Below are 288,358 nucleotides of genomic sequence, written 5' to 3' on the forward strand. Positions count from 1 at the left end.
GTAGTCATATCATCGAATCTGATGGGCGAATGAGAATTATAACAGAATTATATTCAGAAGAAACAGCGCTATTCCAGTGCTTTCCTCCATAACATCCTTTCAGCAAATGGGAGTAAGTTCCTTGCTGAAGCAGATCGCCCTTTAATGAAATGCTGAAATCACCGGGCAGCTTTCGGTCAATGATAAACCAGCCTCTGTTGAGATGAAAAAATGGGAGGTACTGCGGTTGCTATCAATGCTTCCTGGTAACTCAGCTTTTGAGAAGAATCTGTTTTATGGGGTGAAAAAATAATCGCCTTTGACAAATACACTTAATCAGTAGTATGTGCGACCCACAATTTGTGAGTTTGAGTGTGTGTGTGTGCATGCGTGTGTGTGTGTGTGTGTGTGTGTGCGTGTACGTGCGTGTGTACGTGTGCATGTGTGTCGTTTTGTCAGTTTTACTATAAAAACAGTTAAACACCCGTTACTTGTGAAGCAGGGATATTCTGATCATTCTGATCCCTGATCACTGATAAACATTCAGAAGAAACAGCGCTATTCCAGTGTTTTCCTCCATAACATCCTTTCAGCAAATGGGAGTAAGTTCCTTGCTGAAGCAGATCGACCTTTAATGAAATGCTTGCAATACGGTATAACAGATATCACCAGACGACTTTTGGTCAATGATAAACCAGCGTCTCATGAGGTGAAAAAATGGGACGTACTGTGGTTGCGATCAATGCTTTCCGGTAACTCGGCTTTTGAGAAGAATCTGTAATGGGAGGGACAAGAGGGAGCGAGTGAGGCAGGTGCATTGAGCCGGGGCGGGATGGAGCAGTGCAAGGAGGCGGGTATCTGTGCGAGTGTTTTAAATAATGAAAGGAAAAAACGTGCTTTGAACCCCCAACCAAGATGGCTTACAAAACAAAACACAACAGACAGGCATATGCTACTTGTATAAAATACATGCAATAATGACAACAATATTGAAGCAATGATGAAGCGAAAGGGAGATGCTAAACTTGGGTGGCCACATTGTGCCTGTCTGTAAATCCCAACCGATGGATATACAGTTAGGTCCATAAATATTTGGACAGAGAAAGGCCCACAAACAAACAGCAACTGAAAGCCGCTGCAGTAAAGGCCTGGCAGAGCATTAAAAAGGAGAAAACTCAGCATCTGGTGATGTCCATGTGTTCAAGACTTCAGGCTGTCATTGCCAGCAAAGGGTTTTCAACCAAGTATTAGAAATGAATATTTTATTTCCAGTTATTTAATTTGTCCAATTACTTTTGAGCCCCTGAAATGAAGGGATTGTGTTAAAAAAATGCTATAGTTGCCTCACATTTTTATGCAATTGTTTTGTTCACCCCACTGAATTAAAGCTGAAAGTCTGCACTTCAACTGCATCTGAGTTGTTTCATTTAAAATTCATTGTGGTAATGTACAGAACCAAAATTAGAAAAAAGTTGTCTCTGTCCAAATATTTATGGACCTAACTGTATCTGAACAGATCTATCTGAACCAATATATACATCTGAACGGATGTATCTGAACTGATGTATATATCTAAACCAATCTATTTAAACCAATATATATCTAAACCAATGTATATCAACCAATTTATATATCTCAACCAATGTATATATTTGAACGGATGTATTCAAACCGATGTGTATATCTGAACGGATGTATCTCAACCAATGTATATATATATCAGAATGGATCTATGCAAACCAATTTATATACTGTATATCTCAACCAATGTATCTAAACCAATGTATATATCTGAACGGATGTATTCAAACCGATGTATACAGTGGGTACGGAAAGTATTCAGACCCCCTTCAATTTTTCACTCTTTGTCATATTGCAGCCATTTGCTAAAATCATTTAAATTAATTTTTTCCCTCATTAATGTACACACAGCACCCCATATTGGCAGACAAAAAAAAGAATTTTTGAAATTGTTGCAGATTTATTAAAAAAGAAAAACTGAAATATCACATGGTCCTAAGTATTCAGACCCTTTGCTCAGTATTTAGTAGAAGCACCCTTTTGAGCTAATACAGCCATGAGTCTTCTTGGGAAAGATGCAACAAGTTTTTCACACCTGGATTTGGGGATCCTCTGCCATTCCTCCTTGCAGATCCTCTCCAGTTCTGTCAGGTTGGATGGTAAACGTTGGTGGACAGCCATTTTTAGGTCTCTCCAGAGATGCTCAATTGGGTTTAAGTCAGGGCTCTGGCTGGGCCATTCAAGAAAAGTCACAGAGTTGTTGTGAAGCCACTCCTTCATTATTTTAGCTGTATGCTTAGGGTCATTGTCTTGTTGGAAGGTAAACCTTCGGCCCAGTCTGAGGTCCTTAGCACTGTGGAGAAGGTTTTTGTCCAGGATATCCCTGTACTTGGCTGCATTCATCTTTCCCTCGATTGCAACCAGTCGTCCTGTCCCTGCAGCTGAAAAACACCCCCAACAGCATGATGCTGCCACCGCCATGCTTCACTGTGGGGACTGTATTGGACAAGTGATGAGCAGTGCCTGGTTGTCTCCACACATACCTCAGTGCAAGACACATGGCAGCCCGCATGGAGTTTTCTAAAAGACACCTGAAGGACTCTGAGATGGTGAGAAATAAGATTCTCTGGTCTCATGAGACCAAGATAGAACTTTTTGGCCTTAATTCTAAGCGGTATGTGTGGAGACAACCAGGCACTGCTCATCACTTGTCCAATACAGTCCCCACAGTGAAGCATGGCGGTATTAGCTCAAAAGGGTGCTTCTACTAAATACTGAGCAAAGGGTTTGAATACTTAGGACCATGTGATATTTCAGTTTTTCTTTTTTAATAAATCTTCAACAATTTCAAAAATTCTTTTTTTTGTCTGTCAATATGGGGTGCTGTGTGTACATTAATGAGGAAAAAAATTAATTAAAATAATTTTAGCAAATGGCTGCAATATGACAAAGAGTGAAAAATTGAAGGGGGTCTGAATACTTTCCGTACCCACTGTATATCTCAACCAATGTATCCCAACCAATGCTTTCACTATTGCTTTTTGTGTTGTAATGTAAGAGAAATGCACTAGTCAATGGTTTTAAAAATGTAGGAGAATGAATGGTCTAGTTTTTCATTTTGTGCTACAATCTCTCACTTTCTGAACACTGACCAAGAGCAAGAGGCTTTTTGCTGTGTGTTGCCAACACTTTGCATTTGTTTACTTCATTTTCAGCAGCCACAATCTCAGACTCTGTGGACCACTGAAGAAATTAGAACAGCGGTTTTAGTCGAGGGTAAGCAATATGTAGCCTAATATTAGATGAATGTGCCTTCACTGCTCACAGACATTCAATGCTGGGGAGCTAATCAGCTTAACTAAGGGCTGTTTTAGCCTTTTACCCTTTAGAATTAAGTGTCTTCTTTTGTGAACTCATCTGTATTGATTATATTTTCATTCTTTATGGTTAAAAAAAATGCCCATTTATGTTAACATATCGTTTTCTGTCCAATGTAGAATTTTTGAGAATGTCCAGGGCCACCTCTGGAGAAAGTGGTTCAGATTTAATAATATGTAAAATATTACTCATGTTAAGCAAATGAAATATCAATTTTAACAAAATATTCTTTCATTTCTTCTTACATGGAGAAAAAGCAGACATGTCTCAGAAAAAGCATCACTGCTTTTTCCCAATGGAAAACCAAGCCTCCTCTGTTTAGAGTTTGTCAGATGTGATGCTTTCAACTGAGGATGCTTGGTTTTTTATTTCCCACAGTAAGAGTTTTTTCTAGTTTAATTACTCATTTTATCGCTCCACTCACTTTTCATTGAGATTAGAAATTTTTGCATATTTTGTATGACATCTTATTCTATTTCTCCAGAATACAAAATTGCTGACCATTTTTTTTTATTGTCTATAATATGAAACCCACAAAATTATTGATGCATGTCTAATTAAAGTTTTGTTCCAATGTCCACTTTGTTGGTTTGGTTGTGTCCCTCTCGTACCCACTTAAACCAGCTCGGAGTCTCTGTTGAGGTAGAGACCATCCCAGCACAAGGCACCAAACAGACCTGGACAGGGCACCAGCCCATTGCTCTGTTTTTCATTCATTCTATCACTGGTATTCTTTAATGTCCTCAATGTCATACTTCTGCATTAATACCAACAGAATTCATAAACAGCAGAGGCACTACCATCTCCTCACGATTAACAGCACCGAGGTGGAGAAGGTGGACAGTATCAAATACTTTGGTGTCCACAAGACACATTGACACCTTGGTGAAGAAGGTTCAGAAATGTCTGTACCACCTCAGATGCCTCAGGAATTTCACACTGCTGTCCCATATACTAAAGAACTTCTATATAGTACATCCACCATTCACATTCTGACAGAAAGTATCACCACCTGCTTTACGAACAGAAAGCAGAAGGACCACTAGGCTCTGCAGAAAGTGGTGTGGTGAGCTTAACATATCACAGGGTGTGCACTCACTAACCTCCAAGACAACTTCCATCAGCAAAGTTGAATAAGGGGAAGGAAAATTATCAGTAACACCAGCCATCCCAACAACATTCTCTTTTCTGTGCCGCAGTCAGGTAAACACTATAGCTGCCTGAAGTCCAGTCCAGGGAGACTGAGGAGCAGCTTTTTCCCACAGTCTATCTGCACGTTAATTCAGGAAAATGTCTATAATTTTGTAATGTATTATTGTAAACTTTCATATTAAGTTACTTAAGTTAAGTCAACTGTTTAGTTATTATTCTTATTATTACTACTAATAATATTTATCACATATTTATAATTCTATTAATGATTTGGGAATTTATAATTAATGTATTGTTATTGTTCTTTTATGTTAGTCTTAAGGCAACTAAGCAACTAAGCCTTTCACTGCATATTGTACTATATGTATAATTTGTTCGTGACGAATAAAGTTTGATTGATTTGCTTTGATCCTACTTGTTACCAGGACAAATCGTATTTCCAACATCACTTCCTTTTAAGAGGAAATGCTTCAAAAACAAGTTACATTAAGGCTACATTCACACTGCAGCTTTATTCTGATTTCTTTACTCGTATGTGACACAGATCTTATCTTTTTAGAGAAGTATGTGCAGTAAACAAACACATGGAATCAGAACTTTACTGACCAGATTTAGACCACTTTCATTTGTGGTACAAAATCTGATGTGGATATAATGTACGTGACTTGAATATGTCTAGTATATAACTGTCATTGTCTGGAAATGAAAACTCACCAACTAATTTACATCAATATTTATGCAACCTTCATCGTAACCCTGTTTTGAAAATCAAAATGGTTTGTATGACAGATTACATGCCAAGGGAAAGAAAGCAAGGTAGGGCATTTAAGCATTTGGGTCATCTATCATCTGTCAATACTGCCCAGTTACTAAGTGCTTTGTGACAGAAGTGACATTCCTTAATGTTGTATTTTTGCAAAGAGGTTATTGTGGACAGACGTTGGCAAACGCAACTGAAGCCCTCTCAAACTTCTATCCTGCATAAACAGCCTCCAGATCTTACAACCAATCCTGGCTGTTGTGATATTTGGACCCATAAAACTTAAAAAAGAGTTTAATTTTCAAAACTAGATGTAAAATCTCTGGATAACATTGAAGCACAAAACTTAAAGGAGGCCTGGAAATGCAGCATCAAAAGACCCACCCTATAAATTTCCAAAAAAGAGAGAAGAGCCATAAAAGTTCTGTCCCAAAAAAGGAAAACAATGATCTTTTAATGATGTTTATTAACAAAACAATGACGAAATGCAAAAATACAAAACATTGCCTTCAAGAGGTAATTCAGCCAAAACTCATTGAACCCGGCATGGTGGTGTGCATGCTTCCTCCACTCTCCTACTAGCCTTACTAGGCCCCATGCCTGTTCTGTGCCTCCACATCCTGCTTGAAGGTCCTCAGTCCATTCGACCACCAAACAAAGTATGTGTAAATGTAATAGTGCTTGTATATGTTTACAGCGTGTGTGTGTGTGTGTTAAAAGACCAAATAAATAGCACATGTGTGACTGTAAACCATTTAAACAGAATTAACTGTAATATACTGATTACTAATGAACTGATGTAGCAACATCCTGATTATTTTAAGTATGGTTTGTTAAGTTCTTGAGACTGGTGGTAATTATTTCAACATGCAGATGCGTAAATCCAGGCGAATAATTTTAGTGGAGACTTCAACTTCAATTGAGAATTACACCCTACTGGTATAGAACACAACTTTTCACATGAACCTCTTTCAATATTTTAACATCAAAGTGAAGTTTGAGAAGAGAATGAGGTACTTGCCTCCAAAAGAAATGCAAAGATATTTCATTAACTTGTTAATTTTCACTAATGTGTCTTAAAGATACTGAAAAAATAACGGAGTTTAACAATTTTGAAGGTAATTTAAATAAATCACTATAGCTATTGTGGTCTATAGAGGGAGCCACTGAACCCCAAACTCCAGACAGAATTGCACAGACAATTCAAACCATTCCTTTGTTTTTCTTCTACTCTTTACTCCTCCGCTCCTTCCAGACAAGTGTTGCCCTTCTCCGCTCCTAACTCTGACTCACTGGGAGAAATGGTGGTCTCTCTCTTTTAATTCCCAACATGGGAGTACGTCCGGTGCTCAATCTAGTGCCTCTGGGAAGTACTTCCAGGTTAGACAGTACCACCTTGGTCACACAGCAGTTAATTCCTGGCAGCTTCCCCTGGCAGCCACCACAGAACCCAGCAGGGCAGCCATTGGGGACCAGAACTGCAATGCTTCCCTGCAGACATTAATATTGGAACCCACCAGAAGAACAATCCTCCCAGCCATAAAAGGGATTGTCAACCATCCCAGTCGGTTTACTTCTCTGCTAGGACTCCAGCTCCGATGCACCTGCTGCCACAGTGTCCCTCCATTTCTACCTCCTGGAACAGAGAGGGAAGATTGCAGATCCCTTCCTAACCATCCCTTATTTTAACTTCCAGGCCCATCACAATATATAATGTGTTCACAGCTTAAGTTATAAAGGAAAAAAAGAGCTGAGATTTTTCAAAATTGCAATTCAAACAAATAGCAAAGCATAATTATAGGAATCTACCTTATGTGCAAGTTACAGGCATGGCAACAGGACAGACAGAAGACCCAAATGTATGCATACACTCACTGGCATAAAAACAACTGGACAGTAAAACAAAAGCTGTATTAGAAATGCCTTGACGGCATATGAAAGAAACCATTTTATAAATTAAAATAAATGTGTGCCAACGCGGTGACAAGATATATCAGAACAGGAAATTTAACAATAAGTGTGGAACCCTAAGCCTAACCCATCCCAAAACCCTGAAATCCCAGTTTATCAACAGCTGTTGTTAGAAATGAAGAAACCGAGGAAGAACTTTGATCCACTAGTAGGTTCAGAAAACAGCATGGCCCGGTCCCCCTCATTATACAACTGAAATAAATGAGGCTTGAATTAATTTATTTTGTTAACTGAACCCTTTAATGTTCTTTTTACATTAACAGTACAACATAATATTTATATTTTGCATTATAAATATCCATAATATATAATATTATTTTATTCATTTTTAATTATGTGTGTATACTGTAAGGTTTATATATATTGTATATATTTTTTATCCTTTACAAATTATTTGTTTGAAATGTAAAAATAAATCATCATAATTATTTAGCAAATACATCTTTGTGCAACTTTCTTTGAATCCATCAATGTGCCTCTGCTTTTAATTAGTATAAACTTACACATTGCCTCATGTCACAATTTATATGCCAGGCTGTTCTTGTGTACACACAAAAATACAATTAAAATAAACAAGCTCATTATTTAAGAGTAATTTTGGATGCAAAACTGAATTAAATTAAATAGATAATGACTCACAGGGTTTAGTACAGCTGCATTCAAATATAAGGAGTCAAGTCAAGTTTGCGTGCTATTTTTATTGCAGCTGTGTACTGTAAGATAAACATTGCAGATGCCCTAATGGATGGACAGGCATCTCAAATGGGATGAAGAAGAAGATTTTACCTGGATGGAAGGACAGGAAGGATGGAGGTACGTCCCAGCTGGGATGACTACTAATTCTAAACCCAGTTGGGAACAAAGACTAATTGATGGACTAAGGGAGTTTGCCTGCCAAAGACAATTCATCCCCCAGTATGACAGGTGGCACTGTTTCTCTGGCAAGGTTCCAGTTGGACACCAGCAGGGTTGTGTTGGAGCTGCCCAAGGGTCCCTGTGTGCTGTTAGGAGAAGAACTCCCTGGTTTGCAGAGCTTCCCCATGACCTAGAAGTGTTTCCACCATGCAGTGTTATGACACCGGAAGTACTATGTGAATTTCCCATTGGGATTAATAAAGTATCTATCTATCTATCTATCTATCTATCTATCTATCTATCTATCTATCTATCTATCTATCTATCTATCTATCTACTATCTATCTATCTATCTATCTATCTACTAGCAGGTCCAACATAAAAAAAGCAGACCCACCTTGATCAGGCAGTCAGAGTCAGGAGGCAGCAGACAAAGCTCACCTGGAAGAGTGGAAGAGGAAAAGGAGGATTGGTTAGTGGGACATGGTTGTGGTTAAGGTACTGTGAGAAATGAGGAAACCTTTATTTGAACTGTGTTGGATCCGATTTTGTCTACTGGTTACAACATATCGTGACAGGTTGCCCAAATGGCAAGGATCTGCCAGCAAAGATTGGGTTTAGGACTGGCATATGCTAGAGGACAGACACAGCAATTGCTGCGTTTTAAACAGGAAGCCACACTGGCAACTGAAGAGCTTCCTCAGCATCCAGGGTTGGTAAATACCTGCCATAGACATAGGTGGGATTTGACAATTATGTTTAGGGGACCCCAGTTAAATCATAAAAATAATTGCAATTTTTTAGGGTACTAGCTATGTTGCTACATATTTACATCACATCCCATGTCAAATATGGTAAATATTTCATAACATAAATTTACAATATGAACAAAGACTTAGTTACATTAACAAATTTAAAATTTTGAAATGGCGAAATAAACAATATTTAAATGAAAGAAAAATTGCTTCTTTAAGTTTGTTTGAATACCTATATTAATTGTCTCAAAATAAGCACTTTATTATTTTTGCAACCAAATGATTTAAAAGGTTGTCAAAGAGACAGATATCACATTTTTAGTTTTTAACTATATTGTCACAGTGGTACATGTGGCGTGTGATAGATGTTTGTTCAGGCTGCCACCTCGTTGATTCTACAGGCGGACATAAGTAGCAGGCACAGGTGCACTAGCATTTCAATCGCTCGTGCTGACTAGTGAAGATCTAGCGGCTATCAAACATGTAAAAGTGGAAAGTACTCTAAGCAAAATCTACAATAACATCTCTCAAGCTAAATCTGAAACAATAAGCTAATATGTAATTGAAATTGTTCAAAGTATCTATCTATGTTAAGGATAGTTGACATGCAAGAGTGAGCTGCTTTGGGCAGGACAGATGATAGTATACCAGTAACGGCACACCGCACAGTAACGTGCAGTGAATACACTTGACTTGAGCGTTCATAGTTTTCATACTCTCTCTGTGTATGTTTAGCATTCATTTGCTCAGAGCAGCTCTTCTTTTCTCCACCATACCGGCCCGCTTCTTCTCTTCTTTCGTCAGCATCTTTTCACATTAAAACTGATTAAGTCAGTGTTTGTGTTGCAATTAGTACATTTTCTTTAATTTTTCACTTAAGCTGGCACTTAAGTCTTCAATCTGCCTCAAGAATGATTTAAGATATGAAAAGGTAGGGGAAGTGACGGTGAAGGTGGCAGGAAATGAGAATGGCACCCGAGAACTGCTGGCCACTGCCGAGAATTGATTCTACAATAAAATAAAATAAAAATAAAAAAAGGAATAACCTTGGTCAATCATCACCCCGAAAGCAGATAGTAGCAGATAGTAGTGGTTTTATATGTGTACCAAATTTCAGGTCAATAGATCAAACTGGTTTGCGAGCTAAAGGTGATTTTAAATCCTGGACAGACAAATGGACAGCCTCAGTAGCATATTATATATAAAGATGTTGATCTATCCTTCCTCTAAACCTGCATATCCAGGGAAGCTATAGCCTGTCCCAGCAAGCAGCGGGCACAGACAGGAACTCTGGAAAAGGGACCGGTCTGTTGCAGCATGCATATTTTCACATCAGTAACAAACCCACGCAAACACCACAAAGGGAACATCAGTGAGTGGTAACGCTGCATCACTATTGTGAACTAGGAGTTCCAAAGCATATCATTTCAAAACAGTTCCAAAATACACTTTCAAAAATCACCACTAGGGGGGCTATAGCAACAAACTTCAGCTAGATAACAGGGCAAACATAGGCTCTTTACAAAAATAAAAGATTTATTTATAACAAAATTGCCCTATAGAACAAAAATTTCCATGGAGCACAAAAAAGAATTGCCTGGGATGCAAGGTAAACACAGTCACAGTAAAGAATCCAAAAACAAAGTCAAAAACAGAGCATGGGTTCAGAAATCCAGAAATTCACAAATAAAGGCACACGGCACAGCAAGACACAATAATTCACCCACTCCAGAGCACATTCACAATAAACTACCAGGAATTAAGGAAAACCCTCCTGATTTATAGGGTGGCGGGCACCTCCTGGCAGTGATTGGCAGGTGGCCCCACCTCTTTGGGGGATCACCCACAAAACACATGAAACATAATTCAGACAACTTAAACAGTATATACAAACATAATAAAAAATAAAGAATAATGCAAAGAAACAAGAAAAGTAACAGTAAACAACAACAACAACAACATTTATTTATATAGCACATTTTCATACAAAAAGTAGCTCAAAGTGCTTTACATAATGAAGAAAAGAAGAATAAAAGACAAATAAGAAATTAAAATAAGACAACCTTAGTTAACATAAAAAGGAGTAAGGTCCGATGGCCAGGGTGGACAGAAAAAACAAAAAAAAAACTCCAGAAGGCTGGAGAAAAAAAATAAAATCTGTAGGGGTTCCAGGCCACGAGACCGCCCAGTCCCCTTTGGGCATTCTACCTAACATAAATGAAATAGTCCTCTTTGTAGTTCGGGTTCTCACGGAGTCACTTGATGCTGATGGTCATGCAGACTTCTGGCTTTTAATCCATCCATCATTGTTGGAACACCACCAATAGGACACCGGAAAAGGAAACAGAAGAGAGAGTAGGGGTTAGTACAAATTTTGAATGAATAGTTATTATAATGAATTGGATATACAGGATTAAATTACAGTGAAGTTATGAGAAGGCCATGTTAAAGTAATGTGTTTTCAGCAGTTTTTTAAAGTGCTCCACTGTATTAGCCTGGCGAATTCCTACTGGCAGGCTATTCCAGATTTTAGGTGCATAACAGCAGAAGGCCGCCTCACCACTTCTTTTAAGTTTTGCTCTTGGAATTCTAAGGAGACACTCAGTTGAGGATCTGAGGTTGCGATTTGGAATTTAAGGTGTCAGACATTCCGATATATAAGACGGGGCGAGATTATTTAAAGCTTTATAAACCATAAGCAGAATTTTAAAGTCAATTCTGAATAACACAGGTAACCAGTGTAGTGACATCAAAACTGGAGAAATGTGTTCGGATTTTCTTTTCCTGGTAAGGATTCTAGCAGCTGCATTCTGCACTAATTGCAAACGATTGATGTCTTTTTTGGGTAGTCCTGAGAAGAGTGCATTACAGTAATCTAGCCGACTAAAGACAAACGCATGAACTAATTTCTCTGCATCTTTCGATGATATAAGAGGTCTAACTTTTGCTATGTTCCTTAGGTGAAAAAATGCTGTCCTAGTGATCTTATTAATATGCGATTTAAAATTCAGATTACAATCAACGGTTACCCCTAAGCTTTTTACCTCCGATTTGACTTTTAATCCTAATGCATCCAGTTTATTTCTAATAGCCTCATTGTATCCATTATTGCCAATCACTAAGATTTCGGTTTTTTCTTTATTTAATTTGAGAAAGTTACTATTCATCCATTCTGAGATACAGGTTAGACATTGTGTTAGCGAATCAAGAGATTTGGGGTCATCAGGTGCTATTGATAAATACAGCTGTGTGTCATCAGCATAGCTGTGGTAGCTCACGTTATGTCCCGAGATAATCTGACCTAATGGAAGCATGTAGATTGAGAAGAGCAGCGGACCCAGCATAGAGCCTTGTGGAACACCATATAGAATATCATGTGTCTTTGAGTTATAATTACCACAACTAACAAAGAATTTTCTCCCTGCCAGGTAGGATTCAAACCAATTTAAGACACTGCCAGAGAGAAAAATAAAAGAATAAAAAAATTAACTAAGCAGACCTAATCATGAATTTGAACCCCAGACTGGCAGCCCTGGCTAAACACAACAATCATTATTTGCCTAATTTGTTGAATATCATCATATTTATATTAACTGCGGCCTCAAAACATCCATCCATCCAGTATCCAACCCGCTATATCCTAACTACAGGGTCACGGGGGTCTGCTGGAGCCAATCCTAGCCAACACAGGGCGCAAGGCAGGAAACAAACCCCGGGCAAGGTGCCAGCCCACTGCAGGGCACACAAACACTCACCAAGCACAGACTAGGGACAATTTAGAATCGCCAATGCACCTAACCTGCATGTCTTTGGACTGTGGGAGGAAACTGGGGCACCCGGAGGAAACCAACGCAGACACATGCAAACATGCAAACTCCACGCAGGGAGGATCCAGGAAGCAAACCCGGGTGTCCTAACTGCAAGGCAGCAGCACTACCCACTGCGCCACCATGCCGCCCAGCCTCAAAACATTGAGAAAAAAATATCCTTTATTTGAAATTTATTTTAGAAAAATAGTGCATCTCTTTGGGGGGACAGACCCCACCTGGACACCATTTAAACTCCACCTATGGCCATAGGAAATATTCCACATGGATGTCTATGAACTAATTAGTTCATAGGAAAAGTTAGATGTCCTTAAAGGAAGTGTCATGCATGCACACTTGAGGGAGTTCCAAAGAGCTCAGGTAATCATAGTTGTCATTTGGACAAAGGAAACAAACAGATGCAGCACTTCTCACTGACTCTTACTGAATTGCATACAAGAGGTGTACAATTTGCATTCTGTTACCTTACCAGAAATCTTTTTTTTTTCCTTTCTTCAGAATTAAACAGGAACAACAATCTTTACATCTCAGTAATCAATTGCTTCACAGAAGTTACAGGCAGATGACAATAAAATGTTTTTTTTTTGTATTACTGAAGGGCAAGTAATTATTCAGCTACTATATGAAAGGTTTATGGTTCCTTCATAGAAATGTGGGCACTTTGAGAGTTTTGCTGGAATGGTCTTTGGATTTTCAAAAGGCATTGCTGACTCCAGGAGTACTTTAGTTTCAGGAATTGCTTTAGCAGTAACTGTTAAGAAGGTTTAGTGGATGCTCCCTGCAGTGGTACCTTGAGCATGGAGTTGGGAGGTGAGGTATTGCTGCCAGGAATACGAAGAGACTGGACAGAGGTTCTTGTTAATGAAAGACTGCCAAGTAGGCAAGCCACAGTCCCTGGTAGTTAGGCATGAATCCCAGTGAAACAGCTAGGGTTTGTTTTCTGTTGTGTTTTTTTGATATTTTGTGTTCTTCCCTTAATCATCTATTACTTATGTGAGTTGTTTATTAAGGCATCCACTTCTTATAGCTTTGAGTTCTCCAGCAAATCTTTTTCAGGGGTGCCACCTTTCACATTTTATAAAAAGTTATACTATCTTTGTAAAAGAATGTTTTTTTTTTATATTTTAAAGTGGTTTCAATCTATTTATTTTTACACTTTATGATTAGCATATACATTAATTAACAAATAATAATTTACAATATCAAGCATTTGTTCTCTAAAGGAGGTATATACAATCAGTTTTAAAATATTCATGGACATTTTATGAACAATATGCATTTATTAATGTGACAGCTGATGATTATATTTGCTACACAATCATAAAAGTCCTATTATAATTAGTTTGTACACAATCTTTCTGAAGAGAATTTTTTTTGTTACAGACTGAAATATTTAAAAAGATTTATGCCCAGACGAGTGGTGGCTCTGAGGCTAAGGATCTGTGCTGGTATGCCGAAGGTTGACGGTTCGAATCCCCGTCAATGTCAAAAGAGATCCTACTCTGCTGGGCCCTTGAGCAAGGCCCTTAACCTGTAATTGCTCCAGGGGCGCTGTACAATGGCTGACCCTGCGCTCTGACCCCAAGGGGTATGCGAAAACTACCAAATTCCTAATACAAGAAATTGTATAAGGTGAAAAAAAGAACAATCAGGGATAAAAGTAGTCAAATTTTAGCTTCTGCACAAAATCGGTGATCAAAGTGAGTGTGAAGACTAGAAATGTTTATTATGGGTATCTTCTGTTAGCAAGAGGAACCTCAGTTTTACATGGAATTGTTAAAAGTTTCTCTGTTTGTGTTTCCATGCTCAGTTTCTCATGCTGTTTAAGTGACAGATGGAGGTACACTTATGGGTAGCCCTGAGGTTAAAATCTGGCTACCCACCTTTTCAACCCTGACACCTACCAATTACACTAATGGAAGCTCTCTGTGTTCCCGTGAGTGTGAAGGGTTGTGTCCACAGGGCTTGTGTACAGGAATGTGTCATCTTAATTGCCTTTGTGGCCTGCAAAAATCCCACCAGGTAGCATATTGATTTTTTACAAGATTTTTTACTTGCTACAAAAAGAAGAACAAAGAATGACATAGTAAAATGTAATGAATTTTCAGTCTTTTTTGTGGTATTTAAGTAACAGTGATACACAACAAAGTATATTTTGAACTTCCCACTGTCTAAATTTAACTTCAGTCACATTGTCGCACATTAGGACATTAGAACAATAATGACGAGTCAGGCCATTGAGCCCATCAAGCTCGTCCGTCCTGTTCACCTAGATTGTCTAAAACAGTGTTTCCCAATCTTTGTGGTGTCACAACCAAGTTTTTTAAAATGCCAGTGTGTTCACGAACTACCAACTACCACCAGGGAGGGGGGTCCCCCTCCATGAATTTACTGTGACTGTCTGACCAGGGGCAGAGAGGTGATCCTCCTTGGTAAATCAAGTGCGTTCATCAAGCTGGACATTCAGTGGGGCTTCATCTTGATCACCAGAGCATCAGAGCATTACATGAATCAAGCGCGATTGTCAATGTTTTTCCTCATTGGTGAATCAATCAGAGTTCATGAGGTTCTCCAAGATCGACTGTGAAGTGTGATTGTTGGAGTGGTGTTCGTGTGAGGTTGACCACAGAGTGTCCTAGGACATCCTGTTAAGAGTTTTCTCAGAGTTCCCTTGAGAGAGACACCTGAGAGAGAAAGAGAGTGTCCCAAGAGAATCTTCAGGATGGTGCAGAAAGTTTTAAGAGAATGTATAACTCCTCCCAATTGGATTAAAGTCACTTCCAGTTACAAAATCAGGGTCTCCTCATAGGCGAGTTCTTTTGTCCATCAGAGTTGACATCCCGTGAATTATAGGTCTTTGTTCTTGCCTGAGTCAATTTCTTGCCTTCCGGCACAAGAATCCTGCTGAGGGGCTGCAAGAAAGATGTCAGTTTAACTCTGATTTATAACTTTGTTATCAAATAAAGTACAGGCAGATTCTGGTACAAGCTGAAATTTTGTCACTTAGTTTGGAATGTAAGTGGAGGAAGGAGCAGCTGGAAGTCTGCTAAATCTGCTGCCTTAACAGGCCTAGCAGAATGGGCAATGCCCACGTTGTCCTAAAGTTCACATTGTAATATCTTGCATACTCCATTAGTAAACAAATAGTATGCACATCTGTGGGTGGATAAACAGCAGCAGTTACATTTAAGTTGTTTATCTGTGCTTCACTATTTGTTTCAGACCCTACATGGTCACATTAAACACAGTACACCATGTGTTGATGTTGTAGATCTCCATAATGATGTGGTTGTTCATGGATTTAGACTCTAGTGTGGTATTTGAGAAAATTGCTGTTGTCACACTTACTGTGTGTATAATGTGGTTTTGGTGGTCTATGCATTGTATTGTAATGGTGCAGACAAGTTACATAACCTTGGGGAAAGTTTCATCAATGAGTCACCAACAGTATAAAATGGCATTCCATAATTGCAATAAGCAGCTTTAGCACCAGCTGCAGGAGAATCTATAAAAAGTTCAAACCCGTCACAGTTGCACAATCTCCAACTAGTATGGCTAAGCAAGCTGCTCTTCTAAACAGCAAGCTACCTTAAACAGCAATGAAAAGAGAAAAAATCCATTGCGTTGTTGCTGGCAAGCACAGCGCAACTCTACAATATTTTATTTTTTACTGAAAATTGCAATGAATTGATATCTACATAAAATTTTTCCTCAACCCTTCCCACACTTTCAGTACAAGCTTTATATTGTATGAATTTGAAACACTCATAAATTAGTCTTGCAAAAATTTCCAATCATGTTGTTTAGAACTCGTTTAAGTGTCTCCACAAATGATGAACATGTGTAGTTGATGTCTATACACAGACATACCCATGTTGGCATGGAACTACTGAAGTGTAGTAGAAATAACAATAAACCTCTAAATTCCTATTCTTCAAGGTTTAGTTGAAGTTCTTAAAATCTCAGTAACTTAAGAGCCCAAAGGAAATTAAACTGCACCATTAAGGAATGAAGGAAGTGATTGTGTCAGCACCATGTTAATTTCCATTTCCATTTAGCAGAAAAAAAAACTGCTTTCATGCATCTTTATTAAATTCAATATCTCTAATTCTCTTCAGATCTTGGTATTGTGCCTATAAAAAGAATTCACCACCTTGGAAGCTTTCACTTTTTACTATTATACAGCATTGGATTACAGTGGATTTAATTTGGCTTTTTTGACATTGATCAACTTGAATGTCACAGTGAAAACAAATCCCTACAAAATGGTCTAAATAATTCCAAATTTAAAATACAGAATAATTGATTGCTTGAGTACTCAAGTCAGTATTTAGTAGATGTACCACTGGCAGCCTTCAGTCTGTGTGCACAGGTCTCTCTCAGCTTTGCACATCTGCACACTGCAGCTTTTCCCCATTCTGCTTTGGAAAATTGCTCAGGTCTATTACGTTGCAGTGGGATCAGGAGTGAGCAGCCTTTTTCAAGTCCAGCTACAAATTCTCAGTTAGACTGAGAGATAGACTCTGACACCATTCCAGGACATTATTCTTTTTTTTTCTTTTTGTTTTTGCATTTTATTGATTTTATTAAAATCAAATAACATTCCATACAAGCAAGTCAAGTTTAACAAAACTAGGTTCGAAACACATAAACCCCCACCCATGAGAAAGAGAGCTAGGCCAGCAGAGTTAAACTTTAACCTAGTAAAAATAAGTAAATAGATAAATTAATAAATGAATAAAAATAAATGGAATAAAAAAGAGGGGAGAGAAATCTGCTTCCTCAATTTAAATGCTTATTCTAAAATGCTATTGATTAGATCCTACCAGGTTTTGAAAAAGTTTTGTACAGATCCTCGAAGAAAGAATTAGATTTTTTCCAATTTCAAATAAAAGATTTCAGGAGATTACAATCTTTTTGAAGCCATTCCTGTGTAGCTTTGGCTTTATGCTTGGAGTCGTTGTCTTGCTGTAAAACCAATCTTCTAACAAGGTGCAGATTTCTTGCAGATTGCATACGGTTTTCCTCCAAGATTTCCCACAATTTTGATGCATCCATTTTGCCCTTTAATAATAATAATAATTCATTACATTTATATAGCTTTTCTCAGTACTCAAAGCGCTATCCATACAGGGAGGAACCAGGAAGCAAACCCACAATCTTCCAGTCTCCTTACTGCAAAGCAGCAGCACTACCACTGCGCCACCTGTGAGGACATCCCACACTTTACCCACACTTACCTTCCTGCTGCAGAGAAGCATCCCCCACAGCATGATGTTGCCACCACCATGCTTCACACTGGGGATGGTATGTTTTTAATAAGGTGCAGTGTTTGCGTTATGCCAAAGTCTGATGGTCAACACGTTCAATTTTCACATCAGACCACAAGACCTTCTTCCAGCTGACTTAAGAGTCTTCCAAGTGCCTTCTAACAAACTCTGAGATGTCACGTGCATTTTTTTAACAGTGACTTTTCATTAAGGCTACGACTGGTGAACCACTGGACAACAGCTGTTGCATGCAGACTGTCCAGCCTAACCCACTGTAGCTTGTAACTCCTTTAGAGTTATCATCAGTCTCGTGATGAGCTGCCTCACTAGTGTTCGTGTTGCACGATCACTCAGTTTTTGTGGACAGCCTGCTCTAGTCAGATTTTCAGTTGTGCCATACTGTTTCCATTGCTTAATGATTGATTTAACTGGACTCCACGTGTAACAGGTGGGACCTCATTAGATTTAGGAGGGACTAATTGGTTACAATTAAGGGGTGTTATAAGACTAGCAGATAGTGGAAAAGAGGCACAGTCATTCAATAAGACATTTCAAAAGGGTTTTTGTATTTCTTTAAGCAGTTGACATACTAATTGTTTTTTTTCTAGTTCGTCGTTTACTGTTTTCTTGCTATTACCATTGCATTTCTTGTCTCAGCTTTTAAATACTTTTTGAGCTTGCTATTTGATATTATTTGAGTTATATTTTTCTCTCTATATGGAGTTATTATTGTACAGTAGTTATATTTTGATCCTTATCGTGAACTTAATGTCAGGCTATTGTAGGGAATCAAATAAGGTTTTATATTTTTTTTTTATTTTACACCTTTATTTTGATATCACTTGTATTCAGTACTATCACTAGTATATAACATGATTCATGTGTGGTTTTTATAAATTGTTTTCACTCTATTAATGTTGCTTGTTGTAAGGTTCTCCCATATCAGTCGTGGTAATGGTATTTATATCTGCCAATAATAAATAATTCTATTTTGCCCTTTGATGTTCCTTTTGTTATTTCATTCATTTGAAAGGGAGCTGCTCTGCATGATTTCATCAGTTAATTTGCCCCCATCTTGTCATACATGGATGTCTCATTGTCTCCATTCCCTGACTTGTGCCATTCGATCGCTTTTTTATGGAGTTGTTTGAGTGTTTTTTTGTCTTCATTGTGTAGGTTAGGCTATGATACTGACTCGTACAAGTAGGACCTTCCATATAATTTGTAATTTATACAGTGATCAATGGAAACTCTTTGACTACAGACAGGTGATCTCCAATGAACTGATTATGTCACTTCATAAACCAATTGACTGCACAAAGTGAGAATGTGCTCCTCGCACGGGGGTACGAACATTTAAAAGATCAAGCTGCGGCCATTCTGAAGTCTCTCACTCTCCTGTCTCTCTTCCCCCAGACTCCCTCCGATCCAGACGCTGCTACCAGCCCGCTGGATCCCCTTGATGAGTAAGACTTTGTGTTCTTTTGAGCAGGAGTCGGGGCCGATGCATCACGTTTTACAGCTCTTCCATGTGAGGCCGGTTTGCCTCTGTAAGAGACTTGTCTTTGTAACTGGCAGAGCAGCAATAAAGTTTCTACTCCTTGGAAAACCTGCTGCACTCTCTTGTGCAACTTTGTGACCCAAGCTAGACAATATATTGTAAGAAAGAGAGCCAGAATACTGTTGGAAACAACAAAAAAAATAGACTTTCAAAAAGGAACAAAAAAAGTAATGTCTCTCCAGACACTAGTTCAAAGCTGATCTGCCTAATATGGCCGAACTTCCTGTCTTATAAGGGGTGGGTTCAGGAGGCCAGACACTGGAAGTGATGTCATAGATGGTAGGGCTGTCAATCTTCCTTTAATCTTATAGTGTGCAAAGGGAGAAGAAGAGATGGCATTAATAGACAGTGCTAACCCCGGGTTGAGTGGGTAATTACCATCAACTGAGCCCTAAGACTGTCTCCCAAATGCACACCTGTAATGGTGTGTAGCGGGGCTACATAATAATAGTATGTTCTATGTTTGCGCTAAGTGCGTTTTACTTTCATCGTCCTGTTTACTGTCCGTTATATGTGCATCATTAAATGTTGTCCCCGTAAGTGCAGAGGAGAAGGATGATGGAGAGCCCCAAGACAGAAATCACCTGTTAACTCACCAGATACATTCAGGACATTTTACATTTAAAAAAGAGGAGTGAAGGCGAACCAGAGAGGCAAGGAGAGAGTGAAAGAGGAGACAAATTGAGAGGAGAAAGAACACAATTTAACCATCCATTTATCAACTCATCACTGCCGATCATTGATTTAGTCCATTGCTTGCTTTTTTTCTACAGTTGATTCAACATCACGATAGCCAGAGCCGAGAAACCCCGGGGTTCGGATTCATTCCAGCCATTGCCAGGACTTTTAATGGTGAGGTCATTTTGTTGTTGGGAAGGAGCACAATAACACTACAGTTAGTGTCAATACCGCCAGACTTTATTTTGGACTCATTTTTCACCACATTTCAATCGCTTTGTTTACCTGATCCGTGTTTGTATTTGTGTTATGTGTTTTTGTTAATTGTTTAACGGCAAAGGAGGGTTCAATATAAATATTTGTATCTTCGTGTGTTGTATATAGTAATTAGTCACTGGTGTTTTTGGTGATAGTGGTGTTTTGCGCTTATATATATATATATATATATATATATATATATATATATATATATATATATATATATATATATATATATATATATATATATACATATACATATATATATATATATATATATACTGTATATATTATTAAATATTTGTCTGTCTTTTCATTTTATAATATATCCATGTTTGATTTCACATATCTATTTACTGTTTTTTGATTATTTCACCGTGTCGGGAAAAAATAAGACAACTTGTAAGGAATACGGCTTGTTATTAGAGCAGGAAACCTGAGGTAATCCAAGGAATAAGTCTTGGCAGTGTAGTGGCCGGTCTGGGTAAGGGGTCGGCCATTACATGTGGATATCTATACTAATAAAAGGCAAAGCCCTCACTGACTGACTCATCACTAATTCTCCAACTTCCTGTGTAGGTAGAAGGCTGAAATTTGGCAGGCTCATTCCTTACAGCTTACTTACAAAAATTAGGCAGGTTTCATTTCGAAATTCTACGCGTAATGGTCATAACTGGAACCTGTTTTTTGTCTATATACTCTAATGGAGGAGGCGGAGTCACGTATCGCGTCATCACGCCTCCTACGTAATCACATGAACTAAAAACAAGGAAGAGATTTACAGCATGAGTCAAACGCGGGAACGAAGGTAAATGACGTTAATTTTTGAGTGTCTTTTAATACTGTGTAAGCATACATATTAACACATGTGCAATTAAACGTGTGCATTTACGGGGTGATTTCTCAGGCTTAAAAGCTCGCCTTTTATTAAAGAGGTAAAAGCAAACTGTTTTCATTCTGAAGGGCACAAACCACGTTAGATTTCATGCTCAAGAGTAAACTCAGCACACAGCTTGGTCATATTACAACCGGTTCATTTTCCTCAGTTTAAAAAGGTTTACTTTTCTTCTTAATAAAATTTTTAAAGCAGTACTTCGCCGCTGCGAAGCGCGGGTATTTTGATATGTATCAAAATATATCGCGCCATCACGCCTCCCACGTAAGCACGTGAACTGACCCGCTGCCGTTTGCAATGCCATATTCGCGAGATACAAGTTTAATGAGAAGACACGAGGTATAAACGACAGTTTGGATCACTTTGTAATAGAGTTAAAATTGCTGTAGCGAGAAACTTTTAACTGCCGGGTCATTAAATAAACCCATGGACATCGCAACATCACACAAGACAGTGGCTCACGTGAAGTGACTGAACGCAGCAGGAGTGATCACTTCGATGAATCAAACCTGCTCAAAAAACACATTACACAATTGATAAGGTACGAAAACATTATGAAACCGATTGTGGATTTGCATACAGCCACTGAAACTTTGTGATGGCAGGAGACTTCAGGTTACGTGTCTGCAAAAGAACGTCATTGAGGCAACTATTTTTACTGGCGGTGGCTCAGGGGAGAGAGTTTTTATTCCTCGCATCCCCGTTATACCCTCTGATTTCCCATTTCAATTCAAACGCCTCCAATTTCCACTAAGGCTCTGCTTCGCAATGACAATTAATAAGTCTCAGGGACAGACCCTACAAAAGGTTGGCATTGATTTGAGGCAAGACTGATTTTCACATAGCAAACTGTACGTTGCATGCTCAAGAGTAAGCTCAGCACACAGCTTGGTCATATTACAACCAGAGGGGCGAACTGACACCGTGATATACAAAGAGATCCTTAACAAATAATTATTGATTCATTTTCCCTCAGTTTAAAAAGGTTTACTTTTCTTCTTAATAAAAATATTAAAGCAGTACTTCGCCGCTGCGAAGCACGGGTATTTTGATATATATCAAAATATATCGCGTCATCACGCCTCCCACGTAAGCACGTGAACTGACCCACTGCCGTTTGCAATGCCATATTCGCAAGATACAAGTTTAATGAGAAGACACTTTTAACTGCCGGGTCTTAGCTAACATTTAATAAACCCGTGGACATCGCAACATCACACAAGAGAGCGGATCACATGAAGTGACTGAACGCAGCAGGAGTGATCACTTCGATGAATCAAACCTGTTCAAAAAACAAATAACACAATTGATAAGGTACGAACAGAATATGAAACCGATTGTGGATTTGCGAACAGCCACTGAAACTTTGTGACGGCACGAGACTTCAGGTAACGTGTCTGCAAAACGACCTCATTGAGGCAACTATTTTTACTGGCAGTGGCTCAGGGGAGAGAGTTATTATTCCTCGCATCCCCGTTATACCCTCTGATCTCCCATTTCAATTCAAACGCCTACAATTTCCACTAAGGCTCTGCTTCGCAATGACAATTAATAAGTCTCAGGGACAGACCCTACAAAAGGTTGGCATTGATTTGAGACAGGACTGCTTTTCACATGGCCAACTGTACGTTGCATGCTCAAGAGTAAGCTACAACACAGCTTGGTCATATTACAAGCAGAGGGGCGAACTGACAACGTGCTATACAAAGAGATCCTTAACAAATAATTATTGATACATTTTCCCTCGGTTTAAAAAGGTTTACTTTTCTTCTTAATAAAAATTTTAAAGCAGTACTTCGCCGCTGCGAAGCGCGGGTATTTTGATATATATATGTAGATATGTGTGTATATATATATATATATATATATATATATATATATATATATATATATATATATATATATATATATATATATATATATATGTATATATATATATATATATGTATATATGTATATATATATATATATATATATATATATATATATATGTAGATATGTATATATATATATATATATATATGTAGATATGTAGATATGTATATATATATAGATATGTAGATATGTATATATATATATATATATATATACATATATATATATATAAATATGTAGATATGTAGATATATATATGTGTATATATATATGTAGATATATAAATATACTGTATATATGTATATATGTATATATATGTGTCTGTGTGTATATATGTATGTGTGTATATATATATATGTATGTGTATATGTATATATAAATATGTGTGTGTGTATGTATGTGTATATATATGTTGACATATGTATATATATATATGTATATATATGTGGATGTGTATATGTGTATATATATATATATATATATATATATATATATATGTATCTGTGTATATGTAGATATGTGTATATGTAGATATGTATATATATGCATATATGTGTATGTATATATATGTTTATGTGTGTGTGTGTGTGTGTGTGTGTGTATATTATATATATATGACAGCAACACTCATAACAATGACAACACAATTACATATACAGTATATATATGTAGATATGTATATATATAGATATGTAGATATGCATATATATATATATATATATATATATATATATATATATATATATATATATATATATCTATACTAATAAAAGGCAAAGCCCTCACTGACTGACTGACTGACTGACTCACTCACTCATCACTAATTCTCCAACTTCCCGTGTAGGTAGAAAGCTGAAATTTGGCAGGCTCATTCCTTACAGCTTACTTACAAAAGTTAGGCAGGTTTCATTTCGAAATTCTATGCGTAATGGTCATAACTGGAACCTGTTTTTTGTCCATATACTGTAATGGAGGAGGTGGAGTCACGTATCGCGTCATCACGTATTACGCCTCCTACGTAATCACGTGAACTGAAAACAAGGAAGAGATTTACAGCACGAGTCAAACGCGGGAACGAAGGTAAATGACGTTAATTGTTGAGTGTCTTTTAATACTGTGTAATTGTTGAGTGTCTTTTAATACTGTGTAAGCATACATATTAACACGTGCAATTAAACGTGTGCATTTACGGGGTGATTTCTCAGGCTTAAAAGCTCGCCCTTTATTAAAAAGGTAAATGCAAACTCTTTTCATTCTGAAGGGCACAAACCACGTTAGATTTCAGCCGTTAAACGCGCAAAAATGTCGGTACACCAGATAAATAAGCGCAACATATCATCAGTTGTATTGTATGCTTACAATACATATAGAAATGTGTTAATCGTTAACTAATATTATGGGATGGTGTTTTTCGACTCGCGCCTTGATTTAAACGATTGCATGTCTTGGTGGGTTTGCGTAGCTTATTGTCACTATCTTTACACCTCTTTTTAAGACTTAATTTAAAAAGGTTTTCTTTTCTTCTTAATTAAAATTTAAAAGCAAATCTTTACCGCTGCGAAGCCCCTCTAGCGCTGACGTCCTTGGTTCGATTACTGTAAGCGAGTGCAGTGAGTGTGTGTACGCCTGATGAGCCAAGAATAAGGGGGAAAGACGTATCGCGTACTCTTTGCATTATTTGACAGTAAACTATTTTCATCCATTCTATGATCTGCTTCTCACAACTGAAGTGACCGTGGCTGATGTTACCTGACTTGCTGGCCAACCATAAGCGTTACCTGGTAGGTAACCACCCACTCACTTCACTCTCTTACGGGAATCGAACCTCAGACGTCAGCGCTAAAGGCGAAGCCCCTAAAATTGCGCCACGGCGTGTGGTTCGTTTATTTGACAGCATGTAGATCGGGGTAATTACATTCACGGCATTCGTAGTCTGATTTACAATCTGATTGTATGGGTGGTTACCTACCAGGTAACGCTTATGGTTAGCTAGCAAGTCAGCTCGAAGTGATCACTCGAGTGAAGGCAGCTTCACAAAAAAACAGATCCTTAACAAACTGTTATTAGTATATTTTCCCTCAATTTTCAAAGGTTTTCTTTTCTTCTTAATAAAAATTTAAAAGCAGTACTTCGCCGGTGCGAAGCGCGGGGATTTGAGCGACTGACGCATACAGACATATTCATGAGTGCAGGTTCTTCGGAAAGAAAGCACCGTGTAAACCTAAAGTTTAAATTAAGTTCATAGACCTACAAAAGGTTGCCATTGATTTGAGGCAAGATTGCTTTTCTCATGTACAACTATACGTTGCATTCTTAACAGTAAGCTTGCACGGCTTGATCATATTACAACCGGAGTGCTGAACTGACAACGTCGTATACAAACAGAACTATAACAATCGTAATAAACAAGCAAAAAAAAAAGCAAAGAACCCTTGGATTTAATAAAAAGGCTCCTTCCTTGGCGAAGCAAGGAAAAAGGAAGACCTTATATGGCGTTCGTTTATAAAACAGCGGAAAAGCTGTGTTAAGGCTGCTTCACAAAAAAACAGATCCTTAACAAATTGTTATTGGGATATTTTCCCTCAATTTAAAAAGCTTTTCTTCTTAATAAAAATTTAAAACCAGTACTTCGCGGGGATTTAGATATAGATATAGATATAGATATAAATATATATATATATATATATATATATATATATATATATATATATATATTATATATAGATCTATAGATCTATATATATATATATAGATATATATATATATATATATAGATATATATATATATATATATATAGATATATATATATATATATATATATATATATATATATATATATATATATATATATATATATATATAATATAGAGATATAGATATATATAGATGGGCGGCACGGTGGCGCAGTGGGTGGCGCTGCTGCCTCGCAGTTGGGAGACCTGGGGACCCGGGTTCGCTTCCCGGGTCCTCCCTGCGTGGAGTTTGCATGTTCTCCCCGTGTCTGCGTGGGTTTCCTCCGGGCGCTCCGGTTTCCTCCCACAGTCCAAAGACATGCAGGTTAGGTGGATTGGCGATTCTAAATTGGCCCTAGTGTGTGCTTGGTGTGTGGGTGTGTTTGTGTGTGTCCTGCGGTGGGTTGGCACCCTGCCCAGGATTGGTTCCCTGCCTTGTGCCCTGTGTTGGCTGGGATTGGCTCCAGCAGACCCCCGTGACCCTGTGTTCGGATTCAGCGGGTTGGAAAATGGATGGATGGATATATATAGATATACATATATAGATATATATAGATATACATATATATATATATGTATGTATGTCTATATCTATACTAATAAAAGGCAAAGCCCTCACTGACTCACTGACTGACTGACTGACTGACTGACTGACTCACTTATCACTAATTCTCCAACTTCCCGTGTAGGTAGAAGGCTGAAATTTGGCAGGCTCATTCCTTACAGCTTACTTACAAAAGTTAGGCAGGTTTCATTTCGAAATTCTACACGTAATGGTCATAACTGGAACCTGTTTTTTGTCCATATACTCTAATGGAGGAGGCGGAGTCACGTATCGCGTCATCACGTATTACGCCTCCTTCGTAATCACGTGAAGTGAAAACAAGGAAGAGATTTGCAGCACGAGTCAAATGCGGGAACGAAGGTAAATGACAAAAAGAACAGATCCTTAACAAACTGTTATTGGTATATTTTCCCTCAATTTTAAAAGGTTTTCTTTTCTTCTTAATAAAAATTTAAAAGCAGAACTTCGCCGGTGCAAACCGCGGGGATTTGAGCGACTGACGCATACAGACATATTCATGAGTGCAGGTACTTCGGAAAGAAAGCACCATGTAAACCTAAAGTTTAAATTAAGTTCATAGACCTACAAAAGGTTGCCATTGATTTCAGGCAAGATTGCTTTTCTCCTGTACAACTATACGTTGCATTCTCAAGAGTATGCTTGCATGGCTTGGTCATATTACAACCGGAGTGCTGAACTGACAACGTGATATACAAACAGAACAATCGTAAAAACAGGATTAAATAAAAAGGCTGCTTCCGTTGGCAAAGCAACGAAAAAGGAAGACCTTATATGACGTTCGTTTATAAAACAGCGGAGAGGCTGTGTGAAGTCAGTTTCACAAAAAAACAGATCCTTAACAAATTGTTATTAGTATATTTTCACTCAATTTAAAAAGGTTTTCTTCTTAATAAAAATTTAAAAGCAGTACTTCGCCGCTGCAAAGCACGGGGATGTATATAGATAGATAGATAGATAGATAGATAGATAGATAGATAGATAGATAGATAGATAGATAGATAGATAGATAGATAGATAGAGATATATATATATATATATATATATATATATATATATAGATAGATAGATAGATAGATAGATAGACAGACAGACAGACAGACAGACAGACAGACAGACAGATAGATAGATATCTCTATCTATCTATCTATATATAGATAGATAGATAGATAGAGATACAGTAATCCCTCCTCCATCGCGGGGGTTGCGTTCCAGAGCTACCCGCGAAATAAGAAAATCCGCGAAGTAGAAACCATATGTTTATATGGTTATTTTTATATTGTCATGCTTGGGTCACAGATTTGCGCAGAAACACAGGAGGTTGTAGAGAGACAGGAACGTTATTCAAACACTGCAAACAAACATTTGCCTCTTTTTCAAAAGTTTAAACTGCTCCATGACAAGACAGAGATGACAGTTCAGTCTCACAATTAAAAGAATGCAAACATATCTTCCTCTTCAAAGGAGCAAACAAATCAATAGGGCTGTTTGGCTTTTAAGTATGCGAAGCACCACGGCACAAAGCTGTTGAAGGCGGCAACTCACACCCCCTCCGTCAGGAGCAGAGAGAGAGAGATAGAGAGAGACAGATAAAAAAATCAATACGTGCCCTTCATGCTTTTAAGTATGCGAAGCACCGTTCAGCATGTCGTTTCAGGAAGCAGCTGCAGCTGCACAAAAGATAGCAACGTGAAGATAATCTTTCAGCATTTTTAGACAGCGTCCGTATCGTCTAGGTGTGCGAACAGCCCCCCTGCTCACACCCCCCTACGTCAGTGCAAGAGAGAGAGAGAAAGTAAGTTGGGTAGCTTCTCAGCCATCTGCCAATAGCGTCCCTTGTATGAAATCAACTGGGCAAACCAACTGAGGAAGCATGTACCAGAAATTAAAAGACCCATTGTCCGCAGAAACCCGTGAAGTAGCGAAAAATCTGCGATATATATTTAAATATGCTTACATATAAAATCCACGATGGAGTGAAGCCGCGAAAGGCGAAGCGCGATATAGCGAGGGATTACTGTATATATATATATAGATAGATAGATAGATAGATAGATAGATAGATAGATAGATAGATAGATAGATAGATAGATAGATAGATAGATAGATAGAGATATATACAGTATATATATATATAGATAGATAGATAGATAGATAGATAGATAGATAGATAGATAGATAGATAGATAGATAGATAGATAGATGTGTATGTATGTAGATATGTATATATGTGTATATATATGTAGATATGTAAATATGTACATGTATATATATGTGTCTGTATGTGTATATATATATATATATATATATATATATATATATATATATATATATATGTGTGTGTGTATGTATGTATGTGTGTATATGTATGTGTATATATATATATGTTGATATATGTATATATATGTGGATGTGTATATGTATATATATATATGTATATATGTAGATATGTGTATATGTAGATATGTATATATAAGTATATATGTTTATGTATATATATGTTTACATAACCTCTTTAACACACTACTTCTCCGCTGCGAAGTGCGGGTATTTTGCTAGTACCATATAAATGTATATATATATATATATATATACAGTATATGCCCCCTGCTTGCTTTGCTTGAATATATAGTGTTTAAATATATATATATATTTAAACACTAGCTCTGCTACCCATCTAAAATTGTTTGAAAACAAAGTAATCAACGTAGACCTTAGCATTAATATTTGCAGTGCAGTGTGCCTATTTGCTATGTCTCTTTCATATATCATTTGGTATAGGATTCATAACAGCAGTTTTTCATGTTTGTGATGCACCAGCTGTTGAAAAGCAGATACATAGGATCTACACGGACACACAGACAGGCACACGGTCACTTGTCCTTTTATTAAGGTGGATCTATTAAGGGTGAGATTCACAACCATCTGATGCGCAGGAAAATCTATGGTCTATAAACTGCTTAATATGAAATGGCAAGACCTCAAGTTTTGTATCGAATGTCTTTGAGTTGAAGAATATTCAGACCACGCACACTGTATGACTTAAAATGCACATTGCACATCTGGTAGCAGCACTAAAAAAGCAAATAAACATTACCTTCAAATAATGCAATTTTGATTGTATTTGCGTTTCAGGTTAGCAGACTTTACCAGTTGATCTTCACTCTAAGAATGACTCTGGTAATAGAAGAAACAGTCAAGATATTATGAGCTACTGTACTAAAAGTTCGGCAGTATGCAACATTAGGAGCACATGATTATGAAAAGAGACAGTCACTGCTAAGGTTTAAATGCCCCTGTTTAGCTACACAGTAGATTCATTTTTTCCCCAAAGTGAGATAAACTGATACTTAAGAAAATGTCAGAAAAGGAAGAATTTACTGGTGGTCAGTCCCTCATTGCTGATTTCTGCTGGATATCAAGATGAAGGTAAAAGACGTGTCTTTATTGGTGCAGAGGTTAAATAGACAGATATTTTCCCAATCTCTCGTAGGTGTTGTGTTTGTGTTTTTTTTTTCAGTCAGTTGCCTCAATTAGAAACCGTCATGTTAGCATAGTTTTGCTGATTCCTATCATTTTCCCCTACTTGGTTATTACCCAAGAATGACATGTTTTTGGTAGAAAACAAGCTGCACACTTTACTCCTGCCAATTACTGAAATTTTAAAGCGTGGAAATTGACAGCTGAATCTGGCAGCAAAACAAAATTCTTTCGTATTCTTAAAATGGCACAGATGACATCACTGTTCACGTTTCCATGGAAACTGAACTTAAGAGCGGGAGTTATGAAACAAAACAGCAGCCAGCTATGAAGTGAAAAATCTGGAATATGTTTTGCAAGAGCTCTTTATAAAAAAAAAGCCATGAAATTGAACATGTTGGGTGCCAGCTTTGAACCATCTGGAGTTGGCAGAGCTTTACAGCAGCTGGCTCAGATTTGTTTTAAACAGTTGTGCTGAAATATCCTGAAACCACAGTTTTGGTGAAATTTAAACTATGTTCCTGACAAATTCCCATCACGGTTGTAACTGAAATATGTAATAATGCGTCCAGCAGTGATTTTTATGCATTTCCTAATGATGTATTTTGAAGTGTTTTTGTTAATTTCTTATACATTTAGCAACGATTGGGAATGTGATGATTTTTTTTATACATTTTAAAAAGACCAGCCAAAAGATAAACATTTTACAGAGATCTATTAGTATAAAGCACATTAAGTAAATAGCTGTTTGGGTCGTATTTGAGGCTATTTGAGTGCACTTCCATGCTGTTTTGACTTACTTAAGATGCGTTTTTGACTGTTTGTATCTGTGCCCTTTAACTCCACCGTTTTTTGGTTTCCATGTCACATGTTCATGATATCATTTTTGTTCCACTACTGTGGTAATGCATTGCTTTGTTTCTATGATGTCAATACAGGAAACTGCATACGACCTCTCATTCTTCATTTTGTTTCAAAGTTGACCATACAGACACTCAATTTCAGAACACTGAATTATGCAGAGGACATGCTTTCACTCAGCTTTTTGTTTAAAAAGGAAATAAGAAAGAAACAGTCGTGAAAAATCAACCTGCAACACACGGCCACTCTCAAGTGCCACCATCAGAGAGTAAAACGACCTTATCTTGGAACTTCTGTCTTCTTGCATAAAAAATCTCAAGACACAGTTTACAACACATTCTACAATTACAAGCTAAACTAATTTTGCTGACTTTCATAAAATAGTTTTGAAAAAAAGTCTGAATTAGTGTAAGTCGCCCTAATGGTATTCATAAGAAATGTAATGATTTATTTCATGAGGCAGAAGTCTTGTATCGATCAGTACACAAATAAATCTCCAGGTAGTAATCTCCAAATACCTTCTTTATGAAGTACATAATAAACAAGAATAGTACAATCAAATATTTCCAATATTATAATGCGTTCTTCAAATTAAATGTTTAACGTCTAAATATCCTTGATTGTAATAGAAAGTTGTCATTTATTAGTCTGTGATAGGGGTCTCTAGATGGATTAGATTCATATTAAAGGATCAAAAATAGCATCATATCTGACGTTTAGACGTGTGGGGTCAGGCAAACCATAAAAATAATAGAATTTTTTTACAGGCACAACCGTACTGCTACAGATTAACACCATACTTCAAGTCGCAAATCATAATTTGATTGTAATATAAAATTACATTATAACCTAAATTTCACTTACATTAACACATTTAAAACTTTCAAATTATAAAAACCTACACAAGTTCCATTAAGGATATTGAAATGACAGAAAACTCTTTTTTTGTCTGCTTATTATATTTGTAACAAAATTAACACTTTCTTATTGTTAAACAAGTTAGAAAATGTGTGCAAAGTGCAATGCTTAGGTTTTCTAAGATAGTTTAACTGCTTCCAAAGGTAACCAGGGTAGGCTAAATTGGCCCTGATATATGTGTGTGTGTGTGTGTGTGGGTGTGTGTGTGCGCGTGTGTTCACCCTGTGATGGACTGGTGTCCATCATTGTCTCGATTTGTGCCCGATGATTGCTGCATTAGGCTCCGGCTTCCCTACGTCCCTGCTGTAAGATGAGTGGACTGCTGGATTGATGGAAAGTTAGAGCATTTTTAATTTTTGATTTACTTCATCAAAGGGGCATTTTTGTTTGTTAAATATTTTATCACTAGGTGTGTGTGACTTGTGACATGAAGTTTGCTCAGACTGCATAAACAGTCTAAGCAACCACAGGAGTGATACTCAAGCATATAAGACGCATAGTTGTGAAATTGGCCATTTAAAGAGCTGTTTAATGATCTGCCTTCCCAGCTGAAGTATTTATGGACGTGTAAAGGAGGAAAATGCTCATTTTATAATACACAAGCTCAAGTGATCTGCTTCATGCTAAATCTAGAATAGTAAATTAATCCAAAATTTATGTTTCTCTGTTTTACGGGTAGGTGATGTGCAACAATGAGTTGCTTAGGTAGACTAAATTCAAATTGTTTTATTTGTAGATTATTAGTGGCTGTTAGAGGGCTACCACTAAGGGTAATGGAGAAAAATCGAAAACATTATTATATTCACGATTAGCAACCTTGAAATACCATAAAATGACATTCCATATGCTTATATTACCAATTCCCATTTTTTCAAAGTTTTGTGAAATAGAGTAAGTTTGACCCCTCACATCCCATTAGGGGGTGAACTCCTGGGTTCGACTGATGTGACACACACAACTTCAAGTCCTTCTGATCATTTCTGCTTCAGGCGCCCATTGATTTACTCTTTAGCATAAGGAGGTAATTTCCTGTGCAAAATATGGCCCAGAACTGGCCTAAAGAGAGAGTTGTTTAGGTCTAGAGGGCAAAAATAAGGAAGAACCCTTAAAAGCTTGACATCTTGCATAACTAGACATCAAGATGAATCAAACAGTATATTATATGTGAGATTTTCTCATACTGGTGAGTCAGGAGGCAGCAGATAAAAAACTTGAGTGGTCTCAAAGCATTCACAAAAATAATAATAAAGGTAAATGCTCTCTTTGACCATTCAAGCCAATATATAATTGAGTGAAATACTTTTCCCTGACAAGAAGGTGATTTCTACTTTAACAACAGCCAAATAAAAGGAAACTAATAAGCTTATAAAGCATTTTAAAAAAAATTTACAATATTATCGCGTCATTACCCAGCTATTGGTTTGAATGGCCAGTGATGAAATTGAGCAGCCAAAGTTATTTAAGAGGACCAAAAGAAGACTTATTAGTCAGAAATATTACTTAAATCAATACCAAAAAAGACTATAATATACATTGTCAAAACCCAAAACACCCACCAAACTCAAAAGCATAATTGTGATTATTAAAGTTAATTACCAGAAACCACATAAAAAGGTTGTTTTCTTCTGTCCACACCATTTAGCATGCTGTTTGAGTTTTTAAAGCATTGTGTGAGGTGACCTCCAAGATCACCAGCATCCAAGTAAAGCATCACAGCAACCAGACACAAAAGGGCATCACCCAAAACAAAACAAAACACTAAGAAAACTCTCACCAAACACTTCAGTTTCTCCCCAGATCCCAAAGGACTCAGTCATTTGATGGACTGACACCCTATCCAGGGCTAGATCCTGTTACAAATGAGACAATGTGGTTAATACATCTTTTATTGTAATGATAAAAAATATTAATCTAAGCCCAGAGACTAAGAATTGTCAAATAACGCATGCAGAGGCCACCCTGATGCTTCAAACTTCAAAAAATACTAAATAAATTCTGAGAATGAAATTATTCTAAGCACAAAAATCTTTAGCAAAGTCAGAATCATAACTTCAGGATGAATAACAGTTTCCAGGAAAAGGATATTTTGGTTTATTTCTGAATCCCAAGTAGGTTCAGTTCATCTTTATTCCTTGCTAAAAGAGAAATACGATTTTTTCACGTTTGCTGTAAACTTCTTCATTTCTGGAACTCAAAAAAATGTTAGTGATGTGGCAACCAAAAAATAAATAAATGAATGATTTTCCTCACTTCTGCCATTCAAGAAAACTGGCAACTGTCATAGTTATGTGGAATTACTGTGTAATGTTTATTATGTTTTGTAGGTGTTTATTTATTTAGTTTTTCATTTTGAAATACTATTTTGGTTTTTCTCAGGCACAGACATTTTCTGTTGGTTTTTCCATGGGTAGTGCCATGTTTTTCATGCTTGCCATGCCCTGTTGCTAGCCACGTAATATGACATTATAACAGTATGAACAGTCAGTATGAACTATAGCAGTGCGCTACTCTCAGTGCACAAGTTTTTGGATTAAAATAAAAACAAATGGCGATCCTCAAAAGTAATAACTAATTTGCTTTTTACTTAAAGTTACATTAAAAACCTCAAGTTCTTATTTTGAATCTGATGTTTGTGTATATAACATTTAAAATGTATAATTGTGTTCCCATTGGTGGACTATCTACTATATATTAAAACACTATGGTCTGTGTGTCCAATCCCACAGAGTAATCTGATTGGTCAATTCTGCTTTGGTGATGAGATTAAATAAGGAAGTGCGAGTGTTAGACATACAAGGAGGAGAAGTGGCATAGGAGACACGCTGAGGGATTTGCCTTCAAGGACGGAAAGCAATTAAACCAGAGAAGAAGCAACAGAGTTGCCTTGAAAATAATGGCAGAGTCTGAGAAGCAGGCTTTACAAGAATGTACTCGAGAGAGGAAGCATTTGTGAAGAGACATTAGTGAAATTGTAAGAGGTAAACTGAGAAAGTCTCTTTCAAACACAGAAAGTATAAAACTGGACAGGATGAGAAGGAGAGAAGCCATGAAAATAAGCTGGCTTTAGGGGAATGTGCTTGAGAGGGGGACCACCAGTGAAGGGAGGTTTAGACACATGCGGATACCAGGGAAAGGCGCTGAAGGTTCACATACAACAAGAGACAGCACATATTTTAACGTTATTCTATTACCTGTCTTCAACAAATACCAGGGCTAGTTTAGTATAAAAAAGAGTATTGTAGGCTTTTGCAGGGATTGTTGGGTGAAACTTGATGGAGAGTGGAACTAAGTGCAGCTTAACACCAAAAATATATATATATTTTTTAAACTCCTGCTTTGCCTGCTTTTCTTCATACACAAAGCACTACAAATCTGTCTGTTTTAAAGTAAAAGGAAGAGTCAGACATGACAGGATTAAACCCTTGCTAGCATTTTTGACTATTCATTTTTCCTCAGCCCTTTCAGACCTTCCTTCTCTCAAACAATTTCCCTTTCTCTGGACTTGACAAATTAACCTGTTGCCACAATACCAGTGACGAAATGACAAAAAAAAAATTGTTTTTTATTCTACAGCAGGTCCACCAGATCATGACTGATGATTTTGCAAACAAACTAACTGTACAGTTGTACAGTATGGTGTACTATCATACTGGGTATAAAGAAGGTGAAAGGTGAACTAAAGTAAGTCAACATTACTGTCTAATTATGAATAGCTAACATGCAATACCAGCATATAGTCGTAGCGCTTTAACACATAGTATTTACTGTTGTGGAAATATGTCCCAAAAAAGAAGAAACTCCACAAAGATAAAGTTTTGGGGACCATCCCCGTATATTGTCCTGTGGACAATTAAAGCAAAAATGCAAAAATAAATGATCAAAAGTCCTGAGAGGTAACAACTGACCAAGTTTATGGTACAAAATGGCGTTTAAATACAGTAATGAATTATAGGAACAGGAAATGGTTGGCGGGAAGTGACGCTGAATGCAGGAGTCGGAAACAGCGTCATCTTGGTGGAAATGGAAGTGAAGTCAGTTGTAATGGCCGGATGTGACATCATATCAAGTCTCCGGAAGCGATGTCATGGCGGCCATTTTGGGACCCGGAAGTGGAGGTAATTATTTTTCCTCGGTTTTTCTGTTGAGAGAAGAGATTCAGGTAAGTACCATGTGACAGTCCTTTATCTCGCGATATTTCACTCACCTTTAGGCTTTTTGACTGCCTCCTAATCGCACGTGTGTGACACTGTATATATACACCACAGTATCTCTCTAAAGACTAATTGATGTTATTACACTATGGAGTGTTGCAATAGTGAAAATGACAAAGATATTTAAATTAATCTCTAAGCTTCAGTTACCTTGTGTTATTGAGCTCTTTAACTGATAGCAGCAGTTGTAATTTTTTATTTTCTTTCTGTATCAAGTCTTTTGTTTACGTTCTGTGTTTTAGATTAGATTAGATCAAGTTTATTAATCTCATTTGGAAATTCAAATTATCAGAAGCATAAAAAACAAGCATATAGACTCAATCAACAGACAACAGAGCCAATCAATCAATCAATAAATAAATAAACTTAACAAGTACATTGATGGAAGCATTGTATTACGCTATAGAAGTGGGCAAAAAAGACCCCTAGAGTTGCTTCTTAGCACACCATGGTAGAATGAACCTGTTGCGAGAAGTGTTCCAACAAAGCGTCTCATGGAGGGGATGGATGGTATTTTTCATGATGGCATCAAGTTTTGCCAAAATCCTCTTTTCCACAACAGCTTCCAGTGAGTCCAGGGTTTGTCCTCTGATGGATCAGACTTTCCTCATATGTTTGTTCTGCCATTTTTTTTTTTGTGATGTACCCTGACCATTTAAAGTGCACAACCTACCGGGACATTTTAATGCTCAAAGGTTGATCTTTGATGGTTCATGAGACTTAAAAGAAGTTCTCCTTTATGTTTCATTTATAAAGAAAGTCACAGATGTTTCTCCTAAAATTCCTTAGGAGAAATAGCTTTAGACAAAAAGGAGACATGAGATGCAACTGAAATTAAAAGAGTCAGAAATTAGATTTTGTTTCAAAAAGCATGTTATACTTTGTGAGCTTTCTTTCTAATAGTATGATTCAGAAGCAAGGAGTACAGTTTTGTAATCACAGTAAAGTATTTTATCACCACAACCAACTGTCCATTGTAAGAATGCTAGGGGTCACTGTCGCTCTGTTAAACCCAACAGACAGACACAAAGACACAGGGTAAAAGCACTAAGAAGATATTTAATGTTTTTCTTATTTAAATAGTGCTACTTCAGCACCACAGCCACCAATAAACACAAGTAAATCAACAATAAATCACTACAATTCTCTCCTCCACACCTCCCAGCAACATCTGTCCTACTCCTACCGACTCCAACTCACTTGCTGGGTCACTAACAGTCCTTTATATAGTCCTTGACCCTGGTCTAATGAAGAACTGATATTTTCTACAGCCCGGAAGTACTTGTGACTACCTCATACTTCCGGGCTATAAGGAGAGGATGAGTCCCCAGGTCCTTCAACAGCTCCCCCTGGCGGCACCCACAGCACCCAACAGGGCTGAAAAACCGAACTCCAAGTCCCAGGATGCCCTGTGGGAATCCAGGACACCACTACACTCCAGGGAAGCTGCCATCTAGCGTTTTGGGCGAGGCAGTGTCGGCAAGTAGCTGTCTTCTCCCATCGTTCCATTCCAGGGGTGTCCATCACACCATACATTTCACCACATATTACTGAGCACACAATGCAAAGTGTAAAAAAAATGTCAAGACAGTATCTGGAAAATCTGAGTTATTTTGTGACATGGCTGAGATCTCTGCTGAAACTCAAGAGAAGACACTGGTGACAATACTAGAGAATTTTTTTTGGAGGAGAAAAATCTGAAAAGCATGAGACAAAAAAAAAAGCCTTTATTTTATTTCTTTATGTCCTCATTGTTTTCTAAGAAAAAACAAAAAAATATTAAGGAGTTCTCTTGTTTGATTTTTCATTCCTATGGGAAACTGGAAACTCTGCCACTGAAAAGGCTCTGCCCACAAAGTTTATTACAAACTTGTTAATGAGTTGTCCCATGGTGTGTATCTTCATTTGAGAATCACATCTGGTCCTGCAAGACTAGGATACAATATATTTTTGGATCCGGCTTTGTGATTCAGTAATAGTAAAACCCATGGAAGTGTATCTATGGAAAAAAATATTTTTGTATATACACATTAACTATTGTCATAGATGGACTGATGACAGAGTGTCCAGTATAATGTATGGTCAGGAATGGAGATGTAACATTGACTGTCCTGGGTCAGGAGGCTGGCATGGAGGGCCATGATGGCAGCTGGTACTCAGACTGGCATCCAAGCAGCAAAGGAGGTAAATCTATTATCTGGCTTGGAGTCCAGCATTGTGTATGGATGACTGGAAGGGCGATGCATCCCAACCAGGACAATTAGCAGTCCCTTTCCTGGTTGGGAGGCTAGAAGATAGAAAGCACAGTGGGAGGTTCTGAGGCTCCCCTGCTCTGATACTCTTCCCATACACTGGGTGGTAGCATCCCTTGTAAAAATTCCCTGAATGGACACCTGCAGGGCAGCATGGGAATTGTGGTTCCATAGGGCTGCCTTGTTAGGTTTGGAGGGGTCTGCAGTCAGAGTCGGAAGAGAAGACGTTAACGCTCACCTAGGAGAAGTAGAAAAAAAGAAAAGGAAGGAATGGATTGTGCCATGCTGTGTGAAAATAACCCTGCTAGAGGCATTGTGTTAATAAAAATACTTATTTCATGTCGGCATAGTTGTGTCTGGGTTGAAGGGCTCTGTGACACCCCCCTAGTGTCCACATTATTAATTGAACAGGGTCAGTTTTGCTTTTTTATCTCTTAATTTGGTTACTGCATGTCAAAAGCCTTTCTACAAGACATTAATAACCAACATGTAACGATGATCTATGAGATTTGTAAGTCTTCAAAAGGGTCCTCAAAAACAGGAATATCTGCTGTCACACAAACAAATTAAAAGAACGACTGACCCAAATCTCTATCGTATATAAATATATTTCAGACACTGTCACCTCAAAAACATATTTAATATCTGGTGGTCATTTGGTTCTAGTCCTTATAGAGAAGTCCTTTTTACACACTTCTTAGACTGATCACACTCCAGTAATGTCAAGACATGTTCTGTTTTTTTTACTGGGAAATTTCCTTATTTTCTAGAACATTGAAATACCGGTTAGACAGAACTTACAGTACATAATAATTAAGTGGCCCATATTCCTATTAAATTCACTATTACAATTTCTTTTAAACAAAAGATGTTTTTGAAGACTAATAAAATATGTAAAGCATCCAATTTGTAGGCAAATGCTGTCAAAGAACTTCAGATGGTGTGGCGTATCATCAGGAAAATTCAAAAGTTTAAGTGTGTGTTTTACAGACGAATTTAGAAAATCTATAGATTGATAGGTCATCTAAATGAATTGAAGATTAGTTAAATGAAAATTAAACAATTAGTTAATATAGTGAGGACTGTAGTTAAACATTGTCTGTATACAGTGAAGATAAAATAGCAGGTTATAGCAGCAGTTTTTCAGCAGGGGTGGTAAATCAGTAAATTCTTGTAAGATGAAACTAAAGCCCCTTTTACAGTAAAATGAACAGTGCAGTTTATATAAAGCATTCTGTTAAAGTGCCTGCTTGTTGCACTTCCTCCTGTACATAGAGCTCTGCACAGCATCCCATATTTAAAAATGTCCAGTGACCTTTTGAAAAGCTGTTGAGAGCAGAAAAGAATGACAGCAGGGGTGATTTCATGTCAGCAGAGACAAAGCAATACAGCACTATGACGAAATAAAGCAGTACAACTCCCAGAAACAAAATAAATCACCCTGGGATGACAGAGTGGGAACTTGAGAAATGGATCATAACATTTATTTTTATTTTACTTCTCTGCTAGGTGTTATGGTGGTACAGTAATTGGTATAGCTTTCAAAGAGTGAAATGGAACCCTGGCTCATTCACTCTCTGAGTCACCAAACACTTCAGTTTCTCTCCAGATCTGAAACGACTCAGTCATTTGATGGACTGGCACCCTATCCTGTTACAAATGAGACAATGTGGTTAATACATTTTTTTGGTCTCTCTTTTATTGTTTTAGGTATCATTTATGGATGTGTATTTTATTCTTTTGAAACCTCCAAAATGTAGTATGTTTTGTTTTTCATTATATTTTCAAATTCTACAATACCATTTTCTTTTGTTTATGGACACTGTTGCTTGGGTGATGTTCCTGTCAAGATGAGACTCTCGGTTGCTAGGGGGCGTGGTCCTGGAAGTTGTGTTGAGTGACATCATCAATATATTGCTTTATAAACGAGTGCAACAGCCCTTTTAGCATCCAAGATTGTTGATACATTTCAGTACATGGGTGATATACAGTTTAAGAATTCTTAGTGATCTCTTTGTGTTTATGAGTTTGCGTAGCATTTTGGTTTTGGTGTCTAATTTTTGGTTCTCATGGTATTGACCTTCACTATATTTTGGTTATAATCCATCTTCTGGTCCACTTTTTTGTAGTAGAGAAGGTCTGATTTAAAAAAGCAGGCAGGTTTCCCTAGGCTGAAAGCTTTCTGAACTGCTAGCTTATTTCAGGCATTTAAGGATTTGTTTTTCTTTGGCAGAATATTTTGTTCTTTTCGCGCAGTGATATGGAAATAGGCTCTGGCTTGTCTGATTCTAAAACTGGATTAGGTAGGTTGAGTATTTGATTGGATAGATAAAGATATAATTTATATCTTTGATCCAAAATGTGACTCACAAGCGAGGACAGTGTGTTGAGCAGATGGAAAGAGTACTTTGAGAGGCTGATGAATGAAGACAACGAGAGAGAGAAGAGGTTGGATGATGTGGAGATAGTGAATCAGAAAGTGCAACGGATTAGCAAGGAGGAAGTAAGGACAGCTATGAAGAGGATGAAAAATGAAAAGGCCGTTGGTCCAAATGACATACCTGTGGAAGCATGGAGGTGTTTAGGAGAGATGGCAGTGGAGTTTTTAACCAGATTGTTTAATGGAATCTTGGAAAGTGAGAGGATGCCTGAGGAGTGGAGAAGAAGTGTACTGGTGCCGATATTTAAGAATAAGGGGGATGTGCAGGACTGCAGTAACTACAGGGAATAAAATTGATGAGCCACAGCATGAAGTTATGGGAAAGAGTAGTGGAAGCTAGGTTAAGAAGTGAGGTGATGATTAGCGAGGAGCAGTATGGTTTCCTGCCAAGAAAAGGCACCACAGATGCAATGTTTGCTCTGAGGATGTTGATGGAGAAGTTTAGAGAAGGTCAGAAGGAGTTGCATTGTGTCTTTAATGGACCTGAAGAAAGAATATGACAGGGTGCCTCGAGAGGAGCTGTGGTATTGTATGAGGAAGTCGGGAGTGGCAGAGATGTACGTAAGAGTTGTACAGGTTATGTATGATGTTGATGGAGAAGTTTAGAGAAGGTCAGAAGGAGTTGCATTGTGTCTTTAATGGACATGAAGAAAGCATATGACAGGGTGCCTCGAGAGGAGCTGTGGTATTGTATGAGGAAATCGGGAGTGGCAGAGATGTACGTAAGAGTTGTACAGGATATGTACGAGGGAAGTGTGGCAGTGGTGAGGTCTGCGGTAGGAGCGACAGATGCATTCAACGTGAAGGTGGGATTACATCAGGGATCGGCTCTGAGCCCTTTCTTATTTGCAATGGTGAAGGACAGGTTGACAGACGAGATTAGACAGGAGTCCCCGTGGACTATGATGTTTGCTGATGACATTGTGATCTGTAACGATAGTAGGGAGCAGGTTTAGGAGACCCTGGAGAGGTGGAGATATGCTCTAGAGAGGAGAGGAATGAAGGTCAGTAGGAACAAGACAGAATACATGTGTGTAAATGAGAGGGAGGTCAGTGGAATGGTGAGGATGCAGGGAGTAGAGTTGCCGAGGTGGATGAGTTTAAATACTTGGGATCAACATTACTGAGTAATGGGGATTGTGGAAGTTAGGTGAAAAAGAGAGTGCAGGCAGGGTGGAATGGATGGAGAAAAGTGTCAGGAGTCATTTGTGATAGATGAGTATCAGCAAGAGTGAAAGGGAAGGTCTACAGGACAATAGTGAGACCAGCTATGTTATAGGGGTTGGAGATGGTGGCACTGACGAGAAGCAGGAGACAGAGCTGGAGGTAGTAGAGTTAAAGATGCTAAGATTTGCACTGGGTGTGACGAGAATGGATAGGATTAGAAATGAGGACATTAGAGGGTCAGTTCAAGTTGGACGGTTGGAAGACAAAGTCAGAGAGGCGAGATTGCGTTGGTTTGGACATGTGCAGAGGAGAGATGCTGGGTATATTGAGAGAAGGATGCTAAGGATAGAGCTGCCAGGGAAGAGGAAAAGAGGAAGGCCTAAGAGAAGGTTTATGGATGTGGTGAGAGATGACATGCAGGTGATGGGTGTAACAGAACAAGATGCAGAGGACAGAAAGATATGGAAGTAGATGATCCACTGTGGCAACACCTAATGGGAGCAGATGAAAAAAGAAGAAGATTCTGAAAATAATGGTGGTTAACTCTGTAGAATCATAGACCCAGAGATCTGTTTTTTAATCTTGTCCGGGTTACTGTCTCTGGTGTCATTATATCTTTTTGCGTGCTGTTTGTTTTCTCCAGATGCTCCATTTTCCTCTCACATGTGGAAGATTTGCATGTTACAAGTGCTCCATGTGCAGGGACGAAACACAAGTCCACATGATATTGGAACCCTCTCCCCAGTCCCTACTGGCTGCCAAAACCAACCTACAGATATGTCCATTAAAAGTCTGTTATTCAACCACATACCAATGTTAATTTGTTTTTATAAAACAGGAAACACAGTCTAATTACTTAATTATTCTAGCCGAATACTTTGCGCATAATATGTAATTTACATAACAATAATTTGCATTGGAATTAGTGTGCTTTACATGAAATGCTGCCAAATGGGATAAAACCAAATAGCCTATACATGATGTGCATACATTAATAAGATACAAATAAAACAAGTAAAAACCTGGTTGAAGATTACTTTTATGTATTTTTCTATAAATATACACAGACATATATACTGTATATATACATTTTTATACATATGTGTACACAAACATATACAGTACATGTATGCAAATCCTGCATATGTTTGTATATACATTTGTATAAAAATGTATACATTGTAACAGTAGATGTATTGCTCCACCTCTTCAACCCTCAGGTACCATTCCAGACACCAGGTGAAAGTACAAGACTTCTTTATTTTCTTGTAAAATAGTGCACCAAGCACCCTCCTTTCCACACTACTCATAAATCACAATAAGCTACTCACAAAACTCCTTCCTCCTCGCCCAGACACTTCGCCACCCTACCTCCCAGCTCAGCTCAATGTCTGGGCTTTCCCATAATCCTTTTATACACCCTGACCCGGAGGTGTTCCTGCCCAATCAATCCACAGTTCCTTATTCCTTCCGGGTCAGGGTAAACAGTCCTTTTCTTCACCCCGGGAGCACGTCGTTTCTTCCCGTCACGTGACTATGACATACTCCTGGGTTATAGGGCACATGCAAGCCTACGAGCCCCCCTACAGCGACACCTGGTGGCCCCCAAGGTATCCAGCAGGGCTGTGTATAAACACTACATAGTCCATGAGGCCCTGCTGGAACTCGGGGCACGGTCGTGCTGTCAGGAGAGCTCCTCCTGGCGGCCTGGGGGTGAGGGCCGGAGTAAAATGCTGGCAATCCACCACAGTTCCCCCCCCCTTAGCGACGACAACTGGGGCGGAGCATCGATCCCCGCGAGGGACGCGTCATCCGGACCGTGGCTGCGTTGTCTAGACCCCCCAGCGAACCTTGGGGGAACGGTGTATCTTCTTTCCCACCGCTCCCCTGTCCATCGGGGACAACTTCACCACACGTGGCCCGGTTGCCGGCAGTTGTAGCACCGCCGACATCCTCCTGGTTGTCTCCCTCTGCGAGACCAGAAACATCTCGGAAACTCTGTCAGCTTTATCTCCGCCCTTTCCTCCGCCAAGGAGGGGTTTACGGCCGCTTTGCTGCTCTCAGCCCGTTTCTCCGTCTTGTCAGGAGACCCGCGTTATATTTCGGGGATCTCCTGCTTTCTCTGGGGCTTGTGCACAGCGTGAGGCTCTCTATGGAAAAGAGAGAGCCTCTTTGCTGTTTGCACGCCTGTTGTCCTATGCAATTTAGGAGGCGGCGTCATTAGCACCACCTCGCTCCGGGTAACAGCACTTTCCAGCTGTCCCGGTTTGATTGGCACTTCCTCCGCCCCTCCAGTAACAAGCGACAACTCCCTCTTCACGCGGGTCGGGGTCTCGTTCCAGAGAGGCGTCTCATACCGCTGCCCCGGTTCAATCGGACCTTTGCCCAACCACTCAGTCATTGTACCACGCTCTATTGTCAGGTACACAGTGCTTTTGCAGCCGCTACTTATTAATCGCGGTGCCGATTCGCACTGTGTCCCCTTATTCTCTACGATACGGGCAGGACTCACCTGCAAGCAGGGGGCAAAGCCCCCTAGTATATATATATATATATATATATATATATATATATATATATATATCCTCTTTAATAAAATCCCTCTGTGCGTCCATGTGTCCGTGTGTGTGTGTCTTCTGGTGAATTGCGCATGCGCGGGGCATGGTCCGACGCATCAAAGCAGATGCTTCAAAGGCCGCCTGACACGTCACACAAGACAGAGTGGGCGGGACCTATAAAATATCGCGCGGCCGATCCAATCGGATTTCGGTAAATGAGGTAACACCTAAAACATAAGGCACGAAAAATCCAATCGGGTACTGAGACGCGGAGACCAGCTTCCCCAAACAGGTGGGATTAGTGTTTGTTGTTGTGCAAGTGTTCACTCTGAGGATGTCAGATTTGCGATTAAGAAGCTTGGCCCAGTAAAGTGTAAAGTGTCAGTCGTTGAAGGGGTTTTCCTAAATATATGAATTTTCATGATATTACAATAGGATGACTTTTAAAAGTAGATTTATTTTCGCGCACATAAAATCCGTTGCTGGGGAGACCCCACACATAAAATAATCAGCTGCACGCCAGCACAGATTAAAATACTTGCTGGGGAACTGCACAGTACTTGCTGGAGAGACGCCACAGCAAGCTAAAATAAAGAGAGGCAGGATAGGAGATCTTCAAACGGAAACAACTTATCAATCAAAAGCCACAGAGGAGAGGATAAATGTAATATTAATTATACTTACTGTATTGGCATATATGTTTCTATTTTATTTTTATTATTATTTTACTTAAGGCTTTTTGCAAAAATATTTTTGACAAAAAAAAATTAAGACAAGAAACAGAATGAGGTCAAGGTCCCTTGCCATTTAATATAGACTGTTCCTACTAATGTTAATGCACTACTGTTCTAGCGCCCGTTATTGTAACGGGTTTAATGTCTAGTATATATATATATATATATATATATATAGCCAGAACAGGGGATAGTTCCTTACCCAAGCGGGAGGCTCCTGGCAGGCAGACAGGCATATCAACCAAGGAAGAGAGAGGAACCAAACCTAGAAGAGATGGCCTGAACAGAGGGATAGACAGCCCACCAGAAGTAGGTCACTGGGGGCTTTCTATTCCCCCCAGACACTAGATGGCAGCAGCCCTCCTTGAAAGTGCCTATTCAGTAACCAGCAGGAAAGTTTGGGAGATGTAGTTCTGCAATACAGACCTGCTGGATACCGTGGGTCCAGCAAGGGGGCACTGTAGGGAGTTGCACTCCCCAATTTATGGGACTTCTGTGTGACCCGTAAGTACTTCCTTCGGGCAGTTGCTCTGGTACTTCTGGGTCCGTAATAAAAGGGACTGCACTCCCTTATCCAGGTGAATTGGAGCTGGGAGGACGTGGAGCAACACTCGACTGGAGAAGAGCCATTCAGTTGTAAAAGGAGAGATATTGTGGAGAGAGAAAACTTGCCTGTTTGTGCTTATGCAACTTTGTGGAGGAATTGTTTAATAAACCTTCCATTATTTGAACCCAGGACTTGATGTGATCGTGTTTATAGGTTTGGGGTTTACTGATGCCCCCAGTTTCCATCACTATATATACATATATATATATATATATACATATTAGATGCCATATATACACACATATTAGATGCTGTGGTGGGCTGGCGCCCTGCCTGGGGTTTGTTCCTGCCTTGTGCCCTGTGCTGGCTGGGACTGACTACAACAGACCCCTGTGACCCTGTGTTAGGATATAGCGAGTTGGACAATGACTGACTGACATATTAGATGCCCCAGAGGACAGTTGGGCATCCTGCCCAGGATGGCGGTGGAGTCCTTATCTGGCCAGGATGCCATAATGGAAGAATGGAGGAGGCGTGGAGGCAGAAAGACAAGAAGAAGCCAAAGAACACACTTGTTCACTTGTTCCCACCTGCTCAGAACAATACGATAAAGCACAGCAATACACTGCTATTGTATGTGTATTGGTGCGCTTTATCATACTGTCCTGAGTAGGTGGGAATGAGTGAAAGTGTTTCCCACCAACTAAAGCCTGTGTGTTACTGGACTTGTGCCAAGTGTTTGCCTTTGTTGAGTGTGGGGAGCCTATTGTCTAAAACAAAGTGAAGGTTTGAACATGTGATAAGTTGTTTACTTTAATTTTTTTTTTAGTATTTCAGTCTATAAGATGATTAACAGCTCTTTACCTGTTATTTCCTATACAGTGTATATGCCTGTATGAGATGTAATCAAAAAGTACGGTGAATGTTGATGCAGGGCACCATCCCAGAGCAATGCAAAACAATTCAATTTTAGGTTCTGACATGTCCATCCTAGAGCCAAGTCTGTGACAAGTTTTAACTTGTTTAATACCGTCAGTCGTTTGTGAGCCACTGTTGAGTTCAAGTGTGTTTTTCAAGTTTGTTGTTAATTATGGATATCGAGCAACGCATTGACATGAAATTTTGTTTCAAATTGCAAAAGCTCAGCAAACCCATCAGATGTTAAAATCGGTTTATGGTGACAGTGCACCGACAATTAAGACTGTTTACAAGTGGTCTGATCGATTTCGTAATGGATATGACTCGGTTGAAGACGAGAAAAGATCAGGACGTCCTTCCACATTAATAACCGAGGAAAATGTTGAAACGGTTACATTATTCATGACAACGCTCCTTGTCACACATCCCTTCTAGTATGACAATTTCTGTCGAATAAAAACATTACGCTGTGTCCACATCCACCTTATTCAACTTCTGGCTGTTCCCTAAATTGAAAATGACCATGAAAGGCAAACAATTTCAATCCATTGAAGACATCCAGGCAGCCACGACAGCCCAACTAAAGTCACTCTCAAAAGAAAACTTCCAGAACTGCTTTGCAAAGTGTCAGGAGCGTTGGGATAAGTGCATTCGAAGTGGAGTAGAGTATTTTGAGGGTGACTAGTAGTTGTTAATCTTTTACTGCAATAAACGTTTCTTTTTTAAAACATTCACCGTATTTTTTGATCACACCTCGTATAAGCTAAGGAATATCTTTGTCTAGTCAAACCACCTTAAGATAAACAAAGAGTTCAGTGGCTACTCTCCAAAAGGTCTATTGAATTAAAATAAATATATACAGTATATACAGTACATTTTGCAAAGTGGCTTTAGTGATTATTTAAAAAGAAATCCACAACACTCTTCGATAACATGCCTCACAATAGCCACAAATTGGAAAATAACACAATCATCATTTGGTTGCCTCCCTTCTCTTCAAGTGATAATAAAATCACACTGTTTCACCAGAAAGGAGACTGTCCTTGCTAAAGACAGATGAACAGTGTGACCTCTGATTTTGCTGACAATCACAAGCTGTGTTCTGAACATTCATTGCTTCGGCCGCCACTCAGGTGCAGAGCTATAAGGAATAACATTTTGGCTATCAGTATTATCTATATTTATTCCCCTAACTTAGCATTTCTCAACCTTTAAGTATTTTCATAACAGTTTTAATCGCACCCCCCTAACGTTTTTTTGAAACCCCAATAAAATGTATTCCTATATTTTTTTCTGCCGATACACCGCTATAAGTTTAAAATTTTCCTACGAATAGCGAAATTATGCCACATACGGCAACATTCGCACTCCTTTTTTTGTTACTTCGCGCCCCCCTAGGCGTGCCCCACAGTTTGAGAACCGCTGCCCTAACTAAATTAATCAATATAGTCCAACACCATTACTAGGTCTAAATACAATAGTAAACACAACTAGAGAAGAGATATTTGAATAAGAATAATTCAAACTGCCCTGAAAGACCCTTGGAGTGGCATTATCACCCAAAAACTGACCACAGAGGTACCCAAAATCCTTACTACCACACCTGACTTCAGCTTTTGAGACATGGCCAGTTTGATTTTCTATCCCATTTGAGGATTCATGTATATCTGTGCTGCGGTGGGTTGGCACCCTGCCCAGGATTGTTTCCTGCCTTGTGCCCTGTGTTGGCTGGGATTGGCTCCAGCAGACCCCCGTGACCCTGTGTTCGGATTCAGCGGGTTAGAAAATGGATGGATGGATGGATGTATATCTGTGTGTGGGTGTGTGTGTTTTGTGTGTGTGTAAGTGAATGAGCTCTGTCTCCAAGAACTCCAAAATTCAAAAATATGTGTGTCAGGCTAATTGACTACTCTGGATTGAACCTGAATGAGTGACTGAATGTGCTTTTTAATGGGCTAGTGACCCATTCAGTGGTTTATTCTGCCTTGTACCCAGTGTTGACATAATTGGCCCTGGTCTTCCATGACCTATAACTGGACTGAGTGGGTATAATAATGGATGGAGAAATTGCAAAAAGAGAAGAGAATTGTAAATGTAATCAATATCCTTGCTAAAAATGACAGCTAGCCAAAGAAATCATGTGGTCAATAAAGGAAAAGGTTACTAAAGAGCAAATGTAAGCTAATCTTTTATTTGGTTAGCAAGAAATGAAATAGCAGCTTGTGACAGTAAGAGACAGTAGTAGATGGATTTTCCAGGGAGCTGAGAGGAGGTGAAAGGCAACGCCTTGCCCCGCTGACATCAGTGAACATTTTTTCCAACATTGGACAATTTAAAGGGGCTTTAAAAACTAAACTATACCTTTGCTATTCACTTATCATTCATTTTTCACTACTAGAAGCCCTTCAATTCCCCTTTCACTAGCATGATTGTCTGTGGCTTTCACCAGTTTCCAGAAATTTCTTTTAAATTGTAAAGGCTGGACAGTAAGCTGATCTGTGTCTACTGAAGTTATAAAATATGCATGTAAATGGATAATACTAACCTCTGTACTAAGTTTCTTGGGATAGGGCTTCACTCATTGGATGAGCAAGGGCAAGTTGTTCATGTTGTCACAGTGAAAGAGTCAGCAGAAAGTATATCTGGTCAAGATTACTGAACAAGGGAGGGATTTACCAGAAAGGTGCTCTAGAATGGCAGATTAAAGAATTAACAGAGTGTAGTTGTAAATTTAGGGTCGCGACACAGTCTAGTCTGCAGTAAGCACTATACTATACTGATTAATAGAAGAATATCCTGTCTTCCCATATACAGAATTGTGAAATTAATATCCCGTTTCTGGGCTAGTATTTTAGAATTACACCATGCAAGTAGATATCTTGAATAGGCGAAAAAGATGGATGGTTTGCACACAAATATACAAACACATACTTGCTAGGGCTACGTCTAGACTATAATATCAGTATGCTGCTGCTGGTGTATGTGAATTTCCCCTTGGGGCTTAATAAAGTATCTATCTATCTATCTATCTATCTATCTATCTATCTATCTATCTATCTATCTATCTATCTATCTATCTATCTAATATTTTTCTTAAATGGCGTTTTTAAATGAAAACAATCTCTGTCCGCATTAGCGTTTTCACATGATTTACAAAAATATTTCCACCCATAATAAAATGACCAAAAATGCATATGATGTATATTAGAACATTAAAACAATTCAGCCTAACAAAGCTTGCCATTCCTATCCATTTAATTCTTCTAAAATAACATCAAGTGTAGTTTTGAAGGTCCCTAAATTCCTACTGTTTATCACAATACTTGGTAGCTTATTCCAGTTGTCTATGGTTCTCTGTGTAAAGAAAACATTCCTAATGTTTGTGGACAATTTACCCTTAACAATTTTCCATCTGTGTCCCCGTGTTTTTGAACTCATATCCACTGGACTAACTCTCTTTAGAATTTTAAACACTTCAATCATGTTACTTCTTAATCTTCATGTGCTTAAACTGAAAAGGCTCAACTCTTTTAATCTTTCTTCATAATTCATCCCCTGCAGTCCTAGAATCAGCCTAGTCGCTCTTCTCTGGACCTTTTCTAGCGCTGCTATGTCTTCTTTGTAGGCTTGAGACCAAAACTGCACACATTACTCCTGATGAGGCCTCACCAGTGCATTTTAAAGTTTGAGCAAAGCCTCCTTGGACTTGTACTCCACACATCGTAGTGCTGCTGCTTTGCAGTAAGGAGACTGTCGAAGATTGTGGGTTCTCTTCCCGGTTCCTCCCTGTGTGGATAGCACTTTGAGTACTGAGAAAAGTGCTATATAAATGTAATAAATTATTATTATTATTATCATGCTGTATAACGTAACATTCTGTTAGCCTTCTTAATGGCTTCTGAACACTGTCTGGAATTTGATAGTGTCTCCTACGACTCCTAAATACTTTTCATAAGGTATACTTTCAATTTTCAGACCTCCCATTGTGTATTCTAATCTAACATTTTTCTTCTTACATGTAATACTTTACATTTACTTACATTAAATTTCATCGCTTACAAATCTGCCCAAACCTGTATGCTGTCCAAGGCCTTCTGAAATGACTCATCAGATTCCAGATTATCTACCAATCCACCTATCTTGTTACTTATATTCCTCTCCAAATCATTTATATATATATTAAAAATAGCACCGAGACTAGCACTGACCCCTGTGGAGTACCACTCTTACCAACAACCAATTCTAATAGGGTTCCTGGCACCATAACCTTCTGCTTCGTTTATGTGAGCTAATTTTGCATCCATCTACAAACAACACCCTGAAGCCGCTCAACTACACTTGGCACGCATGCATTGGAAGAAGTGTCCTCCATGCTAGACAGTCATTTGCGGATTGCGTTCACACATGGAGAACAGCAAGGACAAACACAAGAAACAAAAAAACATTCTTTTCTTTGGATTGATGAGGAGGTGGAATTGTTAATGAGAGTAAGTATAAGGAGATTAAAGTGGCAAAGAAGATGTAATGAGCAGAATCCAGTCAGGAAAGGGTCTAATAATTAGAGTCTAAAAAGTCGCTAGACGCCCATCCACATGTGAATCTGACCAGAATGTGCAAAAAGTCAAAGAAATCATTCAAAATGATTGATGACTCAACATCAGAATGAATGCAGAAATGATTCACAACAACAATCTGCACATGATGATAGTTTATCCCAAAAAAAAAAAATTTCAAGCAAATTTGTGCCGACATTTTGTTGGAAACTGAAGCAAACTTAAACTTTAAAAAATGCATTGCAGTGCTTAAACACCCTCCCTACTCACCGGATGTAGCTCTATGCAATTTTTGTTTCTTTTCCCTAAAGTCAAATCTGCAGGGAAGGGAACCCAGTTTCGAGTCACTTACTAAGGTGAAGAAGAAAATGATGGAACTTCTGAGATAACTGACAAAATAACCCACAGCACTGCTTTGATCAGTGGAAGGCCAGAATGCAGCAATGTGTAGATGCAGGTGGGGAGTATATTGGAGCGGAAAGGAGTTGTAATGTTTAGCTTTAGCTTAGTTTAGCTCCTCCCGCACCTTATGGTGCATTGGGCAACAAATTTTCTCCAACAAGTTTGTTCAGTCACAATCATTGGTGCTTCTTCCCAGTCGATGTTGGCGACATGTGGCCTCTTCATTTTTTTGCCATTCCTGGGTGTCCAGTTTATAGCGGTCCTTGGAATACAGAATTCAGTTAGCCTGAGTACATGGCCTGCTAATTGCATTCGCTGGCTGGTGACAATGTCTTCAAGTCTTGGGGTATACATTACAGTTGTAATGTACATTTTCTTCAATAAAATGAAGTTACAGCATCAGTATCTTTATGTAATTGCCACACTTCATATAAATTGTCCATTAAGAAGAACAAAAGCCAGGGCTTCAGCCAGGACCATCAGAAGACCAAGGAAGTCCTTGACAGTCTGGAATTAGCTTAGGAACGGAACTTGGATGTTTAAAGGGATCTCCTCTCATGCCCTAACCTTTTTGTTTCTGTGTGTCTTATTTCACAATTGCCATCAAAAAAACATTATGGTATGGTTATAGATTAAGAGAGGAACCAATCTTTACGGACCTCCTTGTTAGGAGAAGGTTTTATATTTGATGGTAAGTATCCAGTTACAGTATAGGATCATAAAGATAAAAGATAAGCTTTGATGCATTGTGAAGGTTCCTCCTGGATTTGCACACATGGAGGATCCTAATGTGAACTCAGTGCTGAAAGTGCTCTACAGCAATCACCACTGGTGACTGTAGAGAGATGGCTGTCTGCTGCATAGAAATGATGGTAAGATGGTTGGCTACTGTATTCATAATACAGTAAGGCTTAATTTCAGGAAGACAGAGACACACTAGCTGCGTAGACAGAATATCTATTGATATGTGTCTTTATGTAGGATGTCTACATATTAGAGCACCTGGAAAAAAACATATTTTAGCTGTTTAATTCTTCCATTTTATTCTGTAGGTTATACTATATTCCATATCGGGACAGAGACATTTAAGAGCACTGAACTACAGGTGATCTGTGTTAGCTAGCTTGTCTTGATTGTTTTGCCTGGATGAATGAATGTGTTTACACTGATCGTTCCTGTCAACTGGAACAAACATTTCATTTTGTGAATTCAAATTATGATTACAGCATTGCAAATGAACTGCCCTGGCATTTCCTACTCTATCTCATGTAACACAAATAACAAATAAAATCAAATTGATTTCATCCATCTCCACAGGGAAATTTATACTTGAAGACACTAGTGGAAACAAGGAGAAATATATTAACAAAAGGAGCAAGAAAAACAGCTTTACACAGAGGATTGTGGGTGTCTGGAATTGAATAGCCATTCCCTTTATGAGAAAAACCTGTCATTGTCAAAAATACAAGAAAAGAAAATATAAACTAGTGGATGAGATGCTGGGAGAAAAATCAATTTCCTATCCAACAGAATAAAAGGGGCTTTAATTGGAATTCTCACCTTTTAAACTAATTCAAAATGTTATTCCATGCTTGAGACAACCCCATGTAATATTGTCCAAGTGACTGTAAGCAGATTCCTTATGGAGTGTCCATTCTTGTGGCAATGGTTAGTCAATATGCTGTATTATTTTAGAACCATAACTCAGCCCTTTCCTAAAATGGAGTTTCTGTATTCACCAGTGGTGCAGGTTCCCATCAGATGTTATGCAAAATAAGTAAAAATCTTTGGGAGGGAGACAAGGGATACAAGACTTGAGACTTGAAGACAATTTGAAGTCCCACGAGAGACACTTTAACTTGCTCCCAGCTCTGAAAAAAATGACAAACGACAAGCAAAACATGCAGCTTGCCAGCAGCAGATAGCCAGCAGCTGATCCAACCACATCACCTTCAGCCCCACCCCTTCACAACACAAGCAGCAGAGATGTGAAGTGGCTGGTGCATAGCGTGCCCCAGGGGGAGGGGGTGGGGTGGGTGAGCGAAGCGAGCAGGGGGCACGCTAGTATATATATATATATATATATATATATATATATATATATATATATTGTAGATGCCTCATGGGCTTGACCACCATTGTAGCCAGAACAGGGGATAGTTTCATACCCAAGCGGGAGGCTCCTGGAAGGCAGACAGGCATACTAACCGCTTCTCCTTGCGTGCGTTCATCCACCCTAAGCCCCCAGCCCCCTTCACAAGGCAAGTGACAGAGAAACAAAGTGGCAAAAGAACAATTGCTGTACAGGCAATGATCGAGCAAGGAGACAAGCAGAACAGGCAGCTCGCTAGCAGCAGAAAGACAGCAGATGATTGGACGGCATCTCCTTAGCGTGTGTTCACAACGTGAGCAGCGTTATACGTCCTGCGAGAAAAAAATGTAACCATGCCCGGTGCCGAAAATTAAGGGCAGGTATTGTTTATACAAAAGTTTTATAGTAAAAGTAAAAAAAATGTATATGTAACAATTCCCATGAAAATACAATCTCTTTAAATTGTATATCTGGTAAACCAAACCCGGGGGTGGGTGAGCGAAGCGAGAAGGGGGTGAAGCCTCCTAGTCTGGAAAAATATTGAAATTGTCTTTGTGCTGGGTGCTTCAAGTCTTTTCCAGCAGATGGACTGAGCCCACTGGCCCTGCAGTGTTCTTCATATTTTTGTGTGTTTGTGTTTGTGCATGTTTAATTCAAACTTTTCAGTTTAGGAATGGAACTTGATAGTCATCACCTATATTAAAATGAGGACCACCCGATGTTATTTTGTTAGTACTGTGTTGGCACATCTGGTTCAAACTTTTCCCATGCAGCACACACCAGCAAAAAGATATAAAAAGTCCAGCAGCATTTTCTCCATTAATGGTTGCCACCAGGGTAATACTAAAAAAGAAAGCAGATCAAAATCTGGACTGCACTGACCTCAAGACATTACGCTGCATCTTGATTTTCATCCACTGCCGTGGAGGACCACACAAAATTTGAAAAAGACGCCAAGGAAACCCATGTGTGCTCCTTAGAATGCATGAAAAATAATCCATAAGTATGATGATTTTGTTTCAAATAAGCACAGAATCACGTCACAGGGAAAGGACAGGTTTGTATGTAGAAAACCATTTTTTCAATTATTTGCTGGCCTTGCACTGACCAGTAAACACCTGCCCACATAGAAGATAGTGCTGCTACTGGACATTCAGCATGTAGTTTGAGTCGTGCAGTGTGTGTAATCTGCATATTCTTTCTATGTTATGGTTTTTGTGTCCTTTGTCACCTCAAAGCCATTTGATTCTAAACTTGATGTGTTGCTGTTTCAGTTTGGGGAGTGCATTTTCCTATGAAGTGCGTAGTTGTGAGGCTCTCAATTTACTTAGCATTTAAATTGATATGTGATGGGATGCCATTCCAGACAGACCAGGCACCAGTATCTCATTATTTAATAGATTTAATAGAAAGGAGTGAACTTATATGTTTTGCTAATTATTAGCAAAAGTTGGACAGATATTAGGTAAGTTAATGTTAACGTTAGAAATGTCTGCATACTTAAGGAAAATTGTGGTGTGGTCCTGTGGTAGAAATTAATATCTTATATATAAACATCTGTGAGTGAAAGTGTGTATGTCTGTCTGCGAGGCTACAGCATGACGCTCAAAGAGCCGGCAAGGCAGCCCCAAGTTAACGAGTCGAAAGAAGAAAGAAGTATAAGGCTACAGCATGAAGCTAAAAGAAAGCATCTCCGTCAGCAAACTGAGGCCGCCGAGGAAAGACAAACTTGCTTAGCTACTAATACACAAGTGAGGCGAGCACATAGGGAAAACGAAACCTCTAAAGAGAGAGAAACTCACTTGTTGCTGATAGACAAGGGGGGTGAGCACGTCTGCAAAACAAAACTGCCGACTCTGCATTTCAATTTTTTTTCTGACGATTTCAATAGATACTAGGAGCCCGGGCTTTTTACAGCACAGGCTTACACAGCTAGTCTCTTTATTATAAAAGAAAATCCTGAGACGAGACTATTGGCAAGAGATATTTTCAAGTTGGTAGAGGGGGTCCTGCCCTCCTCTCAACCATTTCCAGTTAATGGCCCACGCCCATCACCCTCTCACCTCTCATTCATATGAATGCTTTTGTCAGACACGGTTCCTGTGCTCTCAGCTTTTATAAATTTTTACATTTTCCTCACTTTAAGTTCCCAATAAAAGAAGCCTTATTATGTCCAAATCTTATTGAAGAATTTCATCCCGAAGGGTTATCAACACAAGAAATGAGTACACGGGCATCCTAGCACCGAAAAACGATGAAGTCAAACGAATTAATGTGAAAATTATCAATCAGTTACACAGGAAATTGGTTAAATGCGTATCAATAGACTATGCTGAAACAGTTGGTGGTAATGGTGTGGAAGATGAAAATATCAGCTTACAATATCTCATAGAATATCTACAACCATTAACACCATCTGGTCTTCCACCACACGAATTACTGTAGAAAGAAGAATGTTATTGCATAATTTATGTATGAGTGATGGGCTCTGCTGTAGGACAAGATTAGCTGTATTCAATATTGGCCAAACAATTCTGACATGTAAAATTTTAACAGGCGACAACAAAGGTAATGCAGTACATCTTCTGTGGATAACATTAGACACCAAAGGAGATCCATCCATCCATTCATTTTCCAACCCGCCGAATCCGAACACAGGGTCATGGGGCTCTGCTGGAGCCAATCCCAGCCAACACAGGGCACAAGGCAGGGAACCAATCCTGGGCAGGGTGCCAATCCACCGCAGGACACACACACACACCAAGCACACAGTAGGGCCAATTTAGAATCATCAATCCACCTAACCTGCATGTCTTTGGACTGTGGGAGGAAACCGGAGCACCCGGAGGAAACCCACACAGACACGGGGAGAACATGCAAACTCCACGCAGGGAGGACCCGGGAAGCGAACCCGGGTCTCCTAACTGCGAGGCAGCAGCGCTACCACTGCGCCACCGTGCCGCCCCCAAAGGAGATCTTGATATGCTATTCGTATTAAAACATTTACGGTTTCCATTAGAATAGCTTTTACTATGACAATTAACAAATCACAGGGACAAACATTCAAAAATGTCGGTTTATTTATTAGAGAGAAAGAAACAATATTCACTCCTGGCCAGTTGTACGATGCGTTGTCACGATGTAAGTCCAAACACGGAATCAGAAGTTATTGCGATATTGATGAAAAGTTAATTCCAAACATTGTTTTTAGTGAAATTTTACAGTAAAAGTGTAAGTTTAAAAAGTATTTGCGTGGTAATTTCAAAGCAAAACAGATCGAAAACGTATAACGCAACAAATACCTCTAATGCAATACGAAACATAATTTTTCTTTCAATTTATTATGTCAGCTCAGTCAGTCAGTCATTCTCCAACTCGCTATATTCTAACACACGGTCACAGGAGTTTGCTGGAGCCAATCCCAGTCAGCACAGGGCACAAGGCAGGAACCAACCCCGGGCAGGGCACCAGCCCACAGCAGAATTTATTATGTTCTACTATTTTTTACTATGATTAATGACTCGCTGTAATGTAAAATACTTAGTTCTATTATGCATATGTAACAATTCCCATGAAAATAACAATCTGTTTAAATTGTACATTCACTTCACCATACGTGAGCGGCAGATCCACAAAGTGGCTAGTGCATAGCACCCGTCTGGGGGTTGGCAAGCGAAGCGAGCAGGGGGCAGAGCCCCGTAGTATTAAACAAAGAAAGAAACTTATCTTCTACCAGGACAAGATTAATAAAATGCCTTTGAGTCAGAAACAAGACAGGAGAAAGCTTGTCTATCTGTGTCATTTATTTATTCCTGCAGCACATGCTGAAGAGGGTGCATCCATTACAGCAGTCTGTCACAGAATGATAAAAAAAAGTAAGGGTTGAGGTCTGTTTTCTAAACAACTGAATTTGCATAATAGTGCTGAATTAATGCTTGCATATCATATTCTGATTGGTTAAAAGGTATGATGTGTTTTAGCATAGAGCATAACCAGCCTAAATTAAGTCTTTCTCCATTATATCCTTGTTTTTCAATATCTCTTGATTTCAGCTCTTATTCTGTTATGGTTTCTTGAACCATCCCCCTGGAACATTCTGTTTGTTTACTTGACCATTTCAGTAGTCTCTTTATTACATTTCTAAAACAAATGTTTATATACAGTATTTCAAAGTGCATTGTAAACCAAAGTACTTAACTATTGTTACCTCCAAATTATTCTCACACAGTCCCACTAGAATTATCATATCAAAACACCACTGGTTTTCCAATTGCAAGAGCTGGCTTTAGACCATTCCCAGAACTTCTCTTAAGTTCAATAAAACCATGTTAGATAATACTTGTACAGTATCTGATCCTTCATCCTAAAAGATGACAGTCTGAAGAAAAATATTGCATTCAGAACAAAAATCAATGCATTTGTAATGGTTTCTAGTAGTTTCAAAGCAGAAGAAAAGAGGATGACTTAAAGAGTGATCCACCACAAGGCTGAATTGAATGAGCTACTTGGAGACACTGCAGAGTTTTAATCTAAGCAAACAAAGTCTAAAAAGAAGCTTTTAAAGTTGTCCAAAGGATGATCAATTTGTTGCCAGCTGTTACTCTAAAATGGCAAAGAAAAAAGAGTGATTTTAAACATACTGTGCGATAAAAAAAATTCTAAACCTACAGCATGGAAAACATATGTCCATTTCAGAACTACTTCACCGAATAGCAGGTATTGGATTGGAAATCCTTTCTTTTCATTCTTAACCATCACTCACCATTTACTTGCCCTGACAAAATGTGGCAGTGGCAGCACACTAGCTGACCAGCCCAAATGAGACTAGTGACAGTTTCCAGCTCCAGCTGGGGTTCTCCCACATATGTAAAAATGTAATACTTCATTTGTCCAAGGGGAAATTTATCTCTAACAAAAGCTCATGAAATACAGAAACATTATAACAAACAACAACCATCCTCATTAAACAAACTAAAACGAAGAAAAAAGCATTCTAACTTGGCTAAAGATAAGAGGGGAGTCAATTTGAGGCATTATAAAGGAATATTGTCGCAGGTGTTATGGAGCCCTAGTAGCATTTGTTAACACATTTATGTTGAATTGTTCATGCAGCATTGTTCATAATGGCCATCAGTTTTGTTTTTACTCTATGCTCTGCTACCACCTCAAGTGCACCTCAAAACATAGCCTGCCTTAGGGGTTTTCGTGATGATACCAGCCCAGCACACTACAGCTGGAACCCACTCTCTCTGCTCTCCTCTTTGTTACTAGACCAGTCCATCTCATAATTGATGTGGACCCCTAAGTACTTGTAGGCGTGCACTACCTCCCCATCCACTCCCTGAATAGTGACTGGGCATAGAGGCCCTTTGGTGCAGCAAAAGTCAATAACCAGTTCCTTTGTTTTGTTCATGTTGAGTTGCAATGTTCTCCACCTGACTAATATACCCACTACTACCAGAAGGGATCCTACTCCGTTGGGCCTTTCAGCAAGACTCTTAACCTGTAAATTCCTCCAAGGTTCTGTATACAGTGAACCCTCGTTTATCACGGTTAATCCGTTCCAGACTCTACCGCGATAAATGAATTTTCACGAAGTAGGTTTCTTTATTTATAAATCGAATATTTTCGCAGTTAGAGTATAGAAAACCTGTTTACGACCTTCTAAATACGTTTTTTAACATTATTAGAGCCCTCTAGACATGAAATAACACCCTTTAGTCACCATTACACTCGTATTACCCAATATATTATACAAAATAAGAGAAAATAAGTCATATTAGATGTTACAAATATCATATTATTATTAGTGCACTGTACATTTAATTACACCCACACACAGTTCTTACACACAACCACTAACCTATGAAGGCACGACCTCAGTAGGAGAGTCTTTAGGTGGTGCAGTATCTTCAGCAGGTGCGTCGTTGTCTTCTTCTGCTGAAGGAGTACTAGGAGTAGGCAGTGGGTGTCTGGGTGCGCGGCTGAAGAACATCTTGATAGGCAGTTGCTGGCGCTGTCTTTCATATGCGTGAGGAGGCTTTTGTAGGGTATTGTCATCTTTGATCATATCCAAGAGTTTCACCTTCTCCTGGATGGTAAGCATCTTCCTCCGGCGCTTAGTTTCATTGTCAGAAGGCTTAGAAAAAGCAGCACGTTTAGGAGCCATCGTGGGGCTTAGATAAAAGTTCTCAGAAAGCACATGCGTAGTGATGTAAGTGTGTATGAGAAAAAATCGCGATAGAGTGAAGCCGCAAAAGTCGAAGTGTGATATAGCGAGGGATCACTGTAATGGCTGACATTGTGCTCTGATCCCCAAAGTACGTGCGAAAAGATAATTTCCCCTCGGAGATTTAAACAGTGTACCAAATACCAAATATAGTCTGTCTCATTCCATTTATCAGCACCCAGTTAGTGCTGAATTTCTGTAAGTGACATGAGCGGGTGTGGTGTCTGAGCACAGAACGCCAGAATGCAAATGTTCATTTTGTGATTGGTCTGAAAAGTGGGATGGGAACTTTGTTTTTTTTTTTTATCTACAATGTATCCTGGGTGCTTTTGGCAGAGAACAAACGAGAAAAATGGAAGAGCAAGCATCTCTCAGGTCCGAGAGAAATAAAAGTTTGTTTGTTACCTGAAAGGTCTGCTGCCTGTATCTGTGTCTGCATAACACCATGAGAACCACCGCCCCCTGGGTGAGTGAAGAAAGATAGAACAGCGGGTGTTAAATTTGTAGTCTGAGGAAGTCAAAAGAGAAAGAACAGGTGTAAAGACTGTTCTTTGTAGTGCTCCAATGTTGCTCACATTCACGTTAGTGACGCGGCCCTTGAGCCTCACCAAACTGTGGTCTACCTGACAATCCATTATCCTGGACACCACAGGCTCATCCAACTGTATACTTTTGAGTTAAGGCACTGGAGAAATGAAAAACATCTGCACCACACTGGTGTCAGTAGTGGGATTTGAACCCACATCCCCAGGGCTTAAGGCCCAAAATCTTACCTACTATGCCACAATACCTTCCTTTGCTTCCAGCATGAGTTTGATGTAATTGGAGCACAGCAGTATAAATTAGATCAAATAGTATTATTTAGAAGCAAGGACTACAGTTTTAGTGTTTTATTACCACAAACGACTGTCCATACATTTCACCACATATTACTGAGTACACAATGCAAATACTTTCAAAGTGTAAAAAATGTCAAGACACGACCAGGAAGATCTGAATCCATTGTATGACTTTGCTGAGACCTCTGCTGAAACTCCAGAGGAGACACTTGTGAGACTACTGGGGTACTGTGTCTCAGGAGAAAAATCTGAAAAGCACGAGACCAAAGACAATGTCTCCATTTTCTTTCTTTCTTTCTGATCTCATAGTTGTCTAGGAAAAACCAAAAACATTTTAAGATCTCTGTTTGGATTTTGTTTCCGGTGGGACCATCTAGAGCACGATGGTAGAATCAGTCATGCAATAAAGGTACTCAGAAAGCGTAACCTGGGTGTCATACAAAGGATGGTGGGAGGTATTGTGTGACAGCCCGCACCCTTCTCTCTGCTACTGCCTCCAAAGAGTCCTGCAGACTAGTGACAAGGTTCCCAGTTAACGTATTAAGCTATACCACTGAATAAAAAGCCCCATAGAACAAATAGTTTGCAATGCCCATGACAAATTACCTGAGCCTTCACAGGAAATCCAGTAAACTCTTTTAAGCACAGATAAAACAGTGTTAAGCATCTAAACAGGTCATCTGAAGGACTGCAGCAACCTAACATTAAACTTTAACTGAGCTGATCCAGTGGTTTACCCTACACTATTTATTGAATAGTTGTTTTTGACAATCACTTTTACTTTTTGCACAAATAAATCTATACATATGGAAGCAGTTATTTAAAAGCTTAATAAGCAAATAGCAGGAAGCTTTTTAGCCACGGATCTAGTTACAGTCCTGCGCTGGTCCTTCTCTTCTTAAGTAAATGCATTCAGTGACAAGTTCTGCTAAGTCCTTACATCATGTTCAGCTCTATTTAAGGCCCTGGATCTTATGACCTGTCAAGGTAGTGCCACACTTGATATTTTAGTGACAGAGTTCGAGTTAATAGGTCCACTTTAAACTGAATGGCAAGTGACTGTTGTTAAGACAGCAGGTTACCTCAGAGATTCAACAAAGCCAGGCATGCAAGTTTCAGGGCTGGACTAGATTCAGAGGATTAACGGCAATGAATAATTTGAATAATTTAAAACAGCCCGGGCTTGCTTCTTTACTAATCCTAAATGTACAACACTGTCATTCCTGCCTGTTGCTACACAACACTTACCAGATTAGCAGTGGTCTACAGGGTGTAAACCATCACTTAATCTCATAATGACCCATCTGTAGTCAACCTTTGTTAGAATATAAAAAAAGAATGCAGGCCAAAAATATTTGTATGCCTCAAATTGCCACTTCTCCTGTTTCCTTTTTTTATCTGTATTATCACTGCTGGTTAAAGATACGAACCCTGTCAGCTGTTTCCAGGCTTCTCAAATTTGGTCACAGGTATGCCGTACTTTATGAGGACATGTTGGCTCAATGTTACAGAACTGATGCAAATTGATTTCTTTGAAATTATACATGAATTTCCTCAACACCTTTCCAGTATCAACCAAAGCTCCTACAGTGGTAACATGCTGATGACATAAGAATCAAACTGTACTCTGTAGATATGGAGTCCATAAACCGAGTGCAAAAGTTGTTGCAGGCCCTTGTAAACAATGAAATGGTTCGCCACTCTGCATTTGATTTTGCCTGAGCTCACAAAACATTTCCTGACACACCAGAGTTTAACTGGGACTTTCATATGAGTTTCTATCCATCCATCCATTATCCAACCCGCTATATCCTAACTACAGGGTCATGGGGGTCTGCTGGAGCCAATCCCAGCCAACACAGGGCGCAAGGCAGGAAACAGACCCCGGGCAGGGCGCCAGCCCACTGCATTCATATGAGCTTCTTATCTTTAATGATTGGTAGCTATTCTTGAACTATTATGCTAGATAGTGGCTCCACTGTCAAGGGAGTTATTCTAAAAAAAGTCAATGGAAATTATTTCCTAGACTCCCACATAGTTATTCTACAGAAATGCATAATACATAAGGCTAATTCCAGTGTTAGATGTTTGCCCCATGTGTCATCCGTTGCTTTTCCCTGGGGTTGCTACTGATGTAAGTTACCCAAAGCTTGGAGTTTGATCTTGCCAGCTATCCTCACCTTGGGAAACACTCAGTATGATTCCTGTATGTTTTTACAGTTTTTCCTCTAGAAGAAACCACAGAGAGTCGACAGTAACATCTGTATTTAAGCAATGGTTTCCCCCTCTGGTTAGACTCCAGACCTCTGTTACAGGCAAAGGAATCTCCAGTGACAAAAGAAGTAACATTTTCCTAAAATAGTATAAAAAAGGTCTTCTCATTGCTGTTGGTGGAAGCTAATCATGAGAGACACCTCTACTCTGCAGCAGGTTTTTAAAGCATGGGTCTATACCACTGTGCTTTGTGGTATTAAGGGATTTGGCTTAATGCCACTAGCATGAACACAGTCAGAAGTGCAAGAGATCTAAATCAGAGGCAAAATGCTACTCTCAACTTTAAAAGAGGTGATGGAGTTTGATATTATGTTAAAGGTACGTCAGACCACTTAATATTGACCTGGATAGGCTCCTGACAGCAATGAGAGAAGTTCTTGATTCAGAACTTATGTGGGTGCTTCAGACTGACAAGATCACTCTTTGGTTAGCTAACGTCAGAGTGCACACTGCTGGTGAGCTCACCCTTCTAGGTGTATTAAATGCCAAGATAAGTTGAAAATGCTTGCCACATGAGTATGCTATATAGATTGTGGCATACCTGAAAGAGCCCCATATTTATTAACATTTGTTTAAACGTATTGTTGCTTTAAGGACTGACTTGTTTTCAGTTGACACTTGGGTGGTGATGGACTGATGCTACTTCAACACTACTATGTTTTCATTTAAAAAAATGTCATTTTTATATGAAAATGATCCATGCTAGCATTTTCACACCGTTAGTGAAAGTATCTCCACCTACAATAATTGACCTAAAACACATATAACATAGACATTCGCATACACTGGGCATGCACATGTTGGAAGGAAACAGGAAGTGTCCTCCCTGAAGGGATGCTTATACTTCCGGCCATGGGATTTAAAAGTATTGTGGGGGTACTCTGGTTTTATTTTCTTAAAATAAAGTGACTTCATTGGTGACGCTAAGTTAGCCCTATTCCCCGCAATGTACTAGCAACCCATCCAGAGGCTATCCCAATAACATCAGGCACAAGGCAGGAACTAACCATGTGCCTATCTATTGCAGGACCCACTCACACACACCCACAAGATACAATACAATACAATACAATACAGTTTCTTTTTGTATAGCCCAAAATCACACAGGAAGTGCCGCAATGGGCTTTAACAGGCCCTGCCTCTTGACAGCTCCCCAGCCTTGACTCTCTAAGAAGACAAGGAAAAACTCCCCAAAAAAAAACCCTTGTAGGGAAAAAATGGAAGAAACCTTAGGAAAGGCAGTTCAAAGAGTGACCCCTTTCCAGGTAGGTTGGGCGTGCAGTGGGTGTCAAAAGAAGGGGGTCAATACAATACAATACACAGAACAGAACAAATCCTCAATAAAAAATAAAAAATTTTTTAGAAGTACGGAGCAGAATTTAACAGTAGATGACATCACATAATAAGATTTGGATAATTTTAGACTCCTGGAGACCTCATCCATCAAGCTGCCTCCTCCATTTGGCCATTCCACGGCTGAAACAGTGTTGGGCCAGCCAATCCGATGAAAGGACCCCTCTTTCTCACGATTCCTGCGATCCTCCATCAGGGATGACTTTACCTTAGGCAGGCAAAACAACTTGGCAGGTGGGCCATGGCACCAAGTGCAACATTTGAGTACCGAGAAGAGAAACAGAATAGGTGAGGGTTAGTATCCAATTCTAACTATCATGTTACTTATGTTTTAGTGCTAATGACTAACAACAGAGATGCAGTATGTACAGTTAATCAGCAACTCTAGTCAGGATATGCTAAACTGAAGTAGTGAGTCTTCAGCCGGGATTTAAAAGCTGAGACTGAAGGGGCATCCCTTATAGTAGCAGGCAGACCATTCCACAGTTTAGGGGCCCTGTAACTAAAAGCTCAACCTCCCATTGTTATTTTATTAATCCTTGGAATCATAAGCAGACCAGCATCTTGAGATCTTAATGTGCGCTCTGGTTTGTAAGTCATGATAACTTCAGACAAGTAAGTCGGACCTCGGCCAGTTAATGCTTTATATATTAAAAGAAGGATTTTGAAATCTGCCCTAAACTTAAGTGTAAGGATTTAAGAACTGGAGTTATGTGTTCGTATTTTCTTGTTCTTGTAATAATTCTTGCAGTCGCATTTTGTATTAACTGGAGGCTGTATAAAGAACAGTTTTAACATCCAGTGAACACTGCATTGCAGTAGTCAATCCTACTAGAGATAAATGCATGAATTAATTTCTCAGAATCCTGTTTATTTAGAAAGCGTCTTAATTTCCTAGCATTTTTAAGATGGAAGAAACATGTTTTGGACAATTTTGTAATATGTGCTTTAAATGACATGCTAGAGTCAAAGATAACTCCTAGATTGCGGGCTGATTCAGTAAAATTAATTGGGATTCCAACTGAGTTAAATGATGACAAAATATTGTTATGATCAGCGTCATTCCCTCCAACAATTAACATCTCTGTTTTATCTGTATTTAAAAGCAAGTAGTTCTCATTCATCCACTCCTTTAATTCGCTAATACAACTAATTAAAGACAACATCGGAGAAACTTGATCTGATTTAAATGAAAGGTATAACTGGGTGTCATCTGCATATGAGTGAAAATTAACATTATGTTTCCTAATGATAGATCCCAGTGGAAGCATGTAAAGTGAAAACAGTAAAGGCCCCAGTACTGAGCCCTGCAAGGACACCATATTGAACTTCTGTGTATAACGATAGAGTACTGTCAGCACATTTCTGTACATATTGGAATCGATTTGATAAATAAGTACTAAACCAAGCGAGCACAGTGCCTGTAAGCCCAACATCATTTTCTAGCCTGTGTAGATCACTTCAGAAACAACACTTAGACTAGCACACGCATCTTTGAAATGAATGAGCCCATGTGGACAGGGGAGGACCATGCCAACATCACACAGACAGGACCAGATATGGCATTTAAATCTAGGATGACCTCACTGACACAATCTTAAAATAATAAGGCAAATTCTGTCCCAATGAAACTGAAAGTTCAGTATGGAAAAAATGCGATTAAAATTACAAACGGAATTGTCCCTTAAAATGAAAGTTAAAGCAGTTCAGTAGGAAGTTATTTGGAATGCCTAAACATTTACTGTAAGGATATGATTGTGACCAAGATAATAAAAAAGGTTGGAGGCTGGAATTTGGGTTGGAATCAATAGAGGAAATAAGTAACTAACATGTCCTCCATGCAAATGTTACATTTGTTAGATTAAACTGAGCCATACAGTATGCTGAGGCTGCCTCAGTGCCATAATGGAGACCACTGGTGTCTCACAGCTCCAGGGTTATCACAATTCCATTCTTTGTGGAGTTTTGCACATTGCTTCTAGCAACCCCAAAATGGACACATCATCCAGAAAATGGATTCTCATCCTCTGTCTTCCCTGATATCTATTTCTGACAAGCCTTGTACTAGAAGTTACTAGAGATGTCATGAAAGTGAACGTTAGGCTTAATGCCTATGATTTTATTGCGAAATGCATCGCAGTTTTCTAATGCTTCAGCCTAAAATGGTTTGAGTTGTATTTTGTAGGTCTCTGTTTTACATTGTAACTAGTTAGAATTCTGTATCCTGTTGTGGAACTAGAGCAAATAAAAGCAACGTAAAAGGGTCAGTGTCTTGTCTGAGCACCCCCTACAAAAGCAGTGATTCTAGTAAACATGGAAAAAGAATGATCAAGCAAAAACAAAAAGCTCTTCAATTCAGCAAAAAGGCTTCAAGTAAAGGACTTCTGTGAGCTATTGCAGCTCCAGTGAATGCTGGTCCAGAAATGAACGCAGACTTCTAGCTGGTTCTGTCCTGTTATCTGGACTTTAGAAGCACTCCAAAAGTGAGGTCATTCATCTGACGGGCTGTTCTCCACCCTAAGGTAGGTTAAGAAAGAACAGTTAAGTTCCTGTGTCTCACCTAGACCTGTCCACCATTTTATCTGCTGTTCAGAGCCTCCACCACACCTCCATATAGCATGAGTGCGTGACACTGTAGAGGGTGAAAAAAACAAGATTCTTATGGATGTTTCAGGGCTCTCTTAAGCAATTTATATAAAAAATATGTTTTATTTAAAAAATAAGAACATGGGTAGGGAAACAGGGGTGTTGGACACAAAGGGCTTTATAGTGTCAGAAACAAAGGAAAATGTATAATGTATTGTTACTCTGAGCCTGTCTGTACCTGTGTCTCACAAGTGCAATGCTTTGTGTGCTCATTCATCAACTAATATTTGGTATAATAAATTTCACGGCCACGAAAAGCCAAGGCAAGTTCTGTTGCCCTCATTCGTGAACTCCCCCTAGTGGTTTCAGGATGTTCCTGTCATCCCGAACTCTATTAAACAGCCAGCAAATCCTGTGCTTTTCAGCACATAGCGGGGGACATGTGTAGGATACAGGGCTACCCTACCACCACCTGTCAGACACACTCTGGGTAGTACTTAACACAATTATGGGACATAATACCCACCAAGTGTGGCAAGCCAATACTTTTGGCATGACTGCACATGGACATTCTGCCAGGGCAGAATACTGTACTTAAGCTAGATGAGCTAAGACGGAGGTTTTGAGACTCATGCCCAATGAAAACTCAACACAATACCCCCCTGAAGAGAAGGAGATTTGATTAATCAATCCTGATTATGGTGAGCAGAAGAAATTGTTAGGCCTGTTAACAAAATGCTTCCTTCCTCAGCTGTTCCTGGAGAAGGGGAGATAAACGTTTTAGCCCCCATGTTTAAGTGTGCTGGGTCCCCCTGTGCAGAAGGTGCTGCAATTAGCAAGCTTTTTTTTCACCTTATCAAGTCAGCAAGAAGGATTCCAGGAAAACACATCTAAGAGGAGTGCGGAGTAGCAGCATGGGATCCTGGGGTTCTGCGTAATGTCAGTTTAAAAGGTGGGCAGTAGCAGTAAGACAAACATTCAGAGGATGAGTTCTAGTCCCCAGCAAAAAAGAACAAATATTCTACTTTATTTTTCTGGCAGACTGATTTTTTAAGAGTTTCAAGATCAGAGGTGACTTTGACATGTTGATTCATTTTAATAGCCTGCTTTCACTGTGTCCTCGACCTGAGCACCTGAGAATTATCGGAGTGCTGAGATGGCGGAGTAGAGAGTGGGGTTTCGGTGGAGGGTTCTCTTTTTGTCTTATGCTTTAGAATTCAGCACTTTCCCTTCAACTTTGTTATCCGTATCTTTCCCTCATCCCAGCAGGCAGGCCCCCGTCCATCCATCCGTTTACTAAACCTGTTATACATAGCTGCCAGGTGAGGAAAAATATCTTGAATGAATCCATTAAATCTGATTTTAGAAAACAGTGATGATCTTAATATAAAGAGACATAAGTAATAATTCACAAGAGTTCAGTAGACAGTATAATATAAAACGTCATTTTACAATAAAAGAACTAATGAAGTATTGTTAATGGAAGCCCATTAAGTTTATTAACCTCCCCAATGAACTTCACTTCAAAGAATTAAACACCAAAGGATGGGTTATAATAGAGTAGGAAGCTGTTTGTCCTAAAGGAAACACACACACCCACTTGTGAATAATGAACACATGCGGCACAGTGAAAACAATTTTCAACTTCAGTCAAACTCCAGCAATCCAAGACAAAACTTAGCATAAGGGAGGACCTCCCTTTTCAATCCCTAGAGGGTCCAAGGGCCTCTAAAGGTTTGGGGTCTCTAGTCCTGATCACAAATTCTGACCTGAAATCACCGGAGAGAGCTGACAGGCTGACATAGCCATACATACAGACATCATGTCATGTTTATCCACCCTAGGCACTTTTAACTTTTTTTTTTACGTTTTACTTCTTTTGTTTCTCTGCATCCTTTTTTTACATTTTTTTCTTTTAAAGGTGACCACCTGCTACATTTCCTTTTCGTTAACCTTTTTAGGTGCTGAAAGACAAATGGCAGTCCTATTTGAAACAACACATTAGTCCCACAACCCCCAGACCTGGATCATATCTGCAAATAATCATTTTCCATAAGCCTCTTGATCCTACAGGATCAGCAGTCAGTTCAGTAACCTTGAGCTCATGTGTGGTTTATCACTGGAAATTCAGATGTGATCTGCTAAGCTCCCCTTCCCTAAATTACTGGAACACAGGATGGCAAGTCCCCCTAATATAAAACCCTCGGTTTTTGCCAGCTGTACCACATACCAAAAGATGGCATGCAGTGAGGTTTTCATTTTGAACAAGTACACAGCTGTCATCACCATACTGAGCATTTTTCTTGACTAGCCTGGATGTAAGGATTGGAGGTTCTGTAAACGTTTGAAAATGGGGATGAGTGGCTAGAAGGATTCACAAGGATGAATATTCTAATGCATCACTTACTATGAGATCTTCAAATATGAGAGAAAGTGCATTTATTTGTTTAGTCACATTTCTTGTCAATCCAAACATATTTCTCTAACTGGGGTCATGTTTAGCCATTGTTGTGCCCTAAACAGTATATTTATTTGTGGCCTTACCTCACTTCACCCTTGTGTGATGGGTTTAAGGCCCCCCACTGGACATGAAACCCTAAACACCCATTTAGCTTGCCATGATACTCCAGGTGCCTGCAACCTGGCATGGTCCTTTTCCATGGACATCAGTAGTCATGAACCAAATAAGACTAGATGGAATAAGGATGCACAACAGCAAGTCTGGTGGAAAACTTACAACATACAGCGCCCCAACATACTTTTATTAAAAAAATCAGCAAAGTAGTGTCATGCAAAAATGCTTCAATAAATAATTCATAAAAATGTGCCATTGTGAGTCAAATTCAATTAATTAATACATCCCTCAATAAATAAATAAATAAAATCAGGAATGAAACTGGAGTCTGAATCGTCTCCTTCCATTTCATTCTCCTAATGCTTCTGAATCTTTTCTGTCTCACACTGCTCAGCACTCAGGCCTGATCAAGCAGGGTGGAGACACTGGTGAAGGCGGCCCTTAATCGACTCTCATCCCAGCCACCTCCATCGGTAAGGAAGCTCACAGCTCTATTGCTTTGTCCTGTCACCATCCCTCAGCATCAGCAGGACAACATCTGGAACCCTCAAACCGTTCCTGCTCCTACCATCAACAGGAAAAAGCCATCCTTGAAGCACCACTCCTCTTCTCCAATGTGGAGCATCCCAACAGCTTTGCCTTCTTCACTTTGCATTGGCTCTAACCCATTACTGAATCCTTTGTGTCTTTCTTTTCCTTGTTTTTCCTCATCTTTCTCTTTCCTATCTCTTTACTTTTTTTTCTTTTTTAAGCTGCTCAGACCTTTTTATACTCTTTGTGAGTAGAGGTGAATTAAATGTTCGGTGGAGTGTTCAGTGAGTGACAGCGGAGCTGATCAGCCTTCTACATGTGAACACCTAATCAGTCCATTCCCCCATTAAGCTCAGCTTATGCTTATTGTGTGCATCCATAATCATGATGTCTGAGTCGCACTATTTTTAAAAATGTCTTGCACCCGCTCTGATCTGCCATGGACACTGGACACACTTTACACACTAAATTATGCTTATAAAACATCCCTGGTTCAAATACAGCGTCTCAGAGAATGGGAACAGAACTGAGAGCTTTGCTCAAAGCGACACTGACTTGGTGGCAGTTGATTTAAACTCCACCCAAGAATGACATTTTTTTTTAAATGTTACTTACCCCATGTAGTTTGTAGTGACGGCTAAGAAAAAATTTTAATCTCATGTTTTCCGGCAGAATGGAGTTGACAAAATTGATGCTTTTATTGAAGTGGGCAGCGATTGACACTGGACAACAGCAAACAATTTCGAACTATCCACGAAAAGATTATACATTACTTGTGTCCCATAATCCATGACAAGTAATCCAGTCATATACTCAAAACATGCAAAATGCATGCATTTTTTTCCAAAATATTGTTAAATTGATTTCTCCTGTAAAACGAAAATAGCCCACAAACAGAAGCCCTTTCACATGGGGTTGCGATTTTGAATGGAAGACCTGCCTCTCCTCCAATACATTGGTCCAGCGTCCTGCCTTCTGTTCAAAATCAAACTTTGTTAACTCCATTCTGCTTGAAAACATGAGGTTTGAAAATGTTTCATCACTACAAACCAAAAGGGTTGAGTAACATTTAAAAACAAATGTCATTTTTGAGTTGAGTATTCCTTTAAGCCGTTGGAATCAGGAGACAAAATGAAGTTGGGGTAAACAAGTCAAAGTCATAACCAGGAGCCAAAGAATCAAATAAACAAGGCCCAGGATGTGAAACAATATCTGTAGATAAGAAATGAAGAGAGGGGATCAGAAACCATGGGAGGCAACACAAAAATTTACTAACATAAGTAAAAACACATTAAAACAAAAAATAAATGTGACCATTGTTTGCCTGGGCTTCAAAAACCCCCCAAAATGTTATATATACTTTTTAAGAGCCACAGGAACTGCTTAGAAAAATTCAAAATAAGAGTCACACCATGACAATGGGATTCCATCTCTTTGCATGTGTGCACTAACCAAAGCAAAGGGGACAAAAGTGTGCCTACAAATGCACGCATCTAGTGGGTTGCTCATTCCTTCTCAGACATCCGCTGTGGGAAGAAGTGATAGAATTTAATTTAGTGGGCACTAAATCATGTAAACGCCCCCATGTACATTTAAATGTTATTAGTTTTAAGTATTGTGACTTGTGATATGATGCCTACTTCTTTGGAAGAGCTTGTGAATAATTACCTCCATAGCCAGAGACCTCCCAACAGGAGTGGGTGATAAACTGGCAATCGTGTTATACTAGATGAAATTCTTTTTATGGGATGAATTTTGAATGCAAAAAATGTTTTAATTGTGTGCTAAACGTTAATGGAAAACATGAAAACACATTTAAACATAAACACATCCTATCAAAAAAAATGTAAATCTGTGCATGTTAAAGGAAAAGGTACCATGATGGACAGCTTTTGTTCATGTTTTATTCCTTTTATGTGGCCATTTGGGTCAGTCTTTGTGTTCATTCTGGGGTTTTGTCATTGTTTTGTTTTTAATTCTCTCCATTTAAATGTTGGTTATGTATATTTTACACTTTATTATTACACTAGTCCATATTTTTTTATTTGTGGGCACAATCATTTGTGAGCTTCAGCATGCTATGGCAATGTATGCTGTGATCCTCTGGAAGGGAATGACCTTTGCTGTCATCAGTGCAACAATATTAAAGCCGTTGTGTACTGACTTGATTTGACATTATTTAAGCTGTTGTGTATAGACTCGAATAATCCAAGAGTGGATTTCTGCAATACATTTTGTTTGGTATTACTTGGTATTACAAACTTTGCCAGTTATTCTGGACTTTGATTTCTGGGTTGCATTCAGGATTTGTTGACAGATTGGTTTGATCTTTCGGTTCTGACTTTAGCTCGTTTTTTTTTTTTTTTGATCATGTCTCATTCTTGTCCTTTTTATAATATACTTCCAGAAAAAAAAGAAATGTGATTTTATGTTGTTGTAGTAATGTCTTAAAAGTAATGTCTTTGTTAATGTTTTTGTATGTGTACAGTGTGAGAGGTGAATACCTGTTATCTGTACTGACTTCAGGAAAAGCCAGAAAAAAAAATTATGAGGAAGGATTGGGAGAAAAGATGAGACCAGAAAATGATTCAAAATGAGAGTTTAAAGAGAGAAACCTGAAAATCAAAAGTCTAAGTTCAGAGAAAATGTCCATCCCAAAAACTCTCAAAATGAAACAGGTAGTTTGCAATAAATTAATCCAATCTCAGATGATGTGAGTCTGTGCCAGGCAAACGTTATGTGATCTCACCTTATGACATCACCATTGCGCAACCTTAAGCATCTCAGGATGAATTCCCATTACAATCCATCCATCCATTTTCCAACCCGCTGAATCCGAACACAGGGTCACGGGGGTCTGCTGGAGCCAATCCCAGCCAACACAGGGCAGGAACCAATCCTGGGCAGGGTGCCAACCCACCACAGGACACACACAAACACACACCAAGCACACACTAGGGCCAATTTAGAATTGCCAATCCACCTAACCTGCATGTCTTTGGACTGTGGGAGGAAACCGGAGCGCCTGGAGGAAACCCACGCAGACACGGGGAGAACATGCAAACTCCACGCAGGGAGGACCCGGGAAGCGAACCCGGGTCCCCAGGTCTCCCAACTGCGAGGCAGCAGCACTACCCACTGCGCCACCGTGCCGTCTCCCATTACAATGAAACATAGAAACATAAGAAATTTGACAAACGAGAGGAGACCATTCAGTCCATGAAACCTGTTTGTTTAGCTAATAGCTAAGTCATTCCAATATCTCATCCAGGTTCTTCTTAAAGATTGACAAAGTTTCTTCTACTCCATGTTTGTTTCAGAGTCCCACAACTCTGTGTGTACAGAAGTGCTTCCTGGCTTCAGTTGTACATTAACTTCTCCTTAATTTCCACTGATGTCCTCAAGTATATGATTCATGCTTCAGCTTGAAAGAATGTTGCTGGACCTACTTTATCAATGTCTTTGAGGATTTTAAATACCTGGATTAGGTCCACCCACAGTCTTCTCTTCTTTTGACTAAACAGGTTTAATTCTCTGAGTCTGTCACAGTAGGACATGTCCTTAAGTCCTGGGATGCACTTGGTTGTTCTCCTCTGAGCAGCTTCAAGTGCTGCTATGTCTTTCTTATACTGTGGTGACCAGAACTGCACACAATACTAAGATGTAGTCTTACTAGTGCATTATATAGTTTGAGCATAACATCCACTTGACATAATTTGACAGATTTTATTTTATAACCTAACCTTTAATTTGCCTTTTTAACTGCGTTTGTGCATTGTTCAGTGGATGAAAATGTTGTGTCAACATAAACCCTTAAATCCTTTTCAGAGGTTTGTTCCAGTATGACAGTGTCTTTGCAATTTTGTACATTAAACTGTATTTTCCAGATGTTTAAACAGTTCTGAAAGTTGCCTGTGTCTTTTTAATCCCTTTATGCTGCCTTCTCAGTGTCTGCCATCCTTCCAATTTTAGTGTCATCTGGAAATTTCAAAGTTTACTAACTACACTAAAATCAATGTCATTAATATAAATCAGAAAAGTAATATTCAGACCCCTGGGGGACTCCCCTGATGACCTTGCTCCATTTGGAGCATTCTTTTCTTATCTGCACTCTTTGTCTCCTGCCGGTTAACCAACTAGAGACCCTGTTTTTTAGGATACCTCAGATTCCTACATGAATCTTTGGTGTGAGACTGTATCAAATACTTTTTGAAGGTCAAGGTAAATTATGCTGTATGCTTTGTTTTTGCCAACTATTCCACTTGCTTCTTCAAAAAAAATGTAAAAGATTGGTTTTGGCAGGACCTTCCTCTCATTAACCCACATTGGCTGTTAGTAAGGGATGAAGCACAACCCTCAAAATTGCAATGGCCAGGAGAAACACATAAAAAAATTAAAAACGTTAAAACAAAGACTTCAAATAAAAAACAAACACCAGAAAATGATTCACAGGGTATGAAAATCCCAGAAGGTAATTTTTTCAAACTAAATAAGAAGAAAACAGAAATCTTAGTTGTTGACAAAAATGGATAAATGAGGGTATTAGAAATAACCTTGATCCATTAGGCTTAAAAGTCAAGATGGAGGTAAAGAATTTAGGAATAACTATTGACTCTGACCTGAGTTTTAATTCATACATTAATCAGATTACCAGGACAGCATTTTTTCACTTAAGAAATGCAGCAAAAGTTAGACCTCTTATAACATTGCAAGATGCTGAAAAATTAGTTCACGCTTTTGTTTTCAGTCATCTAGATTACTGTAACGCACTCCTCTCCGGACTACCCAAGAAAGACATCAATCAGTTGCAACTAGTGCAGAATGCGGCTGCTAGAATCTTAACTAGGAAAAGAAAATATGAGCACATCTCTCCAGTTTTGATGTCACTTCATTGGTTACCTGTGTCATTTAGAATTGACTTTAAAATACTGCTTATGGTTTACAAAGACTTAAATAATCTCGCTCCATCTTATATTTTCAAATTCCTCTCACCTTGCACTCCATATCTTAACCTTATATCTTCAAATGAGTGTCTGCTTATAATTCCAAGAGCTAAACTGAAAATACGACAGCCTTCTGCTGTTATGCACCTAAAATCCTACTACATACAAAAGTCGAGCTCAATTGCCACTTGCAATAGTTAACACAAACATGTGGACAGGTGCCATGCTGAGATGTACTGGAAAGGACTGCATGTAATGTGACACAATAAATTGCACAGTGCACATTACACTTGTATTTGCATGGTTGTGGTGTTTCTCTTCATTTCTGTATAGTACTTTTCCTCACATTATTTGTTTTGTTTTGCTACATTTTCATTTTTATTATATTATTTTTATAACAAGTACCCCCCTAGTAAATAAACCTAACCCTAAGGGGGTGAGAGGAGGGGCTTACTAGCCATGCACCTTTTTTATTGCATACACTTTTCCAGCATGCATTTCCATTACATGCTTTTCTGTGCATGCATTTGTTGCCGTATTTTTTGTGCCACATGCCACCATTTGCGCGTGGCGCTTTCCCCTTGCCCTTGTGCACATAATAATTTGCATTGCCAGTTACTACAACCATATGCATTTTGCTTGTTTCTTGTTGGAAACATTCAAACACAGGAAGAACACCTAAACATCACATAAAAGCCACCATATATTAGCTACAGTAACAATCAATCTGCAATCTACACATTGCCATGAAGAAATGCCATGTCACTTTGATTTTGTAAAATTTCTTATAATGTTACTAATTTTTCTGGATATTTGAGACATGAATTTAATGGCTGCAGTTATGGGAGTAGCATGGTGGTACAGTGGTAACCGTTGCTGTCTCATACAATTGGAGATTCAATTCCTATACCAATCATGTCTGTGGAGTTTGCTCATTCTTCTTCTGTGTGTGTGTGTGTGTGTATGTGAGTTTTCATAATTTATTATATTTATTTAATGGATTATGAGTTTGTGCTTGTGAGCATTACCAACAAATGGACTAGCACCTCACTCATTATGAATTCCTGCTTTGTACCTCATGCTGTTGAAAGAGTCTCTGGTACACTGCAACACTTAAACTGGTCAAGCAAATTCTGAAAATAAACTGTTGGATGGAAGTTCTAAATTGAAAGAGTATGTGTGTGATTCACAGTCCTGGGCTGCTTCTTGCCTTACCCTCAGTGTAGCTGCAATAAGCTCACTATAAAGCATATGGCATGTTTAAGACAATGGTGGGTGGTGATGTCATTGTGTGGCAGTGGTTTCCTTTGCTGTCTCCTATTCCCACAAATGTGAGTTCAAATTCCAGCCTTATCACTGTGTGTTAAGAGTTCACATGTATTCACAGCATCCTTGTGAGTGGTCTCAGGTTGCACTGGTTTTTTCCAAATCCCAAAGAGATGTGTGTAGTCTAAGCTGGCCCACCCTGGGTAGGTGTGTGCATGTGTGTTAATGTGCTCCGTAATGGACAGTTGTTCCTAAGACTCCTAGACTCCTGCCTTGTGTGTGATGTTCCCAGGGATAGGCACTGGCTCCCTGGCACCCTCCAATTGAATAGATGGAGTTGAAAAATGTGTGGATAAAGTGTGTGTGGATAAAAACTGATGGAGGCTGAGGCATCAGTGTGAAGTGGAAATATTGTAACCACGTTGTGTGCCATGCTCTGGGAAACATTGGAGCAATGGCAGGCTCCTGCAGCAAAGTAGAAAATAATCATGCAGAAGGACTTTGTGAATACTGGAATTTCTCAGACTCTATCACATGGTAAAATAAAAAGTTCACTCTTATGCTGCTATAGTAGGAGAAGTGGAAGATGCTGAGAACATCCATGCACTGGTTAAGTAGATGATGGGGGTGACTGCTGAGCCATACTGATTCCTTCTGTACAGATTGTGTCCCACTTATAAGTGTGTTCTCAGCAAGCTGGCGTGGAGTTTTGCGTTGATTTTGGGAATTCAGTCAGTGACTGGAATGAGTGTGGCTGGTAGCAAGTAAAATGGACAAGACATGAGTTTAGGCACCACCTGTATTGGGCTTTGGGGCCCAATGTCTCTTCTTGCCCCAAAACAAACCCTCCAGAGATTCCTACAAGCTATACACTAACCTCCCCACTGCTCCCCAGATGGATTTGCAAAAAAGCTGCCTGTTGCATAGAGACAGAGGTAAAGTGAGTGTGGCCTTCCTAGAAGCTGAAAGATGTTGCTGGATTCAAGGTCACAGAGGGAGCTAAAAATAGGCCATTGAGGTGTTCTGTACCTGCAATAAGCTCAACAGTCACTTTCCTTTGAGCTACAATCTAAATTACTTTGAAACATGAAACTATGCTCCAGGTTGTGCTCACAAGTGCCCATTCATTTCTAGGCCAGGCCCATACTTCATCATCCCACACATGCACACCACAATGAGGTGATGTTAAAGCAAGGAGCCACTTGTTGTTCTGGCTTTTCATTCTTCTTACACAAATAACTGTTTATTTATTGATAACTTTTTACCTTTACGGGCCCAACCACCTGCGTTCTCACGCAAGGCACAGCCGGTAAGATGACTATAAATGTCTGCAGTGTGATAAATCACACAGGGGTTGCCTTGAAGGTGGAGAGGGAGGTGGAAGCATTTGAATTTAACAACACAACAGTCCAGGATGATTTTAACAGACATACTGGAAATGAGAGAAGTATTTAATTAATGAAGCAAATTCACTAATTGGATTTCCCGTCTACCTGAGGCTTAGCTGGCAGCTATCCCATCTGTCAGATTCTGTGTTATAAGTGCATGAGTACAACAAATGGTTTGACGTCAGTGAGAGTTTTAAAAAGTTTTTAAGGTGTGAACCAGTAATATTCTATGCTGCCTTCACTACCATCTCTGGAGTACTTCACGATCTTGAGCTGAGCAGACACCATTCCAGGATGTTATGCAGCCAGTGAGATAGGACTCCACATCAAATATAGCTGATGTTAACACTTGAAACACAGCTTCTCACAACACCACAATGCAAGTTTCTAAAATCCTTGATAAAAATTAGTTTCATTTTGTCTGGACAGTTACAGTAAGGAGCTCTAGGACAAGATCTGTTGGCCTATTATTATTCAGTTCCTCATCCATGTCAGCTCTTGAACAGTTGGGACCAGCTACTTACCTTCTCTCTAATAGATTGCAGTGGCATGCAAGTGATTTCCTGGCCACATCTGATATATGGACTAGAAAAAGGATACAGAGGAATACTGTGCATCTTATGTTAACTCTTCAGTCTGTACATTCTTCTACATCTTACAGTCAAATCATTAGACATCATTGTCATCCTGCCTAAATATGCCACTTAATTTTTGGCACATACTTATTGAGACTTAGGACTGAACGTTTAACTGTGTGGGATATGGCCGGCCATTCAACCCGGCCAATACCCCCAGGCTGCTAGATGGAGCCCTCCTTGCAACGTGGAGATGCCCCGAATTCCAGCAGGGCATCATAGACTATGGAGTTTTAATACACAGCCTTGCTGGATAACGTCGGGTTTGCCAGGGGACTCTGCAGGGAGACACAGAGACGTTTATTTTCCATACAGCCCAGAAGTAAATCCCAGTCACATGGTTGGAAGAAATAAAGTGCTTCCGGGCTGATGAAGAAAAGAAGTTTTTACCTGACCCGGAAGTGATAGAAGTCACATGGACTGAGGGACAGAAACACTTCCGGGTCACGGACTATAAAGGACTCTGGGAAATCCCAGACGGACGAGCTGAGTTGGGAGGCAGGGTGGCTAAGCGTCTGGGAGTGGAGGATTGAGTATTGTTTATTGGTTATTGTGGATTTATTGAGTAATGTGGAGAGGAGGGTGCTTTGTGCACTTATTTATAATAATAAATATTATTGGACTTTTATCTGGTGTCTGACGTCTGGTCTGAGGGTTCAAGGGGTTGACAGTGCCTCTATCTGTCACAACTAGCATCACAGGTAAATTGATGGAATTGAATATTAAGGAAAAGATGAAGCATCACATGTCAAGTACATGTGTACTGGTAAAAAGTCAGCAAGGTTCAGACAGTGTAGATAATGTTTCACAAATACACTGCAATTCTATGAGAAAGCGGCAAAGGTATATGATAAGACAGGTGCATATGATAATACATATCTAGGTTTGTTTTTGATCAGGTAACATATGAGATGTTAGTTATTAAACTAAAAAAGGTGGAAATTCAAGTTGCAGTATGTAGAAGCATTCAAAATTGGCAAATACACCAGGAATGAAACATTATAGTGTGAAGAACTTGTTCAGAACTGTTGAAGTTCAAAGTGGTGTCCCTCAGGGATTAGTTCTAGGGGGCGCTGCTCTTTTAAACATATTTAAACAATTTGGATAAGAAACTAAAAAAAAGGCTGGTTAAGTTTGCAGATGATACCAGACTATGTGGAATGGCACATAATCTAGAGTCAGTGGAATAACTGCAATGGGGTAGGGACAGCGTACAGGCTTGGGCAGATTTGTGGCAGAAGAAATTTTGTAGTGTTGCCACATATTGGGTTTTCTTTTTGTAAAGTCTTGTTTAGTGTTAGTTTTATATTATTAACAATAATGAAGGCACATTCCATACATTCCATGCTCAGTGATAAATTAGTTATAATCATGTGCACTTATTATGTAAACGTCTATCTGCTGCATCCACAAACTGGATATGAAGATTCTTGAAAACTAACAGTAGACCAGCTTATTACTGCTGCAAAAAGGCTAGACACATAAATACAAAGAGTTAAATTCATATAGTTATTTACCCTAGCTGTGAACTGGATGACTTAATAAAATCCATTTATCCATTTATTGCAGCTACTTAAATCAATTTTAGGGCTGCAGGTAACCAGAGCCAATCCTGGCAGGAATCAATCATGGATGGGCTGCCCCTGCTCCAAAAGGACTAATTCAAATAATTTTCAGAATTTAAAAGCTTGACTCTAATAAAACATTAAAAGCCAAAAGTTATTCAGTTATAAATTTAAAAGGCAAAGAATAATGAATTAGAATTTCCCACAATTCTGTCTTCCCCCCTTACAGCCCAAAGCTATGCAAATGATATAAATTAAGGATAGTACCTTGGCCCATTGTATAGCTTAGAGGGAGAATGCAAGCAGGAAGGGCATTGTCTAGTAAGGCACTGATATAAAATTAGAAGAAGACACATGGAAGCAATTATATGGGCACTTCCTGGGTCTTGTATACCATGTCCTAGTGCTTGAAACCCCACAACAGCAGTAGGTAGACACAGGGGTAAGCTGCAATACACAAGGTCCCAAGATGGCAGCCCAGACACCAGGTCACCTCTTAAAATGGACCAGCATCTCAGCTGCCTTGTAGATGAGGCCAATGGCAATGTCAGGATTGCATTGCAGCAGCTGTCAGATGGCTGTACTGACTCAAAAAGAGATACTAGAATTTTTTAATGGAAATGATCCGGAGATGTCATGTGGTAAAAAAATGAAGGTGAGGTCATTAACAAAAAATCAAACCAATAAATCGTCTAGTTATGAAAAGTAAACCAAAATCAAAAGTATTGAAGAAAAAAAAAGTTCCATAAACTGGGTAGAAACACACAAAGAAACGAACACACAAATTCTCAAGAATTCAGATGACGACTTTTATACAGTTGCTCCATTGACATCATACATTCTGGGTCATGCTGGGTATATTCACCATGACAACTGTAGACATGAATGTTCAAAAATGTCAGCACCCATAATCAAAAAAAATTATGCAATGGAATAAAACGTAAAACAATTAATATTTTTAATAACAACTTCTGGAGGCAAACAAATGTCAAACTCAGAATCCATGGGTTAGGAAACCCTAAACGCTCTCACACATACAGTGCCTTCAAAAAATATTCAGTTTCACTTTTTTACACATTTTGTTAAGTTGCAGCTCATCCAATACCCTAGAATGTCTAGGCAAAATTAGGATATTTAGGAATTTTTGCTAATTTATTAAAAATAAAAACTGAAATATAATTTTGACTGAAGTATTCTGACTCTGTACTTTGTTGAGCACCTTTGGCAGTGATTAGAGCCTGGAGTTCTGACAAAGCAAATTTCACACACCTGGATTTGGAAATGATTTGCAATTCTTATCTGTAGATCCTCACAAGCTCTGTCAGGTTGAATGAAGGCCGTCAGTGGATCGCTGCTTCTATGCCTCTCCAGAGATGGGCTCTGGCTAGGCAACTCAAGGACATTCTAAGAATTATCCCTAAGCCACTCCTGTGTGGTCTTTACTTTGTGATTAGGGTCATTGTTCTTTTAAAGGTGAACAATTCGGGCCAGTCTGAGGTCCAGAGCACTCTGGAGCAGGTTTTCATTAAGGACATCTCTGTGCTTCACTCTGTTCAGGTTTCCCTCAACCCCAACTAGTCTTCCAATCCATCCGTGATGCTGCCACCATAATGCACCATAATACTTCACTGTGGGAATGGTATTGTGCAGTTAAAGAGCAATGCCTGGTTTCCTCCAGGTGTAATACTTAGTGAGGCCAAATATCTTGGGTTTATCAGACTAGAGAATCTTATTTCTAATTGTCTGAGAGTCCTTTAGGTGCCTTTCTATAAAGTGAATTTTCATGTATCATCTGGCCACTCAACAATAAAACCCAAAGTATTTAAGTGCTGGGTATTCTCCTGGATGTTTCTCCCACCTTCACACAGGTTCTGTGAAGCTCAATCAGACAGACTATGAGGTTCTTGGTCACCTTTGTTCCCAAGGCCCTTCTTCCATGATTGCTCAGTTTGGTAGGGTGGCCAGGCTTAGGAGGAGTTGTGTTTGTTCCAAACTTATTCCAGTTAAGAATGATGGAGGCCGCTCTGTTCTTGGTAATCTTCAATGCTGTGTTAAGTTTTTTGTCTGAGCCTTAGCACAATATGCTTTTTAAGCAATGCCTTTGAGCTTATGGCTTAGATTTTGCTAAATCTGTCAACTGTGGGACCTTATATAGAAATGTCTTAAATTTCCAACAGCCAAGCTTAAAAGACGTGATGAAGTGGCCTTTTGCTGTTATGCACCAAAAATCTGGAATAATCAATTACCAATTGAAATACACCAGCCTAATGCTGTGGAGCATTTCAAGAAACTTCTGAAATCCCACTTTTTTAATTTGGCCTTTTCATAGCTTCAATTAACTTCTCTATATCTAGTAATCTAGATATTCATAGAATTATCATTCTCTTCAGTGAGTCTGCAATCATTATCAGTCTTCACTTTTCTGTTTCTTTTTTCCAGTTCTTCTGTGCCTGATCAAAGTCCTGTGCAGCCGCCATTGATGTCTGAGTGAATGCAGATACCCCAGCTTATCACAAGAACCACTGCGTCAAATTCTCTAAGACAAATCCAAAAAGAAACAATAAAGAACTACTTAAGAACTTTTATGTTAGACAGAACACCCAATGGGGGCCGAATAGTCTTTTGGCAGATTTACTTTTTTTTATTATTTTTTTCAGTCCAACCTGGCCATCTGACCTTATCATTAGGCTGTCATTTAGAAACTATAAAAAATCTACATTTAAGGACACTACTGCTATTAAAGAATATCTCTCTGATGTAAATGTTCATTATTTATTTATCTTTTGTATAGCAGCTACTTATGGCAGGCAGTGTAGTGTAGTGTAGTGGTTAAGGCTTTGGACTTCACAACCTGCAGTTGTAGGTTCAAATCCCATCCCTGTGCTCCAACTGGAAATCCAAAAGAAATATAACCAATTGTGTCATAAAAGCATCAGCCAAATAATGAAATGTAAATCTTTATCTAAATTTAATTGGTCTTTCTTTGCATGTTACTACTTCTTTGACATCTTGTAGAGCACTTTGAGCTACATCTGTAAGAGCCATTTGCTAGTTATTTAAGTTATATAAATGTTTGCCAAAATATTAGAGCATAGTCTATGGGAGGTTCCTACAGCCCCCATAAGTTGAACTGAATTGGTATATTCTAACTATTTCTAGCCTCTCTGACTATACATTATACTCAGTTAGTGACCTGCCTTGCCATGTGTAAGGCGTTGAGGGCACATGGTTTTAAATCGTGCCTTGCGTGCCTTATGTGCCAAGTAACATGAAAGACAACATGTTCTATTGAATGTGCAGCGCCGCACGTTTAAAGCGTACAGAAGAGGAAGTAAAGCATTTTTAGGTATAGAAACAACTAAAGTTTGACAAGAAAAGTTAAGTTTAGAGAAGATACATTTTTCTAATTTTCTGTCTTTTATTCTACATGTGTAACAACCTTTTTCTTTATTCTTGTGTGGATTATTTGCTTTGAATTTTCATTAAATATTTTAAAACAAACTATTGGACTGAGAGATTTCTTTCGGCACACATTTTACCCGTGCTTGTGCCTGCCTTACACATCAGCAGCTACACTAAAATTTAAAACCATGTGCCCTCAATGCCTTACACATGGAACAGTCCTGCATGGTTATGTCAGACACATTTCTTGTAGAGAGAAAGAAACGATATTCACTCACGGGCAGTTATACGTTGTGTTGTCACGATGTAATTCCGAACACGGAATCAAAATTCAATGTGATATTGATGAAATGGTAAAAGCGAAAAGAGATCGAATATATGGACATAGGTGATATGACAGAAGTGTGCCGCTCAAGATGCAGATCACATGGTACGGCAGCAGCACCAATCCAGCAGCTGATTGAGCAAAAAGGAGGTAAAAAAAAACCTGTATGTGTTTCCAATTGTATCACTGTTTAAGAGGGGGTGTTGGAGGAGCGATCGCATCTCCTTGGGGTGCGTTCAGCACCCCTCTTCACAACACAAGCGGCAAAGACGCAAAGCGGTAGGCGCATAGCACAGGCGGGGGGGGTGGGTGGGGGGGATTTGGTCAAGCAAAGTGAGCAGGGGGCTAGTTTATATAACTTAAATAACCAGCAAATGGCTCTTACACATAGTGTTGTGTACACATGGCAAGGCAGGTCACCAACTGAGTATAATGTATAGTCAGAGAGGCTAGAAATAGTTAGAATATACCAATTCGATTCAACTTATGGAGGTTGTAGAAACCTCTCATAGACTATGTACTAATATTTAGGCAAACATTTATATAACTTAAATAACTAGCAAATGGGTCTTGCAATATCCTTTGTATGAAAATGTGCCATAGAAATGATGTTGTTGATGTGCATCTTTCTTAATCTTGTGCAATCAATGGAATTGACCACTGGTGGCCTCCTGGCACACTTTAGAAACATCTCAACAATGACCAATAGAATGGGATGCCCCTGAGGGGATCGTTCCTCCCCCACACTATGTGACTCTTCAATTCTACCCGGGGGGGAAAATGTTAACATTATTCAAAGTTATTGTCTGTCTGTATACCTGCATTGTTATCACTCTTTAATTTAATATTTTCTTTATCAGTATGCTGCTGTTGGAGTATGTGAATTTCCCCTTGGGATTAATAAAGCATCTATCTATCTATCTATCTATCTATCTATCTATCTATCTATCTATCTATCTATCTATCTATCTATCTATCTATCTATCTATCTATCTATCTATCTATCTATCTATCTATCTATTATAGCAAAGGTTCTGGGTACTTGTGTCAAAGTGACATTTACCATTTTTTTTTCATTTTTAACACATTTCCAAGAATTACTAAAATTCTGCTTTATGCTTAATCATTCTGGTGTGTTGAGTATCATTTCATAAGGGAAAAAGGGAATTTAAGTGATTTTAGCACAGGGCTGCAGCATAACAAAATGTAAAAAACTGAAGAAGTCTGAGCATGTTCTACAGGCACTGTATTTTCAGAAAATGACCTCAGAAAGGGAATAGAAATTCAAGTAAAATGCTAATCATGAAAAGAGCACTGTAGCTTGTTGAACCAGGGACGTTGTTGCTAATTTTGAAATAAGCTTCACGGGCAGCTTTGCCAGTACAAACCACAGAAAGAGAATTTAAGAGTGCATTATTTGTCATAAGTCAATGTATAAGCTAAACCAATAGATAAAAATAAGCAAACTTGGGCTAAAAGCAGTTATGAGCTAATACAAATATGGGTTAAATAAAATATAAGTGAGAACTACTGCATGCTTAGAAAATCAATTTAACCCTTAGCACTCATGTTTCAAGATTTGAATACCCCAGAACTTCACCAGCCCCTACAATCTGATCCTGTGAGTAATTCTGGGCTTAGTCAGCAATGACTCTGAGAGAAGGTCTGAACCTACCTTACACTCTGATCTTTACTGAATGTGGCATGCTATGTGAAGAACTCGGGGCAATCGTTCAGCTGGACAGAAGAGAAAAGCCAGAACAGTGATAGATATATCAAGACAGGAGGTAATTCAAGGGAAAAACAGTTACATTAATTTTGGTCTCCTTAGCTTCATTCTCGAATTACAATATAAATAAATAAACTAATAAGGTAGGATGTCCAGGTGTATTGCAGTTATGCAAGAAGGCAACATGTCTTAAAGTAAATTACTATTAATTTTAAGTTTCTTTATTGGAAGAAGTCCCTTTTACATTATCTCTTCGATCTTAATTGCTTTTTGTGTGATATATTGATGTGGGCCTTATAGATTTTTTTTATGTGACTTTTTTTTGTACATGGCTATTCATTTCTGCATTAATCTGTCCTTCTGATAAATGCTTGCCTTCCTCAGAGAGCAGAAGGCTCTTTGACTTGATTTGATGAACAGCAATGAGTTACGCTGCTTCTGTTCTTTTCCCATTGCTGGCTCATAATATATGCCTGTATCACAGTGCAGACTGGGGTCACAGGAGCATTAGCTTGTTTCACCGTGGAGTTAAGGTGTTCCGGACATATATATTGCCGGCAGGCTCAACAGACAGCCCCTAAAATTCAATCTGGAGTGTCCGTTCTAGTAGCAATTGCTGGTGTAACGTGAACAGTGCCAGATATATTGCTCAGTTTTTGGGTGTTTTGCAAAGCTGAATTTTTGCAAATAAGGATCCAAGTTTGCTTTTTGACATTGCTATTACTTGAAAGACATAAAGGGAAGAGACAATAAATCATGTCAATGTCGGAAGTACTTTTTTCAGTGGATCAAAAAATCATGGCTAAGATTTCTTGTTCATTTGTGCACTTTTCAAGTGAATATTTGCGTGCTAGTATGTGAAGGAGTTGCTGCCAGTGGCATAATGAGAATTTGATAAACTTTAGTGCAAAAAAAATATGTGAAATTAAATTAAATCCAATGTAAAAGTGGTGTCAATTATATATTCCGAGCTACATAAGAAGTAGTGGGAATAACACTACTGTTTTAATCCCAATCTGAAGTAGGCAGACATGTTCATTATAAAGCATTGTGAAACAACAACTCCGCATGCACTGTGGGGTCCCCAGCTCCATGCCCATAGTTATGCCACTGGTTGCTGCCGCTTTGGAACTGTAAAACTGAAATGGGAATGGGAATTTTGATGAAAACTCGAGACAAATGTGGACATTTTATATTTTATTTTTGTTTTCAGATTTAAGTTTTTAAATTCATCCATCTGTCTTATCCAAGGCAGGGCCTTTCTCAGAAGGCATCGGGTGCAGGGCAGGAACAATCCTTGAACAGGGAACTATTCAATCGCTGCTTACAGAAAGTTTATAAATCACAATATTGAAAATTCATTATTTAAATTAAAACAGAGACACTCCAAAAATTTAAAAAATGACCCTTTCAGGGTAGCATGTGCATCACTTGAGGGGGCACAGACCCTTCACATTTTGCACCAAGACTCTTACTATAAGAAAATGTATGAAATGTTCAAAAGGAATGTGATCTCAGATTCCAGTGATCATTTTTGTCTCTCCCTCCACAACTTCATGCTAGCCCTCACTGTTAAGATTATCTAGTTTTCCTTTATTAAGACTAGGGGGCGCCCGCCAACACCCCATACACACCAAGCTTGCGCTATGCACCAGCACCTTCACGTCTCTTCCTCTCGCTTATGTGGATTTCACTTTCACCAAAGAACAAAACTTTTAATTCTCACGGATAGGCCTCTTCATTGGGAAGAAACACTACTTTTCCCTGATGGCAACATGGATTAGACAATCTACAAGTCTCCTACTTAAAGTTTAAAGCCAAACAATATCTATATACGTCTGTCATATCACCTATGCCCATATATTCAATCTCTTTTTGCTTTTACCTTTTCGTCAATATCGCACAGAATTTTGATTCCGTGTTTGGAATTACATTGTGACAACACAGCGTACAACTGCCCATGAGTGAATATCGTTTTTTTTCTCTCTACACGAACTGTGTATGACAATAGCATTCACACAAATGAGAAATGATTGAACTGTGTGCATGGTTGTAAATGTTTTAGATGTGGGCAGGACTTTTCCAAATCTCTTTGCACAAAGTCTTGTCTCGCAGGGCTTGAAATTTTCTCGTGTGGGATTTCACTTTCACCAAACAACAAATCTTTTCATTCTTGTGGATACGCCTCTTCATTTAGAAGAAACACTACTTTTCCTTCATGGCAACACGAATTAGAAGATCTACAAGTCTCCGACTTTTAGTTTAAATCCAAACAATATATTCGATCTCTTTTCACTGTTCCATTATTTTACCAAGTAATAATTTCCGTTTGTTTGCGCTAATGCAATCTTTACTATCATTTTTTTGAGACTTTCGAATTTTCATACTTACATTATCTCTAACCTGCTCTGCATGTGTATCGCGTCAATGTTTTTGAATTCTTTACGATGTTCTACTTTGTCATCTACTCTTTGTCTTTTATTTCTGGCCCCGGACGTGGTTAAATCTCTGGGCACGAAGTCTCATCTTGCGGGACTTGAAAGTGTCTCTCTGAGAAAGTCACATTTTGTCTCTCTAACCAAGATTTTTTTTATTATAATAGAGAGATGTGGTACAGTCTAATGAGGCATGGCTCTGTCATGGTCCGTTTCACTTCCTCTGTTTCAGCAGTCTGCTATGGCAAGATTTTGGTCCTTGATTGACTTGATTAATTTTTTCTTGCATGGCATGGTCTGACTATGAAACATTGAAATGGACCAAAGTCTCAATCTAGAATTCAGACTTATTTGACTGTTATCCCTCATCTAAAGGCTGATATATACTTCTAAGTCAATCCACGCCGTAGGTATACCATTGCCCACATAACCTATGACATACTTACTTACAGTGTAGCCCTTCTCAAAAATGTGACTCGAACGCAGACCTTTATGACTCTGATTAGTCAGTTTGTTAAATACATACTTCCTGAAAGTTGTTTACAATCATCTTCCAGTTTGTAAGCTGGCAAATGTATGCAAAAGTGGAAAAATGTGGACAAATGCATTCACCTAAAGAAGTAAATGTGTAACAAGAGGAGCAGTGATCCTGGAGGGCAAAAACTGACTTCATTTTAGCAAACTATTCTCTTTTCTTGCATGCTGCAAACACTGCAACTATTGTTCAGGCATGCGACTGCAGCAATGCAGAAGTACAAACTGATTTCAAAGTTGCAGCCTCTGCAGATAGCTACGGCATAGGTTCGACACAAAAATATAAATCAGGCTTAATGCCTAAGCTGCATTTCCTAAGCAACAAGTTCTAATGATTGGGAGCTACACTGACCTCATATTACACTGTTTCTTCTTCTTTTCCTAGGGGGTCATTATCGTGGTCAGTGCCATAGCCTTTAGGGACTTGATTAATTTTTTCTTTTTTTTGCAGAGCCATAGTACCACATAGGTTCATATACCAAACACATCTTCCACTCATTAATGTGGGAAGGATGCTGCCTCCAATTGTTACTGCCACTATATATCGGGACAGAGGCACTTTCACGGAGTACTTGGCTGCATGGTGAAATGTGAGAGAACACTTTGTCATGTAGGCCACAACTTCTTTTGCTGACATTGTCTCACATCTGTTACTCATCTGGGAGTTCTAATCTCAGCATCCTTGGATGCTGTCTGCCTTATAAATGAGTTTCATAAAATGAAGGTCTTCCCTGCTGTTGCATCACCCTCAGTGTCCTCTACTGCTAAACTAATGTTTTCCATAGCAGGTCCAGACGTATTACCCTTGCAGATTAATTCTTGATTCATTCTTGTCCTTCCTTTTACATCACCTTGAACAAAGGAGATGACTGAAGCAGACCAAAGGTGGCATTGAGAAGAGGTGTAGCTCAGTGCACCGGGCTACTGCAGTATTACAAGGAGGGTATTGCATGACAGCCCTGTCTCAGCTCCAGGCAGGGGGACGGGCTTCTCATCTTTCAATAAAAACAAGTACAAACCTCTCGCAGAGAGTTAGGAGACTGCAGTGGGCAGGCCGCTGAGCGACAAGCGCAGAGGAAGAGCTGCACACACGCGCTCAGCTTATAGCAAGACTTCAAAAAGTGTCCAGGCAAGCGTAAAAGCTGGCTGCAGAAGAGAATACAGGAAAGACCAAAAAAATGCAGCTCAAGAGAGTCCAGAGTGGCTTAGTATGAAGAACTCTATTTGATCTAGGTGATGCACCCTGGAAATTCTGAGGACACATTTCTCTCCAGGGAAACCTGACTTATCATATTAAGTGCTGAGATGGCTTCTTTCTAAAGGAATGTGGATGGCATCGAGCAGCGTGTGAGGTATGGGACCTCTGAAGATACAAACCTAGCAGCATCCTGCAATGATGATGTAAAATTTACTTTTTACCTTTTTTGCAGTGACTTTTTGCTTAAGTTTAGTAAGTGACCTGACTGGCTGAAATAAAAGGGGGAAAGACTAAACGCCAACAGGCTGGCAGCAGAAACAGAGAAGTCCATGGACATAAGGAGAGGGTTTTTGTTTAAGGACAGAGAGGAATCGCTCCTGGGCTAGAACTGTATAATAACCACTCCATAGCTGGTGTTCAGATTAGAATTTAAAGCTTTGAGGGATGAAGAATCTTTTCTGCTATTCCTTTTAATAATAAAAAAAATATTTGTCTAATTTACAGCCAGAGAACAGTCAGAAGACATATTTAAAACCAACAATAACTCACAAAAAAAGTAATTCTGACAAGTGTCCTGCCTAAAAAGAAAACAAAAACATTTGTCCACCTCGACCTCCTAAGTTCACAAAATCAAGAGTGGCCCTTTTGAGGAATTGCTGGCCAGCTACAAATGTTATTGAGGTGGTCTGCACTCTGATTGGGAAAGCAACAAAGGTATGTGCCACATTATGTTCTCTCTTGTTTGGTGGTGTTCATTTTAAGACTGACCACATAACTTCACATGGCTCAGGGGGACTTTGCTGTGTTTTGTGGGAATGCCACCTTGAGTGCCCATGCTACCCTGCCCTATTCATGCCAGCTGTTATTTGTATTCCTTAGTTAAGCCTGAAGTCTTAGGCAGCTGTCATGCAAGGAGCAAAATTTCTGGTTTTATGTTGAATGAAGTGTGACACTGCGAGATTTGTAAATCTGTGTTTAAGAGCTCAAAGGAGCGTTATGTATAGACTTTTTTCTTTAGATCTCAGAAGCCATTAAATAAAGTAAAATGATGTCAGCCTAGAGGCCATCAAGGAACAGCCTAGGCTGTCAGGGAATTCAGCTTGGGGAAGCCCTGTCAAGTGCAAATAGCAATTCAATCCTTCATTCAGACATTCATAAAGAAACTTCAATCTGTTACTTGGAGACTATATGTCCAAAAATTCAACTTTGATAGTCTGCAAACTCTATCTCAAAAAATAAAAGAGAAATTTAAAAATCTGCTACGATATGAAATTTATGCACTGATCTGATAGTTAATTTCACTAAAAAGAAATCAATAGCATCTATAAACTATGCGTATGTCGATTGTGTGCTGCCAGCAGAAAAACTACAAAAAATACTCAATATATTCCCCTAGAGCTCACTGTGTATGGCATACAGTATTCAGAGGGTTCCAAACAGTGTAATGACAAGAACCAAGCCAATGCCTGTCCTGACCAGTCCTGCCACAGTGCTCCTGATTATCGAAATGGCCAGGGAACTTTAGTTAAACATGTGTTTATCTTACCAAAGCTACTGGATTCCTTGCATTTGTTTTCCTATTTTTGAATTCTTCTGAGGGTAGTGATTTATTTATTTTCATCTCAGACATGATAGCCTCACACAAGAGGCTTGTATTAGTTGCGAAACATCAGTGTGCTAAAGGCAATCCATCATGTGAAAGATGGTAATAAAAAATACTCAAACGAATAGACCCCATGTCGTAAGGATTTGGGGGTGCCTGTGTTTGGGCATCAGTACTCCTCAGTGGGATCCTTGTTTGCTCTTTCCTTGATTTGGCAAATTAAGAATATGCTAGAAGAGTTGCCAGATGGCAAGGTGTCACAGAGATTAGTGTTGCTGCCTCACAGCTGCAGAGACTTGAATTTTAGAATCCCAGTCCAGTTACTCTGTCTGTGTGTGTGTATGAAAGCTGCACATTCTCCTACTGTCCATGCAAAACAGTTACAATTCCTTCCACATCCAAAGATGCATGTACACTGTTATATGACTTCTCTGATTTGGCCTGTAACAGACTTCCTTACCATCCAGAGTTGGTTCTTGCCTTGCAACCAATGTTGCCAGGACAAGATCCAGCAATCTGCAACCTTGCCTTGGACTAAATAGATTCAGAAATTAATAAATGAATGCCAGGATTCACATTTCACCAAGCTGGTTGTCGAGCACGACTGCAAGATTGTGTACCTACATAGTGGGTGTTAGCAATAACGAGCCAAACTGAACAGAGATGGGGTGCTGAATAACGGGTGAGCTAGGATAACAAGAAGGCTTTGCCAGTTTGAATTGTAGATAGTGGTCTTTCATCCAAGTTAAAATATCAATGAGACATTAGGAAACTCTAACTGGTACGTTGTGGTTCTCTGGAGGGAATGACAGGTACAGCTGTAAATCATTAGCATAGCAGTGATAAGAAAAGCCATTTGACTTGATGATAGGGCCTAGTGAAGAGGTGCACTGAGGAAAGAGGAGATGGCCCAGCTCCAATCCTTGGGGCACCCCTATGCTTGCCTAGTCATCCCTTGACATCGCTCCATGCCAGGAGACACGGTAGGATCTGCCCCAAATGAAACGATTCAAACCAATTCAGGGCAATCCCAGTGATACCAAGGTCTTAGATGATGGCAAAGACTAAATGGTGGTTGACCACGTCGAAAGTAGAGTAAAGATCTAGGATGAGGACAGACGACAAGTTGGTAGTTATAGCCTGCTCTGACATGTCAACAGTGGTAAGTAGAACCATTTCTGTGGGATGGCCCTCCTTGAAGCCCAGCTGATTAGGATCAGTCTAAACCTTGGAAGAGGTTTCATTATTCATTCTTTGGGCCCAAACCAACTGTATATGAAGACCACCCCTTGCCAATCCTTTCCACACTTTTAACCTGCTCATTCAGAGTAGGCAAAGATTTTCCAACAATAGGGAGATAACTATAAACATGTCCAAGTCCACTGACAAGAAAAACAGCAGTGTTTAAGTAAAGGAAAAAGGTAAGAGCAGGCCCCTGGTTAAGTCAAACTTTAACATAAATTGCCGACATTTTAGTTTCATCATCATTGAAAAGCAGATGAAGATAAATTACTCATGTTCGCTGTGTTTAATATTGGAGTAACATGCCAGATATGTCACTTATTAGGAATTATTACTGGCTAAGAAAAAAGAAAAGCATGGACACCCACAAACTCCTGCCAGTCACTACAGCTCCCCTAATTTATGAGCATGTGGCAGAGAGGCCATGTTGAACTCTCGGGATTTTTTTGGAAGGTTAATTAAATCCTTCTGCCATATGAAAAAGTAGAGTCTGTTTACCAAATTTGCACATAAATCAAAGTTCACATAGCCAGTAATATTGCCTTGATCCTTTTAAATATGGCTTGACTTAAGGTACTACTATCCATTTTGCTTTGCAGGGGATTTGGCCTTTCTAGAAGCGATTGCGTAAAGTGTTTTCTTTCTTTTTGTGTGTTGTTCTGGAATTTGTTTGCCTGAATTTGCTCCCTACTGTTTAAATGATATAAAGATAATTGCAGGACCTAAAAGTGGAGGTAGTGTTATGGATGGCCCAAGAATGAAAACTCCCCACACTTTGTTTCAAAAGGTGTCTAATAATTCTTTCTTTACCATAAAGTCTTACTTTTTTGTATACATATTTAAGAAAGTCTGTTCTTCACATTAACGGCCAATACCATTGTGTTAACTTGTAAAATATTTAATGTATGGAAATGTACCAATTGAACACAAGTAGAAATATTCCTTATAGAAGTGCTATGATTGCCAGTCTATGCAAAAAAAATGAGGACAATCATACATTTGTGTTTCCGGGCATATGGGAATCTCAGTACTGGTTCATTTACCTGGTATCACTGAAGTAGAAAAGGTGTGAGATAACATACAGTTGAAATGTTTAGGTCCACTCTGATGGAGGGCTGACTGAAGTTTAGATTGACCTGATTCTGTGTACATCACTTAGGAGACATCAAGCTTGTCTATTAGCACATCCATATCATTGAGCTTCAGTTTCTCAATAATAGAATCAGTTGATCAGCAGGACTGGTTTGAAGGTCCCAGAAGTGCCAAGATTTACTTGGCAGAACAATTTCTATAGTGATTAAATAAAGATTCCAGACGCTAATGGATGAGAAGTGTCACTCAACATGGCACATTGTTTATTTATGTACGTATTTGTTCACTAAGCTGCACGGATTGGATCCAAGCTCACATAAGCAGCTATTTAAAACAATTTGCTTGTGATCTGAAAATGTACAGCACTGCGGTCAAAGTTCCTAACATAGCCCTGATCTCACTGCATACCTGTTCTTTGCATTCATCACAATGGCACTGTGTTTCGACGCATCTGCAGAAATGCAATCACATCCCCTAGGAAAGTTAGCAAAGAGCCATTTTTGGCTCAAAAGAAAATATCCCATTAAATCTCTAATGGAAATAACAATGGAAAGAAATCTGTACGTTGCATCTGTGGTCTAATGACTGTATGACAAGACTTTAACCACAAGAATATCTGTTTAAGCCCTGCCTCCCTCTCGTGGTGTGGCCCTCAGCAAACTACTGTGTTCCTGCTTTGAAAAATATGTGTAATGATTATGTTATAGATCTACACTTATAGAATATTTTGGAATGATGTCAACAATTTAAATATACTATGTAAAATAAAAAGTTGTGTTCTAGTAAATGTCTACCACATCAGTAGAAACCTGACAATACGGACATACAGTCATAGTGCAAACACTACTCTTACTGATCTTAATAAATATGCAATACAACCCATGCCTTACTGACATTTATATGGCAGTGCCTGGGGGGATCCCCATTCTGCTCAAGCCATGGCCATTTACAAGGCACACTCATCCAACTATAAACAAGCAACAACCTCACCAAAGTAATCTTACAAATGCAGAGGATCCAGTTTATCAACTGCATAAGCAAATATCTTCAATTACATGCAAAGTGAAAAATTGTCAGAACATTTACAGCACCCTCTCAAACATCCATGTAACCATTAATTGCCTCTGGTTTACATTTGATTTGAAATTTCTTGTAATTTATTTTGTGCCTCTTTATATTGATCTTTTTCAAGCACCTTCTAATGCTGACCGCTGTGAAAGGGGCCATTTCTGCTTATTATAAAGGACTAAGATGAATCAGATGAGTAGTAGCTTCTTCTATATTTTGTCTTTTACTTTGGATGAATCTAAGCTGGTAAGAATATTGCCAAGCTGCAGTGCCTCCCATGCTGAACAGGACTGTCTTTGCTCTTCTGATTCACAAACCCCTTTGTGAAGGAAGTGCTTTATTATTTTATTTTTAATTAAGAGAATCTCTGTGCTTAACATTTCCCAATATGCTTTGCATAAACTGAAACAGATTCACACTATCTGTATGATCACATAGGGTGACAAATTCAATGGGAGCATTGAACTGATTTAAACAACAAAATATGACAAGGAAATCAACATCTGGCCCATAGTGACCTTTTGTCAAACCATGGCCATTGTGATGTCAACATTCAAAGAAAGTACCACGAAAGGATCATTTGGAAACCTCAACCCTAATAACCACACTTTGTCCTGGATAACTATCAGGGTGGGGACTTCAACATTTGCAAATGCAAATGCTTTTAAGGATTACATAACCAGAGATGGCCTTTAAAGCAATCTCATAGAATTACTGTTGGCTGTACAGTTTTAATGTTATTCAAATACCTAAGCCGGCAGGACGCCTGCAGCAAACATGGAGTTTGCAGGCATATGCTGTCAAGAGGGCCGTTGAATGAAGCAAGCAGGTTCATTTGATAAAATACAAATGTACTGATTAATTTATAAGTATGATAATTCATACCTCTCATCAAATTGATACAATTCTATACTCATTTTATATTAGAAGTGCTTTGAAGTAAAAAACTAACAAGTTTTTATATGGTTGACCAGAATCTGTCTGCTATAGCCTTTTTGAACAAGTGATATGATTCTTTCACTATAATCCAAACTAATATATTTATACTCATGGGGTGCCTAAGATGTTACGCTTACCTTTTATGAACAGTGAGGCCCAATAAGTAGTGATGATCATGACAGAGAACATGTCTGACTCCAACTGGCAGAGAAGAGACCATTTAGCAGCCATTTCTCTTCTCTCCCTCAGCAAGTATGAAGCTCTCTCCACATTTTAAAACCAGAGTGAGCAGGTGAGTTTTAGGGCAGGGCGAGGTCTGTGACATTTGAAAAAGAGCTGCTAACTCAGCTAGAACAGAAATGACACAGTATGTGTTTACAATGTAAGGGCATCTATACTTCTTTATGAAAATGGTAACCAATTTTTGCTTTGAATTTAAGTACATATTACATTTTGAAGCCCTGCTAATCTTTTTCAGTTGCACAGTTGTATACTGAGTAGGTCTTTAGCATCCCCCAGGGTTTCACATTATGTAAATCTTTTGCAAATGATACCAAGTTCAGATTCATATTCAACTGGAATTGTTGCTCACAGGGGCTTTAATAACAAAAAGGAAATAATGATCAAAACAACAGCCATCAATAGCCACAATAATTCATCAGCAGCAAGACACAACAGAACAAATGTCATACAGGGAAGAAAACAAGAAGCAGCTGGCTTGAGCGATATTTCAGATGTTACTTGTGCAATGATTTACATGAAATATATAGTACTTAAAATTAGAAATCATCTTACAATTAGTTATATTATGTCCTTCTGTTTTGATATGATCTGCCAGAGCAAATGACCACAAGAAAGAGATGGTAAGAGTGCATGATGATGCTCTGGACTTCGGAACAACAACATTTGATATTAATATCCTTCATAAAGGACAGACGTCACGAAAATAAAAGCACTGCTCTGGTTTCATTAGGATATTTTTACTGTTGCCATCCCAAAAAAAACATCAGAGATCTGAACTCACATCAACTTAAAACTCTTTCAATGCTCCCCAATCAATGATGAGAGAAGAGTGAGACATGCTGTGCTTGTGGGCAGTCCCGTTATTAGTGCGCCAACCAACTGTCTGGTAGCTAAACTGTGTGGCTGGATTCTAACCCCCATATGATCTGCACCCTAGGTGAATGCTTAATTTGCCTTAATGGCAGCACCGGCCCTGCTTATGGGAGTGAATGAGGTACAATTCCTTTCAATTCATTAAAATTAAGAACAAGGTTGTTATTGCTACAGCTGCTTATCCCATGTTTTATACTTTTGCTTTTACTACTCAGGCCAACTACTGTTGCTGACTTTAAAGTCATAAATAGGGTGGACATAACATTGACTGAACACACAGTACTACAAAGAACCACCATTTACTGTAAAATTATTGTCTGAAATTTCATTGCCTTTTTCTGCAACTTGAGATCCTTCTATTAAAAAGCATTTAAACAGAGACAGAACAGCTCAGTCCTAATGCTCTGAGTTATGTGACAATCCTGAATGGGACAATCATATTGATTTTGGCAGCTTAATTATCACTGCTGGCTTACTGGTTCAGTGTTCTGGATTTGAACCCTGAGCCTGGTCAGTGTCCGTGTAGAGTCTCTCACAGAGGACGAAAGGATGGTGAGAAGGTCCCAAATCAGGGAACACCTTAAAAATTCTATACAGTATATTATATAAAAATTATAAGATGGGCTCTACTGTGAGAACAGATGGAGAAATCAAACTTTCGGCAAATGAGCCTTCCTGACAAGAGGCCCCATATGTTGTTCCCATTACAGTGCATCAGTGATGGTCACTTGATGAAATTTAAAGCTGCTCTCCCGCTCAAAAGCACTCCTCCAAATGTAGATGGGAGTGTGGTCTGTCTTCTATTTTCTGATGTCTATTCAGACCTCTGCACTGTAAGCTGTGATCAGGCCTATATGGTATCACCAGCAGATTTAATGATGGAGTTAGAGCAGTGCTTGTTCACACAGTCATCACACCCATTGAAACAAACTATTTTGGAAGGATTAAAGATGCTGTAAATAAGGAGTTTGTGCTCCTACCTGTTTACACACAACCTGGCAAAGATACAAGCGAAGTATGATTGTGAAGAAAATACAGTACTCAAAGACATAATATAACTAAAACCCACTCTCACTTTTGACATTTCTATGCAAGTTCTAAATAGTAGCATGGCTCCCTCACTTGCCTAGCATCCAAAGTCATAATAAGATATGAATCTCGCCTACTGTCGCTTCACTCATTCTTTCTCTCTGAATTTGTTTTTTCTTCCTCCTGAGGTTTTGCCTCACTCTCTTCCAAACTTCAAACTGTTTCCGCTTGTAAATGCTAACCTTTAATTCCCTCTTAACATTACATTCTGTCCATTTCTATAGTGAATGGCAGCAGGGACAACAAGGTCCCTACAAAACTGATGTCGGTGCATCCCTTAAAAGGCTCGGCCTCCAAGATGACAAGAGCAATACTTTCACAACTCTGAACCACATTCTGCCTTGTAGATGAATGAAGCAATACTATTGTTTTCAAGCTAGTCATGCATAACCTTACTCTCCCATTGGTTCCCTTTTCAAATGAACCTCTGCCAATGTGGGATTCTTTGTCTAGGGAAGGTTTTTATTGTGATTTCTCCTGCCTTATGGCATACTTGTAACACTCTTGACCCGGTAGTACCTTGACTTCTGAGCATTGTCTTCTGCTATGTTCCAAGACTTAATATAAACAAGTCAAGAATGGTTAATGGGAGTGCCAGGTCAAACTAATTCCAAACCCACATGGGAGGGCTCTCAAGTTTATTGCCTTGTGCACATAATCCAGTGACATTTTTATTTGCGTGTCTGAGCACCAGGTAACATATTGGTTCCCATAAGCTAGAGAGATCCAGATACAGATCACAGATGGTTTAGAGATAGGCTGAAAAACACACTGTGGAGGACACCTGGTATGGGTTCAAAGTGCAATAGGAGCTGGTAGTATTGATCGGCGCAGAGAATATGTTGCTTGCCCCTTCCATCTGCCTTATCAATTTTCTATCCCGCTGTTCCAATTTAGAGTTACAGAGATCCTCTGTCTATCTGAGAAGCACTATGTGCAAAGTGAGAGCCATCCGTAAACAGAACTTTAATCCATCTCAGGGCATAATCATGCATAAACCCAATTACTCATAAGAGGCCAATACCTTCTCTAGCAAGATTTATGCTTAATAATGTCACCATATTACATTCACCATTTTTAATAAGAGCACAGCTGAGCGGTAGTAATACAAGAGGGGGCCCAGAAATAACAAGAATTTTTTTCTGGAGGCTGGAGGTGCTTTACTTCCGATGTTTGCTGCTATGTGCATGTACTAGACTGCCCTCTGCATCATTTGGCCAAGCAGCGTCCTTGAAGTGTTCGAGCGATTGCGTGATGCAGTGTGGAGAAAACGACCGAATTGTGGTGATCAGGCGAGTGGCTTCGGCATCACAAAAACGCTCTCGCCCACACAGCATTGAGTCTGCGTCAGTTTCTCACAAAAAAAATGGGATGAAAACGGTTTACTCCACAACTTCCTAGACCTTGCACCCTGCTTTTTTTTCTTATTTCCAAGGATGAAGAGGGATCTTAAAGGAAAGTATTTTCAGGATCTAGAAGATGACAAGAAACAAATGGCAGGGGCACGGAAGTCTATCACTTTGCAAGAGTTTCAAAACAGTTTTGAACAATGGAAAAAGTGGTGGGACAAGTGTATTGTGTCTCAGGGAGAGTACTTTGAGGGTGATTACATTTTGGAAACTTCTGAGAAATATTTTTTTAAAAAAGAAAACTCTCGTTATTTTTGGATTTTTTATTTTTCGTAAGTGCTGCCATCTACCAGCTGAAGTACGTAGAGTCTGAATGGCAGCCTGGGCACAGTCTTTGTGGAGTCTGCATGTTTTCTTTCAGGTATTCTGGATTTTATTCCACTACCTGAATAATAACATTGTCCTGGTATACAAATATGAATGAGCATACCAGTAATAGACTGGATCCAAAGTTGGTTACTACTCTGTGTCCAAGTAGGCTACAGTCCTAATGCTCCTTATTTGGGTTAAATGGATACAAAAAAATGCATGGGTGAATTTAAGGTTTAAACAATCTAAATGATGCTTTATCTTTTCAAAGTAATTGCCCTTGATCTTTGAGAATGTTGCTTTTGTACAGCCAGAATTACTTGTAGTTAAAAGTGATGATACATTAATGCCATGACACATCATTAGCAATTAGAATGCTGTAAAAGTCAAACCAAATTATTACACGACATTCTTATACTGCATAACCAAATTCAAGGTTACTGGATGACATAGCCTTAATCTAACCCACCAAAGTAAACATAAAATACCAGAATTAAGAATGAACTTGAGACCAAATGAGTGTATTTTGCATCACGGATAAACATTTTAAAAATAAGGGATTGTCAAAATACAAGATAAGGACGCTCACTGTGGCCTCTTTAAAGCTCAACAGAGGACATTATGTTCAATGTGCCATTTCAAAAGGCAGATTTCACATTGATGAAATCAACTGTTTGCATTGCTACCACAGCATGAAGCGCTTGCCAAATTTAAGCAGCCCTTGGGTGCCTTCTGAGAGAAGTTTACATGTTCTGCACGTGACTGTTTTTTGTTTTCTCCTGGGAGAGCTAAACTTGAGTCACTGGATTTTTATTATCAGTAACCTTTCTAACTGTGAAAGTCTGAAGCAATTACTAGAAGGTAAGATAAACAGTCCCGTTTCAGAGCAGTAACACCCATGAAAGAAGCAAGCCTTCAGTTCATGGGCAAACCACAGACTGGGTTTGTCCTGCCAGGTTCAAGTAGAAACCAACAAAAGGTGGACAGAAGGGAGCAGTTGAATTTGCCATAATGTTTAACCAGAACCTGAGAAATTGGACATTATGATGGCCAATATTACCTGTTGAAAGCTAGCCAGGAACTAAGTGATTAGCTGATGACACAACTGCCAAAAATATTGTTTTCCACAAAATATCATACATATTGTTTGAAACAAGAAAGCATATGGATCAAAAACTGTTTCAGCTGACATTTTTGTTTTGTCATGAAAATGGCATTTCTTGCTAAGTGGCAATAATTATCTGTGTCTATATCTAGAATTGTCAAACTTTAGATTAAACAAACAGGAAGCAATCTTCTATAAGTGGGGTGTGACATTCTGAAAAAAAGGTGTTGATTTTAGAATGCAGCAGTACATCACTCATCATAACTATGAACGGTTTGGCAAATTCAGTACTGAACTGTATGTGCGAGTGATACAGGAAAATGAGAGAGACTTTCTGTAAGTAAATAAAATTATGTCTGATGATCATGACCCTGTGTTAGGATATAGTGGGTTGGACAATGACTGACTGACTGACTGACCTACAAGTGTTAAATCCTGTGTTCCATATTAGTGTGGCTTGATTGTTAGAAGGCCAAATTGGTTTTGATTTCTGAAAGCCAGAATTTGGGGGAACATAGGGGTTTGTTCTATCCCAGATTTGGTGATTCATTCTGGACATTTTGCTTCATCCTCTTTTGTCACCAAGTCTTTGGCCTTTGCAACCTGCTAGTCTGTATATTCATAACTTGTCTCTTTACATGCACTTTTTAAAAATTGATTATTTTGCATCTGGTATTCTGTTCTGAGATAAGGGCCATGTCATAAATAGCTGAGTGCTATTTCAAAAGCAAATTTTCTTGTGTTCCTCAATCTGATTGAAGAGAAAGTAGTGGTGTGCTAGTGCTTTGACCTATCATTAGAGAACAAATTATAATAATTTTCATTTCTCAGTGAGAAATCTCTCTAGAGTGTTATACTAAATGCTGTACTAAGCACTTGTACGTGTATACTTTGAAGGTTCAGCCGTGAAAGAACAGCTTCCTGATGAAAATAGACCTAGGCCTGTTACTGAAGTGCAAAGCACTGCTGATCACGTCAGCTCTTGCTGAGTATAACACATCTTGAGGGCAGATTTGAATAATAAACTTAGGAAGCAGCAGAAAACGAAGCCTTGGAGAAATAAATAATAGACAGGAACAGATTGAGATATTAAAATGAAAACACAGGCAAAAATTCAAAAAACTGTACCAAAATCCAATACCCTTAAGAATCTGCAAAGTCTAAGATAAAGAAGAACACAAAAGGCTTTCACGATCATAATAAGCACCATGATGGAGAACAGACTAAAGTGTATTCTTTCCTTTTCTCATCCATGTTCCAAGTATAATAAATATTACCAAGCAAGACATTTAGGTGGACAGAATTACCAGCAAGGATTACCAGAAAGGCACAGGACATATAAGCATTACGTGAGAAGAATATCCAGGGCACACTTCACAAGGCCATCTGAAGAATCATTTGTAGAACTGGAAGAAATGACATTTGTCTAAATTTAATTTCAAATTTAGGGCTCAGCCTCCATGATACAGAGAAATGTAAAAATTGACTAAGCTTCAGTGTAGGACCAGTGCTGATCTGCCCAACAATGAACCAATTGAGATGGCTTGGACATCAGGTTAGGGTTGACTTCTGGGCACATCCCACAGGACGTGCACTAAGTATGACCCACTAGCAGCAGACACCTACGCCATGCTATTGGGAAATGGCATCTGGGAACACCTGAAAACTCTGCTCAAAAAGGAGCTGGAGACTTACTTAAGATCTAGAAGTTTAACTTGCCCCATTACCACTGGAAACCTCACCAGGAAAACACATGGAAAATGAGATGACAGAGTTTGCCTGCCGTTACAATACAAACATTGGCTGATTCAAGTATGTGATTCACTGGAAAGCCTCTTGTGGTTTGTATCAGTTTCCTGCAAACCTTTGTGAATGTGAGGAAAACTCCATTGGGAAATCTCCATCCTTTGAAGCCTTTCCTAAAGCAATTGCTTATCTTGTCACTTTCTCCTGGCAATGCCAATTGGAAACCTTAGCTCCTTTACATAAAAGTCTGATTCCAGCGGCTCAGGCAAACCAGTGTGTCAGGAAGTGTCTGTCCTGTTTATAGTGTCGCACACCTAGAAATAGGCTGTGGCAGCTGACATTTGTTAACCTGTTGACATAACATATGTTACAATGTTTAGATGGACAGAAGAATTGAAAATGTTTTCCTCTTTCTGAAATAGGAAAGGCATCTGCATTTGAAGCTGGTAGATTATGTTAGTTATATTATAAAAATTTAACTGCATTTCCTCTTAAGATTATATTTAGACATATGAATGTTAAAGTATTATACTGGATAGTATTTCCATCTCAGAGCTCTTGGATCCTGACGTAGTCCAAAGCTGGGCTGCTTTTTATATGAAGTTTACAAAGTTGCAAATTGTCCAGGCATTTAAGGATTAATAATAACTAGAAGTAATCTTCTCAATCACAACATGGTACACATTGACAATTTTACTATAATTAAAATGTTACTTTTATTCCATGCTATTCAGTTTCCTTTGAAAATATTATCGAGGACTCTAAACTTTCTTAGTGTGAGTGTGGGTGAGCATGGGAGTGTGTTTAATGATAGACTGGCATCCCACTTAGTAGTGTCTACCACTTTGTGCCCAGGTCCCCCGGGATAAACTCAGACTACTATGACCTTAAAACAGGAGTAGGAGAATTCTGAAAATAGTTAGATGGGTGGATGACAGAGCAGAACTATTGTGCCTGTGCTGAGGAGAATGAATATACTGCAACAAAATTAAACACAAGTACCCATACCAGAATGTAAGATCAGGGATCACAAACAAAAAATAAATAGAATCAAAATACCAAACTCCAATAGGCAAACCACACTAGTCTCTGTATTATAAAAGAAAATCTTGAGAAATCATATTGAAGAATAAAGAAGAAATGAGTACACAGACAATCCTAACACAGAGAAATGTTGAAGTCAAATTAATTAACATGAAAAATGTTGATTTGTTACATGGCAAATTAATTAAATGTGTATCAATAGACTATGCTGAAACAGTTGGTGGTGATGGTGCAGAAGTTGAAAACATCAACTTACAATATCCTGTAGAATATCTACAACCGTTAACACCGTCCGGTCTTCCACCGGTCGAATTACAGTGAAAAGAAGGATGTATCAAAGAAAAGTAACATAGTACATTTTCCGCAGATAACATTAGATACCAAAGGAGATCTTGATATGCCATTCATATTAAAACATTTGGAGTTTCCCGTTAACATAGCTTTTACTATGACAATTAACAAATCACAGGGACAAACATTTGAAAAAGTCGGTTTATTTATTAGAGAGAAAGAAACGATATTCACTCACGGGCAGTTATACATTGTGTTGTTGTGGACACTTTTTCTATGGTGTCGTTTCTAGTGACTGAAGACAGAGAGATATAATTAAAGTTAGTAAAAATCTTTAATTCACACCAGGCAAAGGTTAAAATGACAGAGAAGCACAGTAGCTAGGACACCTGCCCTTCGTCTGCCCCGAGGGGTAGGTGTTCCAAAATTTTTATAGGGTTTTTTGTCTTATGACTTTAGTTACACAAGTATTTCAAAATATTAGCCTGAATCAGCATTACCAAACCCAAGGGTTGAGTACATTTGTTAGTCCCTTAGTTTTTGATGGGTCCACCCTTGTGGTTTTTTGTGTAGTAACCTTAAAAACAAGAAGTAGCACTTAGCACGCATACTTTGCACGCAGGGTCTACATGACCCTTTGTCACGTACGCCATGGGCAAGCAGAGTTTGCATGGCCCTTGTCACGTACACCAGATTGATCAAGCTCTTTTGTATTTTTCCACATTGTCATGATGTAAGTCCAAACACGGAATCAAAACTCAATGCAATATTGACAAAAAGTTAATTCAAAAAATTGTTTTTGCTGAAGTTTTACAGTGAAAGTGAAAGTTTAAAAAGTATTTGCGTGTTAATTTCAATGCCAAACAGAATGAAAACATATAACACAATGAATACCTCAAACTCAACATGAAACATAACTTTCTTTCAATTTATTATGTTTTACTATTTTGTAATATGGTTAATTACTCTCTGCAATGTAAAACAGTTAGTTCTATTATGCATATGTAACAATTCCCATAAAAATAACAACCTGTTTAAATTGTTCATCTGCTTCCCCATATGCGGCAGATCTGCAAAGTGGCTAGCATAAAGCGCCCACCCGGGGGTTGGCGAGCAAAGCGAGCAGGGGGCAGAGCCCCCTAGTAGTTAAAAAGAAACAGAAAAGTTGCGCCTCCCTGAATGAATTTTCAATTGCTGTGATCTAGGGTCACAGACACAGCAGAAGGGTGTGGGCCGCCAAAAGACACAAAAGCAGGCCAGGCAGGTTCTTTACTGGAATTCCCAGAAAAGACCCACTCTGTTATACTTCAGCCTGAGAGTTTGGACTTCTCTTGTGTATATTTTGTTCTTTTTTGTGCTAAAATTGTTGATTATTTAGATTCTTTATGACTAATCATCTTTTGTTACATTCCATGTGTTTTGTGGGTGGTTCCCCTGCCCATCACTGTCAAGTGTCTCCCTTTAGCCTTATCAAGGTAGTAACAACCCATAGTCCTTTGCAGTTCATTGAATTCACTCATGGTGTGGTTAGTATCTTGGATTTGTGATTAGTCTTTTGCTTTGTAAATTACTGGATTTCTGACCTCTGTGTTCTGTTATCCGGCCATTCTTTGGTTGAAGGCTCAAAAAGAGCAAAAATAAAGTTCTTTAAAGGCAGTTCAAAGCAAGTAAGTCCAAAATACACAGTACAATAGCAGAATTCCAATAAAATGAGAAAAAATTACCACAATGCCAAAATCAATACTTACAAACAACTCCACTATAAACTAAATGCACCACTGCTAAATTAATTTCAATGGCTTGATATATAGCCAGAGGAAGGCCTCAACAGCAGTGATGTGTGGTGGTTACGCTACTTAGTGTACTGACCCAATGAACACAAGGAACGGATGCAAAATTAAAATGACATCTTGTCTGAAGAAGGGGCCCAAGTTACGTCGAAAGCTTGCATATTGTAATCTTTTTAGTTAGCCAATAAAATATGTCATTTTGCTTGACTTCTCACTACATTCATAATGGCTAACACAGTACAACACCCTAGTACTATGTGACAGTACATAATTATTAAATAATATGCAAAAAACATAAATTTTATACAAATATGAAAAATAACAAATACCACAATAAGATAGAAAATAAATATAAGCAAGGGTTTACACAAAATTAATTTCCAAAAGTAGCACAAAAATTGTTTTTAGAATTCATAAATTTGGACACCAGGAGTAGTATGCTGCTATCTCTTGTAAGTGGGAAATGATGGTTTAAAATGTCATGTGATCAGCAACAGGCATACCAACTGGTAAACAATATGGCCACACTTATGCAGACAGCCACAAATGTTTCTAAGTTACATGTTTATAAATCCTTTCTGAGGGTTCCATTTTTTTAATCAGAGGTCTAAAGTTTGCAGATAATTCTAATCTAGTGAGTGTTCTCTTTATCAATTTTGATTTTACTTACAGGTTCTAAACTTAGCAACATTTCTTCACTTTGGGTCTGATATAATATTTAGGGTTTTGGTGCACAGACTTTATAATTAAAAGATTATGACATTGTTTTGTATCTCCTACTTTGACTGTGTCTAACGTTTAGGGAATGGTTTTTCAATTATTTTATTGCCCAGTTTTAGCCTCATACTCTGTTTTATAAACCATGATTTGTTTCCCTCTTCATTTCCTGGTCCTTTCTTATAAGAATACTCCTGCAATGTCAGTTGTGGTAGAAAATGAAAATGGCAGTAAAGTCTCCAAAAAAACAGAAAACAACTTGAAGTAGTGATTAAAAATAATCCATCCATCCATCCATTTTCCAACCCGCTGAATCCGAACACAGGGTCACGGGGGTCTGCTGGAGCCAATCCCAGCCAACACAGGGCACAAGGCAGGGAACCAATCCAGGGCAGGGTGCCAACCCACCGCAGGATTAAAAATAATGATAAAATTAAACCAAAAGTACAAAATATGTACATAAATGGATTCTGAATTATCTAAAACCCAAAAGTATGAAACAAACAACTTAGTTAATGTGTCCTCATCCTGCTTATGCCTTCAGAAGTTTGATCCAAAGCAGCCATTCAAGGAGTGGGGGGAGGGGTTACGGGCAAAATTCCTGGAATTGTTAAAAAAATATTGCACTAAAAATTTACAAAAATGTAATTATGGTCACCTTCAAAATGCTCTCCCTTTGTCCCATCACTTCTTTCATTCCTGTTAACATTTTCAGCACTCATTTTTTATTGCCATGTCTACCGCATCCTGTATTTTTTTCATCGATTTCTTCCACAGTAGTAAATCTTCTTCCCTTCAGCCTCAATTTTAATTTCCAAAGAAGAAATAAAAGTCACATTGAGCTATATCTGGTGAATATGAAGGATGCAAAGCAACAGATGAATCGTTTTTGGTCAAAAGCTCCTTGACTGAAAACAGGTGAGTGCAGCTGCGCTATCTTGGTGCAAAATGTGTACCACTTCCTTGGGCGTTTTCTTCCTGATGTTTTCTCATAAATGATTTTGCAGTTTAATGTAATGTCACTGATTAACAGTCTGATCATGGGGAACAAAGTCCATCAATGTTGAAAAATGAGGTTATTATTTTCTCTTCAAGATATGCCATGGTGTCTTGGACAAAAAAAAAAAAACACCTCCATGATTGTAAAATAAATGGCAGAAATTGGCACTTGATCAGCATGGTTAGCCAAACTGTAGGCATACGATACTTAGTGGCAGATTCGATAACAACACCTTACTCCTGTGTTATTGATGTGATCGGCAATTTGTCCCTTTTGTACATTCAATTGTCTCAGTACAGATAAATGCCGGATCACATATACTTGCCAGTTTTATTTTAATTTTAAAATAAAATGGTTACTTTTTAATTGGATTTTGTTTTACATATTGTAGTGTGATCTATATAGCATTTTGTGTCTGATCGCAATATCACTTTTAAAATTACATAATATATATTTCATTGATTGTAAAGATTTTATAACAATGAGCAAACTATGTCTCAGTACTTTATACAATACTACATATTTTCTTATATAATATGCTACCGTGGCTGTCCGTATGTCTGTCCGGGATTTTAAATCACCTGTAACTCGCAAACTGTTTGACCTATCGACCTGAAATTTGGTACACACTTACTGTCTACTAGCCATTTTTGGGGTGATGATTGACCTCCAAGGTTATTCCTCTTTTTATTTTATTTTATTGTAGAATCAACTCTCAGCAGCGGCCAGCAGGGCAGCCGTGCAGCGCATGTGTTCTCATTCCTACCACCTTCACTGTCATTTCTCCTAACTCTTCATATCTTAAATCATTCTTGAGGCAGATTGAAGACTTAAGTGCCAGCTTAAGTGAAAAATTAAGGAAAACGTACTAAGTAATTGTAACACAAACACTTACTTAATCAGTTTTAATGCGAAAAGATGCCGACAAAAGAAGAGAAGAAGCGGGCCGCTATGGTGGAGAAAAGAAGAGCTGCTCAGGAAGCAGCAAGCGCATCAACCTCTGAGCAAATGAATGCTAAACATACAGAGAAAGAAACAGTATGAAAACTATGAGTGCTTAAGTCAAGTGTATTCGCCGTTACTGGTTATTCAAAATAGTTCAGGTAACCCCTCCTGTATACATCACTGAAGAACACTTTTGGGTTTATATATGTTGTGAGCTCGGGTTCGAACACCATCAGGCTAACGCCAGCACTTTCCATAAAACACACGTTTATTGAATGCAAAAGTCCCACAAAGCACATAGTGCCACCAGTACCAATCACCCTCTCCACAGGTCTCTCTTCCAAATGTCCGTGGGCCGCCTGAGTCTCCTCACGGGAGCTTCATCCTGCACCCGCTCCCGACTCTAGCTCCCTGATTGTAGGGAGGCAGCCCCTTTTATTCTCACCCGGATGTGCTCCAGGTGCCTGATGACACTCTTCCGGCAGCACTTCCTGGTGTGGCGGAAGTGCTGCCCTTGCACCTGGAAGCACTCTGGGCATCGCTGGAAGGATCTTCCTCCACCTTCCCAGGTGTGGAAGAAGTGCAGGTTTCCCGGGCTCTTTGAGGCTCGGGGCGCCCCCTGGTGGTGTCCACGGGCCCCAACGGGCTTAAGCCTCCTTACTCCTCTCCCGTAGTCCTCTCCTGATCCAGGGCATTTGCCCCCTCGTGGCCCGGGGGACATATAAACCACCTCCCGGTCCTTCCAGGGTCTGTCCCCTGGCCTCCTGTGACAATGTTTATAGGGTCCTTACAATACAGTTCCAAATGTGTTCCAAAATGTGCACCATGAGTGTGTCCAAACTTTATTATAATACTGTACTTTTGTTGTATATGCTGGTTGTGGTGTGATGGTGTTAGAACAAATAAGCATTATGTTGTGTTTACAGAGCGGAATTTGCTGGAGCATGGCGCCCATTGCTCAGATACTGAGGCTGCAATATACAACTAATGACAGCAGTAATTAATGACATGATTTCTGACAAGGGCGAAAATTTCTGATTTACTGCTGAGTTTTGTATGTTACATCTGGATATGTCTGGCTACCCTCCAGGAGCTGCCTTTTTATATGTGTGCTTTGCTACTTTGAAGGCTTCTTCTGCTATTATAAAAGTAAAATTATTTCTTGGGGCTAATAACGTGCTTTATAACTCTACATCCTCGCACATTCAGTTAAAATGATCGGTATGTGAGTTTTTCTAGTAAATGTATCATGTCCCTGTGTTTATTTATCTAGAACAAAGTTTTTTAAACTATGGGTTGCAACTCATAATTGGTTGCAAGTTGTTGTCGTTGGGTTGCATAGGGTCACGAGATGGTCTGAGATGTGCATTGCTGTGGTTTGCTAAGGGTTGTTTAAGTATCAACTCCACTATAATGATCCCTTCTTGCCACCAGTCCATCCACCTCCACTCCTCCTCAGGCTTTGTCTTCTTCCTCCCAACTCAATGGAGTGAGGCGGCTCCTCTTATTCAGGTCCCAGGAGTGTTCCAGGTGGCTCATCAATATTACCTGGAATCACTCCTGGGTGCGCTGGATGTCCTCTATAGGGTTCTGCAGCTCCCCCTGGCGGCCCCCATGGAACCGAACAGGGCTTCACCAAACTCTAGCTCCCAACATGCCCTGCAGGAATCTGTGGTGCCACAGCCAGCCAGGAGAGCCGTGTCCCAGTGGAAGTAATGCCTCACCGATGCCCTCTCCCCTAGTCCTTCTACTTTGTTGGCGTCCCGGGCCAGGTAGTAACCGCCCATCACAATATTTTAGCAATGTACTTTTGTATTGGTTTTCCAATTCAAAATTTTGCATAAAATAAAATTCAAATAGGCTGTCAAAGACTGCCTCCTAATATAAATGTCATAGGAACTGTGGAATCTCATGGCACCAGAGAGCAGTGTATTCCAGATCTCATTAAAATGTGAATTTGCTCTTAATGCATATTATACATTATCATTGATATTATTGTTATTAGTTATGGTTATTATTGATATTAACACCAGTCATGACATAGATTCTTTAAGGATGTTTTTGATTTAGGAGTCTTTCTAATGCTGTGTGGTGTGTCATTCAGATCTGCAGTGCTCTTGTGTAGGTTTAGAAAAATAAAAGGTGTCATCATTTTCTCCATCTTGTAAACCAAAGTTGCTAAATACCAGCCCCTGTTTAAGGGTTTTCTTCTGGAATAAATACACATAGACTTAAAACTGTAGTGTTTGGCAATGCAAGTGAATTTTCAGAATGCTTTCACTGACATTATGCCCTTTCAAAAGCTCTCTAAGGACCTTGCTGAAAACAGCATATGCATTGAAGGGTGTTATCAATGTTTCATTCTTGAAATAATGCATCACCATTCAATTACTTTTATCAAAATGTTTCCCTTAAGTAAGTTGAAAGATATGAGACGTCTCTGCCATTAGCCCAAAATATACAATGTTTTTCTTAACGCTATTGTTTTCAGAACCCCAATTAGGAATGATTTGGATAAGCAGAATCCATTTGGCTTGTGCAAACTCATCATTTTTTGTTTCTCTTGCTCAGATTCATTAGATTTGCTGGAGCCATTCCACGGAGCCATCCTTTTGACCTGTGCTTTCAGAAGTTTTTTCCAAAGTTTTGAGAAAGAACTCTGGTATTTTTAGACTACATCGATGCCCTCCAGCTACATTTATAGAGTTTCTCAAAACCCAATTTTAAAAATATATACAAAGCTTACCAGTTACCACGATTACAGCTTATAACTAGCATCATGGGGGAAGGCCTTCCCAGAAGCCATGAATAAATTCAGCCTTAAGAAAAAAGAACCAGAAGGGTGAAAATGAGGGCTGTGGTCAGGGAGATTTAAAGCATGTAAGGCAGTGTAGGGTCGCTGGGTTGCATCCTAGCAGCTTCAGATAAAAGGTGTGACTCATCCGAGGATGGCACCTCAGTACACTGCAGAGCACACTTAAACACACAACCATGCCCACTCATACAGACCCAAATTAGCTAACATGCACATCTGTGAAATGCAGTAAGAAAACCAGAGTACTTAGAAAACAACATAACACCATTAATGTGCTAATGAATGAATGCATCATGAAGTTACGGAGGTCTTTTTCAAAAAATCAAAACATACAATGTTAAAAGCTGAAATATTCAAAATTGTAAAGGCAGATGCCTTAATGCAGAATTCCTGAGCTACTTGTCTTATATTCCCTTTAGGGACATATGTACTGTGTACTGTTTAATGGTATTGTACTTTGTTTGTTTAAAAAAAATACATATAAGCCAGTCTATCAACTTGAGCGACAACCTCAGGAGCCCCTACTCTATAGTGTGATTAGTCTCAAAATGTCTCAATTATTGAATCTGTATGGACACAGTGAGGGCACCATAAAATAAAGCTGCTAATGTAAGTTATCTTGCTACTCCAACACTGAACATCTACAGATATGAAAGTGCTCTGAATGTTGGCAGGGAGTCCTTTATCATCAGGTTTGTGTGAATGTGTAACCCTTGTATATTTTAGAAGATCAGTAATGTGCAGTTTAAAATTGAACAGCAAGTCAAGTCAAGCATTTAAGTTAAGACTAATCACATTTTTGTAATAATGATTGCCTATACATGAGTCTATTTCTATCCTTTTCTTGTTTTATAACTTCAAAAGTATCATCTGAGAGTATTCATATTCCCAGCAGAAGAACAAAGTGGCCATTGCCCATTCTGTTAGGCTTTAGTAGCACACTAGGCCTGTTAAGGCAGCAGATTTAGCAGACATCCCGCTGTGTCTTCTCCCACTTACAATCAAAATTAATGACTGAGGCTAAATGACTAGGATCCGCATGGACTTCATCTGATGACAACAGTGTAAATAATAGTTGAACTGGCATCTTCCAAAAGCCCAACACTAGCAGACATTTGTTTGCCAGAAGTTGTGAAATGAGCAAAGAATAACAAGTCTGATGGACAGATGAACTTGCCTGTGAGGAAACACTGATTTTGTAACTGAAAGAGACTTTACACATTTACTTAAAATTCGTGTCACCATCCTAAAGATTCTCTCTCAAAGGCACTCTGAGGAAACTCTTAAGGGATTCCCTGGGGCGCTCTAATCAGGGTCACTCCTGAGGCACTCTACAAGAATGACTGAAATCCTTTGAAACAACTTCTCTCTCTGCAGCCAGTAAGCCTTGAGAAGCAGCTGTTTTGAGGAGCTGAAAGCTGAGATCCAGTCTACCAAGCTAAGCTACAGCTGTCTGAAAGGGCCTGAGAAGCAGGTGTTACTTCAAGACGTGAACTTCAGCATCTAAACTCTTTTGTCAGAAAGAGTAATGCTATTCCTTATGAAGTTGCAGAAAACACCGCAAAGAGCTTAACTGAAAAAAGCAAAGAACACCATGGACAAAAGGATCACACAGCAAAGAAAAAGAGCGTACATCAATGCAAAAAGAATCCAATTGAACCCAGAGCTGCAAAAACGTCACATAGTATTGGATATCACCTTTAAAGACTTGGTATTGTAAAACTATTTATCTGTGCCAAGATGAATTAGAACTCTAAATAGCAAGTAAACAGCCAGCCGGTGTTGTGCATGAACTAGTTCAAAAAAGTGCATTCATTGAACAAGCTAATTTTTCTAAGAACGGTGAACTTAATGTAATGTATTTGCAAGTGAAGAACTTGAACGTGAGCTAGTTCAGTTTTATGTGACATTCTGGATCTGGTTTACGTCCAGATTAAAAGTTTTGCCTTACTGTGTAATGTAGGTGTGGAGCCGTATCCAAATACAGTATTCAGAAAAGCACAAATAGTGGATTTTTATAAATATTTATATTTTATTTTGCCATTTATTTGTATTTGGAAAAAATAACGTAAAAATCAAATAGGCACTGTCTGTGTCTGCCTGCTTGTACTTAAGTTGCACCCCTGCTGACACGAGCATGCAGTGAAGCTCCGCTTTCGCTTTTAGGAAAACGTTGTACTTCACGAGGCCACTTTATATTTTTCCCTTTGACCTGCAATATGTGACACGAATTTTGACCGGCAGTGTAATAGGTTATTTCACCTACACGCAGTCAGCATTTCTGTCACACAGTTGGAAACAAAGCGGTAATTTATATGTATACTTGCATCTATTTAATTTCTTTTTTGACTGGGAGGGTATTAGCATATATGGTTATACGTGTTTGTTGCTGGGCATAACTCAATAAAGTGTATTTAAATAAAAAAGTCTTCATAATTATTGTACTTTATTCAAGAACACTGTAATAGCCTACATGCAAAATTGAAAAAAGTGAACTCATGGGTCATTTATTCTCACTCCTTAAAAAATACAAAATGAACTGCACATGAACTAGTTCATGGTGAACTATGAACGTAAATTTATTCATTTTAATCTGTGTGAACTGAATTTTGAGTTAGTTCTTGTGAGGTGTGAACTTGCACAACACTACAGCCAGCCTCTGGGTATTATATGTTTGTCTGTCTAGCGTCCCATCTTATATATCAACATATATGCAGTGATCATATTTCTATAACCTTTGTGTTTATCAATGAGTTGTATGATTCTGTTTCTTAAAATGTGCTTCATTTACCTTGATATATGTCTAAAGGCCCATTTCATAAAACCAAAAAAGAGAAGATAAATAAAGTAGGCAACACTGATAATTGATTAACTGTTGTTAAATCTCTCTTCCTTCTCATATTAATATGATTGACCCTAGGTGGGCAAGTTAAAATTCACTTTGCTTTCTGCACAGTTCAGGACAAACTGTAGACTAGAATTAGTGAAAATATGTATGTTCACTTCTAAAGTTTATGTTTTATATAAACTTTGGTAGCTGTTTTGATAAATACTACCTATAATGGATGTTGTTCATTTAAGGCTATGAGTGTCTGTGTTAAAATTTACATTACTTAATTTATACTGACTTGTGGCAGTAAACTTCTTATATTTATGTTACTGCTGGGATGTAATTATTTTCTCATTTTCTACCATTCTTCGTGTGATTTTGCACCTTACGTTTGTTTTGTGATAGTAAACATATTCTTTAACATGATTTTGGCAGCACCCTTTTGCGTTGATCATTGCATGACCACAGCCACGTTGTTAGATGTTGCTATGCCTGTTACTGGCCATACAAAATATTTTTTTTATAGTTCTCACCTATTTATGATGGCCTAGCACAGCTTCAAACATTCAAAATTTCAGATTTTTCTAAACAACAACCCACTATGGCGCACATCAAACTATGACTTTAGTTAGCGATTGGCTTTTGTTGTTTTAGGTTTTCAATTTCTCTACCAGACGTTTGACTTCTGGTTTTGTAATTGTATTTTGATTCTGGTTGTTAGATAGTTTGCTCTCTTGTTTTTGAACTCACTGTTGACTTTGAACTTTACCATGCAATAGTTGGTGTACTCCGAGATGACATTAAAGTGCATGGTGATAAATCGATTGTAATAACCAACACCACACTGCCAGCATGAAGACTTCTTGTGCTCAGCTGGAAGAATCCCAACCCACCATCTGTAAATCATTGGGTAAGTGATGTTCAATCGTACATCAAATTAGAAAAAAAATCTAATTCTCTCTAAGAGGATATGTTAAAAACTTGTCAAAAGCATGGGAGGAATACGTTAATACTACTTTGTTCAAGAATAATAATATTTTAGAATTATTTAAAACACTCTTAACGTTATAGTGTATATTTCTGGTTACTCAAACTGGAAAGTGAGGAATTTTACAGGTACCTTGCATTATAATTTGAATATATTTATTTGTTTATTTATTTATGTATTCAATATTCTTCTATGAAAAGTAATTCATAAATCAAATAATCTTTTTCTCTCACTTTCAGTGTTTACTTCTTTGCCTTATAGAGGTTCCATTATACACTCTGTGGTTACTTTATTAGGTATACCTAGTAATTAAAAATACTCTGATATTCCAAAGAGCTAGTCATGTGCTTGCAATTCAAAATATATACTATTTACACACGATCACATGCCCAAGATGTTTAGTTGTTGTTAAGCCAAACATTAAAATTTACATGTACTCTAAGTGACTTTGATTGTGGTATGATTGTTGGTGCCAGGCATGGCATCTCAGACAAGGCTACCCTTCCTGGAATTTTTACACAGTATACTAGAGCTTGCCAAGAATGATGTGGTAAACATAAAACATCCAGCTGGTGAAAACACCGGGTTAATGAAAGAGGGCAGGGGTGAATGGTCAAATTCATTCAAGCAAAGAGTAGCACAACAAATACAAATACAAATGTTTACAACAATGGGGGGAAGAAGGACTTCTCAAAATTTCACCGTGAGTCAAACTTTAAAAATAATGGGCTATAACAACACATGACCATATCGGGTTCAATTCCGGTTGGCTAAGAACAAAAAGATGTGGTTCCAGTAGGTATATGTGATCACCAAAACTGGACAATTTTATTTTGATAGAAAGATCAGACGGACCTTCAGTTAATGACCTATGTTTTGATATGTTTCCCCAAAGTTCCTTCTCCTAGTCACCTCCATTCCTTTCCTGTGCCTTACCTTGGATTTGGCATAACAATACAAACAGCAGGATAAGATGCCTTGTCACTAAGAATACAAGCCAAGCGATTTTAACTTGACAGAAAGATCAGGCTGACCTTCTGTCAATAACCTATTTTTTGACTTGTTTCCAGATATTCCTTCTCTTGGTCAACTACATTCCTTTCCTGTGCCTTACCTTGGATTTGATATAACAATACATACAGCAAGAAAAGATGCTTTGTCACAAAGAATGCATCCTAAGCTGGTTCCACAAACATGTCAATAACTTTGGTTTCCTTCTATAGCCTGCAATGTCCCCACATCTCAGTCCAATTGAGGATTTTTGATATGAGGCAAAACAGAAGGTTCACAGCATGCAACTATGGCTGAAAAATGTTAAATTCGTGTTGTTGTGGAGGGTTTTACCCATCATATATAGGTTTACCTAATATGGTGGCCAATGAAATCATTTCTCTGAGATTTCCAATTTAGGATTGCGGGAATATGGAGTCTATCACAACACAATTGGGTGTGAGGAAAAAAGTTAATACTTGGTGGGACACCAGTCAGTTAGAAAGTGATTGTTACTGTGTATTCACCCTCAGTTATACCAGATGGGTTAAAAGTTACCAGACCACCAAACCTACCAGACAACCATGTGTTTGTTATGTGGAAGGAAAACTGAAATTCCTGGAGAATTAACTACAGAGATAGAAACAGAAAACTGATAATCCATTGACTGTGCAAAGATTTAAATCCATTCTCCTGGAGCTGTGAGGATGTGGAAATCACCATAGCACCATCATACTTCCAACTGTTGTTTTTGAATAAATCCATGTCCTACATATGCTAGATTAGTTACCTGCTTTTTTATAGATCAGTCCCAGAAACATATTGTAAAAATTGTAATGTTCATAATACAACCATCTATTCATTGTCTGAGGGTACTTAATCCAAATCAGAACTGAAGAAAAATGGGAAGCTATCCTGTCATCACTGGGCAGAAGGCAAAAGCTCTGAGCGGGATACTAATCCATAGCAGGGTCCACTGTTCCTATAGAACCACTTTTGAATTGTGAATTCAATTCATTGAGATGTGTGAGGAAAATTAGAATCTCTAGATAAATCCTGTGATGTTTCCATAACAGACCAGTATATGGCAATCGTTACACATATGACACTGTTTTGCCAAACCCCAGTATAAAAGTCCTTATTATTTTCTTCTGGACTTTTTATTATATATTATCCCCTGTAACTCTGCCTTGGATTAAGCAGGTTTGGGATTGTTATGTTATTTTATTACAGTATATTATGATCTGTACTTTAATGCTAATCAGTTATTCGTACTTAGTCAGACTAGTATTACTTATTTTTTATTTAGCATATTAAATTTTTGTGGGCTAAGTTTTCACAATATTTATAAGAGAAGCACATCCTTATATGTCTCAGGAAGAGGAAGCTGTAAAGTGTGTTTTACCAAGCTACGCTTTTGCTTCTCTCTTGCCAGGCAGCCTGTCAGCCAGCACTCTCTTTGTTGTCTTAAGCAATGTTTTATAATGTTTATTTTTACATAAGATTAGGGTAAGGGTCCTCTGTCTCTCACAGTGGAAGCAAAGTTGTGTTTGCTTTATCCTTGACCTCTGTTGATCTCATATTATGTCTGCACTTTCAGACTGGAAATTTAGGAGTGTTGCCAGTTTGTTTATTCTTTACTTCTTTGATTGAAAAACAGTTAGTTGCCATTAATTAGAAGTAAACTGGAAAGAGTGCACAGACCTCCAAAAGAAACAAAAGAGTTTAATTAGGAGAAGAGATGACTTCCCCACAGTTCATTCATCAAGCTGTAGGCATTAGGGCAGCAGTAGACATTGTAGACGGATACAGAGCAATGAAGACTAGAGTGGGACAATGAGGAAAAAAGGACAAGACACAGTGGCACTTTGGGTGGCACTGCATTCAGTCTTTTAATGAGTCTCCACAAGAGCTTAACTCTTAAGCTCCACCATTTTACCGATTTAGTGAAAGCACACTGAGCTTCTCAACTGGTGCAAAAAAGTGGATACTAAGGAGTCAGGTCAACCTGCGGCTCTTTAAATGGAGCATTATAATTGTTAACAGAGTTTCCTTCTCTTTGCAAAGTTAAAATTTCTTTTTAAAATAAGCATTTTGTCCTTCTTACATGACTGGGACTTCTTCCGCCGAGTGTTCTTGTCTTATGCTTACTCATGGTGGGATAGACTAAAGCCATCACAACCCTATATTGGAATGAGCAGGTTAAGAAAATTAAAATAAATAAATAAATGAACTCCTTTACATACAGTGGTGTGAAAAACTATTTGCCCCCTTCCTGATTTCTTATTCTTTTGCATGTTTGTCACACAAAATGTTTCTGATCATCAAACACATTTAACCATTAGTCAAATATAACACAAGTAAACACAAAATGCAGTTTGTAAATGGTGGTTTTTATTATTTAGGGAGAAAAAAAAATCCAAACCTACATGGCCCTGTGTGAAAAAGTAATTGCCCCCTGAACTTAATAACTGGTTGGGCCACCCTTAGCAGCAATAACTGCAATCAAGCGTTTGCGATAACTTGCAATGAGTCTTTTACAGCGCTCTGGAGGAATTTTGGCCCACTCATCTTTGCAAAATTGTTGTAATTCAGCTTTATTTGAGGGTTTTCTAGCATGAACCGCCTTTTTAAGGTCATGCCATAGCATCTCAATTGGATTCAGGTCAGGACTTTGACTAGGCCACTCCAAAGTCTTCAGTTTGTTTTTCTTCAGCCATTCAGAGGTGGATTTGCTGGTGTGTTTTGGGTCATTGTCCTGTTGCAGCACCCAAGATCGCTTAAGCTTGAGTTGACGAACAGATGGCCGGACATTCTCCTTCAGGATTTTTTGGTAGACAGTAGAATTCATGGTTCCATCTATCACAGCAAGCCTTCCAGGTCCTGAAGCAGCAAAACAACCCCAGACCATCACACTACCACCACCATATTTTACTGTTGGTATGATGTTCTTTTTCTGAAATGCTGTGTTCCTTCTACGCCAGATGTAACGGGACATTTGCCTTCCAAAAAGTTCAACTTTTGTCTCATCAGTCCACAAGGTATTTTCCCAAAAGTCTTGGCAATCATTGAGATGTTTCTTAGCAAAATTGAGACGAGCCCTAATGTTCTTTTTGCTTAACAGTGGTTTGCGTCTTGGAAATCTGCCATGCAGGCCGTTTTTGCCCAGTCTCTTTCTTATGGTGGAGTCGTGAACACTGACCTTAATTGAGGCAAGTGAGGCCTGCAGTTCTTTAGACGTTGTCCTGGGGTCTTTTGTGACCTCTCGGATGAGTCGTCTCTGCGCTCTTGGGGTAATTTTGGTCGGCCGGCCACTCCTGGGAAGGTTCACCACTGTTCCATGTTTTTGCCATTTGTGGATAATGGCTCTCACTGTGGTTCGCTGGAGTCCCAAAGCTTTAGAAATGGCTTTATAACCTTTACCAGACTGATAGATCTCAATTACTTCTGTTCTCATTTGTTCCTGAATTTCTTTGGATCTTGGCATGATGTCTAGCTTTTGAGGTGCTTTTGGTCTACTTCTCTGTGTCAGGCAGCTCCTATTTAAGTGATTTCTTAATTGAAACAGGTGTGGCAGTAATCAGGCCTGGGGGTGGCTACGGAAATTGAACTCAGGTGTGATACACCACAGTTAGGTTATTTTTTAACAAGGGGGCAATTACTTTTTCACACAGGGCCATGTAGGTTTGGATTTTTTTTCTCCCTAAATAATAAAAATCATCATTTAAAAACTGCATTTTGTGTTTACTTGTGTTATATTTGACTAATGGTTAAATGTGTTTGATGATCAGAAACATTTTGTGTGACAAACATGCAAAAGAATAAGAAATCAGGAAGGGGGCAAATAGTTTTTCACACCACTGTATTTATGCCTTGTGTTTTAGAGGTCCCACAACAATACCTGAAGTCACAAAAGATGTTGTAGAATTAAATGCTATGGCTTCCATATTCTGTGTCTCATAAGCACATCCATCCATCCATTATCCAACCCACTGAATCCGAACACAGGGTCACGGGGGTCTGCTGGAGCCAATCCCAGCCAACACAGGGCACAAGGCAGGAAACAATCTTGGGCAGGGTGCCAACCCACCGCAGTCATAAGCACATTAATTTTGTAATTTTTTACAATTCATTATTTCTATTAAGTACATTTATGCTGTAACCTAAAGGCGAATAATAAAGACTCATTGACTCTGACATTCAGAATAAGAATTTACATATAATGCTAGCAGTAACAAATGTTTTGACAGTGACATTTTTTTGTATGTGATTTATGTAATTGGAAACTTTATTCAGATTAACAGTGTGCTTCCTCCTTTATCTGCCAGGAATAAATAAGTACCCGTGGGAAAAATGTAATAAAGCACTGATATAGTTTATTCAGTTAAAACAGAAAGTACTTTTATGCTTTTTTACAAAAGTAAAAAAGAAAATTCTAAATTTTAATAACTTATTTAATTTTTTTTTAATTTCTGAATTCCAAATACCCAAAAAAGGCAGTTAAAGACAAGGGGATACATTTTTACTTCAGAACTCTTTAAGCCAGAGGTGATTCCTACCATTTGTTTCAATGGGTACTAACATTCTGTGACTACTCAGAGAATACTCAGTTATCCTATGAAAAGTACACAAATAACTAACCAAGAGCAGATAAGCAAGTCTGGCCATGTAAAATCCAGCAGGAGTAAAAACCTGAGTTGTGCCAACATAAACTACTGTAGGCACAATAAATGAACAGAGCGCAGCAACCAGCAGTGCTCTCCTGTAAAAGTTATGATGGACTTGATGCTAAATTTCAGTTCTATTTACCCCCTTCCTAAAGAGGGGTTATTAACATTCTTTTAATAAGAATCTGGGGAGTTATATGATGTTATGCCAGTCACAAAAAACAGAAAACAGTTAGAAAATGAGCACCACAGTCACACACCATCTACCTTCATTTCCAATAAGGCTCTCCACCTTCTTTCTCAAATTAATCGTGCATCTTTTTTCCCAAACTGACCGCTCCAAGGTTTTCACTGGCATGGTAGCTGACCAGAAGATGCATATTTACTTCAGAAAAAAGAAAAGGTTATTTTTTTAATTATTTTTTTTAATTTTATTTATTAATTTTATTGTAATAATTCCATATAAATAGATCAATTTATAACAAAAAAAAAAAAAAATTGAAGACAAATCCAACCCCACCCCTGAGAAGGAGAGCTTAGCCAAAGGAGAATTGCTTAGGGCTTTTTAATAAGGCAACAATAAACAAAAGAAAGGAAGAAATATATATATAGGTAAATAAAAAATGGAGATGGGAATTAAATGCAGTAATAGTATTTATTTTTTTGAAGACTGAGAAATAAACTCCAAAATAAAAAAAAAACTTTTCAGAATAGAAAAATTTGTATCTCTAAACGGAGGGATTAACCGTGTCCATAGTTATTACAGAACAACAAATGGCATTCACAAAGAAAATTCCATTTAACAGCGCGTAAACACTAAGACGAAAAGTAAAGTCAAAACCAGAATATTGAATGTTATTCTTTTTACATGCACTTGCTTACTGGTTGAATCTGTATCATAGACAAAGCAGCTCATGCCACTTCAATTTAACTTATCAGCTCATATCAGAAGGTCAGTCTCTAGCAACCAGGCAAGGTCCTACAGCGACCCATTTCCTGCCCGAAGCAGCTTTCAACGTGAGGATGTGACGCAGTTAAAAGTAGAGTGAGAAAGAATTGCCAGTAAAAACTCTTTCAAACAAAAGCAAATGAATGCATGAAATTAATATTTGAAAAATTAAACTTTCAGAATACAAAATTCTCGTAAACTTAAAAAAAAATTATTCAGAGCACAAAAAATGTCAGGTTTCCCAGTTCTCAACAAAAGGGAACTGGAAGAAAATGTGTCTGGCCCATTACCAAGATTATATACTGTAGAGGAGATGTGATCTATGGCTGACTACTTTGAAAGAATAATCTCTTTTCAAAATTGCAATGATTTTTAGAAAGCTAATGGAAAAAGAGGGATTCATCCTAAATGGAGGAGATCATATATTTCATCTCAAAACATGGCAGCCTGTCTGGCTTTGTTGGCAACGTCTAAAATAATGCCTGTGGAACTGGAGAGAGCTATTATGTTCACTATTGGCTAATAATACTTAGTGAGCTTAGGTAAATAATAGTGAGCTTAGGTAAATACTAGGTAAGGTTCTTAGCCAACTGGCAAGCTGGGAACAGGGCTTAAATGTAATTTGTCTAGGCTCACTCACTTAAAACAGGAAATTTAAGACAGGAGGTCATTTGGCACGTCTCTCATTATGTGGACTTGTATTTTGTCTTATGCTATTTGATACCTAAAAATACATCATGATGGAAGTATGGCCTAATTTTGGTGCATGTAGGCAAACCAAACCCCCCCCCCCCCCCCCCCCCCTAACTCATCATAAATCCAAGGATGCTTAAGTATTCCAAAATTAACAAAACAACAATTACAATTAAGAGGATAACACAGGGGAATGCAAATAATCCAATAAGTAGACAAAAAGAAAACTCTGTCCTTTCAGGCCTAGCTAAGGGTGAGTGTAGGTAAATGCAAACTTACAAAATGACATACAATTCTTTTCACCAGTCAAACCTTTGCCCACCAACATTCTGCCTTCATACGCACTGATCTGGTGACCACTGGTTTTGAGCCCCATCCAAGAACCACTTTTGCTCCAGAACCAAGCCCTTCTTTAAAGTGTCAGGAAACCATCAAGTTACCTTGCCCAGTGTATTGAGTAGCACAGCCACAACATAACACAACAGGCATCCCCACTGAGACTTTCTGCACCGAGAAACTTTTAATGTAGTGTCCCATGGTCCATGAGTTAGCACCCTTGTGTCGATGCTTCAATGATGCTAGCACTGTAAGTGCCAGTGCAGTGTTTTATACACAAACTGCTGTTCCGAGCCCCATCAATTTGGCTTCAACTCTAATACCGACCAAGTCTGCCTTTACAGAGGTTTAACTGTGTCCCATAAAAAGGATGTGTATTGTAGATGTTATGAAATAGCATGTTTCACAGTCTTACGTATTCTTCCTCAATTGAATCCATGGAATGTTCATGCATTTATCCCTGAAATATATCCATAGGTTATTTATACATCTATACTCTGACTTTGTTGGTTAATTATCAAAGGAAATGGTGTTTTAAAATTATTTATTCACTCTGAGGAACATAAGAAAGAAGTATTTTTTAATATTGTGAGTTCCATTTCATGCATCTAGTTGGAATTCCTCTTCATAAATTATTACGCTAATCATAACAATGCAGTATTATTATTCTTTTCATTTCTACAGCCCCTTGGTTAGAAGGGTGCCCCTGTGACAGGCCTCCACACCCAGAACATTTCAGAGGCAAAAAATGAATTCTTTGTTAAAAAAAAATAACTAGAGGGAGCAATGAACAAATGGAAATAACTAGTATTTAATTAAAAAAAACTGAAACAAAACCATACTGCTTTTCTGGGCTTAACTACACAGTTTTCCATGCACTGTCTACCTGAAATGGTCAGGGCTGGCATGTTAAATAATGTCTCCAGATGCAGAGTGAATTTTTGCTGCCACCCCCATATATCCTTACTAGTCAGGAAATGATGCACTTAATTCACATACAATATGTTGTCACAAAGTGGACGCTTGGTGGCGCTGTTGCTCACCTTTACCCCAACAGACAGTACGCAAGACACGGGATAAAATCACTAAGAAGTAATTTAATTTTCTTCTTCTTTCAATTTTGTGCCCCAAAGCACCACAACCACCTCAATAAACAATAAGTCAATAATCACTAAATAATTCTCTCCTCCCAGATGCTCTGTCACACTCCCTTCCAACTCTGGCTCGCTTGCTGGGTCTCCACCAGTCCTTCATATAGCCCTTGACCCAGAAGTGCTTCTCCTCTTCTGTCCACGTGACTTGTCAGCACTTCCGGGTCAGACGGAGAATTACATTTTTCTTCAGCCCAGAAGTACTTCTGTTCTTCCATCCCAGTGACTTGGGAGTACTTCCGGGCTATATGGGAAACAAAAACGGTACCCAGCAGGGTTGTGAAGCCAAACTCCATCTCCCATGATGCCCTGCGGGAATCTGGGGCACCTCTAGGCTGCAGGGAAGACAGGAAGTCCTGGTTGTGTTGGCCGGGATGAGCTGCCGGCCGTCCATCACAACATATTGGTATACAGGTTCTAAAGTAATACAACACAAAAGATGCATTAAAAACAATACAAATGTATAATACGAAACTAAGCTGTATCGCTCCTACTGCACAAGACTTTTAACAGATATTGTGAGTGACATCTTAAACATATTCCAGAAATTAATATACAGGAATTTACAAAATGGCATACTCAGTATACTGTATATTCAATTCATTATGCAAGGGTACTGACGTGTCATAAACATGGTTGGGATTGTGGCAAAGAATTACAGGTTACAACATTTATCTACTATATAATCAAACACTAAGGTCTGTGGGTCCGGTCCCTTAGACCAATCTGATCGGTCAGTTTGGCTTGGATGAGATTGGTCAGTTTGGCTTCAATGACACAACTGTGAGTGTGAGGAGTAAAGACATGTAATGCTTAGAAAGTCAGCTTCAAAGACAGCAACTATAAAACTGGACAGAAAGGTGCCTCAAAAATAATGATAGAGGCTGAGAAGCAGGCTTTGCGGGAACCTGCTGTCACACGTGTGCACATGGGAGTCATCTTAAGGGCTCTAGTAAATGTAATAGGCCACTGAGCCAGGGGTTGGCAGTGTTTTCTGATCCTTTCTCTGTTTCTCCCTCTGCAGACTGGGTGATTGACAGCCCTACTATCACGGACATCATCTTCAGTGTCTGTCCTCCTGGACCTGCCCCTTCCTACCGTCTTCCTTCATAAACCAGTTACCTACTTCAGTTCTGTTTCTACTCATGTCTGTAAAGACATCCCCGCAACTAATTGAGTGTTATTCTACACAAAAACTGTCAAATTACATGAGGTTACCAAGGTGGCACCCCAACTCTTTACCTGTGTTCTTTGTGTCATTTTACAATGCTCAAGAGATGGCACACAGGTGAAGAGACGTTTACACACACACAAATACAGAGGAAAGGCACTGAAGATACACATAGGACAAGATATAGCAAATATTGTTTAATTATTCTTTGACAGGTACTGTGGCTAGTAGATAATAATCCTGCAGCAATATCAACAGTAACAATGACAATAATAATAAACCTCAAATTGAGCATACAAGCATACAAGACACAAGTATATCCAAGTTAAATTAAATTATCATCTACAACTTCAGACTTTAAACACATTGCTAAAGACTGATTTAATTCAAAGTATACGCATCGCTCAAATGGGCTTACATTTAAAACTTGCACTAAAACTCCACAAACATCAACCTCTGTTATTCACCGCCATCAATGACTTGATGATTATACTCTTTACATTCAATCCTGGCTTACTAAAAAAAGTTCTCCACAGCTGGAAATGGGGACATCATGCATTGATTGCATTGCGGAATTGCATTATTTGCATACATTAGCAAGAATATGGTTAACATGAATCATGGGTAGATGTTTAAAGATAATCATTATAGTTAAGTTTCATTTTGTGATTATATTAGGTTCGTCAGGTTAGTTCAAGGGATAAAATATAATTTACATAGCTACAGTTTATGGTGCAGTTTTTCAGTATTAGTTTTAATCTTTAAAAAAAAGATTTTTAAAAAGTCCATATTAAAAAAGTGTGTAAAAATGGTTAACAGTGCTAGCCTCGCTGATATATATCAGTAAATTACTTAATAGTTTAGGTACATCAAAGCAAAAAAGCTACCTCACCAGTTCTTTGTGCTCCTTTCTGTGAACACAGTGTTTGAACATCTTAGATTAAGATCAGGGGAGTATGGGGACAGGCGTTCTGAACTATAGGAAGTTACAGAATTGATGATTGCTCTCTCCTCTCACTTGTGAAATGTCTTATGCTCTTCTTACTTTAAGGAAGACCTACCCTTAGGCTGAATGGCTATTGATTGCTTTTGGAAGCACTTACAATAAAAGTAGCCATAAAAATTAAAAGTGAGTGTTTTCAAATTTTTGCTTGCCACTTCTCCGTATATAATTTGTAAAATTGTCAAACATCATTTACTGTTACTGCTTACACTGTTGCACTGATAAAAACGAATCAAGAAACATCAACTAGTCACTTGTAACAACAAACACGAGCATAACAGAGCATGCAAAAACATATTTCTTACTTCATTTATTTTAATGATATATACAGTATATATTTATATGATGTAAAGCACATTAATATTTCTAAGCCTCACATACACCAGTCCAGTTTCAGACCTGCTCAGTTCAGACTTTTGTATTTTCTACAAACTACAGAACACCTTTTTATTAGGGCAGCATTGTGACTCAGTGATTAACACTGCTGCCTCACACCTCCAGATTCCTGTGTTGAATTTGCCTGTTATCATCACGTTTGTGTGGACTTTTATCTGAATAGTCTGGTTTCCCCAAAGATGTCTGTATCAAGCAACATTAATTTGGTCCTATTTGAGTCACTGTGTGTACAGGACTGTGTCCCGTAATGGACAAGCATAACCCCCTTTGATGCCTGTCCTCTCCACATAATCCTGAAAAGGTGTGGAAGATGGACAGAATGACTTTTTTATTTACATCTGTGCTGCATTCTCTCATGGTAAAGATTTCCAGATGCTTTCTACGGATTTAAAATAATCCACAATATTTATTTATTTTTTTAAATTCTCCTATGTCCAAAATAGCTTTAGTTGTTTATCATTTTTTTCTACAGCACTGCACATACTGTAAGAGGATTGCTGTAATTTTCTACAGGTTTCTGAGGGCATTGGAATGCACCCTGTGGTAAAGTTTAGAGCTTGGTGTTAATAATCCTCTGAATGACCAAGGGTATAGAGCACATAATAAGATGCCAGATGAATTAATATACAAAAAAATGAAAAACCATATATTTGTACGCACTTTAGACATGCATTATTGTGTTTAGAACTGATTTAAGCCTGCAGATAAATGATCCTCCACTTTCAGGAGCAGCACAGGACAAATCCAAGTGGACATAATAAATAGCTAATTCTCATTTTTTTAAAAGAGGGGGAAATTAATTTCTGAATTTCCTTTACATTGTTGGCCTCATGGGAGGCCATTTTTCTGCAAGCAGAGTTGCTTTTAAATAGGACTATGAAAGACAGGGAGAGCAATGATGATCTCATAATGTATTGTATATGGTGGTAGGACCGAGAAAGGCCTCCAGTCTCTGTTTTAGAAAGTTAAATGCTGGCAGGCAACTCCAGGTACCAGTGCCATGCATACCATGTGGCTTTGTTGGCTTGGTTTTCTCACCATGCCGAGTCCTTTGTTTTAATAAATCTCAACTACCACATTTTGATCTGCTTTAGTCCGAAGACAGTCAACATTGAAAAAGTAACTTCCCTGTTCAACATTTTGGGAGTTAACTGTTTTTATTTGATTCCTTATTTGACTCCGTTTCTTTTCATGAACTGAATCATTTTTGTTATCTAATGGTGTGTGTGCTACCTAAGCTCAGTCTCTGGCAGTAACAAAACCCTAAATGGTCAGGACTTTTTGAATGAGGACTGCTCAAGTAATATTATCTGGCCCCTGCCAACATGGATGTGCTAAAATCATTGGGAAAGTTACAATAGTAAAAATGACTCTGGTAGGCAGTAAACTGAGGAATACTCATCTTAAATAGCATTAAAATTATTATTATGTTTCATTTGAGCTGCAAGGTCTTATACATGTAATAAAAGGTACATAAGCACACATACATGTGTTTTCCTGTTTACATTTTGTATTTTAATTAATTAATTAATTAATTAATTAATTAATTAATTAATTAATTAATTAATTGATTAATTCAATTTTTATAAACTCACTTTCTTCCATTCTGAGGCAAAGGGAATGCATCTTTCTCAGTAATGGGCACATAGCTACCATGGATGTGGTGCCACCTTTCAACATTCACATCTATACATGGTCATATCAAGTTAAATTTAGTGCTGCCAGTTATTTTTGAGAAAAGAGCTGCTCCCCATGGGAAGCCCGACTGAAGCCTCAGTGAACTTGCAAACTCCACATGGGAGGCACATCAGCTTTGAATAAGCGTGAGATCCTGGCTCTGCGGAAAAGTAACGCTTTTCACATTGCGTTCATGGCACCTAAACAAAAGTAAATATAAATTAATCAAACAAAAAATATTAAAATCACCTGGATGGCACAGTGATTTGCCAGTATTTGGATGGGAGACCTTCTAAGAAAAAGCTTGGGTTACTTCTTTAAGAGGTGCTGGTGGGCATTTTCCCTGTGGTCCATGTGTGGATCACAATGCTCCAGTGCAGTGACAGGGACACTGTGCTGTAAGAATTGGCACCACACTTCAAACGAGTTATAAAACTGAGGTCCTGACTCTCTGTTGTCATTAAAGATGCCTGGGCATCCTTTGAAAAGAGCAGGGTGTATCCCAATGTCCTGGCTAAATTACTCACCATGGCCTGGTCATTCTGGCCCCTAATCATCACCCTTCCCTAATTAGCTAACTATCTCATTCCCCCCTTCACCACCTAACAGCCAATGTGGGGTGAGCGTAATGATGCAAGAATGGCTGTCATCACATCATCCAGGTGAATGTTACATATTGGTCGGGGTTGAAATGGCCCCCCGCTGACTACTTTGAGTAGATTAGAAAAACGCTATATAAATGTAATTAATTGTTATTATTACTGCTGCCGCCTCACATATCCAGCAGACTGGGTTCAAATGCAGTCCCTGCGTCTGCTTGTGTTGGTGTTGCACATTAGCCCTTTGTGTTGGTTGCCTTTCTTCAGGTACTCCCACCCTCCAAAGACATGTAGATTAGGTTGACTGACAGCTCTAAAGGTGTCAGCTGTGTGCAATATAAGCATATTCTTCCTCACTCCATGCCAAGTTTGAGTTGCTAATCCACATATCCCGTACAAGATCTGGATATCCCGTACAAGATCTGGAAAAACTCAACACAGACAAAGAAAATGTCAACATCCCACCGGCACTGCATGAGCCAAGATTTGAAAACAAGTCCTTTGGAGCAGTAAGACAGAGATCACAATCCACTGCCCCCTCTATATATATATTATGGAAAGTTGAGTGACTCACTCACTCACCAACTCAAACACTATTTCTCGTTTAGTTAAAAAGCAGAAATTTGGCAGGATTGTACATCTAGCAAAGTAGGTATTTGCTAAGAAAGGTTATATTTATATTTTGGGATAACCCCCTAACCCACAGAATGGAAAAAATGAAATACAAAAAAAAATTATAAATGTTTTCAAAGATTTGATTGAAATTTGGTGTTACAGAAAAAAGAAAACTAGCAAGCCCATGTTTTTTTATTTGTCAATATTTATTGATATTATGTTAACTTACATGCTCTGCGCTATACTGAGAAGAGGCTTTATGCAAATGAAGAACAGCATAAAAATGATTGGTTGGTCACTCGAATAGCACCACTCACCAACTGGATGGATGGATGACTAGAGAAGTGGAGGTGTTTTTAACAGGAAAAAAGAGGTGTGATTATGTTCAGCAGGTACAATGAAGTGTGAATGGAATAAGAAAGTTCGGCGAAGCTCAATGGTTAGCAAGCACAAGTATAAACTTTGATTTCCGGTGCCAGCTGTGAGTGTAATTGCTGCTTTGTTAAACCAAAAAGAGAGTTAGAGAGAAGTAGAGGCAGGAGTTTTGACCTCAGATCCAAGACCAGCCAGGAGAGACGGTGTCAGTTTAAATTCAACGGGTCCCCCATAAAGTACTCCATTGAAATATAGATTTGCATGGGAACGCCTTGGGATTCTCCCAGAAGAGCTAGAAGAAGTGGCCGGAGAGAGGGAAGTCTGGGCATCTCTGCTCAAGTTGCTGCCCCCCGCGACCCGATCTCGGATAAGCAGAAGAGGATGGATGGATGGATGGATGGATGGATGGATGGATGGATGGATGGATGGATGGATGGATGGATGGATGGATGGATCTATGGACTTTGAAAATGCATCCCTGTCCTCAATCTCTGAAATAATTTACATTGACATGTGTGCCTACTTACTTTGCATGGGGATTCACCCAAGCCCCAGTTCTCCAGAATCTTTTACATATACATTTGCATCTGCAAACTTTAAAGGAACACCACATACAACTGAAGAAAAACACTGAGTGATTGATATAAACAACTGAAAATCATAATATGATTATAATACAAAGGTGTTTCAATAGGCAAAGGTAATTTGAAAATTATGCAGGAACTACAACAGATAGAAGCCAATGCAATACAACACGTTTGTGATTGCTTATGGCTAGTTCAAACACACATAGCGCAATGCTCTGCCGTTAGTCTAGTTGAAGCCAAGGTCAAATGAACATGGACGCTCTACTGCAGACTTGTACCATTGTTGAACAACATGGCGTAGTGAGATTTCTTTGGGCACAGAGAGTGAAACCTGCTAAAATTCACTGGTGCAATATTACAGAAGAGCATCCATGTTCGTTTTTCATTGGCTTCAAACTAGACTAATGGCAGAACATTGCGTGTGTGTGTTCAAACTACCCATAAGCCAACGTGAACATGTTGTATGCATGAGCTTCTCTCCATTGCCGTTACCATGAAGTTTTCAAATTGCCTTTACTTTTTGATTTACTCTCATGTTCCTTATTATTTGACTGACACCTTTATCTTAGGCAACTTTACAGCATTTAAGATGTAGTTAGTTACAATTATTTTGTTTTTCCAGTTGGAGGATGGGTAGGTGAAGTGTCTTGCTCATGGTCACTTTAGCATCAGTACCTGAATATAAACCCACAACTTCAAGGTTTGAAATCTAAAGCCTTAACCACTACAACATATTCCTTGCCTGTAATATTAACCCATGGTAAATAAAAAATGACATATATTATATACAGAAAAGTACTTACTGTAATTACATAGTACCTCTGATATAACTCACAGCACTATATTGTGTTGCACAACTTCTCGGCCAAAGCTAAGTGACGCAGCTAGTCGTGTTATACAGATAGTATCCTAACGTCCATTTTCTAACTGGCTGGCTCTAATGCAGGGTCATTTGACACTGCTGTGGCAGCATTTTACATAAAGCAGGAACCAGCCCCAGACAGGGTGCCAGTTTCAAAACAGTAATACAAACTAAACACTAGAATTCCAACTATTAAACATAAATATTAAGAAGAAAATGTTTAAAAAACTACTGATAGAAACTCTTTTTACTGTAATAGTATGCTTTATGGCAGGGGTGGTCAACTCCAACCCAGGAGAGCCACAGTAGCTGCAGGTTTTTGTTCCTACCCAGTTGCTTAATTAGAAGTCAATCCTTACCAATAACAGATTTTATTTAATGTCATGGCTTGTTACTTTTTTAACTGTACCATGTTAGTTCATTCTTTAATCACAGATTATTTCCTTTCTAATGATACATGTATCATCCAAGCGATTTGATGCCTAAAATGGATATGTAATTTTCAGTTCTTCACTTTCTCTTCAGTTTCCTTCTGAGTGCTTTATTAAACCAAATAGTTGAATGATGAATACACACGGGTGGAAATGGAGACAAGCTAGATGTAGAACTGCTGATTCCTTTGTTATTTGCATTTTATTGCTAATAAGGAGCAGTTAAACCAATGAATATAGTTGTTTAACATTCAAATAAGTAATTAAGGGTTCAAAATCTTAACAAGTGAGAGAACTAAAATGAACAAGACATATGTCAAATGAGTAATAAGTGCTTAATGAGCAATGAATGATTTCTCATGAAGCAATTGGGTTGGGGGCAGCACGGTGGTGCAGCGGTAGCACTGCTGCTTCGTAGTAAGGAGACCTGGGTTCGCTTCCCGTGTCCTCCCTGCGTGGAGTTTGCATGTTCTCCCCGTGTCTGCGTGGGTTTATTCTGTGTGCTCCAGTTTCCTCCCACAGTCCAAAGACATGCAGGTTGGGTGCACTGGCGATCCTAAATTGACCCCAGTGTGTGCTTGGTGAATGTGTGTGTGTGTGCCCTGCCCGGGATTTGTTCCTACCTTGCACCCTGTGCTGGCTGGGATTGGCTTAAGCAGACTCTTTGTTAGGATGCAGTGGGTTAGATAATGGAACAAAAACCTGAAGCCACTGTGGCCTTCCAGGACTTTTGTTGCTCATCCCTCATTTAAAGAGTCAAATAAATTAAATGAAGTTAATTAATAGTAAAAACTAGTCACTAATTAAGAAAAGAGTTAGAATGAAAACCTGCAGCCACTTTGGCTCTCCGGGATAGAAGTTGGCCACACTTTTTATTGCAGCTTGAGCTGGTGTGAATTGCTTCTGTATAGTTATATAGAAATCATTTTGTGACTTGATGAAAGATGCTGTGTGAAATTCATTAATTGATTGACTAGACAGGACATTCAGTTGTCAGCAGCACTAGGCACTAAGCATGCCACACAGTACAGTCGCCAGTGTTACATTAATACTTAACTGTATATGTGGCTTCACTCTTGCCATGTATACACTTTAAAGGATTATGTTGACAATATAACAGATAATTTAACAGTGGCGATTATGCTGTGTGGCATTCTGGCTTACTGCCTACCACTTCTGACATCTGTAAGGACACATGAACAACAGCAGAATTTATTTGTATATTACATTCTCATATAAAAGTGTATTTGAAAGTGTTTTTATTTGCCTCTTTTCCCCATGGTCATGTGTGATTTATCTTTCCGGGTTTCTTCTTACATCCCAAAGAGGAGATTCAGTTGATTCACTGGCAGCTCTAAAGTGAACTTGCAGGCATGTATTAGTACAGGATAGATCAAGCCATCCAGTATTTGTCTCTTCCAGATACAACTGGAAATGCTAGGCTGCTAAGAACCCTGTCGTAGAATCAGATAGCTCTCAAAATTGATGATCAAATAAACATATAAAGCCGAGATATCTTTCCTCTATTGTTAAAACTTTCAAACCTATTAAAATTGTTATTTAAAAATTTTAGCAGTTAACTCCAAACTGTACTTTTAAAGTTATAATTGTAGCTCATGTGCAATCAGTAGGAAAAGGCAAAAAAAATGTACTTGAAATATAACAGAATCCGGCTTGGAAAGAAGAAAGAGATTCAACCTGTACACTAGATGTGACCTGCTAAAAAAGGGCAGAGTTGCCCATCATTAATCCAAAGGTGCCACTTCTGTTTCATTGTCAGCTAAGGAGGTGTTGCTACTCTTACAGAAAAATCTGCAGCCACTTGTACCTGAGCATCGCAATTTTGTGGAATGAGAGGCCTGTTGAAATGATGAGTAATGTTTTGATAGGTTGACAGAACAGGTCACCTAAGCAAATGCTGTGTGTACTCACTACAGAGCAGCTCTCACCCACAGGGGTCATCCCCTCAGCTTGTTGCATCGACACGCATATCCCTTGGCAGCTGTTTATCTTTTTACTCACTGGATCATCCTCCTTCCCCTCACTCACAGCCTGCTGGCTCCTCCTCTGACAGGCCATGCGACAGAAGTCTATAATTAGAGGCTCGAGGGGAGAAGCAAAGGAAAGTTTGCTGTTCGTTAACATAGCTGACTCCTGCTCTGACAGGACAATAAAGGTGTGTGCAAGCGTCTGCCGCGGGAAGCCAGTGAGCGCTTCATTCAGATGTGGGCTGTGCATCTGAGCAGCAGACAGAAGGAAGCACAGATAGGGCAGCCTGTGCCTGCAGCTCCTGCACTTCATTTCTAAACCTGTGCATGAATGGACCAAGAACGAAGCTCAACAATGTCCTGAAGCAGGTGAGGTTTCATTTGTTTGTGGGGATTGAGCTGATCAGACACTGACCTTGCGATGTTTAAGAATAGAGGCGGAAAGCAGCACCTGGTCTTATCTTTGAGAGCTTTATGCTAATGCTGTGGCACTGATCAGAGGCAGAAAGCGCTGAATCACAATACATCCTAAGTGAGCTGTCATATTTGTCCAGTCCAGTAGTGTCATTTAAGTTACTTAGAGTAATGGCATATGACATTAACTTAAGTAGCCAAATTATTCTTTAATGTTCTCTTGTTGACTTGTTTGCGTTTGAGATTCTTAGTGTAGGAGGAGAATGCCTGTTGCTAACACTGGAAACGTGGCTTGTTTACTGTCCTTCTGCCTGTTTTAAATTGCAGCATTTGTTTTGTAGATTGCCATGTGCTGTGGGCAAGGTCATGAGGTAGTAAACATTATTCACCAGGCTTAGATGCGCACTATAACAAATCCAAAATAGACGACACCTGGAAACAAGGTGCTGGAAAACTGCAATAAATAACTATAAATACTATACATAAATTAATAAACAGGAAATTAGCATTACAAAGTACTCCATCTACACTCCTTGGCTGGAAACCTGAGTGTGGGGATTTCTGTCTGAATAAAGAAAAAAGTTCACTTCTTGATGGAAAAGTATCAAGCCATGGAAGGCTCATCCCCAGAACCTTTTGTCACAGTGAAGTAGAACATGGAGTGTTGTTCCTGCTGTTTAGCCTAGTTGGAGGCATTATATACCCCACTATAATCTTTGTGTCAAGACCTCTGAAGGAAAGACACCCCATACTGAAAAATGTTGGCAGCGGCGAACCTGATCAGTGATTAGCAGCACTGGAAGCAAGAGTTTGAGAGGTAGATATCTGAGTCTTTTCACTTTTTATATGTGACTTCTGGATGCTCAATAGTATGGAGTAGTCAAAGAGAGAGGATTTAACGGCTTTTGGAAACTGCAACCCAGCAGCCAGGACATTTTGTGAATTGCCTCTAGATGTTATTTTGGCTGAACCCTAGAAGTGACCCCAGAATTATATATAACTGAAAGACAGAAGCAAGTGTTGTATGGACAGCCAAGGTAAAAAAATTATAATGTCCTTATTGAACGCACAAGCCTTCATGGACAAACAAGCACTTATCTTATGTCAGCTAATTACAAGGCAGGTAGGCATTTCTTTGGTTTATGTATGTGCCCTCCATTATATTTAGAGCTTGGATGTAATTTTGTCATGTGTTCAGAAAAATGCTCAGAAATGACACTGCTACACTGGATAAGTTGAGATCATTCAGACCCAAGTGGAATCCTGTATGATAAAACCCACGGAGACTTGACTATTCCTTGAAGCTCTTGTACAACCTGCTCTAGAGGATATAGGAAGAAAAACAAAGGTTGATACTTTTCATAATGTATGCCTAGAGCTCATCTTATTAACATGGAAAGTAATAGTAGTAGTGGAAATTTACAACAAACTACTCCGTTATGTACCCTCCTCTCATTTAGAAGGCATCTGGATATGATAATTAGATTAACTTGCTACAGACAACAGTTATACCAAGACGGCCAGATGGGGTTAAAATGTTTCTACTCATTTGTCAGCTTTCATCATTTTTATGAAAATGGTATCTCTTGTGCAGGTGGAAAAGTCAACCATACAGAACTCCAGCAGTGAAGAATCCTGGTCTCTCAGAGCTGATTTAAATAATAATGGTTGACAGCTGATAGGCAAAACAGGAAGGATTTGTAACAAACAAGTTTATTCTGGGTTTAAGTGACTGCTACTGGCTGCCCTGTCATAGCAACACAGAGAACCATAGACACAAGAAAGTGATACTTATAGGGACTTTCAAAACACGTCTCGGTCATATTGTAGAAAAATTAGCTGGATAGGATTGGTGAGCTTTGTTGGGGTGAATGACCTTTTCTCATCAAAATCGATCTAATAATCTAACAGATAAGAACTATTAGGACAAAACTGAAGCGGGACAATCCCTGCTGATTAGTCCTGTTTTTGTCTTTTGTTCAGCCCTTATGTATGGAATTATGTGTTTATAAACTGACCCGTACTTCTCAAAGTAGTGTAAAGGTCATTTGGTCATAGCAGGGGTCTTGGTGTCAGGTTCAGGTGGTACTGATACTCATATACTCTTAGTCTGTCAAGATTTTACAGGAAGGACAAAGCATCTCCACTATTCAGGAAGGAGACTGAGGCAGATTATTTGCTTATAATGTGTTACACAATATTGCACTGTGGCACTGAAGTGAGCACTACTGCTCTTTAGTTTCAGAAACCTAGTTTCAGTTCCAGATCCAGTTTGTGTCTATGTGGAGTCTGCATTATATTGCCAAGTTAAACAAAGTTTTTTTCTTGGGAGTCAAGCTAATGTGCCAAATACTGACTGTACATATTACATGAATTGATTACGCTAAAGGGGCCTGGTGAGTGCTGGTATGTAAATTAGTATGTTCAGTGGTAGATTGACATCATCTCCAATCTTGGTCCCTTCCTTTCCTTTAAAGCTATACATCCGCACAAGCCTGAATTGTCACCTGTTGCTATTTTCAGGACCTTCTTGTTATCCAGATGTGATAGACCTCAAATTATACATAAATAGCGTATTGTAACTCTAAGAAGTGGCTTTTATCAGAGTCCTGATCTTGATGCAGAAAGTACTTAAAATAAAATCCAGACAGTGTATTGTTCATCATAATCTGTCAGCAAATTGCAGACTGCCAATCATGTAGATGGTACTTCTGAGATACTTTTGCTCAAACTATAAAGATCAAGTACAAATGACTGCAAGGCAGAAACCAATATCAAGAATTCAAATTAAATCAAACTATACTTAGATCTTTCTGGCCTGGGTTCAAAGCCGTCAGAATAGATTCTGGCTTCTTTTATTGGGAAATGAGGGTTGTCTGAATGAATGAATGAATTTTGTTTCCTTTGACAAAGTAATTTAGTATATTAAAGTGTTTTCATCTCATGATGACTTTGGTCCTGGGTTTCATTTACCAACTCTTTTGTAGGTTCCATGCAAGAGCTGCCTCTGATTAGCAACACTTTAGTTTCCATTAACCAAATAGGTGGCTGCCTCCTCCTCCTTCTCCTTTTTCAACTCTTATGGTGGAAAGTCCTTCTTTTACTCAATTCTAACTTGGTTGACTGAGTAGTGCTTTAAAAAGTCTTCATTCTGCACTAGACCCTCATTCACCACAAAGACACGATTTTACAAACTTAACAGAACAGATATTAATAAATAATAGAAGCTAGACAACTGAAGAAAACTTTGAATTAAACAAGGACCAAAAATGTGAATCCAATGCAAAACCTAAAGAAAAAAGTAGGAGGAAAACCTTATCACCATACTCAACTAGCTCATAATCCTAAGACCTCAAAAGTGGAGCACAAAGGCAAAAAAGCAAAAAAAAAAAAAAAAATTAAGTGATTCCTTGTTTTCTAATCACCAGAAACTTAATTTAAAAGTGTTATATGTGCCAACTTTGAATTTTAGGTTTGTGAATATTTTTATCATTATTATGGTCATAGTGTTATTATGAACTTTTGTTGTTTTCTCAAGCACAGCCATGTTGTTTACCTCTGCCAGTCACATAATTTCCTTTGGCTGTGTCTTATGTCAAGGCATCATATTTATAACATATGGCAGTACCCCCTATGGTTCAGCATCCTAGAAATTTACCCAGAAAACCTTTTGCAATTCTGTTATTTTATTCAATTAATGAGGACTAAATAATTCTAGATAAAAGTTTGATATTTGCTTTGATCTTTATGGCTATGAATCCTCTTTATAATATTGGGATTTGATGATTTTTAAAAATTTTTTGTGTGTTCTGAATTCCTGCATGTCCCTTACTTCATCTTAGCATTTTCCAGTGCTAACCTTTTATCTTCTAGTAGCTTTTTTATATTATTTTATCCCCCCAAGAGTTAGCAGGATCCCAGCAATCCTAAAAAAATCCAAAGTTAAAAATCTGACAAAACAAAACGACAACACAAAATGTAAGTACTATACAAGCAACTTTATTAAATTTTGGATGACGGCACTGCCACAGCACAGGTCTGTATCAAACGCACATTCTTAAATCTCCCTCAGGTGACTGCGCCACTAATTGCCACACCACCTGAGAGTTGGGGATTAAACTAAAGAAGGAAATGTGGACAAGGGGTCTCAAAACAAAACTGAAGAAAAACCCAACCGAGAAAGGGAGAAAAGGTGGACCAAAATGAAATTTTGACAGCATGAATCTACTGAACAACACCTCTCGAGATATATTTATCCAATATTTCTTGCACAAAGTACGGTTCCTCCAGAAATTTTAGGTGCTAACCAGAACTGTGAATTTAACATTTGCGTAGTGTTGATTAAAACAAAATGACATGCGTGGAGTTTGCATGTTCTCCCCGTGTCTGCGTGGGTTTCCTCTGGGCGCTCCGGTTTCCTCCCACAGTCCAAAGACATGCTGGTTAGGTGGATTGGCGATTCTAAATTGGCCCTAGTGTGTGCTTGGTGTGTGGATGTGTTTGTGTGTGTCCTGCGGTGGGTTGGCACCCTGCCCGGGATTAGTTCCTGCCTTGTGCCCTGTGTTGGCTGGGATTGGCTCCAGCAGACCCCCGTGACCCTGTGTTCGGATTCAGCGGGTTGGAAAATGGATGGATGGATGGACATTGATATGGAATATACAGTATTCGAGGAAGGTGAATAATGAAAGCAAAAGATGTCTTACATCAGTAGACTCCAAGGTAGACAAAATGAATAATTTAAGTAGGCTTGTCAAGACTGAAATATGATGCCATCTGGATGTTAAAACAGATGATGGCAAAGTGGACTCCAAAGATGACAGTGATTTACATGCTCCTGAGGAGACTGAAAACTCCTCCAGAAACTCAGATCATCTGTATTAAGACTAAGAGGGGATGAATAAAGTATCTATCTATCTATCTATCTATCTATCTATCTATCTATCTATCTATCTATCTATCTATCTATCTATCTATCTATCTATCTATCTATCTATCTATTATGAGTATGTTGTTACTGCATGTTTGTTGCTTATGCTCACCCAGCACCATCCATCCATCCATCCATTTTCCAACCCGCTGAATCCAAACACAGGGTCACGGGGGTCTGCTGGAGCAAATCCCAGCCAACACAGGGCACAAGGCAGGAACCAATCCTGGGCAGGGTGCCAACACACTGTAGGACACACACCAAGCACACACTAGGGCCAATTTAGAATCGCCAATCCACCTAACCAGCATGTCTTTGGACTGTGGGAGGAAACCGGAGCGCCCGGAGGAAACCCACGCAGACACGGGGAGAACATGCAAACTCCACGCAGGGAAGTGAACCCGGGTCCTCACCCAGCACCACATCTCAGAATTTAAAATATCTGGCAAAGTTTCAGAATGCACCCATATTGATAAACTGACTCAGACATTTTGTGAAATTCAAGATAGAATATAGACATAACAGAAAAGGTAAACTAATAAAAAGATAGCCCATGTTACCTAATGGGAGAGTGCAAGTGTTGCAGATATACTAGCAATAAGACACAAAAAAGCACCTGCAGTAGATGCATACTGTATATACTGTATATATATATTTGGATGTACAGTATACTTACGACTATATAGACCTTAAGGATTAAACAAATATCTGGCAGATGCAGAAAAGAATGTTAAAAACATGAATTTTGTAAAAGAATATCTTCAGCCATTATTCCTGGTGCAAATGGGTCATCTTACTGCAGCAAGTCCTGATTGTAGTAGTGATTTATTTGATGGAGGTCTGTCATTAGTGTAGCAATTTCTCACATTTGTTGCTGTTGCAGTGGGGGTAACCTGACCAAAATACCAGTGACACCAAAGAACCACCGCAAGAAGAAAAAGAAAATTATTCTGCTTGGCTAAAGTTCAAGCTGTCTGAGTTTATTTTGAATATCTCAATCTACAGATATTAAACAGCTATTCCTTTGAACTATCTGTTGAAATAGAAAACAGAATAAATTAAGTAGAGGTTTCAGGAAGTTTTACAGCCTAAAAATGTACTATTATTAAATGATAAATTAAACAGTAGAAAGCAGATCACATTCTTACTGGCACAAGCACAGTAGTGGATAAAGCTTCCTGCCTATGACACTCAGCACTGTAGCAAATTGTGAATAACATTTGAACCACAAGCGCTTTTCATTGCAGTGGTCATTTCTGCCTTGCACCTATCGTCTTTGTTACCGGCTCCAGCTCCCAGAAATCATGACAAGAAAACATGTAAGTGAAGCAGAAAGCATGACATCTTCCAGAAAACTAGTTTAATTCCATGCCATTTTATATCATATATACCATATGACATTTAGGCCTTTTTCATAATAATCTTAGTTTTTATATTTATTTTCTGAATTCTTATTTAAACGTTCCTTATTGCCAAGTCAACAAAATGTAACATAAAATTTTGAGGCCTTAGATTTTCAGGGGAATGGAGTTTATCTTCTTTATCACTGGACATGAGACATACAGACGTTCTAAGCAGGGTGCTAGTTCACTGCAGGGCACACTGTGTCCCTAGCTAACCTAACCTTTACATCTTTGGGGATGTAGAAACAAAATCCATGTGCCCAAATGAAGAACATTCAAATTCCACACAGAAAAAGCTCCAAGCATGTGATTCAGAGCCAGGATGATGAATCTAATCATTGCACCACCATGCCATCTGCATATATGCTACTTTTTTGAAGTTAATCAAGATAATAAGTCAGCAAAATGATTCTGAATTAACTTTCCAGGTTCTGTTATTTTTATAATTGAATGTTATTTCACTTATATCACTCTTCAGCTCCTGGTCAGGCTTGGTGATTGATAGCTGGTCACTGAGACGTTTTCTTCCCTTTTTCAGTGATAATTCTCTCTCCTTCTCTTTCTCTGTTATCCTAATTATACTCATTCTTACCCTTTCTCTGTCTGTCTCTCCTAATTTCCAGGACAGTAAACTGACCACACGTGATTAGCAACTTTCATTTATCTGTCAGGGTCTGGTTGGATATTCAGAATGACCATTCAGATGTCCTCTGGAGAAAATTTTAAAAAGTGAACTCTTACACTTAGTTATCACACGTTTCCGCACCTTTTGATGTTCCTTTTAAGTTCTTCACTGTAACTTTTAAAAAGGATGTTACAATATTGTAACAGAAATGTCTCTGATACCTTTTTTTATAGTTTTGCTATGATATTCTTTACTTTAACATATTTGTAGTTAATAATATATACAGTTACTTCTGTTTTAACATCCTACAAATACTTTTCATAAAGTGGGGTTAAAACAAAAATTACTGCTCCAGATTTATTATTATCTTGGTGGCTAGTGATGTGTTCTTGCCTACGTGACTTAATCCAACAAAAGCCTGAGTGTCTGTACGCTTTCACAGCAACAGAGCTCCTAATCACTAAAAAATACACCAGCCAGCCTCACTTAAGATAATTGTTGCTGATTGCAATCTTGAGGGGATCAAAACACAGGTGACATCTTCATTTATGGAGCTCAGCATGGTAAGCTGGTGCGTAACAAAGCCCTTCTTTGGAAAGTAGTCATCAAAGTCAATCTGCAAAGAATTGCTTTGGGAAAAGGAAGGAAACCCACTTTCAATAAGCCATCCACGCTCAAGGATGCAGCTCTAAATTCAGCTGACACTGATGCTTGGTTATGGCAGTGAGATAACAGCAGTTCAGATTCTTCTATAAAATTGTTTTCAGCTTTTCTTAATTGTAAGCTATGTGTTGTGTATCACACCATGCAGGTTCAAACTGAGTAATGAGAAAGACTCATTAAATGATAACACTTCATCCACCTCAATGAATTCTGGCAAATCCAGTTTAGAATCACAGAGACAAGAATCCATCCCAGCAGCCTCAGGCACAAGGCAGGAGCCAAACCCAGAATAGAGATTGTGGACATACGTGGAAAAAAAGCTAAGAACAAGCTACGTCTCTGTTTGTTGTGAATAGTATGAATAATAATTGAGAAAACTGTGGTTTTGCTTTCTCCTACTTTCTTGTTCTTTTTATTAAACTAAACCAGCCCCTTCTACCTCCATGGTCTCAAAACTGCTGACAAAGTGTGAGGGGCTTTATTACGGACAGATAGATGGGCGTAGGTTCCTCTTCTCCAGGGAGAGAGCAGGCAAATGTTCTGTCTCTTCCTGTGCTTTCTTGAAAGTTTTCAGCACAGTGGTGGCCACATTAGTAACAGGATGTAACAGCATACCTGCAAAAAAAAAATGAAGAAATAGGTTTAACTGGAGTGGCAGTTGACATTTAATATAGTTTTTTACTCACATAAATACTGCTTCTGATAGAAAATCCAAAATAAACAGCTTTCATTTCTTTAAGGGAAACTTTACAGTTCCAATCTCTTGTTTATACTAAATGATTAACATATAACTTCCAATTTTTAATTTAGCCATTGCTAAAGAAGTAAAATGATCATCGAAGAGGGATGTCAATGCTGTAAGTGGATCATACCTTGGCTGCTAATCCATGACCTTACACTTTCCATCGCTCCTAAGGAGCATAAAAGCAAGTGAGGAACCTGCTGAGCTAAAGGAATAATCTTGTTTCCTTGGTAATCTCTATCAAAAAGAATATAAAAAAGATAGTGAAGCAGAAAGCACTCAGACTTTGCCTGTGTGCTATTAGCAAATTGAAGTGTTTCAGCCCGTCTTTTTTTTTATTATTAAAGAAGAACAGCATGTCATTTCGAAACAAAATGGCTGAGTTGTCAGGCTATCAAAGTTAGTATGTTCTTTCTTGCACTTCTTTGAATTGCTTCATGACCCTCAATGTTATTTCAGCAGTGTGCTGACCAAAATAGTATACTAGATAAGACAGCAGAAGGCTGCAATACAGCATATCTTGAAAATATCTTAAGCTTGTAAATAGCACTTCCTACTACTACAGCAACCATTTCAAAACTTCATAGTCCAGTTCAGTGATGCAGGAGCCTGTTCTCATTCCAGCAACACTTGACACAAGGCAGGAACCAACATAGGATGGGGTGTTAACCCAATGCCACACACGCGCGCATCCACATTGACCTAGGACAAACCTGACATTGCCATTTTACCTCACACGTGTCTTTGGGATGTGGGAATAATCAAACCACTCACTTTCTACTCTTGTATACCAACTATAAAGGAAAAAAAGATGGATTGATAGAGATGAAATCATAATAATAAAATGGACAGCAAATTAAAATAAAATTCTATTCTAACTACAGTGCAAATGCCAGGGGTGGTCAACTCAGATCCTGTAGAGCTGCAGTGGCTGCAGGTTTTTGTTCCAACCCAGTTGCTTAATTAGAAGCCAATCCTTACCAATAACAAATCTTATTTAATTTCATGGCTTGTCAGTGTTTTAATTCCACCATGTCAGTTCATTCTGAAATCACAGATTTTTTCACCCTTTCTAATGATACATGTATCATCCAAGTGATTTGAAGCCTAAAACAGATGTTTAATTTTCAGTTCTTCACTTTCTCTTCAGTTTCCTTCTGAGTACGTAATTAAACCAATTTAAGAATGATGAATGTTTGTTTTGATTGCAAGGCACTGCCATTGGTAAGTGTGACACCACTGCAATGTGGGTATCTAAGATGGCATTGAGGTAGTCTTTTACCCTTTATAATGAATGGTATTTATTAAAGTTACACATTATATTTTTGTTGAGTTTTATTTATTATTTATTGAAATTATTAGCTTTGTGTTTCAAGGTTCAAGTTTGGTGCATGACTTTTGAATTTCAATTATTTTTCATGCTTTTGTTAACATATTGGTGATGATGTCATCATGACACTGTTTTAAGCTGTCTTTTCTTTACTCTTTTGTTGTTAGCAATGGCATTAATCTCAGGTTCTATTACTCTTAGTGCATTTGACGTTGTAATTGGTGCCGTTATTTAGGATGATGTCATGGTATTGGTTAAATTGGTTAAAAAAACAATTTCAGATATTTAGCTATTCAGGAAAGAAACTATTCAAAAAGCTTCCGTAAAAAGCCACATATTTCCTTTGGGACAAATAAAGTTCTATCTATCTATCTATCTATCTATCTATCTATCTATCTATCTATCTATCTATCTATCTATCTATCTATCTATCTATCTATCTATCTATCTATCTATCTATCTATCTATCTATCTAAATTGTAGGCAGACATGATTTGGCTTTATGTTTTGTCCCTTAACAACTGGGCTATTTGATTTCCTTATTTTTATTATGGCTGTTCAAATACCTCATATTTCAGTCCATTTTGCAAATAATAAGTCCATTGGCATGGTGATATTCCAATTAATCGCACAATTATTATTACTAGTATTTACTGAGATGCCATTTTGCTCACTGTGTTCATGACCAGGTTTATTGATGGTTCCTGTGCTGGTTGCTATCAGGTGACCCAACACCATTGTTATATTCTATCTTGGCACTGCATGACTATAAAAAGTTTAACTATCCTATGCCAATTTTTTTTCTTTTAGAGAATCTTTTTACTTTTTTTCTGCTGATTTCTTCTTGTCTTGTTACTTGACTACATTCCTGTTTTTTCCCCTGTGGTCCATTCTGAATATCGATTGTTTGCCTTCCTGGTTTTGACTTTGGCCCATTTTGAAATCTGAATTATGCCTTGAATTTCCCAGTCAGTTTTCATTTCTCTTACCAAAAGTGTACATCTTGTAGTTTTTGCAACAGTTTTGAGATACATCTATAAAAAATCAAGCCTGATTTCTAAAGTGTAGTTTTCTCTTATATTTTTTTTATCCTGATTTTTGTCCAACATTTTTTGACTTTTTAATCATCATTTTTTCTGATTTCTTCCATGCCTGTCCTCTGACAACAGTTTACCTTAAGCTTTTCTAATCATAATCATCCATCCATCCATCCATTATCTAACCCGCTGAATCTGAACACAGGGTCACGGGGGTCTGCTGGAGCCAATCCCAGCCAACACAGGGCACAAGGCAGGAACCAATCCCGGGCAGGGCACCAGCCCACCGCAGCATAATCATCTCCTGATTTCTAGATTTCCATTTTAGCCACTGGCACTTTTTTTGTGATTTTGGACAAAGCAAGGCTGGTAATTCTGCTTTTCCAGTAACGCCAGGAACTGAGTTAAGTAGGAAACTGTATGGTAAAGAAAGTAAGATGGTTTTATTTGCATAATCATTTTTGAAGGCTCAGTGAACTACCTGTGGAATTCTTCTCTATGTGGAACCACACCTGTGGGAATCTCTTCAAAAAGACCACTGTGATGTCACACTCAATGAATGCTTCAGCTTGTGTCTTCATAAAAATGACATGACTGGAGTCAAAGCTTGGCTGCATTAGGTGCCATGGTTTGCATCGTCATGATTCTTGGTGAAAAGAAATACACCACAAAAAAATAATATTTTGTTTATATGTTACTTACCCTATGTACTTGGTAGTGCTGGATGAGAAAACGTTTTAATCTCATGTTTTCATTCAGAATGGAGAGAAAGAAGTTTATCATGTAAGAGAACTCAATAGCAGTAAGTGCTGTAAAATGACACACAATGTGAAAAATGTCCAAAGAAAAGAAAAACTATCTCACATTACTCTGTTACCACTTACATATTGCACAAACCACATGTCTGTTATCCAGCCACTTTCTCAAGACGTGCTGCATGAATGCTTTTTTTGCTGAACTATTGTTAAAGAATTGTTAATGTGTACAGAAATAGGAAACCCAAAGACTCATGGGGCTGACTTTTTGACTTGAAGACCTGCCTCTCCCCATTACTTATTGGTCAAGAGTCCTGTCTTCATTCATAAAGTCCTTCCCGTGAGTCTTTGAGTTTCCTGTTTCTGTATGTGCTGATAATTCTGGAAGTATTTGTTTTAACAATATTTTTGCTAAAAATCATTCTTTTTGCACATTTTGGGTAAGTTACTAGATAACAGATATATGGATTATGCAACACTAGTTTACTTTTTCCCATGGACGTTTTTCACATTGTTTGCTTTTACACAGCACTGGCTTCCGTTGAGTTCTGTTATGTGATAAACTTATTTCTCTCCATTCTGCATGAAAACATAGAATTAACATTTTTTCTCAGCCATCACTACAAAATACAGGAGTTAAGTAACATATAAACATATCTTTTTGGGTGGAGTATTCCTTTAAACTATAATTAGCACTGTTATTAATATTACTGTCTTTGTTTGGAATATCATCATGGCGTCCTTCTTTGGATGGGCTTTGTTGTAGTCACGTGATTTAGGGTGACAATGCAGGTGGAATCCTTGTGATCCTGTGATCCTTTGACAGCAGTTTTACATGGCATTGCACTGACACTAACCTCCTAGGATAAACAAACTAAAAAAAACAAACTAAAAATGTTCTGCAAATGTTTAGCTAGCTATTTAGGGAAATGAACTTTAGGTAGTTAGGACTTCTGTTTTTTTTTTTTATATAGGACTTCTGTTTTTTTTTTTTTTTTACCTCCAATATGCATAATCTTCCTAGTTCTGATATTGCTTGTTTCTTGACTGCTTTTTGCTGTGTCCTGCCCCTTTCCTCACCATAAAATATGTCCTCCAAAGTAAATTTTTTTTAGTAGGTCACACTGTAGAGACAAATATGATCTGTAAGTGTTCTGAAGACTGTTTTCACAGATTATGCACTTCCATTAATGAAATACATATCATATCATTAGAGATTTGCCTCATGTTTCACAGCATTACTATCAAAACCACACAAATGTGAACATTTTGAAACACTAGCTAAATCAATTTTATTTTGGAACGAACATATAGAGCAGCTAATTTTGCCACTGTTGTAGATGGATATCCAAAAAGGTGGTACTCCATCCATAAGCTGATTATAAAATGTAGATGATTGGATGCACTTCTGTAGCAATGTTCATTACAATCAGAGGATGAATGAAAGTTCATTTATCGGGGCTATGTATGGTGCTGTAACAAAGGGTGATTGATTTTTATACTGTTGAGACATTTAGTTTGATTTTGTTCTTTTTTAGTTTCATTATTTTAATCTAAACCAAGGTGGATTTTTAAATAATAGGCATGACTCAACCAAATTCCTTGCCAAAATTCTAACTCTTTAGTTACATATGAAATCAAATTAAAATAAGGAGAAAAATTCATCAATTTACATAATAATAATATTAATAATAATAAATTACATTTAGGCGGCGCAGTGGGTAGCGCTGCTGCCTCGCAGTTGGGAGACCTGGGGACCTGGGTTCACTTCCCGGGGCCTCCCTGCGTGGAGTTTGCATGTTCTCCACGTGTCTGCGTGGGTTTCCTCCGAACGCTTCGGTTTCCTCCAACAGACCAAAGACATGCAGGTTAGGTGGATTGGCGATTCTAAATTGGCCCGTGTTTGTGTGTGTCCTGTGCTGGGTTGGCACCCTTCCCAGGTTTGGTTCCTGCCTTGTGCCCTGTGTTGTCTGGGATTGGCTCCAGCAGACCTCCGTGACCCTGTATTTGGATTCAGTGGGTTGGAAAATGGATGGATGGATGGATAAATTACATTTATATGGTGCTTTTCTAACTTAATCAAAGTGCTTTACATAGACAGTAGGAAACCATTTCAATCATCACCAATGCATAGCATCGGCCTGGATGATGTGACAGCAGCCATTTATTTATACGGCAGTACGATATTAAGAGGTGAAAGGATGGGAGATATAGTTAGTTAATAAGGGACATAGGGGTCTTAATGACCAGGCTGTGGTGGGAAATTTAACCAGAACATCAGGAAACATCAGAAAGCGAAGAGTGCCCATGGATTTTTTTATGACCTTAGATAGTTAAGACCTTGGATATACATCTTATCTGATGGGCTGAGGCATTGGAATCCACACACAGACCATGGGGTTACAGTCCCTTGAGGGTTTCATCTCTTCCAGCAGCTTCCCAAGCTTCTCCTAGTTGGTCTCCCATCCAAGGTCTGGCTGAGCCCAAACATGCTTAGCTTCAGGTGATAAGGCTGCTGACTTCAGTTCAACAAAAAGAGAACAATTAAATTTTTGCACCAGTTACTCACCCTGTGTTTTTGTAGTGATGTCAGGAAAAAATGTTTAAGTTAATGTACTCATGAACAATGGAGATGACAAAACTTGTGCTATAATGGGCTTGAATGGGAACAAAATCTGAACATCAGCGAACAATATCAAAATGTCCATGAAAGAATCTCTAATTACTTGTTTTGCATAAATCCAAATGTGCAACACAACCTTGACAAAATCCTGTTGTGAACAACCAATGAGCTCTAATGACATCAAACATTTAAGTTGAGGACACATCTGCCCTTCAGAAATTGGTCAGATGACCCACCCAGTGACAGCCCCTTCATTGTCTACCATTGCATCAGATGCAGCATCTTTCCCGGTGTTCTAAGAAGAAATTCTCATGAACCTTTAGGCTGAAGAGTTTCTTCTCTGTATATCCAGCTCTCTCCAGCACAGTGGGGTTCTCTTTCTCTTTCTCTCTCCCTTTAATCAATCATGTCTCTACCAACTTTTGTTCTGAGTTCCTTCACGTACCACTAAGCAGTTCTTCACATACAGTGCATCCAGAAAGTATTCACAGTGCATCACTTTTTCCACCTTTTCTTATGTTACAGCCTTATTCTAAAATGGATTAAATTCATTTTTTTCCTCAGAATTCTGCACACAACACCCCATAATAACAACATGAAAAAAGTTTACTTGAGGTTTTTGCAAATTTATTAAGAATAAAAAAACTGAGAAATCACATGTACGTAAGTATTCACAGCCTTTGCTCAATACTTTGTCAATACACCTTTGGCAGCAATTACTGCCTCAAGTCTTTTTGAATATGATGCCACAAGCTTGGCACACATATCCTTGACCAGTTTCGCCCATTCCTCTTTGCAGCACCTTTCAAGCTCCATCAGGTTGGATGGGAAGTGTCGATGCACAGCCATTTTAAGATCTCTCTAGATATGTTCAATCGGATTCAAGTCTGGGCTCTGGCTGGGCCACTCAAGGACATTCACAGAGTTGTCCTGAAGCCACTCCTTTGATATCTTGGCTGTGTGCTTAGGGTCGTTGTCCTGCTGAAAGATGAACCGTTGCCCCAGTCTGAGGTCAAGAGCGCTCTGGAGCAGGTTTTCATCCAGGATGTTTCTGTACATTGCTGCAGTCATCTTTCCCTTTATCCTGACTAGTCTCCCAGTTCCTGCCTCTGAAAAACATCCCCACAGCATGATGCTGCCACCACCATGCTTCACTGTAAGGATGGTGCCAGGTTTCCTCCAAACGTGACGCCTGACATTCACACCAAAGAGTTCAATCTTTGTCTCATCAGACCAGAGAATTTTCCTTCTCATGGTCTGAGAGTCCTTCAGGTGCCGTTTGGCAAACTCCAGGCATGCTGCCATGTGCTTTTTACTAAGGAGTGGCTTACGTCTGGCCATTCTACCATACAGGCCTGATTGGTGGATTGCTGCAGAGATGGTTGTCCTTCTGGAAGGTTCTCCTCTCTCCACAGAGGACCTCTGGAGCTCTGACAGAGTGACCATCGGGTTCTTGGTCACCTCCCTGACTAAGGCCCTTCTCTCCCGATCGCTCAGTTCAGATGGCTGGCCAGCTCTAGGAAGAGTCCTGGTGGTTTCGAACTTCTTCCACTTACGGATGATGGAGGCCACTGTGCTCATTGGGACCTTCAAAGCAGCAGAAATTTTTCTGTAACCTTCCCCAGATATGTGCCTCGAGACAATCCTGTCTCGGAGGTCTACAGACAATTCCTTTGACTTCATGCTTGGTTTGTTGTCTGACATGAACTGTCAACTGTTACACCTTATATAGACAGGTGTGTGCCTTTTTAAATCATGTCCAATCAACTGAATTTACCACAGGTGGACTCCAATTAAGCTGCAGAAACATCTCAAGGATGATCAGGGGAAACAGGATGCACCCGAGCTCAATTTCGAGCTTCACGGCAAAGGCTGTGAATACTTATGTACATGTGCTTTCTTTCTTTTTTTATTGTTAATAAATTTGCAAAAACCTCAAGTAAACTTTTTTCATGTTGTCATTATGGGGTGTTGTGCGTAGAACTCTGAGGGAAAAAAATGAATTTAATCCATTTTTGGAATAAGGCTGTAACATAACAAAATGTTGAAAAAGTGATGCGCTGTGAATACTTTCTGGATGCACTGTACCACTGCAGGCTGAGAAACACTGACTTAGGAAAATTATTGGTTCCTCAACTGATTCCTCTGGGGTATTCCTCCTCTTTTTAGGTGGAAACCCACATTATGGTGGCCCTTAACAAGTCTTTAAAGACAACCACCACCATTTCCTCCAAAGTAGAAACTATACAAGATGTGTTAGCACGCTTACTAAATGCAGACTTTAAGTGTAGTGCTTCAGGCACACATTCACACATTTACTCGATGTTCGTGTTTATGCTGACTGTAAATTGGCTGGACTGTCCCCGGGAGGAAAAAGAGCACATCTATACTTCATATAGCCTCCTGTTAAATAAATAATTGTTAGCAAGACCTAATTTCTCTTACAGGATTTAGAGACTTTTACAATAGAAGATGATGACAATGAATGTTGTATTACTGGGGATTTTGAACATAATTGCAGCCTATTAAGGGGAAATGCAGTGAGGTGATGGTTTGCTTCATACACATGTGGTTCCCACCTGCTTGTTAATGAGAGCCTCACTTGCATAGGTGTGTCTCTTGACTGTCATGTTGCTTGTGAGTTAGTTGTTTTGTGCATTTTTGTTCAAAATGAAATGCAGTAAAGATGCTTGAGAAGCATCTGCAAGTGTTTACTGGCACTGCGCAATCTCATTATAAGAGTTCATTGGCATGATAAAAAACATACCACCACCATTTCGTCTTTTCAGTTCCCTTTTGATATTTTTGGTGTATTCTTCCCTTTATATATTGATGCTTGAAACAAGGGGAAAAAGTAATACCACTTGCTTGCTTTTGAGTATCTTCAAATCACAATGCGTTTTAGGTGTGCCTTTTTTTCCCTGCAGCGGCAAACTTATCAGAGAGACACATTCATCCTCCACCACTAATCCAAAAGCCTGTCAACTTTTATTTTTTTAAAGAACAGAATATCCTCTTTCCTTTCAAGAGGAAAGCCAAGTTATTTTTATAAGATACAAAAATTTTCTTGGCTGTGATTCCTCATTCTTTTTCCAGCTCTCCAGTGAATGTTGTTTCTCTTTATGGGCTTCTTACTGTAGATCACGTCCCCTAAATGAGTCCAGTCTGGAGTCATCTAACACACACCAGCCTCCGAGACCCTTAGAGTTGAACTATATTGTTTGTATGTCACCGGAATACAGCTGACACTGACCCGTTGTCCTTGGGGGACACTTCCAGGCTCATCATCTACAGAGGGAAAAGCTTTCCCAACAGACTCTTTAGTGATTTTCATTTTTATTATTACATTATTTTATTGACTTAATTATTTTTTATCATTCAGTTTTTTTTTGCTTATTTTTCTACTTGCTAAAGTATAAATCAGCAGTATAAGCTTTACAGATCAAGGTTACCTTTCTGAGACCTAAAAAAGTTGTGTAAAGTGTAGCGTGCGGCCGGGGCCCTTAACCCTGCCGGAACGCCTCCACACTGGGAGGACTGGGGGAGCAAGCATGGCCAGAGCGTTACTTCCCCAGGGACGCTAGATGGCAACCCCTCTGGGCTGCAGCGGTGCCTTGGAGTCCCACAGGGCTTCATGGGAGTTGGAGTTGGGTGCAGCCCTGTTGGCGCCGCTCACTCCATTCAAGTCAGGAGGCAGAGGACGGAGTTTGCGGGAGAGGAGTGGAGGCGGCAGAAGAGAAGAATAAAGAAAGAAAAAAAGGACATTGTGCTAAAGAAAATAAATGTGTATGTGTGTGTTTTGGACTTCTGTCTGTCTTGTGTCTATCTGTAGCCGGGCTAATCTTCCACAAAAGTAACAGAATAAGCATCCAACATTCAGCATTAAAAATATTTAGTTTCTCACTGTATTTACCCTCAGAATGACAAGGATAAAAATACATTCAATATACAGTAAAATTAAACTATTGTGTCATACAGTAGTTTGGTATTTTAAAGCAAGGTAATGTATGGTTAACATTAAAATTTCACACATCCAGTGATGCCAATGCAGTTTGCAGTCAGGGCACTGCTAATTTGGTGCTTATATTTTATCATTTTTATATGGGTTTTTGCCTGCATGCTCAGATTTCCTACAATATTCAGAAATCATACAAGTTAATTAACAACTCTAAGGAGGCTCAGAATGAGTAGTTGATGGCGAGTGTTTGTCTGAGTGTGCTCTGCGATGGTCTGACATCCCAGTCAGGGCCTGGACCTGCATGCTCCATGTGAAATTCACAACTTGTAACTTTGTAATGGAGAAGCAGTTTTAGAAAATGAGTGAAATGGATGGACTGGTAAAGCCCAATGGGTGAGTGTTCACTATAGAAAATGAATGATGCCGTTTCTGGTGCTGTAAATATAACCTGCCATTCAGACAGCAACTTCACTGCATAACTTTCTCCTATTCACTCTCATTTTAGCCAACATATAGTCATATCTCCCAACATTACTTCAAACGTCGCCTCTTTCAGTCTAACACTCCAAAAGCTATGAAGACAAGTTGCTTGCATAATTGTCTAAACTACTAAACTTTTTTTTTGTCAATGTCTTCCTGACAGAGCTTTCTGAAGATGAGTAAAAACAGTTTCATTATATTTCAGCTAGAGCATGAAAGCTTAGGTCTTAATGAAACAAGCCACTTAACTCTGCATGGTTCACAAACACAGACACAGAGAAATGAGAAAATTGCTTGAAGATGTTGAAATAAAGAACAATGGAAAAAATGAGCTGGAAAGATGAAAAGCAGAAGACACCTGATGGAAATGATAAAGAGGCAAAGGAAAAGCCAGGAAGGGTACAGTATGAGGGAAGAAGGAAAAGGTGCAATTGATTGAATAATGGAAGGAAAGTCCTGAAACATGGATATCGACAGAGATTCAGAATAGATGCTACATGCTAGAATGAACAGGAGCTGCCACAGGAAGGAGCATCTCAGAATTTTGTCTGATTTGTTTTTCTTTTGTTCATGATTTCCAGGATGTTCTGCCTTGCGACCATCACTTCCACACTACTCCAGATGAGATGACATGCTGGGAGCATGCACTGATAGCGCGTTGCTTGACAGCAGATGAATAAAGATAATATAAACATTTCATTTTGGAAGTTCTCTTTTAACATAGATTGCAGAGACGGCAAACATACATTCTGTTCTGTTCTGTTCCATTTTGCACCGTGCTTCATGCAAAAACAATATGATTTATGGGACTGAGAGCTGAAAGCATTCAGAAACAACAGTGAGTCAAACAACATGTTGTTCACTTATGATAATGTCTCCTTCTAAAACTGAACAATGCTTAAAAATATGACTTGAAGCATAATGTTTGGAATTTTTAAAAATACTTAAGAGAAATTCAATATTCACTTGTGTGAAGGAAAGCTGTCACCCTAGTAACACAGAGAAGGAGAAGGCTTTCTGATTTAGTTTAATAGTAAAGCATACACACGAGAGGGAAGAATGTCATTGCCTAGCCTCTTAAAGGATAAGTTCAATATTTTTCAGATGGAAGTTATTGTAATATACATTTATTTGCAATGGGAATTGTGTTCTTAGGTGAAGCATTTTGTATACATTTTTTTAAAATTTTATACCTGTTTTTATAGCCTAAAATGAGATATATGGGGTATCAGTGCAAATGTCAAGAAATATGAAAAACATTTGTTTTTAGGTAGCAAAGGATTAAACATACAGTAACATGTTTATGAAATATTGCTATGACAAAAAATTAAGTTATGGACTATTTTGTCCGGGTTAAGCACACATTTCCATCCAGTTTTGTGCTTAATGCTAGCATCATAGGTGGAATTTTCATGTAAATAATCAAGTAGAACAGCACCAAAACTCTTTATTGCAGTGAAATGTAGAACCATATATATAGTATTGGCAATGGGAAGGTGATTTACTAGTAAATTGAATGCTGTAAACTGTAAATGAGCAGTTCTCGTGCAGGAGGGCATGCTTCAGTGATCTAGCATCTTGGAGTTTGAATCTCATGCCTGGTTCTTCTTATGGAATTTGCAAGTTCTTCCCAGACAGAAAGTACGGTTTCCTCACACATCTCCACATACACAAAACCAAACATACAACACTGAATATTCAGTTTTGTACAAGGGAAAAACATAAAATGTAGGAAATAAATAAAAGTACTTAGATGTTGGCAAACAAATTCAAAAAGACACTGTAAGAACTTGCCACTGCCTTATTTTTATCTAGGCAATACACTTCACTGTAATAAAATTAAAACTACATAAAGGCTGATGCATGATACTGCTAGCTTAAAACCACACATAACCAAAGGCAGATCTTAAACCTCTGAAATTAGCAGAACTAGTAGCTGCAATACTAAGAAACCAAATAAGAAACCTCACCACAGACAAAAATGCTACTTCTGAGAGTCACAGGCAGTGAGTGCACTTGCATGTGTTTTAATAACTCAGAGAAACTTGATTTCTAAAATGCAGGTTAAATATATATATATATATATATATATATATATATATATATATATATATATATATATATATATCAGGGACTACGAGGGGCACACCATCTCCCAAACCTGACATAGACAGACACAGGTACAAGTCTCTGTAACACACAATGCTTTGTTTTTGCTGTGGGAAACTCTTCCCAAACATTTCCCACCTAAACAACACTATACAAAACCAAAATGAAATAAAGCACATAGCAATTCTTTTTTTTTCTCTCCTTCCACCTCCATTCCTCCTCCAGCAAACTTCGTACCTCTTCCTCCTGACTCTGGCTCCCGGAGTAGTGGCAGGAAGCTCCTTTGAAGTAATCCCCGGAAGTACTTTCAGTGTCCTGAAAGCTTGGCCTGGGAGCACTTCCAAGTAAGGCTGGATCCCCATGAAGTAAGACTCCCCAATTCCTGCACCCACGGCACCCATCTGGGCTGAGTCAAAGAATTCCAATTCCCATGTTGCCCTATGGGAAACCATGGCACTGCTGCAACTCAGGGGTGCTGCCATCTGGCTTTCTGGGGGAGGCAGCACTCTAAAGAAGCTGTCTTTCTTTATCCTTCTACCGCTTGGACATTACACAGACACAAAAGAAAAGGGATTTTATTTATATTTGCCTCAGTGCTATTTAAATTCATTTTAATCTACAAAGAGAGGCACAGTATTTTTTACATGTATGAAAAAAATGCTTAACTTAAAAAGCTTAAAAAGCCAATGTTCCATGGCAAATTAATGCATACCAAGATTGTGAAAAATAACTGACCTGAAAAAACAACAGATTTATCCTGTAATAGGACATTCCTGTCCATTCTATGTTAATTTATTTGACCTTTGGTCTTCACAAAATCTTCTGGCTGCCTGGATTAACTCCAACTGCTAAGACAGGCTTTCATCCTCTTTTAATAGAACCTACTGTCTCTTTGCTTGTTCACTGTTCCTCATGGTTTCCTGTCTCTTTAACCACCATAGCGCACCCCTCTCATCTTTTTTTTAAAGAAATCATGCCCTTTTCCTGATTTACTGCATGCCTCCAGCTTGCAGTATGATACAGTTCAGCCTCTGAGTGCAGAGGGGCACGCTGCCAAATGTGCAATTGGCTAGGCTCTGTAACACTTTATTTTAATTTCATTTATTTCTAAACTGTCACATTATCAGAGGGTTTTCCAATTTCCTCTCATTTCTTAAAGACATCCATGTTAAGATTACATGTGACTTGCAACGAAATGCCATCCCATCTAGGATTATTTTTTCTCCCTAGAGCCCAGAGCCGCTAGGATAAGTGACTCCCTTCAGCCCCAGAAAAGAATAATGGAGTTCATAAAATGAAAGGAGAGACAGATATTTAAGAAGGTGTCTACTACCACCTAGCTGTGGCTGATTTCACCTGTGGTGGCCTGATAGCTTTAAGGTCAGGTTTTTATTTTTATTTTTTTTTATTGTGACTCTATTCTGCCATGTACAACCACCCTCTTTTGAATTGGTCAGGTTTGGATATATATTGGAGAAATCCTTAACATTTCCCCTTTGTAATTTTCAAATCTATGTAGTTATGTCTGCAAGTCAGTCAATTCTTACTATTATTCAAACAGCTTGGGTTCTTGGGCCCTTCCTTTTACTTATTATTTGCTTGTCATTTCTGTAATTTTTATTATACAACACTAATTACATAACAGTCAAATTATATTTATTTTGAAACTAAATTGGAGCTCAAATGGTTTCATTGCTCTAGGTTTGAGAACTAAGAAACTTCATAAAATCTGTGTTTTTTGAAGTGATTTTTTGATTCTCGCATTACCATTTTCTCTCGTGTTGTTGTTCATGCTTTTGATTCTCACTGTGTATGACTCTTGGTCTGTTCCTTTGATTATTTTTATGGATTACAGAAATTATGAATAAAAGAAATTGTTTTGCTTTCCAACATGCATCTTTTCAAGTTGGTTTATTTAAATCTGTACTGTAATCAATAAAATATTGCAGGCATCACATCATAGCTGCTCTCTTTTAATAGCAAACTTCCATGATTTGGATTTTTTTTAAATGAAGAAGGAATTTATGTACTTACTTTGTGCTATTTTATTTAGCTATTTTTTAAATTATATATTTTTAGCTGCCATTTTGTTTCTCATGGGCACTGGCATTTTGTGTTTCAGAGAGTATTTTGTTATTGCCAATGACTTATTGTATTAAATGACTAGTAGTTAAGACAAAGGACGTCATCACCAAAACTGTTTAAAATTGGCAATGTGAACTTCCTGGCAAACAAGTGTGTGGATAATTTGCAAAACCTTTTGCAATGCAATTAGCTCAGATATTTTGGAAGGAGTTTTTTCTAGAATTTTTTAACAATGGTTTTTGGTTATTGTTTTGTGTTTGACGATCAGTTGAACTGAAATTTTGGTTTTTGACTTTGCACCGTATTTTTGACTACATTTTTACCTCTCCTCATTTCCTGGTCTATCTTACTCCTGGTTGGTGCCCTTTCATCATCACTGGTGCAACAGAAGCCTGTCAGTAAGGGACTGTACTCTATACTCTGTACAAATGCCTTGTCAGCATGCCCTTGACCTTAGATTCCCTTTGTTGCTATCAACTTGAGTGTTTATATTTTTGTCTTTAATACTCCCAAATGCAGTTTGCAGATGATAAGGTGAGTGCTGGTGAATATTGGTGATTTTTAAATCAAAGTAACCATTAACTCAAGTAAGTAGCGAGGCTGCTGTTTGATATTTGAAAACAGAGGTGCTAAATGCTATATAACAATATTTTCGCTGATTTTTTTATTTTCAATATGTCTGGAACCACAAAAAGTAAGCACCACAGTGTTAAGGGATTCTGTTTTCTATTACTAAAGCAACATAAAGGTAAATTAGCATGGAACTGCTTAGGAAGTGTCCACGTTCCAGATTAAGGTCATTTGTCCACAGTAAGGGACTTAATATCTGTCACCTGCCCACCTGGCTTTGGTTACTTTATTTTGTAATTGGCGCTCTAAAGTAGGACTAAAAAGTGTCTGCACAATTAGAAGACTGTTAGGTAAGTCACTACCTTGGTATCATATGCGAGACTGACACGTAGTCTAACCATGTACCAGCTGTGTTTCAAATGTAAGTGAATAGAAGTAATTGTAGAAGTAGGAGAATTATTGTCACATGTCCATAGTACAGTGAAATTCTTGCTTTTATGTCTGATTTACATGTCACAACTCTGTTATAAAACTGCAAATTAAGAAAAAAATGGCAGAATGTGTAAAAGACTAAGCCAGTTCTGTAAGTGGATGTTGGGATGGGTATTACAAAGCATTATTAGGTCATGTGATTTATTTTTCAAGTTCTTTATAATTATGGCATTGCTGTATATACCATTTTTTTAACAAAAGGAGTTTCTGAGTTCTTTACAAAAGTAAAATTTGATTTAAACCTTAACCACCCATCCATCAATTAATTTTCAACTCTGCCTTTCCTTGGGTCTTGTTTATAAAACACTAGCTAACATAGCTGAAATACCCGGCGTTGCCCGGGAGGAAAATAAAGTGTTTTTTTTAGTTGTTTGAGAAAAATATAATTAAAAAAAAACCACAACTTTAAAAATAAAAATAAATTAACAAACAATGAAGACACACTAACGTCCTTGTCTTATGGGCTTGTATGTACAGTATGTTATCATCCAGTTGATGCTCGGAACCGGCCAACTCTTTGTAATTTCAAAAGCAACAGGGGCGCGGTGGTGCTCAAACATAAAGAATGCTGGCAGTCACCTCCAGTTCGCTCTCTGGTGGTCATTCTGAGTGTGAACTGGATGATAACATGCATAGAAGACCACAAGATCACCCCCGCCCTACCCAGAAGGGAGTGGGTTAGGGTTGATTTCACCCTACAGTATTTGTAGTCGACCAATGAGAAACATGTGTACCAAGTTTCATGAAAATCACTAAAGCCGTTCGGAAGTGATACTGGAACATACATACATACACACACACACACATACGCATTGACTTTTATATATATAGATTTTGTGGATTCAAGCGTGAAAATATATGCATGCCAAAAAACAAGATGCATGCTCCAAAAAATAAATCGGATTTATGAAACCTTGCATATACACCTTTGCACGCAATTTACCTTTGTAAAACATAATCGTCTTGTAAATGTGCAGACACAAACACCCCCTTGAACCTGCCCAGTTCCCACCTTGAAACTACCATGCATGGTCCATGCTAATGAACATCATACATATGCAGTGACGATGCTGTGGGCCTTTACTGGCAGACAGAACAGCCTCTCACAAGATGCATCAAGTAGTGTGAGATAGAGGAAAAGAACTTTTATTTGATGGCTTAAGCACAGGTATCACCGACAAGCACAAATATATTGAATGACAACATGTGCCTGCTGCTGTACCGTACACAAAAAAAAGGTTTGATCTCAAACGACAAAACACATCCCTCATCAGTGGCAGAATTTGCATGTAACGGGAGGAGTAGTTAGTACGTGTACACTCTCTGATTTCATTCTGTGAATAGCATCTGTAATTGGAGATACCTTATTATTCCACAGCAGCCCAGACATTTGTCAATTTCAGCATCACAGATTGCTTGTGCTGTATGTTACAGGAATGAAACTGCTTACAATTAACAAAGGCAGCTTAATTCTTGCTAGGTGCCCTTGCCGGAATATGTTTTATTATATTAGAAAAACTAGACAGAACTTTTCTGATGAACTGTACACCTACACTATAAGGAAACTGAATGTAGCACCTCATTGGTCTGTGTATGGCTTCCAGCACAGTAGTCATGATAGGAGCTGAAGCTTGGTTGAGATATTCCTGTCCTGTTGCTCAGTTTCCACTGGTAATGGCCTGTTGCCAAAACATCAACCATTGTGAAAAGGTAGAGCCTGATTTCAGGCAGTCTGTCTTTCTAATGCCAGAGACAACTCAGCACATAGTTCTAAGAGAAAGGCTCTTGGAAGAATAAATCGGCTCATAAGCCAGTCATCATCATGGGCAAAAAAGTCCCTTAAAGCTCATTCCCTTTGTATATGTCTTCAAGTAGCACCAAACATGCCATGTTGTGCCAGACCATTAGACTATGCATAGGCTGTGATTTGTAGCTTTATGTAAGCAGGGAGTGAATCACACTTGTGTTTTTACTTCATGCAATTATTGTCAAAAAGTGGCTTCCAATCCTGAAAGGTAACAACAGGTAGCTGATATAAATTGTGGAAAACACAAATAAATTGTTCAGTGGGAACATGCAGCACTGGCCCTCTTAAAAGGCAACTCCAATAGAGTCTATACATCATATTCATCACTTTTAAGGCTTAATGTTTGTCACATCAGTGCATATTATAATAACAGTTTGGTGATATGAATTATTACACGTGACTCATCTTTTAGCTGGTTTGGCTGCATTTGCCTAGTTTCCCCAAAATGTTGCGTATGGAAGGGTTACAGTTGCTGTAAATATACACAAGTTCTCCCTTAAGTTTTCTTTAATAAATACCAACTGTTGCATGGAAAGTTGTGTTATGTACATTTTGGGCCTCTGTTTGTGCAGACGCAAGCTTTATAAATTCCTGGTGAGAGTCACAATTACAAGAACTTAAGAATCAATAAAATACAGTTTTTAATCAAATATATTTTTAAAAGGGATTTGATGAATTAGGGCAGGAGATTGGAATCATCCTTTAAACCTTTTATTTTGCAATAGCTTCATACTTTGTGTTAAGAGTGTGCAATATATCGCATTCTCTCCAGGGAAACACAGATTACAGTTTCTTGTAGGCACTCTTCATTAGATCTTTATTCTTTTTATTCTTCAGCAATGCAATTAGTTACCCTTTAATTTCAAGCAGTTGCTTTACCAGGGATAGATTTGTTTTGCACCTATCATGGTTGTCCTCGGCAAAGTGCTCAAATTTGAGGCATCCAATTGAGTCAAATCCATGGGAGGCTTATATAGAAGATTATAACATGTGGCCATACACACACAGGATCTGACTTCTCATCATTTGTAAAGGTCTCTCTTGCAGCTTGCACCACGTCCAAGGGCTCCTTATGTTTGGGCTACAAGTTATTTTTTTTCTTGGTAGATGGTGCTACAGCATGAAAGCTCAGAACATAAACAGTTTTAATGCCTATGCAATATGTGCCTAGAATATCTAAACTTACTCTTACCATTACTTCTAAATTCTGTACTGCACTCTATATGGTTACTGTCACCTCTTTTATGTTATTAAAAACATAAATAACACATTGAATTTACTGCTTAAGTTCAGAAAATAAAAATTGATTCTGAACTTAGAAAATCTCTTCTGCATGCTTTGCAGAAAACAGACATTTTTAAATTTGTAAAACTGTTCTTGACTCTAGAAGGCAGCAGAACAGTCCTGAGCTCAGTATCACATCTCATTGGTTGTCACTGATACAGAAGCAATGAGATTTTGCATATGGAAATGACCGCATTCCCTGCAGAGTAGATTTGCGTGAAGATGGTGGCCACGTAGAAGAGGTGTGACATGAGCAGACATAAGCAGATGAGGGAGACAGAGTTAAAAAATAAAACAGAAAATGTGTTTGGTGGTGATATGGTAGCACTACTCATGGTGTTCAAGTCCCAGGTATGGAGTTTACGTGTTCGCCAAGTGTCTGCTTGGGTTTCCTCCATGAAGGTTAGGTGGATTGGCACTGCTAAACTGGCCCTGATGTATATATGTGAGTGAAGTGTGTGTGTGATCACCTTGCAATGGGCCAGGAATTGTTACTGCCTTGCTCACATTACTTGCTGAGATTGGCTCCAGCTTCCCTGTAATCCTGCTCTGGATAACTGGATGGATGGATGTAATTGCAGATGAGGAAGTGCAGAATGTACAGTAATAAGGATCGGGATATGAAAAGGAAGGGGTTATCAATAGTAGCAAATGACAGGCATGGGAGACAGGAGACCAGTCAGTGTCAGGGGTGCTTCCTTGTTTCCTTGTGGTAGCATTGTTTCACAGCATTTAGAAAATTGTATTGCTTTCCTGAACTCATTTAAAAGTAAAAATGTTCCAAAAATGAATAATGAAATTGCTCTTATTTGGTAAATTAAAACAAGGAAAGATTTTCTCCGTGATGATCTTTACAATTCTATACTCTGCAGCAGAGCTGCACATACAATGTTTAATAAACAGGATGTCTGCAGTGATGCAACTGGTTTATTGCTTGTAAGATGTTGAACCTAGAAAAGCAAGATAAAATGGTTTAGACAATTAAAAATACATGTAAAACAGCTGTATTTTTATCAAACACTCATTAATGTTAATTCATTTGCTGCCATTTAAACCGAACCATGGTAAAGAAAAAAGACAAGATAACACTTTTATGTAGCCCTTTTTATTATTTTACTTCATCAAGGATACAGCCGCCGGGTAATTGTTAAGGCAGGACTTGTTTGTTAGATTATTATGTCTAATTTCTGTTTTGAATTGAATCTTCAATGCAAATTTGAAAAAATGCCAAAGGCAAACAAAAGAAGACAGTAAGGATGCAGAAAATGTTTGTGTTACAAAACTGCAGAACGAAACATAGTTCATATTAAATTGTTGGATATCTTTTTTTCTTAAAGCAAGATATTATAATCAAACATTGCCAGGGAACACTGTTCTTCATGGAGCATAAGGGCAAAAAAAATGAATTGCATTTTGCCAGGCAGAAACGTAATGTGCAAAAAATAAACTTCAGAGAAAACAAGGGCCTCACATGTTTTAAAGTCCTAAATAAAACTTTTAAAAGTCTACTATGATGTAAGGAATGCAGATAATTACTAATAAAATGTAACCATTACTGAAAACAGACACTTTTAAAATGATTTTTATAACGTATAGAAATTCTTAGATTAAATCCAAGTATATACAGTATATATTCATGCCTAAGCATAAAGGGGAGTAATGGCAGAGTAGAAACAATGAGCACTACACTCGTAAACACAATGGTTCTTTAATGGCACTTTACTGGGTTGTGTGGTTCCTCGTAAAGCCATTGCTTGGCAAAGAACCGTTTCATAGTTGGCAGGGCTCTTAGAAAATGAAATTGGTTCTTTGGACTTTGAATATGTTCCTAATATGTGGACAAAGCAGAAATCTTTAATGTGTAGTAGATGACCTAGAAGGATACCAACAGATCAAGAAAACCTGAATTTGGGTTGTGAGATTGTATGCAGGGAGAGTCATTTTAAAATTATGAAGCCTTTGTTCTTTCACATATCGGTAACACTTCAGTTTACGTAGCGCAAAAATGCATCTGTTACTCATTTACTCTTTTATATCAAGACCATAACAATGGCTTCTTTGGGTCTTAATCCAGGATAAGTGTCTGTGTGTCAGTCCAGTTGCTATGTCTCAGTCATTCCAAAGGATGGTACATCATAAACATTTTTAGTAACAAAATGAATTGTGTTTATCATTCCAGCAGATGGCACATCACAAACATTAACACTGCTTTTACGAATGCCATACCAACACATTGTATGGTGCGCTGCAAATGTTAACGTGGAGATCTGCGCTGATTATTTACATTTCGACCTGTCTTAGATGAGTGGCACAGCTGGTTGCACTTATAAAGCATCAGTAAATATCTCATTAATTTCTGTGCAGTGCAGCATATTTAGAGCTTTTGATAGACTGGAAAATGACTCATGAACATAGAGGATTTTCAGATATTATGCTGAAATATGCAATATTTCAAAAGATATTCAAAAGAAATATGTCTCATTTAAGCAACTTCTGACTATTCCAGAATGAACTTATTTTAGTAGGCCATATTGGACAGATGAATGAGCATTTTACTGATGTTTTGTAAATGTTATGATCACCAAAAGTAGCCTTTGTTAAGGTTATGAGTTCATGAGTAATAGATGCATTTTTATAGTACGCAAACTAAAGTGTTACCCACATACATGTTATCATCTATTTCTTGTGATTTACAGAGCCTATTGTGGATCTAAATGAAATATTCTTTCTGCAACCTTCATGTGGATGATTTCTTTGGGAATAAAACATAGTTCCCTTTGACAGCATTCTAAAGAACCATTTTGGCACTTTTATTTTTAAAAGGGCCTCATATGCTGTTTTTTATTATACCACTACAGTGGTATCTATTTTCATTAATCTTAATTTTAAGGAAATTCATGTATACTTTGAAATTAGAAAAATCTGAATATGACTACCTGAATGTAACATATATCATATACTGCTGTTGATATTCACAAACAAGATTTTAATGTGAAATAAGTTCAGACATGATCCGTTATACTAAACAAATCATGACCAATTATTACCACTCAGTGAATAATAGTGCTAACCCAATACAAATGATTATGACATGGACAGTGAAAAGATGCATTTTCTCTTGGTCTTAGATAGATAGATAGATAGATAGATAGATAGATAGATAGATAGATAGATAGATAGATAGATAGATAGATAGATAGATAGATAGATAGATAGATAGATAGATAGGCACTATATACAATGATAGATAGTGTGACCTGTAGAGTGAGTCACTGAGCCCCCAAATCCTCCAACACACCAACACCAACATCAGTCCCAGTTCAAATAATAATTTATTTTAACAAATACCTTTACAGGTAATGCACAAACATTGCATAATTCCTCCTATTCTCTTCCTTCCTTCCTTCCTCCCTTCCTTCCTTCCTTCCTTCCTTCCTTCCTTCCACTACTCTAGGCAAGTATTGTCTAGCTTCTCTTCTGACTCACCTGGATAAAGTCGAGTGGTTTCCTTTATGCCAGATCCAGGAGTACTTCCAATGTTAGCACACTACAGGCTGGAAGCAATTCTGGGTCTGGCGGAAATTCCTTAAAGTGGGGATGATGTGTGCCTGCATCTCCGCCGGTGGCACACATGGAACACTGCAGGGCTGTCTAACAGGACTGCAGCTCCCAGCCTGCCCTCTGGGTATCGATGCAGTGACCATTAGATAGATAGATAGATAGATAGATAGATAGATAGATAGATAGATAGATAGATAGATAGATAGATAGATAGATAGATAGATAGATAGATAGATAGATAGATAGATAGATAGATAGATAGATAGATAGATAGATAGATAGATCCATCAAGTCTTCATCTCCTCTTTGGCACTCATTGCTAACCCCACTTTCAGATACTGTATCAAGAGGAGCTGCACCAAAGAAGATGTCATTGGTTTACAAAATTAAAGAATGTTTTCATAATAATGAGATTGACAGGCTAACAAGACAGAACATGGTCGAAAAGGTCAATTATATAACTTATTAGTACCATTTAACACCCCAAGAAATAAGTGAACATATGGTCATAAATACAGGTGTCATTTCTGAAATCTAAAAAAGTTATACAAGAATGTACCAATGCATTAAGTAGTCAAGAAGCACAGGAATCTTGAGCCCAGAAAAGTCACAGAAATGAAAAAAAAATGTGAGGCAGGAGCATAGCAGGATGCTTGAAGAAGAGTGAGGGAATCTTCATCATTGTGATCCCAGCAGTATTTTTGATGGTCAAGGGTCTAATACAGTAACAATATTTTTCGGAAGGAGGTACTATATATCCATTCAGTATATTTAATCAAAGATGAGGTAATAACTGGCAATCGAGGACTTAGTGTTTCTCAGCAAAATAAAAAAAATGTCATTGCTGTAGTAATGTCAGACATTTGCAGCAGAATCGGTTTGATTGGTACACAAATCATCCTATAAAGAAGTTAATAACAATCACAGTGCTCATTCCCAACAGATAAGCAAAGGCATGGATATGCATCTGCAACTATTTTATGTAATTTATAACATTAATGAATGGCTAAAGAAAAAAATATATATCTCTGTTTTATTTCATTTACCAGCAGTGCAAACACTGTTAGCAAGGGTTACCATCCTCAGCACCTAAACCCCAAGGTGTATGGCCAACAGCCTGTTAAAACACACCAGCAGATAAGAAATTGATGTAAGGTGACTCTCAGATAATTACAGCTCCTTTATAACTAAAAAGTGAATGTAGGGCAGGAGGATAACCACACATGGCAGGCGTGGCAAAAAGGGGTGTCCGAAGCAACCTCCTACTAAACAGATCTGATTAGCCAAGTGTAGCTGAAAAGACAAGCCTAGTCCCCGACCCTGAATGATTTAGTAACTGAGAAGAGGATACAACTCTTTTTGTGTTGTTATAAAACCTTACATACACATTTAAAGCCTTGGTTCTGACACTTCCTGTCCTGCAAGACCACTAAATCCATGTCTGTTAAAAGGGCATGCTTGCAGAGAGCTTTGTAAGAAAATCAGGTAGTGGTGCTGCTCTCGCATTTCTGTATTTATGAACATGGCAACATGGCTTTAAGCAACTATTAAGAACAATAGACATGCTGCAGCATGACCCAGCCAAATCAAGAAAGTTCATCATTGGTTTAATTTAAGGACCTAGCAGCTAAAAATAGCCAAAGAATTGTAGAAGTAACAGAGAGCTGATATGAACGTGAAAGGCGAAGTATCTACCAAAATAAAAGTGTAAAAGAGAGTGCACTGCTTCGATAGTCTGACACATTTCCTTCAGAGGCTGAGCAGCTGCGGCAGATCAAAGCGGAAGAGTATTCAGTGTCACAGCCTCTTAGCACCTAAACCATGGGTTGATCCAAGTTGAAGTGGTTTATTCTCTGCGAATTGATAACTGTGGTGTGAGTGGTCCAGGGCTACCTTTACCACCCCGTCAAAGCAAAAACTTCCACAGACAACGGATGTGTGGATGGACAGAACTCTTACAGTCATGAATTTCCAGCAGTGAAGGCAGTGTCCCCATTGGTGAGCACAGCAGCCATAGATATGAAGATTTAAACAGCCCTGCAGTCAATAATTAACTCCTCTATTGACTGAACTTCATTGCCTACCAAACAGGTTCAAATTCCAGATCAAAAAAATAAATATATAAAACAGCACAGATCCTGCAGTTGTCCTGCATTCACCTACTTTGAAATGAACCGCAATTCCAGGCCACGTGACATCATTTTCTATAAATAAAAACCTTACAGCAAGGAGAGAGAATGTGTAGCAGATGTATCGGGTCCACACTGATTCTGACTCTTTCATTATTGAAAGCAAATACATAAGGAGAAACTTTTATCTTTTTCCTTACCCAGAAATCTTCATTTTATTCAGCTTGCTTTTTTTAACCTTGTAGCTAGCAAGGTTTTAAGGAAGCTGGACCTTTTCCTTGGTTCCCACATGGTTCAGCCAGCCATTTACAAGTCAGTTAACCTAACCTGTATGTCACTAGGATATTCAGGGTCACCAGAGTACCCAGAGGATGCTGGGAGAATGACCAAACTTGACAAAGATAGTGACCAGTCTGGCACTTGAACCCAAAGACAGAGGCGTAGCTAGGGTTTTCAGCGCCCGGGGACAACTGAAGTTTTTGCGCCCTCTCCTGTTTGCCAAAATGCAATGGGGAAGGGAAATTTGGCGCCCCCTGGATGCTGTGCCCGGGGACAGATGTTCCCCCCTTGCCCCCTCGAGCTACACCACTGCCCAAAGATTTGAAGCTATAAGGCAAAAGTTATAAGGCCCTGCTTTTCTTAATGTTACTTATATCAGCACAGTTTCATTGTTTTGCAAAAAAACTTGTATTAGAAAGCATTTTAGATGGATTCATGAGTTTATGTCTCGGGTCCTCCCTGTGTGGAGTGCTTTGAGTATTGAGAAAAAGCTTGATATAAATATAAAGAATTATTATTAGTAGTGGTGGTAGTAGTAGTAGTAGTAGTAGTAGTAGTAGTAGTAGTAGTAGTAGTAGTGTTATTATTATTATTATTATTATTATTATTATTCAGAAAAGTGATTCCTGGAATAGTTTAGAAAAATACATGAGATTCTTCTGCCTAAATATCTTCTTTTTTTCAGGCACCAGCTTATTGTGTACAGACTTTGTTGGACCTTCAACTCCTCTTGAGAACGCAATTTAAGTGAGAGCAAAGAATTTGTGCCAATGCCAGGAGATGTGAATAGCTACTGGCACTAATGAAATGAGGATTCGGGGAACTGGACAACACAGGACACAGACAACAGGCTGAAGGTCAGTAAATCAAAAGTAGGAGGTAAGAATAATATTAGGGACATGCAAAAAGGACAAAAGACAAATTGAGACCAATAATGTTGCTACAGCTAGGTAAAAATTAAAATACTGTAGAAGGCTGAAACACAAAATTAAAATTAGTAGAGAGAACTAAATAACTCGGACTTGTAGTTATATGTCTGTAGATATGGAAAGCATCTCCTAATGAATGAGGCTATAATGGGCTTTAGAAGACAGCAGACTAACTGCATAAATGCAAGCCAGAAACTAAGGACAACTTCAATGGCAGAAAGTGCAAAGTTCCATGAACCACTATGGATAGTAATTGTGAAAGCCATATTTCAAATATGCGTGCTTGGAGTTCAAGGTAACTTTTGTGGACAAGACAGCAAACATGTGAATTTCCCCTTGGGATTAATAAAGTATCTATCTATCTATCTATCTATCTATCTATCTATCTATCTATCTATCTATCTATCTATCTATCTATCTATCTATCTATCTATCTATCTATCTATCTATCTATCATGAGGCTTGAAGGCTTCCAGCACAAAAGTACAGACCCAATGCTTGACTTGAGTTTACCTCGAGGACTTCAGACTTACTTGGGACTTTTCTCTTATTGCTTGAGACATGCTTGTTACTTGGGGTTTATGACTTGAGACTTGCTTGTACTTGCAAAACTGGGACTTGGTCCCACCTCTGGGAGACAGTGTAGCAAGTAAAAAAAAAACAGGGTGAAATTGAAATTGAAAAATCAACTGAGTAGAGCTTAAGGTTAAGGAGAGCAAGAAGACCTCTTACAAACACAAGGAAAGGTAAATAAGCGATATATGTGACCTAACTTGAGGACCTTTTACATCCCTAAAAACTATTGTTCAAGAGGACTGAAGGAGGCCAAAGCCCTTATTTATCACGTGAACCCAATGCAAAGAGTATGCACAGTCATCAACCAAAACATATTTGAACTTGTTGTGGCCTGTTTGATAAGAGCATTTATAGTCTCCTAGTCAGTAAGTAACAGCGTTTCGTCAATGTCGCATAGTTAACACTGTCACAGCAGAGGATGTGAGACTCTGCTGATGGAAGAAGAGTTGTGGTGCCTGCTATTACCGTCTTTAAGAGGAAGAAAAGGAGAAGGTCGAGAATCAGACCCATTGACCAAAAGCAGTGAACGAAGGGTGGGTATAATGTTCTCATGAGTGGAAGACCTACATGAAGAGCAAATGTATTTCAAATGTTTTTGCAAGTCTTCCTTGCGTTTGATGACCTGAAGCCCTTTGTTCATCATTCTGGCACCGATGTAACCAGCCTATCTTTGAAATTTATCCATTTTGGATACATGGCACCACATCCACATTACTGCAAAGCAAGAAAAATGTACATGTGCAGTGCAGGGACCTGTCTCCAAATCTGATGTCATATTCGCCACGTCCTGATGTCATATTCGCCACGTGGCTCTCACACCCAACACGGACAAATACAGTATAAACGAGCCTTTACTCAAAGAGTATCAGGGTTCATTTCTGGACATCGATCTGCCCCAAATTACAGTCACTGAAGGATCTGAGCTGGTCATGTGACACTAACTGTCCTTTAGGTGGAAACAGAAAAGCAAACATCCTTTTCAACTGAGGTAAAGACAACTTCTATTTGCCCATTAGTGTCTTAACTGTGGGACTTTGATGTCTCCTGTAACAGGCACAAGCATAGCTTTTTTGAAATTTACTTTCTGCTTGAAACCTTTTATGTCAATGATTCTGCATTTCATTATCCTTTCCTGATTAGTCTTGATATTTTTGTTTCTTGACAAATCCAAAAAGAAACTCTTCCATCATTGAACCCACTCATTCATATTGTGTCTATTTAGAGAAATCAATCAATAAAGTTTTCAGATATTGCAATGAGAAGAATCCCTCAAATTTCTCAATAGGACTTGCTATTTACTGAATGTATGTGACATATTGTATGCTTTGCTCAGGTATCTTTACCTGGACAAGGGCAGAGCAAATGAAAATAGAATACCACAGGAACATTTTATATAGTAGTATATTTTACATTCTAAGAAATATGGTTTAACGCATTTGAGGTATCCATAGTCTGAATTCATGCAAATGACCATTGCAGATACTGAGAGTGAAAATGCGTTCATCTGTTAATCAGAGAGAGGTGCTAGTACATCTAATAACATGAAACCAGTAAGAATGGTGTCTAATCACTCAATTTAACTTAACAAGAATTCTCGCAGCAAAAATGCACACATCTCATCTCAGATCGAGTAGAAACATAACTTACAGTTTTCACAGGCAATTTAAGTTCTCAAGCTTAAGTGGCTGTAAAGAAAAAAACAAACAAAAAAAAACAGTTGATTATTTAATGACATCAAGAGCCACCCAACTTCAGAGATGCATACACACCTCCATAAGCAAACATACGTCCTCCTGTACCAGCCAGCAAGTGCATAGACATTCTGTAGGTATAACAGAGTTTGGCTTCCCTGCTTCTGTGGCTGTCATTGTTTCCAACTGTTTAGCCTGTAGGTAAATAAAATCTGAATGAAGACGGATTGTCTCACACTGACTTTTTGCCCAGCAGAGACTGACAAGCCACATCATTTTTATCAGGATAAAGACAACAAGCTGTAGTATGTCAGCTTCACTATCCACATCTCGAAATCACTTCCTGTAAAATTTCCTATTTTTTCAATGAGACTTCCTATCTATTTTAAGATATCTCAAAATGTATTTGAAATATCTTGAAATGCACAGGAAGTTATTTTAAGATACCTGAAAATGAATTTAACATATCTTAAAATATACAGGAATTTATGTTGAGATATCTTAAAAACCATTTCAGATATCTCAAAATGAATCTGAGATATCTTAAAATGAGTGAGAAGTTATTTTAGGATATCTCGAAAAATAATCAAGATATCTTAAAAGGCATTTAAGATAACTTAAAAGTCACTGTTGTTTAAGATATCTAAAATATATTATTAGATATGTAAAATTAATTTCATGATATCTTAAAATAGATCTCTGCTCCATTTCAGATATCTTACAATATATTTCTAGATATCTCAAGTTGTATTTCAAGATATCTAAAATACATTTTAAGATATCTTTAAAAAGGCACTTAATTATTTCAAGACATCTCAAAAGCATTTTCAGATATCTACAATACAATTTAAGATATCTGAAATACATTTCCAGATATCTCATAACAGCTTCCTGTCCATTTTCAGGTATCCCAAATACATTTTCAGATATCTCAAAATCACTTCCTGCTCATTTAAAGATATCTCAAATACATTTTAAGATATTTTATAATAAACAGGAAGCCCCGTTGAAAGAATTTTTACTGGAAATGATTTTAAGATATCTTGAAATGCATTTGAGATACCTTAAAATGCACAATAGGTCAATTTAAGATATCTGAAAATTCATTTGAAGATATCTTGACGTGCAGGTACGGTTATTTTGAGATATTTAAAAATGTATTTGAGATGTCTTAAAATCCATTTGAGATATCTCAACATGTATTGCAGATACAGTATCTTAAAATGTAAAGGAAATTATTTTAAGATATCTCAAAGCGAGTTTCAGATATCTTAAAAGGTAAATTACATTTTAAGATATCTGAAATTCATTTTGAGATATCTCTAAATGTTAATTAGGCTTGCCATACTCTTGGGCAACAAATTGTTTGCTGTTGTTTGACTTTGATTTTTGCCTCACACATTGGCTTAGGCTAGGTTTTTGGTTTTTAGAGTTTTTGACTTTCCTGCTACATTTCTTGATTTACTATTTTTTCTCACATCCTGGCCATTGTTTATTTGAATCATGTCCCAATTTAGACTTAGACTTCTTATTACTATTGCATTGCATCTCCTGATTTCATACTTCTAAAAACTTTTGCCACCCTGTGCAGTCATTACAACAATAAAGTCAAGTCAAATGAAGTCAATTTTATTTATAGAACACATTTAAAAACAAAAGAAGTTGGCCACAGTGCTGTTCAGCTTTCATAAATACACCAATACATATATACAGTAAATAAATACACCGAAAACAAATGCACACATACAAGTTTAAAAAGCCAAGGCAAACAGATTTAGGATTTAAAAGTGACCAAAGGTAGCACTCAGCTAATATAATAATCTAATATAATATAATTGGAGACTATTCAAAAGCTTAGGAGCAGCTACTTTAAAAGCACAGTCCCTTCTAAGCTTAAGTCTAGAACTCGGCATGACCAATGACATCTGGCCAGAGGACCTCAGTGATCGGGAAGGAGAGTCAGGGTGCAAGAGGTCAATAAGATAAAAGGGGGTTACCACATTCAGGGACCTAAAAACAAACAGTACAATTTTAAATTCAATCCTATAGCGAATAGGAAGCCAGTGAAGGGAAACTAAGACTGGTGTGAGGTGATTCTGTTTTTGTGTGCCTGTTAGAAGCCTGGCAGCAGCATTCTGGATTAACTGAACACGAGCAAGGCATGACTGATTAACTCCAATGTATAATGAGTTACAACAGTCAAGCTGAGAAGAGATAAACACAGGTATTAGTGGTTCAAAATCGTGTGCAGAAACAAAGAGCTTGACTTTAGCCAATACCTTGTTCTGATAGAAACAGGCTTTAACAATGAGTTAATTTGTTTATCAAATTTGAGGGTATTATCAAAAATCACACAAGAAATGCACAAATAAACTCAGAAAAGCAATCAAAGTGGATAATCATCAGTGCAGAAGTAAACTAGAGACGGAATTTAACAGCTTTGACAATTTGCACAGTTAACAGGCATTAATAATAATAATAATAGTAATAATAATAATGCATTAGATTTATATAGCACCTTTCCCTGGATCAAGGCGCTTCACAGAGCCTCAGAAACAACAGCAGGGTATATGTAACATTGGATACAGATATTTTCTGCATATAGCACTTGAACAGATAAATATAGGATATAAAAAGCATTAACTGCATTAATAAACAATAAACCAGAGTAAAATACTAAATTCAATACTAAATGGAAAGCTTGAACAAATAACATAATTTGTGATATAACACACGCACAAATTATCCTGTCCATCTGGACAGACAGGTAAACTAAAAGAAGGGGCAGAGAGTTAGTTTAAGGTAAAAGCCTTCTTGAAGAGATGAGTTTTAAGTTGTTTTTAAAAGATTGAATGGAGTCAGCTAATCTAATTAATTTTGGGAGGTCATTCCAAAGTCTGGACGCTATGCAGCTAAAGGACTTGTCACCCATAGAGTGAAGGTTAGTGTGGGACACAACGAGATTGCCAGAATTAGAGGACCTTAGTGAGCTAACAGGAGCACGGTAATGGAGAAGGTCACTGATGTAGTCCGGTGCAAGGCCATTTAAAGCAAAGTAGGTTATTAATAGAATTTTATATTCAATCCTGTAAGACACAGGAAGCCAGTGAGGGTGAAACAGAATGGGTGGTATGTGCTCGATGTTGCTGGTTTATGTAAGGACTCTTGCAGCACAGTTTTGAATCAGCTGGATCTGTGATATAAGATCTGAAGGGGCACCTACCAGTAGGGAGTTAAAATGATCGATGCAGGATGTGATAAAAGTATGGACAAGTTTCTCAGCATTAGAAAAGGAGAGGAAAGAGCAAATATGGGATACGTTACAGAGGTGGAAGTAAGAAAATGTTTTAAAGTGATGAATGTGGATAGAATAAGAAGGGGAAGAATCAAAAATGACAGCAAGATTCTTGGCAGAAGAAGAACGTCTGAACGACACCACCACTAAGATTAATTGAGAAGGAGATCATGTTCTTAAATTGAGCTTCACTGCCATTTAGCATGACTTCGGTGTGATATGCCTGGTGAGTTCAGTAGCCTGAAGGTGCACCATGAAAGCTAGAAGACAGACAACACTTTCATCTACATTGGAGGAGACATTGTTGATACCGTGGGTGCCTTTAAATTTCTTTGAGTGACTATTACTAAGGAACTAAAGTAGGCACAACACATTTGAAATTTCCATTATATCGAAATATTTTTGTGGTCCTGTGAATTTTGTTTCAATGGCATTCCACCTATATATATATATATATATATATATATATATATATATATATATATATATATATAGTGACCTGTAGGGGGCATCACTGAGCTCAGTGCATGCTGTTTTTGGTATTGCATTATTGTCTGCTTTTCTGAGGAGACCTGCAAGCATAAATACTTTGTATGTATGAAAATAGACACGATGTGACTTGACTTATCTTAGGAACATCAGAACCACACATATACCATACAATAGACATCTCACTTGGCTACCTGTTGATTATATTGGTTAACATATTGCACATGTGCTAATATTGTTTATTTGTGCATTCAGAGTCAAAAAAGACAAAATATGTGAAATGAAACGTGTTTTAGTCTTCTCAGCCGTGAATACTTAAAATGTTTACAGCATATGCCACCTGCTAACTCCATAGAGTGTACAAAACAAAGACCAGCTGTTTAATTTTATGGACTATATAAAAACACCATCTGATGCAGTGTCGGTCCAGAAGGATTGCATCCAGCTTGGCCACACTTTGACTAAAAGGGGTAAAGAGAATCGTTTCAACAAGCACAGATGGGCTAGGGCCCAGCATCCATCCATCCAAATGTTCTGAGCAGTTAAATATTCTATTACATTTGATTTAGGTGGATTGTGCCTGTCACTGACAGTAGAAATCGCCCCCATTGCTTCTGATACTAAAATCCTTTTCGAAAGCTGAACATACTCTATGATAACAGCAGGGAATGTGTTAGTTGGCTCCTCTGTCAGTTTTAAGTTTCTTTCATTAAAGTAAATAACCATATGTCTCCTCTGAGTTCTTGACAAGAGTGATCCCACGTGACTTAAGCTGTAATTGTTGCACACTTTTTCTCACATTTGATTAGAGCATGTGGAGCAGCTTCACTGGAGATCTTGAAATGTGGGAGTACTTATGTGGTTGTAGATTTTGATACAATATCTTGTCTAAAGGGCTAATTTTTCCATCCAACATGACTTCAAGAAATAGTGTGTCATGTGACAAGCAGGTTAATAAGGGACAGCATCATCAGGTGACTTCATATGAACCAATGGCGATTTACACTCTTTACTAATAGAGAAAACTATTAGTCACTTTATATTAGATTTTTTTTTACCAAGTGTCAGGTGGTAAAAGGTGCTAATGGACAATCAAGCAATAGAAATAAAAGTTCCAAGAAGGGTCATATTTAAGGTCAGAGCACCGAGATGACAAGAAATCCTTTCCTGTGCAAAACAATTTTTCTTGTGCGTTAGATACTGCAATAAAATTAAAAGCATTAAAGAGTGCTGTGCAGTGGACTGTCACCACTATTTGGGTTGGTCTTGCAGGATGGACTCAAATGACCATAAGTCTGGACCAGCCAAAGCTGGACAAGGGCAGTAAATTATAGGAAATATACTGACACTGGGAAAGTTTCTGTCCTTCATTCAAATTCTAAATGGAAGCAAAGCCTATAATGAAAATGTGAACGTTTGGCAGAGAGCCACATAACATCTGTGGGCTTTAAATCAAATTTATGAGTTGTGTACAATGTGCCTTAGACATACCAGGAATCAGAGTGGCTTGGTGACTCTGGTAATAGCCAAGAAGTAACCATTTAAGTGGGGTGCAAATACCCATCATCCATCAGCACTTCTGTTGTTTTAAATGTGCTCTGTAAATGAAATTGACATGACTTGACTTGACTAGGAGGCAGCATGCTTGGAGTGTCAGAAACTATCAGAAAGAAGATGTAGGAAGTTAGCAACGAAGCTGGGAGACAGAGAGAGAGAGCTTGGTACAGTGTAATACGGTACACTCTTATTTGCCATACAAGTCACAGGACCACTTATTCACTTAACAGCAGGGAATTTCCATTTAGCTCAACTGGATGTGTTGCTGCATCTCACACAGAGGCCCTGGGTTTGTGGCTAGCCTCTCCATGTGTGGACATGAAACAGTGAAAGGGCAGGACCCTGAGTGAACCCTCGCTGGTGACAAAGAGTCTATGCCTGTAAAAGAGAAGGAAATTGGAAATGATAAGGTAAAAGTGTTGCATAGTGTTTGAAGCAGATAGTCACAGTTTGGTCTTCCTCATTTTGTGAAGCCCCTCCTAAAACCATTCTATTTTTGTTTTAGATCTTTGGCTGTGTCATGGCAGTTTCTTTAGGTCATCTTTGACATCTTTACCAGGTAAAGTTTTGCTTTCGGATGTCTTTGCTTACACTTGGATATTATAGTTTGTGATTGACACCAGGGCATCAGTCTACCCAAACCCCAACACGATCACAAAAGCAAAGTCCTTTATCAAAATTAATGAAGGTTTTATTTTAAATACCTCCAAAAAAGTATTTACACAAAGCACAAAACATTTGTCTTTCTCTCTCCACGATATACTCTCTCTCACCACCACACTGCCCTCCTCCAGTCAAGTGTTGCCTCTCCACCACCCAGCTCCAACTCGCCTGAATAAGGGAGTGTGGTCCCTTTTATTACAGACCTGGGAGTATTTCCGGTGCCAGGGCGATTGCCCGATGAAAGTACTTCCAGGTCACACGGAAGTCCATTATTCAAGTAGGGAGCTTGTTTCCCTGCAACGCCCTCCTGTGGCACAGGGCTGCCCTGCCAGACTACATTTCACGGCATGCCCTGCTGGTCTCCCACTGGATGTGGATATCTGGGACTGCTACCATCTAGTGTGCGGGGGGAATAACAGTTCCCTAGTGATATCTTTACTTTTATAGGTGCTATCCGTCCATCTCTTCCTTCCAGGTCTGCTTCCTTTCCTGGCCGGGATGTCCATCCAACCCGAGTGGCATCTACAATTTACTTCATTCATTTATAAAAATATAAATTCTTTGCAATGCTACGGCTCTTTATACTCCACCCTTACCTATGGTGCGTTGTGAGATGTGTTAACTTTGACTTCAATACATTTATAGTAGTAAAGGAAGAAAACTTTAAAGGAAATTGCAACAGAAGGCAATTCACAGTAAACTATTCATTTTGCTAAACTGTTCAACCGCAATGTTTCAAAGCAAAATGTAAATGGACAACACATTGGTTAGCACTGTTATTGTACCTCCCAGCCGTGGAGTTTTGTGTCTGTGTATCAGACTAGACACTGTCTGTGGGGAGTGAGCTTGTTCTCCCCTATGTCTGGTAGAGATTTTCCTTAACATTCAATAGATGTTAGGTTAATTGGTGACCAAGCTGGCCTGGAATGAGTGAGTACGGGTGGGAGTGAATGTGCACTGTGGAGGATATCTTGAGGTGTACAAGATTAGATCCATATGTGGCCTTTTTTGTTCAGGAGACGTTTAATTCTTTTTGCTTTTCAAATTAGGACTTGTTCTTTACTCTAGAGATCTACATGGTTGCTCTTTCCTGCATAGATTCTATGTATTTATGTAGGGCGTTGATCAGAACTGCAAACAACACAGATAAATGTTAGAATGTGTGATCTGTTTATATAAAATGCTAAGGTATGTTTGTCTGTCATGCTATTACTTGCAAATTAATGAGATTAGAACTTGAATCTTGGTCTCAATTCGAAAGCTTCATACCTGATACTGTCCTGGGGCCTCATGTGCAAATGGTGCATACGCACACAAATGTTGCGTGAGCCTGTTTCCACACTCACATCGTGATGTATAAAACCTAAACTTGGCGTAAAGCCACGCACATTTTTACACCAGCTAAGTGCATGGCGTACGGAAGTTCTCCGCTCAGTTTTGCAAACTGGAGGCATCAAGCGTCAAAGCTGTGCTTTTGTTCCAGTGTGGTTTCCCTGTCTTTTTTAGATCCACATCCCTGATGCGGCTTTATCAAATACACTGAAATTAACCACATATTGTTTATTAGTTTATGGCATCTGATTGTAATTAACCTGTAACAATAAAATGGTCCACGGAATGACCAAACTATTCCAAATGCCATAGCTGCTTTAGCGTTGTTTTTCTCAATGCACCACTCAGAGTATTTATCCCACTGTATCTGAGTGTGGAATCACAGCTCTACAGCAGCTGATCAAAAAGAGAATTATCGGTATACAGCATCAAGCACACGCTGCTGCAGCCATGCTGCCTATTTGAACTACTCACATACAGCAAATGCTTCAGAGCCTTTCCTGTACGGACCTCGAGGTTCAGAAACAGTTTCATCCCAACAACTATAAACGCACTCAATCAGTCCATCAAGTGCTCCTTGTAGAACTGTTTGTACTTATTAGTACAATCACCTCACTGTAAACTTGCGATACAGTTATAATATTGCACAACCTGAGCCACTTTATAAAGCGCATATTTACATATGATGACGATATCATTTTTAAGATGAAATGCAGCAAAATATGTTTATTGCATTATACAGATAAAATGTTAACATTACTTAAATAATCTATATTATTAATAATTAAATATGTGAGGACACAGTGTCTCAGCGCTAGCGATGAGCTGGCACTCATTCAGGGATTTTTCCTGCCTAGTGCTGTATTCTTGCTGGGGCTGGCGCGACACTGGAAGGATAGATGGATAGAGTAATTAAACATAAGATATTTCAATGTTCCCTGAAAGTTTTTAAGAATCTGCATTCTCAGCTTACAGATGGCTTTACATCTATTACAGAGCTGATTGTGTGGCGATTGGTTACTTGGAGAAAGAAAAGGAAGGACAGGAATTGGAGGTTAGTACATTTGAAAGAGACAGTACTGCTACAATAAAGTTTTTCATTGAAGGTCGCACACGGTGCAGCAAGTATCTTGCAGGAGGCAGGAACAATCTCTGGACAGGGCGCTGGCTCGTCACTATCACTGCGCCACCGTGTTCCCATGTTTAATAACATGCTTTAACTCCTATCATCATGAAAAAAATATCACGTATACATCTCAGTTTCTTAATTATTCAGAGAGCTGTAATATCACGAATGTAATGGATTCTGTGTCCTGTCGGAGGAAGAGGAAGCCCGTTTAAGATGCACCTAGTGATTCACACACATAGAGCACATACTAAACAAAGCATTTAACGTGCTACTTTAGTTACGATGGGATTTGAGAAACTAGTAAATTAAACGATTTTAAGATTAAGTTTATGATGTTTTACTTTAATGACAAAATAAACTATGTGATTAAAGTGGAAATTTCGAGATTAAAGTTGACATTTCAAGCTTTTTTTCCCACTGTGTGCCTATTTTTTTTTCTTTTCTCTGTACCCTAATAAGCTTTCATATGACACTCAGACGGTGGGCTACGACTCGCCTATTTCACAGCGACTTTGATATCTGACAACTTCTATTTTATTTCGGGCACTGTGTGACTTTGTGAACTTGAGCTTTCGAGTTTCTCTGACACTCTATGTCACTCGATCAACTTCCTTTTGTTGTTTATACCATTAACAATTAGTACGTTTTTCTTTGCCTCCTCTTGGTATTCGCTGAAATTCTTCTATTTTCCCCCTGTGCTTTTGCCATTGCCTTTTCACAGAACACTGAGCTTAAGGGCTATTTATATTGATTTGCATATAAAAAGAAGCGTAATTCTGGGAGGAGTTGAGGAGTGGCAGCAGGCGCATACACGTGCGTTACTTTTCACGCTGACCGGGATTTATGGAGTGGAAGAACGTGGAAGTTGGTGTTCACATAGATTTATGCATCTGGATTTTTTTGTGTGTACGCACATTTCGCTTTTGTCTGTACGCCATGTTTTGTGTGAATTCTACGCACTGCGTTATGCATGAGGCCCCTGGTTTGGCAGGAAACAGATAACTGATTTTTGGTGATAATCCAGGAGATGCATGCAAAAACAAAACAAATAAAATATAAACCAAGCAGTTGAAACCCAGACAAGAGGCAAGAATGAAAGTTGAAAATCAGGCAAGAAGTCAAAATCAAGAAAGACACGAACATTAAATAGCAGAGAGGTTTTTTGTGTGTGTGTTTAAAGGATTTATCCACAGATCAGATAAAGCTTGGTATAAATGCTAACCTTTAAACCCATCGTGCCGATGAACTTGATGTCATGACCCCAGAGACTACACCCCTAAAAAAGCAGGACGTGACCCTAATGATGCTTATGCAAAATGGAATCTAATACAGAAAAAGCAATAGGACCTAAAAGTTCAGTCCTGATCATGACAGAGAAGTCCTGGAAATTCAAAAATGTTAGGTGATAACCTCAATAAAGTATCCTGCAGTCATGTGTTTGTTACAGCAATTTAATATCAAAAGGAAGTGACATATGCTTAGCATCAAGCAAATCACAGAATCCGAATATGTGATGAAGAACACCGTAAGTGCACAATACAGAGTAAAAGTATGACAAAGACAGAGAAACGTATGCCAACAATTGAGAAGAACGCTAAATATGCGTTTAGAACTCATAATCAAGTTCTTAGTTTGTAAACAACTGGCAGAAAGTTTACTGTTCTTTATAGCTTGTTGTGTCACACAGCTTCCTCCCTAATTTGAAAGGCTCCCTAATTTACCTTCTAAAAACAGCATGCTTATAAAAACAACATGCTATTTTTGAATATATTAATTGATCATCAAATGTTGACATTTATTTATTTGGCTGACACCTTTATCCAAAGTGACTTACAGCATTTGAGATACAATTGGTTACATTTCTATTCTTTTTCCAATTAGATCACAGACAGGTGAAGTGATTGGCTGAAGGCCACACAGTGTCAGTGGCAGAATTTGAACCCATAACCACAGGGTTCGAAGTCCAAAGCCTTAATCCCTGCGTCACATTGAACTTTACTAAACGTACATAAAGTTACTGCAGAGTGTCCTGTGGTTTTGTGTTTATGGCAAAATGATTGAAAACCCCCATGATAACCACCATAATGGCAGGAAGGAGAAGAGCAGTGACATCTGTTGAGGAATGAGAAACAATAAGAAGACAAGACACTGAAGCACATTGACAAGCAAGGAGTTCATTTAGTTCATTCATTATTTCATGTTTGTATTTTTCATGTATTTTTCATCCAATAAAACAATCATTTAATTTTTAAATTCCTCACAAACCCATGTTCTGCTTGCACTATGTGAGCCACTATTTGGGAAAGATGAAGTATCAACAGTTTGTTATCTTTAACTTAGTTTTTATTTGCTTTTTATTTTAGTAAAGAATAATCAAATTGATTGTATTGTTTTTTTAAATGGTTGCTTATTCATAATTGACATTATAAAATATTTGTTTCTTTTTTATGTTATAGTCAATTCACCATTTTACTAAACAGTCCATGTATTATGAGATCTTCACCTCCACATAGTAGGCATATCTGAATGTCCCCGCTTTATTTTGGCTGAGATTGAAAAGCTTTAAGTTTAATTTAACAAGCTTACTCCACCCCCCCCCCCCCCCCCCCCCCCCCAGACATTTTTCTCATTTCCAACATGATAAAGGGACAAATTGAAAATCTCTGCACTGATGGCACCGCAGATGGCAGCCTCGGTGCCGCATTCCTTGGTGCTTTCTCTGTTTTTGTTTGTTTGTTCAGTGATAAGCTGTCGCCCTCTGATCACATACAGCAGAGAGGAACTCTTACACATCGGTCGATTCGCTGGTGAAATTTTTTCACTGTCTTTCACTCAAACAGAATACTTTACAGAACTTTTAGTCGGAGGAGCAGCCGCCCTTTACGGAATTAGCAGGAGACGCTGACTAGGGAAGCGAGCCGGAGCGCTTGTTAAACTGCGCCACCGGGGATTTCGAAGTGCGCTCCCTTCAATACACCTGGCGAACGTCCGCTCTTTGGCCAACAAGATGGACGAACTGCTACTGTTAAACAGAATAAACATGGACTTTTCCAGATCTGCCGTCCTGTGCTTCACTGAAACCTGGCTTGGTGAGCACATCCCCGATAGCGCATTATACCTGCCGAGCTTCCAACTTCTCCGTGCGGACCGCGTCATGGAGTTCTCGAGGAAGACGAAAGGAGGTGGAATCTGTTTCGACATAAACGAAGGTTGGTGTACAGATGTCACAGTACTAATCAAAACATGCAGCCCTCACTTAGGGTCTTTTTTCATTGACTGTAAACCATTCTATTCACCGCGGGAGTTTTCCTCGTTTATTCTGGTTGGTGTTTACATCCCACCTCAGGCCTGTGTTAGTGAAGCATTACAACACCTGGCTGACCAGATAACTAACATGGAGCACAAACACCCGGACTCCCTGCTCATTGTTCTTGGTGATTTTAACAGAGCAAACCTCAGGCAAGAACTGCCAAAATTCAGTCAGCATATTAAGTGTCCTACCAGGGACAAAAACACACTGGACCACTGCTACACTACATTAAAGGATGCTTATCGCTCTGTCCCTCGTGCTGCCCTGGGACTCTCTGACCACTGTTTGGTTCATCTTCTCCCGACTTACAGGCAGAACTTAAGATCTGCAAAGCCTGTGGTGAAAACGGTGAAGAGATGGACCAACGAGGAAAAGCTGGAACTACAAGCCTGCTTTGACTGTACTGATTGGAGTGTTTTTGAGTCTGCAGCGACAGACCTGGATGAGCTTACTGACACTGTGACATCCTACGTCAGTTTTTGTGAGGATATGTGTGTGCCCATGAAAACTTTTCGCACATACAACAACAAACCCTGGTTTACTACAAAACTCAGGCAGCTTCGTCAGGCTAAGGAGAAGGCCTACAGAAGTGGGGACAGAATCCTGTATAATCAAGCCAGAAACACATTGACAAAGGAGATCAGAGTAGCAAAGAGGTGCTACACTGAAAAGCTGGAAAATAGGTTTACAGCCAACGACCCTGCATCAGTGTGGAGAGGTTTGAAAGACATCACCAACTACAGGAAACCATCCCCCCATACTGAAGAGAACCATCAACTGGCCAACAAGCTGAATTTGTTCTACTGCAGGTTTGATAATCCCTCTTTCACACCTCTCACCCACGCCAAAAAAATACACTCCCAGCACTCACTACCAAGCCCCTGCCCCTCCCCACTGACACCATACCTGCACTCAGGATCTGTGAAGGGGACGTGAGTCAGCTCTTCAGGAGACAGAAGATCAGGAAGGCACCAGGTCCAGATGGTGTGTCACCCTCCTGTCTTAAAGTCTGTGCTGATCAGCTGGCCCCCATATTTACATAGATCTTCAACTGATCCCTGGAGCTATGTGAAGTTCCCTCCTGCCTTAAGCGTTACACAATTATCCCGGTTCCAAAGAAAACCTCCATCGCAGGGTTAAATAACTACAGGCCAGTCGCCCTGACATCTGTGGTCATGAAATCCTTTGAAAGACTGGTGTTGACCTACCTGAAGGACATTACAGGCCCCCTGCTTGACCCCCTACAGTTTGCTTACCGAGCAAACAGGTCAGTGGATGATGCAATCAACATAGGACTGCACTACATCCTGCAACATCTCGACTCTTCAGGGACATATGCTAGGATCCTGTTTGTGGACTTCAGCTCGGCGTTCAATACTATCATTCCAGAAGTCCTCCACACCAAACTCACTTGGCTCACTGTACCAGCTCCCATCTTCCAGTGGATCACAAACTTCCTGACAGATAGGAAGCAGCAAGTGAGACTGGGAAAAATCACATCCAGCACACGAACAGTCAGCACTGGCGCCCCCCAGGGATGTGTCCTCTCTCCTCTGCTTTTCTCCCTCTACACAAATGACTGCACCTCAAGAGACCCGTCTGTTAAAATCCTGAAGTTCGCAGATGATATGACAGTCATTGGCCTCATCAAGGACAGTGACGAGTCTGTATACAGACAAGAAGTCGAACAGCTGGCCCTCTGGTGCGGTCAAAACAACCTGGAGCTGAACAAGCTTAAAACTGTGGAGATGACAGTGGACTTCAGGAGGAGCCCCCCAGTGCTGCCCCCTCTCACACTACTCAACAGCATTGTGTCTGCTGTGGAAAACTTTAGGTTTCTGGGATCCACAATTTCCCAAGACCTAAAGTGGGAACTAAACATAAACACAATTGTTAAAAAGGCCCAGCAGAGGTTGTACTTCCTGTGCCAGCTCAGGAAGTTCAACCTGCCTCAGGAGCTGCTCATCCAATTTTACTCTGCAGTAATCCAGTCTGTTCTCTGTTCATCTATCACAGTCTGGTTTGGCTCAGCCACAAAACAGGACCGGAACAGACTTCAACGGACAGTCAGGATTGCAGAAAAAATCATTGGTGTTGATCTGCCCTCCATTCAAGACTTATACAGATCTCGAGTCAGGAAACGGGCAGAAAACATCATTGCAGACCCATCACACCCTGGTTACAACCTTTTTCAACTTTTCCCTCTGGTAGGCGCTACAGAGCACTGTACACCAAAACTACCAGACATGTGAACAGTTTCTTTCCTCAGGCCATCACTCTCATGAACACTTAAGTCAATCTCACAGCATCAAGGACAATACTAGGTAAAACCGGAGTCCAATTCCTTGTATGTGTACATATACTTGGCCAATAAAGCTGATTCTGATTCTGATTCTGTACTGCAGGTTGGCCCATAAATGTTACAGGAGTTACAGCTCTGGTTGTGTTTTGGTATGATGACAGCTAGGTTCCCAAAAAAGCTATTGTTTATTTCTAGACAGTTATAGCCCAAAATAAATTAAACCATATGTGATTTGTTTATTTTATTATTGTATCACCTACAGTGTTCTTGAAAATGTTGATCTGGCACACTTCTCTCTGCTTCTGATCATTTGATTTACACCATTCATGATTTTTCCCATAAACTAAACTAAGGTGGAAAAACACGACATTGGCAAATCACCGACTTTTTGTAAGTGGCTTTGTCAAGGAGAACATTTAGACTTAAAAGTGTAATTTATCAAAAGGATTTTTTCTTTAATTAGTTTCATCCTGCTAAAGCTAAGTGTTTCCATCTACCTATTTTCTAATCCTGTTTTTATATGGTGTAGTCAAGTAATAGTACCAAAGAGCACCTCTTTATCTTTGTTCTATCTTGCCAACATTAAATAGTGTGGCCCGGTTTTCACCCCCGCATTCTGTGGAACTCATTCCCTTTTATCACTTGACTATACCATGTAAAAGACAGGATGAGAAAATAGGTAGATGGAAAGATGAATGGAAACACTTAGCTTTAGTAGGACAAATCTAATTTAAGCAAAAATCCTTTTGATAAATTACACTTTTCAGTCTAAATGGTCTCCTTGACAATGCCATTTACAAAAAGTCAGTGATTTGCCAATGTCGTGTGTTTCCAACTTTGTTTAGTTTATGGTAAAAATCATGGATGGTGTAAATCAAATGGTCAGAAGCAGAGAGAAGTGTGCCAGATTAACATTTTCAATAACACTGTGGGCAACACAATAAGAAAATAAACAAATCACATATGGCCTAATTTATGTTGGGCTGTAACTGTCTGGAAATAAACAACAGCTTTATAGGGAACCTAGCTGTCATCTTACTAAAACACAACTGGAGCTACAACTCCTGTAACATTCATGGACAAACTTGCAGCACAGTACAGAAATTTTCAATTTGCCCCTTTCTGGACCAGACGGGCTGGGACTTCTCTGGCTCAGTTGCCCTTCTCGGCACTATGGGAGACAATGCTGTTAGTAACAGTGCCCCTCTTGTCCCAGAGTGGTACTGCATACCTCAAGTGAGCCCCGAAGGCAATCATCTGAAGCGCACATGTGACACCAGTTATGGAGCAGTAAAGCCTAGCTTTGCAACATAAACCAGTGTTGAGAAACATGGAGGAATGGCGTTGGCTTTCTGACAACACTGGTGGTAGTTGGCCCTCCACAGGACCATTGGCGCTTTATCGGTCAAACAAGCTGCCTTCTGTTTTGAACACTCTAATGTGCTGATCCAGTGTTCTGCAGTTCCACTCACTCTACTCTGCCTCACACCGTTCAACATTGAGGTTAGTAGCAACGCCATTTGCCACATATTCCTCACCCCCTTGCCTCAATCCAAAGCCATAATCCCACCCAAAGCTTACCAAGGCCAGAGTACCTTAACATTTCAGTAAGTGCTTCTCTCAAGTGCTCTATCTGCCAAAATTCCTCCAGACTCAAAGAAGGACTGCCACTTATGGCCAGGAAGCCCCACTCCTTCTGATAGGCAGTGGCCCTCTCAGGTCCAGACCAAGGACATTATAACTTTATAATGAATAAGACACACAGAGTGAATGTATGTCCCACAGTGCAACAGTCCTCAAATTCAATCCTGAAGACCCTGTGTGCCGTGGATTTTTGTTCCAATCATTTTCACAATCAGTGAACCATTTTATCTTTAAATGTTCCCATGTGGTTAGCTGGTCTTTTTTTTCCCTTCTGTTATTCTGAAATCAGAAAGCACAGTGGTCTAATTTTTACATTTATATGACATTTAGAAATATGTGTAGTTTTGTTTTAGCTTTAAATGTTTGGCTCACTTGTGTTGTTTTTCTAATAATTTGCTTTGTTTCTGTGTAGTTTTCTCCCTAATTATATTCTAATAATTACAATTAATAACGAGTAGTGCAGGAACAAGGCAAAATGGCACTAAATATTGAAAGGGTTCAATTATTTCTATGTCAGGCCCACTAAAGTGATTATTAAAAAATAATGGATTAAATAACCAGAACACCTAGAGAAGCAGAACAAAAATCATAATGATAATGAAAATTTTATAAACAACGTAAAAAAAAACACTCCCCTAATGTAAAATACATAAATACTTGGCACATTCTAATACAAATTTACCAACCTTAGTTTGGTAGTTTTTACATTGACCCCAAAACACAGAAAATGGAAATGACAGCTTGCTTAATTAGGCTGGAAAACCAGAAAAAAAAAGCTCTTGGTTTGAATAAAAAATTGCAGCAATCTAAGGGGCCCAGGACTGAGTTTGAGGACCACGGCCATAGTGCAGCCTTGCAGACATTCACGAGTTACAGAATTAATGTACTGCTGTACAAGACAATGACAGACCCGACTTTACAAGACAAAGAGTGCTGTGCACACTGGCTCTCAGTACTTTTGTAAACTAAAGAGATTTTAACATTTTTTGAGATAATAGTCCTTATTCCTAAGCATGGGATGAAATATGCAGGTGGATGAGCCTATGGTGTCCTGGATAATGGACTGTCTCTCTGGCAGACCACAGTTTGTGAGACTCTAGGACTGTGTTTCTGATATGGATGTGAGCAACACTGGAGCACGACAAGCAACAGTCCTGTCTCCTTTTCTTTTCACTCTGTACACCTCTGACTACAAATTTAACACCAGAGATTTTCAGATGATTCTGCACTTATTGGGTGTATTGATAAAGGGGATGAGACATGAGTATAGGAGTCAGGGGGAGAGGTTGCTTTCTTGGTGCAAAAAGAATTGTCTGCCTCTTAACATCAGCAAAACCAAGGAACTGCTTCTTGGCTTTTGTCTCACCAAAGAGCCTCTATGTCAGGTTACTATTCAGGGAGTGGATGTAGAGGTGGGCCAGTCCAACAAGTATTTGGGGGTCCACATTAATGACAGACTGGTCTAGTCTTGTAACACAGAGGAACAGTATAAGAAAGGGCAGAGGCTATGTTCCTTTAATATGGGAAGTGGCCTCCTTCATATCTTCTATAACTCTGTGATGGCCAGTGCAATTTTCTATGCTATGGTATGCTGGGCTGGTGACATCATTTCAAGAGAGGACCACTAAACTAAGTAAATGGCTCACACTCTGGACCCCCTGGAGGTTATAGCAAAGGAGAGAATTCAAACAAAACTGAGTGCCATTATGACTAATGCTGCAAATCTTCTCTCTGACACACCAACGCTGAGAACTTTCAGCTAATGAATCATTCAGTAGAAGTACGTCAAGAAACACTATTGGGGCTCTTTTATACCAACAGAAATCCGCCTGAATAATGCCTCACTGCAACTGGGACTGCCAAGTCACATCTTTTTTTTCTTTTTCAATTTCTTGCTTTATACTCATTCTGGTGTGTGTTCAGACCACAGTGTTTCTGTTTATTTATTTAAAGAGCTTCTGTACAAAGCCAAATTTTCCCCTGGGTACAAAAATGTTCTATCTATCTATCTATCTATCTATCTATCTATCTATCTATCTATCTATCTATCTATCTATCTATCTATCAAATATAAAGATAATGATTATTTAACCCTTTAACAAATTACTTGAATAGCTAAATGCATTCACACAACATAACATGAATTTCAACCTTATCACAAAGGCTCTCTTTAATATTTTCCTTTTCCTGTCTACTGTTTACATCTTGGTTACAAGCTTCCAAGCCTTCAGAGCAAACCAGTTCAATGTTACCAGTTATGTTCTACAGGAACTTGTGTGTTTATAGGATAAAGCAAAAGTAATCTTAAACATGTGCTGTGCTTAATTTGAACATTGTTAAGTGGGACTGCAGTGTTTTGCATTACGATTCGTTTGACTTCCCCAATACACTCATCCTAACACAGTCTGCTTAATCCACCTCTCTTTATTGACAGTGTGAGTAAACTGGGCAAACTCTGCATGCTGACTCCATATTGTGTAGTCAAAGATGTACTGTAAATCCAGAACATACAGTCGCGCTATGAGGCGGCAGCATTAACCACTGGACCACCATATTATGGTGGTGCAAAATCTTCTTAGAGCTGTCTTTAAAACTGGCCAGCCATGCTGTTCCATGAAATCTATGAAAAGGCATTCCTATACACTGCATAAATAACATTCATGTGAAGGAAAGGCAATTCAAGCAGTCTGTGGAATGGTGAAACAGACTTCAACTTTTCATATGTGAATGTTAAGCATGAAAAAATCCTCCTTATTCTGTGGAATAAACAAATCAACGTGATTGCTTTGAGACAAATTGTAAACTAAAATTTGGTTTATGTACAAATTGTAAAAGGAGCACCTTGACCCCAACCCATTTATGACTTCAACTACCCATCTGAGATAGGTTGAAATCTAAATAATCAACACAGACCTCAGCGTTAATATTTGAAGTGCACCACACAATGAATATCCATCCATCCATCCATCCATTTTCCAACCCGCTGAATCCGAACACAGGGTCACGGGGGTCTGCTGGAGCCAATCCCAGCCAACACAGGGCACAAGGCAGGAAACAATCCTGGGCAGGGTGCCAACCCACCGCAGGACACACACAAACACACCAAGCACACACTAAGGCCAATTTAGAATCGCCAATCCACCTAACCTGCATGTCTTTGGACTGTGGGAGGAAACCGGAGCGCCCGGAGGAAACCCACGCAGACACGGGGAGAACATGCAAACTCCACGCAGGGAGGACCCGGGAATCGAACCCAGGTCCCCCAACTGCGAGGCAGCAGCGCTACCCACTGCGCCACCGTGCCGCCCCACAATGAATATTTCCGTTATTTTCAATAAGGTATGGTATTTGTAAAAACAGTGTTAATGTTTGTGATGCGCCATCTGTTGGAATGAAAAATGCAAAGCATTTTATTACGAAAAATGTTTGTGATGCACCATCTTTTGAAATGACACAGATATGGCAACCAGATGGACACACAGACAAGCACACTGTCAATTATCCTTTTATTAATTCCTAGATAAAGGGAAAAGGATAAAACCAACAAATAAGATACCCTACAGTGCAGTGATGCTTAAGCTTTTTAGGCCCTAGTCATGACAATTTTTAGTATTACCAAGATCATACCAATTCAGAAATCTTAAACGTAGCCAATCTCTTTCATCAACCTCAAAGTCAGTTGATGAAAAACATTTTGTAAATTCTTCAGCTGCAGAAAAGAGATGAGTTACTGCGGTGGACAGGTTCTGATTTGGGCTCATTTTCCCAACCTGATCATTGTGTTGATCTGCTATTGACAGATATGTTCTGGGATTTTTCAGGTAAGAGAAACAACATTTTCAAGAGGAGTCTATACACGTGACAACAATGATCCTACAAACCTATAGCAACTCTCTCAGCCATTAAAGGAATTTGTGTTGTTTTATTTATGTGGCTTCATCCATAGTCCTTTAAACAGTGAGAAACTAAGAAGCAAAAAGTCCAAATTAGTGTTAGCCACCCAAATTCAGGGGTGTTCATAAGAAATAAAATTATTTACTTTGTGAGATAGAAGTACAGAATAAAGAGAATAGTTGTGTCAGATATTTGAAATAATAAAATGTGTGCATCAATTTAAACGTTTAAAGACTAAATATTCTCAATTGTAATAGAAATACAGTATGGCATTTTTCTCCCTGTTAGAGTCCATAGAGTTTTTGAAACCTAGTAAAGGATCAAAACTCAAAAATAACACTATATTTGAAATCATTGACTTTTTATTAGTTTAAAATGATACCACCATATGGTTATGTTTGAAATTTGTCATTTATAACCTTCTGGGAGTGTCTGTTAGAGGTTCAGAACCACCAGTAAAGAGTCAGATTTCTAATATATTATCACTAGCCGACGCCTGCCATAGCATACGCCGATGTAAGAATAGGAACGGAAAATGGTGAGAAAGGAATTCAGAAATCAAGAAGAAATAAATATTTCTTGAAAGACAGAGTTGTGAATAGGTGTTTTGGTGAAGACGATAGATAATGAGTCAAAAGATCTAACCCTAGAAAAAGCCACGTACAACTAACCGTGACTGAAGACTGGTTGTTTTAGATTAACGCAAATCTTTGCAAACGTTTGTCCTTGGGACTTGTTGATAGTCATGGAGAAGGCGAGTCAGAGTGGGAATTGTGTGTGTTTAAATTTAAAAGGGAGATTGGTGTCAGAAGGAAGGAGAGAGATTCTGGGAATGAAGATTGTTTCAGTATTTTGGATAGCGATCAGTTTGCACTCAATAATATTTGTATGTATTCAGGTAACGAGGAGTCTTGCTCCATTGCAAAGACCTTTTGATGGCATAATATTTCAGAGGAGCATAACTACAGCTCCCAGCTTCAGATGGAGGATATGGGGAGGCAAGCCAGTTGGTGTGAGGGTGTGTAAAAACTCCTGTGGGTACGTTAGTTGATCATTAGATCGTCACTGACTACTGTATCTACACTCTTGAAGGTCACTTTTTCACCCTGTATAAGATCAAGAACTTTGTTGTTAATATGTAGAGAATCGTCGTTTGTGACGTTCAGTATTGGTCTTGTAGCAAGTTCTTGGGGAGTCGCAGTTGAGAAATTAATATCACCGTAAAGTTGAGCAACTGGGTCTTGTTGTTTTGGTAAACATTGAGAAGGTAGTTCTGCCGTGTCTCTAGCTTTACCTTCCCGAACTTGAAGAAGCCATTGAACAAATTGAGTTTCACTTTCAAGACCTCTCATATTTTTTGTGAGTTTTAGGACTTTCATTTCATTCCACAGCCTGTGTTTGTTGATGGAAGAGGCAACGGTGAGGGCTCGAGAACAGCGGAAGATAACAGGCAGTATTTGGCAGAAATTATGAATACTGTCGTTCATTTTATAATAAAGGCTTAGGAAACAACTGTTGCAGTATAACGAAAATAGGAAGGAGCGAAACCAATGCCAATGGTCGACAGAGTACCTTTCTGTAGCAAGCAATGGAAAAGACTCCCAGGTGCACACATGGCTGAAGTGAAAGGTCACGCGGTCAGGCTAGATATAGGGCGGTGATGTGACACCAATGGGGTCATGAGAGAGGAGCGGGGAGCGCGGTAGTCCAAAGGAGGAATAGGAATCAAGAAAAGCAGTGTGGGGGTGTATGGGAGGCCTCAGGCAACGTAGAGAAGGGTTTGGAAGAGCAGGAATAGGAATCGAGAAATGCCGTGTCGGCTGCGTGTGGGTGGGACCGGTTTTGAAGAGGAGCCGCAGGCAGCGTGGGGAAGGGTTTGGAAGAGGACGAATAGCAATCGAGAAATGCCATGTCGGCTGTGTGTGGGTGGGACCGCTTTAGAAGAGGAAGCAGGACGAACTAGAAGAGAAATATATATAAGAGATATACATGATCAGCAACCTCAAAATTGCATAACTTCAGACTCCACATGCCAATTTTACTGATTACCATTTTTTTGAAGTTTTGTGAAAAGGAGTAACTTTGACCCCCTTGTGTCCCATTAAGGGGTGAACCCCTGGGGTCGGTTGGTGTGATCTGCACAACTTCAGGCCCTTCTGATTTTTTTGTTGCTGCAGATACCTATTAGTTTACTTTTGATCTTTGGGGTGTAATTTCCTGCACAAATTGTGGTCTAATAATGGATTTAAAATGAGGAGTCGAGAGGGCCAAACATAGGCTGGAACCCCAAAAAAACCTCAATGTCTTGGATATCCAGACATCGAGATAAGTGAACGATAAATCATATGTTGGTGTTTTCTCATACCAGTGAATCAGGAGGCACCAGACAAAAATAAAAAGAAGCGATTTTAAAGTGTTCATAAGCAATTCTGAGTGATAACTTAGTTATTTTAAAATTGTTTTCAAAATCCCAACATTAAGAGTGTGAGAGAGTTGCCATCAGGCAAGTGAAGGGGCTGTGCCGCTGCTTCTCAATCACTTTGACTGATCTCATTACACACTGTATGCAGTCATTTTGGTTTTTCAGTTTTGTGGCTGATTTAAGGCTGTGTTTCAGAAGGACATACATTCCATTAAAACCCTTCTCATCAGCATTGTGTTACGACTGTTCAGTGTGTTCCTTCATAGAGGTGGCTAGCTGACTGACATTAGTTTTGTGTTTGGGGGCTGAACATTAAACAATTTCTAGACATTATGCAAACTGCAGAGTTTACAGTTTAAAAAGGGTGGGATTTACGGCAATCAAAAAACGCTCATTTGTAACATCTTCCTCTGTTTAATAATCTGCCTCTGCCTTGTTCTGCTGCTAGTTTATCTTCCTTGGGACTTTTAAAAATTGTTTAGATATCTAGGCAAGGATCTGCCAAACATTAAAATAACAACATCCCATAAACAAGTTATCCACAGAGAGTCTGACCCTTGCTTTGTTATGACGTATGTTTGACGGAAAACCTCTGCCTCTGTCCCAAAGCTCTCTTTCTAAGTATAGTTTGCACCAAAATGAGAATGGCTCTTTACCTTTACTGAAGTAATCTAATCTCTTTTCCTCCATGCTTTGTGACATGAAAGGAAATGCACAGGAATAAAAATTAGGTCGTGGCAAAAAAGAGATTTTTTTTTTTATTAGGAATGCATTGAATATGTATTTCTTTTGATCTCCTTATGCTTTGATTTAACCTCTAGGTAGTGAACTTGTCTTTTGTAACATATGTGCCACAGTGAATTCTGAAAGTTTTCCCGTCTTACTAAGATTAGCTTCAGCTCACCTTACAACCCCCTACAACTCTGAATGGTTTTCATCAGTTTGAGGAGGTTGACATACATTACTTTCTTTTAAAATACATTTTTGTTCTGATTTTTTTTCCTGTTACATGCAAATCATTGCAATCATGATGCACAACAATTCTAATGTGCAAAACTATTGATGCAGGTAACAGGTAAAATACCAGGAGAATTAATGGAAGGAATTATTAAGGGAAAGATTGAGCAGCACTTGGCAAGAATGGGAGCTTTACTGAACAGTCAAAATGAGTTAAGAAGAGGGAGCAACAAAAAGATATGATCAGAGTGGAGCATATATTATTATTTATGTGGACATATGATAAGGTGCCACATGAGAGGCTGGGCATCAAACTAAAAGAAGTGGGAGTTCAGGGTGATGTTTGTGGATAGGTGCAAAATTGGCTCTAAGGGTTATGGTGCGAAGAACTGGCTGACATTAAGAGTGATGTTCCTCAGGGGTCAGTGCTAGGGCTGCTGCTATTTTTAATATATATGAATGATTTGGATAAAAATATAACTAACAAGCTGGTTAAGTTTGCAGATGATACTAAGATAGGTGGATTGGTAGTGTCATTATGAACAATGCTGCACATCCTATGCCTGACACACTACCACTGAGGACTTTCAGCCAACAAATTAATTAGCAAAAGTGGGTCAAGAAACATTACAGGGGCTCCTTTACACCAACAGCAATACGCTGACATAATGCCTCACTGGGATTTTGACAGCAAAGTTTTCTTTCTTTTGAAATTATCTTCCTTTTTAGTAATTCTGGTGTGTGTTCACACCACAATGTGTGTGTTTATCCATCCATCCATTGTCTCCCGCTTATCCGAGGTCGGGTCGCGGGGGCAGCAGCTTGAGCAGAGATGCCCAGACTTCCCTCTCCCCGGCCACTTCTTCTAGCTCTTCCGGGAGAATCCCAAGGCGTTCCCAGGCCAGTCGAGAGACATAGTCCCTCCAGCGTGTCCTGGGTCTTCCCCGGGGCCTCCTCCCGGTTGGACGTGCCTGGAACACCTCACCAGGGAGGCGTCCAGGAGGCATCCTGATCAGATGCCCGAGCCACCTCATCTGACTCCTCTCGATGCGGAGGAGCAGCGGCTCTACTCTGAGCCCCTCCCGGATGACTGAGCTTCTCACCCTATCTTTAAGGGAAAGCCCAGACACCCTGCGGAGGAAACTCATTTCAGCCGCTTGTATTCGCGATCTCGTTCTTTCGGTCACTACCCATAGCTCATGACCATAGGTGAGGGTAGGAACATAGATCGACTGGTAAATTGAGAGCTTCACCTTGCGGCTCAGCTCCTTTTTCACCACGACAGACCGATGCAACGCCCGCATTACTGCGGATGCCGCACCGATCCGCCTGTCGATCTCACGCTCCATTCTTCCCTCACTCGTGAACAAGACCCCGAGATACTTGAACTCCTCCACTTGGGGCAGGATCTCGCTACCAACCCTGAGAGGGCACTCCACCCTTTTCCGGTTGAGGACCATGGTCTCGGATTTGGAGGTGCTGATTCTCATCCCAGCCGCTTCACACTTGGCTGCGAACCGATCCAGAGAGAGCTGAAGATCACGGCCTGATGAAGCAAACAGGACAACATCATCTGCAAAAAGCAGTGACCCAATCCTGAGCCCACCAAACCGGACCCCCTCAACACCCTGGCTGCGCCTAGAAATTCTGTCCATAAAAGTTATGAACAGAATCGGTGACAAAGGGCAGCCCTAGCGGAGTCCAACTCTCACTGGAAACGGGTTCGACTTACTGCCGGCAATGCGGACCAAGCTCTGGCACCGATCGTACAGGGACCGAACAGCCCTTATCAGGGGGGCCGGTACCCCATACTCTCGGAGTACCCCCCACAGGATTCCCCGAGGGACACGGTCGAATGCCTTTTCTAAGTCCACAAAACACATGTAGACTGGTTGGGCAAACTCCCATGCACCCTCCAGGACCCTGCTAAGGATATAGAGCTGGTCCACTGTTCCGCGACCAGGACGAAAACCACACTGTTCCTCCTGAATCCGAGGCTCGACTATCCGACGGACCCTCCTCTCCAGGACCCCTGAATAGACTTTTCCAGGGAGGCTGAGGAGTGTGATCCCTCTGTAGTTGGAACACACTCTCCGATCCCCCTTCTTAAAGAGGGGGACCACCACCCCGGTCTGCCAATCCAGAGGCACTGTCCCTGATGTCCATGCGATGTTGCAGAGGCGTGTCAGCCAAGACAGTCCTACAACATCCAGAGCCTTGAGGAACTCCGGGCGTATCTCATCCACCCCCGGGGCCCTGCCACCAAGGAGTTTTTTGACCACCTCGGTGACCTCAGTCCCAGAGATGGGGGAGCCCACCTCTGAGTCCCCAGGCTCTGCTTCCTCATTGGAAGGCATGTTAATGGGATTGAGGAGGTCTTCGAAGTATTCCCCCCACCGACCCACAACGTCCCGAGTCGAGGTCAGCAGCGCACCATCCCCACCATATACAGTGTTGACACTGCACTGCTTCCCCTTCCTGAGACGCCGGATGGTGGACCAGAATCTCCTCAGAGCCGTCCGAAAGTCATTCTCCATGGCCTCCCCAAACTCCTCCCACGCCCGAGTTTTTGCCTCAGCAACCACCGAAGCCGCATTCCGCTTGGCCTGCCGGTACCTATCAGCTGCTTCCGGGGTCCCACAGGACAAAAGGGTCCCGTAGGACTCCTTCTTCAGCTTGACGGCATCCTTCACCGCCGGTGTCCACCAGCGGGTTCGGGGATTGCCGCCACGACAGGCACCGACCACCTTACGGCCACAGCTCCGGTCAGCTGCCTCAACAATAGAGGCACGGAACATGGCCCATTCGGACTCAATGTCCCCCACCTCCCTCGGGATGTGGTCGAAGTTCTGCCGGAGGTGGGAGTTGAAGCTACTTCTGACAGGGGGCTCTGCCAGACGTTCCCAGCAGACCCTCACAACACGTTTGGGCCTACCACGCCTGACCGGCATCCTCCCCCACCATCGAAGCCAACTCACCACCAGGTGGTGATCAGTTGACAGCTCCGCCCCTCTCTTCACCCGAGTGTCCAAGACATGTGGCCGCAAGTCCGACGACACGACCACAAAGTCGATCATCGAACTGAGGCCTAGGGTGTCCTGGTGCCAAGTGCACATATGAACACCCCTATGCTTGAACATGGTGTTCGTTATGGACAATCCGTGGCGAGCACAGAAGTCCAATAACAAAACACCGCTCGGGTTCAGATCAGGGGGGCCATTCCTCCCAATCACGCCCTTCCAGGTCTCACTGTCATTGCCCACGTGAGCATTGAAGTCTCCCAGCAGAACGAGGGAGTCCCCAGAAGGTATGCCCTCTAGCACCCCCTCCAGGGACTCCAAAAAGGGTGGGTACTCCGAACTGCTGTTCGGTGCATACGCACAAACAACAGTTAGGACCCGTCCCCCCCACCCGAAGGCGAAGGGAGGCTACCCTCTCGTCCACCGGGGTAAACCCCAATGTACAGGCTCCAAGTTGGGGGGCAATAAGTATACCCACACCTGCTCGGCGCCTCTCACCGGGGGCAACTCCAGAGTGGTAGAGAGTCCAGCCCCTCTCAAGGAGATTGGTTCCAGAGTCCAAGCTGTGCGTCGAGGTGAGTCCGACTATATCTAGCCGGAACCTCTCAACTTCGCGCACTAGCTCAGGCTCCTTCCCCTTCAGAGAGGTGACATTCCACGTCCCAAGAGCCAGTTTCTGTAGCCGAGGATCGGACCGCCAAGGTCCCCGCCTTCGGCCACCACCCAACTCACACTGCACCCGACCTCCTTGGCCCCTCCCATAGGTGGTGAGCCCATGGGAAGGGGGACCCACGTTGCCTCTTCGGGCTGGGCCCGGCCGAGCCCCATGGGTGCAGGCCCGGCCACCAGGCGCTCGCCATCGAGCCCCACCTCCAGGCCTGGCTCCAGAGTGGGGCCCCGGTGACCCGCGTCCGGGCAAGGGAAAACGCCGTCCAAAATTGTTTTTCGTCATAGGAGGTTTGTTTAACCGCTCTTTGTCTCATCCCTCACCTAGGACCAGTTTGCCTTGGGTGGCCCTACCAGGGGCATAAAGCCCCGGACAACAGAGCTCCTAGGATCATTGGGACACGCAAACCCCTCCACCACGATAAGGTGACGGTTAAAGGAGGGGGTGTTAAAGTGTGTGTTTATACATTTATTTATTTAAAGAGCTTCTGTAAAAAGCCAAATTCCCTCCTTTGGACAAATCCAGTCTATCTATCTATCTATCTATCTATCTATCTATCTATCTATCTCAACAGAAATGTACAAAATGCACTACTACCAATATTTGTAATGCACCATCTGTTGGAATAAAAAATGCAATGCATATGTTTCTGTTATATGTCATTCAGTATGGGATTCATAAAATCAGTGTTAATATTTGTGATATGCCATGTGTTGGAATGACAGAGGCATAGCAACTGTCTGTTTATCTATGTATTTGAATGCTGTGACCGTGCAAAGCAATTGGGATACATAAAGGGAATAAAAAATCTGCCGCATTAGCATTGGACCCAGCACTAGTTCTTCTATAAAGGGGAAGATGTGTTACTCAAGAGTGCATTTTTAAGAAGTGCAAAGGACATCTGAGGCAAAGAGATTTATAGACTAGCACTAGCAGCTGTATGAGTGTTTGCTTCTTCAGTTAGTGGAGGTTATATCATTTAATTTTCCTGAGTTATCTGATAACTGCCCAAACATATTCATTTAATTCAAATCAATTCAGTCTTAAAAAATACACTGGCTGTATTACATCCTCACAAACAAAAAATTTGGAAGTGAGTGTCAGTATGCGTTGTGCTATAGGAACCAAGTTACCCAAACTATTCTATAACATTTCAGTAATAATTTACTGCTCTGATGCTGATCTTTCTGATTATAAAATAGGTCATTATGATAGCAATTGATGAGAAGAATTCATAATTATTTGCAGAATTACGCTATTTGCCATAATTTTCAAGATATTATCAAAAATTAATTTGAGGGTTCCTCTAGAGTGCCTCTTTCTCTTGCATGATTTGACTCAAAAAACTAATCAGCACATCATCATCTCACAACAGGCTTAAGTTTCGAGTTTGGAATTTTTCCGTCCAGCAGTTTTATCTCCAGACCATCCTCAAGGAACTGTGACACAGACAGACACACACCCACTGTCGAGATATCATTTTTTTCTGTATCGGGGGCCCTAAAATGTTGAGATCCATTGAAAATCGCAGATCAAAATTTTTGATGAGTGTAAAGTTTTCACTCTTCCACCATAGATGATAGGTTATGGTGGGGGAGGATAAAAAGCAAAAACAAAATTACATGTAGCAAAAACACTGAAAACAAAGTGCTGACATCAAAAATATCATCTAAATTCTGTATATACATTAAGATGTTCTGCGTACAGTATGAATATTGCATACGGTATAATTTTAGATTTTCTTTTAAACAAATTAGGTTCTTCTGCTTCTACAATTTACAGAGAAAGGTAATGGGGAGGAGAAAAAAATGTAGGGCCCACCCAACTTCCTCACTACATGAACAGCACTTTTCAATGTGGCATTTGAAAGCGTTGATAATTCTGACAGATTGTGGAAAAGTCAGTTCTTGGCAGTAATAATCTGCTCCAAGCCTTCATTCATATTAGACATAATAGAATATAAAGCGGATTTAAAATAAAAATAATGCTTTGCGCAACTTGTAATTTCAAAACTGAAATATTTACAGGTTGACTCAAGACGTCTTTCTTATGGAAATTCCCAAACCATTAACATGACGTTCCTCTCATATTTCATAGGTGATATTGGTTTACTTTTTGATGTTAGAATATTCTGATGTTCTTGCATGTTGTGTGCCTTATATTGAACTGTAATTCCTCTGTCTATCAAACGCTCCACAATAAAAAGAGCTGATCTAAAAAATGACACTTTTTTGTAATAGGCAGAGTGGTTCATCTCTGTGTTCCTGTTCTTGTTATATCATTAGCATAGCAGCAAACAGACACAAAGGTCTGGGGGACGGCATTTGAATTCTTTCCCACACATCTCCTTTCAGAAGCTGCACTTCCTCCTAATGTTCATGCGTCTTTCTCCAGGTACATCAGTTTCCACCCAAAGACACGCAGCTTAATTGGCAACTCAGAATCGATATGAGTGAGTCTGACTGTGTGTAAGTGTGCTTTGCAATGTAATAATGTCAAAGTAGTAGTAGTAGTAGTGGTAGTAGAAATAATATTGTCCCCTGTGACAGTAAATTTAAACAAGTGAGACTTTAAAGAATGAATCTTCATCTTTGTTTGGCTGCTCCCGTTAGGGGTTGCCATGGCGGATCTTTAAAGAATGAATCAATAAATAAATTATTCAATTTTATTATATGTACATTTACATTTATTTGCTTGAAAGATGCTGTAATCCAAAGCAACTTACAACAGAGGTAAACATAATCAAGTAACATTAGACTAGGGCCTGTATATTCAACAAGTGTAGTAGGACAAGTAACAAAAGTTTATTGCCACAAGTGAAAAGATGTAATAACTAACAATTCACAGTCATGGATTATAATCAATAAGTCGATTAAATTTAAACAACAAATTAACCAACAATATGAAAGATCACAGAGCAAATTTTTTTTCAATCAATTAGATGGGGCTTCAATTGCTTCTTAAATACATTGAGGAAGTCAGCAGTACAGATGGAGGTGGGCAGCTGTTTCATCAACTACAAACTAAGCAGGAAAAGATTCTGGATTGAGATTTGATATCACACAGAGGTGGCATCATCAGATGTTGTTCACTGGCAGACCTGAGTGGACGAGAAGGAGCATATCACCTCACCAGTGCTGACCCACTGACTATTCTGTAGGCAGGTATCAGGGATTTGAACTTAAAGCGTACTGCTACAGGAAACCAATGTAGCAACATAAAGAGAGGAGTGCCATGTGCCCGACACAGCTGGTTAAATAATAAGATGTGCCGCTGCTTTCTGGACCATCTGTTGTGGCTTGATAGCACATGTGGGTACTCCTGCCAGAAGTGAGTTGCAGTAGTCCAGATGCGACAGCACCAGAGCCTGGACCAGAAGTTGTGCTGCCTACTCTGTCAGGTAAGGTCTGATCTTGCAGATGTTGCACAGGATGAACCTCAATGAATGAGAAACAGTAGAAATGCGGCCAGAAAAAGATAGCTGCTTGTCAGTCACCACCCCAAGGTTGTGTATGGACTTGGCAGGTGCTAGTGACAGTGAGCCAAGCTGTACAGAGATGGGAAGTTGAACAGATTGTCTGGCCAAGATCACAAGAAGCTTGATTTTTGCCAGGTTGAGCTGCAGTGGGTGGTCCTTGATGCAGGTTGAGATATCAGTAAGACATGCTATAAGGCATGAAGAGACACTAGTTGATACCATATTGTCCTCCAGAAAAAGCAACAACTACATCTGTGTATATTGACATAGAATTGATAATGTTCTTAAAATACATTAAAGGCAAGGCTCGTTCCAGGCATAGACTGAGTAGGCCCCGGCCTAGGGGTGTCATAACTCCTCCTTGAGTTCCTCTCCAGGGGTTTTGAAGGTTCACACCGATTTCCTATCCCCCGCTCATCAAGTTCATATGTGAAGGCAAAGAGTGCCAATCTCCAAAGAAGATTTGTCGATTTTAGTTCTCTTTTTGGGCACTAGCAACCAACATTGCCTATGGCACAATGCCTCCTTAAGCCAGCCCTGATTATGGGGAAAACATTAGTTACTATCTGGAAAAGCAGATGTGTAGGAGGTGTTTCTGCTGTGATAAGGATAAAAAAGAATAATCTAAATACTAAATGAACACTTTGTTACTGTTGATCGAGCTTGTCAGGCCTAAACAATCAAAAAGTTATGTTCTTGTATCCTTGTATGCAAAGTCATGGTGGAGTTGCATCAAGTTCTCTGGAGATTTAGACTGACCATCCCTACTCCCCATTAATTAAATACAATCACATTTTAATTTCAGATGTGTAGATAAAGAGTTCAGCGATGGCACATTTGAGCATTTGTACAGGAAACTGTTCCCACTAAAATGACATAAGCAGCATATAAAGTCAGAAAGTTTGGAAGTTTCTTAACAAATAGTTGTATTTATTTTGGCGAAGACTGGGCACATTTAACTTAACTAATCTGTGGTTCCACATTACTCACAGAAGCAGCGCTGGCAGCCCTTTGTTTAAATGTTGTGGATTTCTAGAGCTTTCCTTTCTCATTTTTGGCCTTGTAGAGAACATGAAGGCTCTTATTTATTAGTTTTTGGAAGGAATCCCGCTCTGAATTTTTTACGTGCTGATCTGTTGTTACTGCTATTAGGAGGCCCTTGTCCAACTGTATGTTCTTAAATTATATCTCTCATTTCCCACTTCAGGGGGTCCAATTCTCTAACTGCCTGTTGCACTCTGTTGCCCAACAGTCAGGAACAATCTTCATCATCATCATCATCATTATACGAAATCATCATCATTATACACATGGCCCACTTTGTGTTGACCTTCACCACTGTAGGAATGTTTCACAATTATATTAATGTGGCGAGGAATTACATAAATATTGTTCATTTTCAGAATAATATTAACAGATGGTGGTTTATATCAGGACTTGTATAGAAGTTTATTCCATTATACGGTATTTGAATGATATATTTGATTCCCTAGAAAGGAAACCTTAGGTGTGTGCGCCAAAACAAATATGAAGATTTTAGACAATACGTTGTATATTTACCATTTGAATTGCCCATTTAAAAAAAAGTTATATTTATTTGTTAGTTATACTGTGATTGCAATCACTTACACTGTAAATTTTCCATTCAAGACTCTGAGAAAAAATGGATAGATTGCATTCAAATGAAAGAGCAGCATTAGAAAATAAGGGAATGAGAGTAGCATTTATATTTCATGTGTTATAATTTTGTCCTCTAATTACCCAGACATAAATGGAATATATAATTAGTATACATATAATTATAATAATATCATTCCCATCACAACTTACATCACCTGTGGGGATTTCTAGAATAATTCTGCCCCAGCAATAGATACAGGCAGTTCAATAATCAGACATGATAACTAACCGGCTACAATCATACAGCTTCAAGTAGTTTAAAGGAAAAATCAAAACAGCTGCATTTAAGACAGTAGGTATGCAAGGCATTACATTAAAATTCACAGTTTAAATGTGTGTATAATCAAAGGCTGGCCATTTTAAACAATTATACAAATTCTTTTTGAAAAAAATTATTTCAAATTCTTTTTGAAAAATAGTATTTTAATTAATTTAAACTGCTGTTTAAAATTTCTGTACATATACTGTACATTGAAAGTGCTTAAAAAAGTAAAGTTTTTAGTTTTTGACATAATGTACTGTTTATTAGTTTATTAACACTTAATGGGATACTCTGCCCAAAAATGACAGGTTTTGCATGTTGCTCATCTCATGTTGTTTTCTAGTGATGGCTGACAAAGATGTTTACCTAAATTCCAGTTACAATGGGCTTGAATGTAGATGCAACTTGAAAGACAGACAGCAATATCAAAACATCAATGAAAAAAGATTGAGTTACACTGGTTATATAATCCAAATGTCATTTATCCTGTCATAATGTATGCTCACAACAATCTTCTTCCTCTTCTTCATCTTTTCCCACTTGGGTCAATGTTCTTGATCAGCATTTTCCAGACAGCTTGGTCCTTCACCTCCCCTTCAGTCAAGCCCTTTGCCTTCAGATCTTCTTTTATTGTGTCAATCCACCTCTGTTTTGTCCTCCCTCACTTTCTCTTCTCTTTAACTTCCACTTCCATCACTCTTTTGCTCACATATTCACTGTCTCTCCTCATCACATTCCCATTCCACGTCAGTCTACTTTCCTGTACTTTCTCAAATATCTCCCAAACTTTGATGTACCTCTGATTGTCTCCTTTCTTATTCTGTCTCTTTTGTAACTCCACACCTCCACCTTAACATTCTCATTTCTGTCACATTTATCTTCTTCTGCTGCACTCCCTTTACTGCCCATTTCTCAACTCCACACATCATTTCTGGTCTTACCACTGTCTTAAAAACCTTACCTTCACCTTAATTATTTGATCACACAACACTCCTGATATCTTCTTCCAATTGTTCCATCCACACAGCACTCTATGGGCTATCTCTACATCTAGTTTTCCATCTTGTGTTACAACTCATCCTAAATAGTTAAATTTATACACATCTGCTCACAATATTGTTAAATAAATCGTTTTTGGAAAACCTTCTTGTGCATGCATTAATGAAATCAAGCTGTTAAATTGAAGACTTATTTGTTTAACCAAGATTTAGGTCAATACCACAAACATTTTCATGTCTGTTTCCAGAATTTTAAATAATTTGTATTATTACAAACTTTTTCAATGTGACATAAATTGTGCTAAAAACCTTAACAAATTATCATGCAATCAACAGTCAAATATCACATATGTAATTCCAAAAAATGTTAAATAAAATGTAAGCTCAGGTTTATTGTATCTTCTGTAGTTTTTGTCTATGTTACTTACTAAGTCAAGCAGTCGTTTTTTACTGGTCTTCAAGACAAGAAAAATAATCGGGAGTGGTCTCCCCTACACTTTCTTGTATACTCAAATATGGGGATGGATATTTGAGGAGTAAATCGCAAAACAATGATTATATTTTTAATAATATAAATTTTTTTTATATTATGTTCATTGAAGAACCATCAACAACAAATCACATCAAATGAATAATATATTGAACTATTATTATAAAAGTAAAGTTGAATAAATCGGACTCTGCAGCTGCATGAATAAAAGGTAAAGTACAAGTTCTGGTTAGCGGAAATAGCCCAAACGTTGATAGAAATCTATGTTTTGTACCTAATACTTGTGCTCAAAATTTGCTTGACCTAAGTGAAAGCCTACTCATGTCATTGTGCTTACATACATACACACACACACCGACAGACACACAGACATAATTCCAAAAACGGTAGTTTCAGACTCAGGGAGGTCTCAAACATCGCGATTCATCAAAATCTCGAAATGGAATTTTTGAAGGATTCCAATACTTTCCCTTTACTTTGTATATGAGAAAGTCAGAGAGGTCTAAAATGTCGAGATTCATCAAAATCTCAACATTGAATTTTTGGACGTTTACAATACTTTCCCTATACCTTGTATACGAGAAAGTAAAAAAGTAGATCATTATTTCTGGATAATTGTCCACAACTTAAAGTCACACATTGATGTTTTGTTTCTTCTTACAACTCAAAGTGACAATAGCAGATAAGAATAGCTTCATGTTGTAAGTGCTGAAATAATTAATGGAGAAAAACTGCACCATATTCAATTTACGAGGATTATTGTTGCTAAAGGTAGAAACAGGATATGCTTATAATGTATGTAGGACAGGTTTTGAGAATGTGTGGGATTCTTTGGGAAAGAGGAGAAGAAATAAAGCTTGCGTTTATGTTCATTTTTAGTTTGTGTTTTCAATTTTTTTTGTTTGCATTTTTCCATTTCTTTTCTTTTTTTTTTTGTTTTCTCTTTGCCCGTATTAATGGAGTATTTTTTTCTTTGTACGAGAGAAATGAGCTAGGGCGAAACCAGCATTGTTAGTTGGATAAATATTAATAAACTGTGCAGCAGTACTAAGGCAGAATATGACAAGTTCCTAAAAGTGTGGCAATACTGTAATGAATCCTAAGGAGAGAAGGCATTGGCAATTCAATGGCATTAAAAATAGTTTAATGTCATCACGCAGGAGTGATATAAATAATGGCACTTATTTCAAGTCATAGCAATGCTGTCAGACTTTTCATACTGGTTGCTCAGTGGATTTAGCTAAAAAGCAAACAACGCTGTAGACGGTGAGTTTAAGCTCAGCTAATATTGGGAGATATTTGTCTTTTTCTTGACATTTTGTAATACATTCTTTTTGACCATGATGTATTAGCTTAATTGTCAGTTAGTGTGCCTCAACTTTAGCAGCTCAGTTGTGAGAAATATCGGATAATATTTGTATTAAAGTATTGTGCTTTTTACAGCACAGATATGGTGGCTGCTATGGGTTTATCATATTAACATGTATGTTGAGATAGGCTTTCTTTGTGCCAGCATTTATCTTCTGCATTAACAGATCCAAAATAATGTGATGAAATTTAGTCATTGGACTCTATTGAATTCCATTCACAGAGCATAGATCCTCCCTTAACTGAAAATATAATGCAGCAACAAGAAGCCAGACAGAAACATTTTGCCTTTTTCTGTTATTCCAGAACTCTGCGCACCGAAAATTTTACAATAATAATAGGTAAAGATGTTGCATCGTGTCAGTGTGGATGTTGTGGCCACCAGTGGGCACTGCAGTTCCACAAACACGGGACACAAACAGGCTCGGACACAAGTTGTCAAATAAACAAGTGGATTTTATTGTAAGTGTTTACCATGCCACAACCACAATACAATTCAGCACACAGCAATGCTTTGTCTTCTCTCTTTCTCTCTCTGCCTCCTCCACTCCTCACAGCAAGCATTGTTCTCCTCCTCCTTCTTGCGCGGGTTCCCAGATTGAAGCAAGGCTGCTCCTTTTATCCTATCGTTGGAGTGCTTCTAGTGGTATAAAGCTCTGGCTTTGAAGCAGTTCCAAGTGCGGTTGAAGCCCCATGGAATAGGGACTCCCAAACCCTGCAGCTCCCCCAGCAGACCCCATGGAACCCAGCAGGGCTGTTCCCTGGGACTACAATACCCAGCATGTTCTGTGGGTATTGGTGTAAGAATCCCAGCCTGGGTTGGCTGCCATCTACTGTCTTGGGGCAGGAACCAGCACGAGTTAGCAGCCTCCCCTTGTCCTTCCATTGGAATGGCCTCCTGGCTGGGTAAGGATTACTGTTTAGTTGTGATCAGGGTGCCCACCCACATGTGCCATCCGTCACAATGTGTTAAGGGTAAATATATTTGACAGGTTCGTAAAAGTTTAATTCAAAGTATAACACCATTGGCTCTTTTGGCATAAAATAGTTCCCTTTGAGTCTGGGTGGTATACCAAATTTAGTCATCATTTAAACATGGAACTGAGTAATATTCACATGCGATCCAAGTTCAAGAAACACCAATAATTTATTTTTAAGGTGTTCCCCAGAAGTGTCAATGTAGAAAAGTTTTAGGTTCTTATATTCTAATTTGATTTTCACATTCCTTTAATTATGCTGTTGAATCTAAGGATTATTTAACTGTAAGTCATCCAGAAAATGAGCTTGTCTGAAATCATTTGGAAAGCATGGTGACTTGGCCAAAATCTTTGTGACTTCAAAGCATTAGGATCCAGAATAGACATCTTCTATATATGATTTACTTATTCTTTTTACATTCACATGGGTTTTCACAGAAGACTACAGTTTCTTCACCCAAGACAAAGTCATGACATCACTGCTGATGGATTTGGCAAAGTTAGTGTGAGCCAGTTTGGCCTTTGATGAAGCTGTGTTCTATGAAAATTTGGCTGCATTCTTATAACGATTCCTGCTAGAATAGAATCAAGTTCCATGTGATTCCAATATAGAAAAAAGGAATTTTGAAAATTAAGGCACAGGTAGATTGATAGGAATCGTTGTGTTCCTTTTCATAATGTCATGTTGAACTGCCATATGGATCGATGACAATTTTTTTGTTTTTTCTGTCCTCCCTGGCCATCGGACCTTACTCTTATTCTATGTTAATTAGTGTTGTCTTATTTTAATTCTTACTTTGTCTTTTTTTCTCTTTTCTTCATCATGTAAAGCACTTTGAGCTACATTATTTGTATGAAAATGTGCTATATAAATAAATGTTGTTGTTGTTGATGAACTTATATAATTTTTTTTTGCACGCCCTGGCTTTATGCTGATCTGCCCATGAATATTGAGCGGGAACTAAGATTTATTACATCAGATGACATTTTTCAAGTCTTTGCATTCCCCGTCCCACTACAAAGACACCTTATCATTTGTTATTGACTGAGTGAATATCATTTTTATCTTTACAGTATATTGTTAAAGTTAAATTATGGAGGCGTAGTTGTGCAATGATTTGCATTTTTCCATGACAGTTCCAAAATACATGGTCTTTTATTGCCAGGAAGTGCAGCATTTGGTACACTGATGTAATCAAAATAACTTGGTCCTCAACCATCAAAAAAGTCAAGAGATGATCATTGACTTTGGAAAGATAAGACCATCTAATTCCTCTATGGACAATAAAGGCTCGGTTGTTTGTACTATTGAGTTATTCTGGGTACCTTCTTGCCTAAGGATCTGAATTGGGAGGTCCGCATCATTTCCAATGCTGACACTGATGCTGACTTCAGATGATAACTTCTGTTATCAAGAGAGCTTAGCAACAGCTTTTTTTCCTGCGGATACCTTGGAAATTCAAATTACCTCAGGTTATTTTGGTACAATTCTACGCCACCATCATGCAATCTAATTTATCCTCTCTAATTCTAATCAGAGAACATCTGCTACATATTGTCATATCGGCAGAGAAGATAATTGGCTTCAGTCACCCACCTATTCAGGGCTTGGACCAGGCCAAACTATTTAGTCAGGCACATAAGATTATTATGGATACCTCGCACCCAGAAACAGTGTGGTAGTGGTTGTTAATCAGCTAACTTACAATTGCAATTTTTTTTTTGTTGCTTTTCAATATTGTACTCTGGCAATTTTGTACTGTTTTGTACTGTATTGTTTTTGTACAGTTTTATGTATTATTTATTGCTTTTATTGGCTTACTGCCTTTTGTTCTTTTTACGTCTGGGTGTTACTGTGACCACAGTATTTTCATTTAGTCATATTTAGGACAATGCTCTGGTATTGTTGTGTTTGTTGTCTTTATGTATGCACCTTAGGTACTGAGAAAAAATCGCTGTACATCTTTGTGCTTGATTCTGATTTTGATTCCTAGGTCCACAGGTCTTCTGTGGTAAATCTTTTCCTCCTATATGCCAAGACGTGAATGTGAGGTTGAATGGCCACTTTTATTTGGCCCATTATACAGTCTGTGTGAGTGAAACTGGATGGCTCTGTGAGGTTTCTTTGCAATGGGATGGACTCTCATCAATGTATTTTTCCTCCCTTGACTCTGATGCAACTTGAATAGACTTAAGCAGCTTTGAAAAAGAAATTTTTGAAAATTGACAAGAGGAATGAATAGCATTACACTGGGAATGCCCTGATGAGTACTTTGTTTCAGGCTGCAGATCCTATTTCTTAACTGTTAAGCGTTTCATTTTCAATTCAATTCAATTCTTTTTTGTCATGTGTTCAAGTGCAAGCACCAAACAATGAAATGCTTGCTTGCATGTACCCCCGCAGACAGTGAACATAGACAAAAAACAAACATCCATCCATCCATTTTCCAACCCACTGAATCTGAACACAGGGTCATGGGGGTCTGCTGGAGCCAATCCCAGCCAACACAGGGTGCAAGGCAGGAACCAATCCTGGGCAGGGCACCAACCCACCGCAGGACACACACACACACACACACCCACACACCAAGCACACACTAGGGACAATTTAGAATTGCCAATCCACCTAACCTGCATGACTTTGGACTGTGGGAGGAAACCGGAGCACCCGGAGGAAACCCACGCAATCACATGGAGAACATGCAAACTCCACGCAGGGAGGACCCAGGAAGCAAACCCAGGTCTCCTTACTGCGAGGCAGCAGCGCTACCCACTGCGCCACCATGCCGCCCAAAAACAAACAATAAATTAATTAATATCAATAAGTAAATATATTAAACCAGAATCCTAGGAATAAATAGAGACAGTGGCAGAAGTGTATGTGCAGGTAGCAGTGGAGGTGACAAAAGGTTACCAATTGTTCATGAGTCTGATTGCAGTTGGGTAGAAACTGTTTCTGAACCTGAAGGTGCGTGTCCAAATGGACTTTAGTCGCTACCCAGATGGGAGGAGGGTGGCTGGGATCCCGCCTGATACAGTTCACTTTCCTGAGACAGTGTGTAGTGTGGATGTCATGGATCGCAGCGAGCTGTGTGCCCGTGATCTGCTGTGCTGTATTCACCACACGCTGCAGAGCTCTACAGTCCTGAACTGAGCAGTTGCTGTACCAGGATGTGATGCATCCTGTCAGGATGGATTCCACAGTATACCTGTAGAATCTGCACAGGGTTGCTGGCGACATCTGGGTCTTACTCAGTCTCCTGAGGAAGTAGAGGCATCGTTGGGCTTTCTTGACTACTGCTGCAGTGTGACTTGACCATTTAAGATCATCAGTGAGGGTGACTCCAAGGAATCTAAAGCTGCTGACCTGCTCCACAGCCTCACCTCCGATGTAGATGGGGCTGTGCTCTGTTGCCTGTTTGTGGAAATCCACAATCATCTCCTTAGTTTTGCTAACATTGAGGGTGAGGTTGTTGTCCTGACACCATTCTGCCAGGAGTCTGACCTCCTCCCTGTAGGCCGTCTCGTCGTCCTCATTGATCAGACCTATTACAGTGGTATTGTCAGCAAACTTGAGGATGGTGTTAGAGCTGTACTTAGCTACACAGTCATGGGTGTACAGGGTAAAGCAGGGGGATCAGCACACTGCCCTGCGGGGTGCCAGTGTTGATAGTGATGATGGAGGAGATTTTTCCACCAATACACACTTGCTGAGGTCTTCCGGTGAGGAAGTCCAGTACCCAGTTGCACAGTGAAGAGCTGTAGTCCACAAACAGCAGCCTGGCATAACAGTTCTTGTCCTCCAGATGAGACAGGGTGGTGTGAAGTGTTCTGGAGATGGCATCCTCAGTGGATCTATTGCAACGGTAGGCAAACTGGAGGGGGTCCAGACTGTCAGGGATGGTGTCCTTGATGTGTTCTAGCACCATCCTCTCAAAGCACTTGTTTTGTCTTGGTAGAGTAATGTATTGCTCTACTTTCCCCTTTTGTATTATTAATGTGTAGCCTTTGTCAGAATGCCTCAAATCTCACAGACTGACCACTGTTTATAAGGTATTATAGTATATAACTTCTCCCCACCTTCCCTTCTACATCTATAACCTCAGGCAATTAGGTGTAGTAAAAGACAAGCAGGAGTTTAGTTACAATTTAAACAATGTATTATTGATAATATTCATAAATAATAACAATATGCAAAGTACATTTTAATATTGGCAACCATACAACCTGATAAATGGTTATGTGTAGTTTCAGGCAGCACAAAGACTTGTTAGTTACTTAAAATGTCTCTAGTTAAGGCATCATTTGTGGTCAGTTTACTTCGGAACAGGCCGCATGCCTGTCTCAATATGGCTGCCGAGCTGTGCTCTTCATTGTGTTGCCCTTTTCAGTTCATGGTGTCTGAGATGCTCCTTCATCAGATGTTGGTAAGAGAGAGAGATAGTGAGGGAGTGAGCAAATTTATAGATGTTCTGTCCAACCCCTAGAGTCAATAGGACATCATAGTACTTAAAGGCTTCTGATACAAGCCAGTTCCAAACAGCCATACTTCAGACCAATGCAGCAAAGAACATCTTAACATCTGTCATCCTCCAAAATGTTAAGGTAAAGTTTGGCAGTTAGACAGTATGGCTTTCTTGCAGGGGTGAGAGAGAGGCTTTAGCAGACAAACATTTATTTCAAACACTTCCCCCAGCTCTGTCATAAAATTCACTTTCCTGACTAAGTTTTGCCTAAGTTACAAATAAAGACATGCAAAATATTTATCAACTTATATGCAAAATCTCACATCACAACAACACTTCATGGCTATGGGAGTAAGTGCTACTGGGCGGTAATCATTAGGTCAGTCTACTTTATTTTTCTTTGGGACAGGGATGGTGGCTGTGTGCTTGAAGCAGGTGGGGACAGATGGAGCTCTCAGAGATGTGTTAAAAATATCCATAAAGACAGCAACTAGCTGGTCGCAACATGTTTTTAAAACACGACCTGAGACTCCGTCTGGACTAGATGCTTTGTGGATGCTGAGTCGGGAAAAAGTCTTCCTCACGTCATCCTCGGAGAGCCTCAGGTTGGAGCCTTGCAGCGCTGCAGGGGGTCGCACATATAATATATGTATAATTATTATTGAATATATATATATATATATATATATATTCTCTTATAAGCTTAGATTTTAATACTAAATTTATCTTTGTAATTCCACAGATTCCTCCTGTTCAGAATGGGAAATCATTCCTGGCTGAAATCGGACCTCCATCACTCAATAAGTGGAAGCTACATTTCTGGATCCAGTGCAAGCTCCTTTCCTAATCAGAATTCAAACTTTTCCGACATGTATGTGTACAGTAACAGCACCCCACAGATGCCATCACTGACTCCCAGTGCCCTGCCTAAACAGCGTGATAAGGACTTAGCTAAGGCAGAAATTGCCATCCTTGCAGCAATCATGGCCCTTGCAGCTGTGGGCAACACCTTTGTACTCGTTATCCTGGTGCGACGGAGAAAGCACAACGCACCAATGCATGTGTTTATGGTGAACCTGTGCATTGCAGATCTGGTTGTGGCATTCTTTCAGGTATGAAAAGGGATGGGTGCTTGTACAAGCTGTAATCCTCCCTTGTGGGCTGGGAGGGTTCTTGGGATGTTTGTGGCCGACTGTATCATGAGATTTAAAGTGCTAAGCTGAAAATGTCTGCCTTGGGGAGACTGACTGTTGTCTTGTCTTTTTTCATAGGTATTACCACAGCTGTTGTGGGACATTACAGAGCATTTCATGGGACCAGATATCCTTTGCAGGACTATTAAATACCTGCAGATCGTTGGTATGTTTGCTTCCTCCTACATGATTGTGGCCATGACCTTTGACCGTCACCAGGCAATTTGCCACCCGATGTGGACCTTTCAGAAGCGAGGGGCCCGTTGGAATATTCCAATCACCATGGCATGGAGTTTGTCATTGTTGCTTAGCCTACCACAGATTTTCATATTCTCCAAAACTAAGAAGGACTCAGGGCAAATGGACTGCTGGGGACATTTTGTAGAGCCATGGGGTCTCAAAGCATACATTACATGGATGACTGTAATGGTATTTATTGGGCCAACCATTATTATTGCAGTTTGCCAGATACGAATCTTCAAGGAGATACACGAGAACATCTACCTCAAGTCAGAGCGAGTGTCAGCAGAAATTAAGAAGAATAAGTTGACAATTGAGATGGAAAAAAATCCTTCAGGCGTGTCCAAAGCCATGTCCAAGACCATCAAGATGACCTTGGTGATTGTGTTGGTTTATATTATTTGTTGGGCACCCTTTTTTATCATACAGCTATGGGCAGCTTGGGACCCCAATGCACCAAGTCAAAGTAAGTTATAGTTGCATGTTTGCTTCACTGCACCTTCACTATTTGTTTCAAATTTATTTGCTCTTTGAACAATAGAAGTTCCTTAAATAAATCATTCATTAAAAATAAAAAAAATCGAAAAATCGAAAATGTAAGTTTAGGTATAGAGGAGACCAGACAGCATTTACTGACTGTATTGTGTTACAAAACAGGAAAAAACCTCAACACCACTCTCTCACAAGGTGCATCCCACAGTCACCTACATAGGACTAATTTATAGTTCTGAATTAATCTAATCTGTAAATTTTATTAGAGAGATTGGGAACACCTGGAGAAATCCTACTTGAGCAAGAGGGGAGTACAAAACCACCACACCCATAGCTGCAGGGCTGGAAATTGAAGCCTTTGCAGCTCTAATGATTGCACCACCATGTTGTTTTCTAGGTATATTTATATGTATTTATTAATATGCATTATTTATATTCCCTATGTTATCTGCCAATTTAAAACTTTCAAATAGTTAGAATGCGTTTGTACCTTTATGTTACCTTCTACTGATTGGCAGCACAAAGGCACAGTGGTAGTGCTGCTGCCTTGCAGTAAGGAGACTTGGGTTTGCATCCTGGGTCCTCTTTGTGAGAAGTTTGCATGTTTTCCCTGTGTCTGCATGGGTTTCCTCCAGGTACTCCTGTTTCCACCCATAGACCAAACACATGCAGGTTAGATGGATTGGCGATACTAAATTGTCCCTAGTACATTGTTGGGGGGTGTGTGTGTGTTTAACCTGCGATGGACTGGGTTTGTTCCTGCCTTGCACCCTATGCTAGCTGGAATAGGCTCCCGCACCCCCTGTGATCCTAAGTGTGCTAGAAAATAATTGACTGACCGACCTTCTACTGATCTCACTCATCCATTCTCTTTCTTTTCTGTCTTTATTTATACCCTTCTAACTTGTGATTTACTAACTGAAAAAACATGAAACACTACATACTAATCTGTATGCTGTATATATAATGCAAATTTGCCTGACTAAGAGACTGACACACTAATTCACTCATCAACAAAAACACTAATTCCTACTTAGTTAAAAAGTTAAAGGTATTGGCTAAGAAAGAACATTTAGATACAGTATATCATTATTTAGGGGTAATCCATTCCACAATAACAAAGTGAAATACAGCAAAATCTCAAAAATGCTTTGATTTGATTGAATTTGGTGACATTATAGAAAAAATTAAATTACCTCTGTCAATACATTTTTTATTTGCCAATTAATTTGTCACTTCGCTCGATCACCCCCCCATCCCCCCCCCCCCCCCCCCCCCTGCCTGTGCCAGGCACCAACCACTTCGCATCTCTGCCACTCATGTTGTGAAGAGAGGGCTGAACGCACCCCAAGGAGACGTGATTGCTCCTCTGACATCCCTCTTAAATGGTGATACAATGGGAAACACACAGTTTGCTCCATCAGCTGCTGCCTTGCTGCTGATGCCGTGCCGCGTGATCTGCATTTCACGCAGCGCACTTCTGTCATATCATCTATGCCCATATATTTGATCTCTTTTTGCTTTTACCTTATCATCAATATCGCATTGAATTTTGATTCCGTGTTTGGAATTATATTGTGTCAACGCAAAGTATAACTGCCCCTCAGTGAATATCATGTCTTTCTCTCTACAAGAAATGTGTCTGACATAACCACTCAGGACTTTTCCAAATCTCTTTGCATAAGCTCTTGTCTGACGGGGCTTCCGGACCCGGGCGTGGTTACATCGCTTGGCACAAAGTGGAACAGTTGTCGTAGAATGTTAAAGTGTCTGTCTGAGACAATCACATCTCGTCTCCTTCCAAGATTTATTTTATAATAGAGAGATTTATTAATTGCATGCTAGTATACATGCTCGTTGCTAAGCTTTATGCAAACAAGGGACACAGCAGAAGTTATTGATGGGCTACGCAAACAGCACCACTGACCAATAGGGTGGACAGTCGACTGAAGAAGGGATGGTGTAGTGGAAAGGAAAAAAAAAGAGACCTGACAATGTTTGGCATGTACAGTGAGGTGTGAAATGGAAAGAGAAAGTTCGGCAAAGTTTAAGGAAGATGCAAAGCTCAATGGTAAACCCATACTGTAAAGCTCCAATGATGGTGCCAGGTGCTGTGGGTGTGAGCATAAGTGTTGTTTTGCTGAAGTAGAGAAGTAGAGGTGGAAGTGGTGTCCTTGGGTCCAAGACAAGCCTGGACTGACACCATCAGTTTAAATTTAAAGGATGTCCCACAAGCTACTCCACTGTATTTGTATCTACAGACTTTGAAAGAGGAGCCACCATCCCCAATCTCCAAAATCATTTGCACGTCTACTTACTTTGCAGGGGGATGCCCATTTCCCTGCTCTCCAAAATTTTTTACATATTCATTTGCATCTGCAGACGTTAAAGGAGAGAACACAACAACAACTGCTACTACTGCTGGTTCGAATCCCATAAATGCCAAAAGAGACTCTGCTCTGTTGGGCCCTTGAGCAAAGCCCTTAACCTACAATTGCTAAGCGCTTTGAGTAGTGAGAAAAGTGCTATATAAATGCAAAGAAAGAAATTACTACTACTAATAATAATAATAATAATAATGATAATTTACTTTATTTTCCATGTACAATTTCCTGCATTAGAAATTTGTCATTTTTCACATTACCCTGCTTGATCTCCAGAGACACACAGACAAGGTAGAAGAAAGCTTGGGGTCATTGCGCAGGGTCAGCTATTTGTCTAGCGCCCCTGGAGCAATTGCTGATTAAGGGACGTTGTTCGAAGACCCAACAGAGTAGCGTTGCTTCTGGCACTGTTGGGACTCAAACCGACTACCTTCCAGTTAGCAGCACAGATCCTTTAGCCAGAGAAATGAAATACTTGAGTAAACAAATGAAAATCATAACATTTACCATATATACTCTCATATAAGTTGGGTCTTGAAACCCAAAAAATCGACAATAAAATCAGACTCTGACTTATACACCTGTTCAAAAATACACTTAATTTTTTTTTTTTTTACATCTTGTCTCCTCCAATCTCGCACCAGTTTCTCAGACACATCGAATTTTGTTGCAGTAGCACAGTTATCAATTTCTTTCGCCACTTCAATGACCTTTAATTTCAAACCAGCTTCATATTTTCTTCTGACCGAACGCTCCATTGTAGGTAAGAGATGCTCTTATGATAAAGGTGTATGAGGGTGTGAGATACAAAAAACACAAAACAGTGCAAACATCACTTCGGAATAGTTTGATTATTACCATGTGGTCAGGTAGGCACAATACATAGAAAGAAAAGGCAGTGTGCTCCGTGGTTACTCTCTCAGGTGGGCGTTAGCATATCATAATCTCTTGGACTAATAGCGTGAGTTTTCCGCATTCGACTTAGACGACCAACATTATAAAAGTAGAGTATATACGGTAATAATGATAATAATACATACTCAAATTTCACATTATTCCTAATTACTGGCTTCCAATCAAAATAATACAATTTCCTATAAAATTGTGTTTTGCAATGACCATCTAAAGCGGGAATGTTTTACTCCTCTGCAATTGTGTATAGCATATTCAAGAAGCAGCTCCGCAGTCACCTAATACTATTACTATTTGACTGATGCCTTTATCCAAGGTGACTTACAACATATGAGATACAATTGCTTACATTTATTTCATTTTTGTAACTGTGCCCAAGCAGGTGAAGTAACTTGCTGATGGTCACACAGTGTCAGGATTTGAATCCTCAACCTCAGAGCCTGCAAGTCCAAAACCTTAATTACTACACCACACTACCGGTCAATAATATTAGCCCTTGGTAGAACAAATAAATCTACAAATATTATATACAGAAAAATACTAAGTTAGTTTCATAGTACTTCTGATACACCTACAGCCCTATAACTGAGGCCCATTCTCTTATGAAATTTCCCAGATGAAGTGTTCCTTGTCATAGTCATAAAGTAATTGGCCACATTCCTGGGGCCTCATGCATAACGCCGTGTGTAGAATTTGCACTTTAACATGACGTAAGCACAAAAGCGGAAATGTGCTTACGCACAGAAAAATCCAGATGCATAAATCTGTGCGTTCGCCAACTTCCACGTTCTTCTGACACCATAAATCCCGATCAGCGTGAAAAGTAACGCTCGTGCACACGTCTGCAGTCCCATCCCAACTCCTCCCAGAATCATGCCTCTTTGAATATGCAAATCAATATAAATAGCCTTTAAGCTCAGCGTTCTGTGAAAAGGCAATGGCAAAAGTACGAGGAAAAATAGAAGAATTTCAGCGAATACCAAATGGAGGCAAAGAAAAACGTACTATTTGTTGGTTTAAACAGTTATATAAGCAACAAAAGGAAGTTGATTGAGTGACATAGTGTGTTGGAGAAACTCGAAAGCTCAAGTTCACAAAGTCGCACAGTGCCTGAAATAAAAACGAAGTTGTCACATATCAAAGTCGGCGTGAAAAGGCGACTCGTAGCCCACCGTCTGAGTGTCATATGCAAGCTTATTAGGGTACAGTGAAAAAAAAGGCACATAGTGTGAAAAAAGCACGAAATGTCAACTTTAATCTCAAAATTTCCACTTTAATCACATAGTTTATTTTGTCATTAAAGTAGAACGTCATAAACTTCATGTTAAAATTGTTTTACTAGTTTCTCAAATCCCATCGTAACTAAAGTAGCACGTTAAATGCTTTGTTTTTTATTTGATCTTATATGTGCTCTGTGTGTGAATCACTACATGCTCTTCCTCCGACAGGACACAGAGTCCATTACATTCGTAATATTACAGCTCTCTGCATAATTGATATCATTTTCATGATGATATGAGTTAAAACATGTTATTAAACATGGGAACACGGTGGCGCAGTGATTGTTCATGTCTTATGCAAGATGCTTGCTGCGCCATGCGCGACCTTCGATGAAATGCTTTATTACAGAAGTACTGTCTTTTTCAAACATACTAACCCCCAATTCCTGTCCTTACTTTTCTTTCTCCAAATACCCAATCGCCACACAATCAGCTCTGTAATAGACGTTAAGCCATCTGTAAGCTTAGAATACCGATTCTTCAAAACTTTTAAGGAACATCGAAATATCTTCGTAATGTTTAATTATTCTATCCATCTATCCTTCCAGTGTTGCACCAGCCACAGCATGAATACAGCACAAGGCAGGAACAAACCATGAACGAAGCTCAAGTTTCTCGCTAGCGCTGCGGCACCATGTAGTTAAAGTTAAAGTTTTATCTGCATAATATAATAAATATATTTTGCAGCATTTCATGTTAAAAATGATATCGTCATCATATGTAAATACGCGCTTTATAAAGTGGCTCAGGTTGTGCAATAGTATAACTGTATCATAAGTACAATTACCTCACGGTAACTTGCAAGTACAAACAGTTCTACAAGGAGCACTTGATGGACTGATTGAGTCCATTTATAGTTCTTGGGATGAAACTGTTTGTGAAACACGAGGTCCGAACAGGAAAAGCTCTGAAGCATTGGTCGGATGAGAGCATTTCAAATGGCGAATGGCTGAGGCAGCGTGTGCTTGATGCTGTATACCGATAATTCTCTTTCCGATCGCTGTAGATCTGTGATTCACACTCAGATACAGTGATATAAATACTCCGAGTGGTGCAGTGAGAGTAATATGGAAAAAGATGATCTGCTGTGGCAACCCCTAACGGAAGCAGCTGACAGAAGAAGAAGAAGGTGCAGTGAGAGTAACAACGCTAAAGCAGTTATGGTATTTAGAATAGTTTGACCATTCTGTGGACCATTATATTGTTACAGGTTAATTACAATCAGATGCATTAAACTAATAAACAATATGTGGTTAATTTCAGTGTATTTATAAAGCCGCGTCAGGGATGTGGATCTGAAAAAGAAAGAATAACCACACAGGAACAGTAGCACTGCTTTGATGCTGGGTGCCGCCAGTCTGCAAAACCAAGCAGAGAGCTTGCGTACGACCGGGTATGAGCTACCGTGGAAATGTGCATGGCTTTACGCCAAGTTTAGGTTTTATACATTGCAATTTGAAAGTGGAAACGTTCTTATGCAACATTTCTGTGCATACGCACCGTTTATACATGAGGCCCCTGGTCTTTAAGTGTGACTTTTCCCCTTTAGGTCCAACCTTCAGTCAGTTTTTACTTTTAATTAATGACCAATCAGTTCCCAGCACCTTCTAAACTAAATTGACATCCAATGCAGATAGCCCTAAACTGTGCCCAACCACCCCAACTCAGCCTCTCCCCCGACCCCCCTTGGTCACCTTGAATCATTTAACCAGGTTTCATTTTTTTTGCACTCTGCTGAGTTATTCCAGATAAGTAAAACTGGGCATTGTTTGGAATATTGTTTTCTTTTTTGTTCTTCTAGTAATGACACCCAGTGCTGGTCTTTCAAAGGCTTTCTGCTTTTCATTGATGTTGAAACTCCCCTTTAGCATAATTAAGCCAATTATTTGTTCATTTGGACATACTCAACATTTTTTTCCACAGCTTTTTACAGATGTTTATTTTGAAAATGCTTTCAATAAAAATCAGCCCTTACTATAAATGGTTTGGGGCTTGCAGAGGCAGCACGTTTTTGCCGGTGTTGAATTAAGGCTGCTATCATTAGGTAATTTAGATCTCCTTTTAAAGGAAAATGATACACAAAGGGCACCCCTGGAGTTCATTTAAAGCAGGGGCTCCCGAAGTTGGTCCTGATGGCTGTTGCAACAGCAAGTTTTGGTCTGAGGCTGTTTATAAATCTTGGCTTGGACCCTTACTGTTAATTCATGCATTCATATTTTCTTGTTTTCATTTTAAATCATGGATTCAGAAACACCATATTCAAGTTTATTTTACTTTACCAAAGAGTTCAGCAAGTATTTGTTTGCTTTATTTGCAGGAGTGGATTTTTTACTGAACTTACAGTTCTGCTCTCACTTCATTTATGGAGGGCACAATGGCACTTTCAGCCTTACAACTCTAAGAGCCCAAATCAATCCCCAGCCCAAAAATGATGCCCGTGTGGGCTTTCTCTAGGGACTTTAGGGGTTTGCTTATTTGTCCTGAAAATATACAATATAGCTTAGAAATGTTTGGGGTTATCTGTGTATATGCCTTATGGGGAACTGGTCTCTAATGCAAGATGGGTCCCCTTCTTATACATAAGGGTGCACTCCATGACCTTGTAATTGTACTGCCTCGAATGGTAGTCACTAGAAAACGTTATGAACAATGACCAGGGGTCTCATGCATAACGCAGTGCGTAGAATTCGCACTATAACATGACGTAAGCACAAAAGCCGAAATGTGCTTACACACAGAAAAATCCAGATGCAGGAATCTGTGTGTACGCAAACTTCCACATTCTTCCGCTACATAAATCCCGATCAGCGTGAAAAGCAACGCTCGTGCACGCGCCTGCTGTCCCGCCCCAACTCCTCCCAGAATTACGCCTCTTTGAATATGCAAAGCAATATAAATAGCCCTTAAGCTCAATTCTTAAGCTCAGTGTTCTATGAAAAGACAATGGGAAAAGCAAGAGGGAAAATGGAAGAATTTCAGCGAATACCAAGTGGAGGCAAGGAAAAATGTACTATTTGTTGGTTTAAACAGTGGTATAAACAACAAAAGGAAGCTAATCGACTGACATAGCATGTCGGAGAAACTCGAAAGCTCAAGTTCACAAAGTCATACAGTGCCCGAAATAAAAAAGAAGTTGTCACATATCATTGTCGCCATGAAAAGGCGAGACGTAGCCCACCATCTGAGTGTCATATGAAAGTTTATTAGGGTACAGAGAAAAAAAAGGCACACAGTGAGGAAAAAGCACGAAATGTCAACTTCAGTCTCGAATTTCCACATTAATTACATAGTTTATTTTGTCATTGAAGTAGAACATCATAAACTTCATCTTAAAATCATTTAGTTAACCAGTTTCTCAAATCACATCGTAATTAAAGTAGCACGTTAAATGCTTTGTTTTGTATGTGTTCTTCTATGTGCTCTATGTGTGTGAATCACTATGTACTTCTTAAACGGGCTTTCTCTTCCTCCAACAGGGCACAGAATCCATTACATTCGTGATATTACAGCTCTCTGAATAACTAAAATACTAAGATGTATATGTGATATCATTTTCATGATGATAGGAGTTAAAACACATTATTAAACATGGGAACACGGTGGTGCAGTGATTGTGCGCAACCTTTGATAAAATAATTTATTGCAGCAGTACTCAGGGGTGGCTCTAGGCTCATGACAGCCCTGGGCAAGAGAAAGAATCGGTGGCCCCTTCGCCCGCCAATGTCAATATGGTATCTTATGCACGCCGGCAGGCCACGTCCATTGCGGACACTGCATAGCCGCCTAGTGCTCATGACACAAGCATTTAACTTTTGCCAAAATTTGCCGCTGCGTTTTTAGCTGTGTTGTTATTTTCTCTTTCTGTTTTATATTCAATATATATTAGCGTGGCGGCCCCAGGGATCTGGTAGCCCTGTGCAGGTGCACAGTTTGCACATGCCTAAGGTCGCCCCTGCAGTACTGTCTCTTTCAAACGTACTAACCTCCAATTCCTGTCCTTCCTTTTCTTTCTTCAAGTAACCGATTGCCACACAATCAACTCTGTAATAGACGTTAAGCCATCTGTAAGCTTATAAAGCCGATTCTTCAAAACACGTAGTACATGTTTAATTATTCTATCGTTCACGCCTGTCCCAGTGAAACATACAGTGCTTTTATCTATAGAATATAATATACATATTTTGCTGCATTTCATCTTAAAAATGATATTGTCATCATATGTAAATACACACTTTATAAATTGGCTCAGGTTGTGCAATATTATAACTGTAGTGCAAGTTTACAGTGAGGTGATTGTACTTATAACTCCAAACAGTTTGATGGACTGATTGAGTGCGTTTAGAGCTCTTGGGATGAAACTCTTTCTGAACCGCGAGGTCCGTAGAGGAAAGGTTTGAAGCTTTTGCCGTGTGAGAAGCAGTTCAAATAGGAAGCATGGCTCAGGCAGAGTGTGCTTGATGCTATATATCGATAATTCACTTTCTGATCAGCTGCTCCGAGTGGTGCAATGAGAATAATAAGGAAAAAGATGATCTGCTGTGGCAACCTCTAACGGGAGCAACTGAAAGAAGAAGAAGGTGCAGTGAGAGTAACAACGTTAAAGCAGTTATAGTATTTGGAATAGTTTGACCATTCCGTGGACCATTATATTGTTACTGGTTAATTACAATCAGATGCATTAAACTAAAAAACAATATGCGGTTAATTTCAGTGTTTTTATAAAGCCACGTCAGGGATGTGGATCTGAAAAAGAATGATAAACCACATAGGAACAGTAGCACTGCTTTGATGCTGGGTGCCGCCAGTCTGCAAAACCGTGCAGAGAACTTGCGTACGACAGGGTATGAGGTACCGTGGAAATGTGCGTGGTTTTACACCAAGTTTAGGTTTTATACATTGCAATTTGAACGTGGAAACGTTCTTACGTAACATTTCTGTACATACGCACGGCTTATACATGAGGCTCCAGGAGAAAAGGACATGGTCAATAACAGGCAGGAATCGGTAGTGGAAATCGGAAATAAAGATCACAAAGCCAAATCGCTAACCAAAAATCAAACTCAAAAGTAAATTGCTAACCAAACATCAAACTCAAAAGTACACTGCAATTTTCAATTACCCGGTGTCACAAAAAAAAAGAATTGCAAAATAAGGTGCGCCATTGAATCCCATGTGTCTGAAAACCTCAAATAAGAAGTCAAAATTAATTTTATATTGAGCAGAAGGTGTAAACAGAATTAGTAAAATTTGCTATGTATAACAATAACAGAATAGGCAGGTTCAGAAGATTGACTGATGAATTTTTGGTCCCTGTTACAAATGGAGACTAACTAGCACCTTCCAGTTGATCATGTTGATAGAACTATGTGACTTCAGGAAGAGTGTAGTGATAGCTGAGAGCATGAATAAAAAATAAGTGATGACATGGCTTAAACATGGATCCCAGCTAAGAGAAATGTCACTTGGGATATAATTCCACAGCAAACAAGTTATAAATGAGACTAAGACTAGCAGTATAAAATGGGAGAATATTGATTTCTTGCTTCTGGGGTGACTCAATGTTGCTGTTACTGTTCCCACACTGAGTAGGTCACTATGACAATATGTATGCATTTTCAAACCAACTTAATTCATTTTATGTTCATTGGGGCAGAGCCTACTCCAATAGCATAAAGCACAAAGCAAGAACCAACCATAGACAGAGCAACAGTTCATTGCAGGGCACACTTTAGTACACAGCCACGTTCACACATAATGGGTCAGTTTAAAGAGGCCAGTTAACATAACACACATCTTTGAGATGTTGGAGGAAAATCTAAACCCACAAAGACACTGTGAGAATGTTCAGATTGTATTAGCCATATGTGCATTCAGTATTTATACTGCTCAAAAAAATTAAAGGAACACTTTTTAATCAGAGTACAGCATCAAGTCAGTAAAACCTCTGGGATATTGATCTGGTCAGTTAAGTAGCAGAGAGGGTAGTTAATCAGTTTCAGTTGCTTTGGTATTAATGAAATTAACATCAGGTGCACTAGAGGGGCAACAATGAGATGACCCCCAAAACAGTAATGTTTTAACAGGTGAAGGCCACTGAAATTTTTCCCTCCTCATCATTTCTGACTATTTTTTCACTAGTTTTGCATTTGGCTACGGACAGTGTCACTACTGGTAGCATGAGGCGATACCTGGACCCTACAGTGGTTGCACAGGTAGTCCAACTTCTCCAGGATGGCACATCAATATGTGCCATTGCCAGTTTTGTTCTGTCTCCCAGCACAGTCTCAAGGGCATGGAGGAGATTCCAGGAAACAGGCAGTTACTCTAGGAGAGCTGGACAGGGCTGTAGAAGGTCCTTAACCCATCAGCAGGACCAGTATCTGCTCCTTTGAGCAAGGAGGAACAGGATGAGCACTGCCAGAGCCCCACAAAATGACATCCAGTAGGCCACTGGTGTCAATGTCTCTGGCCAATCAATCAGAAACAGACTACCTGAGGGTGGCCTGAGGTCTCAACATCGTCTAGAGGGCCCTGTGCTCACTGCCCAGCACCGTGGAGCTTGATTGGCATTTGGCTTAGAATACCAGAATTGGCAGGTCCACCACTGGTACCCTCTGCTTTTCACAGATGACAGCAGGTTCACCCTGTGACAGACGTGAAAAGGTCTGGAGAAGCCGTGGAGGATGTTATGCTGCCTGTAACAACGTTCAGCATGACCGGTTTGGTGGTTGGTCAGTGATGGTCTGGGGAGGCATATCCATAGAGGGATGCACAGATCTCCACAGACTGTACAACAGCACCTTGACTGCCATTAGGTATCGGGATGAAATCCTTGGACCCATTGTCAGACCCTATGCTGGTGCAGTGGGTCCTGGGTTCCTCCTGGTACACGGCAATGCCCGGCCTCATGTGGTGAGAGTATGCAGGCAGTTCCTGGAGGATGAATGAATTGATACCATTGACTGACCCCCACACTCGCCTGACCTAAATCCAACAGAACACCTCTAGGACATTATGTTTCGGCCCATCCAATGCCGCCAGGTTGAACCTCAGACTATCCAGGAGCTCAGTGATGCCCTGGTCCAGATCTGGGAGATCCCCCAGGACATCATCTGTCGTCGTATAAGGAGCATTCCCCCCCCACCTCCCCGATGTTGTCAGGCATGCATACAAGCACATGGGGGCCATACAAACTACTGAGTATGATTTGGAGTTGCTACAATGAAATTTTGGCAAAATGGACTAGTCTACTGCATCATTTTTTCACTTTGATTTTCAGGGTGTCTTTGCATTCAGCCCTCTGTAGATTGATAATTTTCATTTCCATCAAATGATGTGGCATCCTTTCGTTCCTAACACATTACCCTGTCCATATCAGTAGAGATATCCAGCATGATTTTTTTCCCATTGAGATCTGATGTGTTTTCAAACTGTAATTTTTTTAAACAGTTTACCTAAAAATGTATATCTTAGGTCATAATGCTATCTACTATTTGCTAATTGTTCTTTTTTTATGAATTAAGAGAAATTTTCTGATAAAAGGAAATCTTGCATTTAACATGATATGATTCATCCATTTACTTCATATACATTACCTGTTTATCTTACTAAGAGCAGCATACAGAAAAGCCATTCTAGTGTAATCACAACCACCTTTGAAACTGGAAGTTAAACAAAAGTTGTATCCAAATACTCCAAATCCAGTTCACTCCTCTTAGCATAAGCATCAGTAAGAAATCAGAAAATAATGTTAAAACAAGAGTTAAATATTTTCAGTAAGGAAAGAGCAGCATAATGCGCACAAAAAAAAAGAAATCAACCATCAATAACGATAATAAAATACAACTGTACAACACATAACTACATTTCACATTAAATTAAAAGCCAACAGTCCTTCAATATCTGTAGTTTTTTCCAATGTTATTTCTGTGTTGCTTACTTTTCCTGGTTCACATTTTAGTATTTTCTGTAATGGCAGCCATGAAGTAACAAAAAGCATATGAAAAACTCCAAATAGCAATATTCACATGTAATTAACTTTAACAAGATAATATAAAAGCTCATCAAAACAAAAACACCATAGCAGGCAATTTATGTCACACTCTTACATACCACCACCACTTACCACCACCCCCCATCCCAACCCTCCAGTCAGGGGCACAGGAGGACCAAAATAAAGTTTCATATTAATAATTTGCAATGTGCCCCATGAGGTTTCACCATCTGTTTTCCATTTCTTTTTATTGTTATTATTAAGCCTTTTCACCAACACTTCACCCTAATTTTTTTTTCGCCAACACATTTGGAGCTAGTTTGGCAGAGTTTTTTTTGTGATGCTTTGGAAAGATCTAATCAAGACTGTCTCCACTCTTAAAGGGTGTTTATTTCTGTGTTTGTTAGCGTTCTTGGCTTATTTGGATTTTGAGATCCATTAACCGAACTTTCTATGGCCTATTTCTTGAGTTGTTTTGGTAGATATAAAGCATTTAATCTTAAAGGATAAGTTCTGAATTTTTCAAGCAGATGTTATTTCTTCACACACATGGTATATATACATTTGCCACGTGAAATTGTGTTCTAAATGTAAGCGTTTTCTATACATTTTTAAAAATACATTGCTTGTCCTGGCAGTTTATAATGGGCATGAGTCCCAGCTAGAAAACAAAAGCCTAAAATCTTACTGAATATGTCCACTCTAAAGTTGCAAAACCTTCGATATAACTAAAAGAACAAACTAAAAGAAATGTATCAAACTAGGGTTGTTGTTTGTGGATGGGTGCAAAATTGACTCAGACACAGGAAGGACCTTGAGGTTATGGTGTGAGGAACCTCATCAGAATTACCTGATGTTAAGAGTGGTGTTCCAAAGGGGTCAGTGCTAGGACCATTTCTATTCTTAATATATATAAATGATTTGGATAGGAGTATAAGTAACAAGCTGGTTAAGACTTTAACTATGGTCGGCTCCTCCCTCTGAGTCAGATGCTCCTTTCCCCTTGAACCATCAGCCAGTCTTACAATTCCACCACCATCAGGACTAGAGAAAGGCGCAAACTGTCCATGACACCCCACACATCACATGGCGGCTGCTACAAGTTAACATAACACACATCTTTGAGATACTGGTGGAAAATCCAAACCCACATAGACATTGTGAGAATGTTCAAATTGTACTAGCTGTAAGCGCATACATCATATACCTACATATGTACAGTATATCTCAATACTAGCCGTCCCCCGTGGCTCTGCCCGTGTAGTAGTGAAACAGGACATGAGGAGGGCCCCACTTGGCTATCCACTCCTGACGTCACGCTTCCCCCTGCCCTCGGTCCACAGCCTCTGCCTTGGATTAGCGCAAATATATCGCTCCTGCAAGTGAACTATGATTCTTAGAGCGACGAGAGAAGTTGTAAAATCAACTGGAATGTTCAAGCAAATTATAGAAAAAAAACGATCTAAATCCGTTAAGTAGTTCTCTCGGTCGCTAGCTAAGGGGAGGTATGGTACATGGCCCGAGGCTAGTGTGAGTGAGGAGTTCTCCGCCCCCTCCCCTCGGCCCACAGCATGTCTCTCAGATTCGCGCAAATAAATCGGTACTGCAAGTGAACTATGATACATAACACAACGAGAGAAATTGCAAAATCAACTGGAATGTTCAAGCAAATTATAGAAAAAAAACAATCTAAATCCATTAAGTAGTTCTCTCGTGAAAAGCGGACAGACAGACAGATGGTGGATTTTATATATATAGAGATATAAGATGCTAAGGGTTGCCCATCTATAACGCCGAAACTCGTAAACCACTGAGCCTTGGACCTTGATCTTACTCATAAGCTTTTCCATGATTCATGTAAAATTACCCATGATTTGGACTTGTGGGCTACCTCTGCCATGTAATTGGGCCTTTAGGTCCTTCTGACGGCAATCAGTGGTGCAGGAATGGCTGACAGGAAAACAACAATATATAGGCATGTGTCATAGCTGACAGGAAAAGAACTGCAGCAAGAGCAAAACAAAAGAAAATCACTAAAACAATTATGTCATGAAAAAGGTGACATTCATATCTGCTCATTATGAAGCACATTGCCCAGGCTGATCAAGAACAGCAGCACCATCTGCTGACCAAGAATTGCTTAATATGAATTTCAACACAAAATAAAGTGAACACTGACTGTCATGCCATGAAGAAGACCAAGACCCCTGACCACTGCTCAGCATCAGCCCTAATACATGAGGTGCTTCAGTGATGAATAATGAGAAAGCATAAAATGACAAAACACTGCAGTGCATGCCAAAGCAAGAGGTAAGCCTGAATATCGAGCCATTGAGCAGTGTGCTGACACTCTGGCCCATCAGCATGTTACACTCACTCAGTGATGCAGAATGCAAGCATGACAACAACAGAGAAATGTCTGCTGGGAAACGAGCAGATCTTCAAGTACTATATATACCATATACAAGTGTTGCTTTTGCATTCTTAGATCAATGTTTGTTGAATGAACACTCCTGAAAGTTGAATCGGCTATGTGCTCACTGTGGAAGCACTCTTTTCTCTTAGTGAAAACAAAAGGCAGTGTTGCCAAAATAGAACAATATTGCTTGTTCTGTATAAAACCACCAGATCTACTAAAAGACATTATGACTTCCAGAGGAAGTACAAGAAGAAACTACTTACAACAAATACACAGAAATAACAACTCCTTATTGTTTGTGTCCATGTGAGACTCCATAGATAATCCTTTATGACATGATGCTTACATACTCAGAATTTGTCACCAGGTTTATCGTTATATCGGTGGACTACACTCCTGCAAAGGTCAACCTCCAGCCTATGTCTGTCTTTGCATTACAGATACAGATAAAGCACTGAGGCACTCAGCTTACTGGCCAGAAAATAAAGACGTCTGTCCTCATTTGCTTACAAAACAAAAGAATTGAATTGATGATAATGGCCTTTATGAGACAAGTTGAAGAAGAAGAAAAACAAAAAGCACAGACAGATGACAGACAACTTCAACCAATTTTATGTAAGACCAGTGACGCTATAATTTTGCAACATCAAATGAAATTACCTTCATGTTCACTGCAAACAATGGGCAACTATCAGAAGAAAGAGATTTTCTGACTTACCCAAAAGAAGACAAACCCAGGCACCTATCCATTTTAAGGCCTCATGTTGATCAAATGATGTACCTTTTACTGTTTCCAAATGATGACTGGTGTTCTTAAAAGAATAGATGAAAAGACTTTAACAGCTCTTTTGTTTGTATTGTTTGGTGACTCGATGAGACTTCAGCCTTATCTGGACTTTTTCAGCAGTGTGTTGTTGACTCATACGTTAAAGTTCAAGGCTTACTAGATTTAATCCTGGATAAGAATAAATCAGAAGCAGTCTTACACCAAAAAATGCAGAGGAGTTATTGACTGTGTCAATACAATAACAGCTGCTGAAAATGTCAGGCTGAAAAATTTGGTAAGTTTACCTTCATTCAGCCTTTGCCAATTTTTTTCAGAAAACAAGCAGCCATACTTTCAAGATGAAATAGCAATTGTTTGTCAGTTTCCAAATCCCATATTTGTTGATTACATTCACTTATAATCAAAATCCAAGAAAACAAACACCCTTACCAAGATTCTGTTCATCAATCCAATTTAGTTATTAGGGTTTTTCATGAATAGTTTACCAAGTTTAGGAAAGACATCAAAGACCCCCTCATATTTGGTGCCATTGAATCTTATGTGTACACTATTGAGTTTCACAAAAGAGGACTTTATCATTGTCATCTTCTTATCATTCTTAAACAAGAGCACAAGATGAGTGTTACCAGTCAGATTGATGTCTTTGTTTGTTCAGAGATTCAAAGAACTTACTTCACCAGACTGTCATAAATTTTATGATTCAACACTAGGTAAAGACCTCAACCCTTATTGTATATGTATATTTTATGTAAAATCTTCTAAAGATTATCCAAAATATTTCAAACAAACAACATGATGGAAATCCTGTTTACAGGAGAAGAAATAATGGTACAACATCAAAAGTGTTAAATACTGTTACAGACATGTCTACAAAGGCTTGTGTGACAGCTCTATTTAAAATTGAACAATCTTTTAAGAATCCACAAGGTGAAACTGGTCTTAACGGAATGGAAAATTTTCTGGATATCAGATATGTGACACTGCAAAAAGATCCCTGCCAAATTTTTGAATATAAAATGTACAATTAAAACCGCACAACAACCAGACTTACAATTCATCTTCTTTTTGAACAACTGGTTTACTTTCAAAAAGGTGAGGAGCATCAAGCTTTCTAAAAAGTTGAACGTTTGGACACAACTCTGACAACATGGTTTAAAGTGAATCCTCCAGACCCAGAATCCTGACATTATACTTTGTCCCACATGTGTGCATGGGAGGCAGCTAAAGGCCCTGAATAAGGGTAATTCCATGACAGACCAGGGGGTGGCGCTGACCCTTTCTTCTCTTTTTCTGCAGACCAATTATGGGAAATTCCGTCTGGGTCCAATAACCTCACTTCTGGTTCCAGTCCTAATGACCCCACTCCCTCTGTTCTCTTTTAAAACCACCATCTTTGCCTCCTTAAGACAGTTCTGTTTTGGACTCGTATCTGCACACAATGTACTCCCAATTTAACTCTTTTGCAGCCATGCAAAATTATACAGGTGGCTGTCCCAAACCTTTTTTCGACTCTATTGTCTCATCTTTGACATCTTACACTGAGATTCTATCCCATTATGTTTGGTCTACCAATCATGATGGGACAGTTAACTTAGTGAGCTGGAATGTTAAAGGCCTGAATCACGAATTAAAGAGAAAGAAAGTATGCTCTCACCTAACAGGCTTAAATGCTAAAATAGTATTTTTACAGGAGACCCACTTACTAACCAAGGATCAGTTCAAACTACAAAAAGGCTGGACTGGCCAAATGTTCCATTCTAGCTTTATAAAGAAAACTAGAGGGGTGGGAATTCTCATACATAGAACAGTTCCATCTGTAGCATCAGATGTAGTGTCGGACCCTGAAGGGAGATATGTGATGGTCATGGGCAACTTATATAACAGTAAAATGATTTTGATAAATGTTTATGCACCCAATGTTGATGATAAGGAATTCATGCAAAATCTATTTTTATCCATTCCCAATGTGAACACTCATAAAATTATAATGGCTGGGGACTTTAATTGTGATTTAAATCAACTCTTAGATAGGACTCCTGTGACAGGGGGGATGACATCTAATACTGCAAAGATAATTACACAGTTTTTAAATTATCACAACTTATCAGACCCCTGGAGGTTTCTTAACCCAAACTCAAGAACATATTCGTTCTACTCACCAGTGCATTATAACTACTCAAGAATTGATTATTTTTTTATAGATAATAATTTCCTGCCTACAATTAAATCATGCAAATACGACACAATTGTTATCTCTGACCATGCCCCTCTAGTCTTGGAGCTAAAATCATTAAGCCCCTCACACTCACCTCGCAGATGGCGTCTTAACCCTCTTTTATTGGCAGACGAGAACTGCACAGAATTTATATCCAAACAAATCAGCTTCTTCCTAGAGACAAACACGTCCACAGAGGTTTCTGCAGGAACACTCTGGGGAACTATAAAGGCCTTCTTAAGAGGACAGATTATTTCATATCTTTCCCACAGAAATAAATTAGAAACCAAGAAAGTGTCAGAGCTAAGAAATGAAATTACTAGAATAGATGAAGAACAAGCCAGGCGTCCAAATGAAGTTCTCCACAGGAAAAGGCAGGCCCTGCATACAGAACTTAACATCTTAACAACTAAAGAAACTGAACAACTTATTTATAAGTCTAGACAGCATTACTATGAACATGGAGAAAAAGCTAATAAGCTTTTAGCTCAACAAATTCATAAACAAGAAGTTCACAATGCAATACCAGTAATCACCAACAAGAATGGAGAAGAAATCATCGACCATAATAAAATAATGCACACATTTAGAGATTACTATAAGTCTTTATATTCTACTGAGCCCAAAGAAGACAACACACAATCTAATGCATTTCTGGATACATCACAGATACCACAAATAGATGCTTTAAGTGCTGAGGAACTGGATAAACCTCTAACGCTAACAGAACTACTAGACGCTATAAAGTCACTACAAAGCGGGAAATCATCAGGCCCTGATGGTTACCCCGTAGAATTTTATAAGAAATTCTCCACTCAGCTAGCTCCCCTCTTATTGGCAACATTTACAGAAGCTAAAGACACCAAATACTACCTCAAACATTTCGACAAGCATTAATCACTGTCTTCCCTAAACATAATAAGGACTTGTTACAATGTGCATCATACAAACCAATTTCACTCCTGAATAATGATGTTAAGATACTCTCAAAAAATCCTAGCTAGAAGGATGGAGAAAGTGCTTCCCTCGGTAATATCACAAGATCAAACTGGATTTATTAAAGGCCGACACCTATCTTCAAATCTCTGACGCTTGTTTAATGTTATATATTCACCAGCAAAATCAAACACCCCAGAGATATTACTATCATTAGACGCAGAAAAAGCATTTGATATGATTGAATGGAATTACCTTTTCACTGCATTGGAGAAATTTGGGTTTGGCCCAAATATTTGTGCATGGATCAAACTACTGTATACCAATCCAGAAGCTTCAGTTTGTATTAATAACATTTGCTCAGACTACTTTAAACTAGAACGTGGTACCAGACAAGGATGTCCCTTGTCGCCACTGTTGTTTGCAATCGCTATTGAACCACTGGCGGTTCACTGCCGAAATTCTTATCAGATAAAGGGGATTGTCAGAGAAGGACTGGAACAGAAAATTTCTCTATATGCAGATGATATGGTCTTATATATATCAGACCCAGAAAACACTGTCCCCGCTGTTTTAACAGCACTAACAGAATTTCAAAAGATATCTGGTCTTAGAATTAATCTGAATAAAAGTATCCTCTTTCCAGTGAATTCACAAGCATATAATATTAGATTAGACACCCTACCTTTTACCATAGCAGATCAGTTTAAATACCTAGGGGTAAATATCACAAGTAAACATAAAGCTCTTTATCAACAAAATTTTGGCGTCTGTATGGAAAAAATTAAGCAAGACTTGCATAGATGGTCAACCCTTCATCTCACTCTAGCCGGAAGAATTAACATTGTTAAGATGAATATCCTTCCTAAACTTCTCTTTTTATTTCAAAACATTCCAATATATATCAATAAATCGTTTTTTAAAAAAGTTAGATTCAACAATAACCTCATTCATTTGGAACTCAAAACACCCACGTATCCGAAGAGCAACCCTACAAAGACCTCAGGCAGAAGGTGGCATGGCTTTACCTAATTTTCAGTTTTATTACTGGGCAGCAAACATACAAGCCATAAAAACCTGGACACAAATAAATGAACATACACAGGCTTGGTCCGCAATAGAAGTAAAATCCTGTAGTACTTCTTTATATTCCCTGCTCTGCTCTCCAATAAATGAAAGTTATCGCAAATATACTAATAACCCAATTGTGCTTTACTCACTCAGAATATGGAACCAAATTAGAAAGCATTTTAAGATGGAAAATCTTTTATCAGTGGCACCTCTGCAAGAGAACCACCTCTTTCAACCTTCGCAAGTATATCCAGTTTTTAATACCTGGAAAAGTTTTGGGATTAAAATACTCAGAGATCTTTATATAGACAACATATTTACATCTTTTGAACAATTACGTTCAGAATTCAACCTCCCAGCTACACATTTCTTTTACTATCTTCAAATTAGAAATTTTGTTAAACAGAAATTGCCCGATTTCCCCCACCTTGCACCCTCCACAATGCTGAAAAAAATACTGCTCAATTTCGAGGAAATAAACACTATTTCCGCAATATATAAAATCTTATTAGAGTCCCTACCTTTCAAAGATCCAAGAGGACATTGGGAAGAAGATCTCTTAATCAATATATCAGAAAAGGAGTGGAAGGTAGCAAAGCAGAGAATTCACTCGAGTTCTATATGCGCAAAGCATAGAATTATTCAACTAAAAATTATATATCGAGCTCATCTGTCTCGCTTAAAACTGTCCAAAATGTTTCCAGGCCAGGATCCAACCTGCGAGCGCTGCAACCAAGCTCCTGCCTCACTGGGTCACATGTTCTGGGCCTGCACCAAACTAACATCATTTTGGACAAAAATTTTTAAGTGCCTCTCAGACAGCCTTGGTATCACAATCCCTCCTAACCCACTAACAGCTGTGTTTGGTGTCCTTCCAGATGGACTTGAATTGGAGAAGGACAAGCAAACGGTGACTGCATTCACTACACTTTTGGCACACAGACTTATTTTGTTAAATTGGAAGAATCCTAATTCTCCTCTTATAAGTCAGTGGGAAACCGATGTTTTATATTATTTGAAATTGGAAAAAATCAAATTTTCAGTTAGAGGATCTATACAAAATTTTTTCAAAACATGGCAGGATTTAATCAATATTATTTTAGAATAAGAGAAATAACTATTACCGCATTTAACTCCCTTCTCCATCTCTTATTTACATAGATATTTACTTCTCACTTTCTTTTGTTTAATGTTGCCTTATTAAAAAGCCTTAAGCAATTTTCCTTTAGCTAAGCTCTCCTTCTCAGGGGTGGGGTTTGATTTGTCTTCAAATTTGTTGGGTTATAAATTGATCTGTTTGTATGGAATGATTACAATGAAAATTAATAAAATAAAAATATATAAAAAAAAAAAAAACTCAGGTCAAATGAACATGGATGGTCTCTTGCATGGTTGCACCATTACTAAACAATGCGCCGTAGTGGGACTTCTTTGGGCAGAGTAATTGAAACCTTCTGAGTTTAGACTGAAGGATGTTGGGTCAGTACAAAGGTGAAAATGGCATCACTCAACGAAAAGTTTATGAATGGGTAGAAAGGGTTGAAGTGGGAAAAACAAGTATAACAGAAGAAGCTCAATCTGGGCGACCATCAACATTGCACACACAAGCCCACAGCGACATGGTGAGTCCCTTCATTGCATTGTCCACTGTTGCTGCACATTTGGATATCAGCTATGGATCTGCACATGCCATATGCATGATGACATGGGGTAATGTAAAATCTGTGCAAGATGGGTACCTTAACAGCTTACTGATCTGCACAATTCAACATCCTTTGATGAATTTCAGCAGGTTTCACTCCCTCTGTGCAAAGAAGTCTCACTACAGTGTTGTGTTCAACAACGGTGCAAACTTACAGTGGAGCATCCATGTTCATTTGACAGCTTCAACTAGAGTAACACCAAAGCACTGCTTTGTGCGTGTTCGAACTACCCATAAGCCATTGCAAACGTGATGTATTGCGTCTTCTTCTATCCATTGCAGCTACCAGATAAATTTCAAATTGCCCTTACTTTTTGATTTACCCTCGTGTTTGGATCCTTGCCTGCCACTGAACTGAAGATGAGTCAAGTGTAGAATAACGATCAGCATGGTACTTAAAGTACTGACTGCTTTTCCAGGATGCCTTAGTCAACTTACGGTTATTCCTTTCAATAGTGTTTGTGCTCTTGTTTCTTCATAGTCATGAAATTCAGTCTCTCTTCTGCACATTGCTCTCCTACTCTCCTTGCTTGACCTTCACGGTGTTAAAGGTGTGTCTGACAATCCCCATCCTCACACTTGTCTGACAGCTTGCTAGCTTGTTTTGAATTTTTATTTTTTCAACCAGGCCAAGGGCGTAACTCTCTCTTATTTATTTTCTATACCAGACTTTGATCTTTCTAAAGTGCTCTGAAAATAGCAGAGAACTGTTGAATTAGTTGTGACCTCTGCTATTGACAAGACTAGTAGCAGCCCTGCGGGCAGGCTCTGCCTGTTTTCAATCCGTCTATCATCACGCACACATGCAGCTTTAGCTAAGAGCGGCTGTATACACAGCAGAGGGTATAGATTGAGTATTTATAGTTACACTGAAGTGTCAGTAATCAGAGCTCCATTTAAAGAGTGTTTCCAAAACAAATTACAAATGCGCCCATTCAGATTATCTTTCTCACAGGTGGTTTGTCTACTCAGCAAGGATTTAACAGGCCTGACAGAGACCCGTGAATGAAATGTCAGGCAGCTTATCTCGTGTGACTGAAGTGAAGTGACAGGGGGAACTTAGTGTTAACACTTTCTGAAGAAAATTCCTTCCTTTCACAGCCCGTGCCATGGCCTCATACCCCTATTTCCTTAGCAACTGACTCCACTCCTCCTCTAATGGTTCCTGTGCTAGCTTTTAAGTCCCACTCTTCCTCCTCCCTTGCTCCCCATATAAAACAGGACTGCTTTTAGCCTCATTCTTCTGTGTCTCCCATTACTCACAGGTCTTTATAATTAAAATCAATGATAAACTACATTTTCACTCCTTCACTTCCAGGTATCCCCTTCACCATCATCATGCTGCTTGCCAGTCTAAACAGCTGTACAAACCCCTGGATCTACACAGCTTTTAGTAGCAGTGTCTCCAAGGAGTTGATCCGTCTGCTGTGCTGTCGTCAGTGGGCAAGGAGGAAGAACTCCATTCCTGATGATTCGAGTACTACTGGAACATCCACAACAGCAAAAGACACAATTTACTGATGCAGCCACAGCAATCAGGACTGCCTGTGAGGAACATCCTTGGTATCATCCTGCTGTATATTCACTTGTTCTGCAAGCATTGCCCAGATGGCCAAACGCTTTATGCCTAAGGCAACAGATTGTATTCACCATAGCAAGTAAAAAAGGAGTACGCCTGCTTGTGCCTGATGGCATTTTATTGAAATGTTAGGGATCAGCAGGTCATATATGATGGTTCAGAAGTGATGAGGAACTGGAATTCTTATCTCCAAAACCTGTGGTATCAAGTCATTGTGTTTCTTACCAGCCTCTGTTTAGTTACCTGCTTTCCTACAATACAACATGATGTCCAGCACAGTGTCTTCTGCTCCCCAACACCCAGAGTATATAACTCCATGCTGACATGGCATGCATGGAAGAAGAATGTTGGGGAGTGAGCGTGAGAGGAAGTGCTGTCCAAGAGCGGATTATAGAAGCAGTGATCCATGGACTGTAAGTCCCTTTCACACTAGATCTGCAAACCATTTGTAACGTAGCATACGAACACCTACACAAATTGAAGGGTTAGTTAGCCTTTGGTTGGAGCCAATCATGATTTTGGCATGTTAAAGCCAGTGCCATATTTAATTCAAATAAAAGAACAAGATCATCTGATTCAAGGCTGACAAACACAGCTCAAGAGGCAAAAAAATGCAGCAAAGAGAAAACATCTAACATCTTTATGAAATCCTGAAGTTTCCTGGACACTTATTTCTAGTTATTCAAACCATAATTTCAGGATGATGTCCTATCAAAATCTGCTTTTGTTAATTTTCAAATCTTTTATTAATGAAGAAAACCTGGAAGAGCTTGTGCAGTGCATTCTTACTGCTTAATCATGAAAGTCAAGCTGCTTTCATGAAATGCAGCTTGGGAAAAAAAACAACTAAATCAGTTTAGTATCTTGTGCGTTACAATCCAAGTTGTAGTGCTCATGTGAAAGCATTGCAAAGAAATCAAAAATGTGTTCTGTGAGGACTCAAGGGATGTAGGTGCAAACCTAAGGCTGTTATTATGGTTCTGCTTCACACCCCAGCTTGCCTGCACTGAATGGGTTTATATTATGAAATTCTTACTATGATGACTCTGGAACTGATTTTTCAGAAGCTAAATATTAGAATTTATTTCTTGTCATCCAATGGTGCAAATGTTTTTCCATCAACATTTTTTTGTCATTGTTTTTGTCTGATATTCATATTATATTGTTATTGTTTTATCTTATCATGTATATCTTGAATGTTTACAGATGTTTTCAACCAGCTGTATTAAACTTTATATTTTATCCATTTTCTGAATTCAATATTTGATAATGAATTAAGAAATGAATCATTTTGGGGCCAAAGATGGGGGTTCTACTCATTCCAAGAATGGATTTCTGACCAATTTTAATATCTTTCAACATAATAGATAATCCACACACATTTTAATTTCAAATGCTTTGGCACCAAGAATCAGTGTTATATATCTTGAGCAGCAGTAAATTCAAAAATATATGAAGCAGTTTGTCGCTTGTTGCAAGGTACCACCTTAGGTAAAAAAATAACATCATACCAAGTGTGCTTTATTCACAACTGCTGTGCTGTGAGCATTGAACTCCATTGCTTATCAACCATCATAAATGGGAGCTACTATTTAAGTGAGATGTGACTTTACTTCATCTTAAAGCCATTTTATGGATTTCAACTGTTAGTCTATGTGTACCAGAACTTAACTGTTCCCTTAACACTGATTTCTAATTAGTTCCACAGATTCTGAGCTTAGTTGACCAAATTCTTATCTATGAATGACTAATATTATTTTTTTATCACATTCATATCACTGAACTTACTTACACATATTCACTTGTTCCTGACCACATCCACAACTTGTCCAATTCCTGTCTCCTGAATAAGTAACCAACTGTAACTTGGCACATCAGTAAGAAGAAGTTCTGCACTACCTGCTCGAAAGGCCTGGCAGCAACCTCTACACTTGGGGTTCAACCAGGAGTTTGACATTTTTTGACTATGCAGAGATTCAGATCTTTAGAGATGATAAATTTGTTGTCCTTTTGTTGCATTTTCCAGCAACGTTAAAGCTACAGCGTGATTCAAACCCGTGTAGCAATATGCTTTCTCTCCCCCACACACTGCTTTCAGAATCCAGATGTACAGTGCCTATAAAAAACATTCACCCCTTGGAAGATTTCGCATTTTATTGTTATGCAACATTGAATCACAGTTTGTTTAACAGGGTATTCCTGACACTAATCAACAGAAAAAGACTCTTTAATGCCAAAGTGAAAACAGACTTCTGCCAAGTGATTTAAATTAGTTACAAATATAAAACTCATGATGGATCTCATAAGTATTAACCCCCATTAATATGAAACATCTAAATCAACAGTGGTGCAGCCAATTGGTTTTAAAAGTCACATAATTGGTTCAGTAGAGATCGCCTGTCTGTAGTCAGTGGTTTTCCACGATTGCTGTATAAATGCACCTTACCAGAAAAGTCCATTTTGTGGTGAGTCAGTATTTGTGGCCTAACCTACACGATGAAGACAAAAAACACTCCAAGCATCTCCTTAAAAAGGTGATTACAAATTCTAATTTAATTTGGAAAAAAAATATATATCGAGGTTAGAATGGTGGGAAATGTGGAAATACTGTCACGTCATCCACACGCAAACAAAGCTACTATTCTAACCAGATTTGGACCAACCAGTTTTCATTCCACGCATACGTACGATTTCCAGTGAACTCTATTTCAAATTCAAACAACTTCAATTTCCAGTAAATCTTGCTTTTGCAATGTCCATAAATAAAGCCCAAGGATAATCATTTAAAGTTACTGGAGTTTATCTGAAAAAACCATGCTTTTAACAGCCAGCTATATGTCGCCTGTTCCAGAGTGGGATTGGGAAAGAATTTATACATTCTTGCTGTTAATGGCAAAAGGAAAAATGTTGTGTATCATAAGGCACTCTAAATGATTCATAGAAACTATAATCTGTTATTCATTAAAAATAGCAGTTTGATTTTTTAACAATATTTGAATAATAAATTAATTTTTCAAATAACAAATGGAAGCTGTTTCAGTTTTTTTCCAACCTGAGTGCCAACCAGACATCACTGCTAGTATATATATATGTGTGCCATATATATTGTCACACATGCACGTCAGAGGATGTCCTCGCAGGCTCTGTTGAGGTATGTAATAACCCGCCTGGAGGAGAGGGGGTGCTATCGCTAACATTTGCATCTGCTTCTTTCCCCACAGTGCTGAGAAACCCCCCAATTAGGACAACTGACTCCACCCTTTCTGGTTCACTCTCCATAAAAGCCTGAGCTTCCCAGAAGGAGGCGTCATTTTAGGCAAAAGCAACCTGCTGGACAGAACTCTGCTACAGACTGACCTAACTTGTGGCTAACCAGCCAATTGCTTTAGTTTAATTTTACAGCCCTGATATTTGTGGGACACATTTATTTTTGTTATAATTTTGGACATTGAATGGGACAACCCGATTGGCGCCCAAAATTTTCCCTTTTGTGGAGCTGTCGTTCCTGCACATGGCCACAATATATATATACTGTATATAGAGTGGCCAATAGGGGACACCACAGGGCCCCAAAAACCCAGACACAACTAAACCAGACTGCCACATGTTCAAATAAACAGTGCTTTATTTCACAAAATATCTTTTACAGACTAAAACTAAGCACAATCCCCATCACAATTCCTTTCTCTTGTCATTTCCTCCACTCTCCTTCAGTGAGCATTGACCACCGCCTGACTCTAACTTCTCGATAAAGATGAGGTGGCTTCTTTTATGCCAGACACAGGAGTAGAAAGTAGAGACAATGCTTGCCTACAGCTAACCCTAATGGCAACCATGTTCCCAAACAGGGCTGACCATCCAGACTACAACTCCTGTCATGCCCTGCTACTTTACAAATGGCAGTTCTACCAGGTGAATGCTGTCACTCAGTGTACTGAGGGAATATATGACCCTGGGAAGCAGACACCCTTTGTTCTACCACTATGGCCTTGCGACAAGGAAAGATAAGAGCAACCAACCCTGTCAGAATTCCTGTTCATCAATTTTCTTTTATTATGGCAACTAGGAGCATTAACCACAAGGCATAAACCAAATCTCACTGGGATGCCAGGCTATGGTAGAACCCCCACACTCATTTATTCAGGACCAGAAAATCCAAAGCAGCATGCTAAATATGCATTTATAGTAAAAAATAAACCAAACTTTGTTTGGTTGATATTTCAAGGCCTATTTAAAAAAGCCTTTAGTATATCTGTCATATATTGTATGGAGGTTCATTTTTATTTAGAAGATCCTGACAGTGAGTGTCACATATGTGAAGCAAGAAGAAAGATAATTCCCTCTAACATCATGCATTTCCACATTTCTCCTCTCATCCTCTCTGATTTTCAGCTCTGCTGATCAAAAGCATGGTTGATTGGTCGCAGATTAAATTTAGAAGTATTGAAGAGTGCTACAATAAGTTAATCATAAAGCTACGTGTTTCAGTAGCACTGCCTTTCAAATATTTCAAGAAAGGTGTCTCCAGCTCTACTCTGGTGGCATTTGTTTAGCTCTGTAGTCTTTGAAGAATCAATAAAATATAATCTTGGTAATGCTTTAGAATCAGAGCTTTAAGGGTATGGCGTATAGCTTCCTAGTCATTGATTGCTGTGCAATAGAAACCAAGTCTTTGTTGAGTTCTTTTTACATAGCAGTAAGTGACTAACATACGTGCTTTCATTTGACTCTGTTCTAAAGTGCCCTTGGTAAAGTTATAAAAGTGTATGCATTTAAGGACTAGATAATCATTTCTGAATGAGTGAATTACCCCTTTTACCTGTAGATGAAAGAACTACTGCGGTAGGCTGGCGCCCTACCTGGGGTTTGTTTCCTGCCTTGCGCCCTGTGTTGGCTGGGATTGGCTCCAGCAGACCCCCGTGACCCTGTTAGTTAGGATATAGCAGGTTGGATAATGGATGGATGGATGGATGGATGAAAGAACTAAAGGATTCTTACTGTACTTTTTACAGACACATAATAAACATTGCCTGGTTTATGCTGAATGCTGAATGCTGAATGATAAAATAGGATTTCCAACTTTTAAACCATCCACATGGATCCAGAATCCATCCCTGCAATATCAGACTGAACACCATTCCATCACAGCGTATATTTGCACATTCGATCACACAGGTCAAGTTCAGATTTGCCACTTAACCCAACCTTTATGTCTTTGGGATGCAAAAGGAAATTGCAGTAACTAGAAAAGAATCCACAGATCTGAGGATCCGCACTCACAGTCCATCAAATATGGGTTCATGGAGTTGTGAGGCCACTGTGAAAATACATTGCTGTGTGTATCATCTGTCACATTAGGTGATTTTTAGCAACGATTACACTGCAAAAAATGCATATGCAAAAACTAGACAAAATAAAAGGGAATTGTTTTACATTTATTTATCAAAAAAATCTGCCAATGGGGTAATCAAAATTTACCTAATGTAAGCTAAATAATCATAAATACAATTTTTTTGATAAGTCAATAATTCTTACAATAAGGAAAACAAGATTTAATGTCATAATATAAATACTTTTCCACTTAATTAGATGTCTTTTTGCAGTGTAGGATAATGGAAGAGGCCATACACTACCAGAAAAAAAGTTTTGGAAGACTATTGTTTTTCCAATTTTTATTGAAATGTCCTGTGAATAACCCGAAATTGCACAAAGGTTAGCAGTGAACCACCACAGGTTTAAAACAGTTTAGGTCACTCCAAACTAAAAAAATAATGTAATTTTTAGAGTTATAGAAACAGGCATTCTTCAATGAACTAGTAATGGATTAACAACTTAAAGCTTTTCTGCAGCACGTGGAAATGAATTAAGCCTTGAAAGTTGATCCAGCAATTCCTACTGGTGTCCCAACTTTTGTTGATTACTTATAAACTCTCTGTCTGTATAAAAGCAATGTTGAAACAAACCATGTTACTACACCCTCTACATCATTACTCAGACAGTACTGCACTTAAGAAAATAATATATTGCAATTCTTTGGTTCTTCCTTTGTTAAAAGTAACACTGGTCTACAAAAAAATATTTTTACATGCTTCTGGGAACTTCAGAGCATCTCTTTATTAAGTTTTTTACACTGATTTCATATACGAAATCGGAATTAAGCTAGCACATCAGTTTTTTGAAATACACATCATTGATGTTTTGACACTTTTGAATATCAATATATCAACACGATATCTGGAGTTTGGACTATGTCCCACCAAAATTGTTTTGATGTATTTATTCTGAAAACAAACCAGAAGACGATACCAGAGACATGTTAAAGCATATTTATGTCAATTTACCTCAATATAAAAGTGAGGTTAGAGTGCCCAAAAATGTTGGAGGCACTCGCTTTTGCGCTTGTACTGCACATCCATCTCTCTTTGCAAGAACCAACAGTAGTCACCCATCATGCTCAGAGTAAATTTTCCCTGATATCAGTTTTCCATCACTTTTATATCTTGATGAAATCTTTCCCCATGCTCATCTCTGACATCGCTTAGATTTGGTGGAAAAATGTCAAGATGAGAATGTAAAAAATGCGTCTTCAGTGACATTCTGGCTCCCGTAAGCTAATATACTTTCAGCATATTCTCCACAAGCTCAGTATAATTCTCTGCTCTGTGACTGTCAAGAAAATTCTGGACAACCTGCATGAATGAGGGTGCTGATTCAGTTAGCTTCAGTTTCCTTTTGAACTCATCGTCAAGCATCAGTTCACGGATTTCAGGGCCAACAAAAACACCTTCCTTAATTTTGGCTTCACTTTTCTCGAGACCAAACTTATTTCTTAAATGCTGAAACGCATCGCCTTTACTGTCCAGTCACTCTAGTTGTCCAAGACCTGGAACATCATAACTAAAAAATGGGACGTGCTAGACGAAAACAGTTTTCAGATTTGAAGTCAGCAAGTGAAATTTGTTAAAGTACAGATTTAAGAATCCCAGTAGCAAAGTGCTTGTTGACCAGTGTAATTAACAAATAAGACAGACAAACTATTATAACCCTTAAAAGGGTAGGTCTTTCCTTTAGAAAAAACCAAGGTGTCAGTAAGTGCAGTTTCCTACACCAACAAAAGGAGGAACAGCTCTTGCAGACCCAAAGCCACAGCAGAATCAGAAGACAAGTTTCTGAGAGTCAACAGCTTGCTTGACAGAACAGTGGTCGAGTTAAGCAAGTGTCACTTTCAAGTATGAAGAGAAAACCTCAAGCTTCAGGTTTGACAGGTTGAGTGGCAGTAAGAATGTCATTGCTAAAATTGTAAAATAAGGAAAAGAGGCTTGCTGGGCCAGGGACCAATGTCTGTCTCAATGTACTCTGAAACTAAAGCATAGAACAAATAAACATGTTAAACAGTACTAGAAGATGTTGTCCTATGAGGCACCTATCATGCAAGATGTTGAGTCTCTGAAACTTGTCTTCTGATTGTGCTCTCCCTTTGGATCTGCCTGCTCATATCAGAGTTTTCTCCAGGTTCCAAGTTTCTTTTGATGGTGTAGGAATCTGTACTCACTGGCAAATTGGTTTTCTTTTAAACTTCCCTGAAGGAAAGAATGCCATGTTTAAGGTTTATAATAGTCTTTCAGTTTCCCTTTGTTAAATGCCATTATGATTCCAACATGCAGTGCAGTATTGCCCAAATAATGCTTCAGGGGGTGTAGCAACACAGTTTGTTCCAACACTGCTTTTATATAAACAGAGTGACACTTTCAGAAATTGTTTTAGAGTTAAATTACCTTCCATTGGTGCAACAAAGCTGTATGTTTTTAATCCTTGAAGAAAGCTTTTTTGTATAACTTTGAAAATTACATTATTTTTCAGTTTTGGATAACCTAAACTTTTTTTAAACTTGGCAGTTCACCACTTACCTTTGTGCCATTTCAGGTTATTCACTGGACTTGACCTGCTTAAATTTGAATTATTGCTCTAAAACTTTTGAAAAGTAGCGTGTATATATATTTTAAGGGTAGTGTATATTTCCCCGTGCATACCCTCTTTGTAGACACCTATACATGCATCCAGGTGGTTTTTACAAAACTGTCATTTTGTCTCGATTTTTAATACTAATCTGGTTTACTTTTTTCAATTCACATCCTTTTTTTAAAGTTTTACCGATCTTAAAATTCTTAACAAACATCAGATGAACCCTCAAATGCTGTGCAGCACCATCAAGTGCACCATGCACATCAGGGAAGTTAACAAGTAAATGCTCTCACCAGGGCATCTACCCCAGCCACCAAATCGCTCCCCACTGGACTTACATGGATAGAAACTCCAAACCCTATAGTCTCATATATAGAGAAAGTCTCTTTTTATTTCTCTTTTTTGGCTCAGGAAATATGATAACCTTAAGTGTATATTCCATTTTAGTGTAATAGACATATTTAGTAGGTGTATTACAAGGAGTACCAAGAGATCACTGCTCTCATTCTTCATTTTATTGTGCTTTATGACTAAGTAATACCCAGTGTTACTTGTTTGTGGCTGTACGTTGGAACCTCCAAATCCTGCTACCTCCTCCTGCTATGCTTTCTGCTGCTTTGCTATCCCCGCTCATCTGCTCCACCGCAACCACCCGTCTCACCGGCTCCGCTGTGCTGTGCTGCTTCTCCACTGCTATCAGGTAAGTATTGCTCAGTATCATGCTAAAATACTCTCACGACAAACTCCTTCATATTAAACAGTTTGTCCAGAGCAAATGGTCTGACTGGAATATCCTGAAAGACAACGGTATTTTGCAGCACCCGAAATACAGTATGTACATCACGGGTCAGGTCACCGCCACCGCCGGGCTGCGAATGAAAAGATCACAGGCAGCATTTGCTCAGGAATACGCTGTCCTACTCATGGCCCTGGAAATAGAAGTGTCAGTGTGCCAAATTTACAGTATGTGAAAATAAACTCTGGCCACGGCTCTGTGCAAAAAGAAGCCTTATTAACTAATATTGCATTGTTTAATTCGACATCTCTTAATGGCAATGCATTGGTGCTGTCAGAATTCATCATTGACACCAAACTTGATATGCTGTGTTTAACGGAGACTTGGCAAAAACCGAATGAAGTTACGTCTCTCACGGAGGCGACACCACCTGGCTATACTTTCCTCACAGAGCCTCGTAGTTCAAGACAAGGCGGAGGACTTGCAGTAATCGTCAGAGTCAAAAGAATCCCAATTGATTGTCCATTGTCTTTCGAGTGTCTGGCTCTTAAACTAATAACGGAATCAGGTCCTGTCTTACTCATTGTTCTTTATCGTCCTCCAAAATACAATGCATCCTTCTTATCTGATCTGACTGAGCTATTAACCCACTTAAGTTCTTTTTTCCAGAGAGTCATTCTTCTTGGTGATTTCAACATCCATATTGACATCCCCACATCTAAACTGAAAAATGAATTCCTATCCTTACTGGACTGTTTTAACTTGACACAACTTTCCCACCCACTCTGGTGGCCATATACAGTAATCCCTCCTCCATCGCGGGGGTTGCGTTCCAGAGCCACCCGCGAAATAAGAAAATCTGCGAAGTAGAAACCATATGTTTATATGGTTATTTTTATATTGTCATGCTTGGGTCACAGATTTGCGCAGAAGCACAGGAGGTTATAGAGAGACAGGAACGTTGTTCAAACACTGCAAACAAACATTTGTCTCTTTTTCAAAAATTTAAACTGTGCTCCATGACAAGACAGAGATGACAGTTCCATCTCACAATTAAAAGAATGCAAACATATCTTCCTCTTCAAAGGAGTGCTTGTCAGGAGCACAGAATGTCACATAGATAGAGCAAACAAATCAATAGGGCTGTTTGGCTTTTAAGTATGCGAAGCACCGCGGCACATAGCTGTTGAAGGCGGCAGCTCACACCCCCTCCGTCAGGAGCAGGGAGAGAGAGAGAGAGAGAGAGAGAGAGAGAGAGACAGAGTTTGTTTTTCAGTCAAAAATCAATACGTGCCCTTCGAGCTTTTAAGTATGAGAAGCACCTTGCAGCATGTCGTTTCAGGAAGCAGCTGCACAAAAGATAGCAACGTGAAGATAATCTTTCAGCATTTTTAGACGAGCGTCCGTATCGTCTAGGTGTGCGAACAGCCCCCCTGCTCACACCCCCTACGTCAGGATCACAGATAGTCAGCGCAAGAGAGAGAGAAAAGTAAGTTGGGTAGCTTCTCAGCCATCTGCCAATAGCGTCCCTTGTATGAAATCAACTGGGCAAACCAACTGAGGAAGCATGTACCAGAAATTAAAAGACCCATTGTCCGCAGAAATCCGCGAACCAGCAAAAAATCCCCGATATATATTTAAATATGCTTACATATAAAATCCGCGATGGAGTGAAGCCGCGAAAGGCGAAGCGCGATATAGCGAGGGATCACTGTATTGGATCTGATCTGCACATCTGGACTATCTGTTGCCAACACTTAAAGCACTGATTTGGGACTCTCTGACCATAAAGTAGTACTTTTCACTGTCTCATTACCTCTCCCTCCTCTTACCTGTAAACGACAAATTTCTTTCCGAAACCTTAAAAATATCTGTCCTTCTATCCTTTCTGGATCCATTTCTGATCTTTTACTGTCTTCATCTATTCCATCAACACTAGATAGTCTTGATGACCAATATAAAACAGCCCTTCATTCAGCATTAGATAAAACAGCTCCTTTAAAACGTAAGGAGATTTCCTTTAAGCGTTCAGCTCCTTGGTATAAATCAGAATTGCGATCTATGAAAGCAGCTGGCCGATGCCTTGAGAGAATGTCACGTAAGACTGGCCTCACCGTGCACATCCAGGCTTTCTCTGACCACCAAAGAGCCTACAGAGAAGCACTAGCTGCTGCCAAGAACACCCATTATGGCAGAATAATAGAAAGTGGCCACGATAACCCAAGGGTTTTGTTCTCTGTAGTTAATAAACTACTCCAACCCACATCTGGCCCAACTACCTCTTCTACTGAAGTCTGTGAGAAATTCCTCCACTTTTTCCATAATAAAATTAAAGATTTAAATAATTCAACTAACATAAATACATCATCTGTTTATATCTCTCCCTGTTTTCCCACTCCATCCAGCTCCTTCTCTAAGTTCTCACCAGTCACATCCACTTTTGTTAATGACCTGCTTTGTAAGATGAGGCCGACTACTTGTGTACTGGACCCCATCCACACCACACTACTTAAATCCTGCCTTCATGCCATAATCCCAACTGTTACAACAATAATAAACTCATCCCTTGACACTGGCTTTGTGCCACTCACTTTTAAAACCGCTTCTGTAACCCTAATGTTTAAAACGTCTGGTCTTGATGCTGAAAATCTTAACAATTTTTGGCCTATTTCCCACGTACCTTTTCTGTCAAAAGTTCTTGAGTGTGTTGTAGCTTCCCAACTCACCAACTACTTAACTTCTAATAATTTGATGGATCCCTTTCTCTGCTCTGCTACGGGTAACCAATGATTTGCTTATGGCAGCAGACTCTGGACAAACCAGCATATTAATTCTGTTAGACCTCAGTGTAGCATTTGACACTGTCAGACATGACATTCTACTGTCCAGAATGGAGAACATGCTGGGTATCTCTGGCACTGCCCTCCAGTGGTTCAAGTCCTATCTGACTGATAGGCAAGAGTTTGTTAGTGTTGGCAGCAGCAGATCCAGCACAGCGCCAGTCACACAAGGAGTTCCTCAGGGCTCTGTCCTCGGTCCTCTGCTTTTCTGTGTTTATATGCTTCCCCTTGGCCATATTATTCATAGCTATGGGTTATCATTTTTATGTAGGTGATACTCAACTCTATTTCAATGTTAAAAGTGGAACTTCATCAGAGCTTTCTCAGCTCACAACCTGCCTCACTGAAATTAAAACCTGGATGGAGCAGAACTCTTTAAAATTAAATTGCAACAAAACTGACCTCCTGCAAACTGGGACTAAAGTGCAACTTAATAAACTGAGCTCCTTCCCATTCCATCTTTGCGGTGATCTCATCAGACCTGCCTCTACTGCAAAGAATCTTGGTGTCATTTTTGATTCCTCCCTTTCTTATTCCACCCACATAAATCACATTAACAAACATTCTTACTTTCACCTCCGTAACATATCACATGTTCGCTCCTTCCTCTCCTTTTCTAATGCTGAGGAACTTGTCCATGCTTTTATCACATCCCGCATCAATTATTGTAATTTCCTACTGGCAGGTGCTCCTTCTAATCTTATATCACAGCTCCAGCTTTTTCAAAAATCGGTTGTAAGAGTCCTTACACGGACCAGCAGCAGCGAGCACATCACACCCATCCTGCTCCGTCTTCACTGGCTCCCTGTGTCTTACAGAATTGAATATAAAATTCTACTAATAACATACAAAGCCTTAAACGACCTTGCGCCAATCTACATCAGTGACCTTCTCCATCACTATGTGTCTGTCTGCCCACTAAGGTCCTCTGATTCTGGCAATCTTGTTGTACCCCACACTAATCTACACTCCATGGGTGACAGGGCCTTCAGCTGTATAGCGTCCAGACTCTGGAATGACCTACCGAAATTAATCAGGTCAGCTGACTCCATGAATTCTTTTAAAAAAACAACTCAAAACTCATCTGTTCAGGAAGGCTTTAAGCTCTACTTGACTTTATTACCTTTCTCTCAGTTTACCTCTATGTCAAGATGCTCATGTAACCTGTGTGTGTGTGTGTGTGTGCTAGACCATCAATTATGTTGTCTGTTAGGCTTTTTTTCTCTGAATTTACTATCATACTCTTCTTTATTTATTTATCTGGTTTAGTACAATGCTATGTACTGTATACCCTGCCGTTCTTTCTTAAACTCTGTGAAGTGCCTTGAGCATGGGAAAGGTGCAATATAAATAAAATGTATTATTATTACTAAGATAAAAAGAGCAATAGCAGCATTATGGGTAAATGGAAAGTTACTTGACTAGTAATTTTCAAATGAAAACAGATCTCTGCAATGTGGTCGCAGGTAATTACAAATATAAAACTCACAATAAATGATTGCAGAAATACTCACCACCTTCACATTAGCAGTAAATTTATTACATTTTATTAATATCTTGCTAAAGGGTTACACTCTACTTATTTGCAGTCTTCTCTTGCCAAGGCACTATAATAGTAAATATTGGACTTCAAGCATGCAAGAAGTACACATTATTCTAAAATTGACAGGAATTTGCACAAGAATTAACACTTGAACTGTAAACTGATCTGCACAGTTTTTCTGATTTTCTTCTGGATGGGCTGATTCTTTGTCATTTATCAAAGTTCATATGACATAAGAAAATCTGAAAACCTTCCAGCAAACCAATTTGAATGCATTTGTTTTTGTCAGGCACTGATATACAAATCTATCACACCTTATTCTCACATTGTTTATGTCCTACACCACATAATGGTCCCATCACAGCAGTCACAGCCAAGTTACAAATATGCCCAACTTTTACCAGATGCAGAGAGCACCATTTTCTCCTGGAATGCACTTCACCAAGGTCCAACATCTTGGACAGTGGCAGATTGATGCCCAGAATGAGTAGTGCTGACCTCTGATTTCTTGGCTTCCACACACCTCCTTTAGAATAACAGCTGCCAAGATTTTTTCTTTCTACAATAATTCTCACTCATCTAATGGAAGTGAGCCTGCTAACGCCAGATGGTTTCCCTCACCTTTAACTTTCTGGTTTGCATTTTTGCACAGTAACATGAGCAAATTAAAAACTGTAATGTTCTCGGTTACAGTATCCTGAATTTGCAGTGTGTTCAATGGGGGCTTTTAAAGACTTGCTCTACCTGAACAGTGGCTAACCCACAACAGTGAAATAAGAAAACAACCATGAAAATCTCCAGCTGTGTAAGGCCAGAAGGCAGAATTCTCTCTTGAGGCCTACTAAGCTCTAGGAAAGCAATGATAAATTATACCAAGGATAACAGTCTCTGCTTTTCCTAATTTTTTCAAGCATTTTCAAGCTGCTTTAATAATGACAGTGATGGACCCTCAGCCCAGACTCATCAGCTGCTGCTACCCTTTTACTTCAAGTGAACTGCAGCCTGCCCTCCACAAAAGAATTCTTCCAAAAATGCTGCCTCTTATCATAGCCCTGGGGACTGAGGACCTAGACTGAGCATATGTGTGTAGGTGGTATCTCATTTAGGGAATCACCCAGGGTGAAATCAAGAAAGAGTGACAGAAGTTGTGTTACTTTGGGAGGTGATTTCTAATACTGCTCAAGTGTCAGGAGCACACTAACCAGAGAAGCAATGGGGTGCACAGAACAGCCCCTCAGCACCAGTTCACCAATCAATCAAAAAAGCAGAGCTGCTAGAGTACAGCATGGTGCACTGCACTGTTCTGTAAAATGTAGATGTCAGCATGAAACCCATCTTGCGTGAGCTAGTAGATGGAAAGGCATGATGTGAATTGAGAAAATATACAAATATAAAATATGAATTAACATGTTGTAGGATGTGGAGTGGTGTCTCTGAGGCTAGGAATCTGCACTGACAATCAGAGGGTTGCTGTTTTAAATCCTGTAAATGCCAGAAGTGACTCTGCTCCTTTGGGCCCATGACCAAGGCCCTTAACCTGCAATTGATTCATCCTGGTTATGACGTTAATCTGCATGCACCCCACAGCAAGCAGGTCGTTCAACATACAGGGAAAACTTGGATGTTGGCGGCATGATTGGCACTCCAGCCACCTTAAAAAAAACTCACACTGTCTTGGTGCTGAGGTGTCACCTACTGCACTTATGTCCCAATCCAGGTGGTTCATCGTGTGGTGGGTGCAACAACTGGCTATCAGCACATGCTCCCAACCTCCCCTTGCCAGAAAACAATGGTTATAAAAGGAAGAACGTCAAAAAAAAGTAAAGAGAAAAATTTCCAAAAAGCACAACACAATGAGTGTAGATGATCTTAAACATGTGGTAAAATACATAAAGGAAAAGGCGTCCAATAAGGAGCAGGACTAAAACAAATCCAAAAAAAACCTATACAAGTCACAAAAAGTAACAGCTTTCACAAACGCAGGATTCACAATATCATAAAAAAGTGAATTTGCTATCTCCCTGTTTTATTTGTCTAACCCAGAGGTGGCCAACGCTGATCCTGGAGAGCCACAGTGGTGACAGGTTTTCATCCTAACCATTTTTCTTAATTAGTTACTAGTTCTTCTACTAATTAGCTTCATTTAATATATTTGCTACTTAAGACTCAGACACTTTAAATTAGGGCTGAGCACATCAGTCATGGAGGGCCACAGTGGCTTCAGGTCTTTGTTCAAACCCAATTGCTTCAGGAGAAATAATTCATTACTGATGACGCAGTTATTGATCAATTGACATATTTCTTTTTCATTTTACTTGTCTTGCTTGTTAAGATTTTGAACCCATGATTGTTTATTTTAGTCTTAAACAGCTGTATTCATTGTTTTAACTGTTCCTTATTAGCAATAAGATTCAAATGACAAAGGAACATGCAGTTCTACATCTAACTTGCCTCCTTTTTTCACCCATGTCTATTCATCATTCCCTATTTAGTTTAATGAAGTACTCAGAAGGAAACTGAAGAGAAATTAAAGAACTGAAAATTGCTCAACCATTCTAGGCTTCAAAACACTGAAATGAACTGAAACCCTCACAAGCCATGAAATTCAATAAGATCTGTTATTGGTGAGTATTGACTTCTAATTAAACAACTAGGTTGGAACAAAAACCTGCAGCCACTGCGGCTCTCCAGGATCGGAGTTGGCCATTCTTGGTCTAGCCCCTCTGATCATGTGATCATGTTCCATGCCAACAGAAACTAACAGAAGGAGCCAAGATCAAGGTGTGGTTAAACAAAAGATTTTAAAGGGTGCACAGTCCTCCAGGGCCCAGACCCTCTAATAGATAGCCTGTGGTAAAGGGTGGAAGGAGAGCATGAGTCATCCAAGCTCACTGTCCCCTTCTGGGATAAATGCCCCCTTCCTCACCCAACCAACTCAAGACAAAGAGCAAGTATCAGGGAAATGCTTTGCACACATTGCCTGTATCAAGTTAACTTCGGCTCAAGCGTGTAGTTCACTCAGGGTCCGCTAGGAGTCTATACGAGCCATTGCACTTCCAGTTGTGTTAAGTGACATTCACCCATCAATTAGTTTTTCTCCCCCACTTATCCAGAGCAACAATAGTGTGGAACAGTGATCGAACAATACCTGGACAAGGTGCCAGTCTATTGCCCAATGGGCTCAAAAATAATTCCACACCTGATGAAGGCTAAAGAGTTGAATTATGTAATTATTTTCATAGTACATCTTGCCTGAAGAAGGGGCCTGAGTTGCCTCGAAAGCTTGCATATTGTAATCTTTTTAGTTAGCCAATAAAAGGTGTCATTTTGCGTAATTATTTTCATAAATTTTTGGTGTGCAAATAATGTTTACATTTTTCACTTTAAGAGTTGTTAATTGACTTCTCAAGGATTCACATGTATTTCTTTTTGGATGTGAAAGGAAACTGTTGATTTTGGGGGAAGAAAAGCACAAAAAGCACACCTGCAAAAATCCGTACAGAATCATGCCCACCCTGGGAATTAAACATGAGTCCCTGGAGCTGATAAACAGAGGAAATAACCACTACCACACCATGCCAACCAATAAATACAAGACACATGTATATTAAACATTTATATAAATATATTTGGGACATGCAGTTTAATAAGTCAACAATTTAAAGAACCCAGATTGCCTGTTTTCAGAGACTCAAACAATCACCACGGTATCATTTGTCCCAAGTAGTGATGAGTGAAATAGGCAAGTGTCAATCTGAATACAGTTTCGTGAAACTGTCACTAAAATACTCTTCAGAAACTTGCAACTCATTAAAGATCTTTTTGGTATTTTATGGATGGTAAACAAGCTATACTGTTTCGTAAAGCCTCGTTCACTCTTCTGTATTTACTGTTGTTCTTTTTTGAAGCTGTGTAAAGTATGTAATCTGTACAACACCAGCAAAATCATTTCTATTTATATTTCTTGTCCACATTACTGTGGAGGAGTGCAGTACATTTTTTAAAATGAAATATACTCACACACACTATCATGCACATTACTGTTTTTTCTCCACAGGAAACTTCCACTACATGTAAAGTCACTTTTCCTAAACCTGCCATAGTTACAGTATTGCCTTATCCTAGCTGAGGATATGCACAGTCATTCACCAACCCACTATATCCTAACACAGTGTCACAGGGGTCTGCTGGAGCCAATCCCAGCCAGCACAGGGTGCAAGGCAGGAACAAACCCCGGGCAGGACGCCAGCCCACCGCAGGGCACACGCACACACACACACACACACACACACCAAGCACACAATTTCATTTTTTTGTTTAACTACAGATCTTTATTAAATACTAAATGGCAGGCAAGTGCATGCAGAATTAATGCATTAAAACCCTTCCACACAGGAGCCAAACACCTTTTCTCCACAATGCCACAAACACAATTTATTTTGCTAGTTTTTGTAAACCAAAACATTCAGTTTCATTGCAAATTCAGTTTCTCATTACCAGTCATAAAGGTGCACTCAATACAGGACTAACCTATTTCATAGCACACTCTAATATTTACTTTTACTCATTTTATGTCAATTCATCTTATCCACACATCTCAAAGTACCTGGAGACACACAGGGAATAAGCAAACTCCACAAAGACAGGGACCAGACTGAGATTTGAATCCAGGCCACTGGGGCTGCAAGGTTGTAGCACTAAGCACTGTGCCACCCTACCTAAATCAGAATAGAAAATTAAATGGAGAAAATATTACAAAATAAGGGAATAACAGTTTTAACAAATGAAACACCAAGAACTCATACAATCATCAAAGCCAAATTGGTGCGACCATTAGGCCTGAGAGCTTCTGATGGGGCCACACAATGAGAACTTACAAAGATTTCACTAATATTATTTGTATACAGACAATATCCACCTTGTAACCCCAGGTAGATGAAGAAAATATGCTTATACAGTATTTATTGTTCACTGGCAGACCACATTGTTAGGCAACACCACATTTGACTGCGCTCTTTAACATCTCTGCACAATGCCACTTTTGTTTGCTGGGTAAGATTAGAAGCCCTAAGGTGAGAACACCTCTCTAGCACACCTGGTTTCTCTCACATCGCTGGTGGGTGTCTCTATCGTGAATTCAGGTTACACTGTTACTCATCAAGCTGTCAGTGCTAATCCCCTGCTGTACCTTTTAATCCATGGACATCGGCTCCTCATGCAGCAAACCTGATCCTATCAAGGTCAAAAACATTTTATGAACTAAAACAAGAGCAGGGTGACATTTGTGTAGGATGTGCTTCCCTGCCACTCCTGGAACAGCTACTGTATCTTGGAGGATTTGTGCCATCTAGCATACTATAACAGCAAAACCTGTGCTCATGCATTGTTTTAAGTTAGCTGATGTCTATCTATCTATCTATCTATCTATCTATCTATCTATCTATCTATCTATCTATCTATCTATCTATCTATCTATCTATCTATCTATCTATCTATCTATCTTATGCTTCCAGAAAAAAAAAAAAATATCACAAATACCTAATAGTAATGAGTAGAATGGATGTCAGTCCACCATAAGACACCCCTTATAAAGAATATATGCATAAGAGGTTGATTAAGAGGAGATGATCAACTAAGAAAATGATGAAGGAAACTGAGATTGTAGTGCCACTAGGAACCTCAGCTGGGAAAACATTACAAGTGGCTCTATACCTTGAACTGTCCTTGTCAGAAATTTGGGAACTCATGGAAATTATTATTTGGTGACTTTAGAACATTTTAGGTAATCCTTGGCCCTGGAAGCAACCCTGGAAGGATCTGTTGCAAAGTTCATTCAACTCCTTTCTCTGCTCCTCTTCTAATAACTGATTTGCTTGCTTTCTATCATTTTTCTTAAGATTCTAGTGATCGATGCCTACACCCCTTCTGAGTCATCAAATCCAGCTATTTATTAATTTAGCAGTTCCAAGTAGAGACCCTCATGGGCTCTACTAACACCAATCACTACTACTATTTTCTATGGTTTCCTCTCTGCACTTTACCTTAATACTAAGTCTGTCCTAAGATTTGCGTCTGGAGGTTGTCTCGGCTCAGGCTCCAGACTGCTGGCCAGTTCAATCTCTGCACTCTCATAAAAATTAACATTTTTAATTGAAGAGTAACAATCCAAAGCACAATACAGCATCCCCTCAAAAAAAAAAAATTCAGATGAGACCATCATTAGGCTTTACATCCTGGGAACCAAGTTACCCAAACTGCTCCATAACATTTCAGTAATTATTGACAGCTGATATTTCTTATCAAAAAATATGTAATTACGATAGCAATTGACGGGAAGAATTCATAATTAATTGCAGAATTATGTTATTTGAAGCTTCCTCTGGAGTGCCTCTTTCTCCTGCACAATTTGGCTCAAAAACTGATCAGCACATCGTCATTTTATACCAGGTTTAAGTTTCGAGTTTGGTATTTTTCTGTCCAGCTGTTTTAGGTCTGGACCATCCTCATGAAACTGTGACACACAGACACACACAAAGACAAACACACACCCATCATAAAAATATGCATGTTTTCCGTATCAGGAGACCCTAAAACGTCGAGATTCATCGAAAAACCAGAGATTGAAGTTTTTGATGAATCTAAAGCTTTTACTCCTCCCACATAAATGGGGGAATAAATACAAAGCAAAAAAAAACAAAACTGTTACGTTGCCCCCTGTTCTTTACAGGTTATCTAAATAATGGGTCTGTTTTAGGATAGACCTCATAGGGGACATTTACCACAAGGAACCCACGTTTCCTTCTTCTTAAAGTCTAAAACTCTTTCCCGGACATCTTTTTATTTCCTTGTATGTTGTTGTCACTGTCAGTAAACTAACCATATTTGTCTGAATTGTCCAATACCAGTTTCTCTTCTGACTTTGATAGATAGATAGATAGATAGATAGATAGATAGATAGATAGATAGATAGATAGATAGATAGATAGATAGATAGATAGATAGATAGATAGATAGATAGATAGATAGATAGATAGATAGATAGATAGATAGATAGATAGATAGATAGATAGATAGATAGATAGATAGATAGATAGATACTTTATTAATCCCAAGGGGAAATTCACATACTCCTGCAGCAGCATACTGATAAAGAAAATATTAAATTAAAGATTGATAACAATGCAGGTATACAGACAGACAATAACTTTGAATAATGTTAACGTTTATGCCCCCAGGTGGAATTGAAGAGTCGTATAGTGTGGGAGAGGAGCGATCTCCTCAGTCTGTCAGTGGAGCAGGAAAGTGACAGCAGTCTGTCGCTGAAGCTGCTCCTCTGTCTGGAGATGATACTGTTTAGTGGATGCACTGGATTCTCCATGATTGACAGGAGCCTGCTCGGCACCCGTCGCTCCACCACAGATGTCGAATTGTCTAGCTTCGTGTCAACAATAGAGACTGCCTTCCTCACCAGTTTGTTCAAGGCGTGAGGTGTCCCACAACCGTCTGATAGAACATCTGCAGCATCTTATTGCAGATGTTGAAGGACGCCAGCCTTCTAAGGAAGTATAGTCGGCTCTGTCCTTTCTTACACAGAACATCAGTATTGGCAGTCCAGTCCAATTTATCATCCAGCTGCACTCCCAGGTATTTATAGGTCTGCACCCTCTGCACACAGTCACCTCTGATGATCACAGGGTCCATGAGAGGTCTGGGCCTCCTAAAATCCACCACCAGCTCCTTGGTTTTGCTGGTGTTCAGGTGTGGGTGGGTTTGAGTTGCACCATTTAACAAAGTCCTTGATTAGGTCCCTATACTCCTTCTCCTGCCCACTCCTGATGCAGCCCACGATAGCAGTGTCATCAGTGAGCTTTTGCACGTGGCAGGACTCCAAGTTGTATTGGAAGTTTGATGTATATAGGCTGAACAGGACCGGAGAAAGTACAGTCCCCTGTGGTGCTCCTGTGTTGCTGACCACAATGTCAGACCTGCAGTTCCTGAGACGCACATACTGAGGTCTGTCTTTAAGATAGTCCACGATCCATGCTACCAGGTATGAATCTACTCCCATCTCTGTCAGCTTGTCCCTAAGGAGCAGAGGTTGGATGGTCATGAAGGCGCTAGATAAGTCCAGAAACATAATTCTTACAGCACCACTGCCTCTGTCCAAGTGGGAGAGGGATCGGTGTAGCATATACAGTAGATGATGGCATCCTCCACTCCCACCTTCTCCTGGTATGCAAACTGCAGAGGGTTGAGGGCGTGACGGACCCTGTGGCCTCTAGTGGTGAAGTAAGCAGCCGCTTCATGGTCTTCATCACATATGACATCAGAGCTATAGGCCGGAAGTCATTCAGCTCATTAGGATTTGATACTTTTGGGACTGGGGTGATGCAAGATGTTTTCCAAAGCCTTGGGATTCTCCCCTGTTCAAGGCTCAGGTTGAAGATGCGCTGTAGAGGACTCCCCAGCTCCAACGCACAGGCCTTCAGCAGTTGTGGCGATACTCCATCTGGACTCGCTGCTTTGCTGGCACAAAGTCTCCTCAGCTCTCTGCTTACCTGGGCTGCTGTAATTGTGGGTTGCGGTAAACTCTCTCCTATGCTGGTATCAGCAGAAAGATGGGTGGAGGGTGCAGTACTCCGAGGTGAGAGTGGGTTAGGGTGGTCAAACCTGTTAAAAAAGTTGTTCATCTGGTTTGCTCTCTCCACATCTCTCTCGATGGTGGCACCCCACTTCGAGCTGCAGCCAGTGATCTTCATCCCATCCCACACTTCCTTCATGCTGTTATTCTGTAACTTCTGGTCCAGCTTTCTCCTGTACTGCTCCTTCACTGCCCTGAGCTGGACTTGGAGTTCCTTCTGCACGCACTTGAGCTCATAATGACTCTAGGCCAGACAAGTTTGCTCTCAGCCAGAATAAATAGGCTGATGGTGGCCCTTCAGCAATGGCAGCACAGGGGATCCTCCTTTTGGACACCAACCTAACCCCCCCACCCCCCAGAACATACTGTAAGAACAAACGTGTATTACATAAACATTAAATAATATTTAAACAAAATTATTTTAAGTACTGTCACACATGAGCGCATAGGGAGCCACTTAAAGACCCGACAAGCAATGTACAATATCGTGCCAGGGGACAAAGGCGGGGTACTAACCTCTCTTTCTTTATTTCCACAGAAAGACCGAAACAATGGCACCTTGAATTTACACGGACTCCCTAACCATGCGCTACCACCTCCGCATTCCTTCCCTCCCTCTGGTCCACTTCTGATGACGTCATGACTCCCATCCATCACCATGGTTCCTTCCCAGAATTCCATCTGCCTGTTTCCGGTCCCACCCCATAAATTGTCCCCATACACCTTCCATTCTGTCTGTTGTTTCACTTGGAAAGTGAAACTGACCTGCAAATTTACAGTATATGGGGGCCGAAAAACACGGAAAAATGCCTGTTTTGTGTTTCTTTTACAGTACAAAAATTACAAAATGACAACACATTAAAAATAATAATTAAAAAATAACAGAAATGACAGCATGGTGCCAGAAAATGTTGCATATTGATTGGCACATGCAAGTAAACATTTCACTGTACTCTGTTCCTGTAACAATAATGATCCTGTAAACCTCCATTACATTCACTATTCATCTACTGAGCCCTGTTGCATTGTGACAGGAGATTTGTGCTTTGCAGATGGGTTGCTTTGCGCAGTGGGCCCTGACCGGCAACAATGCAGCAACGTAATTAAATTTGTTAGTAGTACGGCTCTGGCCTCTTGCTGGGTGTAAATGAGTTCTGGCTATTTAGACTTGTGCACTGCAATTAGTACTTCATTCCACCTTTGCCTCTTACAGCAGATTTGTTATAGCCTTACTGTCAGCAAAATTTACACATTTCTGGTGCTGCCACTTGCATACACTATAAATCAGCAAGAGCAACTTTCATTTGCTTTCTGAATGCCAAATCCTTTTCAAGTGTTAGTTTAACGGAATAATCTTTCATGTTACTGTGCCTATGGCGGTTTCTCAATCAGCTGATCACAAATGAATTTGTCCTGAAATATTCCAAATTTGCATAGCTAAACAAGCTTCCAAAAAGTTGAAATAAACTTGAAGTGATAGATAGATAGATAGATAGATAGATAGATAGATAGATAGATAGATAGATAGATAGATAGATAGATAGATAGATAGATAGATAGATAGATAGATAGATAGATAGATAGATAGATAGATAGATAGATAGATAGATAGATAGATAGATAGACTGCAGTGGGTTGGCACCCTGCCCGGGATTGATTCCTGCCTTGTGCCCTGTGTTGGCTAGGATCGGCTCCAGCAGACCCCCGTGACCCTGTGTTCGGATTCGGCGGGTTGGAAAATAGATAGATAGATAGACAGACTACTGTTTGTAATTTGGGGTCTTTGTCTTTAAGTAGATTTGCACAGTTGAGGAGGGGCTTGTGGGATTGGTAGGCACTGTACAGGTAAAACTGGAAGAGAAGGATGTGGGGGGTCTTTTTTATTGTTCCATTTTCTGATTGACATCATCATCCTTCTATCTGTCCCTCATTTTAAAAGTATAGTGGCTTCTTTGCTATGTAAAATCTGGTGTAACTTCTGTGCTTTCTAGAAGTTGGGTTTCACTACAAATACATACTTTGTATATTGTGACAGATGGCTGGGGTTTTTGCCCAGTCGGGACGCCCTTCTGAGGAGAGGACCTGGGACGAGGATATGTCAACAGCAGTACCTCCCCCGGGACACGAGAGGGTAGCCCCCCTGGTTTGCATCAGGGCCATGGGTTTGGAGCTTGGAAACTCAACCCTGCTGGGGCCCCTGGCCACCAACAGGGGGCACTTGGACAGTTCCGGAGCCTTGGTTGGAAGTGCTGCCAGAAGAGGATCTGGGTTCCTATGCAGCACTTCCTCCATACCAGGAAGTGCTACTGGAAGATGATCAAGGAGCACCTGGAGCACTTCAGGAAGCCGGAGTCAAGAGACAGAGGACAGAGGACAGATCTTGTGAGAGAGGAGTGGAGGCGGCAGTAAAAGAGATGAAGAAAGGAAAAGGACTGAGCATCGTGGGGTTTGTGCTTTGTGTTGTGCAGAAAATTGGGAAAAATAATAAACGTGTGTGTTTTTGGGACTTCTGAGTCTGCGTATCTGTCTGTGTCGAGGCTGCTCTTTCCACAATATATACAAGGGTAAGTAAATAAGTAAACAAATATACACACGCACCTTGGTCTGAACACACACTGGAATGACGATAATGCAAGAAGATTGAAAAGTAAGAAAAGTTCTGACTTGGCTGTCACAGTCCCAGTGAGGCATTATGCGGACGTTTTGCTGTTGGTATAAAGGAGCCCCTGTAGCGTTTCTTGCCACACGTCTGCTGAATAATTCTCTGGTTGAAAGTTTTCAGTGTGAATGTGTTATGGAGTGAATGTGCAGCTTTGTTCATCAAGGCACTGTTTTGTTTTTATTCTCACCTCCTCTACTACTTCAAGGGGGTCCAGAGTGCACCCTATAGCCGAGCTTGCCCTTTTAATTAGCTTATTGATTCAGTGGGCCTCTTTTTCAGTAATGTTACACCACCGTGTACAAAATCACGCTGGCCATCACAGAGTTATAGAAGGTGTGATGGATGTCACTTCCCACATTAAAGGAACACAGTCTCCTAGGGAAGGAAGAGCCTACTCTGCCCTTTCTTATACAGTTCATCTGTGTTCCGAGACCAGTCCAACCTGTCATTAATGTGGACCCCCAAGTACTTCTAGGTTCCTTGCACCCTCCACTCCAATCTTTCTCTGATACTGGATAGTTGAGTTATGTGTCAGAAGAGAAATCGATGCATAATAACACTGTCAGGAATGCTGTTGTTCATCTGCAGTTTGAAAATGATTTGTTGACTGGCTGAAATGTTGAAAGATGCTCTAGTCCTCAGTGCCAAGACAGTGTAGTAATATGAGGTGTTATCAAGATCTCTGTAGAACAAGAATTAATGAATACATCTCAGTGGACCAGATCAAAAAATTCCATGTTCCTTAGGAAGAGGAAGCAATAGTGACAGAAGAGGCAAACACAAATCTGTCATCCTCATTGCCAAAATGTAGTTTATGGGTATCGTAGAGACATTAATCAGGCCCACCTTTGCTTCTAAACACACACTAGCAACACAACAGTGCCTGAACCTTCTTGATGTCACCAGTAAAAGCAAATCAACCTGTTTTAAACATACTTAACTTAATATAACCTTCATGAGAGCACACATAGTCCATTAACTTGTAGGTTATGTGGTAAATTAACCCTGGTATGTGGGTGATGTGTCTGTGTGTGTTTGCCCTGCAATGGACTGGTGCCCCACCCAGGGATTGTTCCTGACGTGTACCCTATGCTTTCTGGGATAGGCTCCAGCTCCCCTGCAATCCTGCACAGGATAAAGTAGATTTAGAAAATGGATGGACAGATGGAAGAATAGAACATAACACTGTGGAAAATAAAAATAAAATTATTATTATTATTATTATTATTATTATTATTATTATTATTATTATTAAATTGGTTCTGGAAACTATTCACAATGTATTCTCAGCTAGTAATTCCTGGTCAGAAAAGGCCTACACCCTCAAGACCCTAGTCTTCTGTTAAATGAACAGGCAATCCCTGGACACGTGGCCACCATACAATCCTCTTTACTGTCATTAGTTGTTATGCTAGCATCATCGCCATTATGTCAATGAAAAACACAAAATGAGCATATCTTTGATAAACCGACAATCATTTTTTTATCTGTCGTCTTCATTTTTTTATGGCAGAAAGCTAATTATTAGATAAAAATAAATGGCATTCAAGTGTGAATAGTCTGTCATTGGTACAGTATATACAAGAGGAATTGTTCATAATTAAAAACTCTTTTTATTATTATGAGAAGGATATTTTTTTTAATAAAAGAACCTACACTGTTTTATTTAATTCTAAACTAATTTTATGGCACACTACAAACATTAACACTGTGGTCTGTGTCGATTATTTAGATTTCAACCCATCTTAGACGGGTAGTTGAAGTCATAAATATGTTGGGGTCAAGGAGCTGCTCTTAGAATTTTGTACATAAACCAAATCTTAGTTTATAATTTGTCACAATGCAATGTGGAATTCACGTTGATATTTTTATACCACAGAAAAAGAAGGATTTTTTCATACTTAACATTCACATACTGTATGAAAAGTTGAAGTCTGATTTGCCATTCCACAGACTGCATGAATTGCGTTTCCTTCACATGAATGTTTCTTATGCAGTGTATAAGAATGTCTTTTCATAATTTTCATGGAACAGTATGGCTGGCCAGTTTTAAAGACAGCTCTAAGAAGACTGTGCAGCACCATAATATGGTGGTCCAGTGGTTAATGCTGCTGCCACATAGCTCCACTATGTGTTCTGAATTCACATCCTTGCCCTCACACTGCCTGTATGGAGTCAGCATACAGAGTTTGCCCAGTTTACTCACATGTCACTAAAGAGAGGTGGACTAAGCAGACTGTGTTAGGATGAGTGGTTTGGGCAAGTCAAATGAATCGTAATGCAAAACACTGCAGTCCCACTTAACAATGTTCAAATTAGGCACAGCACATGTTTAAGAGTACTGATTACTTTTATTTTTTCCAATAAATATACAAGTTCCCATAGAACGTAACTGGTAACTTTAAACTGGATTGCTCTGAAGGCTTGGAAGCTTGTCACCAAGATGTAAATGGTAGACAGGAAAAGGAAAATATTAAAGAGTGCCTTTGTGATAGGGTTGAAATTCATGTTATGTTGTGTGAATGCATTTAGTTATTCAAGTAATTTGTTAAAGGGTGTCACACACATGCAAGTAGGTGGCAGTTGAAGGGCTTGAGTAAGTGTAATGCTACATCAGACCAGGGGGTGGCAGAGTGTGCTGACTGTCTCTCTCAGTTCCTTGCTAGACCACTCCTGGGAAATCCCACCAGATCTCGGTGCCTCTGATGATGTCACTTCCAGTTCTGGAGCATTTGATGACATCAAGACGACACGTCCGGTTCCAGCATAAATGACACAATTTCCTCCACCAGCCTTTAAAACCACCTTCTTACCTCCACTTATTCAGTTCTGTTTTGGACTCAGTCTTATAAACAACTTGTTTTATTTCTTCCTTTTTACAGCCAGGAACATAATATACAGGTGGCTGCCCCAAACCTTTGTTTCTGTCTGGAGTTGTTTTGTGACAAGGGTTAAATAATAATTATCTTTTAATTTCAGAGACAGATAAATTGATAGATAAATATTATAAATAAATATCTTTATAAATATAGATGAAAAGCAGACTTTACTGTCACAGAGACAATTCTTTATATACAAATATACAATAGTTGTAGATGAATAAGTGATAACAATCAACACTGGAATGATAATAGCACAGACTAACACAATAGTAAGCTCTCAGGGCATTTACATGCAAAACACAAAACCAGGATGACCAGGTTACTTAAAAACCTCAGGTCCACTTATGGAATTCTCCTTTGTCAATATGCTCTGATGACATTGTGCTACAAAAAAGGGTCAGACGTCATCATCAGCTGCCATGAATTTGACCACAAGCACGGAGCCTGGGATAATTTTTTTGTGTTTTATAAATACGTTTAGTCCTTCAGGTGCTATGAAGTAAATAACACTCATACCCTTTTTTTCATTCCCACCCTAAGCTCCCTCCCACCTATTGCAAATAGCTGGATGAAAACTGAACTGACCAGTGAGATGGTCTGAATACTTTCCATGAAGTGCTGGAGGAAGAGCATCAGGGAGCACCTGGAGCACATCTGGGTGCAATTATAAAAGAGGCCGCCTCACTCCATTCTGAGAGCCAGAGTCGGGAGGTGGAAGACCGAGCTTGCGAGTGGAGGAGTGAAGGCGAGAGAGAAGAGAAAGAAAGAAAGAAAGAAAGAAAGAAAGAAAGAAAGAAAGAAAGAAAGAAAGAAAGAAAGAAAGAAAGAAAGAAAGAAAGAAAGATGGGACTGAGCTTATTGTTGATGATTTGTGCACTGTGAAAAGAAGAAAATAAAGTGTGTGCTTTGGGACATGGGAGTCTGCGTGTCTGTCTGTGTCGAGGTATTTTTCCACAATAGTACCACTGAACAGTGTGTTATTAATTTGAGTTTCCCCTTACTCTAGTGATTGTCTTTGTAGGATTAACAAATGTCCTGATAATTTCATATATTTTCCCTGTTCTATTAATTCAATTCTAGCCACGTAAACATATTTACTGTCACAGAATGGGAAAGAGTCTGGAGACAGTGGAAATGAAGGCAAATCTAACATGCAGAGTGCCGCTCTGCAGTTACCTCTGCACTTAAACAGCTGCAAACAATCCACACATGTTGCCCACCACACATTCTTCAGAACTGAGTGCCAATTTTAGCTCATCCACCCACCCATCCATCCATCCACTTTGTAAACCAAAATAACAGAAAAAGTGAGGTAAAGCTAAGGGGGTGCTGGGTCCACACAAGTGACAACACCACTACTACAGGGTATCCCAACACAGTGCCCACCTTGTTTACAGGAGTACAAATGTAGAGGTCTGGCCAAAGTGCTCCACATTTTGTTACAGAGTGATTACAGATTTTTCAAGGCCCTTTTGATGTGGGCAGTAATATCTTTATTTAAAATTTTCCATTATTTATGACTAGCCACAATATATATCAAAGAATGATTAACATTTGTAATAGAATAATTAAATAAAATAGAATAATTTAAAAATATCTGCTATTTCCTTTTCTTTGTGTATCTTCTTTCCCTTTCCTCTGTATTCACATGTGTGTGAATGTTTTTTCACCGGTGCTGACGCTCTCAAGTGTGTTCACATAAAGCCTGCTTTTCCTAATTTCTCATTTTTGAGGCATCTTCCTCTCAGTTTTATATTCTCCTTCTTTGAAAGCAACTCTGCATGCGTCTTATGCATTTACAAACGTCTCTTCACCAGCGTTCCTTTCTTTCAGCATGTTCCAGTAAAGTTCATCTTTTCAGACTCTCATCATTTTTGAGGTGTCTTTCTCACCTCCTGTCCAGTTTTATACTTGCCATCTTTGAAGGTGACGGTTTTATGCCTTTATTCTTCATGCATCTCACATTCATGCTTACACTTTCAATCACATCACCAAAGCCAAACTGACCAATCACAACAAAGCCAAACTGACCAATCACAACAAAGCCAAACTGACCAATGAGATTGCTCAGAGGGACTATACACCCAGTTTTTACTGTTTTATTATTGGTTGATTACCAACATGCATCAACAAAAACACAAGAGATGTCATTTTAAGTGAGAAAGTTTTATTCTTGTTGTTTATGTCAAGATCAACCTTGAGCTATGCTTGATTGCTCTAATGGTATGTTACCTAGTTAATTTAATATATTTTAATAAGTTGCTGTATACATTGTGCAGAAGCACAGTCAGCACACCGACACACCAAAGCACACAAAGCCACCCGCACACTTGTTGAAAGACAGCAGTCAATATTTATAGGATGGCACATCATGGCTTATAAATAGTAATGCAGAGAAAGTGTTTACTCAGTCTTTACAACAGCTCCATTATGTGGTTATGTCTTTCTTGACAAACAACGATTACAGATAGCCAGGATCTAGGACACCAAAGCACACTCATGAGCCAACATGTAACATATTCAACCCAGATGTCTGATATGGCCAGGCTGTGTGAGCAGTTCTTTAAACATTCCCCATGTATTAGCAAGTCTCATAATACTCCAGAAATTCCATCCTTTAAAAGAACCCAGTGTCCATGATGAGTTCTATGATCACATTAGGACAAGTATGTCTTTATTTGAAGCACAACTCTGAAAATTAAAGATTTTATCAACTATTCTAATGACCTCTTAAACAAAAGCAGAGACACACAGCTTATCAAATAGCCATAGGTCTCTTAAGGAACTCATATAATCCACTTCAAGGTTATGGTGGCTGGAGCCTTCTTCAGCGGCATCAGGCGCAAGATGAAAAGCATTCATGGGTCGAGTGCTAGCCTGTCACAGGAAACACTCACAAACAAACACACTCCGAGTTGGCAGCCACCCTAACAAATGAGTATTTAGGATTGAGGAGGAAAACCAGAGTTCATGGAAGGAAAATCCCTATATACATGGTCAGAAAGTGCGAAATTCACAGAGATAGTGAATGGGCCATGATTTGAACCCAAGACTCTCAGGCAGTAAGGCAGCAGCTGTAATCACTGTGCTGCCATGCTTCTCACATAGCAAAAGCTAAATAACACTCTGAATTGCATTTACAGAAATTAAATGCATGAAAAGATGTGAGATGTCAGAAGTGACCTCAAGTACTTGAACGAGTAAATACAAATACAGAATCATTCTACACTAATAGTCTTGCTTTATTCTCAATATACATTATATTTTCATATTAGTCTTCTTATTAGACTGAAATTTTTGATTTGATATTAGATGAATGGAGTAAGATGTCTTAAATTTCACCTGTATCACTAATTCAACTTCAATATATTATTATTTTATCACTGGGCTTTTGTGACCCTGCGCCTTAAGATCATGATTTGGTCCCAGTTTTTACACATCATGGCTGGAATTAGAGAGATGGTAGTTTAACATGCTTTGGTGGAGCTTCCTTTTATTATTTGAATAATATTTTCTGAAAACTTTCAGGTAAGGAAGACAGACATTTTGAGGTTATAAAAGAAATTCGCTAAAGCGGTTTTCATTGTGTATTCTGCCAAATGTTTTCACTGTTCATCTGGCTTAAGCAAGTGTTCTTCTCCAATCTTCCCATGCAATGCTTTATGAGGTGAACTTATATGCAAGCTTACTGTAAGATTGTTGCTGATGTGGTAATTGCTGGATGGCAAGAACAGAAGAAAAAAACATGACCATGCTGCAGCTTATTTTTTCCATCTCTAACCCCATTCTTCCACTTGTGGCCGTTTCAACTCAACATCCCCTCTCCAAACCTTTCGATTCCTGTATGTGGGTATTCAATGAACTTAAAAAGGTTAAAAAGGGTCTTGAAGTAGCATAGGATGAGAAATACTGCTTAATTTCCATCCCAAGTGTGTTTAAATTTTCTTTTAAAAAGTATAGTATTTTCATTTGAGGGGTATACTAGCTGAGAATCTTCTTATCGGAAATACAACATTGACTTTGTGCGCTAGAAGTGCAGCACTGCATGGCTAATTTTGCATGCAAATTAGCCATGTGCCCAGCTACAATTCCAAAAAATGTCTTAAAGAAGTCCTCCTCTCCCTATCAGTTATGTGAAATAATAAAAACAAAATATTTATTACTTTTAATAAGGCATTTCTTTTTTCTCAATGAAAGTATCTATGCAGATAAATCAGAAACATACCAAACTTCTAGCCGCACCACATCCACATCAAACATTGGAAGGAAGTGAGATTTGGTGTCCTACAAGGCTCAGTACTGGGACCTTTACTGTTTTCACTTTACATGCTTCCACTGGGTTCTATCATTACAAAACTTAATGTTAATTTTCACTCATACACAGATGACACCCAGTGTTCTTTATTTCTTTAAGATCAAATGATGTTTCTTCAGTGTTTTCCTTAATTTGATGTGTTTAGTGAGTTAATGGAGTGGATGGATGAGAACAGAAATGTTAATTATTCGAGGGAATGATGCCGAGCACAGCATTTTATCATTATTTAACTGAGTTGGAATCACCATTAGTTTTACTGAATCAGCCGGTAATCTAGGCATTACCTTTGACACTAGCATGTCATTTAAAGCCACTTTACAAAATAATAATAATAATAATAAGTTGCATTTATAGAGCACCTTTCACAAACCCAAGATCGTTTTACATACAGAGTAAAAAAAAATTACATAGAAGACAAAAGTTCGTAGAATAGGAAAGTTTTCAGTTGAGATTTTAAGGTGGAAAAAGAGGAGCAATCTCGGAGAGGCTAAGGAAGAGAGTTCCAGAGTTGATGGGCCATAACAGTGAAGGACCCGCCTCCCAGTGTGGAGAGTCTGGTGCGCAGAACAGTAAGGAGATTACTGCTCGAGGACCAAAAGAGTGACAAGGAGTGTATGGAGCTAGGAGCTGAGTGAGGTTGAGGGGGGCAAGGTTATGTAGGGCTTTGAGGGTGAGAAGCAGAATCTTGAATTTAATCCTTGATGCGACCGATAACCAGTGAAGCTGGGAGAGAACAGGGGAGATGTGAGCAAAATGCTTTGTGTGGTTGAGGACTCTGGCTGCAGAGTTCTGAATGTACTGTAGCTTCTGTATAGATTTTGTAGGGAGGCCAATGAAGAGAGAATTACAGTAATCAATACAAGACATTATAAAACAATGAACCAGAGTTTGAGCATCATTAAAGGACAGAAATGGACGGAGGCGGGCAATGTTACGTAGATGATAGGATGAAATTTTGGAAATGACCTAATGTGTAACTCAAAGTTAAGTGATGAATCAAATAAAACACCAAGATTTCTGACAACGGGAGCAGGTTTGACAAGTGTACCATCAAAAGAAATAGAGAAGTTGGATGCCTTAAAAAGCTGTGAGTTTGGGCCTACCAGTAACACTTCAGTTTTATTGGCATTAAGTTTGAGAAAGTTATTTTCCATCCATAGCTTAAGGTCAGTGATGCAGTCAGTGAGTGTGTTGGGAGGTGAATCTGTAGGGGAGTGTGTACTAAGATATAACTGTATATCGTCTGCATAACAGTGCAAGTTAAAGCCATGTCTGCGAATAATCTGACCCAAAGGAAGGATATAAAGTAGAAAAGAACAAAAGTATCCAAAACATGTCTTAAAAATTTTGGAAAATTAAGATGTAATCTAAATATGTAGGATACTTAGAAATTAATTCATGCATTTATTTCCATTAGGATTGACTACTGCAATGCGGTGTTCACTGGCTGCTCAGATTATTCTTTATACAGCTTTCAGTTCATTCAGTGCAAGAACAAGAAAATACAAACACATAACTCCAGTTCTTAAATCCTTACACTGGCTCCTGGTTAAGTTTAGGGCAGATTTCAAAATCCTCCTTTTCACATATAAAGCCTTAAATGACCAAGGTTCTGTTTACTCATCAGAACTTATCATTACTTACAGACCCAGAGTACACATTAAGATCTCAAGATGCCGATCTGCTTATGATTGTAAGGATTAATAAAAAAAATAGCAGGAGATCAAGCTTTTAGTTACAACGCACCGAAGCTGAGAAATGGTCTGACAGCTACTATATGAGGTGCCCCCTCAGTCTTGGGTTTTAAATCCCGGCTGAAAACTCCCTTCTTCAGTTTAGCATACCCAGAATAGGGCTACTGATTAGCTGTGCATACTAAATCTGTGTGGTTAGTCATTAGTACTAAAATATAAGTAATAGGATATTTAGAAGCTGTTACTAACGCCCACCTATTCTGTTTCTCTTCTCGGTACTCACACTCTACTGCTCTACTGCCAAGTTGTTTGCCTGCCATGGAAAAGTAATTTGTGATAAAGGAGCACTGGAATCATTGGGTAGATGGGTCCTTTCATCAGACTGGCCGGCTCAGTACTGACTCAGCCGTGGAATGGCCAGTAAGGGGGAGGCAGCTTGTTGACCGAGGTCACCAGGACTCTGAACAAATCTGTTTCCTCATATGTGATAGTTCTGCTTTCAGTGAGTGATTTATTCTATTCTTGCATTTTGCTTTGTAGTTTGTACTATTGTATTATATTTCTGAGGTGGCATTGATAGATTGGTCATCTAGGCTTACTTGTGTTGTGTTTTGTGTATTGTGTTTACCCTATTTTTTGACACTCACTGCACATCCAACCTACCTAGAAGGGGGTCTCTCTCTGAATTGCCTTTCCCAAGATTTCTTCAAATTTTTTTTCCCCTACGAGTCTTTTTTTTTGGGTGGGATTTTTGTCTTCCTTATGGAGTCAAGACTAGGGGGCTGTCAAAAAACAGGGCCTGTTAAAGCTAATTGCGGCACTTGTTGTGTAATTTTGGTCTATTCAAGAAACAAATTGTCGTTTTTGTTGTTGAACTAGCAAGTTCAGCACCTCCACTTTGTGGCATGGCCAATGTGTGCCCTAAGAGTAGAACTTTGTGAGCGTACTGATCTACATTTTATTTCTAGTTTGCGGCTGTTCATTGCATACTGTTTGTGGTGTTTGTTCTGTCTACATCTTTTGTTGTTTGAGGCACGGCAGCGCAGTAGGTAGTTCTGCTGTCTCACAGCTCAGATCACATATTTGGCCACTATAATCAGTCCAGCATAGTTGGCAAACTTCCCCCTAGCCCTCAAGGACATTTAAAAGACCACCGCACCATTGTAATCCGCTCAAAAATTCTTCAGTTCCATCTTCCCCATTGTCTTCATTGCACTTCGTGGAGAATGGCGAAGTTTGCAAGCATTTTCATGATTTCACTGAATTCAGTGCAAATGGAGTTCGCTCATAACTACTCATTAATCATACTGAAAGCCGTAATGTGTTGTATGTTGATTAACACATGCAAGTAAGAATTTCACTGTGATCTGCACACGTGACAATTATTCAGGCTCTGCAAAAAAGAAATATGTAGGAATGGGTCAATCCATTCATGCAAATGGGAATTGTCAACAAACTAAGAGCACTAAATCAAATGTAGTGCCAAAGTCTTTACAATCAATGGTTCATTTTTATTTTATGTAAAGATTTTGACAGGGCCTGTTATTTAGAATGTCCCATCTGAAAGAATTTTCCCCCTGCATCACACTGATGCAGTGTTGACTGCAAAACTTAGAGACTGTTGGGAAGATGTTGAAGGCTGCAAGTAGTAGCCAATAACAACTTTAACAAACTTCCTAGAATTGGATTAAGCAGGACTGAGAATGTTAGGTTATGTTACATGGAAAAAACAGAAACTTAATGTACAGATACTCGAGGATATAAGACAGCAATTTTCAGGAAGGTCTGTTCGCACGACAGGCTGTGCTTTCCACACCATGGCTGTCTCTGATCTTCAGCTTCAGAGGAAGCCAAGCTTCTTACTGTCAACACTTCTACTCTGTTGCTCTTTTTTATAAGGCTTTAATGCTTTTATGAACAAAAATAATTGTGACAAAAACAAACAATCCCAGCTTCCAAGTTCAGAGAAGTTCCGGTTAAATGTGCCTTCATCTCATGTGTCTGAGATGTCCAGATGGTTTTCTTGACTTCCTCCCTGATTTAAAGACACATAAGAGACACGGTTTCTTGTAATAATATAACCGTTAGATGAACACCATTTTCTGTATATCGTATGTCAGGAAGCTGCCTTCCAAAGACTGATGGGCCTGCTGTGGTGAAACCTGAGCAATAAACGACAGGTTTACTCTCTGGACACGCACAGTCCATCACCCTCACAACTGAGATGTCTTGTTTATACATCCCTTCAATATGATTGATCGCCTAATAACAAACCATCACAATTATATCAGGCCAGCAGCAGTTTTTCATACAGTAAATGTAAAACAAAGAACAGTGCAGCCAGTGTGCAAAACTCTTTGATCATATAATAGAAGGTACAAGTTCACAACTATCTAACCTCCACTTACTTAAAATTATATTTTACTTGAGCACAAGGGCTTCCAACATTTTTTGCTTGAGTGCAGGGACCTCCATATATTATCACATTTTTTAAACACAGGCAGATTAGATCATTTATCCTTAGCTCCATGGTGTTATACATCAAAATGTCCTAAACCAGTAAAGCCCGGTTTACATCTGCACCTGATGATGGGGCAGTAGTCCCAAAATGGACAATGGGAGAAAATTTAAGGATATCAGCTTTCACTGTGGATATTATGGCTTTACTGGTTTGGGGGGAGCCAACTCTGAATGGGACACCAGTCCATCATAGAGTAGACTCTGTCTAATTTCATACCAAATCAGAGTCACCAATTAATCTAACTCACATATATCTTTAGGGTGTGAGGAAAGATCAGAATACATACAGAAAAGCAATATGAACACAATGACCAGCCTTTACATCCACTCTCCTGGAGAGTCTCCTGCTTTAATTTTCTGGGAGTCACCATCACAGAGGACCTTTCCTGGGCTGACAACTCCTCAGTGGTAGTCGGCAAGGCACAACAATGCCTTCACATTCTGAGAAGGCTAAGGAGAGCTAACCTCCCCCAGAAACTGTTGGTCATCCTTTACACATGCACTATAGACAGCATCTTGACTAACTGTATCACAGCAAAAAAAGCCCTGCAACGGGTCATAAAAACAGCATTGTTGGCATTGAACTGCCATCACTGGAACATCTATACAAGACTCGATATGTGACAATGGCTAAAAACATCATCATAGACATCACTCATCCTGGACATAACTCCTTTAAGTTCTACCTCCCATCATGGAGGCGCTTCAGTTCAATTCATACACACATAAATAGACAAAAAAATAGCTTTTTCCCAACTGTTGAACTCAGAATGATATCTCCTCAGTCTGAGACAATGTACAATAAACTATGCTTGTAATGTGTAATACACTGTTAATCTGTGTGAACTATTTGCCTTTCAGATTTTAAATGCACCTTTGGGGTTGTTACAAAAGTAATTTTGTTGTGTTACACAATAACAATAAAGTTGGTTTGATTGCTTGCTTGATTGATTGACTGATTGATTGAAATGTGAGATGAGAGTGCAAAATACTGTGCTATCATGTCAACCATTTTGGGGTCAGCACAATTGCAATGGCTCCCTTAATTGCAGATTCTGCTATTTTATTTTTATTTTATTCCATTTGAACTGAAAGGGAAATCTGTTTTTTGTACTGGCCTCATGCACACACTCACCAAGTAAAATATTGTATCACTTGAGCAAAAGGTTTCTATCCTCTTCATTCTATCTGCAAAGTTGGAACAGACACACCACTCTGGGATTTATGAAAGAAATCGTGGACCCACCAATGAGATCAGTGCACACAGACTCATGGGGTACAGCCTGGATACTGCTAGCCAACAGCACAGCAAGGGGCATGGAAGATTGCTTCTAGAAATCTAGCATCCATAAATGGGAGCGGATTTGAAATGAATAAGAAAAGCAAGAAAGGAGAAAAAGAAGGAAAGAAAGATTGGAGGAAGAGCCAGTTCGGCATACTTTGCCCACCCATCTCACAACAGGCTAGAATATTTTTAGTGTCTCCAAAAACCTTAGCCTAGCAATAAAGAAAATTTTTCTTAGCATTAAAAAATACACTGACAATTGGTGAAATTACAAATAGCCTATTGATGAACTAGGGCTCCACGGATTAATAAAGCCCAGACTTGTGTTTTATGTCAAGTAGATGTTCTAGATTTGCCCCTTAAAATGGACTGCTGTTTGTTTCTGCCATGTCCCCAAGTGCTGCTAGAACAGGTTTTAGCCAATGTGACCCTGAACTACATTAATTAGGTTTGAATGGATGGGAACGTATTATGCTTTGTGTTATAGGTAGAACTGCAATGGCGTTTATAAAACTACACAAAAAACTACATTCTATACCTGGTTAGAGGAGGACGCATGAAAATAAACAGTCCTATTTAAAGTACAAACCCTCTACACTTCACTGCCTCACCCTTAACCTTTAACCCTTCCAATCAGTCCATCCTCACAAATTCACAGTAAGACACACATTCTGTAGCAGGGTGGTTAGAAGTGTGGCCTTTCCAATCCAGCATCCTGGGTTTCAATCCCATGCTCATTCTTGTTCCATGTGGAGTCTGCATGTTCGTCTCCTGTGTGCATTTATGGCTTTGTCCCTGCATACGCTGGTGGTTCTCCTAAAGCCCCAGAAGTGTGCAGCCTAGTCTAATGAGTGATTCTAAAATGGCCTAGTATGAGTGTGGGTGTGTGTGTGAGTGGGCTTTATGATGGACCAGCAGTTGTCTCCTTCTTTACACCCAGTGCTGACAGGACAGGTTTGGGCCACCCACTATGACCCTGAATTTGTTCTGTTACACACATTACATATTTTGTGTTATGTGCCAAATGAAAAATAACTTCAATATAAATAAAAAGCACACTTACTTCACCAGCTCCAGCATAAGAATTTTACAAGATCTCACACATCATCAATTTCTAAGATTAAAATGAGGGTGATGAATGAGGTATAATAAAATCCTTATTTTTTGGAACAGCATGTGTGTGACGATCAAGTTTCTAATCCATTCCCGCCTGACAGCTCAGTGGTGTGTGAACTCTTCAGTCAACACAGGCAGTTGTCTGGTTATCCTCTGCAGATGCTGAGAGCCTACAAATCTGGAGGCTTACTGTACTGGAGCGAGGTCTCTTGTACATTATATTTATTTTTAGAAAAATGTACAGAATTGTTTTCATTATTATACATTAATTGCTGCCATTTCAATTTCCCTATATTCTATAAAGTGAGAAGTTAAGCAAAATGACACCTTTTATTGGCTAACTAGAAAGATTACAATATGCAAGCTTTCGAGGCATATTGTACATTGTAATCTTGCCAGAAGAAGGGGCCTGAGTTATCTTGAAAGCTTGCATATTGTAATCTTTCTAGTTAGCCAATAAAAGGTGTCATTTTGCTTAACTTCTCACCACATCCATAATGGCTAACACGGTACAACACCCATGTACTACCTATATTCTATAAGAATGACTGTTGAATGTTGATTATCTCCTTGATAATGTTTTAAATACAATAAATTGAGCACACACTATGACATTAGGTCCGGGTGCCTCTGGTTTTGGTCTAAAAGACAGAGAAAGGAAAGTTAATCTGCTAAGCCACTTTTGGGTCATTCATTTCAGTGTTTGAAGTTTTGGAACAAGCATGACCTCATCAGGTTTGATGGCTGTGCCTACAGACCCTTTTGCTTGACATCTGTTACTGTTTAAAGTGAGCTCTGGTCACTGCTCCATAACCGGCAGCTCCATCTAGGAGGCATCAAACTGAACTGAACCACACCCAGTGGCTATGAAGCGACATTATTCAGCTCTGAGTAGTATGCCTCTAGTTCAGCAGACCTTTGCATGTTTTAAAAAATATGAGCACAAGGATGAAGAGCAGGCATTTGATGAAGGCCAGTTGTCCTGGTTTTAGATCCATATGGCCCAGGTTGGGCCTTTGATCACTGTAGATAGTGTACTTGAGTGTATAACACCTGTCACACACACGTGTTTAGGGGACAACTAAAGGGCCTGAATAGATGCAATTCCACGCCAGACCAAAGGGTGGCGAAGTGTACTTGTACTAGTTCTTTCTCTCAATCCCTTGCAGACCATTCTCGGGAAATCCCGCCCGGTTCTGGGGCAGCCAACAATGTCACTTTTGGTTCCGGTCCTGATGACATCACTTCCTCTACTGGCCTTTAAATCTTGCTTCCAGTTAATCAGTTCTGTTTTGGACTCAGTCGTGTGAACATGTCTGTTCTTAATAATTAGTTTTGCAGCTAGGAAAAATTATATGGGTGGCTGCCCCAAACCTTCCCAATGTCTTTTGGTCGTTTTTGTGACACACCTCAGGGTATAAATAGGCTAGCTGTGCTACACATCTTCTTGAATTCTGAGACGTAAAAGACATGAACCGAGGAATGCCATGCCAGTTGTACTAACATAGTGCCCAGCTCCGTTTCCTTTACATGAGGTAAACAGGTGTAACGAGATAGCTACACTCTCACATTCCTGAGCTTCAGGAAAGATGAATACTAGAAAAAGAACAAATTAACTGTTTTGAATTTTTCCAGCTCCAGTCTGTTCAAGTATGAGTTAGAATTAATGCTTTTGTTTTGATTTTCCTTCTCTAAATTCACTAGACATTCATTCAAAATTTTCAAAACTCACTCGCAGTCTAATTTATTTTGGTTATTATTGGGATACCCTTGACTTTGCTGATTGGTCTGCCACTCATTTTCATTGCTGTTGTAATCTACTTTAATGTTAGTGATGTCACGAAAAAAAAATACATTAGTAGAACTGTGTTACCATTAAGGGTGGCATGGTGGCACACTGCCACCTCTCAGTAAGGAGACCGGGATCCACCCTGCGTGGAGTTTGTACGTTTTAACCATGTCTGCAAGGACTTCCTCCAGGTGTTCCAGTTTCCTGCCACTGTCTAAAGACACGCAGGTTATATGAATTGACAACACTGAATTGTCCCTAATGTCTGTTTAGTGTGTGTGTGTGTTTGTACTGTGATGGACTGGTGCCTTGTCCAGAGTTTGTTGCTATGCTAGCTGGGATAGACTTGATCTGGAGAGGACATGTGAGTATGAGTCAAGAAAAGATGGCAAAGTGGTGGAAATCCTACACTTGTAAAAGAAAACCAAGGGGCAAACATGATTTTAAGTCAAGCTGATAATATTTGGCAATACCTACACTCAAAAACAGTGAACTAACAGGGTTGTTCACTTTATTTATCTAATTTAATATAACTTAAAATAACCATGTTTGTTGGAATTATTTAGGTTTTACTACTTATGTTGACATAATTCTTTTAAACCATTCAGTTATTTTTTGTTAACAGAGATGTGATCAGGCTCTGGGATTGTTGTCTTTATACACCTATTTTAAGTTAACCTTGCTCAAAATTAACATTTTTAATACTTAAAACATGGCATGTCTATATTCACTATATACAAGTCAATTTAATTTAAAATAAACATATTTTTTATGTATGTGATGTCACACACACGCGATTAGGTTGAAGCCAAAAGGACCAATGGAGTGCGAAAACTCAATGGACGAGGATATAAAATGGTGTACTAACGCTTCTCTCCTTTTATCATCAGAAAGACTGAAGAACAGACGAATACGTGAAGTCTCCGCTAAAAAACAAGCATGAACAAGGAAAACCTTCCGCATTCCAGCAGCCCCCACATGATGGCTTCAACCCAGTCGCCCTCTGATGACATCATCTCCGTCACATCCTGTTCACGTCTTCTCACCTCTACAACAACTTCTGGTCCATCTGCCATAAAAACCAGCCACCTTTCCCGTATGACGGCCGAATGTATATGCTAATTCTTACACTCTGTACAATATTCTGGTTCACCTACAGTATATGGGGACGGTTCCCCAACCCTTAATCTGTCTCTTTGGTCTCTTTTTCATAGTGACTATATTTGCATAAAGATCTGCCCCTTTTATTGCATTATTGTCAGAGGGATCGCACTCCTTTGTGCAACTGGAAAAAAGTTAAAGACTTTGAGTAAATTGATTTTTTTCCTAAAGCTGTCAGTGTTTTGTAGCTTTTGAAGCCTGTTTAAGATTTTTTGTTTTTTTCATTTTTTTGATAAACCGCCTAATTTGTAGCCCACCCTTCATCACAAAAGCATCTTTTACTTTGGCTCCTGTACAATAGATTTATTAATGTTAAGATTGCACAAAAAGTGCATATCAATTACAACCAATAAACTGAGCAATGGGGGCAGAAGAGCTTGAAAAAAGACAGGCATTTTTGGTTTGGTTTCTGATACGCTGGGTTAAACTGGGAATCTGAAAGGCGAAAAGGATTTTGATTATGCAAAATGAATATGGAATGTTCAGCAAGTGTTAAATTTTGTATGCTTAAAGAGATAAAAGGAAGGGTTCAAAGAGACATCGAAAGGTGGGGTTTTGCTGCCACCAAAGAGAGGTGGAAGGAACTGATGGATTGATGTGTAAAGGTTAAGAGGATGAAGAAAATGTGATGATGATATGTAAGAAACTGTTTTCCTGCTATGATGTAATTTTGTATATAGTTGTTTTTTGTACAGGTTTAAAAAAATTCTGGGTAGCTTTAAAATATATTCAATGAATTGCATTAGAAATAACTTTTATGGGACTGCTAAAAGAGTGGCGCAGTGGGTAGTGCTGCTGCCTCGCAGTTAGGAGACCTGGGTTCACTTCCAGTGTACTCCCTGCGTGGAGTTTGCATGTTCTCCTGTATATGTGGATTAATTAACTGCGTTGTGTTAAAATAAAATAAATATGTACGGGCTAATAAAAATGCAGTAAGCCATTAAAGATCCCTTAGCATTTTTCAAAAAGGGCAGGGTTTATCCCAGTGCCCATCACGGCCTTGTCCATTCTGGCCCCTTAATCATCCCCTTTCTCTAGTTGGCTCTCTCTTACCCTCTCACGACTTAATAGATAATGTGTGGTGAGCATATTGGTGCAATAATGGCTGCAGTCACATCATTCAGGTGGGTGCTACACACTAGTCTTGGTTGAAGTGGTTCCTCTCTGTCTAAGCACTTTGAGTAGCTAGAAAAGTGTTACATAAATGCAATTAATTAATTATTACAAAAATGGTTAATGTTACAAAAGTGACTGGCATGTAACTGGTAGAAGGTTATGCTGATAAACATATTTACTTGGCTATTATATGTACTTACTGTATGAAAATGGTTTCCTATAATGTAGGTAATTGGATATTAAGATATTAAAGTACGTTTAGATTTCATGCGTGGTACTTCTGCAATTTTAAAAGAGAACCTTGTTTCAGTTACGAAACGGATAAAAGTAACACAAATCTTTACTCTCATTAATTTTCTCTCAGTACACTTTCATTTTAACATACAGTAAGTTCCACTGTATTCTCTGTTTTGTTTGCAGCAGCCTAGAATTAAGGATTAGTGGACTAAAGACAGAAAGAGAACTCTCCCTACATTCTCATAGGCAGCAGTAGTTAGGTGTTTAGGTGGGAAGGCATGTTACACTAAGTACCTGCTGCACCTTCCACAGAGTCCATTTCACTTTATTTCCTCTGCTACTTCTTACAGTATGTCGCCTCTTTGTCCTTTTTCAGCACTCTTCCCTTTCTAATCTCCTGTTGTTTCTTCTTTCAAGTTTTTCAGTGTTCCATCTGCATGCGTTCAACCTATCATATTGCATCCTTTTGAGACCTTTCTATTTAGGCTCTAGTGTGTTCCTTTGGCTATTTTGTTTCACTCATATTTTCTTCAGATTCTGTAACTTTCAGCTGTGAATTCCACAACTAGGCCACCTCGTATAATGAATTATCATCATTTTCTTCCGATTCATTTGCACTGCGACGATGGACTCTCACCCAGTACCTGATGACTGCTGGGACAGCTACCCTGGAGAAGAAGGTTAAGATAATAAATGGATGGGCAGTACCTCAGAGAGGGCATGATGGAGCAGTCATTGTGGCCCTATGTTGCCAAAGATGAGATATTATGTGAAAAACAGACAGCCTTGATTACTTTAAGACAGATCGGAGTTCTCCTCAAGGTTCATCAAGCTAGCGTAACAAAATCAAAGTAAAACAAGCAGCTGTGGCCACACGAGTGTTCAGCACAGCTGTTTCCAATCAGAGTGATAGAGTAATGCTCCGATTCTGATTCTGAAGCTCCTCCTTCCAAAGCCCCTTTCATTCCGGAGGGAAACATTTCGGAGGCTATTTTAGTTGAGGAATGTAATCAACCTGAGACCATTTCTATTCCAGAGGAGAACTTTTCCATGACCGTATCCAGTCGGGAAGAGTGTAATATTGTCGGCTCAGAGCACTAAACTTGTATTTGTGCCAACTCCCCATCTGGGCTGACCTTTAGAATGGTCATTTGTCATGTCATTTTCTAACACGCTTCATCCAGACCAGGATCATAGGTGGTGCTGGAGCCTATCCCAGCTAACATAGGCCACAAAGCAGGAACAAACCCAGAACAGGAGTCCATCACATGGCAAATACTAACACACACACACCCACACAAATACACCAAACACATACTAGGACCAAATTAACATTCCCGATTCACTTAACCTGCATGTCTTTAAACTGTGGGAGGAAACCAGCACACCTTGAGAAAACCCATGCAGACACGAGGAAGATATGCAGCCATTATGCGAACCCTGGTCTCCTTATTGTCACTGCGTTACTGTGCCACCCCCATCAGAATGGTATGTTGCTTAAATCAGGATTACAGGTTTAAAATTGGCCACTGAAGGGAAAAGGAGCACCTGCTGTCTTTGTTTATGTCCTGTCATAAGAATTAAGTTTTGTTTTCATAACACTCATTTCTCGGCCAAAGGTCAAGTCTGTTTTTCTTTTCTGATATTCCATCCAAAGAGAAGGTTTGGCTGTAATCTATAAGGCGGCGCACCCTTGAACCCAACTCCTGTTTACAGCTGTAATCGGTCTGGTATCACCTGAGCCCAGCTACTCCAGTACTTCAAAAGACTCTTAGCACTCTTTCAAAGTTTTCTCATTGTTCACCCTTCTCAAATGTCTCATTGTTTCTCTCTTGCTTTTGAACTTTTCCTCCAGAGCCTCGCCTTTTTGTTTGCATTGCACTAGTCATGTGCCATATTTTTTCTAACTTGTTTGACTGGATTCTGTCTTGCTCCTTTACTATTGTTTCACACATGATTGGTGTATTTAACCATTTCCAGTATGTCAGTACATCTTCTAGCTGTAAGTCCCGTAACAGTAGATCTCATAGTTAAATCTACATCATTATCGTCCATTTGCTGAACGTTGTGCAGTTATAACCACCTACTGAAAGAACCTCATGACCATTCATATTCTGTTACCCCAACCTCTAGAGCCTTCAGAATCATAACTGACTGGTATAATGTAGATGCACTACACTACTGGGCAAAGTTGGTCACCATTAGGGAAACAAATAAACTGGTCTTGAATGTTATGGTTATTTATCACCTTTCTGGTTCTCAATTCAAAGTCCTTCTCCCATTTTGTGTCCTTTTAAATAGCCAGTAGGCAACTGCCTCTAAAAAGATTTGGTTGTATAAGTTATGTATTAGCGGGCGGCACGGTGGCGCAGTGGGTAGCGCTGCTGCCTCGCAGTTGCGAGATCTGGGGACCTGGGTTCGCTTCCTGGGTCCTCCCTGCGTGGAGTTTGCATGTTCTCCCCGTGTCTGCGTGGGTTTCCTCCGGGTGCTCCGGTTTCCTCCTACAGTCGAAAGACATGCAGGTTAGGTGGATTGGTGATTCTAAATTGGCCCCAGTGTGTGCTGGGTGTGTTTGTGTGTGTCCTGCGGTGGGTTGGCACCCTGCCCAGGATTGGTTCCTGCCTTGTATCCTGTGTTGGCTGGGATTGGCTCCAGCAGACCCCTGTGTTCGGATTCAGCGGGTTGGAAAATGGATGGATGGATGGATGGAAGTTATGTATTATCTGGTCTTTTTGAGGCATCTTCCAACTATCATCAGTAGTCCATGAACAGCAAACAAGATACATAAAACAACACGTATGAGAACTCTACAACAACATTTATTTATATATCAAATTTTCATACATATGGTGTTGCTCAAAGTGCTTTACAAGATGAAGAAAAAAGTTTATATGAAAGAAAAATAGGATTAGGCTGTATTAGACTAAAACCCACTGTCGATATGACTGTGATTTATTTATTTTTTCCCAGGAACACACCCAGCCTTGGCCCGACTCACACACACTTCCTCACAAAGACAAAAAACAACTGGTAATAAAACAGAAATTAAAGATAATAAATGAAATATATGAAACTACAATGATCCCACCCCAGTTCCCCTTACGGCGATATACAATAAACACAAACTCAACAATAACAAACCACTAACAAAAACCACATACTATGAAAACGGCAACTGATAAAATGAAATGATGGAGGTAGATAGTGTGAATGTGAAGGTCAGTCCTACCAGTATTCCGTGATGAAATGATGGCGTGTGAATGGGATCAGAAGTACTCCTTTCTTCACAGGATGACAACAAATCCTCAGATAGTCCTCATGTAGCAGGAAGACACCAGGCAGTCCATACACCAAAAACAGGAGACAATCCAGGACCAAACAAGAATCCACAGGTAGTAAAACGGAAAGGCAAACAATCTGGTATCTTCAGACACGAAACATGACAGACTTTTCTTCTCTGCAGAACTGGCCCCTTTTAAATGTTGTGCTGTCCTCCTTGTACCCAGTAGCCCCTGCACCCTCAGAAGACGACCAATCAGAACCACCACAGGGACTGCTGGGAGTTGAAGTTTCATTCCCCAGTAGCACCACTACAAGGTAAAACTAAGTAACAAAGAATAAAGTAAGGTCAGATGACCAAGAAAAAAACTGCAGAGAGCTGGGGAAAAAAAACAAAATCTGCAGGGGTTCCAAGGCCATGAGACCATCCAGCCACCACTGGACATTCTACCTCACATAAATGATCTAAACCAGTCCTCATGGTTTTCAGGCTTCACGTAAAAGAATTTGATGATAATGATCATGTGGACATCAGGGGTACTGCCTTCAATCCAACAATGTAAGAACTGCATGGTGCCGTGATCAGATGGTGCAGATCAGATTAAATGGCAGCACTGAAGCTACAGAAAAACAACACAGGTAAAGAAAAGTGAGTATATACTTTGAAAATAAGGTTTCAGGGCGGAAATAATTAGAAATAAAAGGCTTAAAGGCAAGAAAATGTCTAAAGGTTATTAAGCCTCTGCAAAGCAGTGTTTATCATCTGATGTCTTGGGCTCAGTTCCTGAGTCTGGTCACTGTCTGTTTGGAGTTTGTCCATTCTCCCCACATCTGCACACGTTTCTCCAGATCCTTTGGTTTTCCTTCCCAATGCCAAAGACATTTCTATTCATATTTACCAAACCACCTCCACTTCAAAACAGGAATTCCACCTGAAGCTAAGCATGTTTGGGCCTGGTCAGTACATGGAATGGGAGACTATCTAGGAAAAGCTGGGTTGATGCTGGAAGAGCTGTTGGCGAGGTGCTCAGGGGTTGCTTAGCCTGTGGTCTATGTGTAGTTCTCACTCTGTTTCAGATGAAAAGGATTGAAGTCCTGACTCTCTGTGGTCATTAAAGATCATTGGACATTTTCAAAAAGAGTAGGGTCTTTCCTGATGTCCCAGCTAAATTGCCCACCATGGCCCAGTTATTCTGGCCCCATAATCAACCCTTATTGGCTTACTATCTCTCACCCCTTCACCACCTAATAGCTAAAGTGTGATGAGAGTACTGGCACAAGAATGGCTGCTGTCACATCATCTAGGTGGATGCTACATTTTGGTGGTAGTTGAAGTGGTTTTCCACTGTCTGTGTAAAGACCTTTGAGTAGTTAAGAAAAGCATTATATAAATTTAATTAATCACAGTAACTAATTAATTAATTTCCTTCATGGGTCATAATGCTACTCCACCACCACTTAAACTGACCATGGCATGTTTCCTGTATATATTATCTATTGTGTTTAAATGTCTAATCTTTTTTCCATTGTACTATGCACACTTGTCAATAATTTTCAGTTGTTGTGACCCTTATGTCAATTGCATCCTGTTAAGGTTCTATTCAATAAGGGCGCGCACAAAAAGGCGACCTCAATTGGGCGCGGAGAATAAAAGCGCACATAAATAAAAGCGATCTTCAAAAGGGCGACCTCAATTGAGCGCCGAATAAATGCGCGCGCAAATAAAGGAGCGCTTCAATTGGATGACCTTCAGAGCGAATTAAATTAATTGTCCTTGATTATGCTAATAGACCGCATCTCGAATATCTACGTGGCATTGCACATAATCTACAGCTTCAAGTGTAACTTGCTTTCACCTTTTTATACAAAACAACGAAATATAGAGAGCTTTAGAAATAGTTCATTAGAAGTAGTTCGTTAGAAGTTCATGCATTAATTAATTGAATGTTTTAATATTTTAATATTCTTGCTTTCACCTTTTTATACGTTCAATCATTGCCTTTATCTAATAAATTTTCTGTAATTTTGTTGCGTTTGCCTTTATTCGCTGCGCCCAATTGACGTCACCCTTTTGAAGCACTCCTTTATTTATGCGCGCAGTTATTCGGCGCTCAATTGAGGTCATCCTTTTGAAGCGCTCCTTTATTTGCGCGCGCATTTATTCGGCGCTCAATTGAGGTCGCCCTTTTGAAGATCGCTTTTATTTATGTGCGCTTTTATTCGCTGCGCCCAATTGAGGTCGCCCTTTTGAAGGTCACCTTTATGTGCGCGCCCTTATTGACGGATACCTCCTGTTAATTGGTCCCATGTAGGGTGTGAGTAGGACTTGTGCCCAGTCCAGAGTTGGTTCCTGTCTTGCACCTGATGCTCCCTGGAGAGGCTCTGACGCATGCAATACTGAGACTGAATTAATTGGGCGGTTTATTAAATCTCATGGCAAAAAAACAATTAGCAGAACACTTTCCAGAAACTTTAGATCCTCCAGAAATTGTTTTTATCCCATCAATAGTTTAAACAGCAAAGTCAAAGTTGGAGTTCAGCATTTTGAAGAAGGCATAATGTTTTCATTGTAACATAATGAGTCGGGGCACTCTTAACTACTTTGGAATGGTTTCCATTTTGTAAGATAACTGACTTCAGCAATAAAGGGATTAAAGTGTTTTTCAGCCAGTCCTGCTGAAATGAACCTGAAATGGATGGAAAAATGGGCACAGAAACTTGATCTCTTCCGTAGATGAGTTGTTGTATGCTTAACACTGGGGGGTCATTGAGATTCCATCCATCCAGTTCATTAAGGAGAGCCAGAAGCCAATTCCAAGAACCAAGCCTGAATGGGGTGACAGTCCATTGCAGCCTATCAAGACTGATTTAGTTATTTTTTATAGTTATTGTATGTTGTTACCACAAAAAAGCTCAGATTGTTGGCCCTTCCTCTGTCACCCACTGGCCACAAACACAGATGTCTGTCTGTTGTATGAGTTGTCAAAACAGATTAACATTTGGAGCGTTTAATGTTTTCTTTTCTGTCTTTTAACAACACAGTAGGGACAATGTGAGGTGTTCTTACACAGAGACAGGTGTCCATTTGACAGAGGCTGCATGTTTCAACCTTGTTTAGTGAGGGTATCTTTAGAGCAATGTGTTTCAGCTTTGAATTTATTTCATGAAATTAAAAAAAATCAGAATCGAGTTCCAAAAGACATACAGTACGTTGATTCAAAAATCCAGGCCTAGTACAACCTGTTGATTCCAGGCCAGTTTTGCTTCAATAGCACATTAAAGTTAAATACCACAAAATGTAACTTTAAAAAAAAAACAATGCAAAACCCCAGAGCATCTGTGTGTGCTAAACATTCGTTGGTATCAATTTCAGGGCACAAACTCCAAGTGGAGCCTTTGTGGCGGAAAACCTTTTTTGATCATTTGCCGGCGGTTTGTAATTCCAGCATTCCAGATGAGAAAGTCTGACAGATTAGTCAATATGACTGCTGAGAGTTATTTTATACAACAAATACAAGTCACTGCGGAACAGTTAACAATGCTTCATATTAAAAAAATTATGAAAGCAAACACATCTACAGAACTATGCAGTGATTTTTCACATTTGTGTAACTGAGTATTTGAAAGCAGAAAAAAAAATCTAAACAAAGGAATATAAACTGAGGCTTAAATAAGTCATACTGTGGAGCCATCTTCAGATTACACACAGGGCACACATTACTAAGCACTTATATTTATATTCATTACATTATTAACGAGGCATATGTTATTTCAAACATACCTCTGGGGCACAGTACAGAACACATATCTTTTTTATATCCAAAAATAAGAGAGAATGAGTGTATGTCTGTGCTTTAAATATTAAAAGATGACACATCCAAATTTTGCAGAACCAGCCGTTAGCTCCAGACATGTTGCTCAGATGAATAATACAGACCCAAGGGCATCTTGCCTCAGTCCATCCTATTCTGTTTTTTAAAAGGAGAACCAGTCAAAATGCCTTCACGCAAATGTCCAAAAAAAAAGTGTTCACCACAGCACTGATTTAAATAAAAAAATCTTTGGTTTGTCCTGAGAACATCAAGCCCAAGGCAGGAACCAGTTGTGGCCAGTGCACCAGCCTATTCCAGGGTTATTACATGAATTTAAATAGTAAATGGTTAATTCACCTTCATTCCTGGTGGTCCCTTGCACACTTGAACAATGAACACTGTTTTAGTTTTAAAAGAGGAACGCAATCCAACAGACACGGTGTCATCAGCATTACTGCCAGCAGTGCTAATGGCTTTAGCCAGCCAGAAGGATCTGACTGAAGGGATTTAACATTAGACAGCCTTTCAGTGCTGTAGATGTAATGCTAAGGGATTCAACCTTCTGTCCATTTTGTTACTTGCTGAAGCCCTCTTTTTCATCATTATGTTTTTGTAAGTAACAACACTATACTAAATTGTTTATTTTTTAAAAAAAAACATTAAAACATTTGAGTCTACTCAATGTAAGAAAAGAAGCAAACACAGATATAAGGTTTGGAGCACGTCCATGACCCCGTATAATGAAAGAAAAAATTATTTTTTTACAAAGATGAAAAATCTTTTCAGATAGGGAGTCCAATACAGAACTGACTCATATGACTTCTGGTCTTATAGATTCGAGGCAGGAAGGGACAGGTCCTGGAGGGTGGGCAACCAACATGACGTCAGTGGTGGAGTGGATGTCAGTCTTCCCTTCTGCACAGGAAGGAAGAGTGAAGGCTTTAGATAACACAGCGCCAATCTCTGATTTGGTGGATAACTGCCATCTAGAGCCCTTAAGCTGCCTCCATCAAGTGCGCGCGTGTGATTATTGAACAGCAACACTGACTTGATTTACTACTCTGTTCAATGCTTCACTGATCTTGACTTTGTCGATGATGCTGTGACCTTTGTGGAGGTAATGGAGGCTCTGATCGGGGCTCTCGAGAGACTGAGTGAGGAGTCTGAGTGTCTGGGCTTGTGAGTGTCCTGGATAAAAACTAAAATCCAGGCCTTTAATGATCTCTTGGGCACAGCCATCAGCAGTGTGTCTGTCTGCGGAGAGAATGTCGACCTCGTCAAGAGGTTTATTTACCTTGTCAGCAACATTCATGTCTCTGGTGACTCTTCCTATGAAGTCAGTAGATGGATTGGGACAGCATGGGGGGTCATGAGGTTGCTGAAAAGGGGTATGTGGCGGTCCCGATATCTTTACAAAAGTACAAAGGTCCAAGTCTTTAGAGTCCTGGTGCTACCTGTTTTGCTACATGGTTGTGAGACATGGACAGTATTCGGTGACCTGAGAAGAAGACTAGACTCCTTCCATACTGTGTCTCTTCGGAGAATCTTTGGGTACCGCTGGTTTGACTTTGTGTCACATGAGCATTTGCTCACGAAGTCCCAAATGAGGCAAATTACTTGCATTGCGAGGGAGCATCAGTTTTGGCACTACAGCCATGTGGCGTAATTCTCTGTAGGTGATCCGGCTTGCAGGATCCTCATTGCTGAGGATCCAAGTGGCTGGACCAGGCTAAGGGGACATCCACATAACACCTGGCTATGGCAGATAGATGGTCATTTCTGAGAGGTGGGATTTGACCATGTGTCTCCCTGGAGGGTTGCCAACTGGGATCCCGAGCTGTATTGTCAAATGTTGGGTGTGGCAATGCATTGTACCAGTGCATGCTCTCCAACCTAACCTGACCTCAACCACGCACCAGGGAAATTCCAAAGAACTGGAAAATTGCAAATATTATATTATATAAAAAAAGGTGATTGGGCAGATCCAAGCAACAACAAGCCAGTAAGCTTAACATGCATCAAAGGTAGATTAATGAAAAGAATTAGTAAAGAATTGAGCAACACATGGCAAGAACAGGAGTTTTACTAACATGCTGGAATTCAATGAGGAAGCAATAAAAGGCTATGATCAAGGCGGAGCCTATGACATTATTAATCTATACTTTCAAAAACCATTGGATAAGGTGCTACATGAGAGGTTGGGCATCAAACTAAAAAAAGTAAGAGTGCAGGATGTAGTGTGTAGATGGGTGCAAAACTGGCTCAGATACAGGAAGCAGAGATTTATGTTGTTATGAACCCTATCAGAATTGGGTGATATTAAGAGTGGCGTCCCTCTTAGTTCAGCGCTAGGATCTATAAATGATTTATATACAAATACAGGTGGTCCTCGGGTTACAACATCTCGACATATGACATTTCGAGCTTACAACACTCACTCCCATAAAAAACTTTAAAAAAACTGAGACGTGAGACGTAATGTTGTAATGTCGGACTACATCAGGCTGCTCCAGGGAGATGACCTTCAGGATCTCCAGCCTGAGAGTGCACATTTTTAAATAATTCTGATTCAAACATTCAAATGCAGGTCATGTTCAAGTCACATATTGTCTATATTATAAAAGTTGTCTAAATCCAACTGCAAAATTAAGATTCCAGATTCTGTTCACAAATCTATGAAAAGATCAGATCTGTGGCAGAAGGAGAATTTGATGAGCAAAAAAATATCTTAGTCCTGTCCTTATGTGAAATTAAATTACAATAACATTCAAAAGTTTTAGAATCATACAGAAATTTTCATTTTTTCGATAGAAATTATTTAAAATAAGGCCAAGACATGGCTAGTATTGCAAATATTATTACTGCTTGAAATTACTAATTTATAACATTATTCATATATGACTTCATAGTAGCATATATTGCCTTGCAACTAGTATTCAAAACCTCCAACCAAGGCTGGTCAAATGTGTCTTAGTTTTTAAATGCTTTTTTTTAACAACAGTATTACTGCAGTCCTCCATTGCTGAAATCTATTGATGCCAGTGACAAAACTCTAAACTCAAACATTGAGTGTCGTCTGCTGTAGGCTGTTGAATGGAATGAAACTGAATTATTACTGTCTTCATAAGAATTACTTCTAAACGCTTTGAAGTCACTTCAGTTTCTTTGACAGGCACTTCCTGACTCAGCGGTATGAGAAAGCCCATACGTATAATATACAGTTCAACTCGTCATCCAAGAAATCAAGCTTTGTGGGGTTTCCTCCTATTTTTGGCCCTCTAAACCCAGAAATCCTTCATTTTCTTTGCAGGAAATTACACTTGTATGATAAAGATAAAAACCAATAGGTGTCCGCAGCAAAACGAATCAGAAGGACTTGTAGTCGTGAATGCCACATCAACCAAACCCAGGGGTCAGACATCTTATTTTTTTCCAAAACAACCCACTTTGACCTCATAAATAACCTCCCTAGTGATAATTTCATCCACAGCATCAGGAAAAGAATCAACATCAAATTTACGTGCACTGGCAGCCTCCCCTCTCATTTTAACATTGTGTTAAATTGTCCACTTCATAA

General features: G+C 39.2%; 1 protein-coding gene across 3 annotated transcripts; it reads left to right on the forward strand.

Annotated features, from left to right (window-relative positions):
* Positions 1 to 89,323: 89,323 nt before the first annotated feature.
* On the forward strand, positions 89,324 to 236,437 carry avpr2ab (arginine vasopressin receptor 2a, duplicate b). 3 transcript variants are annotated; one of them, XM_051933645.1, is made up of 6 exons: positions 89,324 to 90,205; positions 167,078 to 167,249; positions 175,435 to 175,488; positions 210,731 to 211,100; positions 211,260 to 211,887; positions 234,931 to 236,437. In XM_051933645.1, the coding sequence occupies exons 4-6, from the start codon at positions 210,747 to 210,749 to the stop codon at positions 235,131 to 235,133; spliced, it is 1,185 nt and encodes a 394-aa protein (XP_051789605.1). In that variant the 5' UTR covers positions 89,324 to 90,205; positions 167,078 to 167,249; positions 175,435 to 175,488; positions 210,731 to 210,746; the 3' UTR covers positions 235,134 to 236,437. The 3 variants fall into 3 exon arrangements, with proteins under 3 accessions (XP_051789605.1, XP_028669243.1, XP_028669241.1); XM_028813410.2 differs by lacking the exon at positions 175,435 to 175,488 and having other exon boundaries at positions 89,324 to 89,645; positions 90,113 to 90,205; XM_028813408.2 differs by lacking the exons at positions 89,324 to 90,205; positions 175,435 to 175,488 and adding an exon at positions 133,222 to 133,488.
* The last annotated feature ends 51,921 nt before the right edge of the window (positions 236,438 to 288,358 follow it).

Source organism: Erpetoichthys calabaricus, chromosome 11 (assembly GCF_900747795.2).
Source record: "Erpetoichthys calabaricus chromosome 11, fErpCal1.3, whole genome shotgun sequence".
Classification (NCBI taxonomy): domain Eukaryota; kingdom Metazoa; phylum Chordata; class Cladistia; order Polypteriformes; family Polypteridae; genus Erpetoichthys; species Erpetoichthys calabaricus.

Coding starts and splice junctions, on each gene's coding strand:
- avpr2ab (XM_051933645.1), top strand. CDS start 210,747: ATGGGAAATCATTCCTGGCTGAAATCGGACCTCCATCACTCAATAAGT. Junction 211,101..211,259: donor TGGTTGTGGCATTCTTTCAG/GTATGAAAAGGG, acceptor CTTTTTTCATAG/GTATTACCACAGCTGTTGTG. Junction 211,888..234,930: donor CCCCAATGCACCAAGTCAAA/GTAAGTTATAGT, acceptor CTTCACTTCCAG/GTATCCCCTTCACCATCATC.